Raw genomic sequence first — 240,196 nt, 5'->3', positions numbered from 1 at the left:
ATGGTCGTGGGTAAGGGACATCGAAGCCACTTGTAGTCAGCATCAAGTGGTTTAGCCACTGAGCCGCTCCTGCGGTCAAATTTGTCAAATATTACAATTTGCAGGTGTCGTACCTTTTAAACAAATTATGAAATGGAAAAAGTTTGCACTCATCGGGCTTTCGCTGCTGCACACTGGAGCACTCCTGCAGCCTGATTTCTCCACTAAAGTTGCAGCTAGGGAAGGGCAAAGTCGTTTTATATCCCCTGCAAGCTGCGGAGAATGACATTTCCTTTGGTCAGCTTCCACTACGCTCGCGCTTCCAGCAGCAACAGACCATTGCTACATTTGTGCTCATCCATTTCCCTTGTTGTTACATAGAGCGTGATAGTGTTCAATTGTCTGGAGGGGGAAGTGAGCGAGCAGGTACGAAGTTGATGGTACGTGAAAGAAAAAAAAGCCTGAATTGCATTGACTGTGCAATGTACACAAAACAGAGGGTCGAACCGTTTCGGCATGAACCGGTAACCGTTATTTCTTTTTTCGGTTCAGTTCCGGTTCGGGTTCAGCGTGCTCAAAAAATAACGGTTCGGGTTCGGGTTCAGTTCCGGCAAAAATACCGGTTCAGTTCCGGTTTTCGGTTCGGTTCGGTTCCGGTTCGACACCCTGGTACTAAGGAAATAAAATTAACTAATATTTTTACCGTAAAGCGTAAAACTAGGGTGCGGGAAGCACTTTTTTGCGCTGGGCGAACAAGCTGAGCGGTCAGCATCACGGCTACGCATCTGCGAACGCTTTCCCCTCTACGAAATGCAATTGCTAGACGTGAGCTATTGTGGAAACTCGGGGGGACGCTTACTGCACGAGCGCAATACAAAGAATAGTGACCTAAGCTGCTTGAAATACTAAAACTAAATAAAAGTGCAAACGGATTATACATTATATACCTTATATATTCCGTCGCCGCCAGCGGCCCCCCGTGGCCTAGTCGTCTGGGGCGCTAGGTATGTCATCGGAAGTGTTTTGCCAGTCACAAGTTCGAATCGCCGCGGGTACATGCTTTTTTTTATTAGTTAACTTTTTTCGTTTTTCGCCAATGTTTTCTATACTGAGTTCACCGTTTTTTGGGCCGCAACGTTCATTGCTCCACGAACTAGTCCACACAACTCGCGCAGGCTGGTACTGGCGCGCGAGCGAGTTCTCGTTGGCGTGCTGTTGCCATAAGCACCGACTGCTTGCGGGCAGTGGGCACAGGCCAGAATCAACAGACCCTTGGCCTGGTGCGAACACGCTTTTTACGATACAGGCATGAGCGAGGCAAGCTCCAAATATGGGGGAAAAGCGCATGCATTTGAGCGTCTGCGGGTACGCGGAGGGCGTTCATGCACTGCGTAGGCCTCAGATAGTGAATGCTACAATTCCAAGCCGTCCTGGGAGGCTTATCTTATGCATTTTACAGCCGACAACATGGCAGAAGCGCGGTACTACGATAACTGGGATATTGAGAATGCCCATCCAACGACGCCATCGAATGTAAAACATGTTGTTTGACAGACCGAAACCAAAACCGAAACTTGTTTGATTGCTAACCTTGTGCATCGTCCAATCACGGCGCCCCCTCCTCGCAACGTCACAGCTTAGTTTGTGCGGCCGCCGCAAAGCGCGCATGGTAGTTTTTCTTCTTTCGCGCTTTGTTACTTACCGATTTTTCAACCGGATAAACGATGAAAAGTGTGCTATTTTGAGCCAGTCTACACAGTGCAAGCAAAAACGGGAGCTTGACAAATTCACTCCAGTGTCCCTTTAATAAGAAAGTAGTCTCTCTTTGGCTACTCGAAAGCCAATAATATTGGCTGATCTGTGTGCAAATCGATCCATCCTCCAGGAATACGTGGAACAGAATCTTCTACCACAAGTGAGAAAGACAATTCAAAGCTACTGGAACCACTCATTTGGGTCATACAGGTTCACTTATTACAGAGCCAAAGAAAGCTCAGTCGTATTTAGTGCAAAATATTGCAACATAACCTGTATAAATAACGTTCTTTTATATGAACTGAAAGTGGGTGTGGTATACCAATTATCTTTGAAGTGTTGCAAAGTCTACGTAGGCCAGACAGGACGCTGTATCAATGACCGTATGCATGAGCATTACCTCTCTGTCAAAAACAAATGTAATGCCCATTTCCCCGCTTACTGTCTGGCCTGCACGAGTGGCGAGTGTGAACCGCTGTAAAAAGAAGTTAAGCTTCTGTGCAGCTCCAGCGGCACGAAGGCTCGCGACATTTTAGAGGCCTACCATATCACTTAAAAGAGAGAAGTATGCGTGAGCGACGCATCGGTGTTTCTTCATAAACCAGAGATTGCATATCTTGGCATGTTTCTGTAGCGTTGTGATACAGCTGCCTGTAAAGATTGCATAACTTTAGGGATGCGCATGTGTGACCAGATAATATTGTACTGATATTTGTATGTTCTGCCCAATAAACTATAGGTTAGAGTTTTCGCTCGTCCCCTCCTTCCTGTGCGTGGTGTCTTTTTCTCGCAGAGTCCGTGTTTATTCACCCAGATGCACCAACTCAACAAACAACAAGTTCTTCTAAACTAGGCTCTTTTGCATATTTATTTGCACAATTTATTATCTTTCGCTGTAGGAAAAACGAAAGCAACGGGCTATAAGATGGAACAAAAGTTGCACACTCTTGATTGAACACGAGCAGTTGTGCAATGGCGTAGCCAAGGAGCAGGCTCACTTCATTTGCATGGGCCCGATGCTGAAAGACACGAAAGTGCAGATGCGCCATGCACAAAAACGGTGACGGCCATTTGTGTAGTGGTAATTTATGGTGCCCCATTGTGGCAGACGGGAACGCCGCACAGCCGGGCAAGAGCTATGCAGAGGCAGTCAGTGAGAGAAACCCCGCACAAAAAGGCCTGCGCAACTAAGAGGGGGGTTAGAGTATCCAGTTACCATCGGAAGAGATTGGACTAACTCAACGCAGATGCACTGATACTAAACACTGTAAGGAAGCACCAGACAGTCGCGGTTAGCACTCTACCCGAAGCGGTTAACGGAGTCGTAGCAGAGGCGACGCAGCAGGTGTCGAACACAACGCCAGACAGTCACCAAGTTATGGAAAAGGGAGGCTAAATCACATGCTTTAGGAAGTCGGGGCAAGGCATAGGGAGGACGCTGGCGAAGGGTTCACTTAACTGAGGTTGATATCGGAAGATCTACTGATCGCCGTCTTCGCGCTGCTAGACGATAGAGATAAGGATGCTATGTAGAGAGGGCTGTTTCAGAAGGCACCACGGGTAATATGGGAACATGGTAAAGCAATATACTGGGTAAAGCAATGAATAAAGCAATATACTGGTAAAGCAATGAACTGGGGTTACTCTATCAGCAAGGGCATTGCTCGGTAAGGCAGGCGATGTTTGTTAGAGACGGGATTTATTTCACTTAAAACTAGTGGTCTCAAGGTTGGGGGGGGGCGACTAGGTGCGTGGGCTGTAGCTTGTTAGCGGGATGCGAGTATTCTGGTAATTGCACAATACAGGAAGAACCGAGTAAATAATGAAGGCAGATAGATGATGATCATGGTGAAAAGTCGTCAAAGAAGTTGCCTGTTTAGCATACAGGGTTTATTATATTCCCAGAAAAGATATATTTCACCTCTACCAAAGTGCTTTCTTCCCGTTTTGCACTCACTTTTGTAAAATATTGGGCGAATTTGGTTAATTCGTGTAAGATGCAGGAAACATTAAATATAAAACTCCGAAATATAACGACGTTCATTGTTACGTTGACGTGGTCTTGTTTGTCAAGGAGGAAAAGGTTATTTTTGTCGATTCATGGTCCACACTCCTTTTCCTTGAGAACGGCCAGATACCGTATACAATCTGCCCCAGCCAGAACTCTCTTGCTGTCTTGTCATAAGCAACCTGCAAGAAAAATTGTCAATATTTGATATGTAACACAAACTTTAGGTGAGCGCCTTAATCAATTCGACACTTATGCGTGTTCAACTTTCACACTTGTGCAGATAGCGGGTTAGGAAACCATGGAGGCATGACGACAAAATACAAATTTGTGTTATTTGAAAGATTTTCAGTTTATAGTGCCCCCAGCGCTAGTCGGAATGCAAAAATGGCTTTATTCACTGGGAAGGTAATTAGGTTAAAATGTTTATTTTCTCGCTAAATCGCGCATTTTCTTCGTCTGCAATGACATCAATGGAACAAACAACTCTGTAGCTGATTGGGAAGTCTTGTTTGCCCTTGGTGAACCTAGATGGCATTACCATACCGTGGCAAGGCGTTTTCGGTCTTTGGTTTTTTTTTTACTGTATTTACACCTGACTCGTTTTTGTTCAGGGTTAATAAGATCGTTTCGTGAAACATAGTGCTCGCTAGGCAAATATGATCACGCGAGACACCGTTGGTTGCGTCAATCGGCCAGTGTCGTCTGAGACAACCCCGAAGTACCGCAGTCCTGTGCAGCTAAACTAAGCATAGTGCGCGCAGTACCAACAGCAGAACGCATCGGTACTTTACGTGTGTTTTCGTAACTTCCACTGTTTGTCCCAACATTCTTACAGCTTTAAAGAGAATGTGCCCTATATTTAGAGGAAGTTGCTCTTTCGGCAAGCTTACACGCTCTGCCTAATTTGCGTTGTTTTTTGCCGCCCTTGACCAATTGTAAAGCTGGCTGGTATGACATCATAATTTCTATTGCGGGAAATGAGGTATTGGGCCGCATGGCATTCCTTTTTTCCTAATTATACATAATATATGAGCGGAGTTTAGGTAAAGGTCGTGTCAGCCCGATTCTAGCGAAGCAATCTTTTGAATGAACCACACTAGCATATTGTCTTTATAGCCCCTTTAAACCTAATCCTAGAATGGCCGGCGTCCCGGAAACACACAGTTTTGTTCAAGTTCTCAGGAACAGCGTGCTTTACTTGACCTTTGGATATTATGCACCACCATTTGCATACGTTCGTGAGGGTACAACAGCAATGTAAACTGTTTCGTATCTCTAACAGGCGCACGCTTCTCGACGCTGGGAGGTTTTGTTTTCTGTTTCCGCCACAAATACACTTCATTAAACGGGCTCATGAACTGAAACCATTCCCGTTCCACCGAGGTATAACTGGTAAATTAAATACATTGAAAATTGAAGTTTGGATTAAAAAAAAACGTAATGCTGTAAAATATGTAAAATACTGTACTGTATATGCAATACTGTAAAATACTGTAAAAATAAAATGCTGTCTAGGCGGCGAGGATGGCATTCACGTTCCCGCAATGAGCCAGCCAGTCATGCAGCCGAGCCAGCGAAACTCGTGAAGCAAACAGTGGAGGTAAGTATGGCTAAAGAGTGAGGGGGAGGGCGGCACGCGCTGCTATGGCACCTTCTCTCTCACTGCATCCCCTTCACACCTTCGGCAGACGCCAACACTACGTACGTGGCTAATTCAAACCACGTCACATTGGTGTGGAAGGTTCAAACACCCTTTGCAACAACATGGTAGCCCGCCGCGGCGACCCGCTCCGAGATAACGCATGACTAGCGCGCGCCGCCGTGCGTTCGGTGATCACGTGACCACTTCATGAGACGCAGGAGCTATGCCCCGTATCTGATAAGAAGGCAGTTCACACTGCGCAAAAATTTCGCGTTAGGGAGCATACTCACCCTCAGTGCATTTTGTAACCCGCAGAACTGCGCACGTTTAATCCTAATAGAGTACTTATCTTTATGCTGATAATGTTTTGTTAAAAACCAATTATATGGTGAGTGACATTTTGTCTGGAGCAGGACATTGTGAAGGAGCCACTTTTTTTCTAATCTTACTGTAACCGGCAACTGCATGGGAAGGTAGAGGAAGAAAATGTTTGGTATCTTTACTGGCATTACACGTAGAAAATTGTGTTAAAAACTTGTCTTTGCAAAGAGCTTTCAGCTGTTGCATCTGTTCTTACTTTTACATGTTTCGGTTTCTCTGACGTGATCCTCTTACAAAGTTGTTATACCACTCCGATATTGGAGTTCCGGCTAGTCCTGCTGTGAGCCTAATCCAAGGTTAAGACGCTAAAAGGTGAAATAATCAGTCAATATTACCACATCAAAATCATCCAGACGAGTCAAAAGAAACGTTGTTATCGCGTGCCTTCCGCCCTAAATCGCACCGCAACTGCCTTTCTGACGTACTTTTGGTGTGTCATTTGCAGTCAACGCAACTAAGACTTCTTGCTTATCAGGCTACACACCAACACAAGCACGCCAAGAATGCAACGATCAAAGACCGATTCTAACTCCGCCAACGAATCACTCTGTGCATCGCTAATATCCATTTCCCTTAATTTCATAGCTAGTGGGTGGGCAGTGCGTTTTGGGCAAGGACATGTAGGTACAAAACACTATTTCCGCCAGGTACTTGTGAACGTCTCTTTCTTCGTCACAATACTCCACCAGATACTAAATATTGTACCCCGATTTGTGTCATTTTAAGGTACAGCGAGTAACGTCACAAGTTGTATTGTGGTTTCATTGCATCAAGCAAGTATGTTGAGAAGAAAGTAAATAACTTACGTGGAATATGAAGATGACTAGTCCTTGGAGGGAGCTTGTGCCCACAAACAGGTATTCAAACAAGTGACCCCACGCAATCGACACTTCTTCAAGCAGGCTCAGGTAAGCGAAAATCCAGGTAAGACCTTGAAAGAGCAAGACAACAACAAAAGAGATATTGCAGCCAGCAGGATAATATTTTATGCTTGTGGGGCAAATGGAATTTGTTGCTTTGTGTCCTGCCAACGACAGGACACGATCGAGTTGGCGAGAAGCTTTAACTTTAAGCGATGTGTCGGGTTTATTATCACAGCAACCGTGATAATCACTGGCCGACATTTCTCACTGCAGTCGCCTCTGGTTTGCAAAGCACGCCATTCGCAGATTTTCTGGGATATATATTCCCCGAAACTTCGCTCCTCCAGCTGCTACTTTGGCGCTATGGTTTAGGACCTGCTCTGAAATTAGGAGGCTTAGGATCGATTCCGGTATTTTGGGAGTGTTTTTTTTTTGCTTTCTTAATTTTTGAAATTTTCGCTTGCGGGTTTCTGAATATTTTTTATTGCAGATATTAAAACATCAAGGTACCGATCCGCACTACTTCTGAATGGGTTGGATTAGGTATAGTATAGATTGTGTTATATGTCACCGACCAGGGTTTGGCTATAGGTTCGTTCCAGTTAAGCTGGATTTGGGTAGTTTATGATACGTTCGGTAATGTAGAATAATTGCGTAGAATTGCTGAGGTTACGTTAGGTTAAATATGGTGAGGACAGGTAATTTTATACAGCGAGCTTTAGGCCATTCCGCTGTTATGAAAACTGCCATGGGAATTTTCCGGGGGTAATTCTTACGGTTGTCGTGTGATTAAACCAAGTGAAAAACTGTTTATTCCGTTTTTCTATATTCTTGCACCCTGAAACCAAAGCTTTTGGGAAACATTCGCAACGAGCATGGTCTGCTTTCTTGTCACTCTCACTTGTCTAGAACAAATAATGCTTCGTATTTATGAAGGGCCATGTCCTTTCTTCTATTCAATGCGCCGGATTACGGTGTTGGCTCCATTCATGCTCTTGTATTCAAACTGCGTTTATTTTCTGGGATATCTGGTATGGTCATCGGTGTGACGTGACCCGGTTGACAACAGAACTCTCCTGTAGGGCAACCATGTCTTATAGCTGCTTTCCTTGTTACAGGTGACTAACTGGTCCGTAGCATGTCCCAACTGCCGTGGTGTTTTTAGTCTTCAGAGACTTTTTTTACGGGTATCAGCACTCACGTGATCGATTTTTTCGGGATGATATTGGTGTATTCCGCTTAGTGGGTGATCCCGAAGTCGCATGATTAAATGGCTTTTCGTCGTAGTAACATTTCCTCACTAAATGCAGTACATAAACTGGTTTGTTCACTTCAGGCTGCCGTAGATTGAACTAAAGTAAAGCTGCCATTCCGAAATAGACTTTTTATTTATAGATACAATAGAAAACCTTTATGAAGATCTTCAACATTTTAGTAATTGCTACTCGCTCATTGTTGGAGAATTCAACCCTATAAATAATTTTGTAGCCGTTTGTTAGGCGCTAAACGCTTCTTGTGGACGCGTAAGGAACTTGCGCCGAGTCAGATTCAGAGGCAAGAAAATGACTTTAGCATTGATTTTGCGCAAATGACATCCGGCAGACATTTTGCGACCTATACGCAAATTGCGTTTTAAGGCGACACTCAGTTTGGCTTTTAATGGGCAGCATTCTTTGCCGAGTACCCGCAGTGCCATACCGTGTATCGGCTAGCGTATCCACGAAAATGCAGATTTGGAAAAAGTAACATCGTTAATCGTTGTGGTAGCATCAATATAAACAAGGTGATATGTGAATCAGAATTTTGAAAAATAAATGGGAAAAATCGAAAAAAATAAAATTTGAACAAGAATGATCCGAAAAATCAAACATATGATTCTTATACACATCCCCCGAAAACCGAAGACTAAACAAAAAAGTCCACGAAAGAGCGTTCCAAATAAGAATAAGATATAGAGAAAATGTGCGAACCGTATAACGCCCTGCACTAGAACAAAAGTGCAAATTGCCCGAAATAACACCCTAAATGGTACATTAGCAATATTGGAGATAATTGGTCAAAGATCATTTTCAAACAAATAAATAAGGAAGGAACGCCGAATTTTCACAAAAGTAATCAGGGAAAATCCAAATTATGTGCTTGTGAGGTCTGGCCGCAAAACCCACGATAAAATGAAAATGACCGCAAAAGAACGTTCAAACTACCTATAAAAATAGCGAAAATGAGCGGGCAACAAAACGCCCTTCATTTGCATAAAGGCCGAATCATCATAAGCTGCAGCATACTCAGGTTCACTGCAGGACGAAGGCCTCTCCCATTGACCTCCAACCGCTCCTGTACTGCCCTGCTCGAGAACACAGTTACCACCGAAGTTCCGTATTCGGTCCTGCATTGTTTCATTGCCCTTCCATTTCTCCTATACCCACCTCTTGGTATCCATTTTGTTAACCTAATTTTCAACCGTTTATCCGCTTCTGTCACTACATGGCCAGCGCAGGTTCATTTTGTTTTCTTTATGTACACTAAGATATCGTCAATTATAGTTTATTCCCTGACCCCGGCATCACGTTTCTTGTCCGTTAGTGCTATACCTAACATTATTCGTTCCATGGACCGCTGCGCCGACGTGAGTTTGCTTTCTTGCTGTATAGTAAGGCGCCAAGATTCAGCTTCCTGTGTCACCCCCGCAGTATGCACGTCAAGTGTCAAGCACGACGGATCGGATTGAATTAGTCGGGTTGTCAAAACTGATAAACAGGAGTAAAACAACGAGATTCGGGCCTATACATAGCAGTGATTGAGGAAACACTGACAATAGGGGGAACCATGAGAGCCATTAAGAGAAAGGTAGCCATCGGCAAAGACAGGATGCACGCACTCAGTAATGAGCAGGGGAACATTTCTCGCACCTTGTACTAGATAATAAAGGTTGCACACCAGCTCTACACCAGGCTGTATAGCAGCGAGTTCAGGCCAGGCGAAACTACGAAGGGTACAAGCGCAACTGGCGATGTCCTTCTAGTAACTAAAACCGGTATTAAAAAGGCTCTAAAGCGCATGGAAATTGGAAAAGCTGGAAGTGACGACAGCATTACTATACATCTTTTGAAGGAGGGAAGAGGTCGTGTACTGGGAAAGCTTGCTGTACTATTTCTGGAACTCTGGAAGAGTGAAAATGTGCCCATAGCCTGGACAAACGCCAACATTATTCTGCTTAACCACAGGGAAGATCCCAAGGGCGTCAACAATTACAGACCCATCAGCCTTCTCTCCATTGCATAGAAGCTCTTCACCAAAGTTATAGTTAGCCGCATAGGTGACAGCCTAGATTCCCAAAAACCTAAAGCCCCGGCTCAATAAAAGTACAATAAACGCATAGAGTATCAGAAAGCGTTTGATTTCATAGTAACGGCTGCCGTTTTAGAAGCACTAAAAGACGAGCGAATCGAAAAACCTGCGCAATAATTCTAAAAGTCATATATTAGAAATTCACTCTCAGGATAACCCTCCCTAAACGAAGCGTAATTATTCCATCCGAAAGGGTGCAAGACACGCACATACAGTCTCGCCAATTCTCTTCTCAGCATGTATAGAGGAGGTATTTATAAAGCTAGACTTAGAAAACACAGGATTAACAATAAACAGAGAATGCTTGAGCTCTTTGAGGTTTTGAAAACGACGTGGTATTACTGAGTAAGATTTGAGAAGACCTGCAAACAATGTTTGCAGAACTGCAATCAGTAAGTACGGCCGTGGCACCAAGAAAAAAATGAATAGATCCAAATTAATGAGGAACGGGCACGCCAAGAAAAAGCCTTCTTCAGCTTTCGAAAGGAAACGCTAGAAGAAGTAAAGGAATACAACTACCACGCGCAGATTTTGAGGGCAGACCACATCCTTGCGAAAGAATTCCGGCGCCGAAAAGGTATGGGTTGTTTAGCCCTCGGCAAGCACTCTCAAATAATGAACCGTGAGCTACCTCCGTCACTCCGAAAAAATATCTACAGCCAGTGCATACTGCCGGTGATGACACAGGGATATTCGGTGGAAGTAACACCTTTATTCGTTATAAGCCTAAATGATAACAATTTTTCCGACACAATTTAAAAAGGCAAAAACAATAGCAAAAAAAGTTCACTAAAACAATGTGACAAAATGAAAAATATGTGTCTGTTGTGGATGAAAAAAAATGGGATGAAAAAACAATATCCCTCCCCAAATTCAGATACTGAACAAGAATGTCGCAAAAAGGTTGTTGTAAATACGAATAAAACTAGCGAAGACACAATTGCCCGCTAATATGACTTGCATAATTCGGAAGACGTAATTAGTGAAGTAAAATTCTTTTGTTGCATAAGGGCATCAATTAGGATGATTGGTGAAAAAACAATAAAAACAAAAGCCATAAAATATTCCAACGCTTTTGGCTGTCTTCAAAAAACGCCAGGCGCATACAAGCGGCGTGAGAGTGCTGCGCATTATAATACAGTTTTCCGAATTTATGCAGATTTTTCGCTACACAACAATCGCACGCGATCATTTACAACTACACGCTGCTGGAGGGAGACAATAGGAACAGCTGAGTGGCTAACCAAGGAGGAAGACAATGCAGACTGTAGCCCTTAGCTGCGCCTTAGCCAAGTCCACTTGGCTTTGGGTACTGCGCAGTCCTTTTTGCCGGCGACAGTAGATGCTGAACACGACCACGGAGAACACGACCACGTTGGCAGTGAGAATGAGGCCTACGGGAAGCAGGAAGCTGTAGAGCAGCGCTTCTCTGTCCAACCAGCAGCTGCAAAAAAGGGTATGGAGGTCTTAGTCGAAGACATTGATAGTTGTTGAGGTCTTTCGTCCTTTAACGTTATTTCAGCGATGTTTACAAATTTTGTGCGGGTTTTATTGAGTACAAGGCAAGATACACCAATAAAGGAAGAAAGAGCTAGTTCTATGCGTTACAGAGTTGAAAGAAGAGAAAAAACACACGCAAAATCCTCTAGTTGTATTTAATCTAATTTAAAAGGTAACTAAAAATAAATAGAACATCCTGTTGTAAGTGAATAGGGAAACTCCAACAAAACCATAACAAATTTTCTTCCCGAACACCTAAAATAAACTGAGTTGTGTTAATACGACTGTGTTTGTACAACTGAGGTCACATTTTACACGCTCCACCGTTCTCATCTTTCATCTGGAGCTTTATACTGTTAGTAAATTGAAAGACCTGCACTTTGTTTGCAACCATTCCTTGTATACGAAACCGTGACCCCCTCATTTGGCGCTTTGTAGTCTGCGGTTTGACAAAATACTTCCTGGTCAGCTAGCTCAAGCACAGTATGTTCTACTGGTCACTGACCACGTAAAAAAGACGGTGTTTCTGGAGCGCCACGCCTTCGTTTTAGAGAATAGTTTTAAACGGGTCACGCACCCACGCTATATATTCCTTTCTGGTTGTCCTGCATGCATTACACTATTACAATGTATTTTCCGTGCTGCGTATAGCGAAACTGATGCTGAATCACGAACTACTAAAACTGCGCTAACTGTTCCTACAGAGAAAGGAAGACGAACGAGCAATGCGGATTGTTCATCTTCCTTCCTCTGTATGTCCTGTTAGCGCAATTTTCGTAATTCATAATGCCCCAGCTAGACCAAGAGCACATTTTACAGATACTGAATCAGTTCTGTTCTTCGATATATTATCTCTGTGGCGTTGCAAGGCATGTCGCCAGAGTCAGACCCTAGTACGAAACCATGAGCACAGGTGGGCAATGAATCTGTAATACACCGAAGTATATTAATTTCTTCATTTAACAATAACCCTAACTGCCCCACCCCCTTGGTCGGGAGGGGGGTTATTACATAGGGTGTAAATCAGTTGCTATGCTATTAGGTTCCTTGAAGATTTTACGTTAAATATGTCAACCAATTACGTACACAATCTATACCACCTAATGAACACTGGAGAATTTGCCTGCAGACAAAATATACCATTCTGATATGTTTGCTAATTTTAACATAGTGTACAGGGATAAGCGACTCCTCTCATTTTGAAACGCGAATGTAGAAGATCGATGTCGCCGGATTCACTTTTGCTTTACGCTAAGAAGCAATACCTCCACAAGAATTGCTGCAACACTTCTGACTGTACGGCGAATTATTGACCAGAATAAGAAACTATACATGAAACCCAGCTGTGGTTTCTTGTGACGGTTGTTATTTTGCTTCTCCGTTTGTTCATTGTAGGGTGTCATCAGCTTAGCCTCTTCAGGTGGAAGAATTTATAAGACGTTTACGAAGAGCCATATACGACAACTCAGTTTGTATCTTAAAATCAAAACTTAACACAGTGTATTTGCAAAGTATTGTCTTCATAAAACCGTTTCACAAGAAAGATCACTCTATCCCGTGTTTTAAAGTGCTCGGTGTGTGAAGAAACAAAAGCACCACGCTGTATTCTGAGAGTATACACACGAACCGCAATATTTGCGAAATGTTTCAGCCTGACGTTCGCTTTACAGCATTTCGTTTGAACTACTCCGCGAAACAAAACGAAATTGTGTAGCTATTTGGAACACTAATTGCCTAGCAGTACTTTAAGCCTGTCAGACCAGCTGAATGCATTCTCTGGGAGGGGAATCTATAGGTTTCATTACGGAAAGATAGTAACTTGTGTGTAACGGTCATTATCACGCAATTTTGACCCAACGTGCACCTGGCCAGCATTGTCTCAAGGCGCAATATTATGTTAACTTTACATGGCGTTCTGTCTTATGGCCAAATTGTTTAGAGCGGGAAGTAACCTCGACTTTTTAAAACAATCTTCTTCCTAAAACTTGCTTGCGACCTTTATTATCCACTGCGAGGTTGAAGACCTATTTTTAACTATACAACACAGTTTATATATCGTTGAGTCATACGTGGTTAAGATTCCACACCCAAAATGCCACAGTAAAAAACAGCCAATGGCTCTATAAACCGGCGTTTGGGTGAATACACAAAAGTTTAGAATAGTGCAAAGGTGAACCGATCAGGATTGTGCATGACAGAATATTTTTTCCAGCGCATTCAAATATTGTGCAAGTAACTGGGCTAGATGATCGTAAGTCATCTTGTTTAAGGAAATAAGAAGCGAAACTATGCGTGAAACTAAGCGTATTTTATTATCTATCAATGATGACTACATATGTTTGTATTAGAGAGAAATCCTTCGCGTGTCGAAGGCTATTCACAAATCGCGGCCCCTCCAGGGTACAATGTAGCTAGATACCACACCATACACTCACCCCTCAAAACAAAAACACGACTAAGAGAATTGTTCGTCTATCCTACGTCACGACCAACAGCAGTACAGAACGCGCAGTTCATTTACCATAAGGTGAGGAATGCAAAATCATTTTCACTGTAGAATCGTGATTGATTTAGCTGTACCTCAGTGCGAGAAATGTTGCAGGCAAAAACACGGGGAATCAGCGGTTGAGTTTAGCACGCTAACGAGCGAACGAAATCAGTTCGGGAGAAAGTTGTTTGTTTTGATGACGAACTTGCGCACTTACATGTCTTTCCGCTTGTGGTATTCGGTTGGATTTACTATCAGGACCGACAAGATGACGAGCATAGGTACGCCTGGGAAATAAAGAAGAAAGATTAGAGGAACATAGGAATAGTAACAAACGCAGTTAGGACACATTTTGTAAATTCATAATTCTTTTTGCACTTCACAACCACTAGTAACATATGAATCAGTTTGAAAGACCTTGAATGAACACACGTGACATGAGGTCGGATATCTCACATAAGATTTGTTGTTAGAAAGTGCGCCACAAAAGAAAGTATCATCCCCAAAAAGTGCTTTTTAATTCCCAGTAGAGCAGTAGAGCAGTAAGTCCCAGTAGAGCAGTAATAAAAAGTAATCGGTACCATTTGCACATAAAGGAGCACTTGGCATCTCTAGCACTCAAGCGGTTCGGAAACTGTGCCACTGTAACAATACTGTTTATATAAATGTAATAAGTTCTTAACACAATTGAAAGAAGTGCGAAAACGGGTAACTAAAACCATGGTTTTCCAAGGCATTGCCTCTACGGTATCGCTTACGCTCCAGCGCGGTCGCTGACTAAAGATGGACTTACGAAACTTAATGTGGCCGTCTACAAACAAAAACTTGCAACTTGTCCTGCACCCTAATTTACATTATGTGTTCCTTTTGCTGTCATTTAAAATAACGCATAACAACACATCCCATCAGATCAACTGGACACTTACAGTTACAACTAGCGTGAAAAGCGCATGGTCATTTTACCAATTTCGATCCGGCTTCGGTGGAAAAGTAGCGAACCACAATTCCTATATACCCCATCACAGGGATTTGTCACCCACCCGAAATGACCATACAGCTTTTTCACCAATGCTTGTTTTCCTGCATTAACACCAACCACACGTATGTATTGGGGATCTTTCCAATTATGGCCACAAGGAGATTGGTCACGGAGGTCGAATGCCCACCCCACAGAAAAAAAATAACTTTAGTCGCACACTGTTATTTTCCCATTCACAGGGTAAAAGAAAAGCTTATGTGTCTTGGATATTTCTTTCAATTTGGGCACGCTCGTATATTTATTTTGCTTTTAAGAAGGCCACTGTCTGGAAAATAAGCAGAGTGCCGAGTGCCGAGCTGTACAGAGCCAGTACTAGGTGCTATTGTATGCGTATGCTGGCGCCTTACCCCACGCTCCGAATGCTGCTTTCAGGACGAGGTTAGGAACGTACGTTCCCAGGACGCGCACGAAGCGCAGGTACTGCAGCAAGGACTCCACAAATGTCCAAGCGAAGGACACTAGTAGGAAGTAGTGGAGCCCAGCACCCACGCACGTGCACGAAGCGGGGCTGGTGCGGTGCTTCGGCAAGGCGGCCAGCGCGACGAACGATGCCAGAGCCCCAAGCAAGGATAGGCAGAGGTTGAAGAGCACCTGATGTCCGACTCCCTTTCTCCACTTCCTGTAGGGAAAGTGGGAAATTCAGCACTAAGTTCTCCTTAACGGAATTGCAAAAATATTACTGTGGATGAGAAATGGTAGCTGTAAGGATCAACGTAGGTACAGTTTCTATGTTCTTCCGGCTGATTACAACATCTCTTCGGTCTTCGTTGCAAAAGGACTTATTTACGCACAAAAGAACAACGCGCAAAAAAACTTATTTTTATTCTTCACTATAATTCGTCTGTCTTGCATTGTTATTTTTGCTGTATTTCTGTGAGATAAAAACGCATCGTTGGTCATTTGTTAGGGCCAAGCCAATAATACCGTAGAATAGTTTGGAATGAAAAGATGAGGTCATTTCCATAAATTAGCCTATATAAGAAAAAGCCCGGCAAAACATGAACCCCCGAAAAGCAGAAGAGCAGCAGCAGAAAAACAGCAATCCACTCTGCGAAGGGGCTGTGAGAGAAACAAAATAAAATACATTCGTTTGAAAATTAACGAAGAACTCTGACGATTAGCACCAACAATGTTGTTCCCAAATCGTGGTTTGATCGTTGCGAAACGCGATAGATCACACACATAAACACTGAAGCCAAAATCATTGTCCAGAGTACTCTACGTCATGTTTGCACGAAACCTTATAGATGGCCAGATTTCAGGCGTGGTACATTCCTAGCTCAGTCACAGTATTCGCTTGCCAATCCTATACATATTCTCGCACCCGCGGCTTACAATCAGCCTCGGTGCCACTCTCTTCGTTGTTCCTTGCAGCTTAGCGGTTGGCCCGCTCTCCAACGTAGGCCTATCAAGTTAAGGTTTGTGACCGGTTTTCTAATATTCCGCCGCATTTTTTTATTGCGTAGAATACCCAATGTCCAAGCGGGTAACGCCTTGCATTTGCCCGAAATCGTTATTCCCAAATATAATGCAGCAATAATTACAATTTTGGAAAGAGGTAATTAACCATGAAAGGTATAAATACAAAAAACGCCAGTGACTAAAACGATCTAACCAAATCAAAATTGTGTTTCCTATACACCACTCTCACAAAAAAAACAGAAATGAAAATTTCTCTACCTTGCTTTGTTTTGCTACTTTGGCTTTGTGCTATTTTTCAATTACGATTGTGCTAATATGCTTAAATTTGTGAACAGACCTGTGATTACGTACACTGTAAATCGCTTGCCAGAGGCTTTTCTCAGGGCACGTACGCCTTTAGTCTAAGCCGCCCTTCGCTTTGCCAAGAAATAAAAAAATAGTCAAATCGGCGGAAAACCGCAATGTAAATACCATATTTTAAAAACATACCCACATGTCACAGAATGCATTTTTTGCACATACCTATATATTCGAAAACGTTTATAATCATCATAATAACATAAATGTAGAATATTCGCGAACACTAGATTGAAAAACAAAAATACAATATTCAAACAAACACTACACATACGAACAAATCAACTCAAAAATATGTATCTCGCATAACATCCTAACAAAAGTAACATAAAAAGATAGCTGCCCCAAAAAACAACCAAATGACTATAGCAAAACCAAAAATCCGACCAACCGCGCAACAGGCTGTATGCTGATAAAATAAGTTGGCTAACTTACCACATTGTGCGTGATAATAGAGTAAATAGAGTTAATCTCTAAAGTGAATTGTTAAACCCAAAATACACTCCTAGAACCAAATGTTACACTTATGATTGATTTAATGAAATCAAAACTAAAAAATAGGTGCAGTATGCCCCACCATGATAGCCTCACCAGAAAAATAAAACACATCCCCACAAAAATTTACCAAAAAACAGATGCATGTGCATGGCAAAAGACACCCCTGTGGACCGCTTCGTTCACACTAAAATGCTTATTTGGCGAGCATCGCAAATTTTATGGTTGCACTATGTAAGTGGGGATAATTATTCAAAAGAAGCAAAACCAAAAAAAACAAAAAAACAATATTTAATAATCAGTTTCACAAATTATGTCTTGCGTAAAATGTTTGCAAATTGCAGAGAAAATATTAAAGGCTTGGGAAAAACATAGAATTAAGAATGCATTTGGTAACACTGACCAGTTACCCACTCACTCCTGTCTATACGCCCAGATAGGCTATTCGCCGTCACTTGAGCGCCGTATTATAGTAAATACAAATAGTTGCCTAAAATAAAAAGAAATATATAAAACAATAAAATACCCAAATTCATTTGGCAACTCAAAGTCGCATCAGTCTAAAAAACATACAATGGAGCCTAGCGGGTTCAGACGGCTGCTCAGCAATAGACAATTTTCCAAATTCCTATGCCGCTTCCCACAGGACAAATTTCATATGGCCTCCCCTTAAAAACACACAAGATTTTGCTTACCTTCCGCTCCTGCTTTAGTGGGTCGACACTTCCCGCTACTGCCAAGGTAAATCACGTTTCGTGCGTTTGAACTAATATATAACGACCCGCACTAATGAACTACCCTGCTTCAAACACCAGGAAGCTTGGACAGTTTTTTTTGTTATTTTTCCCGTCACGGCTAAAATTATTGACGTAGAGCTGGTCATACAGCGCTGTTATGTTGAACCAAAAGCAGGAATCACACCACAGGAAGAAGAAAGTGTTCGTCGTTCTTCCGACGTTGAGAACAACTGCCACAAGGTTGGTTGCATTGGATTATAAATCAAACTCAAATGGTCTAAAAACTAGTTGAGATAGTGCTATCTCCACAAAACAAAAAAAAACGTTTATAAAAGCTTTATCGAATAATTTGAACACATAAAAATCTTGAAATATCGCGATTGCTCACTAGCCCCACAACGGCCTTCCCGTACACAAGAAAAAGTATAAAAAATAAACTACAATTTTTTTTGGTTTATTCCACACTATGTTTTTAGGAGGCGGGAGGGGCAGGTTGAACCCTTAATGCTACAAACCGAAGCATTCTGAACAGTTTCATTTGCCCAGTTTAGGTATATCGAACTTACTTCTGGGGTTTTTGATCCCCATTAGCGCATCATCTTAGAGAATTGGTCTTTGTCAATATTTTTCAGTTATATAACGGAAGTTACTCTAGCACGATACTGATAATTTTATCTTTATTCACTGGGGCACTGAAGCAAGGATCTCCTATTATGGGCGTTATTTTTTTCTTTCATAGGGGCGTCAAAGCAAGCCGGAAAAATATTTACTCGAGTGAAGGAAAAATTGCCCGAAGTTTACACTTACTTGAACAAAACATACGTCATGACAACCAGGAAGAGGCAAGCGGCGGATACAGAAACTCCTATATAGGTCAGGTAGCCGAGAACAGCGCCATGGACACCTCTTTCCATTTGGTTTCTATCGCTGGATTTCTGCAAGCAGATATTGGACGTGCCAGTTATTTTTTCTCGGCGAAATTCAAAAGCACAGAATTGTATTAACCATGCCCAACCTGCAGGTAACAGTACGCGAACGACGCTTTCATTTTTAATAATACAGCAACATGGTCACTCAGCAGGGCTTGGTGACATTTAAACAATCCGTAGGAAGACGATTACGGAAGTTTCTTGCAAACGGTAGCAAAGAAAAAATATTGCCAGTGCCAATGCATGTCGACAGGCGGCGCTAACGACAACTTTACGCGCGCCCCCAAAACAATTTGGCATCCTTGCGTACGATCCTTTCTTTGATAGTAAATCCTTGTTATCTCTTTAAAAGCAATCGGGGCTGCTGTTAAGAGGAAAAACCGATATTGGAACGAAACGTGTCATCTTTCACAACACAAATGCTAGCAATTTACTTTTTAAGATACAATGACCCCCTTGCGTACATTTGGCGTTCAGTTTATAAAAAGCAGCAAATACTTATTCAAAAGAAAACGTCGCCCACGTTTCCTGTAAAATAACCTACACGATGTCTCGGTCGTGATAATGCAACCCCTGAAGCTATGCTGAATGAAATAGGCGTTGACGTCTTTTTAAGCTTTCTGCCGATACTTTTTGTACCCATGCAAAGGGGGAAAGATATTATATTACCGATGTTAAAATGTTTGGGGTGGTGGAATATAAAGAAGTAATTTCCGCGTAATTTTGCTACAAAGAAGTCGAAACGCTTATTTAAATATAAGCTGGGTTTAGAAACATGCGTAACATGTTTTACTACTCACAAATAACATTGCAAAAGTACTAAGATGGGTGCAGTTGCAGATATGGTATTCGTTCATTTTTCCTCCGTACTCGCATCCATCGCTTGACCAAGAACCTAGCTGTCGATTCGCGTTGCTGTCCCAAAACACGCAATCAACTTCTTCTGGAACAAAATGCTGAAACAAACGAAGTGTTGTCGGCTTCAGGGCATTTGCATTGGTTAACCTTCTGTCCGGATATGAATGTTTAAAGTATAAACTGTTTTGCGAGGGACGTGAGTTTCATGCAAGCCGTAGCGTAGGCCTGTCATGGGTACTTATCATACCCACATCGCACCAGTATTAACACTGCAGAAACAAGCGTTACGCATCATTACATTTTCCCATCGACAAGCAGAATCTTCCCCACTGTTCTATCAGCTCCGTGTTTTTCCCCTTCATCATCTGTATAGGTACAGCATTGGTATTTTCTTTTTTAACATTTTGCACGATCACCTTGCTTTAGATATTCTCTCTCAACGCATCACTTATAATCTCAATTCAACGCGCTTTGCTTCACGCCGCAATCTGTTACTTCCTTGTATACACACTAACTACGGCAGACATACGATTCAATTCTCCGCCATTTCTCTCTGGAATTCGCTAACATCTGATATTAAATCTTTTAATTCACTTTGCGTTTTTAAATCCAAAGTAAAGACTTCCTTGTTAGGCCCTTCTGTTTGATTGAATTGTAACTGTAGTGTCATGTCTTGTTGTTGATGTGGTATTCATATCCCCATTTTTGAATAGATTGGAGTTGTATTCTTTGTTTTTTAGTGTTTTTGCTTCTTAGTGTAATATTTTTTCTTTGGGTTTCTTTGGTTTTTGCATTCATCGTTCTCTGTTTTATGCTGAGTGTTTATTTGCTGACATTGTATTCTAGTGTTGCTTGATGATTGCTCTTTTTTTTAAAAATCATCATGGGATGTCCCGCCTGCGGTTCTTACCTTGGGACCTCCCAGTGCATCTGTACCCATTCACGTTTCATGTTCACGCTTGATGAATAAAATTAAATTCAATAGGAAGGGTTCGTGCGTTGAGTTAGGAGCATACAGTAAAGAGCTCCAGGTGGGGGGAATTTAACGTGGCTCTCTAATGCAGGGTATCTTATTGCCCAGCTGTACCTTCCCTGCAATAAAAACCCCTACTTAATACTGAAAAACATGTGCACTTCGTTGAAGTGACCAGATAGAAGTACTGAAGAACAACAAAAATCTGTTATAAATTTACAGAGAAAGATTATATTTGTTAAGGAAAAAAATTCTTTAGTCTACGACTGCTGCCACGAAGCGGCTGGTACATATACCGACATTTTAAAAGCGTTGCGTGCATCGCGGAACGTATAAATGAAAACTGTACGTACACATGTTGGTTTGAAGTAGAAGCTGAAGGTCATGTTCTCTGTTGTCATTGCCTTTGCATCACTGGCGTACTTCAGCTGAAGAATCGGGCTACACAGTTCTGATGATTCCGTCGTGTTGCTGATGTTATACATTACCTCCTCTGCTGTTGTTTCTTGGAGCAGTGCGCTGCTGTTCATCAGGCCAACGTCTAATACAAGATCGGGCGCATTAGTGTCCCAGTGTTCCGGAAGAAGGAGTGCCGCGTCTGTGCCTTCGGTAAGGTTGGTCGGCTCACTGAATTCGTAGATATCTTCCTTACTCCGATGAATGGCGACCCCTCGTAAAGGATGCTTGGGACGGCTCACTTTGGCTATAGCTACAGAGCCGCTGAAGACGCGTGTACCCGTGGTTTCGAGACCAGCAGACGCCGATTCCATAGCTGCCAAGATCCTAACACATGAAAAAAAAATGGTTTGTTACCGAAAGCTCCAAAGGGCAAAGCACTGTTATAAATGGACAGCCAAAGCTGTCTATAACATATATGAGCACATGACAAAAACCACCTTCACCCGAATTGGATTTCCTGATAGGGCCGTACAACGTTTGAAGGCACAATTCTTAGACCTACCTGCCTTATGCATGCTACCAAACTGAATGCTGCCAACCACAGCAGTGAGCCACTCGTCAACCTACTTTTAATTCAAGGTAAGATAATAGAGGTATTTAATTATTTGTGACACGGCTGAGCCATCGCATTTCTTCAGTCGGTTTTTCAATCGCGTATTAAAACCCAAACGCAGGCGTTTGCATACCAAGTTAGGGCACCGTTTAGGCACAACATTGTTCCACTTAAGGAACGTGGAAAATACTTCGGAGTCGAGCCACTTCTACTTCGGTGTTGAGCCACAGCTTCGCTCTGGGAAACGAAACTGACATATCTTGGTATCTTGTTGTGTAAGTGCCACAGCACTTATTGGACATAAAAAATCCTCCATCAAAAATTTTTCAATCAGTAAATTGTGTGTCAGGCTTCCGCAACAAGACATAAATGTCGATTTCATAAATAACTCTTTCGTGCATAAATACCGAGCTTAGCTATGAAATCTTAATTTCTCTTTTATATGCCATTACCATGGAATTATGTCGGGAACGATTTGATTTCCCACCCTCCGGGTTACCTATTAGTGGTATTGGCAGGACGGGACTGCTGAAGAATCTGAGTGTCCGCCCTCAGCACATGGTCGATAGTTGAAGCGATGCCTTTTGCTGTCTGAAAGAAAACATAGGAACAGACGTTACCGACGTTAACATGTAAATTTGGTGTACATATTTATTTACGTTAGCCTTTTAAAATACGACTCAACTCGCAAAAATTCCATTCCCTCGTGGACCTCTTTCTAACAGCTGAGAGGACTGAAATGGTAGAAAGGTTTGTGTACGATAATAATTAGCGCAAGAAGATCTATTAGGGTGAACTGTTTGCTATTGATAATGGAATTTCAAACGCTTCGATGTAAACGCCGCCATGCTCTTACGCCCTTTGCAATAACATTGAAACAAGTTGCTCTAGGTGAGATACCATAAGTAAGCCTTTTATTCTCCATACTACATTTTCCTCCACGGTCCATTTCCCTTCCCCTCCTTCGTGACCGCGAGATTCTAGCCTGCTGTGGGTAGACGCGCAACCCTTCCTGTACGCACCCGACTGGTTCGTTTCAAGTGCTCCGGTGTTCGGGCGCAGTAGTTCGACAGATTACCATTTTAAGGTTACAAAGTGTTCCTTATGAATTTCTAAAATATCGTAGGCGAAAGCTTCGGGGTATCTTCCCTTGATGTACGGTCGAACTGCCCGTAGTCTTCCAGGGAAACACCCGTCTCCACTTCGCCAACACCCGCCCAAACTATTTCCGTAAGCTCGCCATCAAAGTTTCATTGGTCAGCCCTACGCAGAATTAAAGGTTTATGATAGGACTAGCACTTGGCGTTGAAAAGAGTTTCTTCGTCATTGAATCAAGCCGTGTTGAAGGATTCACAGCTCAAATAAAAGAATAGGGTGTACTTTGAGGGGTCCCGTAACAATAACGGTGAACGTTCGTGGACCAACATCGTAACCGGGTGGTGACAGAGAGAATTGAGTAGATGCGGGACAGGTCATTAGGTGGAAGAAAACACGAGAGAAAAAAAAATAATGGTGAAGAACGTACTCAGCATCCCGTTTCAGAAGAGACGTGCGATCTTAGGAAGAGCCTTCATCTTGCAGTGACATGTATAGGTTGACGTGCTGCGTCTCCTCTTACAGCTGATGATGAATATTACGACAAATTACACTGGTACCATTGAATGTTTGCAGGCTTTCACGCTACACGAGTAACTCGGTGAGTTGTTTTGAAACCCCCATTCCTTTAGTTTGTTTTGGTAACACCGATTCGAGTGTAGCTATTCTACCGCTTTTTTTTCTGGGTCCCCTGATCTCTTGTCAGTGCCTGACAGTAAAATTTGAAATTACTGTTGGATGATGTGGACGAGCTGCAACAGCCTTGCTCGGAGGAACCTTGCGCTGAATGTTTTGCTATAGGTAGAAGAGGACAGTTCTTGATGGTGTATCAAGATTTCGTCAAAGATAGCCACGTGTAGTAATTAGTCCGCAGCTCTTCAAAGGAGCGCGCGCATTATCTCGTTATCATGTTCCAGCTTCAGTGAGTAACTCTTTCGTTCGCAACAAAATTTTGTTGAGAAACAAAGCTACAGTAAAATGCAATCGGTTACCTCTTCACTGACTGGGCCGGCCGACACAATGTTCTCCAGCGTCTTTGCCACGTATACGATGTCTTGGGAGCCCAAGCTGTGGCTATCTGCGGTCAGCTCTCGAAGTCGGTCTGCCACCGGGTCCATCGTCCCGTTGGTTACTTCCTCCTGCGGGCGCGTCAAAAAGAATAAATGTTACCTGCGAACGCCCTTGTGGACTGTTGCACCCCTTAAGAACATGCTTATTCCGTCACCTAAGGTGCATGGCGTGAATATTAATAGTATTGGTTGGGCAAATAATCGGTACCTTTTGAATACTTTTAAGTGTTTACTTCGATGAAGGTGTATTTAATATTGGCACCTAAATCAGTCAGAAAACGGCGGCACATAGGCAAGAAGATAGGTCAGGTCAGTGCCTAGATTTTTGAGATAACGCAAGGGGGCCGCAGTCTCTAATGCAGGGGCGGTGGAACACGTGTACACAGCGGGAGGTGAAAGTTGAAAACGTCCGTGTTTATTTATTTATTTATTTATTTATTTATTTATTTATTTATTTATTTATTTATTTATTTACTTATTTATTTATTTATTTATTTATTTATTTATTTATTTATTTATTTATTTATTTCAGTCCACTGTGACTGAAATAATCAGCCAGTCATGACACAACATATAGGGGGATGTGGTTATAAACCCCATTGCAAGGTACGAAAACAGAACAAATGTGTTCATGAGAATTTGTACATATAAATATGAGCAAGAAATAGTACTAAAATAGTAAGCAAGGTGAACGAACTATATGAAAAAAAAAGAAATGAAGCAACAGTTTCTTGTGAAGGTTTCTGAGTAAAGCGGCCTCTAATAAAGATGGATTCCTTAGAGATACAATACTGCCCAGTAACTGGTTCTAGTCGTTCATTGACAAGGCAAGAGGAAATTAAATTTTTCTGTGGGGGCAAAGCTTGGAGATACCGTGTGCGTATGATCCGTCCGTAAGGGAATGTGATGCGCTGCAGAAACATGTTCAGACGAAAACTGCGACTGGTTATAATATAGTGAATGGAAGTGAACAAGACAGAGCAATTTGCGACGGAGACCGAGATTATGTAGAATAAGGGAATTTTGAGAAAGGTACGCTTTCGGTTAGCAGTATGAATTAAAAATAAACCTCGTTATCTTGCTTTTAACTGCCTCGAGTAAGTTGGTCAAATTCGCTTGGTTGGGGTTCCAGACGATTGACGCATATTCTAGTGAAGACCTTATTAAAGCGGGAAATTTGGTGTTAGAGTTAGCTAGAAATAAACTGCATTTTAGAAAACATAATTTTTAAGCCTTCTTTGTGATGTATTTCAGGGTTACAGATCTCGAGGTTGCCAAAATTTCTCGGGAGACTTCAACGTGGACACTTCACATACCCCAAGTGTTGCTTCGGCGCGTTCAACACCGCAATTAAACGCCCTCTGTGCTTTACCCAGCAAACGTCAGATGTGGTATATATCTGCGAACAACCCTAATTGAGATCAACAAGGCATTTATGCGCGTGGGTAACCGTGACCAACCGCTTTTATTAAAGGCCGCAAAGCGTGCGCACTTAACAATTGTGGGCGCAACATCTTAGTCCGAATTCCGTAATTAATACGTTGAACAAATATTAGTCGTAATTTACCTGGTAAGACTACTTTTTACTCGTTGACCGGGTCGTTTACCCGCAAACGGTCCCAACATTTCTCGGGAATAAAATTTATTCTCCAGGTAATATGTCGCCATTAAGGCCACATGTTATGTGGAGTATGAATATGCCTTCCTGTGACTTGCCAGTGAGAGGGTACGAAGGTCAAGGGTCCTTTGAGTGGCCTGCTGCTCACAACTTCCTTGCACGTCACCCCAATAGGCTCCAACTGTAAAGTTGCCTTCACAACGTCGTACCGTTGGCTTGCCATCCGCTGTGAGTGATTGAAAACAATAGACGGAAACGCCTGTGATGAAACTGGCCGGAAGGTGTTTACTTTAAAAGCGGAGGGTATTGTCAAGTAGCTACAACGTCATGCCTCCTAAAGGCCTTGAAGAAATGCAAAGAAAGAATGCCTTCAAATGAAAGCAGAATTTTTCCGCTCTTTAATGAGTATTTCTCATTCGGCGTTATTGCAGAGTTTTACACACGCTACGCTGAAAGGTTCCCAAATTAGCACACAGGTGTTTAATGTTTCGAAGGATTTTTGAGGGTTTTATGTAGAATAAGCCACGTTCGCTAATTTCAGAAAAGATATACAATTTACTGTTTCAAACAAGGAATCCTATATTATTTCCCACAGTTCTACTTGTGGTTTGTATTACCTAATGCACGTGGAGTGGTGACTGACTTCAACATAAACAATATAGGTATTTCTCGACAGACGAACATTCTCAAGAATGGCCGCACTTTTATTCACTCGCCTATGTACACAACTTAGAGCATAGCATCCTACCCCATAGGGGGCTCCCGTTAGTCGTTCCAGATTAAATATTCTGCGTTAGGTCTGTAGATTAAGGAGCTATCAAACTTCTTGCTGCTTTATAGTAATAGTTTTGCCAAACGTTCAGGCAATATGTAGCTTTCCGCAAATTTGTACAAAGCAATGTGTATTTACCGGGCATTTGCTGTTGTCCATTCACCAAAATAACTGATCCCAAAAGGACAAAGCCCGCTGACGGATTGGGACTTCTTACCTTATTTTTTGTTTGGTAACTTTCTGCAGCAATTTACAACGTTTAAAATTACACAAAGCTTTTTAAAGGAGATTTTTTGTTGGCCTGGCTAGTTGCGCCAATTAGGAACCCAATGGCAAACCGATCTTCAAAATCGTATGCAGCATGGCACTTTTTCGCCGATTCGCCCATAATCGCAAACTTCGAACAATCTGCGTATACAGCGATTGGGGCATAATTATAAAATGTAAAGTAGAGCACAAACACCTTACCCTGAATACAGGTTTCGTTAGGGGTTGCAACGCCACCTATAGGAGTTTTCGGCCATGTTAGCGTGTTTTGAAGACTATGGCTGTGAGCGGTAACTTCCCTGAGACACATCTCTGAAAAAAGGCGCAATCACATGAATACCAAATTCAGAGACACGCAGAGCTGCTTAAGGTTGTTTGATGCAGCTACGTTATAGGTTTACTTCGCGCTACAAAGACATCGGCGGAATTCGCAATAGGTCTTTGGCGGCAGGCATCTGTCACTGGCCACACTCAGTGAGGGAAGTTCATATTTTGGATGGCTAATCGGTTGCAGCAGTGAAATAGAATTTGGTAAACCGGTGGTGAGCTCTAAAGACAAGCGAACATGCACTAATGGCAGAGCACAACGGCCGTCGTCAAAATGAAGGGCCTGTGTTGCTAGGCCTATATTTAACCAATAGAGTACAAAGGCCGTCTTCAAAAGTAAGTTCCTTTGTTGCTAGGCTTATATTTACTCCTTACAGTACACTATCTGACCACCTGCCCCGGTGACTCGCGACCTATGCATTGGGATGATTAACCCAACAGCGCTGGTTGGATTTCCAGCCGCGGTGCCTGCTTTTTCGATGAAGGCGAACAGCGAAAACCCTCGTGTGTCCTTCGTTGGAGCAAGTGAAGGACACCGAGGTGTTCAAAATTAATCTGCAGACCCCCGCTACACCGTGTCCTATAGCGCCGGTGTAGCGTTTAAACCCCACACTCAATCACTGTTGCCTACTGTAGGCGGAAATAATTGCCACCTATTATATGTAACGGCCAAGGTTCCGTTTTATGTCTACCGGGGCGTCACACAGCCGGATAACCGCGCTCGGTGCCGCATGACAACTGACAGCGAATAGGAACTTCAGGCCAGCAACCACCATTGTTCACAGCAAAAGGGAATTTTTAGATGCCGCCACATATCCGTGTGTGTCTCAGTCAGAAGAGAATTATGGCTTAGTATATTGCCGTCTCAGCCAACAGGCTTTTCGTACCACCATTATACTGCCGATTCCTCCAACAACGTGGGAGCCGACGCCCTATTCTCACAGAATGGGTCATAAGGTGATCACACCATGTATGAAACAAATGTGATTTATGCAATACCCCAGGACGGAGCACTGACCAGCGTATTTTCGGCCCACGATGAAGTAAATATTTATTGCGTAGTTTTTTTAGAATACATTTAAATGGGATTAGTTCACACTCTTTATATTATCGTGATTGTTCCCAGCGCAGAGCCAAATGATAAGTGTTTTCCGTTCGCCGCCTACAAATATTTTGATCAAGGTAAAAGTGTGTGCTTTTTAAGCAAACAGGACGCGTGCTGTAGTAATTAAACATGTCAATAAAGCTTTTCCTTGCTTCACTACTCAGAATAACAATTAACCCAGATATTCACTTAAAATGTTCTTGGTAAACTGACCCAGTTTGCATGCACTTTCTTAGGAATATACTGAGACAATCACCACTGCTGTTCTTTCTGCTCCAGGTGTTAAGGAAGGGGAAGTTAAAGGGTATGACTTCCCGAGACCTCTTTAGATCGGTTTGCGAGCGTGAGAGCACGGATGTGCACTCTAGCGCCAGGGATGGCTTACTTCCGCCTGGCATTGTCGAAAATGTCATCTTTTGGTTGCAGACACTTTGCTATGAAACCGCCAAGTGTGTTCGAATGGGTTCTGTGTGTCTCCCAAATTTTGCAATTTTGCTCCTGCTCTTTTCTGTGGCCGGGCAATGTCATGAAGGGCGACGGGGGCACATTTTTCTGTTCGTATATTCACAGATTAAGATACGTTCTTCCCCTGCCTTCATAAGTGGTGTAGTGGATACCGACTGCCACCAGAACATCTTGCCGTGAAGTTCGGGCTCAGGGTATAGTGTGCCTCGTGATATAGAATGCCTCGAGCTTTTTTGAAGGACCCCCGCAACACTTTTCATAAACGCTTTCCCTCGTTACTTTGCGTGTTCAAGCCCAGCGAAATCTACAGTTATTGCCAGCAATGATTTGCTCGTCGCAACAGGTACACCTTCTGTTTCTGTTTTGCTCTCGTGGCTTTATGCGAAAGTTGCTACCGTAAAGCATTCATTGCTGCAACTGCAGGAAAACCGGCCCGCAGCCGCTACATGGCCTCAGTGACGTAATTCGGGCCATCGAAGAAAGCCAAGAGCGGGAAAAAGAAAAAACATTTTTGAGCGAGTTTCCAAGTTATCTGATGAGCATACACTAATAATATCTGGACTAGGTACTATGCGACCCCCTAATATAGGTACTCGGTCTGTTGGTTGACTTAGTTCTTCAAGCAAATAAGATTTCAAAAAAAGTTGAAAGAAGTTTCGCAGGGTCCCATTAACTCTTTCTAAGGGGCCGCGTTTCGATGTAGCCAATTTTAGGCTCATGCAATGAACCTTCTTGTCGTATGAAATGTCCCCGAAGGCGCCGTTTTTATGTTACGGACGACTGCACCGAGCATCCGTAATACCGCTCAATATGACATTCTAGACATTCGCTTTAAATTCCATGAAATATTCGACACTGGAATAATTGATGCGTCTTCTCTTGGAGAGTGCTTTGACCCCATGGCAGGGACTTTTAAGGGTGCACACTGGACCTTACGCGCACGGCCCTGGTACTGCGCGTACATATGCCGAATAAGGCATTTGATAGGAAGATCTCGGCCTCCGCAGCCAGTAGAGCAATCGAAGGAATGATCGGCTAAATAAACCCTACATCAAAACCACTAGTAGATATTCCCAAAACCGTCTAATCCCCGCACACACCAGGCACAGTCCCAGAAAAATTGGCTAGGTACAGCTACACATCATTTAGGCAGACGAGTCCCAGCTGAATAAAGACAAGTGCGCTCACCTGTGCTGTGAACGCTGAAACTGTTCAAACGAATATATGGCGCCGCTGTCAACGGAATAGTAATATTACTTGTCACTAATGTCGCGTTTAGCCAGTCCATGAGCAATTGTTCCTCTTCGACGCCATCTTTGGTATTTCTTCGCGTGCGGGGGTGCCCTTGGATGCGTTTGAAGTACACCAGAAATCTCACGACGTCTACGCCACTTCTGTGGAAAAGAAGGGAAAAGAAAATTAGTACCGTCGCGACGTGTGGCAAGAAACACAAAGTCTGAGTAAGCCTACTTAATAAGTGCAAAAGAAAGTTGAACTTAGTTTTTGAAAGTGCCACAGGTATTTATTGTTTAAGGAATCTACTACTAATAAAATTCTGTTTACTAAACGCGTTTGCCCACAACACACAGCAGTTTATTAAATGCATGGCCTTTCGGCGATCTGATTGAATAACCCGATGAATGTAAAGACGCCAGGTTCACTCCGTTCAACGTTCTGATGCAGGCGAAATAGAAAAAATCCCGTGTGTACGAGATTTCGCCGCAAGGAAAAGTTCCCCGGGTGGTCAAAATTAATCCGGAGCCCTCCCCTATGGCGGCCCTCATCACCTGCATTGCGTCGGCGCGTTAAACACTTCACCACTACCATTCAACCAAACGTAAACGCAATTTCGAAACTTAAAAAAACTCCACTTTTACACGTGACAAACGTATGAACCATCATTTACGAGCAGAGGTAGGCTGAAAGTAAATTATATATCTTTACACATGTTACATTTTCGGGAAACGTTTTTACACAACTTGTAACTCTGTCCACGGTTGGGATAAGCCCGAAGTAAGGTTTTTTTGAAACATTTGTCTACCACTTCTTCTACTTACTAATAAAAGGGCTCCAAGCCATTTAAAAGAGCTTCGTAATTAGACATTTCATTTTCAGATACCTAATGCTCACTGTGTATCGCCATCAAATTCGGCCCCGCCTCCTCCTCTGCTTATACAAAAAAATATATTTTGAGGTTTCACTATGCAGCACTCTAAGGCGAGAAATGCCGTGCTATCCGTCACTTGATGCATGGAAAAATCTGCGTTCAAGGCGACCAATTAAATAAAAAATACATGATTGTGCTTTTCTGTAAGGTATTCAGAATGCCTGTGGATGTTGGCCTTGCTAACAAGCTTGAATTTCGGCGCATTGCACCCGCCTCGACAAAGCTTTAGGATTGTGCATAAAAGCTTTTTGGGCACGCCTTCTTACACCGTGCCAGCCTAGCCGGTTCTGCAAGCGTGTCAGAGGTCACGTTTTCTCTCTGTAGCTGCGGTATAACCTCGCTGTCGGTGCTTTGATTGGCCACCAGTATTGACATTTCGACGCCGTATTTACCACTACTTTCCATTTGGCACTCGCTGCTAACACCTATTTGAAATGCCTACAGCCAGTGAGAGGAGCCACCGGACGCATCTTGACTGCTCGCTGAAGTGGGATCAAAAGCCAGGAGGGTATTCCAAATTTGATTTTCGACAGGTTCGCAGCAACGTCGGTATTAGAGTGAGGGCAGCAACAGTGAAGCAATGTGCTCTTCTGTTCTGCACTCTATACCGCTGGGCTGTAACCGAAATCCAATACTGGTTTCCCCACCGCGCAATCTATTACTCATGCCATATACAAAATTCTTCTGGATGCCCAAATGTGGTTACGTAGTTCGAACGTGAAAACAGGGCGATACTAACTGAGAAATGTTTAACTGTATTTGCATCTCTCTCTTTTTGTTTTGTTCGGCAATCACACTCTTTAAGGTCTTATTTCCGCCTTTGAGCATTACCACAAAACTTTCCCAGCCGAGCGCACCTGAGCTTGCATGTCATGAAGAGGACTCGGAGTCGTCCAGGCTTGCGCGTCGGCTTCCGCAACGTGAGGACCTCGCAAAAATGTCAAGAAAAATACCGAGTGCGCATGTGCGTGTGCCTCATGTGCAGCAGCCGGCGTCGGCCAGACCGACCTTACAAAACACTATGCCGAGCGTTTTTGGCGTTATCTCTCGCGTTCTGTTCTCCTCCGTTCACGAGTGTTCGCGACTTGAGTGAGGAGCCGAAACGTCAAGTTGTCGAAGCAGGTTGCCGCGGGTTCTAGAGCGTGCTAACGCGGTTCACTTTACCAAAGATGTGACAGCTCAGGGGCAAAACGATCCGGCCCTGCCGGTGTGGGAGAATTCTGAGCGCCAAGTCGGGAAATTCATGCGAGGTGCAACAGCCGGGTCTCCGAAACGGGAGAGGGCAGCCAGCGCTGCTGTTTCTCCAGCCATGCTCAACTAGAGCGAGCGGAGCAATTTTGTCTTCGTCTTACAGTGCGAAATACGTCAGCAATCAGACTGGCACATGCCACGACATTCACAGACTCAGAGTTCTCAAAAAGTGGTGCGCACCTATCTCATCCACGTGCCATCGTGTTCAAGCACCCCGCGGCACGCACTATTCCACAAACTTTACTTTAACACAAGCAGTGTCCCCCCACTTACCCGTCGTCCATCACGTTCACCACTCTCAGGTCGTGCATATCGAAATCTGAGATGCGTCGAGTTTTAATAGCGTCCAAAACTCCATTCCTGAACTTTGAAGTGAACTGGTAAAACTCCCATGTGCTGAAATCGTAGAATGCAGGGTAGTTTCTATCTAGGTACGTGGAGCAACCATAAGACTTGACATCTGAAAGAAGTTGAAGTGGCTAGTTAGGACGCCGAAAACGCCAGCCATATATTAAAGGCACAAACAATAACATAAGGCCTAAAACATTGTTGCCTATTCGGTAGCGCTGCGGTAATAAACGACGAATACGGCATAACTTGAAGAAAAGTTGCCATCCAATTGAAATATGGCGGAAAGGTACGAACAAGCGTATTTACACAAAGCTATGTAGGTTTCCTTCTCACTAAAAGTCACATTTTGACAAGTTTGACAAGATGATAATATTATCGGCCACTGAAGAGACCACTGGGAATACTCAGGACAAATTGTCTGAGGGAAATATACCATCTTCTCTGTAGGAACGGCACTGCTTTTGTTACACTGACGCTCTAAGCCAGAAAAACGCTATTCATAGCTTTAAAAACACCAAAAAAATGGCATCGATAGCCAAAAAAGGTCAGCCGGTGGCAGCTGAAAACACAACCACGATTTTAAGATGTACAGTGTCTGTATACAATAAATTTTATTTTACGTTTAGTGCATACCTAAAGTATTTATTCAAAATTGCGTTAGATAGGGAGATATTGTTACGAGAAAGTCACTTGCAGCCTCTCTCGAGCGTTTATCAGAAGAGTTATATAGGCAGGACAAAACACGTAAGCAGTATATATTTGAACCCCTTAGTATTCACAGCCCGCATTGTCTTGTTTAGTAAGTCCATAACACACCTGCAAACAATTCTTCGGAGTATGTACCATGAACTCAGCTGTGGCGTTGAAAATGAATATGAAGAGTTTAGATGCGGTAAAGACATTGTATAAACCCTCATTACTGTTGCAAAAAATGGCTTGAATTGCGGATGACTACAAATGTATTGCGAACGTTGTTACTGCTGATTACCTCCGGCGAACTAATTTAGCTTACAAATAATATCTGGTCGAAAGAAATACTGACACTTGGGCCATACATTGGTGTAAGCCCACATGTATCACCTGCAAAACATCTGTGGCAAAAACAGCCCAGTGAATAATTAAAATGAAGTTCAAAATGTGCGTAGCACACCCGAGCAGCCAGCGGAGCACCTCGCGAGACCGACATCTACGATTGATGTGGTGTAAATAAACAACATCCAAGCATGTCACGAGTTTGTGTTAGTCCGCTTCCGCAGAGCCGGCGTTTCTCTCAGGCTAGCGGCTCCTATCGCCAGTCGGTGCTATTCTTCTCGAGCTAAAAACGATCCTATCATTTGCGGCATGGCAGCGGGATTTCGTTGTCTCATCAGACATCTCGCGTCGACTTCAGTTGTACAACGATTCGAGGCACTCGATTTTTATTGCGTTTTATTGCACTGGCCTTAAAAACGAGCAGGGAACACGACAGCCGCACTGAGGAAGCCGCGTATGCCACCAGCACGATCACTGTGAGGGTGGCGGCCGTGGTCGCAGAGCGGCGCAGGCAGGCGTGGTAGCTCGAGTGATACTTTGTTAAGGCTCCACTAAATGGCAGCCTTCAAGCAACAAATGTTGGAGGTTCGAGGAAGGAGGTTATGATGTGATGGCAAATGGAATTAAAAATCGCAATCTGCACCACCTAAGTGAGCGGCAATCGAAAATTCACCGCAGTGTTATGTCTAACATCAGCATTCGGACCTGTAGGCAGACAGGCCGGCTGCTCCCACCGCGCGTCACCCCCCTCCCCCTGCCTCGAGCGTAGCGCGTCGTTCTCTATCCGCGGCAGCAATCTGCATATCGTAGCGCTTGCATGTCGACCACAGTCGCTTTTTCATTAGTCGGCTGATCAGATCAGTACGTAGGGGAATTAGCAGAAACTGCCGCCGAGGCGTAATCGACAGTGCTATGGTAGCTCTGCTCTGTGATATCCGGAAGACAGTCGTGTGGACTGCTTTGTTTATTCAAAATTCCACCTTTAGCGGCACCCGCGGAAACCCAAACTGTAAATGGCCAGATTAAAAATGCCTCTAACTAAGCAACCCTCGCGCGCACAAGCAAATGAGTATTCCATACTTGATAAAAAGGTCACTAGCTACTTATCAGCACAAACGATAGATGAAAAATTTTTGTTTCAGTGGCCTTTTAAGTTGCTGTAGCAAGCTAGGCATGATAAAATATTAAAATGAGCACTACGTGCGTCATTGCTAAAAAGAGTCATGCGAAATGAAGGCCACCTGAATGTAAAAACGAATAGGCGCATCTCAGAAATGCGACAGCCCGTCAATCCATTCAACAGAATAAGGAGTTTACAGTAATGGAGGGAAAACAAGTCACTTTTATTGGGCGACATAGATTCGGAGATAGCACGCAGTGTTGCGTCTTGTAACGACCGCAGTCTGCTGGTAGCGGGGCCGGTCGCCTTCGCTTCGTCGAGCCAGGACTAGGGGAGAGCTTAGAGCAAACTCAACGGGTTTATTTACATTTTTACAGTGAGTTGTCGAGATGAAGACAGAAGACAGATCCTGGCGGGCCGCAGCACGCCCTTTTTGTTGACCCCCGATCCCTAGTTCCCTAGGTTAGGGATCCCCATACAAAACAATGCGGACCAATGGTGATGTGTACGTTCCTCGCTGTGGAGCACCGCCCTCGGGTAGGGACACGCCTTTCAGGTATGTCGGCAGATGCACAGCACACGCACACACACACACCCTTGCCACTCGTCAGGAGCCTGTAGTAGAGGGGAAGAACGGAAGACGCACGAGCGCCTCGTATCTTTTTGGTGTCCGCCGCGCGCTGCGTTCCCACGGTGGGGTTCTGACAAGTACTTCCCAGGCAGCTAACAAGGTTCGTGGAATCACTCCGGGAAGGGTTAATGGCTGACCATTGCCACTGCCTTCTTCGCTGTGCTGCCGCCGCCACTGGGTCCCATTGTCCGGTCGTCGCCGTCTGGGCCTTCACGCGCACACGCGTTCAGTTGCTTAGGCCGGGGGACGAGCGGCGGCTCCTTAATCCCTTTTGAGCAACAACACTCAACGCCGCTCAAAAGCCGCTGTCAATCAGTGGCCGCCGCAGCGTCGTGTCGGCCTCCTTTCGTTTCCGTCGACAAGCGGTGGGGTGTTCGACCGGCGGGCGACTGACCCGCGCAAACATGGCGCCAGTGAGTCATAACAGCTCCTCCGCCGACGGGAAGATCTCGGACGTCGTGTAGTATCAGCTGCTCGACGGGAGAGATCACAGTAGCAGCATTCTTTCAGCACCATTGAAACCACAAAGACCAACCTCCCGAACCAGCAAGCGCCGGCAATGAGTTTTCGGCAACCAGGCTGCTCTTTCAAAGGTGTTAGAATGCACCTACGCTTTGCAATTTTTTCATATGGCAACCACACCAATACTCTTGCTCCCAGCTAAAAGCTTAGACTGAGTTACTTAAAACACTACTCAAAATCACTACTGGAAAACGTTCCTCAACTGAAAACAAAAGAAAGCAAAAGCGAAAAGGCTAAAAGGCTGTGCTTAATGTGTCAACATTGGCGTTGGCGGAACCCTTCTTATACTTCACAGTGAAGTTAAGCTCCTGAAGCGCAAGGCTCCATCGTAGTAGTCGCGGATTCTTTCCCGACATTTGCGATAGCCATGTCAGCGGGCAGTGGTCAGTGACGAAGACAAAAGAAGTTCCATAGAGGTAGCAGGCCAATTTTTGGGTGGCCCACACAATGCAGGTACGTTGTTTTTCTGACGCACTGTAGGCCTCCTCGCGAACCGAGAGTTTCCTGCTGGCGTACAGCACCGGGTTCTCGTTCCCGTTCTCATCCTCCTGGCAGAATACTACTCCTAAGCCTCTGTTGCGGGCATCGCATTGCACAGTAAAGGGACGATCATAGTTCGGTGCATGCCGTACGGGCGAGCTAACAAGAACCTTTTTGAGGCCTTGGGAAGCACCCTCCATTTCTGGTTGCTGGAATTCGCTAACCGCCTCTACTTTCAACTCGTCAGGTCGCCTCCTGCCCTGCCTTACCACGTGCCCTAGGTACCGTACTTCGGCGCGAGCTAGCTGGCAGTTAGCCGGCTTCGCTGTCAGTCCAGCGTGTGTCAAACGTCTAAGGACATCGCTAAGATGGTACAGGTGGTCTTCCCGTGTATTGTAGTACATAGCAAGGTCGACTAAGTAGGGAACAGCGTATTCTTCAGCCCCCTGCAGAACTCGGTTCATCAGCCTTATCCCGCACTTCTCCAGGAAGCCCGCAGTCAGAACGCTGCTGAACACTGAACCCTGGTAGCACTCTATCTCCTTAGGTAAGGCCACTCTAGAAAAAATAGACAGTAGTGCGTTGACTAATTCTACCGAGCTCTGCTCCTTCATTGGGATCACCTCTGGAAATTTGGCTTGTGGACAAACAGCGGTAAGCAAATACCGGTAGCCTGATTTTGTCGCTGGGAGTGGTCCCACAACGTCTATTACAAGCCGGCGAAAGTGCCCTGAAATGAGCGGAAGGAGCTCAAGTGGCGCCTTTCCCTTCTCGTGCGGTTTTCCCACTCTCTGACAGGTTTCACACGCTCTTACGTGGTTCTCAACCTCGGTGAAGCATCCTGGCCAATAAAACTCCGTTAGGAGCCTATCTTTGCTCTTCCGAGCTCCTAAATGCCCCAACCGACCAACTCCGTGACAGAGATCAACAATGTAATGCCGATACTTAGTCGGAACTACAATCTGGTCAAACGTGCGACCTTTTGCATCCTGGTAGTGGCGGTACAAGATGCCGTTTTTGACGGGAAAACTGACATTCTTCCTCGCCACCCCTTCCCTGACGGTGTTCCAAATCTCCTTAAGGCTGGGATCGCTTTTCTGCTGCTCGATGAGCTCGTCTCCTGCCACTTTCCCCTGTACATTGCCTAGTGATTTGGATACAGGCAACACGAGCAGCCCCTCTTCCGATTCCCCTTCAGCTATATCAGCGCGAGTCTCCTCATCTGACCCCTGTCTCTTTTTTTCAGTAGGCGACGGGATAGTAGACTCCGCTGAGCTGACTCCAGCTGGTGTTGCTGTACTTCCGGTGAAACTCGGTTCTTTCCACTCTAGTTCGGCCGCTAGCGCGCGTGCTTTAGCTCTGTTCAAGGCTTGGACTGTTCCCGCGTGAAAACGTTTCCCTTGTTCTCCAAGCAGACGGTCGGTCTGATTCGAGAACAAGTAGGAGTACTGCGAGGGCAGCTTGTCTGACACCGCCGCTTCCGTCTCTACTTCTCCGAACGGCCCAGTGATGACTACTCGAGCGACCGGGAGACAAATGCTTCCCTCTTGCAAAACCGGTTTAATCCATGCGCACTTGCCGTTGTAATCTGCTTGTGTCACGTAGTCCGGGTGCACCAGATCAATGGTTGCCCCACTGTCTCGTAAGACGCGGCATGGCTTTCCGTTCACGGTTAGATTAAAAAGGTACGGACTAAGTAGCTCCTCGCTAGTAGCAGAGTCACAAGTATACGAAAGGGCTGGCCTGGGCCTACGACATCCTATGGCAATGTGACCGACCTCCTTGCATTTGTAGCAGGTAGGTGGTTGCCTAGCGTCAAACGGACTCTTTTTGGGAGAATTATCTGAAGCCTTTCCCTCCTGTTTGTTTTGTGATCCCTGACTACTTGCAGCGAAGTTTGCCTTTTTCTGTGCCGTCATACCTGCGCCAGCCCCCTGCTTCGCCGTCAAAGGTTTTCCTTTATCTCCCGCTTTTGCTGGAGCAACCTCGTCCCTTTCTCCCCGGCGTGACGCGTACTCATCAGCCAAGTCGGCAGCTGCCTGCACTGTTACTACTCCGGCCCTATCCTGGATCCAGAGCTTCATTGGCTCTGAAAGCTTAGAAAAAAACTGTTCGAGAGCCACTACTTCAATAGCCTTTTCGAAGTTTCCAAAAGCGCTGGCTCCCTTCATCCATTCTACCAAGTTGGCCTTCAACTCGTATGCAAACTCTGAATACGTGCTGCCCTGCTTCTATGTCAGATTGCGAAAACGCTGCCGGAACGCATCTGACGAAAGTCGGAACCTCTTTAGAAGGCTATCCTTCACTTTGTCATAATTGTCCGCACCCTCCACCGGAAGCCGCGTGATCACATCCGCTGCTTCACATGGCAGCAAACTTAACAAGTTTCGAGCCCATGTGCTACGGCCAAGCTTCGCTTTTTCACAGGTTCTCTCGAAGTTCACAAGAAAGAGGCCCACATCTTGCCCTACTTTGAAGGGTTGCATTAGCTTAGATAAATCACAAAGATTTTGTCTGCCTGCTACCTCCACTCCTTGAACCTCAGCCAACTTCCTCGCTTCCACTTCCAGTCGCAACTGTTCTACCTCCAGTTCTTTTTGCTTTAACTGGTACTCCTGTTGCTCCCGTTTTTCTTGGCGTTCATGTTGTTCTCGCCTTTCCTGACGCTCCTGTTCCTCGCGCTTTTTCTCGCGCTCCCGTGCCTCTTGCTTTTGAATCTCGTTCCACGTTTTTTTGATATCTTCACTGCTCAGATTCAAGCCCTCGATAGCGCAAACAATTGCGTCTTTCTTCATCCCAGAATCTACTTCTGCTCCTAGCTCCTCCCCCAGAATCAGCAGCTGATTCTTCAACAAACGCTTCCAATCCATCACAGAGAACTAGTGTGATGCGGCTCACTCTCTACCCAGAAGTTCCGGAAACAACTGCTTCTGTGGTAGCCTCTACCAGCGAAAAGATTGCACTTCTATCTTATCAGCCTGGCAACCAAAAAACCAAAGCCAGCACTCACCAGTCCACAGCTGTCAGTCTCCGTGATCTCGGCGTGTTGATCATTCTCCATCCTCCAGGCTCAGATCCAACCGCTTGCCATCCAGTTGTTGCGTCTTGTAGCGACCGCAGTCTGCTGGTAGCGGGGCCGGTCGCCTTCGCTTCGTCGAGCCAGGACTAGGGGAGAGCTTAGAGCAAACTCAACGGGTTTATTTACATTTTTACAGTGAGTTGTCGAGATGAAGACAGAAGACAGATCCTGGCGGGCCGCAGCACGCCCTTTTTGTTGACCCCCGATCCCTAGTTCCCTAGGTTAGGGATCCCCATACAAAACAATGCGGACCAATGGTGATGTGTACGTTCCTCGCTGTGGAGCACCGCCCTCGGGTAGGGACACGCCTTTCAGGTATGTCGGCAGATGCACAGCACACGCACACACACACACCCTTGCCACTCGTCAGGAGCCTGTAGTAGAGGGGAAGAACGGAAGACGCGCCAGCGCCTCGTATCTTTTTGGTGTCCGCCGCGCGCTGCGTTCCCACGGTGGGGTTCTGACACGTACTTCCCAGGGAGCTAACAAGGTTCGTGGAATCACTCCGGGAGGGGTTAATGGCTTGACCATTGCCACTGCCTTCTTCGCTGTGCTGCCGCCGCCACTGGGTCCCATTGTCCGGTCGTCGCCGTCTGGGCTTTCACGCGCACACGCGTTCAGTTGCTTAGGCCGGGGGATGAGCGGCGGCTCCTTAATCCCTTTTGAGCAACAACACTCAACGCCGCTCAAAAGCCGCTGTCAATCAGTGGCCGCCGCAGCGTCGTGTCGGCCTCCTTTCGTTTCCGTCGACAAGCGGTGGGGTGGTCGACCGGCGGGCGACTGACCCGCGCAAACATGGCGCCAGTGAGTCATAACAACAGGTCCAATAAAAAAAACCCTAATTTGCCGCAACAGTATCGCGGGAAACTGATGTCCAATACTCCAAACAGAGTACACACTATCCAGTCAGATTAAGGACTAGAAACAGGAAAAAGCGCATGTTTCCACTCAAAGTTTATATAAAAAAATCGTCTCGAAATTCGAGACTGCTGCATGCGAGTTATTACGGTTTCCACGTCGGTATGTGAGGCATAGGCCATACAGTAGACTACAAATGCCTTCTGACGATGGTAATGATGATGCACACATGCCCATTCTGCTCTGAAGTGACCACACATAATTTCTATAAAGCCGTCCTCTATAAAAAGGCGCGTTTTTGTTCAGCAAGAAAGCGTGGTTTTTATGTGATATCGAAAGAGGCAACAAAGTAAGGGCTGTTGTTACCCTGTACGGAAATTCCGTGGTTCACCTTCAACGCATCCACAGCGGAGACTCAAAGAGTGACTGAAATTTTACGGTTGAAATTTTTGTGGTGCGAAATTCGTTTTTGTCTGCATGGAGTGTGGTGAAGCGGCGAGATGGAAGGCCACATTACCGCGTACACATAACTGAGGTAAAGTTATTTCATTGCGGCGCAGAACAATGTGCGAACAAAAAACCGTGAACCAGTGCTACTTGCTCAGTCTAAAGATACATTCCTGACTTGGCAGCATTATGAACCACCTCTGAGCTGTCAATTGATATTTTTTTTGAAATACATAACCAAACTTTATCCTGGATGAGTGCCTGACCGCTTTCTGGTGGTACTCAGAGTTGTGCCGTCACTGCATTACTGCATTTGCTCTGCACTGAAACTATATTTGGCCTTGCCTCAGAACATTACTAGTATTTATTATTGCCCTGGCAACAGTGACAATGTTCCCTGATGGTAAAGTTTGTTCTCTCAAGTTTTCTTTACTCATCACGGTTGTAAAGCGATAAAAGATACTCCAGCTTTGAAAAAAATACAGCAGTATCTTGAAATTCTTCCACGTACCATAAAAAAAGCTTAATTCTCGAAGGTTTCTGCTGGGCAGAAATAAAAACGACGCTTTTTCTACAATTTCAGCGATCGAATTGCCTAATTTTAGACCGCACCCTATGTGATAGGCCCATAACCTGCATGTGTGGGCTAAACTGAACAACAACTGCCCCGGTTACGGCTTAGCAACGTTTGAAGTACCTTCTTTAAAACGAGATCACCACTTCTTTCCCGTCTGTTTTTGGCCTTTCTTCAATAGGTGCACCGAGAAAACTGGGTGACCACTCTCGCGGAGTTTCCTTTCCTTTCGTTGTTTCCCAATTTAGTTTTTCCTAATCGGGGTCGTGTATTTTAGCGGCATAATGAAAACCATTTCTTTCGCCAACTACAGCGAGGAAATCTATTGTAGTCCTTTGTTAGCTTATTAAAAGCGCCCATGAGCGGTTTGTACCCACCTTGGAAACGCACAAACAGTTGGCTTGAGGCTACTGGGAGGAAGTCCGCTACGTTCAGTCCTTCGCACCAGTAGTACCCCTGCAGATAGGGGCTGTCTGACGTGGCTCTTTCGATGATGAGAGTCGTCCCCTCACCATCGCTGGTGTGGGCCCGGTCACCTTGCACGGCAATGCCATCTTTATACCAAAGGACGCTGCCAGGCAAAACTTCAGCCGACATGCGACAGACAAGAGTAATGTTTGTGCCGATGTCTATACGCTGGACTCGTAGCCATGGTGCTCCTGTGGGACGGAAAATAATACCGATTAATGTATGCAGCAAAAAAGACACTGCCTTAGATGCTCCTCTTGTGCTTGATATTCTAGGTTTAGTGCAAATGCAGTGACTACGAAATATAATATATATATATATATATATATATATATATATATATAGAAAGATAGGTCAGCAGTCTACAACGCCAAAGGAGGCATAGGGGTGTGGTTAGGCTCTTTTCTTTTTTATTACGGTTAATGAACAACACATTTTTTTGTTAAATATACAGAAGAAAGAAAGAAAAACACGGGCCCAGAGTGGGGACCGAACCCACGCCTTTCGATTACATGTCGAATGCCTTAGCAATTTTGCTATCTGGGCGACTGTGTTCTCCTTCGCTTTCTGGGCTATTTATATTTACTAGAAGTGTATCTGACACTTGAGGGTGGTAGCCAGCGCCACTCTGACTACACGGGGAGAAGGGGACCTTCTTTTCAACCCCCGGGGCGTGACTCCAACGTCTACAGCCTGTCATGAGCGGGTAACTGGCGGGAAGCCCTCTTATGCTACCTAGGCATCAAGGCTGCCAGAACCGAGACCCTCGCTAGGCTTTCGCAGAATAATATAGTAAGGAAAATGAGGGGCTCGTTGAGGAAATGCAGAAAGATAGGTCAGCAGTCTACAACGCCAAAGGAGGCATAGGGGTGTGGTTAGGCTCTTTTCTTTTTTATTACAGTTAATGAACAACACATTTTTTTTGTTAAATATACAGAAGAAAGAAAGAAAAACACGCGCCCAGAGTGGGGACCGAACCCACGCCTTTCGATTACATGTCGAATGCCTTACCAATTCGGCTATCTGGGCGACTGTGTTCTCCTTCACTTTCTGAGCCATTTATATTTACTAGAAGTGTATCTGACGCTTGAGGGTGGTAGCCAGCGCCACTCTGACTACACGGGGAGAAGGGGACCTTCTTTTCAACCCCCGGGGCGTGACTCGAACGTCTACAGCCTGTCATGAGCGGGTAACTGGCGGGAAGCCCTCTTATGCTACCTAGGCATCAAGGCTGCCAGAACCGAGACCCTCTATATATATATATATATATATATATATACATATATATATATATATATATAAATATATATATATAAATATATATGTATATATATATATATATATATATATATACATATATATATATATATATATATATATATATATATATATATATATATATATATATATATATATATATATATATATATATATATATATATATATATATATATTGTAATGAACGAGACCGATTCCGACTTCGCCGTGTTTTTCTCCACCCAGAGCGAGCTCCCCGCTTTCCAGTCGCGGCCGTCCTCTTTGGTTTTGCAGAGAATTGACCACTGACCGTTTCTTGGGTGAAGCTAATCGACGCCCTTGCTACCCATCATGCCTGGCCGGAACACACCTGGCCTGACCACACCAAGGACGCCTGCGCGACGCTGCCCGAACGTGGCACCTTTACAAAGGTCACTCCCATCCCACCTGGCCAATCTGGAGCGGGACATTAATCGTGGTGCTCAGTGGATTCTCAGCTAGCTACGACACTCGCTTCATAGAAATGCGTGTCTGCTTGCAAGGCCCTAGCGAGAACGTTGCGGTATACATCAACGACAAGCTCCGCCTCCTCGCAGGCTGCAACTTTGCTTTGGTGTCTCCTGTGGCAAAGCGGTACGTCATAGATGACCTGGCCAACCCCATTCTAGCTGCAGCCTTGTCCGTGCAGCCGCCAGAGTTGAGCCCCCAAGCCTTCGTCGGTCTGGCGGTAGGACTGCAGCAGGGAGCAACGCTGCCTCCACAGGAGTCTTGCATGTAATCCTCGGCTGAGCCCTTGTCCGAGAACGTAGACCAGAAACCCGAATCGAGTAATATGTCCCTGATAGATGAAGAGGCGACCAGCGGGACGGGTACGAGCGTCATTGAAAACGGGGTCCAGCTTACGAAAGGTTTTTACAAAGTGCGTAGACAGTTGACGCTTTCTCCTATGCACACGCAGTTCTCCCGTGGCAGCGAATCTTCTTTGACTCCAACAGGATCGGGGAAGTTGGCGTATCCGCTGAGCTTGGTCAACGAAGAGATCCTTTGGGAACGACCCGGTGCCTATACACAGCTTAACTACAGAGACAACAAGAAGAGTCATGCTGACCATTCGGCGTATTCCGAGTCGGTATCCTTCCGCCAGAGCATTCGCCAGATATACTGACACTCTGCTCCATCGATTCGACTAAACAAAGCTACTGCTACTTTGCGGACATCACAACGCCCAGAACGACAACCCAGGATAGCGTCAGACGTGGAAGTCCAAAAGAGCGCTTTAACTACTCCAAGGTGCCATAGAAGGCCACGTTCTGTTCACCGTGACGTGGGACTTCAACACCCACACGCAGCGCTTCTCGCCGCTACAAAAACACGAGCAGACGGTTGCGACGGATACTCTGAGCAACTAATCCGCCGACGTTTCTGAAGTCTCGGGTCATGCACAAACCATCGTTTCGGCTCTGTCCGGTGTGACAAAGCGCGAGGAGATGCCAGCTGAAGAAAGCAATGTAGCACCGTCAAGAGGCCAGATGGACGACTATATTCATGTACAAACCAAAAATACACTTGTCACAGAAAAATGTTTCAGCGGCGGTTATCAAAAACGGAAAGCAGGATAACCAGAGCGGCAATACCGACCTCTTGCAATATGAATACAAGGACATTATGACGCGCCGGCTCGGGGTAGAGCAAATGATCATTCCGGAAGCCATCCTGAATTCCTGCTCAACGGAAGAAAGCGAAGTTGTGACACGAACCAGAAAGAAAGATTGGAACCGAGCCTTGAGAAACAATCACCGACAGGAGGCGTACAGCCGACTTTTCAGCTCTTCGTGGGTTCACCGTGAAGCCAGTGCCAGAGGCCCACACCAACAGTTTGCTGGGAGGCTTCTTCGCAGTGTGGCCGAGTGTAAATGTGCAACGAATATCCAGATGAAAGTTTCAAGAACGCTCAGTGGTCAATCCCTGGCTAAACAAAACAGGACGGCCGCCGACTGGAAGCAGAGGAAGAAGATGCGGGGAGAGCAGTCATCATAGTTCATTGCAAAATTTATATATATATATATATATATATATATATATATATATATATATATATATATATATATATAAATATATTTGTATATAGTTATATATATCCTCTGCTAACAGATTAACCCCTATACACACTGCGTGTGTGCTTGTTAATAAACAGAAATCATCTCAGTAACAAGCGCGCGCTTGTTACGTGACTGGAGTAGTGAATGCAGTAAAGTGGTTTCTGCTATTGCCCACAGTCTACCTTCCTACTCATTCTGTGTTTTAAGCCAATATCACTACCCTGATACATTAACAATTCTACGGCATAATGAACATCCTAAATATATTTTCTGAGTGCTTCATATATTAATTTGTTCAGAAACATTCATATATTTTATCTACAAATCTCGTCCAAAATACACACAAAACGTCTGTTTCTTATGACTCGCGACGAAATGTATAAAGCAGCAACCTATACGATGACTGACCTGCAGAGAGTGGAGCTTCGCAGATTGAAGGGAGCCGCAAACGGGGATTCTCAAGGGAAAGCCGCAGGGATATTTCATCCTCGGCTGAGTACCTGTCGACGTGCAGCGTTCCCGCGCTGAGCTGGTAGTCTGTTCGAGGATGCCAGCTGAAATGCTGTAGCGGCTTTTTGTTGGACCATGTGAAGTTACCACTGGAAGTCTTCGCCAGGCCAATCCAGAAGCTGTCGAACTTCCGGGGAACTTTTGAGGTAAGAAAAGCAGGATATGGCATGAACCCTGGCAATTTGAAGCGCACAATGTTCTGCAGCAAACGTTAATCGCTGAATTATCGCTTGTATTGTGAAGGGATTCGGACGTCATTAGAACAAGACGTAAGTAAGGTGTCGGCCATTCAGATATGTTACCTGAAGACTCAGGCAATAAGACTACTGTTGAAACGCAATTAAACTGGGCCGGCGATACAGAATTTCTTGTAATATCGGTGTGCTGTAACCGCGGCGCTTCTTTATGCTTGCGACGTGAGTCTTTCTCCCGGAGTTTTTTTTTTTGGTACACCAAATCATTGCCGTATTTAAGGGTTCATATATTCCCATAAGGCCACGAATAGAACCTCGCTGAGATTAGATACCGGGTACAGATGGTCGCAACAACCATCTATATCATAAAAAAATTAAGCAGAACAACCCGCAGTGAAATTTCTAAGTATCACCTCGAAAACCACCTATAGCGTGTGGTGCGATCGCGTTCCTTGGAGGGTCAGGCCCGAGATAGTTTCGTGGCACGCTTCAGTATGTTTACCTTTTTGATCTGTAGAAGAACAATCCTCTGATTTTTTTCTGGTGATTCCTTAACGCACAATTCATGTTTATGAGTTCCGTATGGCTGTTATACCTCTGTCAGAAAGGAGGCGGACGAAAATATTACTTAAAGAAAGCTGTCATTCAACCTCCATCGGAATCTACACTTTTCTCTTCGCTTTTGGTGTAGTTGCTACAGAAAACGTAAACATCCGTCAATATTTACTCCGTCACAACGCGTTGCCAGCCGCGAACCTAAAGTCACACGCTCAGCATTCTCACTTTCGGCCGCAGACAATGTGAGTACTCAGACGTCTGAAGCCGCTTTCTCTGAGCATCGAGAGAGACCTAGCTCTCTTGTGTGGAACAAGTTTGGTGGTTTGTTTCGAATCCGGCTAACTCGCCGCCGATATCTACGTTGTAATTCCAAAATCCGCATCTCCACAATGAACAAAAATCGTATCTATGGCACAACTACTTTCTTTAAGTAATCTGTTTTTCCGTGTAACGAAACGCTAAATTATTCACCTACATTTTGGGTGAAAACTTGTGTATGCAGGCGGGAACGTCTGTGCGTAGTAGCAAGGGTGTGGTTGTATGTACGCATATGTTACGGTACTATATTGAGTGCACGAATTGTCAAACATTCACCACCCTATAGCTCAACTATTAATGGCGGTCCTCTGTTATCCTTTCACAAATGTATAAAGGTGTCGCCCAAATCAAACCCATTTGGGCTAGGTATCGTCTAGCTGCTCATTTCAATGCAAAAAACAGCTACATGTTTAAAGAGACCCAAACCAGAGCTCTCAACAAATTGGTTATAAATGGCCACTTCTAGAGAAGGCAAACAAGCGAGGTGGCAATGTCTCAATCTACTTACCTAGTAATAGGTAAGCCCCAAATCATCAATACAGAGGAAGGCTACACGCTCATTTGTTGCGTGATTACAAAAAGCTCCAAACAAAAGTGCGTCCACTGAGTAAAGACGATAGCCAATACTATCAACAGTATATGTCATGCTTTACTCAAAGTTACATAATGTACAGGTCACGTGTAGAAACGTTTCCTGCTACGTAGACACTTGTAAGCACAAAAAAGGTGCAGTTGTTCGACTTTTACGAGATTTAACAAATAAATAAATGGCCCATAATTTTTTAGTGTTCAGCATTATTCTGAAAGGTTTAAAGTGCATTCCGAAAATATTTTCGCTTCTGTCGCAGCTGTGAAGTGCTCTGACTTCAAAATCAACGCGTGAGGATTTATGGAAAATTGTCCAATTAAATCTAAAAAATAAATTGCCTGGTACAACCTGGAAACAAGTATAAGTACCGTACCTGGCCCAGGCATCAGTGCATGTCCGACAAAATACATAGGTTTTGGAAAGACCATCTACAACGTCTTCAATGAAATCTATAAATGTTACTGAACAGACTAAAAAAGCTAATTTCTCGTCTCCCTCTTAGACAAGCCCCTTTACTAGCAAAAACATATAAGGGAAATTCACCGACGTCCGTGTCAGAAATCAAAACAAAGTGCGTGCGTGCGTGTGTGTATGTGTTTGTGCCTGTGTGTATGCATGTGCGTGTGTGTTCCGAATTACATTTACTTGGTTGCGGCGGTCACGACTAAATCAGAATCAGCTCACGTTACAAAGCCCATTAGATGTCATTTGGGATAGAAATAACTAATGGGAGTCTCCGTCTTTTAAAATACAACCACATACACTCTAAATAATCGGCTCACCATCAGGCGGGAGAAGCAGCAGCGTAAGCGACTCAAGCGACGTGTCTTCCAGCACTGCCAATGTGCCACCGCTGGCATTGCAGCGTTTAACGGCGCCGTCGTTGCTGAGTGGTTCAAGTTCCAGCCAAAGGCACCTTGTCCTGTTGGACATGTCCAGCCATCCTCCCTTTGGACAGGGGTCCAAACCTTGAGAATGAAGCGGAGTGCCTTTAAAGCACGCTGTGCCTGTATTGCAGCATAAACATTCCCTCCCCCTTTTTATTATACATCGGTTCACATGTTCTCCATTGGCGGAAACCAATCATCTGTTTTAAAGGCTCGTGTTTACTTCCCTTGCGGTAAAACTACCCAAAGATAGATACCACGTGAAGATTGTCCTTGGTTTCTTTCTGAACGTGAAGCACCGAGGGCACATAGAGCATATAAAGCCAAACAACCTCAAAGAGCTCATTTGGCAAAACCCTTTAAAGAGTTCAGGTTACTCTGAAACGCGGCGCCGTGCTCTGGTTGTTCTAACTGAGCACTGTGGTTGTGTCTTACTGGAACTCTTAGAACGCAAGAATTCGACTCGAGCCATCTTTGACTAATCGCATTAAACTGGGAGCACACCAGGGTCATGACAACGAAAGCGTCACGCGACACAGGCCATCACACAAAACTACGGGACTGCTTTCAGGGATTGTGCTAGCCGTGGCGCACCGCGTTTCCCACTGTTCGCAGAGGGGGCAAACGTTACCTGTTGGAGCAACGCCTCCCTTCAGAATCACGTATATCCTCCGTATTTTCCAGCTCAGAGCTTCGCAATAGAACGAGAAAATCGATACATCATTATTAGGTTCGCACTCGCCCCCGCCGCTCTGCTTCGACTCAACCGAATAATTTTGGTTCAATGAAGTTTATTCAGTCGACTGAAACGACTTGTTCTAACGGAGGCACCAAGACGTAACAAGGGAACGATATCGATGCGCTGCTAATTTTGTAACAATTCGTCGTCCGAATGCAAAATTCGGGTTTTTTTTAAGGCTAGATACTTCATGTCTGGAAAAGAGGCTTCCAAAGTAAATATAGTGGTTAGTCGTAGTGTTCAGCCGATGCATTTACCAAAATATGATACTACTTCGGTAAGCCTAACATCGCTCTGAGAAAAGAGCGCTTATACTTAAAGCGTTGTTTTGTAAGAATTTCGCCAGGTCAAGAATACCCCTGGTACAAGGAGGGCACACGCAAACGCAGACAGCTCAAATAAACAACTCTACAAAAATACCCGTACTGAAGGCAATACTTTGACGGCCGCTTTTAGAAACAAAATTTAGTCAATCGAGCTGAAAATCGATTTATTACGTCGGGGATTGCTGGAATATGAACAAACCACATCCTCAATTGGAGTTCCGCACGGACTGTCGCCGCCATCACAACACGGTTGCTCTGCCTGGATATATCGTAACATTTGCAATGCGGTGAGTAGCAGGCTACGGTGGCTGCGCTATCGGGTTGGTTAAGCGTACACACGTAAGTCACAAACCCAAGAGGCCATCGCGCACTCCCCACACCAGCCAAATGCGTAACTGGAACGTCACCCAATAGTTTCGCGTGTTTTTAGGAGTAGCTGTTCCTTTTTTGTGGGCAGAATTGGCTGGAAGAGGTTTTTCAGAGAATCGATAGTACGTATGTCAGAGTTGGCGCACTTAGGGCCTACAAAGAATTCATGTGGTAGTGTAAGCACTGCTGATTGGTGGACGTACTGACCGCGTGATCTTAGCTAGATCTATGGGATGAGCTGTAGTTAGCACTGCTCGTCTTGTACCCGTTTGGACGCTCCAATAAGTTGCGTCCTAAAAACTTCTTTTGGGAATTTGCTTAAGAGAGCTTTTTGTTGTAGTGTACAGGCCTTGGTGTTATAGTTTCTAACCATAATGTTCGGTAAAAACTCCCTTGTGTTTTGTCTGACCTTCCAAGGCGCCATAGTAAAACTATTAAAACGTTTTGAAAACGAATCCGAATACAGCCCTTGAGATTTTTGTTGGGGTTTTGTGACAAGTAGGCATCCGCCAGCTCGCTCAAATGCGTTAGTTTGTGTTCTAACCATGGGCATATCATGCTGTTTTGCCGACCGCACTAGGTGCTTCCATGTTTTCCAAAATAAAATATCAGTTTACTACTAATACCCGTGCTAGAGACAATTAGAAAACACTTCCTTCGTAACCACACATAAAATTTCTCTCCTTTTACAATAATCACAAATACTACTTGCCCCCTTCTTGGCCATGTTCTCGCGACCTGTCTAATCCATTACTCTAAACCCGGTGGGACAAACATCGAATCCTTAAAGGGGCCCTGCAGCACTCACGGTTCAAGGATTTTTTTATTAAACATTTTTCAGTACATACACATCACACGTAGTTATTAGTACAGAAGTAGGTCCCAAGGTAAAACTGGAAATGTATTTTGGGGTAAAGTCTATTGTCCCATCCACCTCCTCCCGGAAGAAATATGAAAATCCGTTCACAATCACCGAAACTACGCGCGATAAGAAATGGCGCATAAACGTTCCCTCTAATCTCTACCGCGGACAACGCGTCTAAAACTGCGTGCTCTCTCCCAGAGAGGAGGACGGCTCGTGGGGCCCTTTTCCCTAGACTTCGATTCAGCACAGACCGGGGGATTTTCTTTCGGCAAGGTAGAGGGGTCGATTTCCGATCTGGTCCACAAAAAAGTAGGCATGGGCACCGGCTCGCTTGCGCTTGCTCGCTGGGGCTGGTACGGCGTTTTTGAAGCAAAAAACGTTTGTTGTCGAGTGGTCTCGTTCAAAGGGAAGTATTGAGCCCATCACTGAAACTCCACGCGAACTCAAAACACGTAAGAAACGGCCGAACTCTGCCTACATGTTCAGGCATAGAAGAGGTTCGTTCACAGCGCCGATGACATCGGATCGCCAAAGAAAATGTGGGAAATTAGCCGCGAGGTTGACCAGTGACAGCTGATCATACAGCCGTGGCCTCAATGACTACGTTTAGGCCATGCCAGGGTGCATGATGAGGAGAACTGAAGAGAGCGTGGTTGGGTTTTCGCATCTTTCACAGTGATTTGCACGCTCACCCCTAAACGTGCACGTGTAATCTTTCGCTCAGGTATTTCTGGTAGTGTAAGATAAGTGACGCGCTGGTTTACTTGCACTGCTCAAACAATATTGCAGGGTCCTTTTAAAAAATGGGGGGGAATGTTGTTACCATGGTTACGACGTGTATTCAAGAAAACACACGCGTTCGCATGAAGGCGTCCTTAATTATGAAAAGCTTGTGGCTGTTGCCAGGAGTACAAAATGTTTTTGATAACTATGATGGACGAGTTGGCCTTCTTTCTTTGATCACTTTTATAATGAATGCAACTTACTGCGAAAGGACCGCTGGTATCTGAAAGCACACTTTGCTCCATGGGTCTCGGTACATAATGTTCTTGCTATATTTTCCGCATTCTGGCTACCATTCAAACGGCTCTGCACAAAGCAAGCGTTCTGGTCCGCTGGTTGATTCAACACAATGGGTGGCAAAAGCTCAGACCTGCAAAAGAAAAAAAATGAAAAACAGTTGCAGCCACAGTACAGCTGCGGAACCAGACTAAAAGGCAACAGCGAGCGATGACCCATGCATCACGTACTTCACCTCATATCAAAATACCCTTCAAAATCTCTAATTTAAAGTCTTCCGTTTTTTTATATTTGCTAGTAAATCAAATGTACGCCTGCGATATTGAAGGTATTTAGGTCACGCATTACGGAAGAAGCTGCACAAAGCTGCTACATTTCGAAAAGAGTAAGACGTCGTAGTATTCGGTCAGCATTGGCAGGAGCGTGTGGAACGCGACCTATACAAAGATTTTTTAAGTAACAATGGCGACTGCTACGACGACAGTTCGAACGGCATTTTCAGGAGGGACGCACGTCTTCATCCGCAAAGCAACTTGGAAGCCTCGAAGCCAAGGGTACAATGAAAAGCAAAAAAGAAACCCTATGCACGCCTTGCTTTATATTTACGGAGATGGTGGGGTACTTCCCCGGGTTGAACATTTTTGTATTGTTGGGCTACTCTAAGATTCGTAAAGTTCTAGTTATAAACTAGAAGAACTACTGAACACTATCGCACTACGCTTTCATACGTTGCATCTGTTTTTGATAAAGTTGCGATGCAAAATGCAACTTTTTTGTATACTTGAAAGCAATCTGCTTGTTGAAGACTTGATTGATTACACGACAGGTCCGAAGAAAGAAATCACGCACAAGACAGATAGCTTCATCACACAACACTAAAACTGATGGGCACTGGTGTCTTATTAATGGCGATGAGAATTTGGAGGAGTTAAAGAATGTTGCTCGTCATGACGTAAATGATATCTACTCTGACCCTCCTTATTTTGAGTGAGCAGTTGTAGCAGCGGTATTCCTCTACGGTGTTCCGCATGCAGTCTGTGACAATGGTACATCGAACGGCACAAATATTCATGGTGAACAAAAAATTCCTACCAAACTTCATTGATTGAAATTTAATATTATCTAGTCCTGTCCGACAGTGACACTTTATTGTGCTATTCTGTGCGGAAGAAGAAGGATTGAAAAAAACTTCCGAGTCCCGTGCAGTTTGGGGGACCCCCCACAGGCACATGCACATGTCAATGCAGCCACTCGAAGGCGGAAAAATAGAAACAGTAAGAAAAAATACTCCGCAAAAATTCAACAAAAAACGGAAGCTTACGTGAGGGTCATGCAAAGCAAAAGGAAGAAGCAATTTTTTCCTGCCATGTTTCAAGCGACATATTTGATGTACACGGGTAAAACCTTAATTTCCGTTCATTTTTTTCATAAAAATGTTTTTGAAAAGAGTACTGTATTTTGTAGAATTTGCCAGAAAACCACATTCGACTCGCCGTCGACTGACTGATCTGGCAGGGGGCTCATTGCGGGGACGTGTGTGCCGTGTGCCATGCTCGCCGTCTAGATAGTATTCGTGAAGGAGACGGAAAGCTAAACCTCCCCATTGTGGAGAATTCTGCGCCCGTTAGAGACACGAAGCGGTTTGCATTGCTGTTGTGCTCTCATGAACGCATGTAAACGCTCGTGCATAAAACACGAAGGTTAACTAAAGCACGCTGTCACTGCCCACCAGAACATACGTGCTTGTTTCCGGGACGTCGGGAATTGCATTATTAGGTATAAAGGGCCATGAACACAAAATGCAAGTTTGGTTCATTCAAAAGATTGCCTCTTTAGAATCTAGCTGACACCACGTTTACCTAAGCTTTGCTCAAATAATCTGGCTAATCAGAAAAAAAAAGGATTGGCCACGCGACCCACTAGCTCATTTCCTGCCACAGGACCTATGCTGCCCTACCAGCCAGCTCTGCTATTGTCGAAGGTCGCAAAAAGCAAACGATAATTGGGCAGAAGTGAAAAGTTTGAAGAACGATCTCATTGCGTTTATATGTAGGGCATATTCTTTTTATATCCGTAAGAATGGTTGGACAAAAAGTGGAAGTTACGAAAGCACAAGTACACATAGAAGTACCGATGCGTACTACTGTTGGTACTGCGCGCACTATGCTTCATTTAGATGGAAAGAACTGCGGAGCTTTGGTGTTGCCTCAGACGACACTGGCCAATGACGCAAGCGATGGTGAATTACGTGACAATATTTGTGGAGCGAGCACCATGTTTCCCCAAACGATTATTTTCGCCTTGAAGAGAAACAAGACCGGTTTAAAAAATGTCACAAAAAAAACCAAAGGCAGAAAATGGCTTCCCACGGTGTGGGGGCCCCATCTAGGTTGACTGAAAATAAGCAAGTCTCCGCTCCACATAAAGTTTAGCTGAAGGACCTGTTATAATCATGTTATTGGAAACGTCGTTCAAAAACACGTTCTGGTGCGCGAATCGAAATTTTAGATTAAAGAGAATTATTTCGCATTGAATAAAACATCGTTTGCTTCCGGAAAAGCGCTGGGGAAACGAAATCTTTCGAATAAAACCAACTTGTATTTTGTCTTCATGGCCGCTTTTATGTGAATTCTACAAATCACCCTTCCAACAATTGTTCGCCTATTGTCCTTCACCATTTCAAACCACGGTGGGGGGAATATCGGCAGCGGTTACCTCTGCACACAATACCGTCCTTTCCGGTGTATCCTAATCGGGAATTTATTTTCATTCCTACGAGTAAATTGTGCCCCTACGCAGTGCATGGTTTTTATCACTACTGAAGTCATAATACAGGCGGTGTTGGAGGCAGCTTTTTGAGGTGCCTTTATTTTTCCCACTACAAACCAAACGTGCGCTCTTGTACCTCTACGATGAGAATAGGAATCATTGGCATTTATAGCTCATTTATATTAGAATCCCTTTTCCGAAAATGTGAAATATGCACAGCACGATGTGGTTTGCAGACACTCGGATATCTAAACACACATTTGAGGGAAAAAACAGGTTGGTCAATTTTCTTCTGTGGGTGCCTTTCTGACTTAATTGACTGTTTCTTGTGTAATAGGTCAAACTGGCCTGCTGAAACTATGCCTTAGAATATTTTTTTCCTCCTCAGGGCATGACCGCTGCTCACCGGGTGTAACCCCCGTATGTAAATCTTTGCTGACAACATCAGGCATGCTTTTCTAGCACCAAAAGCAAGGTGTGACTTTACGAGACACGTGCGAGAAGACTAAAACCTCATTGTGCGGAGAATGTAGTTGTAAACTCGATGAAGTGTTTTGGTGCATTTTTTGTTTATTTTAAGGTACTCTAATAAATCACTTTTGATACTTTTATAGCAGAAAAGTAATTTTACAACATACATTAAAGGGCATGGAACTGGAGGAATGCCTGCTTGCTTTCATGGCCGCTGGCGTGGGCCCATACAAAATTACGAAGATTTTGGGTCTAATTATACAGTTATTTTTAGAAGGGCTTGATAAGTATGTACTAGAAAAAAAAAAGTCTTGGTTGATTATTCTGTCAGAGGAATCAGTCAAAACCGAAAATAAAATGCGCAGTGAAATCTGCAGGCGAGCATTATTTGCAGGTCGGCGGCTTTCTTGTGGGTGTGCTTGGCGAGTGACTTCCTCCAAGCGGGTCACTACGGCAAACCTGTGCTTGCGTAATTTTCGTAACGGTAATGACGTGAGTGAAATCTTTGGGTATCGCTCCGTAAAACACTGTCGTGTTAAAATGTAAAACTCGAAAACGCACAACCCTAAGTGTAATGTAACCTTTAGTACTAAAGTTTGCTGTTCGGCAACATGACCCTGTGTGCAGGGGAGCAGCCTTCACAGGCCACTTGCTTTGTTGCACTGGCCTAACTTCCATGACTAATAGTACATCATCGAAATCTTGGTGTATCCGGATGTAAAAGATTGTCGTGTTAAAAAAGAACGTAACAAAACTGGGAGATCATATATGGTTTATTTTCTTTCGGATTGGAACCGACGCTTTGTAGCTGAAACGCACAATCTACGTGTCGCTGCATATTGGCAGCTTTTAGCCTCTGGAAGTTCGTATCTAGAAAAAGCATTACTAGTTGTCTTTATTATTCACGATCGAAAGTTGCTAACATTTAGGGTTGTATACAGCCGGGTCTCGTGAAATTAGTGTACCATAATGGTGCTTAATGCCTGTGGTGTCGTTTCATTCCGACCTGCGTTTCTTAGCGAACAAAGCGGCCTACAAATGGTCGTTATGCGATTGCGAATTTGGTGCCTTGCTCGCGGCAAACCGCTCTTGTTGTCTTTTGAGTACACTATGAAAATAACTATGCCTAACGACTACTATACGATCACTGTCAGCGTGATCAAGCCCTGTGTAGCTTTTACGTCGTGCAAAGGCACGTCTCTGTCGTGTCATTGACTCGGCTCTGCTCCGCACAATACGGTCAGCTACAGAAGCTCTGCTGTTTAAAATTACTTTTTACAGAAAAATAACCAGCCGCTTTACCATTACGATCATGCTCTGTATTCAGCGGTCTTATCAACACAGAAGCACAAATGGCGGAAAGTTTAGTCATTCAGGAGTAGCAATAAAATTGAAATCAGTTTGGGCGTAAGTTTTGCATGGTAATATTCACCGTTGACGTTTCGCTTAGGGAAGCATTCTGGGAATAAAATGGGCAATTGATCATTCCTGCGTAGCTATCCGAACAAAGCAATGCTACGTATCACCTGAAAGAGCAGGAAGAATTCCAAACACCATGTGGCTGTCTCCTACGGACTCGTCTTGGTGTTTTTAGTGCAATAGGGGTGGGGAAATAAGTAAACATGCTTAAAGTATTGTCCACATGCTTCAAGTATGTTGTTAAACGAACCGTTAGAAGCATTGCAAAATGAAACGAGAATTGCAGTAATAGTTACGGTCCACGAGCACATCAGGCGTCACGGAGGGCGTGACCCTATACTTCCGTGCTGTTTTGGAAACGGGAACACAACGCTACTCGAGCAGTTTCAAGTCAGCAGTGCATTGGGTGATAGACTCGACAGCACAGCTGCTCGATACAAATTGATATTGGTGGCGCTTCAGTGACGCTGATGTTGTGACACTCATTATGAAACATTCTATTTCTAAAATGAGTAGCATAGCCTTGTCATTGGGTGTCTTCTGCGCCCCACAGCTATATGAGCGTCTCGGCGTCCGGATTTCATTGATGGGTTTAGACTTTCCAGACCACCTTGGCCTTTTATAGTGGGCGTAGCGACGAGACACTATTTTTCTCCTCCTTTACTACGAACGGAAAGTTTGTCCACGGCTTCGTATTATTCTTTTGGGGACAGGCACCTTTTTCCTCCATTGCGAGAAATACTGGGGTTATCGCCTTCGCGCTGGCTAATCATGACGTGTACTGATGTTCTGTGATACGATATAAATTCAAGCAACAAAACCAGGAGCAACGGATGCTGTGCTTTTTCGTTCCTCGACGAGGGATTTTATACTTGGATAGTGCACCGAACGGATTTCCAATGGGTCAGAGAGGGGGTTAAATTATGTCACTTGGCAAGTTGCTACACAGCTATAAAGCACGCAACCGCGCGAAAGGTGGACGATTACTTTGAATAGCTACAGTAATGGGGAGTGTTTGTCCTGACCCGTTTTTCTTCCAAGTATTCGCCCATCGTTTGTGCTCGCATTTGTTCTCGTGTTTGTAAAAGTATCATGTTCTTCGTATCCCCCATATGTCTCCAGTATACAGTGATACGTGTGTGTTCCCGAAACCGTGCGTGCGGCATTCTGTGAAACTCTAGGTTTGTTTTGGTAACGTTAAACGTTCCCTCGCTGGCAGCAGATTGTATACTGGGGGCGGCAGTGTGTGAGCCTCATCTTCCGCGCTAATTGCCTAAGATTCTGCGTAAGGACTGTGATGCCGGCTAGACATCAGGAAAATCAACTTGCTGGTGTGTTCGGTTAGCTCGGTTTCAGTTGCAGAAATCTGTGTCGTGAAAGCAGCCTCAAACTCGAACGTCGTTTTCAGCCGCGAAGAATTTAGATAGCACGGAGAGGGGAGTGTCATGTCCCCAGATGCGCCAATGGGACCGCATTCTGTTCTCACCGTGACTGTCTAGTTAAAAATACGCCATGGATTGCCACTGAACTGATAGGTTGCGAAAATCCCGAGTGTTAGAGACTATTTCATTCAAGCTCTGGTTAGAGGAAGGATGCGTCTCACGTGCTAAATACTGTTGAGGAAGAGGCCACCCTCAACACCTAGAGGAGCAGGAGGGGAAGACGAGCTGGTTTGGGAAAGCCAAAGAGAGAAGCGCATGAATTCAACAATTCTGGCTATAATTAATAAACTTCTAGTTATAGAGTATAGGGCATACTCCCAAGTAAAAATTGACGTGTATGCCTGGGTTGAATTGTAATTGACGTTAGGATACCGGAAGCATTTCCTAAAACACATGTTTTTGCTGAGAATTCAATTTCCTACCAGCATAGCACCGTTACTCCCTAGACGCCAGAGCGCACACTGTATTTATAAATCAATTGTGTTTATTGTGCCGTGTTCTCTATTAAATTAGGGTGAATGACCCAAATACTTGTAAATTATTCTTGCGAACAGGACCAACAATCTATGAAATTCCTGGTTTTTTTCCTAGCCGCCCACAAGTCGGGGAGTAGCTGTTACTTGTACCCTAAGACCCCTGGGCCGAATTTTGATTTTTATTCAGTGTGGTTTTTTGTGTCCAAAATTCTGAGGCGAATATTCACTACCGCAAAACACAAAATATAAACACTAGTAATATGGAAATACGTCCCGTGCCAAACCGCGTATCAAAAACTACATGCACTAAACGCTATCCTTTCCTCACACTGAAAAATTTCCAGCGCTAGAAACATATACGTAACAATAAAGCTCTTTCCAACAGAAGGCAAAATTTCGCTCTTCATCATCAGCAGCAGCAGCCAATATTCGCCCACTGCAGGGCAAAGGCTCTTCCATAGGTCTCCAATTGTTCAGGCCCTGTGCTAACTGCAACCAATTTATCACCGCAAACTTCTTGATATCATCTGCCCATATAACCTTCTGACACCCACCCGCTTGCCTTCTCTAGGTACCCGGATTGTTATCCCCTATGACTAACGGCTCTCTTGCTTCGCATTACTTGTCCTGCCAATACCCGTTTTTTCTTCGTAATTTCTACTAATATGTCCTTGACACACGTTTGTTCCCTTACCCACTCCGCTCTCTTCTGGTGCCTTAAAGTTACACATATCATCTTCCGTCCCACTCTAACCGCGTTATAGGTAACCACCTAGCTTACGATATTTGTGTATATATAGTAATTTTTTTATATAGCGCTTCTCTTTAATACCTCATCATCTACACATCAAAAAGTTGTCCTTACCTCCTCAAATATTCGAGAACTGTAGGGTCTCCCGTGCTGTCAAACTGAATATACCCGTTTTTCCTGACGAGGTCTGTCCAGGCTGCAACCACCACAGGAAAATGCATTCTGTACAATCATAATTTTCCCCAAATCCTGCCAAACAAGTCGCGCATTCATGGCAATGCATTGAGTGCGAGAAATTATTATGTATAAGGGAAAATTAGCAAATAGCTTTTTAACCTTATTAGCAGCCTCAAAATCTACCATGTCAAAGAGGCAACGCGTATATTAAAGACGGGAAAAAATCTCCACATAGCACAGAACATTCTCTGCACACAAACAAATATTGTAAGCTGAAAGGGCATAGCAAATACACGAAACCTTCACTACTTGTCTCATTTGAGTCCTCACTGTTCCTTCAAAATCATGCGCTTCAGCTAGAGTTTGTAATGGCTGCTTCTTAATGTCACCGAAGCGTTTTTGCGGAAGTGGCCTTCCCGGGAGACACGTTGGAGTTCATTCGAACTATTTGAGTTCCTAACCACCGCAAAAATTATTGCCTGCATTTGTTTGATCTCCCAAGGGGATTTAACTACGCTCATTCGTTAGCCATGCCTTTTCATATATTCCCCTACCTAAAACTGTGTACGATATATCAGTATTTTAGGACGCTTGGTACACAAGCTGCACGAGCTACCCTGTGGCAGTCGACATAAGCTACTGACCGCGTGCAGCCATGCTAAACAAAGCGTATTAGCATCCAAAATGACATACTGTTGTTGCCGTAGCTCTTGAGGAAACCTCGCATGTCGTTGCAGCTCTGCCATGCCTCATGCCAACTGCCATTCACTAGCTTGGCTCTGCAGTGCTTATCATTGCATACCAAGTAGTGCTCGTCCATGTGGAAGTCCAACCCTGCGTAGGTCACCAACCGAACATAAAGCCTGGAAGACGCGCCTTAGCAAACATACTTATCCTGCTAGAGTATTTTAACCGCAGAATTTGTTTTGCGCAAAAAGGTACGTAATGGGTTTCTTGCTTGTTCATGCCAAAGGAAAAGGAATTTAACATTATTACAAATGAAGTGGCGGCGCTGGCGTTCGCAGTACTGCTTGACGCTCCGAAACATTCAAGTAGAACCTTTCTGTCCTCTTCCAACTTCATTTCAATTCTTTAGTCGACAGGTGATATTAAACAGGACAATATTTAGTCGACAGGAGCCCAGCTAAAAATAAATTTTGTGAACCCGGGCCAGCCCGTTCAAATTCGCAGCTGCCGAGTTCTTTGAAAACCAACGCTAAGTTTCCTCTTGGAATTTTAAGAAAGATGCAAACATGCCGCCCCACCAGGACCCTATTGCTTCTATGGTAACAAGGCATTTTGTATGGTTACCTTATAATTTGAAAATTTATTTACAAGAATAAAACCAACATCCTACTACATAGAAGAAGAGTTAGAACACCGACAAAGTGCTGACACGAATGATAACACAAGCCACGCTACAAATTAGATAATATACTTTGTAAAAAGTCCATCCCAACCACGTGTTGCGCTTTACTGAAGCCCTAGATAGACAAACATTAGAATGCACCATTACGACATATCAGAAACGCGGTGGCGGCATTCACACTTCCTTTCTTACTGATGTTCAACTATCTAAATTCAATTAGCACCGTTCCTAATTCAGACAGCATGTAACGACTATTCAAACAGCCGTGCTAACGCAACTTCAAATAGTTACCGCATTACAGTGTTCATCATCTTTAAACATTTACCTGTATGTCTTTCCGGTGCCACACTGCACTTTGACTCGTTGAACGTTGCCCACGTAGGTTTAGAACGAAAGGTTATTTTGCAAATCCTGGGGACGAGGCGGCCTGATTCTGGAAGAGGAGAAAAAACCTTCAAACACAATTTGGTAAGCAGGTCATCATCACGTTCGAAAAGAAAACGGAAAGATGTTAAAATCAAAAGCAACAGTAAAATGAAGCTCTACATTTCGCCCTCGTTTTTAGTGAAGAAACTCCTTGAAATCATTCAAACGTTGAATGTTTAATTAGGGGAGTTTGGCGTTCGGATTTTCTTCCCTTTGGACATTCACTGTCTGGAAAACTCAAATTTTCCTAAAAGCACAAAGCTTAGCAGATGAATTACCCTATCAAAGCATTTAACCCTGTATCTCTATACATGCGTGTAACCAAACATTGCGGTTTTAAATAATATTTTGTATTTGTTTCAAACAGTAAAAAGCATCCGGAAACCTCTGCCCATACCACGCTTACACTGCAGTTTTTGTATTTTATCGCTTTTTTTGGAGGATGCTTTGAGAGACAAATTTTGTGTTATAGTAGGCCAGAAAACATTCCTTGACGCACAAGGTTCTTGTTTTTATTATTTCATCAGTTCATTAGAAGCTTGCGGACAAAGCCAACACTTACAGTAGAGCACTTGCACAATTGCAGAGTCTTCGTTGCAATGTTTACATGTCCCTGCTTCTTTTAGTCATCTCCATGTGGATTCCCATATACACGCGGGTTTTTGCCTAACGTAATTTATTAGACTCCACAAAATACGGCCTTCTGTCGTCCTTCCCCTGTTTTTATTCTGTTTTAAAACTCCTGCACAGTTAATCGTTTGAAGACACCAGAGTTACCTGGTCTTAAGTTTATCCTTTTTCATTCTAACGAGCGCTGTTCTTTCGTTCTACAAGAAACTGCTTACATATTGCTATAGTCCGGGCAAATATATATTAGAAACAGAAAATGTGGAATAACTGCACTTGCTTTTCTTAAAGATATAATATATGACTCATCCAGACCAGCTATCGGGTGCCACAAATCTCTTGGAGCCCTCATGTATGCTTACCCGCAATAAAGGTAAAATCCAGACGATACTTAGTGATGAAGCCAATAGGCTGGTTAATTCTTGGGTTATGCTGACTCAAGTTCACTGTGAGTTGCCACAAACGGTAACACAACTGACTTATAATTTTTTGTATCACTTTTGCTTTTATCACTACTGCTACGTGGTTCGTTGAGTGAGTACATGTTCGAATATTTTGTAGTTGCAGAGGGCGCAGCAAAATTTTTCCGTAGTATTGCGAACACGTCGTAATATAGCTTCAGGCAGCCCTTTTTTTGTTGTCAAGCAGAATAATAATACAGAAATATGCACATTTTTTACTTACCTTTGAGACTCACTACGAACTAAAACTACTTCTTTGATTGAATCTCACAATTAACGCAACGAGACAAGCCATGCCTAACAGGAATGCTACCTTATTGCAAATATGATCAAAAATGTTTGCTGTTGTTTTTTATTATCGTGTTTGCTTTGCTTTGTTTTGCCAAACATTTCAAGTAATCACTTCGGCAGGGTTCATTACACATACATCAGGTTGTTTTACGTTTTTACGTTCATTTCTTGATCAATTGGAGCAAATCAGTTCAATAAGTCGGGCTCCACACCTCCGAGAAAATTAGAACTCGTGAAGCCAGGTTCACCCTCATCAACTCATGGGACGCCACGTCCATGTGTGACGCGGCGCCCTGTAGATTACCTTTTTTTTTGCTGGCAACGTGTGGAAATATTGTGGTGGTAATGCAAGCTACTCTTTTTCTGGAGACGCGGCATGTGTGTCAAAGTAACGAAAGTGTGTTTTCTATTGATTCATCAAAGTGGCCTGAATTTTCTATACAGCTCAACTACTTCAACGATGTTTTTATTTTCATAATGAGGCACAGAGTTTTTTTCCTTAATGGGCGTTCAGCATTCCTAGTTTACAGTAATATCAGTGCCCCCGACGTGGTATCGCTGAGCTACTGTAACTGAATATCGTAAATTCCGCCACTTCTGAAACGTCTTAAGTTGTACACTCGTATCCCGTAAACCAGGGAAGGGGTGAAATGCGTACAATAGAGGCTTTCCGTGCTTTACTGCGTTTTGTTTGTCGCCCAAATTCGGGCGCAGCTATTTGGTCGTTCATTATATCGCCTCTTTATTTTTTGTTTTTGCAGCAAGGTTGTCTTCTTTACTTGTTCCATACGTGGTAGAATTATCGATTCAGCGCAAGGACAAGTTGTTCATAAAACAAAGTTTTACAGAGGATAGAAAACAGCTATTTTTCTCACTGTTAAGGCACACCATGAGCTGTCTAGAACCTGTCAAGGGATGGCATTTTTGTGAACTTTCAATGTGTACATTTTCAATTTTAGGCCATAACCTTGCTTCGTTCTGGAATCACAACTTTACAAGGACAAGATAAAAATAAGGCGTGTGTCCTGATTGATATTTTGCCCTTCCTTGGAAAAGATAAAGAAACCCGGGTCCAAATTCGAAAGTTTTATTTGCATACACAATGTTGCAAATACATCTGCCGGACAGACACAATAATGTACATTCTGCCCTTGGTGGCAATGAAGACGAGCTGTTTATATTGGGAGATGGTTTAAAAGAAGAATATATGACTGCACAGCATGTTCAGAACGTGATTCTTGTCCGAGACGCAGAGTGTATGGCGCGGAACAGATCTGCCAACTATTTTATGAATTGTAAATAGTTCTCTTTTGCGGCACCTTCTTTTAGTTTTTCTGAACTGTTCTCCATTCGAACTAAACTGAAAAGGATAGTGGAATATTATTTTACCGGCGTCTTACCTTGCCTGCCTGTAAGCTAACTGAGAAAGACACCGCTCTCATGGGAATTCCTGGGTAATGTTACATTGTTTAGTGACATATATATAATTTAATAATAGTACATTTAGGAGGGATTTATATACACGCTTTGAGGACGTGCCATGCCTCCATGCAGCGCATCAAAACGACCAGTTATTAGGACGCACTGCAAAATTCCCAACAGTACCTGGGATATGGGGGCAATTTGACCCAGATTTATTCCTTGAACAGAAGCCTTCTTCCGTAGTAAAATTGCGTCCAGTGAACAATACTGCCGCGACGAAATGTTTTTAGTGTACTCACTCACTCACTCACTCACTCACTCACTCACCCACTCACTCCCTCACTCTCTCAATCACTCACGTACTTACTCCTTTCGACAACTGACATTCTGCAGACAAGGTTATCTTGGACTAAATTTCCCCACATTCTGTAGACAGGCATTTTCAGAAGTAACTTCTTCATAAAAGTCAACGTGTTTATGCACCTTTATCATACTCTAGCAGAGCAGTATTGCATCTTCCTATAGGCGGGCAAAAGTTTTAGTTGTTTGTTGTGTAACATTTGCAGATTTATATAGATGAATTTTCTCCAGCGTAGGAGTGAAGCAATTTTCAATTATTTCAAAAGTGTTTGCCTGCGAGCCAGTATCGCAATATTACAAGGCGGTAATCACGTATCATCAGAAGCTGGTTTTCATGGGTCCCCACGAGATGAATATTTTCAGAAAAAACATGTGGTTTTTTAAGTTTTAAAGGCTTACCAGTGATACATGGTGGAGACGACTCAACGAAGCCAATGTTGCGATCCGAACTAAAGTTAAAAGGGCCTTGTTGCGTATCTTCACAATGTACTGCGAAAAAAAAAAACAAGAGAAAAGCGAGTTTGGAATTGAAATAGATAGCTTCGCAAGCGAAACCATTCTGGAAGTTATTTTGCTTTGGCAATTGTTTTCTGAAAGTGTGCCTGAAGAGTGGTCGAATGCATACGTAAATAGACCAGCAAATTTCGCCAACTTTCGTAGAAGGAGGTGAGTGATCTTCAATTTTGTTTTGTAAATGTTTTATTCAATCGAACATTAATAGCTATCAAGGGTCCACCGTTTCCGTTGGACCACATAATCTACTAAGCACAATTAACTTAATGCTTTGAAGTATCAGGACGGGTCATATTCACCACTGTTAGTTACGGGGAGGCATTCAATTTTCAGTGCATTGGAGTGATATGTAAGTGAGAAATACCTTGACAAATTCAATCCTTATTTCTTACCAAAATTTGTTTTACAATCTAGCAAATATTATTGGCGCTGGATAACGGGTAAATGTGTAACTAGGCTTTACGGTGCCGAGCGCTGTAAAGCCATATAATTAGGAAGAACATACGCTTATATTACTATTGATAACCGCGATTGAAATACACATTTCTCATAACAGCTCCGAGGGATTATTAGAATAAAGTTAACACCAAATATTAGTCTCCATTGTCTTCTCGCATTCCGCTCTGCTTTTGTTATCAGGAGTTAGATGCCAGCCTTTTTTGCTGAATAACCGTTTAGGGAGTGCAGCTGAATGAATTTGGAAGAACGTGTTCGGCAATCGCATCCTTGCGATTGCAAAAGATTGTAAAAAATGCGAAACCTTCTAATTTTTTGGCCTAAATTGAACTGTAGGGAACAACATTTTCGAATGCGGCACATTTTTTTCGTCGGCCTCAATTGTAGAGAGCCTTTTTACTACCAATTAAAACGTGTATTCATGTCACCATTGTCGAGACAAGTCCTTACTACAAGCTTCTCTTGAGCAGTATCTGCACTGGAATTACAAAACATTTCAACAAGCTAACAGCGTATACTTACTGGTAAAAAGGTAATATACGCACTCGGTATAGATAAATATTCTAAGCATAGAGGGACTCTTACATAGAAAAACGCGGCACGATTTAGTTTGAAGGAACCATAGAAAAATATAATGTGCTGTCGTCCCAAAGGATGACACCACTCTCCACTGTGCTGCTTAGTAGTAATTATTACGCAGTTGGTGGCGCCAAAGTGAGAAACAAAATTGTTCTGAACACCTAAGTGTGTTTTCGTTCTTTGGAAGCAAAACTACTCTCGCTTTCTTCCTAGAACCACAGGATTGCTTAGACGCACCGATATATATTGATTTTTTAGTAATATGTACCAAGAGTCATCTTTGCTTCCCCGCCTCATTTCGGGAGAATATGTATTTCCCTCCGTGACAGGGGAGCACCTGTTCTCCTCACGTACCCTCCCCTGTTTTCTCCATGGGTTGCGCAACGCGACTCTGTTAGGTAGCATCCCCTCTGGGCGGTCAAGGACGGCGACGAGTTCCTCAACACATGAGCCACAGAAATGCTTTTATATAAACCACCATAGCAATTGGAGGACGAACTGACCCACTCGGACCCTGACAACAATCTTTGGCTCTTGAAGACATTGAAAGACCGCACAGTCTCAAGTGTCATGAAAGTAACACGTTTTCCCGACGCTGACTACACTACAGAGACGTCTATTCTCCCTCTTGCTCCATAGCTATCTGAAGATGGTAAAGTTTACGTTTGCGGGCCCTGCACGACGCTGCACCTAATTGCGTAGGTATTTGTGGCTCATTGGACCCCCTGGTCGCCTGATTTTATCCATGTACCCTGTAGTTTGCGGCATTCAACGGAGTAATAAGCGGACTATGTTTTTTTTCTGTGGCACGAAACTGCTTTTCACCGAACAATTCTAAAGCAATTGACTGGCAGCGCCGTTGTGTCCTCGCATCGGTAGTACTTTCTTCACTCCCTGCCTAATGTGCCATATTCACTGGCTGGAATTGACACCGCCATTCTTCCGGTAATAAAATGTTTCTCCAGGGTAATTAGGGGAGCTTTCTGCGGCTTAATCGTTACGCCAAAACACACACCAGGAAAGCCAACTTCATACGATGAGTTTCACAATTCTCTAACTTCATGCAATAAGTTTTACAAAACTATGATAATGATAAGGGAAGGCACATCAAGTACCCGAGAAAAATTCGGCCGCGTATCTGCTCCATTTGTTACAAATGTCGATGCAAGACGATAGTGTACTGGTGCCCTAGGCAAGCGAATGCATCCCTTCTCTCTCGCTCACCTCTCATGCTGTTCCTCTCCCGTCTCGTTGCTTCCAAGATAACACGGTAGAGGTGTGCTCAAGGTAATTTAAATTTACCGCGTTCCAATGCTCCAATGAGGGTGCTTCGATGCCAGCGCCGCCGTACCGCGGACACACGCGTGAATCCGGGCGCCCTACTACAACGTTTATAAACCACGTTATTCTACTCCAGGAGCATTCCAAGCGGAACGCAAAATCTATCCCGTGGAACCCTTCGTTGCTGTTGCCGTTTGATGGCAACAGCAGGCGTCAGTTTTCTCCAGTTGACCTAGTATTTTACTTGCTATCGCAAAAAGCAAGCGTCCAATAATTTTGAGTAAAGGTACACTGCAGATATCACTCAAGCATTGATTTTCTGCTTTATATTTGCGTAATCTCCTATTATTGTTCAACAATGTTGACAAGTATATAGATTAGGACCGGACTGCGACGTTTAGATTTTGCTGTGAGAAGATAAGACTATTGCGTATCAACTGTTTCAGTTCCGCCGGCTGGCTTAATCGCGTGACAGACTGACACATATACAGATAGACAGACAAAAATTTTCACATTCAAGAGGCCCAACAAAGGCTATCCTCTCTCAAAACGCTTCCCTGTGCCTGATTCAAGCCTGGGTCACTCGCTATATGAAGCCGACGTCTATCCGAATAGGGCATTCGGCATGGTCCAAGCAGTTAAGTTTAAATTGAAGCTTTTTCGTGTCACTGATGGTGACCGGGCCGTCAAAAAAATTAGCAGTGGCTGAGCTCAGCTATATCAGGATACAGGTAGCGTGAGGTAATGTTCAGCTGGTTATTCGCAGCCTTCCTGGTGTCTATGGTTAGCCTGATTACCATGCTTCATCATCATCACCAGCCTGTCTACGCCCACTGCAGGGCAAAGGCCTCTCCCATTATTCTCCAATTACCTCGGTCCTGTGCCAACTGTGACCAATTTATCCCCGCAAGCTTCTTGATCTCATCTGCCCATCTAACTTTCTGCCGCCCCCTGCAGCGCTTGCCTTCTCTAGGGATCCACTCTGTCACCCTTATTGACCAGAGGTTATCTTGCCTTCGCATTAAATGCCCTGCCCAAGTCCATTTCTTCTTCTTAATTTCTACTAATATGTCTTTAACACCAGTTTGCTCCCTGACCCACTCCGCTCTCTTCTTGTCCCTTAATGTTACACCTATCATTTTCCGCTCCATTGCCCGCTGAGTCGTTCTCAATTTAAGTTGAACCCTCTTAGTGAGCCTCCAAGTTTCTGCCCCGTAGGTGAGTACCGGTAAGATGCAGCTGTCATACACTTTCTTCTTCAACGACAATGGTAGGCTGCTATTCATTATCTGATAATGTCTGCCATATGCACCCCACCCCATTCTGATCCTTCTAATTATCTCTGCCTCATGGTTGGGATCTGGGGTCACAACTTGGCCTAAGTATATGTATTCGCTTACCACTTCCACTGCCTCGCCATCTATCTCAAACTGCTGTGCTGTCCCGAGGTTATTGATCATTACTTTAGTTTTCTGCATATTAATTTTCAGGCCCACGGTTCTACTCTGTTCGCCCAGTGCGGAAAGCATGCTTTGCAATTCGTCCCCCGAGTTACTTAGCAAGGCAACGTCATCAGCAAATCTGAGGTTACTGAGGTATTCTCCATTAACCCTTACTCCCACCTGTTCCCTAAGGGTGCTAAGAATTACCATGCTTACTTCTACTTCAATGGCACACACACGGTATACGCACTTTGTGACACATGTATATTTATCAAGCGGCTCTGGCGCAGGGTCACCAATCGCCCCGGAGCTAAGCTGAATCCGAAGGCGCACGCCAGTGTTGCTGCGACGCCCGAGCCATCAGTTCCACACTCGGCCACCCCTGGTATGACCATTAAGTGGACCGGGCCGCCACGAGCGGAGCGGAGGTCTGCGAAGGCGCTGGGCTCGTGCGGTGTGTGAGAGAGACGCGGGGCAGCGAGCAATTTTCTGTGCGGCGTGTGACGTCACTGCTTTTCCCCCATGCGCGGCACGGCTCTCCAGGAGCCACACGAAACTGCTCAATCTCATCCAGTGTATCTCACGCAACAAAAAAAACTGTGCAAACTCCTACAACCCCAACAACAGGGAACAAACCTCTCCCGTGAAAGTTTCTGCGCACTTCAACCATCGTTGTCGCTAAACAAAGGTGCGTTAGCATTAACAGCACCTGTAGGTATTACATTTATAAACGGGTTACATCGACACAAAGTAAAAACATATCCTCTCCACAGTGGCTACCACACGAGGGCTATCCAAGAATCTCAGACGAGTCGACATGAAGTAGAGAAAACCACTCACACACGTCGGTTATAGTTGCGTTTACTATAATGTGCTGGAGGGCGCTGGCTGCTGTGGTAACGTTGAGTGGTGCTTGGAGCCCCGCTGCTACAGAAGCAATCTCACGCCTTTTGGAGTAAACAAAGATGCTGATTTTTACGGCACCGTTATTCTCCCTGGAAAAAAAAGAAACGGAGATGCAATGTTAAGAAAAAAAAACGTTCTTCGCACGCTGAAATAGTTCCACATCGTTGAACGGCTCTGATGATATTTGAATCATCTGCGGCTCTTTTCCGAACGTCAAAGAAATGAACGTGAGGTAAGCCCCACTATTTCTGAGTCAATTTTAATAAAACGAGCCCTTGGGCATTGTCAGTCTTGTTGTGCCTTTGGTATTTTTTAGGCGAGTAAAGCACAACAGAATTTAAATTGTAAGCAATGATTAAGCAAATCTCTTGGGTAAGTTGGTGCATTATGATACCAAAAATAGTGCGCTACTTGGACAACGACGGTAAAGAAGGAGGACGGGACAAGCGCTCTCCCGTCGTCCTTCTTTATCGTCGTTGTCCAAACCGCGCTCTTTTTTTAAATCATAATTGTAAGTGATGAGTCAAAATGTAAACACGTTAACAAACATTCCGTGCTCTTTTCCTATATAGTACATGGTGACGAATGTGTCTTTTATTATTTTATGCAGGCGGGCTTGGTGGTACTTGCGTATAATATTACATGTGCGTAATTGTTATGAACATAGGAGGAAACACCGCACTTAGTGACTTCTAGGAAGCGAGAACTTTGCCATTTTTATGAACGCGTAAAACATATTAGTCCGTGTTTTGAGATTTTGGCAATTCTTGAGGACAATGATGTTGTACAAACTATTACCAAACTATCCAGTAAGGTGCGCGTTGTAAGCCAGTTGTAGCTTTGCAGCTTAGAACCCGCAAAAGTTTCAATTTCCCTTAGTTGTAATCACGCCCCAATAGAGATGTGTGTTATTACATGTAGCTTGTGCTGCTGAGACCAGGAACGAGGGTTCTGTTTCCGGCCGCGGTGGCTGCTTTGCTGATGGAGGCAAACAGCGAAAACGCCCATTGTTCGACATTTCTACGCACGTCGAAGCTCCCTAGGTGGCTAAAATGATTCTACGGTGGCCCGCACTGCCTGTTTAGCGTCGGCCTGTTAAACTTCGCAATCAATCAGGTATTGCATGTAGCCATTTATTGCTACGTTCACGATAAAAAATCGTTCTTTGTATGTGATTTCTTGCTTGTTTCTTACACGAAAACTGCAGCATCATACTATGGCAGTGCGCCCGTGTTCAGTTGGTATTTCTGTATCCAAGAGGTCCTTTACGAATAGCAAAATGTGACAGGATCATGAGGCGTTACGGGTGTCCGCTGTATATGGTCGGGGTACAGTCAACGAGACGGTGCCACCACATGGCCAAAAGGCATTTGTACAGTTTTTTAACACCGTTTGCACGCCCTTGACAGGTTTGGCCAACCCATACAGAGCCCGGACAAAGCTACAATAGCCTGCGCTATTTTTTGTTTGTTTAGAGGGCGAAAGAAGAACAGAAAAAATAAGGTAAACATTGGAACTCGGGATATTCGCCTAGAGAGAATACACACACGCGTGTTCTACCCATGATCTCATTCGCTTAACGGGCTGCACGCTCGCATCATTTAGTACCCTCGAATGCGACAGATCCACCTTTTTCTAGTAGTTCTTATGCATGTTAAGGCTGATCGTGTTGGATGCCCGCAATTTCACAATACGCGGACGCCATTCACAACTTTGAAAATCAAGCTCCGCCCTTTGCGCTTCACTTATGAATATGCAAATCCCGTTTGCTTAAAAGCCTTCTGTTATCTTGTATCTTTGTGCAGAAGTAGAAAGTAAAACGTTTTTTTAGTAAGCCCAGGGTGTAATGTGAACCGGCCACTTTATTCGCCTTTTCTGTCGTTATAGAGAAAACTGTAGAGCCACCGCATGTCTCGAGACAAATGACGAGTGTCCCTATCAGCAGCACAGGAATGCTGCACAAGTTACCACGTAAAGATTTCAAGAGCTATGATAGCTGTGAAGTGTAAAGCGGGCATTTTCGTACACTGTAATTCCCGAGTAACTCCAGGAGGCATTGAATCCCGGTTGACGTAGAGCTGCTCCAATGGTTCTGGCTAACTCGGAGAAATCGTAGCTGATAAACTGGATAGGCTTCGACGCGTAATTTCTCGATAGATCTCCGGTGAGAAGGTGCGTGTTAAAATCTGCAATGAGAAGAAAAATGTTTAGTCTTTAATGGTTTTTAGGTCACACGAATGGGAATAGTTGGTACGCAATCACTTCAATTGGGCTGCTTTTTTTTAAATAGGCATGTCAGAATTGCACAACGAAGGCCAAAGCGAGACGACAAAGATGTTTAATACCAGTATCACTAGGAGTGGCACTTATGGCTAGGAAACGAATCCCTCGTATTACACAAAAAATAAACGAAAAAAAAAGAATAAATTAGCAGGAAGTAAAGTTTCGCCGAGAATAACATGCGGATAACTGAGAACGAACAACTGGATGAGACCTTTTACAGGACAGCTACGGAGGGACCTGGCAGACGATGGAAGATACCGTCACCTAGAGTTGAGGAAAGTGGGTGGTGCAGCTGTTCATTTTTAGAATATTATCGCGAGAGCATCAATTGGCGACAGGGTGAGCACGTTAACACGGTACGAAGCGGCGAAACGAGCGAGTATATTTCTCATGAGAAGAATAGACCCGAAAGGAAACAGTCGTGTGCTAGGCTCTCCCGGCAAGCATGATAGAATCCCCTCCCGCTGCCTATCAGCCGCCTAGCCGTAAACAAGACAAGTCGCACGCGAAATCGCTATCATCACCCTGCAAAAATGACAGCCGCCTGATTATAAGGGGAAGGGTGTGTGTCATGCTTGAAGGAACAACCTGGTAAACGACAGTTGCACTGGCGAGAAAGCCAACTGCGTGAACTATGGGCGCTCGTTTCGTCGCTGCCTACCGTGATAAAGCACCGGCCCACCCACTGTCGGTGCTACCGCGATAACAAGAAAACATTGGGTGCCAGTACACACATATACACTGCAGTAGAAATAAGCTGGCGAATGATGGCGGCGATTCATTTTTTCAGGAGCCCAATACAGCTTGTGAGGATTAGTAGCCCGAAGTTAATATTTTTAGATTAATATAATACGCAGTATGATCATTGATTTCTTGGAAGCAATTAGGACACGTGATTACGTCACACGTGATACAGGTCAATTCATCTTGAGCTTAAAGTTAGATAAAGATTATCCCATTCGTGACCTTCCTCTTTGGCGATCCGGCTGACCACAGTGTAGCTAAATCTCCCACCTCTCAATCAAAGAGCGCATGCATAGACACAGTAAGGCCTCGCGTGTAATATGACTTCAAAAACACAGCATCGCAAAAAAAGCAGTGCAGGCATTTTCAGGTGTTGACGTATTTCAGATCATTCTTTAGGGCCACATTTCAGTCAATGAACACCCCCCCGTTATTACTCAAATTGCCTGCTTTAAACGTAATTTTTGGTCACTGAGGTGAGTAATAATAAAAGTACTCTAGGAAATAATTAAAAGGGTTAAATTGAACAAATCAACGTCGCTTGCGCTGCCACGAGGCTAAGTGCACATCTTGCTTCCACCCAATTTTTCCAGCTTAGCCGAATCCTTTGCTATATGGCTCTTGATCTCAGTAATTTATTTTATGGCCGCCACTTGGTAACGGTCACCTATAAAAATTTGAGACAAATTCATACGCACCAAACATTTAAACGCAGAACAAGGGTTTTTCCCCAGTCTCCTTTGCTCAATAAATTGCACTAAATAATTTTATGCGAAATTTCTACCAAATACTAACACTGACTGCCTAATACGCGACTTCTTATTTCATATGCGATGCTTCTTTGGATACTTATACTTTTAAAGGGCCGATAATAAAGCTGAAGTCAAAATATAGGCGCCATAGCTTCCCTTGGCTTATCAGTGTGCACGAACCAGCCAGTATAAGCTTGTTGATGCACACAAAGCGCAATAATAAGTTTGAACTTTAATGATTCTCTGCTAAGTGATTCTGATACTTTTTACTTTAGGCACTTATCCCATATTTTAAGAATAATTTGCTTAGAATGGCGAGAAAAATTTCTCCCTCCTCAAGCCGTTATACTACGTATCAACTGAAGGTCCGTTGCTTTTTTCGTTGGACACTTTTTCCACAGACTGAGAGGACTCGTACGATATGGCTTATCAAAATTGCTGGAAGATATTGCCCAAGAGACGGTGTGGAATACTCGTTAGGTTTCATTTTTTGGCACATAACGGGGACTGTATGGACCACTAAGTTTCTCATCCCTGGTTACACTTCCTGGCGAAAATGTTTGATATACTTTATCAGAATGTCCGGGTAAACTCGTGTCTTTCCGAGGGTAACATGTAATTCAAAAATTAAAATGGAGGCAGCAAGCACCCAGTTAGGTATTGATCCTCCTTTCCTGAAATGAAATAAAAATTACTTTTCGAACTAGTTCATTAGTGAGTGAGTGAACTCTGACTTCTCACCTTCAAGCACCACGCTGACCACTTCCGACCAGGTAATGTTACCAGAGGGTAGCGCCTTCAGCCCACACTTGTAAGCCCCTTGAATTGACTCTTTGCTGTAGGTGTACACGTTCAGCTGGCTAAGTTGATCCGGCAAGAGGGAAGATTTGTTGTGGTTGAGAAAGACGCCGTTTTTTGTCCAGACGTACGTGTACCTTCCGGGTGCCGGTGTCGTAAGGATGGTGCCGTTACCAAAATAGGCCCGACATATCAGCAGTAGGTCATACAGGTTGTAGCTCAGCAGGATAGGTGACCGGTTGGAAGTCAGCCTCGTTCTGACCGGGCCTTCTACGAAACACAAGGTAAAGTGAAAACAAATGATGATGGGAAAACAGGCTGGCAATAAACTGTAATGTAAAAAAGTGGCAGCATGAAAACCACAGCCTTTATTCCCAATCGTAGAAAAAAGTCTCTTAGGACTTCCCGTAATTCGTCATTTTTATCGTTATCGCTCTCTTCCTAAGAGAGCTTGCGACATATCTGCCTTCTATTTAGCCTATGTTGTAAATTTCGAAAAAACTTTGACAAGTTATCTTTTTGGAAATCTACAGTGTGGCTAATTCATTTTTTTTATTTCTTTTCCCTATCCCTGCAGTATACATTGCTTAAATTACTCTGTGGCCTCTGTGCTTTCCCCTACTCAGCATGGACCATTCCGCCCAACCTCAGCTTCATTTTTAAGCAAGAGGAGACACTTATAATTTAGCAAGTTTGGACATCTGTTGCGGTAGTTTGCCGTGAATAGTTGGTAAATACACCCTCCATACATTTATAATAACTCTGCGAGTTCAAAATGTTGTACCAAAGTGCTTAGTAAGAGTTCGCGTTTCTGCATCAGAGACAGTGACTTAGACTATTTTATGCTTGTTGGCCATCTATATAATAAAATGAAATTCGGGGCCCTGTTTGTTGCCTATTCGTAGCTTTTAGGCTGTGTCTAAACGTGCTCTTTTCAAAGATGGTTCAAGACATTGCAGGTATTCTTTGGGGTATCCTACCACTGCATTGGGGGGTAGCGAAGAAATTGCGGTAACCCATGCAGTTCTCAAACGCGCGAGGTGAGCGAGTTTTGTAATATTGACTTGGATGCAAAAAATACAGGTTGCAGAATAAAAACTTCCAAAGTCAGTGCTGCCGCTATCACTGATATAGAGGTATAATTACGTTCACCGGTTGTACGTTGTACGTTCACAATGGAACGTTAAAAAAGGTACCCCGAAATCAGGAACACGGAACCATGCGGTGCTTTCGAACGTAGTTTTTTTTGCTGACGTACGCGTGTTAGCTAACACAAAATTACAAGTTCTGCCAAACCAAAGTGCTGGGTAACATTCTAACTAGAAAAAACTTTTAGCTATCTCGTACACTATGGTGTCGTGCTGTATGCCTAATGGGGTGATACATTATGATGTTCCATGTTTTTTTATATTGTGTTCAGTTCACTGCGTCATTTACCCCTATCCTAGAATTTTATTGCAAGCTATCTGCAGAGAAGACAAAGTTCGTGAAAAGATACATACTACATAAAGCACGTAAACGCTGTCCGCTGGAACATACTCTAACCCTTTACTTCTACAATTATCTTACTTCGTGTTCCTTGCGAACCTTCCCATGAAAAGTTTCCAGTCAATTCACCGAATGTGACTTGCAAATATCTGTGTTGTGAGCGCTGCAACTATAAGGAATACGAATACCATGCTTCATGTGCAGTCGTCAAAAGCGTTAACAAAAGCGTCGTGCCAGCCCATACACACAGCGAAGATAAAGTCAGCCACCTGCAAATCTTTCGAGGCTAGGAATCAGCGGTCAGGAGGTTGAACGTGTGGGCTTGTCTATTCCAGCGCATTCACAAAAAATCGCTGATCAGCCAACGCAATACTCCAACCTGGCACTGTTTGCATAGGCTGACAGCTGTTTTTTTGTTGTGGGCACGTTCTTTGACCAATGTGCATGACGAAATAGGTTCATTGGCAATGCCTTCTCAAACAACTTGAAATCGCTTTAAACGAAACAGTTCCGAAGACGAACTCGCTGCACAGACAAGGTAATTGACCAACCTGAGATGCTGAGCAGCTGAAACATCTTGTCTTCGATGCACACAAATCGATGCTTTTCTTCGCACGACCTGGTCTGAATGACACCTAAAGAGGCGTTTAGTACAGCGCATTCGCGCTTCAGGTCGGAGTTGACGATACGTTTTCCGTAAGAGGTATCTTCTCGCCTGCACCAAAAATTTAGGTTAGAGCTAGTTTGGCTCTTCGCAATCATTGAAAAAATAATGAGGATGCCCTGAAAACAAAATATCAACGTTTTCATCAATCGTTACTGTCGTTGCGAAACCCACGAGCGCACAACGTTCCAGCAATGGGCAGCACGATTCAGATTCGATGTTTCATGTCCCGTTTCTCGGCTGCCAAAACGTTTCCAATATTTAAATTGTTGTAACTGTGCAAGTAGTATTCTATATTCTAGTAAACAAACGCTACATGCACGAACCCGTCTATGGAAGTGTAAAACTTAAGACTGATTGCACGATTCCCGATAAAATACTTTAGAAGAACGAAGAGAACTCAATACAGTCTTCGTTGCGTCCGCGCCGCTGTTGCATATATCCTTTGTTATACCTTAAAGCGCACCATGAAACATCATCATCATTACTGTGGTTGTGCACATTCAAGGACGAAGGCCTCCCCCTAAGTTCTCTAGCCAATTCTTTTTAATGTCCTCTCTCTACACCGCCGAAATCCAAACTTGTTAGAGGTGGCAACATAAAATTCACAGAACGCGATAGTCCATGCACCCGACGGGTGTCGTACCAATTGGAGGTTTTTCACAAATACGGCAGCCAAAACAAAGCCGGGCCACTGCAGTAAAACCGCTCTACAGTGGAATTCTCATAGTTAACTTCACACTCGCCTAAGGGATTGAAACAAAATAAGGAATACAAGCATATGTACCGAAACAGGCGCGGAACAGGGTCCAGCCAGTGGAAGAATCCCTCTACAATACGAAGGTTGAGCCAAACAAGAGAGTCTTCGAGTCCTGCAAAAAAAAAAGAATGTGTGGTTCTGTGTCGTGAACGACTACAAAGGACAAACAGTTCCTAGTTAATTCCTGTGAATTGATACGAGACAATCAAAGTACACTAGTCATCAAACCATGCCTTAAAACACGTGGCTAACATGCATCACGTGTGAGCGAAGCGTGTTCAAATTAGTTTCGTATTTTATTTTTTTTTTCAAATGCCCGTAGGGGTAACTATATCTTCCCGAATGCGGTATAATATAAAGAATTTAATATAAAAAAACTTTTTTCACTTGATATTATTGCGTTTCAGGGTATTTCACACTGAACTCTGAATTGTGCTTGCATAGGCAGTACATAAACTGTAAACAACGCACTTCATAAATAATATTCTCACTCATTTTATACCCATGGAGACCGTTTCACTGCACGAGACCACTCTTTTATAAAGCGGCACTTCCTCACATCTCCGATTAAGCAGTAGAAACAGCTGCACACACACAGAATTGGACCTGAAGATGGGAATAATTTTAAGGCCCGCCAAACTTCAACCCCGGTTATCGGTCACGGTATGATTATATAATAAATAAAAACACTTTATGACTTTCCCGATAGAGTTTGTATAAAAAATCTTTTATAACGGATCGCGATGCTTTTACCGCGTGTATATTTATTACCCGGAAAATGAAATACCCGTCAACATCAACATCTCGACGAAAATATTTTTGAACAATAGGAACAAATTAGTAATTAGGTCTTAGCCCATCCGGCTTACCGTTCAAGATACTTCGGCAATGACCCTCTTTTACCACCAGGCGTTTTCCTTACTGCATTCAATCTGCCCTCAATAAGACCGCATAAAATTAATAAATAGGATACATAAGGCAATGAAAATCCGCAACAAAAAAATAAAGGCGGCACAGGACGAGTGGATAGAGAAAGACAAACAATTATCGTTGCAACGAGAGACACGGCTGCTTTCGGTTAAGTCTGTTACGGTGGTGACAACAAAAACCGTTGTTTTTAAAGCGGAACTGCTAAAGGATAGGTTTTGCCCAAGAGTATTTGCGCCGGTAGATTTTGTAGAAAAGCTCGCGTCTACAAAATTGTATCTTGCGGCGAACACAACATTTTTTGTGGTTCTTTGAAGCTCTCAAAGTATTCTGGACTACCTCAAACAATCATACTGAGATTGGCAATAGGACAACTCTACCATTACGTGGGTTTTTTTTTTTGCTTGGTTGTTATTATTTAGTTGCCACTGAAGTTGGAAACGTTACACAACTTTTGGCAGCTCTTAGCACAATATCATCTGCTGAGGGGCTAAGGGTAGGAAAAAATTTTGTAAATCTTGTTTAAGAAATCTATCAAAAAACAAATCACTTAACAATTATTCGCTGAGACGTCTAGATTATTGCTCCAAGTTACGTCTGCTTTTTATACACCCTTTGTTCAGTGTGAACCAATGTATATGTAGCAATTGCCATCTTTACTTAACCCAATGGCGTGAATGCGAGAAAAATGGCCTCATGTTTGTCTGCGATAATTAATTTCTTGTTCGCTAAATTTCTTCGTTTGATTAACCTGGAAGGGGTCAATCAGAAATTACAAACTCCTTTGTTTCCTGCACCTTCCGAGTGTGCCCAGATCCCCTGATCTTCCTTCCTTCTTGACAAAGTGAATGGCCATTGAAATATACTTTCAACCGCATCTTGGTTATCCTTGTCACTTATCCCTTGGTAATACCAGTGGCAGCCTTCACTTTGTTTACCAGTTCTCTAGAGTTTACTGCGTAGACGTTTCTTCTTTCAACTGAACCTGACCCGAAGTTGTCGATGTAAGCTAGCGCTTCCCGTTTTTTTAAGGAAACACACAGCCGCTTCATGCTTACAAAGTAATATGACAACAGATATGCGCACGTAATCACAAGCTCACTGATCATGCGATGAAAAAGCGGATTTCGCACGAAATGAGACATCAATGCACCGCTGGCTGCACCAAAGACAAAGCTACGGTAAATGCTTTAAACTTCCTCGGAAGCCCTGCTGGAGGTCCTCGTGGTCGGTTCTTGTACGGTCAGCGGTACTTTTGGTGCTTTCTCACTATTTTACGTGTTAACTAGACAGCAGCCTGCCAAGCTCATCGTCCTCGATCGCCATCGCTAGGACCCCCCACTGATCGGCATTTTCACTTCTGGTTGCACGCACGCCGTCACTCTTTCTAAGTGTCCTTCAATGAGCCCCCTCCCAAACTGCTGTTTGCCTTTCCTGTAACGCGATTCCGAGCTGATGCTCTCCAGCTCGCGCGCCTTAAATGTTTTATGCAACAATATGCTCTTGACAATTTTTTAACTCACGCATTCAATCAAACACAGTGGCATAAGACTTTCTCCTTAAATCTGTGGACAAAAACTTCTCTGTGCTCATACAGAACAGTGCCTTCAGTGCAGGATGGTATGGGGGCTGCGGCAAAAAACGGTTATGCGTAGGTTGAGAGCTGCTGACCTTACCATTGCAATAAAAACCAGACCATTTCGAGAATATTTCGAAAAGCCGAAGTGCCTTCTCGCGAAGGCGCGTTCATCTGGTGCATGACTACGTACCAATGCTTTTGTGCATTCGTCTGGCAAATCCATGATCGATGCTGTACACTTCCGTTTTAGGAAAGGCGATATTACAACGATGCCGGAAAGAAGGATACATACAGCCTATTAGGGGGGCCGAAATTCCTCAGGGCACTTACGTAATCGAACATGCCTTGAAGATAAAATCCTGGTGACGTTTTCTACCAAAATTGCTATCATTACAGCACACATCCGCCTCTTCGATTCACTTGCATTTTCTTGCGAATTACTTTATTAGGTGTCTTTCTGCTACATCTTGTTTCCGCGTGTTTCTTCGCTTCCGTTTCTGCGCCTTACGGCGCCATTGATGTCAGCAGGTAGAGTGGCATGCTCCACAGCTTCCCTAGAATCAGAGTTTTGGGCAGCTGTATTGCACCTGTCTTACTAACGCGCCATCACGTTCAGGTGGCACGTGACACGTACTCTTCCACGCCTTTGATTTTGCGCATTTACATTTTTGCTTCTTTTGTGAAGGTGGCACACTACTACAGGTTGCAAATTAGTCCTCGACAGCGCACGATTCGTGGCCAGTGTCTAAGAAAGTGTGTGTGCTAAAGGAAGGAACAACAACGACAAAAAAACCTTTGTTCTTCGTCTCAACGTGTGCAGATATAGCACAGCTCGCAGCGCATTCGGCTGCTGCAGTTGAGATCCTTGTTTTTATCTGGTCAAATCGCACATGTGTTTTTCTTCTTTACAGTGAAAGCTACTTTTTGGACCAGACAAGAGGGCCAACTGCAGCTTTTTGCAGACTTGGGCAGTTGAACCACTGACGTGAAGAATGTACACCCGAGAACAACTTCTGTAAAACGCTGAGCAAAGTTCATAGAAGGATCATGCACCTCAATGCAGCACTCACCGTGCCGCTGAAACTCTGAAGTATTCAGAGTTTTTCCGTACACCTGGAGGTTCAGAAGATATTTCTTCTCTCCGCAAGAACGTCGTGCCTCGTCAAAGGGTAGGGGTGTCGGCCCCACTTCCCATGTGAAGCGACCATCTTTTGTTTGATTCCCAAGACCACCTCTTGCTCCTCCTGTCAAAATGAAGAAAAGACCTGTGCCAATAAAGTCATCTGCGCAAATGACACGCAGAAAATATTAACAGAAGAGTCAATTCAAGATGAAGGAATGCGGGGCGTGATTTTCACAAGACGTGGTGACGTATCTACTCGAGTAACACCACGAACGAGATAACATTTTTTCCTCAGGCATTTTTGGCAACAACGCAAGTATTCGGTCATTTCTACACACGCACCACGCTACGCCAAAAGGTGTACCTGGGCGAACAATTTTGTTGTGGTAAAGGGTTTTTATCACCGAAGCTTTTGTCGGTTCATCATTTTCCTCCCTCTGCCGCATTTCGTGCATAACGCCGGTGTAGGAACCGGCTAACCGGCGTTTCCCAAAACCACCGACCGAGGGCGCAGTGGTCTCGCAAAGCGGGTTCCTTTCCGGAGGCAGAGTGGAGGGAGCGTCCCACTGCTGTCGTTTAGCTGCCGATTTCTTTGGGCGAAAAGCAAAACTTGCCTTACGAAGGCGGTGTCATTCTAGGGCGACCGTCTGCTGAGGTTTGTGTGGGCACAACAAAATTAGAGATCCGCTGTTTCAGCATATCCAACACTTGATGAAACTGTGTTGATGCTTTTGCTGATAAAACAGTATTTTTGAAGATCCCAGGCCATTATGTGACCAAGCGAACAAATGTAGATGGACGCCTCGAGAGCACGTGTAATCTTTATTTGGCAATTTTCAATAACACGCTGTTTCAATTATTTTTTTTTATATTCTTTTCCCACTCACGGTTAGCGAAGCTATGCAAATACAAACTCCACAGGCCTTTAAATATGTTAATTTGAGTTTACGATAAATAAATTGGTGCGCACTGATATATTAAAAGGCTTCCCCCATGAACATCACATTGATTTGAACACCTGAAACAACCGCTTTAATTAAAACGTCACCCGATTAAACTTCTTGGTGCTCCAGATCACTTCAAAGGCGCCAGAAATACGCTTTACCCGTTCCTTTTCAGAGTGTGCACTATAATGCATCTCCTACCGCCAAACCTTAAACCCAATCATTTGAGGTCATACTTGATTTCTAGTGGCAGCATGTCTAGTGCCCTGAATTTCAAATTAAATATATTTCCAGTATGAAATGCATTTTTATCAACTAAATGAGGACGCAACGACCGCGGCGAACTTTCTAATGAAACTTGTGGCAGTGTCGTGAAATTTATAGGACTACTACAGTTGTACTCTCTCTTGAATAAAACATGTTCAATACATCCTTTATTGAGGTATCTATCTGCGGAAGCAAATAGGTTACACTTTATTTCAAATGCCTTCTGGGGGTTCTCTGTTGTCGTAAATAAACAAGCACCGGTGGATCACCTATATTACAATTTATTACCAGCATAATCACGGGCGTAACGAGGAGCTTGTTCGTTGGTTACATGAATAACGACAAAGAACATTAAAATGTGCGTGCAACAGTATGCACCCACAGCGGTGGCTCAGCGTCTAAGGCGTTGCGCTGCTGAGCACGAGGTCGCGGTTCCGATTACCGGCCGCGACGGCCGCTTGTCTGATGGAGCCGAAGAGCAAAAACGCCCGTGTCTAGAGACTTCGATGCACGTAAAGATCCCCAGGTGGGCAAAGTTAATACGGCGCCCTACACTACAGGCACGCCTCATCACCTGCTGATGGGGCCGAAAAGCAAAAACGCCCATGTTGTCGAGATTTCGGCGTACGTTAAATATTTCTAGGTGGTCAAAATTATTCCGGAGTCCTCCACAACGGCGCTCCTCTTCACCTGCGTTGCGGAGACACGTTTAACTCTACAACCAATTAATCAGTGCATCAGTATACTATAGCTGCCTGCCATCGACTTTTGTGAGAACCCGTCTCATTATTGATTGATTGATTGATTGATTGATTGATTGATTGATTGATTGATTGATTGATTGATTGATTGATTGATTGATTTCTGCATTCATTCATTAATTCATTGATCATTTGTGGTGTTTAAGTCGCCGAATCGCACACCCTGGTTGTGCGGTACAGTGTACTGTATATCTACATTATTCTTGACTACAAGAGGATCTAAATGGTGCGCCTAAATCTCTACACACGTCTGTCTTTGCTTTCCGCCTCGAACACAAAAGTCGAATCGCGGCCGTGAATAAACCGGCACCCTTGGTCTCAGCAGCAGAGTGCCTTTCCAACGGAGACACCGCGGCGGGTTCAGATTCGGTTGTAAACTTCTACGGAAATAAAAATACACATTTACCTCATCTAATTAAAGTCACCGAGAACCGAGAAATATTTCATTAAATTAGCAATTTCGTAAAATCAGGACTGCGTTTTCACAAGGAGTTGAATCCATAAAGTCGGTGTGTAACGGGAGGCTCATCAGCTGCGTCCAGGACATTGTAATTGCTGTGGCCATGGCAATCATCAGGCCATAATTTAGCAATGAGCTAGGAGACCGCGGTAAAAGTAATAACAATAAAACGCTAGCGTTTGGGGGTGGGGGGGGGATATTTTCAGAATCTCTGTAAATTTCACCTGCGTGGGATGGATTAGCGTTAGCAGGGGATAGTTTTTGTAGCACAGAAGAGAGTTCAACACGTCCTCAGTTCCTTCGCAAGCCCCATCAAAGTGCATGAGCAAGCCAACAGCCTTCTTTTAAATTTCTTAGCATGAGCGAATGAGCTTCATCAGATTGAGCAGTATGCTGAGCGATACCACGACTGAGAGTTCCCAGAGCTCCAAAAAACGAACCTATATGCCCTGTTTTCATTGCTGGCACAGCAATTCTCCTTGTGCCGTTCTTACGAAATGATCTCGAAATGTCTCCTCTTTAAATGCGCCTGCTTCTCGAAAGTTTTAGGTAGATCGGGAATGACCCTGATTCTACCTCGTTAGGGCTTGTTTATAAAAGCCTTGAGCAGTATACGCACCTGCGGGGGTATACGAATTTGTTCGTTAGGTCGGGAAACCCGTCAGATACGGTTTTGTTAGACGGAGTTTTGAATGTACTTAAATCCACTTACATAGTTGCGTGACTAATGTGGAACTAAGATTACAGGAAGAAATTAGGTAATAAAACGTTACAGCATTTCTCTATTTCCTTTTTTTATCGCTTAATCTTCCCTAAAAACCGACAAAAACAATAGCGGGGTATTTTATTGTCTTCATTATTTCACATGCCATACCATTCATATAGCATGCATCATAACATTCGTTTCGTGGTAGAACGGTGTTAGGGAAGAACACGTGCGGGTAAAATTTAGTTAAAACGTTGTTGATAATGTAATGGTCGTGAGCAGTGATACAGGTTCCACAAATGTACACGTTCCCCAAATTTGGCACTGCGGGTAAGCCGTTCTCTTGAGCCTCAACCTTGCGCTGTTGTCAGGTTGAGCCGTAATCGTAATATGTTATTCCAGCAAGCAGCAGCTGAAAAAACAAAACTTGCTGTAGGTTTGAATTCTCCGGCGTATTTAGGAGGATTTCAGATCTCATGTACATGCACTTCACTTGCCACGACTGTTATAAAAGGAACCAAAAAGATACTCGTGCCACAAATGCAGGCAGAGCTCCCATTGTGTAGAAAAATATACCGGGTCCTTGGGCAGAACCGCCGAGAGCGCAGGCCAGTAGACAGACGCATATTTCCAGTAGGAGCATGATCCTGTATCGAAGAAAGAAATACGTAAGCAATTTGTATCAGCAGCAACTGTATAGAGTTTCAATGCATTTTTCTCTCGTTACGGATTTGATGTGTTATAATAATTAGCTTTACCCAACAACTATTAAGTCAATTTACTTCAAGCTGTGCAGGACATTTTGGTGCAGTTTGTGATCACAGTAAAGAGAGCAACATGACAACAGTAATTATAAATACAAGCTACCGGGGTGTTCCCGACAAATGCAGGCATCCTATTCTTGTGCGCCAGTGGCCGCTACTAGAAAAGTTGTGTCCCCAACCCTGAAATAAATTATGCTGTAAATCCTGTGATAGTTACCTGAATTATACCGGTGTTTTACTGTAATCACTTCGCGTTTTTGTCATAAGCTGTCGTTTTCAGTGTAATGCAACAAACCCTGTTCAAGATCCTGAAAACCACCTCACCCCATAGATGATGAGATGCTCGTCATACCAGCACAAAAACTTCAAGAAATTGCGATTGGTAGCAATCTTAAGTCATCATCAAACTTTTTCAGAGATCTTGAGGGGATTGACATAAAGAGGCATGCGTAGTATAAGCAAATACAACAATTATTTTGATATTGCTACGTGCTGCAAGATGCGGGAAACGAACAATACAAAATGTGAGCGATGTATTTAAGCTATTTACACGTTCTCGTCCGCAGTGTCTTCGGTTCTGGATTTCTTGCGTTTGTTTTTTAAACTAAGTAGCGTGCAACTGCGTTTTTATATTTTTGGGCTGAGCCAACAATCTGTGGCTGGCATTAGGCGAGTTTGTGAATTGGTAGTGGGCAAGGTGCTTTTGCTGCGGTGTGTGATGATGGCGCTGGAACGTCACCGATTTGAATACTGTTAGTATGGTTGCTATGGCGGTCATGGCTGCAGCGTCGCTATGGTTACGATGCAACGTAAAGCACAGTCGCTTCGTGCCGCTTTCAACAACAAATTACTGTCGTAGTAACTGTCAACTGAAATATGAGAACCCAGGTTGGCATCTAAATGTCGCCAAGCATATCCAGCTACCACATTTTCTAGAGGGATAAAAATGCGACGCATAATTCTTGAAACGTGGACAGGCGGATTTGGTCGTTTAGTTCGTTAGCATGCAAATTTACTGCGCCGATGAACAATTTACGCTCAGGAGGTATTTTAACACGTGTGAAAACGCTATGCAGTACTAAAGATATGATTTATTGAACGGGGTATATATCGCTAACTTTTACACATGAACCCAGAGCAAAAAAGCGCTAGAACACGGGAGTCATACTCACGGAACGAGCGGAAGACATATCTTCTCTCAATGTTGCTCTTTTTGACGCAGTGTCATTACTACATATCCCGGTTAGCTCATTATCAAACACCAACTGCCCGATTTTCTACACGTTTCTTCTGATATTTTGAATGATAAAAGCGCAATGCGTCTTATGTGACCCCTAAAGATTTATATAACGGCAAAACTCAATCGGGTCCCGATATTATACTGTACCGCTCTGGGTTACCCATATTTCAAAAGGCTTGATGTCATTACACGCGATTTGATTTTTAAGAACGCTGTGCTGGTGTCTTCTAAGAAACACGACTGACACCAACCTCACGTAAAGGGTTGTTTAACACTCGACCACTCGCATAACAAACTGCGCTCGCCTCGGCTGTTCCAAGCACACGACGCCCACTTTGTTAATTCTGGCAGCGACTTCTTGTGTGAGGGGACGTTGGGGCAGCCATTTACAGTGCAAGAATGTCGGGTGAGAATGCTTCACTCTGCGGGGGTTGGGGGGTGGGGGTTGCGAAGGAGGGGGGGCGGCAGGGGGCGCTTCCTGTCGAAATCAGTAATTAAACGCCCATGGGTATCCGGGCGCCCCCGACGGGCTTCTACTTTCAAGGAAGTAGGACTTGATTGCTGGCTAGTTGCTTCATGACGTACGAAGGAATAGGTTTCCGCAAAAGACGAGGACGAAGAGAAGAGCGGACAAGACAAGCGCAAGACTATCGCTCGTCTTCTCCTCTCTTCTCCTCGTACTCGTCTTTTTCGCAAACGTATCTTTCGTATTTAAAGGAAGCGTTGTCTTTGAGGATGCGAGCGGAGCCACAAGACGATATTCCTCTCCTTCACGACTACCATCTCCTCATTGCCAACGGCGTAGGTCTTGGCAAGCCGGTACCCTCCTCTGCTCCGCTTCTATCGCGACAAGTTCCAGCACATCGGCTGTGATGGTCACGACTAGTTCGTTTGAAACAGGCTATCCACTTAAGCACCCGGTAGCAGCATAGAAAAGAAATCCGCGCTGCTATAGCGGGAAGTCTTTCTTTGGGGTTTGTTGAATTTTCGTCCTCACCGGGCATTGTACTAAGAATTCTTTGTAAGTACTCAACACTACAAGAATGAAACATACACATTATAATGCGATATCTCGATTTAATTAGTAGTAACGCCGGGTGTTTATTAATCAAAGCCGCGAGACTTCACGACGTAACCCTACAGAAATACATAAATTGCGTTTTAAGCTCAGTCAAATAACATAAAGAGAACACACAAATCAAATATATATTCCTTAGCCATGCCAGCAGCTGTATTTTGGGCTAAATGCGTAGTTAGACGAAAGTATTATTAGGGTTTCAACATCATATATGCAGTCCTGCATAACGGGATTTGCGGTGATGTTGAACTTTATAAGGCTGATTCACCACTCCCTTCCCCTCTGGTGTGCAGACGCAGGTGTTGTTTTGCTAAGATATTAGGCCTTTTGGTAAGAAACGCAAAGCAAGCTCATACAGAAGCCCAATTCCCGTCACTCGCCCATGCCGTGAGTTAACGGCGCCTCTGTTGCATCCGCGCCTCGCCGTCTTCAGCGATAATTCTGACAGATGAAGCCGATGCAGTTGTAGCAGCTGTGTGGAGAAGTGCGTTTTCACCCTCGCTCGACAAAACTGGTGGAACTAAACATGGGCATTTGAAAGGGCTGTTCTGTTATCTACTGTCTGTCAACACAGATTTTGTTATTACAACAAAGATAAGTGTAGTTACGATTTAGGAGATTATTACCGGTAATAAAGCGATGTAGAGAAGAATGATGATGATGATGATGTTTATTGCTATTGGTTTCCACTTTGTAGCAGGCGATGACGCGTCATCATTCCAAAAAGGACTAATATACCTGTGTTTTGTACTCCTCGTTTAATACTAGACACTGCCTCGGGCAGGCACTAAAACTTAATTGGCACAAAACAACCGCACGCGAGCGTCGCTCCACCTTACGGCGCCCACTGTAACCCCCGTAATCATAAAACTGGCCCACTATTTCAGGCTACATAAAATAATTCACAAATGAATAAATGAACGATTATAGGATGTTCACACTTTAACATAAGAGGGCCTATATTATACAAAAAATCTTTTCGCAGCCATGTCTGCGCGTGTGCGTTCAGAGGTAAAGCCGACTTTAAGAGGATCGGTGTAAGCTTGGCCTTTGTAGGATATCTTTCCACATTCGGTGTTACTCAGTCAAGCATGGCTATCTTCGAAGGGCGTATGAAAGAAGGAAAGGGCGGTAACTCTTGTGTTATGCATTGTATCTCGAAACAATAAATGACGATTATCAACGAAGATAAGTACCATTACTACTAGTTTCTGATTGACTGTAGGGTTTAACGCGCCGACGCAACGCAGGCGATGAGGCGCGCTGTAGTGGAGGGCTCCGGATTAATTTTGACCACCTGGGGATCTTTAACGTGCGCCGAAATCTCGTACACACGGGCGTTTTTGCTTTTCGCCTCCATCAGAGAAGCGGCCGCCGCGGCCGGGAATCGAACCCGCGACCTCGTGCTCAGCAGAGCAACGCCTTAGCCACTGAGCCACCGCGGCGGCTATTACTACTAGTTTCGTTTACGTGTCATGATTACTTTATCATGAAGCTTTAAGCGTTACAGAAAACTGTCTGCTGTGAATTCATTACCATCTGCGCAGGCAGTATGGTTGTAAAAAGTGACTAAAAGTTATTTTACCGCAACTACAAGAAGACATTATATGGACGTTAACCGGCACGGCGAGTGTAAGATTGCGCCCCACAGCTGCGATGGTCATTGTTCCTCCGAAAATGTTAGCGCCGTGGCTGTTAGAGTAAAGTCCCGAACTTTTTCGTCAAGCACTGAATATACATATTCTTGAAGAGCCATTTAATAGGCTGCACTGTACCACGCGGTTGTGGCAACAGAAACTTGAGTAATATTCATGTTGACATTTGTGGCTGCTAGCATATCCGCTCTTGCGACAATTAGAGTAGCCGATATCACTAATTAAGGTTAAAAACGGGCTTGGACAATGGGGTGATGCATAGAGGAGCACCTGCCCACAGAAAGCTACTTACAAGGACGTGAAAATCGGAAAACGCGACAGGTCGTTTAGGAAAGTAAATAAATTAGTTTGTCATCAGAAATACATAAAGCTGCGACTGGAGTACCTCGCAAGCTTACAAGATGAGGACACCTTTCATTACTATTAGTGGAATAGGCATGATACTAAGCTTCACTATATCCGTCTAACGCAGCATGCCATGGCATATATTGTTAAACACCAACATCCGGGATGACGCCTACCTAGTCATATTGTAAAAAACATTTGTTTTTACTTACGAAAGCCTCAGTAGCCCCACACGTTTTGCGCTTGGTATTGCCTACAAAAGAACTTCCGAGAGAATCTCTTTTAATTGTCCACATAACAAGGTCACATCGAAGTCCAGTCCTGGCTGAACAACATTGTGGTGAGCTCTCCGGTGATGAAAATATATTCTTCAAAGCCCAAAGTGTCTTACCCTGCCTGAACACCGAACTCACTCTTGGAGGCCTCGCTGAGAATAACAACGCGTACGCTTACCTTGCACGTTGATTGGAATCGACGCTTGTGTCGTAGAGAATCCAAGGAAATGAGTGGAAGTTGAAGTTACTATGCAGGATTTGTCAATGTCGTTATTTCATTCACAAAGGCGTTTCTTCTTGGCGTTGTCTCTAGAGAAGGGTACATGGAATTGTGATCCTGTGGGGACCACCGATCCACAGCCCCGGAGCTCTAAAGTTGTGCGTTCTGCCCGTGCCTTTGAGGCGCAAAAGGATATGCATGATTCCGGTCGTCGCGAGGAGGAACAGCGCCCAAAGACATAAAGCGTGGGTACGGCGCCCTGTCGAGAAGCAAACGCGACCTTCCCGGCGTACGTTGCGGACGTCGGCAATCTACATCCGGCGACACAAAGCGGGCGTGCATTTTGTGACGACGAGCTTCCCGTCAGCGCAAACGGAACCTAGCCTCCTAAAACAAAGCTGCAAAGGATGAGCTCAGAACTGTCGAAAACTTTTGTGCAATCGATAGTTTTGATGAAAACAAAAAGGCGATATGAAGACTATGTGGAAGAAGCTAACAGTGGCGCAAGGTGAGACCTTGCAATACCAGAACGAAAACCAGAGGACAAACAAAGAACTCAGAGGTGTCCAAAAACAGATGATTGAGCTCCACCAGTACGAAAGGCGGAACAATACTGAGCTTACAGGTGTTCCCTCCTCTAAAGATGAAGATCTCCATAAAGTTGTACAGAACGCCGCTCCTACCTTCAAGGTTGATATCTGAATCAACGAAAGAGATATTGTTCACCGGGTACCAACAAGGGGTGATGGCACCTACCAATATAATCGCCGGGTTTGTCTCCCGCGGCAAGCGTTACCGGATTTTGCTTACCGCGAAGAAAACCAGACTGAACACGGCAATGCTCGGCTTTGAGGAAAACGAACCCGTTTTCGTCAACGGGCATTCATGCCCAGAAAACGAAGACCATATTCGGAACCTAAGGCGTTGCATTGCGCTGCTGAGCACGAAGTCGCGGATTCGATACCTGGCCGCGACGGCCGGTTTTCTGCTGGAGGCGAAAAGCAAGAAAACCTGTGTGTACGAGATTTCGGCGCACGTTAAAGATCCCCAGGTGGTGAAAATTAATCCGGAGCCCTCCACTATGACGCGCCTCATCGCCTGCGTTGCGTCGGCGCGTTAAACCCTACAATCAAGGACTACGCGCGAAAAAAATTTGAAATTTAACTGGGTGGCTGATGGCAAGATTATGATGCGTAAAACCGAGAAATCGAAAGCAGTAAACGCCACATGCGAGGACGACCTTGCAATAATAACCTAGATCTCAACACAAAGGATTCCCCCTTTAACGGTTGCAATGACGATGTTCAACCCAAGACGCATCGAAGAAGACATATCTGTCCTTTACACTACCATCCACAGTTTAAGAAGAAATTTAAATGACCTGTCTGCCTTTAACACTCAACAGAATCATTACTTAACCGCTTTAGCTATTGCAGAAACGTGGCTACAAGAACACGAAGAAATATCGCTTCCTAGTTACAAGATGATATCTAACCTGCGTGATTTGCACTCCCGTGGCGGAGGCGTTGCACTTTATCCTTAAAACAACTTTGCCTACACAGTGCTTACAAAAATTACATGCTCTGTACCAGAGATTGAAACCCTTGTTATCTAATGGAACACGTTATAATTCTTGGCGTGGTCTCTCGGCCTCCGAATTGCAGTGTTGACGTTTTTCTTAAAGACTTCAGAGTATTAAGTGCACAGTACTTTAGGCGCTCGCCTTGTCGTCCTAGCTTGCTCGCTGGAATCAAGCAAATGGCCACGGTGCTACGGTGTAGCCCTCACGGTCCCTTCGCCGTGGAGTAACCCAGAGGGTTTGAAAGCTAACCGGTTATGCCAGGATATACGTTGCGTGAGCTAATGATCAGCTGGTTATTCTTAGTTTGCCTGGTTGTTTAAATTAGCTGATTATCATGCTTACTGCTGCTTATTATCCAATCGAAATCCGATCCTAATCTAATCCAAATCCAATCCATTCCAATCTAATCCAAAAGCAATCCTATGCAATCAAAGCAAAGCCATTTCAATACAATCCAATGCAATTCAATCCAATCATTGCGCTTGCGCAGCACCGCTCTCCAGGAGTTACGCGAAACTGGTCAACCTCGGCCAGTGTAGCCAATCCAATGAAATCCAATCGAAGCCAAGCCAACTAACCGCACGAAAATTATTAAAAGCAACCTACACACAAGATGCTCACAAGAATAACACAAGATAAGCCCTGACGAATCCCTGCTCTGCACTTCCGAGTGCTTTCAGGTTAAGTGGAACTGCTTAATTTTGTGCAACACTGGTGAATAAAAAAAACCTGCAGTCATTGTTGATGACGTAAATATTTACCGACATGTGTCACAACCGACATGTGTCACAAGTTGCTCGGAAACCTCAATAGATCATGCTCTAACAAACATTGAAACAGGTTCCCGCGCCGAGGTTTACAATAGTTCGATATCAGATCATTATCCTGTTTATGTGACCATTCGTGAGTTAGGAACTATAAAACATAAAACTATGAACTTCACTAATATTCTGCATTATGACGTGTAATGCAAGAACTTCCTTTCACCTAATACTTATCTGATATACCGTACTGATATAAATGAAGAGTTTGGCAACCTCATTGAAACTGTCATCAACATAATAGCCAGCAGGAGCCGAAATGCACGTGCCCACTCACGCGACAACCCAATTCGCGCCTGGATGACGAAACGAAATTTAGACCTTATAAAAAGATTGATTGCTGGTACCATAAATAGAAAAATAACAAACCCCGATTTTCTTGGTGTTCTGTTCTTCCCATAGAGATAATACGGTTCTTCCACTGAAATCTGTTTGCTACGTGGTTTGAGGGTGACTCCAGTGCAGCTCAGCGCAAGCCCAAAACCAGTAAGCGAGGAAGTTCACTGTAGCGAAGAGAACGCACCCTTCTCCAGACTGTCAGACTGACCGGCTTTGTTTATGTGCGAACGGCGGGCGCAGTATCAGATATCGCCCCTATTTAGCATGTCATGAGCTTGATTCACCATTTTACGAGTGCGTTTTAGAAATTGAAGGTATGTCATCTGTCGTCGATTGTGTTTTTGCTGTGAATGAATACGGCTTCCGAGGCAAATCTTGTCGACTTGGCCGATCCTATCGTCCGGACTAGAGCGGGCACCTCGTTCGGACCGAAGGCCCCCCCCCCTCTTCCTCCCCGTGACTGTGGCAGCATTGGGCTGACGGTTGCCTGGGTACGTTATTCGTTCATTGTTTTCTGCTAAGCTTTGCTACCTGAGCATCTAATGCAAGTGACTTCATGGCTGCGACGCTACGCCATCGGCGATTTGGACGCCATGGCAGCTGTAGTTTGGCGGGGCGTCGGTCGCTACGCCGCGACCACGAATGGGTTGGGTGTGTGTGATTGACACGAAAACTCGGAAGAAACTCGGGAGAGATATTGCGCGGCCAAGTTGAACTCGGGACGCTCGTTTTGACGGCTGCTGCGGCGTGGACAATGGTTCGCGATCCCGTAGCAGGCGTATATCTACGCCGACCGAGTTTTTTCTTCAGCAGAGGAGGAATTTCAAATCCTTTTTTGTCTCTCGAAAGTACTGTGCATTGGCTGTGCAGCCATCTGACACCCGACCCCCTTTGCGACGACTTTGAGGCGGCTTTCCCTTCATAACTGCCGAGAAGCAAGTGCTGCGTGCGCTGCACTTTTACGCGACGGACACCTTCCACGGAAGCGTTGGTCGCGACCGCACCAGCGACCGCCCTCAGTCGACAGTCAGCCGGTGTGTGCACTATAGGATTACTACAGACAAGTGTTTCGCCTTTTTTTAGGTGCTTAGCCGGACATGGCTTCCCCAGGTTCTACCATGCGTTTATCCGTCTGCAGCCAGAGCGTACGCTTCAGACGCGACCGCTCAATGGGAAGAAGGTTTCCATTGAGTGCCCGTACTTCAGTTATCGTCTGCTAGCAAAACTTTCCGATGTGGCGTTTCATTACCGGGCGCTTCATTTATCGTCAGCGCGGCAGACAGTTTTCTTGAGGCTTTTCGTGTCATACGATTTTTGCGAAACTTAACTCGCGGGATAGTATATAATTAACGGCGTGTGTCTATTATCGGAGGCGATCATTACGCATTTGAACGGGTTTTGTCCAGCGTCTTTGTCGTCTGGCTGGAAGCGAATCATGGAAACCTTGCGAAGGGAAGATTGAGACCGAACAAAACAGAGTGACGCCAGAAGAAAAGTGAAGTTATACACTCCATTAAAAAAACCCAACTACTGTGGAGAGCTTCGTCGAACAAAAGCTGTGAAGAGCAAAGTGAAATAAAGGAAACAAATTTCAAAAGCTGTGGTTGTTGCTATTCCTTTCTTCGTAGCAGATGGGCCACTGGGTGACTTACCCGCAATTGAGAGCTTTGAGGAGCGAATGGACTCCGTTATGAAAAATCGCAAATCTGAATTGGAAAACAAAAAAAACTCCCGCCACCTCCCCGAAGGGGATCGTGCGGAAATGCGAATGCATTGGGTGCACCGATGAGTACGCTGCGGCAAGCAGTAACGGAGAGAGGCGGGCGCTCCACTGCATTTATATACATTTTCCGAGCGCAGCGAGCGGAGAGAGGGTACGCGGAGAGGAGAGAGAGACCCGCGCAACACGCCCGCCCCACGCGCGAGCTCTCTCTCCCGCCGAGCTCTGCGATGCGAGCGCCCTTACACGCCCGAGCGCGCTCCTCCTCTCCACTCCCTCTCCGCTACTCCGCCCGAGCTCCGCGATGCGAGCGCCCTCACACGCCCGAGCGCGCTCGTCCTCTCCCCTTGCCTTCCGCTACTCCCGCCCGAGCTACCACCTGCTCCGGTTGCTAGGCGCGCCACAGCTGTTGCTAGGGGCGAGCAGGAGCGCGGAGAGATAACACCTGCGGGCGCACGCCGACGGAGCACGACAACCCCCGACTAAGAAATGCATTCGCATTTACGATGACGACGACGACGAAGGGAGAACTACGAGGTGCGCTCTCACGTTCGCTCGCGCTGGAGGAATGCAGGCGCACGCCGGCCAACGGAGCAAGACAACCCCCGGCTAACAAATGCATTCGCATTTAAAAGGTAGAATAATGCGTGACACGTCAACGTAATGGCACATGAGAATGACAGGGCCACTCCAGCTGCACAGAACCATGATTATAGGGAGGCTGTGCTGTATGCCACTCTTCTTGCTGGCGAGGTTCACTACGAAATAAAAGAGAAGAAACTGATTGATTGATTGTGGGGTTTAACGCGCCGACGCAACGCAGGCGATGAGGCGCGCCGTAGTGGAGGGCTCCGGATTAATTTTGACCACCTGGGGATCTTTACCGTGCGCCGAAATCTCGTGCACACAGGCGTTTTTGCTTTTTGCCTCCATCAGAAAAGCGGCCGCCGCGGCCGGGAATCGAACCCGCGATCTCGTGCTCAGCAGCGCAACGCTTTAGCCTTTGAGCCACCGCGGCGGGTAAAAGAGAAGAAACTGACGCAAATGCGGTATTGCAGAAAAGAAGCCCGTCGCAAGCAAAATTCATGCCGAAAGACGAAAAAATAAAAGCAGGAAAAAATACGCAAGGGCAAATATCAATTAGGAATTGCCGCGAGAACAATTATAAGTTGCTGATGAGTATCGCAAGTACAATGTGTACTTGGCGATTCTGTTATTAAGAATCGCCAAGCTTTCGCCTTCAAATCACGTAAGCAGGCTGAAGTTGTTCTAAGAAATTTCGTGTCTGAAAGCGGACGGAGGGTTTCGATAGCACCGAGCAGCAAGTACTTTGAATTTGGGGCGTTTCCATCACTCGCTTTCTTTTTTTTGCCAGTCGGCCTTAGTCACCTGATTGCATTGTCTGCCACCGACGGCAGAGATGGGCAGAAACTGCTGCTTAGGACGGCAAATTTCAAACAAAAAACTCATAAGAACGCCTGAAACAAAAAAATAAACAAAATTTGTAGTGAAATACCGACTAATAAAATAAAAAAAAATTCCGCGCATTTACCCGAGGGGAAGAATGTGAATGTGCGAATGCAGGAGTTGAATTTGCGCGGTTCGGTAATGTTCGCGAAAGAGAGATCACACACACACACACAACTACAAAGAAAGAAAGATGCATTTATTCACAGACACCTATTTGTGTTGTCGTTGTACTTGATTGCTAGAGCGGATCTCAGCTTTGAAATTTCGTGTCAGTACTCCTTTAAGCGGGTGCATTAGCCCTTCTCACGCCCGATTCCTGGCCAATCCCCCACGTGGGTATGTGCTATGTCAGCGGCCAGGCAGCGCGCGCCCATCTCCCCCCGTTGCCAAGGAAGACGAGGAGCGCGCGCACCCGCAGCTGTTGCTATGCAGACGGCGGCGGAAGCTTCAAGCTCGCTTAAGAAGTGCATTCGCACTTAAAACGCGATAACGTAATGTAGTTGGATTTGCTTGCCCTCAGTAGCCACCGGTGCAGCAGTGGAACGAGAGCCAGCAATGAAAAAGGCGCCACGCCCTAGTCGCGCCTCCTTGAAACGTGCTGCTCTGGACCGATTTTGTCACCCCAATAATCAGCAAATACCATGAATTGCCTTTTTAAAGCGCATGGAACTCCTCCTCGAAATATTGTCATTACGCTACGTGGGCGTCGCTAGAGCTCGTTGTTTCCTGAGTCTAGCTCAATCTCGGGTATCCGGAATAGCACCCCTGCACTTTTTCTGGCTTGTTTTTTTCTCGTATGGAACCACAATAAAACGGCCTTCCCAGAGAAATCGCAACCATTACTTGGACACCATCCTTCATAGAAAACGTGAATAAGTTTTCTCAATGTTAAATCATTCGCTTCTATGTCACTCTTCCTTAAAAAAGTAAAATGAAATGAAATGATACGAACTGAACGCTACTGAAAGAGTCGTGCTCGTGGTGCGAGTGCAAGACCTTTCCTCTCAATGTGGCACGTTTTCATGCCGTGTCATTGGAACATATCACGTTTGGCTCGCTATCAAATAGCCACTGCCCGATTTTCTAGGCCTCTTTGTTTTCGTATTTTTAACGATAGAAACCCACTGGATTTTATGTGACCCCTAAAGTTTCATATAACGTCAAACCTTGAATGGTCCCCATATTATACTGTAACGTTCTTGAATGCAATGTTTCCCAAGGCTGGACGAGTCAGCAAGCACGGAATCTGATTTCTTTCAACGCTGGAAGGGTATCTTCTGAAAAACACTTATAATTAAAACCTAACCTTAAAGGGCAGTCTAAGACGGGCTGCAGAGTGTTGCCCCAACTGTCATAATAAGTTACAAGAATGACGTCATTAAATGCCTCAACCAACCGAACTGCGTGACAGGCCGTTCCTTTGCGTCACTACATCGCGATATCGCTCTCGCGTCGGTAGTCTGAGCATTGCATAACACTCGAGCACGCACATAAGCAACTGTCCTGACCTCTGGTGTTCCAAGCGCAAGACGCCCACGTGTCACCTCTGTCTGCGACTTCCTGTGTCCTCTCTTGTCAAGACAGCCATTTACAGTGAAAGATGAGAGGGCGAGCACGCTGCATTCCGCAGTGGTGCAAATTGTCGGTAGTAATTCCAGCACGCATGGGTATCCGTAAATCACCGATGGCCTTATACTTTCCATGGGGGCTGTAGGCGAAGCCACAAGACGATTTCCCTCTCGTCCACGGCTATCATCCCCACATTGCCAACGCCAGAGGTCCTTTCGGCGAGCCTATGCCGTCCTGTCCTCCGCCTCTAACTCGAGAAATGTCGGAACATCGGCCGTGATGATCACGAATAGTTCGTTTAAAAGCGGCTATGCCCATAACAACCTGCTAGCAGCATAAAAAGAAAACTAAGGTGCTATCGGTAATAATTTTGCTTTGGGGTTTTTTCAGAAGTACGGCGCACACAGAAATCAAACATATAGCCCTTAGGCGGGCCAGCAGTTGTATTTTGGGGTACATGTTAGGTTTTACGTAAGTATAATTACGTTCTGAACTTCGAATATGCAGTCCCGCAGAAATAGCTTTCGGCGCACGATAAAGATCCACAGGTGGCCACAATTAATCGGTAGCCCTCCACTACGGCACGCGTCATCGCCTGCGTAGCATCAGAGAGTTAAACCCTACAAAGAACCACCTTTGTGGCGATGCCGAACTTTAGAAAAGCTGCCTCCGTCCCCGTATGGTCCGCAGACGCAGGTGGTTTTCTGCATAAGGTATTGTGCCTTCGGTAAGGCACGCAAAATTGAACGATAGAGAAGCCCCATTCATGTGAGCCGACCATGTCGTGCGGCAGTGGCACCCGTGGTTTCTTCCGCATCTCGCGGCCTTCAGCGCTCACTGTTACAGCTTACGCAGATGCGGTTGAAGCGGCTGTGGGGAGCAGCACTTGTTTACTATCGCTTGACGAAACTGGTGGGACTAACAATATGAACTAGTAAAGGCTTCTTATGTCCCAGTTGTCACCGTTGGTATTATGTTGCCATAACGAAGATGCCTGTGGCTACGATTCAGCAGACTATCTCCGGAAAGAAGGTGATGTAGACGAGAATCGCACGCGGGCGTAGCTATGCTTTCGGTCGCCCAATGCAATCGTCGTAATGACAAAACTGCCCCGCTCCTTTTGGGTACAGAAAAAATTATCTCCAATCCACGGTATAAAGGTACTTGAAAAGCAAAGCTGTAAACGACGCCAATAACAACTGTCCATTCGACTTCACTATAATTACTACACGTGGTTATATAAAGAGTGAAAGCAGAGATTCTGCCAGCTGTTACCTCGTACTCGCGGGGGTGCCGTGTCAAACGCAGAAGCTTCGGCCGCGGCCGGGCTAGAGCGGCGGATGCCACCGCTGTATCCCAGCCGTGCGTCGGCGGAACAGAAACGGAGAGGAGCGTCTTTCAAAGGATGCGACAGCGGAAGCTAACGATCCTGTTGTGCTAGCTCTGGGCGGCACCACCGCGCGACACAAACGGAGACGCCAAAGAGATTTGTCATGTAAGCTTAGTGATTCCTATTTATACCGACTTAAACTGGTTAGTTTAGTAAGTTTGAGAATTTCGAGAAAGCTGTGGGAACTTTTATAATCGCTATTTTTCAGAAGAAGTTTCTGCTTTCGCCTTTTGTAATACCTCTTAAAACAGAACCGAATGGGTAATCACGAATTTATAAAACGGAGCCTCATTCGTGGCAGGCAATGCGTAAAAGGTAGTGTTTCTCTAGCTGCCAGTTCCCTGTCTGTGTTCTCTACATTTTGTTTTCCCGCCCTACAAGCCAATCGTTAACGTATGTTTGCCGTACAACCACTTCAATCTGTTGGGTCCGGGTTACCTAGGAGGTGCTGTCGATCAAGTTCATTAAGCCGTGCGAACGAAGCGTGCAATGCACGCGGAGCGGGGCCAAAACAGGCCGACAACAACCGTCGCTAAAGTAGACGGCAAAGCCGTACACCCAACGCGGACGAAGGTGTGAGGAGGCACCTGAGCGTGGGGAACGCTGGGTAACCAGTCGCCGCGCCATCTACGCCGTACTTCGGGAGTGAAAACCGCGCTCCCCCTCCTTACCCGCGTTGGGAGTTTTTTGTCATGCACGCCGCGAAGGAACCGTTGCCTGATAGAGGTAGACAGCTTTGCTTGAAAAGTTCACAAATGAACAAATGAATGATTATAGGACATTGGTATTTACACATAAAAGCGGCTATATTGCCCCAGAAAAAATGTCTTCCCAGCCATGCATGTGTGTTTGTGTTCAGAGTTAAAGCCGACTTTAAGGGGATCGCTGTAAGCTTGGCCTTTCTAAGATGTTCCACATTCGGCGACCAATCACGGTGACGACCAAGGACGGAAGAAAAATACAGGAGAAACTGGGAATCGGATATATCGGATATCGGATTGTATCACACGCAACAGGGCCACAAGGATCCAATTCCTGAAGGCGTACGTGGTAGAATCCGGGTGGACCCTGTCCCGTCAAACAAGCGCCCAGAGTACGATGTAAGCACAAGGTGAGCAAGGGCCAAGGCATTGTCGGACCGGCACGCCAATGACAACGGCGTTAGATATGTAGACGCTGCAGGATACGCAAGTAGAGACGGCTTCACGGTCACGGCAGTCAACGCTGAAGGGGATACGAATGCGCTAGCTAGAATAGCAAGCAAACAACCAGATGAGGCAAAAGAAATAGCCATCGCGCTGGCAGTCGTGGACCAAGGATGCGGAACAGTCCTCAGTCACTCTAGGCAGGCAGTGAAGAACTACAACCGCGCTAGAACCTCCCTTGCGGCGGCGAAGATACTGCACCAAATTACCGAAAGCCATGGACATGTTAGAATCAAGTGGTTACCAACACATGCAGGGAAGGTTTCAGAAAACAACAACTGCAACCAGACGCTTACTCAGGAGCGGGAGAATTAACAGACCGCACCGTGGGAGTCTGCGTACGACTGTGCTTCAGTACCAGGGATCGAAGGACAACTTTCACCGAGATCACGAAGGCATACAGGACGGCCGGAGGCTCCTACCACCGCCCTGCAAAGGGCTTATCCGGGAGCAAGCCGGCATATACAGGCAACCATAGACAAGAACGCTCCCGAGCCCAGCCCTGAAGCACAAGATGTACCAACAAGCCACCCGGCAACAAGTGTTGGGGGTGTCGAAAGAAACCCGGTAAATCGGCTTGTTTGAGCGGATATTATTTTGTTTCGCCTCTACAGCTACTTTAAGGGCTATTTCACACAGTATGCAGTCCTTTAAACGCGCCACGAAGCGATTAAACTAAGTACAACCAAGTTTCAATCTGCCTTGTAACTGAAAATGCATGGAGGGCGGCGAGGGTCGTCTGCTTTTGTACTACCTAGAGGCGTCGGCCACTAGGGGCGCTGCATGTCGCCAAAACTCCATCGCAGGAGGCCTATAGATAATCATAGGCGCTAGTAGCACAAGCGGCGATCAGTATTCTGCCGTTATGTTAACGCAAAGTTCCCTACGGGGGACGGAGCTGGCTGTTCCGGGCCCCTCAGAAGCGTTCTTCTTTATTGGCGCAAAGCTCAAGTCGCTCTTACACGCCGTGTGGGGATTGGCGCATCGCGCGCTGGTCTCGTTCGCAGGAGCCTAGCGTGCTTTGAAAGAGCGCCTTAGATAACTGCACCTTAAGGAAGGTTCGTGAAGTTCAAATCGGCCTTTTCTCATTCTGTTTTTTTCCGATACTGACGAAAGGCTTCCTGATGACATAACTGAGTTGTGCTTTCTGAATACGGGGGTTTATATACATATTCTTGAAGATACGTTCCGTAAGCTTCAATGTACCACGTGTTTGTGACCACGGAAAGTTCAGAAAGATTCATGTTGCCATTTTTGACTGTTATTATCTCTGTGATTGTGATGACTAAAGTAGCCAATGTGGCTAGTTAGGGTTAAAAGAGACTAAGACGATAGTGGGTTCGATCGAGAACGTGCCCAGACAAAGCTATTTAAATGGGCCGGAATGTAGGGTAACGTGGCGAGTCGTTTCGGTAAATAAATAAATAAATAAATAAATAAATAAATAAATAAATTAATCAGTAAAAAAAATGGTATGAATAAATTGGTTGATTAACCAGTTTTCACAGGAATATCTCAAGGTGCCGCAGCTCTTCCCACGTTTACAAGTTGAGCTCAACTTTTCTACAGTGAATGAAAAGCGCATGACCCTTGGCTTAGTTAAACCACTCGAATGTAGCAAGTAATGGAAAATATAGTCAAACACCAATATCCGGATTGGCATTTACGTGTTATCTCGTAAAGCAAATTTCTTCCTTATGATGGCAGCATTACCAGCCCTACCTTTTGCGGAGTTTGTTCCGTAGAAAAGAACTTTCGAGAGCGTATTTTGCAATTGTCCATATTAACAAGGTAACATAGCGAGCTTTCCAATCTTGCTGATGTCCCTTCCTGGATACCGTAACGCTTTTGTAGTTCAGGTTGAGGCTAACAAGGGGTAGGCTTACCTTCCACGTTGGATTGAAGCGACGCTTGTGTCGCAGATACCCCAAGGAAACGAGTGGAAAACAAAGTCACTCTTCAGGTTCCGTCAATGTCATTATTTCATCCACAGAAGCATTGCGTCTCGGCGATGTCCGTGTTTAAGCGGACATGGGATTGTGAGCATGTGGGGATCGTCGATCCACAGCCCGACGGTCGTCGCAACGAGGGACGGCGCTCAAAGACTGAAAGCGTGGGCACGACGCCCCGTCGAGAAGCAAACTCGAACTTCCGGCAAAGGGTGGTGGCGTCGGCAATCTACATCCGGCGACAGCAGGCGTGCCTTTACAGGCGTGCATTTCGTGAAGACCTGCTTCCGGTCGGCGCGCACGGAAAACAACCACAACCTTCTTGTTTGTACGAGCAAAATCCTGAGGAGGGCTAGTTGGTTGAACATAATTTGTAATTTGAGGCGCTAAACTACGGTGACCAGAAAAAACACGTAGACACAAACAAGGCGCCTGTGTCTGTGCCTACGTGTTTCTTCTGGTCCCCGATGTTGAGCGCCTTACATATTTACGTTATTTTTTCTGCTACTCATAAAATGTAAACTTATTTACGGCGTTACGGTGAATTTTCGCCGTATAGAAATACCCATACTCGTTTGCGAAAGCTCAAAATAACGGCTTTTAGAGGGTACCTCGTCGTTCAAAAAACACTTTTCTACACAATGTGTTTGTGCTTGAATGGCTGGTACAAATGACAGAGGCGTTTCGAAAAAGTTGATTTCCTGTTTGCAGAGACAGTCTTTTTTTATGTACTTACACTAAAAAAACGTTTGTTTGTCTGTCTCTCTCTCGGTCTGTATTTCCATCGATTCTGTTTTTATTCGTATTACCTGTTGCTGACGTTACAGTTACCATAACACACCAAATAATGTTGAGATATTAAACGTGTTCAAGGAGCCCAGAAACAGGTTTAAGCGATACATGGGTGTTCACATTTTGAGGGAAATCCCTGTCCTATTAATCACCTCCATCAATAAAAAATTTTGTTAAAGTGAGTAGTATGAGTGGAGGTATTGCACGAGTATCAGGGGGTTACTCCAAAGAAAAACAGCGTATCTCCGCCCACGGCGGGATTCTCCCTCATTTCATGCACATCCTTCCACCGCGTGAAGGCCCATGATGCCTCGCTTCTCGGTGACGTTTGCAGAATATCCGGTGGCGCGTGTCGTCCGATGCCACATTTTACACCACAAAATCGCTTTGCGAGGGAGCCGTCTGATTTTCTGCGGTCCATTTGAGCTGTTTTAAAGATTTTATGAAACCAGCTCTCCGCTCACGGCTGCAAAGACAGGGGCGGGATGGGGATGGGGCGGGCATTTTACGCCTCCACACCATGCAGAAAGGTCACGCAAACAGAGAAGACCCCTGTCGCAGCGCGTTCGCGGCGGTGACATGTCTTAGCACATATTATCGTCGAAAATATGTGAGCGAATGACTACAGAAGCGCCTCAAAATTTCGTACAATAACCACGTAGATGCGTTCCGAACCGATTTCGGTTTACATACTGCCTAATTGGCCGCTCATTCGCGCCAATGTCGACGTTAGAGCCATGCACGCGCGTACTCAGGCATCTGTAATATTTCCATCCGTTTTTAATATCGGTTATATATTAAAGCTTAACTAAAAAGCAGCCGAAGTGTTCCGCGAGGTGCGGCACAGGGACTTTTTTGCATTCCATTTCCCCCTCTCTCCCCTTACTTTTTGCGAAACCGTAGGCGAACATGCGTTTATAAACTACCAGACAAGTACACCGTAAGAGACATTACGAGCGGTCTCGGAAGACTAGTGGGAGTTTTGGGGCCGTGTGCGCCTGCCTCTTTGGTAGCTGTGCTGGTGATAACACCAAAACGAGTATTCCACCCTCGCTTTTTCCGCTGTTGACCTGGAGAACCTTTCCTCTCTTGGAAGGCCATTCTTTCATTTTTCACGTGCAAATCGCGGTCAATTGACATTGTGGATGGTTTACTTGCCGACCTCGGCCCTATATTCCCCCCAACCCCCAAGCATGCTTTGTGTCTTGTGGAAGGACACTGTGCTTACTCTGTATTTTAAAGGTGCACACATCAGTATTTCTCCTTCTGAAGTAAAATTGTTTTTCTATATATACAAAGCGCGAGTTTAAATCTGGGCGAATAGCGCCCATGACTTAAATGGTGCATTGACTTTGATATCAAAGTTGCACAGTTCAACCAACAAGTTTTGAGTTCGATTCACTCATACGAGTCGCAAGCCATGCCTCTTAGAAGGATGAAAAAGAAAAAAAAAAGCACCAGTATACCGGGGTTTTAGCCCGAATCTTTTACTGTGTGACGGCAAGGCGTTAGTTCACTCCGCCACAGCGGAACGGGTGAAGCAGTAGAAATAACCTGTATACTTTATTGCTTAGCGCAGATACAGGAACAGCACCCTTTACACTGTGGCTGAGATTTCGCATCGCGGGAATAGTGCTCACCGCACTTTTTTTATACGTGTTCCGCTAAAAACGTCCATCGACATTGATTTCCTATTACCTAAGAAACCTTCCGCAACTATTCTACCCTTCATGAGCTCATACTTTCTACAAGCGTTGCTGCTCGCTCACGAATATGCAGTTTGCAACTCCGGGAAAGGAATTGTGGCCCTTGCTGGCGGCCGAAGCGTTGTCACCCGAAATACGGATTACATTAGCGAAAGTGTTGAGTTGTATGAACTTCGTGGAGCTTAGTATGTTTATTAAACTCTAAAAACTGACAGAACGAAGCCGCATTCATTACAGCACGAATTTTGTTGGTCCGCAGCATTCGCTTGTCGATCGCTTCCCGACGACTGTTGGGCCGATCGGTATTGTAGGCGTCTTCGGTCAGCAATCCAGTCACAGTACGCCAACAAGCTATCCTAGCAACATTGCACCACGCGGACTTTCGATCGGCCGACATGTTCGTGTCGCCGCCGGCGTCGTCTGACAAGGTGCTCTGCCCAATCGGAAGTCGGCGTCGCCGTCATGTCGTCGTCGTTTCGGCCCAGCCAACACACCGCAACGGAAGTGGGGTAATAGAGTAAAATAGATAAATATGGACGAACACGATAGCGTTAAGCCTGCTGGAGGAAGTGCTCAGCAACCAAAGGCGCCACCGCGACCCGTCGACGCTGAGTAGACGACGCTTCTCTTCGCGGGAACTGAGAGAAAAAGCAGTCCAATTGCAAGATTTCTGCCTCGTTACGCGCAATAAGGCAATCGATGGCGTAGTATGCAGATAAAGATGGCAAGGGCCACAAGCATGCAGGAAAGGGTGGGAGAGCGGCTACCATGACGGAAAGAAGAGCTCATGTAGAGACCCTGCCGTCAATTCTACAGCAGCCGGAACCGCCATATTAGTCAGCCGCCCTTTTAAAGACGATCGTCTTTTTTGGCTTACTTAAACCCAGATATTTTGGTCTGTATGTCTGTGACTCGATTTAGCCACCCGGACAAAGTGAAAAAATTCTGCGCAATGGTCTAATATACTCACACCAAATCTACACGTTTAAGTTCGGTTTATATGTTCACACTTGTAGACATTGTTGAACAAGAACGAGGCATTAACCAAATATAAGACAGAAAAAAATACAGAAGTGATATTTATGGTGTTTCTTTATAAAAAATTCACACATGCTTGATTTTTGCGAAAATAAATACTACATCCACTGCGGAAAAAGAAGTCACACTTACTCCTGCTGTCGTCCGCACCACAATAGCTTCTGCCGGCATTTTACAAAATCAAGCGGCAACAGTTAAAGAAGCTTCCACTGGGTAGGTTCCTTATTCTGCTTGGAATGCACGTGGACTAGTGCAATGCGGTTCTACAAATGCTGAAGTAGGGCGCCTCGATTCACGCGCGTCTCCGCCGTATGGCAGCGCTGACACCGAAGCAACGGGCCTGGCGCAGTGAAACGCGGTAAATTTGACTTGACTTCAGCAAACCTTTAGCGTTTTTACCTTGGAAGGAGCGCGACGCAAGAGGCACAGCATGAGAGGGGAGCGGGAAAACGAAGGGAGGCATTTACGTGGTAAATGTCGACAAAGACCATCGTAATTTGTCGACATTTGCAACGAAGGGAGCAGATACGCGGCCAATTTTTTGCTTGTATTTTGCGCCAAAGCGCTACTTATTCCGCCGTCGCTCGCTCCCCTGTCGTTTGCTTCTGTCTTTGATCGTAACCATTGGCTACCAGCTGGGCCGCGCAGTGACGTCGTGCGTCGGTGAGCCGGCCTTCGGCGCCGTTGCTAGGACACGGTGGCCGTCGGTCCACGATGTCTGTGAAAAAATTACGCCACTTCTTCCACACTGCTCCCACTGAGCCGGTGGCTAGCGAAGCCTCACCTGAGCTTTCTTGGCGGCGACAAACTTTGCAAAGACAGTGTGAGTGTTCCGGTGCACGTAACAATGCTATACTTGGCACAGCTGAAGCTGACCACCCAGCCTAGCGATTGCGCTAGTTCATTTAGTGTGTTCAATGCCCCTATTTTTTTCCACCAGCCCAGTTGTGGGCCCGCTTTGTCATTGCACCTCTTTACGAATGGCCAGGTGTTTACCCTTATATAGCCAGCCAGCTAAAGTTGATAGGAATTGTTGAAGGACACGTTTATAAGGAAAAACTGTTCCTAGCCCCAAAATCTGGAAATCCACATCATAGCTGTTAACATTGTTTTGCGAAAAGAAATAATCACACGTATTAGAGGTGAAACATTTATTTATTATTGCTGTTCGCAATGTTCTGTTACAAAATACATTGTTCTTGATTTTTACTGCGGAAATAAAAAATCGCCCGAAAAAATTGTTTTTTTCTAAAAATAAAAGAACCCCGGCGCGCAAGCTTTCATGTTGTGACGGTACTCTAATAAATACACCGCTAACAAAAATTTCAGAGATAGTGTGCGAGTAGGCTAACGCTGCAAACTTGTATTTACTGCAACAAACCTCCGCCGTGTTTATCGTGGTAGCTGCGGGATGAAAGAGATATAGAGGGCTCCTTAATGTTACCTTGAGGGTAGCCAGCTAGTGGGAGTGCTTGCTACACTAGACGGGGATGATTAGAATGAAGTGGTGTGGATGTCGGAGATGTAAAGGAGCCATGAAGAGAAAATGCAAGTTGGTTTGATTCGAAAGATTTCGTGTTTTATAGTGCCCCAAGCGCTTGTCCGGATACAAACGGTGCTTTATTCACTGAGAAATTAAACAATTTAGGTTAAAATTTTGATTTTCCCGCTCAATCGTGCGTTTTCATGGTCCCAAATGACATCACAGGAACCGACCGCTCTGCAGCCTAGAGTACCTTCATTCACGCATCCGCCGTACAGGGCAGAGGCACGTATACGCTGGCGCCGCCATGTTCGGTTGCTCGCTCGCCGCCGAAGCAAGTCATTGTGTCAAAACCGCGCTAAAATTATCGCCGCAACGCGGTTTACTTAACTATTTCGCTACCGCAGAAAATTGACCAATTTTTAGGGGTTCAAGAAAACATTTTTTTTCCTGCTAAAAAATTATTTAGGCACTAATTGCAGGAGCACACAATGCAGATTATTTAACGGCCTTTCCAATAACACCAGTTTTTTAAAGGTTTTCATATACCATAGTCGTGAAAAAAAATATCAAAATCATAATTTTTGTCAAGTTGCCGAAAAAAATGATAAAAAAGGAGTTGTGTATATCAAACCACCGGTAGTAGAAAAAAATTAGAATATACATTTTGTAGGGAAACATTTCAAAAACACACCCTAAAAAAAATGTCGGCTTGCGCTGAACAGTTTTTCAGATATAAAAAAAAATGTTAGCACGCACGCTGCTCGGGTCATGCGGTGAAGCCAAACCTCCAATTCAAAATGTGAAATTTCGGGTGGTTCCCTGGAATAAATCTGGCGGTTTGGCGTTATCAGAGGCACCAATTTGCCCCCACATAACGTAAAAACATCTTGTCAATGGCTGACTTTGCATTTACAGCGAGCACAATATTTGGGACAAGCACGCGATGCGGAAAAAAACATGCGTGAAGTTGAAAACGGAACGCCGTGGCTGATGCTTGTTGTCGTTCACGGTCAGTTATCTCTCAAAACATAAAGCTGAGCTTTATTATCACATTCTTACTCGCAATTGTAGCCTTGCTCGCAAAAATTAGGTACGATAAGCTAGAAACGTGCCCTGCCATCTTTGGCCCAGTAGCAGTTGCGCGCTAAAAAAGATCCGCACAACGAGCCTCCTCTATTGCAGCGCCACCTAACATTTTTCAAATGAAACAGTACAAAAACTTATCAGAGACTCCGTCCGAATAGACAGTTCAACTAAGCAGCAACGTTAGACATCCGGATATACCCTCGCATGGAAACGAAACTGGAAGGCGAACAGCTGTCAGTGTAAGGCCGGTTTGAAGCGCTGTCCTCGGCGGAACAGATATCTGGCAACTAGGTGTGACCTTTTGACTTGCATCTGAAGTTCTTATCGCAGAAATCGGGTTAGGGTGGGGGTAAATCAGGAGCGGCGTGCTTTGTTCGAGGATCAGTCGCGGACGCTTCAGGCGCCATGGCAGGTAGCCTTGAAGTTGGGTAACTGCGTAGTAGCGCTAAATATGAATTTCGCGATGCAGAAACGAAACCCAAACTGTTGTAAACTGTTTGCAAATGGTCCTGGGGTAAGTAGAACTACCACAGTACTTAGAACAACTTGCGCAAAGGCAATAAAACTGCCTAAAATCATAAAGTAGCTTTGCAACCAGGCACTGCTTGACATTTTCAGCCGATTTCTGGGATTATTACTGTCAGAGCGCGAATCTGACGATTGAAAATCGTTTGCTAGTTCCCCATTCACGCCCTGATAGCAAAAAACAAGCGCTGGTGCAGAGTAATTACGAGTTGCACGCATTCTTCGTTGGTAGCCGTGACGCGCCATGACCACGCCCCTTTTCCACACCCTGGTGATTCAAAAGCGTGTAAAAAATCATGTTTCCGTTGCAAAAATGAAAACAAAACTGATTTTGAAAGGCCATTTTCTGATCTAACTGCGAACAGCTTTACTTGTTCGAGAAACGCCTGGAACGCTATGAAAAGGCGCTCCCAAAAGTATCGATCAAATTGATCGATTTTGATAGGCGCCGTAGCGAAAGAGTTAAGAAGTCTGAATCATATTGTCTTTTTCGCGTTGCCAGGTCTCGTGGGAAACGAAAAGAATAACGCGTTGAGCCCGTTGGCCCAATTGCGGCGGCACGGGACCGTTCAAAGGTTGTCTCCACCCTGTACAGCGGTGTTGGTTTGTTCCCGCGTTTCTTTACGTTCCGTAACCTAGATGGCGCCACCATACTGTGGCAAGCGTTTGGTTTGTTTTTGCCCGCATTTAAACCTGGCTTGTTTTTGTTCTGGGAGAAAATATTCCTTCCCTGAAATAGTGCTCGCTCGACAAATGGGGTCACGTAAGACACCGTTGCTTGCGTCAATCGGCCAGTGTCGTCTGAGACAACCCCAAGCCCCGTAGTGCTGTGCAGCTAAACCAAGCATGCTGTGCGCAGTACCAACAGCAGAACGCATCAGTACTTCTATGTTTACATGTGCTTTCGTAACTTCCACTGTTTTGTTCCATCATCCTTATTGCTTTGTAAAGAATGTGCCCTAAATTTAAGCGCAAATCGCTCGTTCGGCTAGTTTGTAAGCTCTACCTAATTTGCGTCTGCTTCTGCCAGCCTCCGCCAATCGCAGAGCTTAGCTCATGTGACATCATAGGTTCTGTTGCGGGAAATGAGCTGGTGGGTCGCATGACCATTCCCGTTTTTCCTAATTATGTAGCGTATTTGAGCGAAGTTTACGTTAAAAGTGGTGTCAGTATGATTCTAACGAGACAATCTTTTGAATGAACCAAACTTGTGTTTTCTCTTCATAGCTCCTTTAAGAGACAACAATGGGAGAGAAACCAAAAACGAAAACGAAAAAACGAATAACCGTAAAATACCGGAACCGCATCTTTAAAGGGCAACATAAATAGATAGGGAGAGCAAACTATGCTGGGGAAGTGAAGGATGCTTAAGAAAACATGGTAAGCTGGACTACCCTAAAGGGTCAACGGCGTTCGGTTTTCACTATGCTCTATAAATAAGGAAATTTATTCAGGCATATTTCATTTTTCCAGTGTCAGAAAACAATTTTCAGAAGCAGTACGGGCTTTAACGCATCGTCAGACATGCACTTTGATGTGGATAATTTCGGCAGAAGGGAAGCCTGGCCTATGCATTCGTAATTTTGTTGAAGAAATATTTCAATAGAATTTCTTGATGAATGCAACCGCTCTTAAACATTAGTTCATCATTGAGGAAAATTACACTTTGAATATTCACTTCAATCTTTCTCTACATAGCTAGAGCCCAGTTTTGCGCCGCATTGTACAGGAATGAAGGCAGCCTTTTGGGTCACTGTCGTTATCTCCTGTATACATTGCAGATTGCCGCGCTAGCCGCGGCAAGAAAGCTGCACGGGAAATGAAGACACACAGAAGACCCATGCCCAGCCGTGGGCGTCTTCTTTCTTTTGAAGCCTTCTACCACTGGTGTTTACCGAAAACGTGTTTTCGGAAGTGGTAACGAATTGTTTACAGTGTAGCGAAATTATTTCAACATTTTTGTGCATCATTTCCACTTTTTATTACTTGGACGCTATAGCCTTTTCGGTGCTAAGAATCATACCGGTGCGCAGAGCAGCATTAATCGCTTGTGCATTTTCCGAATTTGGAGAGCGGTGCGTTCTATGTACACTCCCAGGTTCGTTCGTGGCTCTCCGCAAGTCCAGACGTTTCCTAAGAGTGTGGGTTTAGTGGCGAGGCCTCTTAGGGGCTTGGGCAGTCGTCGTCACATGACGTCGTTGTATCATGTTGTATAAACGCGTACTGAAAGAACACGGCGCTGCACTCGTTCCCCAACGCCTCGCACGTGGGTTCGATCCCCGGCTGCGGTGACCGCTTTTCTGATGGACGCAAAACGCGAAAAGGCCCGTTTGTTCGAGATTTCGGCGCACGTTAACGATCCCCAGGCGGTCAACATTATTCCGGAACCCTTCACTACGCGTGCCTCATCGCCTCTGTAGTGCCGGCGCGTTATACCTCATAATCAATCAACCAACGATCATAATCATTCAACACTCCCGCCAGAACGCTTCCTTCTTCAAAAACACTAGACGTAAAGCATAGCTGTGTACCTCTACCCCCCCACCCTCCAAGCAACTATTTTATCCCTGCGGTCAAAAACGCCAAAGCGCCAAGAATGCACTCATATTGTGAACGCTTCGCCCCTCCCCAAGTTTCACGTTGCGGGTTTCTCTCCATGGTCAGAAAGGCGATGGGGCCAAGAATACACTTAAACACTACACGATTCTCTCCTCCCGAAGTTTCACGTTAGTTCAGTTGACCCAGAATTTTCCTTTTGTTTTCATAACGCGATGCCCGTTACATACAATGCTTTCAAGGCCCTTGTATTTAGACCCGACTTCCGTTCGGCAACTGACAGTCTTGCTCAACCGGTTATTCATTTTTCGAGCTAAAATAAACCAAACTACTACTCCCACGCACTCCTCGGCATTCTGCACGGACGGATTTGACACTTTTCCGAAATACATAGCTTGTCACTAGAGAACGTCCTTATGAAACTTTTCACCCTCAACCGTCGTTAAACGGGTGGTATAAGGAGTTATGTACGGATGACTTCCTTGCAAGTTAACTCCCGCCTTGGAGCTGCGGGCTTTTTTTTTTTTTTTTGTAGCGTAAGCTACACTGGCCGAGGTTGAGCAGTTTCGCATGGACCTTGAAGGGACGTGCTGCGCAAGCGCGAGGAGCGTTGGATTGGATTGAATTGGAATGGATTGGAATAAATTGGATTATATTGATTGGCATTGGATTGGATTGGAAACTTAATTCACTTGGAGTACGGGTGTGTAGAGAATTGGGTCTGCACGTTCGCCGGTCTGCGCCCTCCAGAGGAGTAACGTCATATCAGCGGCCGACGCACTGGCGCCTGCGCGTGCCCATCTGTGCGCCTCTGTTGCGCAGTAGTCAAGTCTGACGCGGCGCAAGAGCCGCTTGATAGCCGTTTCACGTGGAGCCGATGGCCGTTTCCTGGAGAGCCATGCTGCGTTTGCGCGAGGAGTAGGGTCTGGACTGGTCTGGAGTGGACCGGACCGCACCGCACCGCACCGGACCGGACCGGACCGGACCGGACCGGACCGGACCGGACCGGACCGGACCGGACCGGACCGGACCGGACCGGACTGGACTGGACTGGACTGGACTGGACTGGACCGGACCGGACTGGACTGGACTGGACTGTATTGGATTGTATAGGAGAGGACTGGATTGTAAAGGATAAGATTGGATGGGAAATCGTTTTAGCAACAGTAGCCATAATAATCAGTGAATCCTAGACAACCATGAATCCTAAGAATAACCAGCTGAACCATAGCTCACGCTACGTATATCCTGCATCGCCGAGCTACGCCACTGCTAATTTTCTCCTCCATTGCAAAGCGCAGTGACTCAAAATTGCCGTATTTTTATGCATGGAGTACGCTCCAAAAGCGGCTCAAAGCACTGTCAAAAGTGCAGTATGTTTTAAACGCGGTCATTGCAGTGTGAGCAGAAAATGGCCCCGAGGACGAAATACTGCAGTTTATCTTGTAAAAAGTAGCCCTTTGTAAATCAGCAGGTTGAAATGCAGCCACGAAAAAGTGTTTTATCGCGAAAGATCCGGGTTACCGAGTGATATCTAAATTTGGCCCTACCTGGCGTACGCAGAAGCAATGGTGGCACGTGTGAGCCATTCGAGGCAAGCCGTAGAAAGATAGTTAGCAGTGCGTTAACTGCATTTAAACATTCGAAAATTAAAAAAAGAAACAAATGTTCTTGTGTTCTCGTAGTATAGTTTCTGGGCGGCCGCTTTGGTCAGTAGCCATAAATTAAACAAGATTCTGTGACGTCACTTGGACGTCACGTGACAGTGGCTGACGAGTCGTCACTGCTACATCTGTTTTCGTTAAAGTTTCGATTATTTCTTTGCATTTCCAATAATACTTGTGTCGTTGTTATCAGGAAATTCTTAGGCCTTAATGAATCAAACTGAATTTGTTGTTTCTAAGGCTTTTTAAAGAAAGGTATTTACGAAGTATGTGATGGTAAAACAACATTTATTAGGGACGGTGGTTACAGAGCAGTGCCGTAGGTAAATAATTTTTTGGGTTTATGTTGAGTGGGTAATTTTTTGGACAGTGAATAGCAACAGAGAAGGAGACACGAGGTATTCATAAATGCTGAACACTTCTAGTGTGCGCTGCCCGTTGCGCCTTTTCTAAATATTCATCTGTCACTGAAATTACTCTTCCCTATGCAGAATAGCACTGTGTTAGCGCGAAGCAGCGAATGTTTTTGTTGTGAACTAAAATTGCGAGAAGAAAATTTAAAAAAAGTTTTCTTTATATTTCTCAACTGGGGGTAGCTTTAAAGCTGCCCTGATGTATTAATTAGTTTAATTATTTTTCATTAACACAATCTAAGCGATAAAACGGGAAACCTCGTAATGCCCGTCCAAGCCTATCAATCTGCTACTTTTGGCGTAATAAGAGCAGTATTCCAAGACAAGAATGCCTTCTGACGGAGATGGATTGTACATACGAATTGCTTCCGAAATCTGGGCCAAAAATGATTGCTCGTGGGTTTTTGTTGAGCAGAAATGGCGCGGTCAGAAAGTATGCCTTTGAAACCATCTTGTCTAGAAGATTAGACGAAAAAAAGCTGTGTATGCTTCAGCATACCCGAAGCCATTGCAAATTGGTGTTGGCAGCTACAGGTTCATCGCTTAAAGCAAGAGAGGTAGTTTTGTCGCCTTCGAGTTTGCAGTTCATGTGGTATGATAGAATGGCAATGTACGTTCCTTTTTCACGACTTCAAGACACGCCGGAAATAGCGGTGAAGTCGGGTTTCGACAAGGGTGATTATCTTCTACCAGGATAGTTAATGAGGCCTTGAGCTCGGGATATTACATTGATACGTGGAGGGATGTATCAAGGGCTGCGCACGGACAAAAAAGGTTGGTTTTGAAAATTGAGAATACTTTGGCGTTCTTCCACACCACACAACAATGCACGACCGCAGTGGAAGTGAGCAGGCACGGTATGTTTACAAATACAAAACAATAAACCATCTGGTGGCGTCGAAAAAGCAAATCTGGAGAAAATGTACTTAGTAAGATTTGATTATATGTCTTAGTAAGATTTGATGATGACTTAGTAAGATTTGATGATATACCTGTTATACAAGGCGCGACTGAGACTCGAACGGCTTCACTCGGGGTCTCTATGGAGCTTCGTTAACGTGAGCAGAAGAGGACCCAAAGCAAGGACGATCCAGCCAAACTGCCCGCGGGGATGACCAGAAGTCGGAAATGGAGTCCATGTAGGGTGAAGCCGTAAGGAGTAGGGCCGGTGATATAAAGACAATGTTCAGAACGAATTCTTGTAAAGTAGAACCATTCGGTCACACTAATTGGTGCGGGAAGAGGGCAGTCAATTGTGCCGCCCCAGTGCAAGGCTCCAGATTCCAGAAAGACAACTACTGACAGTTCCTTAGGTGAACAACCTTTGGGAATTGTTTTACGACAACCGAAGCGTTGACCGCTGCTAGGGCCTGGAAGATTGGCTTTCCGGAATATGTTTCGCACGTTTCGCTCTCGCTTGGTCTACAGTGCACAGCCATCTTGACACTATTCAGAGATGTCTATCCCATTTACCTTCCTTCCACTGGTGTCTACCTTCCTTCCACCGGTTGCAGGGGACAATCTTTTTTTTGTCTGTAACGACGACGAGGTAGCCCTGGATGGTGTTAGGGGTCAAGCAGACCGCACCAGAAGAAATAAATGACGTGTCGAGTTGCACGACGAAGGCTGCCGCCCAAGTGAGACCGGAGTGCCTCTCAATGGCTGAAAGGTTGTCGAATGATTACAACTGATTTCGGAACCCAAAAGGCGGATTGGAGAATATACTTTCAGAGTTCAAAGCCACCACCGGTGTTTATCTCCCGGAAAATTGAATTTCTTCTTGATAGCAGCTTTACGAGGAAGTTATCGTATTCCATTGGGCAGAAGAGTTTAACCATTATCCCGGTTTTTCCGCAAATTTCGTTGCGAGACACGTGACAGCATCAAGCGTGCCTTTGACCAAGTAAACTCCAGTCGGGAAGTCTAGAGCAAGGCTAGTCGCACTCGAGCATCGTACGTAGACACCCTCGTAAACGAGGCAAAATTCAGACGGCGACTCATGCTGGCGATAGGCGGTCGTTTAAAACACACTTCAATAACCTGCTGCACAGGACCTCTCATGAGGTTAATTAACAAGAACTTTCGATAATAAAAGAACCTACATTGCGGTCTCTGCGAAACAAACACACAACAGGATTTATTCAAACAAAATCCCAAATTTTTGCAAATACCGCTCCTTTTCTATCTGTTTCCTAACTAGGTTGGTTTAGGATTTGATGCATAATTCTTCAACCGGAGTCTTCTTTTGTGTGGTACTCCTATGAAAGAGGATTGTGTACTGAAACAAGCGGCATAGGTAAACAGTAATACCGAAGGGAACAGGCTACTGGAGTGGAAAAAGCGCTTCCATTCGCGATAAAAAGGCGTAAGAAACAATTTCCTTCGACTGAAGTGATTCCAACACTTCAGTTTATTTTGCAGAAAAACCTGTTATATTATGGTCTTTCCATAGAAATAGGCGTCACCACAATATTTTTTATAACTTTTGACCGGCGTTTTTTTTATTTAGTAGGCGCGTTTTTATTGAAGGCGTTTATTTCATTTTACTGCATTATACACTAAAGGATCGAAAGATCGACCCCACTCGGCCTATTCAATATCGGCTTCTGGTATTCGTTTCTTAAGACTGCTGTATTGGGGCCATAATATTCTCGGCGCTCTGCGCAACAGGCAGAACACCCAGCGGTGTTTAGTTATACAATGAGGCTCCCGGCTGCATGTCTCGCAAGAAGTGCATCGGTTTCCCCTAGGTTGCTTTAGTATAACGAAATAAACTTTCAAGGGTTGCAACAGAGCGGGACGAGGAACCAACGTTTATCTAACGACGAAACCGGAAGCTGGCTGTTGTGTTTCCTGCCAGGGGTATATCCTGACACTGGGTAAGGTGTTTTCTTGGACACCGACATCCTTTCTTAGGCATATCCTGAGGAAGTGAATTTAGTGGCGCTGCTGTGGCCACTTCAGGATATTCGACCAGCTGCAAAACGGAGGATTTACTGTGTTTTACAGCTGCGCAACTAGCTTTAACGATTAAGTTACTGGCACTGCTTCTTTGACCACCTATGCTGATATGTTCATCTGCTATTGCTGTAGTCTACGCTCAGTGGTAATATCAAACGCCTATTTAACAGCTTCATGTAACTGCTGTATATCTTGAAAACCTTAATCCTGAACAAAATGTATAAAACCCCTTGGGACCATGAAATCTTTTACTAGTTTTTTTAATAATCCTCTGGTAGGACGACAACACGAATACTTCTCTTTCAGGATGGCTACAGCGCGTGTAGCTTATTGTGATTGGGAATGCGGGAGGAGCTGAACTGATGATAAAGTCATTGCCAGCAGCTTAGAATGCAAACTATGTTATAGGCGAAGTAGGCCTGTTGACTGTATTTTTTTACGATGAAAAGTTGTGTATTTTGCGGCGGTTCTAAGAGGACTGGATGAAAATGTGCGCATCATGTGGAACTGGAAATGACTGTTTACGTGTTCGGTTCGAACCTCTACGTGTTCGAATGGGCTGCATGATGGCGTTTACTTTTTTGAGCGCGAACTCTTAACAACCCACTCCTGTGGTTTAGAGGTGCCGTGGGCCTCGCAGTACCAGGGCGAAGGTAGCGGACACCGAATAAAGACGAGATAGCCCAAGAAGAAAAGCAGAGGGTAAAAGTTTGGTGAAGTGTGAGGAAGAGGGATCATATGCCGGGGCAACGCGAGACATTCTTGATGATGGTGATGTACTGCGATAGTAGGTTGGCCCGTCATGCGTTCGACGATGAAACGATTGGTTCATGAGACGAAGGAAATGCTGCGCCTGCCGCTGCATGCAGCTAAACTAGCCGGCCAAGTCGAGGCTCAGAGTCGCCGACACCAGAATCGACAAGTGCGTGCCGCTGAAGAGGGCATGCTGCGCCTTGCAGAGAGCGCAACAGAGAGTGGGAGTTAATCGACGAGATTGAGCCGAAATCACCAAGGTTAAGCACGTTTTTACGAAGGAACGTTAGTCATGCACTTCAATGCAGCGGTATGGCTACGAAGAACGATACTTTTGTCAACCTCAAGGTTTCTGAGAAAACTGCACAGCTGTACATCCTTGACCAGGACGAATGCTTCTTCAACTGCGAAGTTTCTGAGAAAACTGTACAGCTTTCCTGTGTAGTCGTACACCTCCATTAAGGTGGATGTCAAACTTTCCTTCATAGAGACTGGGAGTGTGTATCTACTTGCGTGCGGGTCGGTCAGCCATACTTCCCATCGTAATCTTTGGTGGGTGTGATGAAGTTGTCCAGCTGTATGCCGGATATTTCGATTGCGACTTGCTGGTACTGGCTGTCTACTTCTCACCTACCGGGCTCACCAAAGACGTATTGCCCTTTCTGCGCCCTTCATTAACCGTCCGTCTATCTACACCAGTGTTAGTAGAGGGTGTTTAAGGTTGATATCAATAGAAACAGGAATTTCTTGTTCTTGTCCTTGAGAACATGACCTGCCTTCGAGCCGTAACGGTTCTCAAGACTGCCTCAAACGTATAAAATACTTGCATATGCCTCGTCTACGAGAACCAGGCAGTGGCGCCGCAAGTCCTAGATATATTTCCCAGTTTTCTGACCACAATGCCTCCTTCGAGACAATCAAAGACTAAATTGAAAAAAAAAAAGCAATACGTCAAGAATAAACGTTACCTGTAAATATCAATTATATTTTGCGTAAAAGTTCTGGCCTCAAACTATTTTGCACAGACAAAACAAATAAACAGCGGCACTGAAATTGGGCATTAGGTAGTGTCGGAATCGTCAGCCACTTTTTTCGTTCTCTAAACACCAAATATACTTCTCCGTTTCAAAAAAAGTCCGAACTCCTTCCCTCGTCCCTACATTCACCTTTGAGGGTGCTGGCTTTTGGATCTGTGCAGGTGCAACGCAGTGGCACACGCTGGGAGTTTTTTTTTTGAGGATTAATCAGGCCTGTACTGAAATTACAGAGCCTGAGATAACCAATGAGCGCGAAAGAAAATAAAAAAAGCCTACATAAAGAAACAATTCTCAATAAACATCAGTTCCGTCAGGCTGTCTTGGGTGTTTTACACTACAGCTTTCCATTGTTATTTGCATTGTTTTCTTCGGGTGTTTTAGATTACGATAGATGGCACACATCGAACCTGCATAATTTTGGTGCGTATCGAGCGAAGAACAAACATTTTTTGGTATTACTGATATGCTGATAGCTTAATTAAGCCTTTTTTTGTCTGAAAGGAGTAGACGACGTGGCCCTACCACCCCAGCCTCTTCTGAGTACTAAGTGAACCACCAAGTCCCTCACTCTAAATTTTTAAGTGCGAATGCACTTCTTAAGCGACCCTGAATTACGCGTCCACCGCCGTCCGTCCGTCCGCACCACATACACACTTAGGGCGATTGGCCAAGAAGAGTTCCTAATTTCTTCAGCACATACCCACTTAGGGCGATTGGCGAAGAAGAATTCTTTCGCATCACCCGTGCATTCCCACTTCCCCATCGACGACTGCTGCTTCGCCAGGAGCGGAAGTCGGGGCGAGTACTGCGGCGTCTACCTCGTCGGTCACGTCTACGCGAACCTCGTGTCGCACGCCGTGTCCACCTCGCCGGTCAGGGACGAGTCGCCGTACAGTGCCGTCTACACCGACGCGTCCTCGGGCGACGGAATCGTGGTCGTCACCATCTACCTCGCGCCAAACATCTCGCGCGACGACGTCGTCGAATACGTGGACGCGGCGATGTAGAGTGTGGCCAGGGGCGTAAAGCCCTCGGACCCGGTCGTGGTGTGTGTGTGATCTCCTCGAACATACACTTTAATTCACCAAGATTTCCAGAGAACGACTAACGGGGTGTGTGAATCCCCACTTGATCACGCGGGGGTGTTAAATGCAACTAACGGGCGAATGCCAACACAGTTCAACATAACTCCCCCTCATAGCATCACCCGTGCAATCGCACTTCCCCAAGCTCCCCTTCGGGGAAAGGCGGGTGTTTTTTTTTTGTAAGCTACATATCCAATGATGGTCTCGATTCCGGAAACTGATGCGCCACAATGTTCTGTGCCTGCGTTATACTTGAAAAACGTCATATACATATCATTCACGACATAATGGTTGATAACAATATGACCTTCACTTTGAATTGTTGTGGTGGCACTGGCTATCACATTTAGGCGCAAAATAAATTTAAATAGACCCAAATTTGTCGAAAATGAAAGAAATTAGTGGTTCACCGTCGGATAACTTGAAAACGCATCTCACGTGATTTTTATTAAAGGGACACTGAAGTGAATTTGTCAAGCTCCCGTTTTTGCTTGGACTGCGTAAACTGGCTCAAATTAGCACACTTTTCATCGTTTATCCGGTTGACAAATCGGTAATTATTTTACAAAGCGCGAAAGAAGAAAAACTACCATGCGCGGTTTGCGGCGGCCGCACCAACTAAAGCTGTGACGTTAGGAGGAGCGGGCACCGTGATTGGACGATGCCCAAGGTGAGCAACCAAAAAAGGTTTGGTTTCGGTTCCGGTTCTGTAAAACACAACTGGTGGCGTTGTCGGATGGGCATTCTCAATAACTCAGTAATCATCGTACCGCGCTTCAGCCATGTTGTCAGCTGTGAAAATGCATAAAGATAAGCCTCCCAGGATGGCTTGGAATCGTAGCATTCACTAGCCGAGGCCTACGCAGTGCATGGACGCCCTCCGCGTACCCGCAGACGCCCAAATGTCATGAGCTTTTCCCCCATATTTGGAGCTTGCCTCACTCATGCCTGTACCGTAAAAAGCGTGTTCGCACCAGGCCAAGGGTTTGTTCATTCTGGCCTGTGCCCACTGCAGTCGGTGCTTATGGCAACAGCATGCCAACGAGAACTCGCTAGCGCGCCTGTGCCAGCCTGCGTGCGTTCTGTGAACTAGTTCGTGGAGCCATGAACGTTGCGGCCCAAAAAAAGGTGAAGTCAATGAAGAAAACATCGGCAGAAAATGAAAAAGTAAACTTACAAAAAAAAACCACGTACCCGCGAGGATTCGAACTCGTGACTTGCAAAACACTTGCGACAACACACCTAGCGCCCCAGACCACCAGGCCACGAGACCGGCTCAGCCGACCTTGGTAATATAAGGTATATATTGTACAACACGTTTACACTTTTATTTAATTTGGCATTTCAAGCAGCTTAGGTGACTATTTGTTGTATTGCGCTCGTGCAGTAAGCGTACCCCGAGTTTCCCCGAGCGCATGTTAGCGAGCGCGTCAGGGCGACCGCCTGGCACCCTCGAAGCGATTCGCCGGGCAAGACCTTCGCGCAGTGGCTTTAGGAAAAATAAAATAGCGAGCGCGCGTTAGCACATGACTCGCGGCGGCGACCGTGCGTCGTCGACCTTTGCGCGTGGTCTTACGCCACATGACGAGCTTCCGCTTTAGTCATCGTCGTCGGGTTGCCAAGGATGCGCCATGGGTGCGGAGCATCGAAGGCGATGACGACGTATCTGTCAAGCAATCCGTTCACAATTCACACGTGGAGTCGGCCACCGTACCAGCTGGCAAAGAAGTGGATGCCTGCCCAGGCAAGGACGCGCTACAAGAGGATTGGCCGTACGCGGCTATACCATCGGAAGGCGACGATGAGAGGGATGGCGACGATTGCTAATGGACATAACACGGTACATACCTATTGATCTCGGGTGTACAGTGCCGTCCAAAACGGCTCTGCACTGCTGGGGTCCTGCTACTACGCCTCTCCAGGAAACCGATGTTAGTGTGGGGAGGAACTGGGTCGACCCCCAGCTATACTGTGTTTGCAGGCTAGCGCCACAAGTGCAAGCTGCGGCAATTTTTCTTTACCCCTTGTTTTGGGTGAAGTTGGGAATTTTAAAACGAATTCGGAATGTTTCCGCAAGTTCCTAACATTATGAATGGAACATGTCCGACTACTACAACTCTCTCCTGAACATTGCAGACTTGGCTGCGCTTGGTTTTTTGTACTTTTAACCGGGACCTGAATTCATACTAACCATTATTGGTGTATTGAACGGTACAGTGCGGTACACTCTAGAAGGAATAGGGTGAGAGTGTGGCCTCCGCGAACGGTGAAGCGCGTCGCCGAGAAGTGGCGAGAATTGGAGACAGCCGGCACGTGCCCACTGGCCGCACGAGGCAGGAGGAGCAGCCTTGTCGTCTGTTATGGCGCTCGCCCCTGGAGGCCACCTCCCATCAAGAGTGAAAATTCTCAGCTCTCGCCAGCAGAGCGGCACAGCGGATCACCGTAGCAGACTACAGGGCTGCTTCTCCCGCCTCGGGCGGTCAGTGCGCATGTCCTGGGTGTATCCGATTCTTGCCACATCTCGGCGACGTCGCTTCTCGGAGCGCGGTGGCCAGGCGCTCGCCGTTATCCTTTAAGAGTGGACCGCACATTTCGTACTTATAAAGGGTGTAAAATAATAACTAATAGAACACATCGCTTTATGGGGATGCCATGATTTCATTTTGCTGTTGAAACTCAACATGTATGTACAGTTGGCCAAACATTTAACTACTGTGTGCGGGCGGCTATTTTTTTGTCTCATTACGGTCTTCAAAAGGAAAAACCTAGCTGACGGGCTTAGCTGAGAGGGGTTTCAGAGCGTACAACCTAATCGCCACCTGTTTGCGACTTGGCCTCCATCTTACAGTGCTGACGCACGAAAAGTCGCCTCTCGCGCACGCTTAAAGATTCGGCTGACTGTACCTTGCATTGTATTGTTGGTGGATTACCTGTTATAGTCCATTTTATTTGTGCACTTTGTTAACTACGACGTTAGTCGATCATCACGAGTCCATCTCCCGTCTATTGGCTTGCGTGGAGCTGTGGGCCTGTGCAGTAAGACTACATCTGATTTATGTTTGGTCAACTGGCAGGAAACCGACAGTGCGGTTTGTATATAGGGGGTGTGCTTTAGAAGACAACGCTCACATTGTTACCTGAATGGGTGGACAGTACGTCCGACGCCAGGAGAAATAATTAGCAATATTTTGACCGGAATTATTTCCTCAGTTTATCAAGCACTTAATGTGAACTAGATAATAGGGAGCTGACTGAACTGCAAAATGTATGCATACAATTTTAGTTAGACTTCGTATGACTTTATACCACCCTAGAAAAATGGCTGGGTGTTTGCTCTGACACAGCTAACGACTAATTTGAACAAATAATTTATATATGCGGATGTTTAGAAAAAAAGTTGTAGTTGGCCAACTACAAACAAAAAAGAGCGTACTACTGCACCGATAAAATTGAGGAAATTCATTTCAGATTATCGTCACAACGTGACAGTCTAGTATGAGTACAGAAGTTCTATCCGGTTGACATTTTGAGTTTGGACGAATGAATGGTGTCTAAAGCAAACGGGGGCAAAATAATTTTCTAATTCTTTCTTGTGCTTTACGTTTTCGGAAACCCTGTTCATGTCCAAAAATGCTATCTTAATTTGCAATGTAATAAATATAAGAAGTGATATATATGACAAGCACATGACGTCGATTTTGTCTTCCATTATTATTTGGTTTCGAGAGCTTGATTAGGGGGGCAATTTTCTATTTAAAGTTTATATAAAGGCTCCGGTGAATATCATACTGGCCTGATAATCTGGTCAATCCCTCTCGAGATCTATTAAGTAGATGAACAGAGACGTTTGTCGTAAACATTGAATGGAACTGAAATAAATGGTGAAATATAGCTTTACAGACCGGTGTGAGATAAGAGCGAGATCCTTTTAGGGCCTTGCTCGGAAACAATTCTGATCCCTAATGCACGAGCAAGGCTTGTGTAAGCAGGAGCTATATGCACGAGGATGTTTGTCTGACAATTCGCCTCGGTCTATTTTCTTCAGGGTGTTTTACTGAAAAAAAAGTAAGTAAAAAGAAGTAAATGTTTAACCTCTCAATTGTACGGGGTAACACCTTTTGCTATGTAGTACTGTGAAACTTAGCAGGAAGCTGAAACGGAAGTTTCTTTTTTGGTACTGGGTGAGCGATCGCAATGTAGGCCTGGTGTTACGGGTACTTGAAGATGCTCTGAAATTGTCAAATTTAAGGAATGTGTGGTTTTGCATTTAATGAATTCTAAACAAAATGTTATTTGCAAAATAACTCTCGTTCTATTTCCTCTTTTGTTCACCTTGCTTTTCTCTTCATGCTAGTCGCCATGAGTGTAAATAACTAAACCAAAGCACTCTTTCTTTCTAAAAATAGTTATGAAGTTAGCATATTTTACACATTTCTCACTAGGTTGAGCTTCACTTGTCCACAACAACAAAGTGCACGCTTCGTGTTCTATGTCCAACGAGCTGTCGTGATGTTAGTGGTGCGTGGTCGTCTCGCTGTCCTCGTCGCCTGGTCTATGTGCCTTGGAGACCGGTGCTTGCACCGATTTCTCTTCATTCGGATGAATCTTTTACGTGAACTTTCGCGGATAGGTTGATATCAATTCGGCCATACTTCAACAAGCTTTTCAAAACGAACGCATTTGTCGTTGAGGATACCCTGGGACGAAATACTGTAACACGTATGGTCGCAGGGTTATAGAGAGGGCGTAGCCTAGCAGGAATGAGAGCAACGCCAGCCACACACACAAAAAGACAAAAAAATGCTCCAATACGCTTAAATAACACAGCTTCCTTAACTACTGAAACTAGCGGCAATGTTTATATATTTTAATGTTGGTGGGCAAATTGACAACTTAGGCATAATTGAGACTGGACGTCAAGATATAAAGGCTATCTGCAGTGTTCTTTAAATAAAACTACAAGGTGCTTGATTTTCGCGATGGCAAATAAAATTACGCAGAGAAAAAAAACGAAGCTCGCGGCACACTCTCGTGGCAGTGTTTCTTTTTGAAATGTAATGGTAGGGTCCAGTAGGGGGCGCAAAGAACGCAACAGTGCAAAAAGTAACTGGAGCAAACGTAAGCCAATATGCTGGCTTTGAAACTACTGTGAAGCATAGCATTGCAATTAGGGCACGCCAGGCCGCTTCGCTGTTAACGTAACTATTCGCAACGTTAATCAAGTGAAGCATTGTTAATTTTCTGGCTTCCTTTCATCGGCCGCATTGTGCGCCAGTCGGTAGAAATTGTATTTCAAAGGCACTTTCTTCGTAAGGACACCAAAGTTTGGACCTGCGAGCTATGTTTCGTGGTTTGTAATACATTTTTATATTTTTTTGCACTTTTGTTACGCCTGTTTCACGAGCACCACTTCACTTCTGCTGCATTCCTCTCAAGAGATGAGTGGGTATCTGTGAGGAGGTAGCGGCAACTTTCAGTTTTCGAAAACCATTTCATCAAAGAAGACGGCAAATATCTATGGAGGCGCTATGTTCCACGGAAAAAAGAGGTAGAAGAGAAAGAGGATTCCGGGCAAGGAGGTGGTGTCATGGTGAACGGGGTGTTTCGGGCTTGCCTGCGGTGATCGTGACCAAGAGGGCAGCCTGCAGACCAGAAGGCGGCGTTCAACTATCGGGTGCGCGACCTTGGTTACCCTGCGACGGCCTAGAAGGCAACGGCCAGAGAACGACCGCAAAAACCAGCGCCCCACTTCCTACCCGTGTTCGAGAAAGTTCCGCCGGCGCGGCGACGAAGCTCCTGCCAGCCTGAACCCTCCTGAGGACCTCGTCCAACCTGTGAGACTGTAAAGGTTCTTCCTACTAGTCAGAACGTACTGATGCTTTTTATGGACAGTTGGTTTCGCTATCAGTTAGCAACCCTTCTTAGGTTTTTCCCTGCGTCTTTCTACCGCGCGTATTTCTGCCATACCCAACCTTATAAAGGGTTCCATCTTCAGTTTTCTTCCATGTTCCTGTGCCCTGTCCCATTATTCTCCCATCTATAACGCTGGGGATCGTTACGAGCCAGTATTCCATCACAGACGCCTGTATTTCATCACAGATGTGATGGAATACAGGCTCCTAACCATCCCCAGCATTATGGACGGGAGAATAAAGGGACATGGCACAGGAAGATGGAAGAAAACTGAAGATGGAACCCTTTATAAGGTTGGGTATGGCAGAAAGACGCGCGGTTGAAAGACGGAGGGAAAAAACTAAGGAGGGTTGCTAACTGATAGCGAAACCAACTGTCCATAAAAAGCATAAATCCGTTCTGGCAGAAGACAAGTAGGAAGAACCTTAACAGTCTCACAAGTTGAACGAGCTGCTCGGGAGGGTGCAGGCTGGCTGGAGCTTCGTCGGCGCACCAGCGGAGCTTTCTCAAACGTGTGCCGGACGTGGGGCGCTGGTTTGTGCTGTCGTTTCCTGGCCGTTGCCTTCTAGGCCGTCGCAGGGGAACCGCGGTCGCGCACCCGCTGGTTGAACGGCGGCGTCATGTCCGCAGTCTGCCCTTTTGCTCCTGATCACCACCGGGCAAGCCCGGAACAACCCCGTCTCCTTGCCCATAATTCTCTCTTCCCTACCTCTCTTTTTCATGCCACATAGCGCCTCCATAAAGATTGGCCGTCTTCTTTGACGAAATGGCCTTCCCAAACGGAAACGTACCGCTGCCTCCTCACAGTGTCCCATCAATTGTTGCCTCCGGGAACAAGTAAGGCCGTCAATGTGCCCAGCTGCCCTCAATCAAAAGAAATAAAACAGCTGTTTTTTGCGGTTTAAAAGCAATTTGCCGGGTTGTTCACGGTACTACGTCACATGTAATCAAGAGCGAGATTAATTTCAACGCGTCACTTTCCCGCAGTAAACAAGTACACATGAATCAAATACAAAGTTACTTATATACTCGCGTTACCAGTAATGTTTCACCAAAACCATTACGACCCTGGAAGTCACAGTCATTCCTGCATGCGCTTTAAAAGTCACTACACCTTTTAACGGCTTTCGTCCGAAACAACCCATTCCCATTTGAACCCATACCATTTGAACCCATTCCCCTAACGCCCTTCCCGTTTGACACATCCCGTGTGCGGCCGTTCCAAAAACGGCATTCCCGCTTGGGTGCCTCCTCTTTTAACCCGCTCACAAAACACCCTTCCCATTTGTACACGTATTGCTTCGACCTATTCGTTTTGGGAAAATATGCGTCAGCGTTTTTGAAAGTGTTCCCCAAAACGTGCATCCAGGGAACGGGTCATGCAGTATTGTAAAACATTCTATGCAGCAGTATACTTGTAATCGAGGATACGGCCGATATTTCTGGCCGATAAGTTTGCGTATGACTGCGGCGGATACTGGGTTGTTTATTTGTTTATTTATTTATTTACATATACTGCGAAGCCCTATTAGGGAATATTGCAGAAAGGGTGCATACATTGTGAAATGACAAGATTTATACAAAAGGTACTAAAGTCAGAAGTGAAATATTACATTAACGAGCCAGACAAAACTGACAGCAATTCATTTTAACACTACATAAGTACGATACCAATTATAACTATATATATACCACAGGACATCAATACCAAGTTTTTTTTTCTTTGAAGAAGGAAATGCTTTCACCTTTTTTGTTCGTCCTGATTCTGTACGGGATCAAAAACTTCTTTTCGTTCATTCATGGCCTTTCCCAGAAAAGAAACAATCGCGCTCTAGAAATATATTTCCAGTTACGGTGCTCCTAGCGGTGAAGACGGCGAAATAATATGTCAGTCCTTCAAGATTTCGCTGTAAAAAAGCGTGTAAACGGAACACCCTCATCGATGTGGGATCAAATCCCGAAAGGTGGACGTTTTTTTTATTATCAAGTGCACCCAACTGATAGTGCAACTACGGCAAGGACCCATTCTACAAAACTGCGTGCATTGCGGGTAATGAATCCCTGTGCTGGAAGTTCATGAAAAGTTCTTAATACAACTGGTCGTTCGGCAAAAAATATTTCGAGCATTATAAAGATGACTACCTAAATATATGCACTACCTTTTTTATGTACAACGTGCCCACCTATGCATTGCCTGTAAAAAGTACAAAAAAAAATATACTTTGGAGTGTTCTTAAAACCTGGATGGAAAATGTGCACGAACCATCATCTTCAAGAGAAAATTGACCTTTACACTTGAATAACCATTTTTCTGCAGATATTAGTGACACAGAAACTGACCGTTAGCCCAACATTAGAATAGATTGTAAAATCCACTGGCTTGACCCTTACTTTTCACCCATTTCACCCTTTCATAAAATACGTTTATCATTATGTAGATTGGGTAAATAAGCTCCGCAAGAACTTTTTCCAACGTATAAATAAAATTGCAGCATGATACTGCCCCTAATAAATTATAATTGTAGTCGATAAAAGACCAAACTTCGTTCTCGGCACCATACGAACGCTACAACTAGAATTGCGGCCGCGTCAATTGGTTCTCTTTCGTGAATTCCCTTCTTTTTCATTTCGGGTGGGGGATACATATAGACAGAAGTGCGTGTGACTTCGTATAAAAAACATTTTAATATTTTGAAACTTCCATGCAACCGTCAGGGCGCGAACCCACACCGCTGCCGGAGTACGCACGCAAGCAGCATGCTCGAGACCGCTCGACCGACGCAGAAGCAGACGGAAAACGGAAAGGTCCGGTTGCAGCTGTAATTCCCCAACGTTGCACCTGGTTGGACGTAAGGCAGCGACCTTCTTTTTTCTTTGACGCCACGAATCGTAAAACGGATCATTGAAATAAGGTTATGTAGATTAATAAGGCGTGTCTCTACTTTGGTCACGCCAGCCGTAACTTTTTTTACTGTGGAATATTTTTGACGTAACATCAATTTAATTGGGTGGCTCCGTCGGAAGTAAGTGTAATTTTTGACTTTGGGTTACGCTGGACAAAACAAAAAAAAATTCCGTTAAAGTGCTGTCGGACGTAACTTTAATTCCAAAAATCGCAATTCATCTCAGTCACCTTAGTCGAACTGGGTACGTTATTCCGGGAAGTGGGTAAATGTGGAAATACGAAACGCGAAAGGCGCTTTGTACCGGTTTGAACCGGGAGGCAACAAGTGGAAAGGTTGAAATGGGAACGGGTTCAAACGGGAACCTCCCATTTTAACCAGCTAACTCAACAGAACAAACTCTTGCCATAGGGTTTAATCAAAGAAAATGAAGGAAGGGAGGCTTGAAGAACGCGCAGTGGCTGCATCCCAGAAGCTTTCTCGATCTGGGTACAGGAACTCACAGCGGGGCACCCGAGTTTCACTTGTAGTACGTTCGCAGGGAAATGGTCGCTGGGGAATATTTACTCAGAACTGTGACGCAGAAAACAGAACGCGTGCTGGTGGCGGTGAACAGCGTGCACGTTTGCACCACCCCGGGCCCCATCAATGGTGTTTTTGTCGGTTGTAACAGCCAGTGTAGAAGCGGAATGAAAGAGGGGAGCAAGCACCGCCTAATGGAGTAACTGAGTATTCCGCTATTATTTGCAATTTATTTTGAGATGATAGTTACAAAGTGACTACACCCTTTCTGCAGTGATAACGCAGGTTAAGTGTTGAAGACAACGGTTTTGGCTTGTAAGCCTCAGACTTACTGTGGTCGTGCGTACCAGATTGGAAGCTGCGAAGTCTATAGCGGGTGATATATTACGCCAAAGAAACAGACAGCGTAAGATAGATGGATTCTAATGTGTTTTTGAATATGGCACGCACCGTTACGTAACGGTGGGTAAACCGTCCTTTATTAATTTATTGGGTAAGTACCGTGCGAAAACCTCTTGATCTCGCGGCTCACATTGTAATATGCCGACAGCAAAGCAACCGGATTCAGTCCCGCTTTCCAAAAAAAGAGACTTGCCCTTTTAGTATATTCTTTCTTCCGGCAGTAAGATAGCCGTGAATCCCAACTGAAGTTATTCAGAGGGACTAATTCCAACCAAAATGGGCTTCTTTTGTGCCCGAATACTGCAATGCTTTAAGCACCAGAGACATGAACCTTAAACGAGTCCTTGTAAGAAAGGTTTCAACATTTCAACTTTACAAAAAACGATAAACACAGGGCGAGATTTCAGAAACCAAGACCGTTCACGCAATAACCAAGCAATATTTTCCGGAGTTTCACACACATGCACAAGAGCTTCAGAGAGTAAAATGATTGGAAAGACTAATTTACGGCACTAACCGGAAGTCGTATGGAGCCACTTGCATGGCTTTGGTGTTTGTACGTGTAATCCTGATAGTCGCCATGTCCATATACACGTAGCCGTTGATAGAACACACCACACACCGATAGCAAGGCGATGCCGACGTGCTTCGCCACCAATGCTTCCACTCGTTCAAGCTTCCACATTGAATTTGTTGTTGTTGAGCCTTGATTGGTAAAGGGCAGGTCCAGGTTCTTAGAAAGAAGGGCAGAGTATTCCTCAAAAATTTGGACCGGAAGCAGCAACGGAAACATATCCGTCGTTCAAAGCCCGTGCTCCACCTCCTGCTGTGGCCGGCTGCACGATGTTTACACCGGTGCTCGCTTCGGGGCGTGGGCGCAGAGCGGGCCTTAAGGAGCTATTTTCAGCGGCGCTTCTCGGCTCCTCTTCCAAGTCGTTTTCTTACTTTTAGGACCCACACTACCACGCCTCAAAATGACCGCAAATATGACGTCACGAAGCGAAGCCGTTGCGTTTGGGAAACGTAGCGAAGTTGGCTGATACAGTCCGCGAAAGTTTCAATAACGAGGACCTGGTAGATTGCCAGCTGTATTGCCTGCCTTTTCTGCAATCCTGGTAGAAGTTCCTTTCAGGCAAGCAGTTTTACGCCGGCTGGCTGCTTGCGGCATTTTTGCGAGCACTTGAACCGCGGACTATTTAAACCTTGGTCAACTCTCGGTGTCGTCTTGCTAGCGTTCCGAGAATAAAACCTACGGTCTTTCAGCATTGTCCCACCGGTGTGAATGTATATTTGATTTTGAGGTTAGCTTACCGAAATTGATAGAAAATAAAAGAACTGCAGCTGCAATCCGAGCTATTCAAAGGCGCTCAGTGATCTGTTTCTGGTAACCGAACAGAAAAAGTTATGAGCCCATGGGATTGTGTAGCGGCTTGCATAGCACTGTGCTCTTTGTACGGATGTACGTGTTTTTTTAGGATGATTTGTATAGGTATTTGGCACAGAGAAACACATGTAAAATATTTCAAGTTGCACCAGATCTATTACCAAGAGTAAATGTACTTGAGTTTCGAGGCGCCAAAGCTTTGTTTATAAACAAAAATAAATAACCTATTTTCGGACCAATTTACCATATTGATTAAAAGTAATTTCTCTTGATGGGGGGGGGGGGGGGCTGCATCTGACATTTTCTGTTTAGAATGGCGTTTACTGAGCTTTATATCAAACGAATTTGAAGTTTTTTGGCAAACAGGAGCTTTGTAAAGCGGTTCTGCCAACGCAGCTGGTTGAATGTTTCTCCTCATCCAGAGGTAATGACGGGCCGCATGCTGTACCTTTTACCCACACAATAAAGTGAGTATCTGAAATGCAAAAATACGGGTCAATAAAATTCTAGTCATGAGCAAGAAGCGCTGCAAATAAAAAAGTTTCCTACGATGGCTTCATAAAAATGGCTTCTGAACGATTTTTCCGTTCACCTTCAACACCTATATCCCAAGGCAGAGTTATTTGGAAGGGAAAAGGCCATGTGTTTTTGTTATCTCCCTTAATCTATGAGTTTGGATATTGTAACGTGGTGGCACGAGAGGTGACACGAATCATGGCGAATAATGGTGAACGATCTATTTAAAGAATTTACATGGCGGCCATAAGATAGCGCGCTTCACGACCCAGCCCCTTCGTCGTCTTCTGACTGAGCACGGCAGTGTGGGACGTTGCCCGCCTATGTGCCTTGACATTTCCCCCTGGTCGAGGCAGCGGTGACGTGACGAATGCGATAAAGAGAACCGATGCAACCGAGTAAACAGTGAAGTACTTGCCACCACGCTGGACGATGTTTCCATGAATTATGCCTGGCCCAGCTATAGCGATGTCCGGAAGGCAGCGACGAAGCATCATGTGTACTCGGACCCACATCGGACGAGAAGGCTGGGGACACGACGTCATCGGCTCGTCTCCTCTGGTCTCAACTCGTCGCGGCTGGTATTCATTGGCTAGTCACGGGCTTCGGACAAAAGGCGGGGGACGTGGTCATTCGAGTGCTGGGGTTGAGAAGAAGAAGAAGACGAAGAAGAAGAAGAAGGCTTTATTTTCCAGCAGACGTTGCTCAGCAGACGTTGTTCAGCAGACGTTTTTCAGCAGAGTCACTTTGTAATACTAACGATGGTTAGGATAGAAATTCAGGGCACAAAAGCCGCCTGCGAGTAATCTGCATAACGTTCTTTGGGCTGTGATTGCGGTTGCGTTGCACACACCTTCCCATTCTATTTGCATGCGACTAAACAACGCACGCTGCCGATAGGCACATTCTTGCGCGCAGCCATAGCAGACACCAATTTGTGAAGCAGGAATATGTGCCATACAGCCTCAAGAAAATACCAACACAATCTTTGTGAGCCTCCGAAATATCCCCAAACATACTAATAAGATGTTTGTGGTGGTGCAGAAAAATTATTCTATTGGGTACCAAAAAAAACATTAATCGGATACAAATCAGCAACAACGAAACAAATAGAATACTGCTGCTTAATTTACTGCGGTGTGATAAGCGTGTATGGGCCCGCTGCTTGGTACGTAGCTTTAGACTGATTAGTTTTCATCGTATGTCTAAAATATGGTATGGAAGCCTACGCATTTTGAATACCTGTGGAGGAGCTCTGGGCGCTAAACCTCGCGAATAAGCTAGTAAGGACACTTTACACACGATCGTCCGACAGATTCCCGAAAAAAGTTGTTTTGTCTCCCCTCGTGTGTTGCAAACTTGTGGGTGCAGCTTGAAATTGTTCAGATGTTTCAGGAGATGGCGAAAATAAGTGAATTACTAGAAATACGCCTTTTAATTACCCTAAAGTCTCAAAGCGGTGATTTGTGGCGCCCGCCATGCTACCCCTTTTTAACAAAGGGTAGCAGACGAAAGTGGCGCGAGCCTAAGCCTACGTTAGAGCCAAGGGGTGCCACTGAAACGTCTCACCGCCTATATTACACCTCAGCCAAAGCCACCACTGCCGCCAACTATAAAGAAAACTTTCTGTTTCTCTAAAATGCCAAGCTGTTCTGTAGCACAATTTAACCATGCAAATAATAAAACATAAATAAAATAAGACTGCTCCTGGTGAGCTTAATACAAGGACGTACTAAGCGTCCGCTGTTCGGCAACCAGACAAGCGTTCATTTTGCGTTGCTTAGTTTCATGTTGCCGACAAAGAGACATCACATTTGGGTAATAGACTGGAGTGAGTGAGCGAACAACTTTATTTTCCCCAGTTGGAGATGAGGGAAGAAGGGAAGCAGAATTCCGTTAAGTAGCCTCCTCTTTCGCCTTTCCCTCAGATTGGGTGGGCAAAAGGACATGCGAGGGAAATAGTTGTCACTGTGAAAATCGCCAAGGCCAGTCCACGTAATACTTGGAGCCGGGCATGCAACGGTGGAGAAGGAAGTAATACCTTCTGTGGCACAGCAAAGTTTCAGAGGCCCATTACAGTTTCGAAAGAAGGTAGAAGAAATTTCTGCCAGTACTCCAGAGTAGGTGTACAGAACTAGCTTCTCACCAGAATAAAATTGCCAAAACTCTTGTGTGATTTAAAGAGCGCTACTCAGAAGCTGCTAGTCTGGCTCATTGATTAGCAACAAGTAATTAAAAAAAATTCCCTCGCACTTCCTCGAGGGGGAGAGTGTGTAAGTGCGAATGCACGGTTGTTGATTGCGCGATTACGGTGGATATCGTGATCTTAATGAGTAGTCGAGAGATTACACACACGCACACAACTACAAAGAAAGATATTTCACTCGTTATTGCTGGTACCGTTGCCCGGTCCGCCATCATCGTTATCGAGATGCAGGACCAGCGACCGCTCTCGACGACGGCGCGCGCTCGACTAATACCCAGTGTTGCCAACCAATTTTGACCGTATCGCCCCACACCGCACCTCAAAAAACCCTACATCGCCCTACACAATGTTCGCGATAGCCCTACCCTCCGCCCTACGCCAAAAAATGCATTTTTTTTATTTTACACGGTTTTATTTGTTTTTTAATTTTAAAATTTTGTTTGTACTACTTATACTATCTATCTATCTATCTATCTATCTATCTATCTATCTTCTATCTATCTATCTATCTATATATATATATATATATATATATATATATATATATATATATATATATTGTGGTAATTGGGCAATAGTGGCGGGGGACAATCCCAAAGGATGGACATGTGCCGGGTAAAGAGGAAGACGTGGCGCGACACGAGCTTAGATGTAGCTTTCGATGAACTTTTCCCCAGGAATGCTAAATTGCTCCCGTCAAATCTCTTTTCCGGCATTTTGCAGGATCACCTTACAGGTTTTCCAGGTCACGTCATTATCGGCACTGACGCCTCCGTCCGTAATGAGAAGGCAGGCGTAGGGATTGTTTCTCCCTGTTTAGATTGGTCTTTTTCACTCCGCCTACCTGATTACACTAGCTCTTTTCATGCAGAATACTTGGCAATTATCTTAGCCCTTCGAAAGTTAGATTCTACTAAACAACATGTAATAGTAATCACCGACTCTCTCTCAGTTTGCACTGCTCTTTCGTCCCCAAATAGCTCTCCTCTACGTAGAGCCCTCAATTCTTTATTGCCTACATCTCTACGAGAGCTGCGATTGGTGTGGGTGCCTGGACACGCTGGCATCTGGATTAACGAATCGGCAGATACGTTGGCGGGACTTGCACTGGACGGCCCAGTGGGGAAATCATGCCGCACATACAGTTCCTCACCTCGGCACGTTTTCGCAGATTACGCCTCCTAAAAAGCATGGCTGAAACTGCGTGCGTAGGTTCTGAGCTCGAGCACCTCCGGTTCCCCTGGAAGTGCCGGATTAGCCAATCACGCGAATGCGAAGTTAGCCTAACTAACTTTCGCTGTGGCGTACCAAATTTAAATTATTATTTGTACCGCTGTGATCTGGCCCCTTCACCCCTTTGTGTATTTTGCAATGAATTAGAGACTATAGAACATTTACTCCTCCACTGCCGACGGTTTGCCTCCCTACGAAAAAGATATTTGGAAAACCCTTTTAATCAATTGGCCCACCCACTCACTCTTCCTCTAATATTATCATTCGGGGCGACAGTACTGGGTTTTTGCCGCGGGGATCTTTGCCGCGCTGTACACTCATTCATCTTTGAATCACGCCGTCTGCCGTGCTAGCAGCTAATTCAAGATGGCGGGCTGCTCTTAAAAACATGTCTGCGCCTGTATCCTTTGCCTTCCCGCTCTCTGCCTCCCCTTCGTTGCCGAATCTTCTTTTTTTATTTTCTTTCATAATTTCCACGAATGTCCTTCGGCCAATCCTTTCCTTATTCATTTGTGCTGATTTTGTAGTTGGTGAGCTCTATCTGCTACCGCACCTTATTTTCTGGCAGTTTACTTATTATCTTTTTTCTCCCGCTCATACTCACCTTTTTCTGTAATTATTCACTTTTCTTCTTTTAATCCAAATTAGTTTTTTCTCTTCTCTCAGTTAGCGCCCACTTCCTGGCCAATCCCCCTGAGTGGGTACGAGCCATTTTTTTTGGACCAACAACAACAACAACAACATGGCGGACTCGGCTGGGCTACCTGTGTGCAGCCGGATCGGCTGAGCAGTGGACCTTGGCGGAGCGGGACTCCCAGTAAAGGTGTGATCGAGGGGGCTCAGTGTCTTTTTGGGGAACCGCGGCCGGGTGTAAGAACCCCGGTACCACATTTGGCGCCCTGAACATGGGGCCGGCCGTGGTTCCTGGGAAGGGCATTGTGGTCTTCTTCCTTGTTTTGGTGTTCCGCGGTGGGCATTTTGCGGGGCGAATTACGTTGGCGTTTTTGAGTGGCTCTCGGGATTTTTCGGTGGCCCTCCTCGTGATTTGAGGCGCCTTTGTAGTGGCTTCTGTTGTTTATAACCATTTTTTTTTCTTCCCGTGTTCGCTTCGCGGGGCGCGAGAGCATTTCTTCCCAGGGACATGCCTGGCCGTGGAGCTTCTACCCGTCGGCGCCCCTTGGTTGCTCCGCGTGAGCCCGCAGGGGATGCGGACGCCACTGGGCTCGTCGGCGTGCTCCGCCCGATCATGGACCTCTGCGAGAACCTCACGAACCGGCTGGCGGGTCTCGGGCTAGAAGGCGGTGGGTCCGAGCATGGGCCATCGTTCCAGCCAAGCATTGCGGTGCCACGGTTCACGGGCTACGATGACCCCAAGACCGTGGCGGACTTCCTGAGCGATCTCAGTGTTTACAAGACGGCGTCGGGTGCTTCGGACGAGTTCGTGTTGACCCGTGTCCTGCCGGTTGCCCTGGAGGCATCGGCTGGTCGTTGGTGGCGCCTCCAGACCCCGTTCGCGTCCTGGGCTGACTTCGAGGCACGCTTCCGCGAGGAGTTCTTGCCGCCCGACTACGACTACCGCATCCGCCGTCAGTTGGAGGCACGTACGCAGCACCCGCGCGAAGGCTTGCTCGAATACATTCGAGCTATCCAGGAGCTCTTCAAGCGCGCTATCCCGGGTGCGTTGGACGCGGAAATGGTAAAGCACGTCTTGCGGTGTTGCCATCCGCGCTTCCGACCTTTCCTGCACGGTCGTGATTACTCCAGTTTGGAGGAGATGGCGCGATCAGCTCGAGCAATCGAGGACGCTCTGATATCAGAGCTGAGTTATATACCCCCTCCGCCAGTAGGGGAGGCACTTGAGCCAGCTTGCGCATGGAGAGACACCTATGAGACTTCGCCACAGCGAAGTCCACAGCCGCGTACGGCAGCGGCGGGCTTGAATTCCCCCCGCGCACGAGGTCCTTCTGCCCTTGGCGACAGGCAGTTGGAGCGCGGAAGACCACTAGATGGTGCAGCCCACGGTGGGAACTTCCCGCAGCGGTTAGAGCCAGGGTTCCTGCGTTGGGAAAACAGGCCCTCTTTACTGGCAGGCTCACCGCTCCCCGACCCGAGTCTCTCCCTTGGGGGTCGGCAACGAAATCCTCTGAACTCCAGAGGTCCTTCTCGTCCGGTCGTCGAGACGGGAGGGTCGCGGGGCTACACGCCCAATGGAAATCAAGCTGGCGGCTGTTACCAATGTGGACAGCCAGGACACATCCGTCGTGAGTGTCCGCGTGTGATGGCTGGTCGCCTAAATACAAATAGCCATCGAGATGAAGGAATGCAGCCCGTGGCAATGATGGTGACTAACCCATCACTGAGTCGCCCAGAATTGGCTGGTGGCAAGGACTGGTTCCTATTACCCACTGCTTGCCGTGTTGAAGCACGCACACAGCCCATAGCACCACATCTTTCTGTTCACGTACTTGGAACGGATGTTTCTGCATTGGTTGATACCGGCGGCAGTTTGTCGCTCATTGGTGATACTGTCATTGAACTTTGCCGACCACGTGGTGTTAAGTTGCGCCAATGCAGCACCCGGTTGCAAGTGGCCAATGGTGCTGTGGTTGAAGCGCGTGGGGCTGTGCGTTTGCACATTTCTTACGCAAGCAGAAGGTGTCGGCAGCGCTTTACGTACTGCCCTGGCTTGGCAGTACCCATGATTTTGGGCCGGGATTTCATTATTCGCGAGGGCCTACTGCTTGACTTGGTGGGAGGTGGTTACAGATTGGGCAATGACGCAGAATTGATACCTTTTCTGGCGTCAAGGCATATCTGTACCGTGCCAAGGTCAGCCGTAGTCGCAACGAAATCCGTGTTGCCTGAGCGAATCAGGCAGTTGCTTGAGGAGTGTCCTTGCAGTGACTATGAGAGGGAGCAGCTCGCCTATGTGCTGGAGCCGTTTGCTGAAATGTTCACGGAGGCCCCTGGGCGGACAACAGTCCTTCAACATCGCATTGACACGGGAGATGCCCCTCCTTGGAGCTGCAATCCACGGCCGCTCAGCATCCAGAAGAAGGCGAAACTGGATGTCGCCCTTGACGAGATGCTGAACACGGGGGTTGTGCGGCCGTCGCAGAGTGCTCATGCATATCCAGTCGTGTTGGCGCCAAAAAAGGACGGCAGTGTGCGTCTCTGCGTGGACTACCGTCGTCTCAGCGACGTAACTGTAAGAGACGCATATCCTTTTCCTGCCGCAGAATCCATCATTTCCTCGCTTGGTGGTGCCCGCGTGTTTACCACTCTAGATTGCTCACGCGGCTTTTTGCAAATTGAAATGCACCCTGATGATATTCCTAAGACCGCCTTCACATGCTACAGGGGTCTTTTCGAGTTTGTGCGCATGCCGTTTGGGCTGAAGAACTCCCCGAGCTCGTTTCAAAGATTAATGGACATCGTCCTTGACGATGTACGTTATAAGTACGCGATGGCCTATATGGATGACGTCGTCGTCTTTTCGCGCACCTTTGAGGAGCATCTCGTGCATCTCAGAGATGTGCTTGAGCGCATGAAACGCGCCGGTCTCACCATCAATCTTAAAAAGGTCCAACTCGCGACAAGCAAAGTTGAATTGCTCGGCTTTGTCGTGGACAAGGGAGAGCTTCGTCCTAACGATGCCAAACTGAAAGCAATTACAGTATCCGTGCCCGCGTGACGTTAAGAGCTTGCAGCGCTTCTTGGGCATGATAGCCTTTTACCGCAGCTTCATCCCTCATTGTGCGGAGCTATCACGTCCGCTGAACCAGCTACTACGGAAAGGCGTGAAATGGCAATGGGCAGAGGCTGAACAGCAAGCTTTTGAAGCACTGTCTCGCGCAATCGCGACAACAGCGGCGTTAAGGATACCGGACCTTAACAAACAATTTGTCTTGCAGACCGATGCTAGCGACTATGGACTGGGCGCAGTGCTGATTCAGGAGTTTGAGAGCGTTCTCCGTCCGGTCGCATTTGCTAGCCATACGCTAACTCCGACTGAGCGCAATTACACGGTCACAGAACGTGAGTGTCTAGCAATTGTGTTTGCACTAAAGAAATTTGACATGTATCTTGACGGTGCCTCTTTCACCATTCAGACAGACCACATGGCATTAACGTGGCTGCAGCGTTTGCAGAACCCTGCTGGTCGTCTTGCGCGCTGGGTGCTTGCGCTTCAGCGCTACGATTTTACTATCCAGCACAGGAAGGGTTCGCAGAAACAAGTCGCTGACGCGCTATCGCGCGCGCTCCTGCCTCCATCTTCGGACGCGGAAGCGCCGGCGCTGGTGGCTGCAGTGGATGCTGACGCACGCTGGGGTACGCTGGTGAGCAGGGCAGATCTTCTCGCGGCGCAACGTGCCGACGGACTCTGCCGTAAGATTATTGAGCACGTCGGGGCACAGGGCGCAGCTACCACCAGCAACAGCGGTGAGTTTGATACATATGTGTTGGCGGAAGACGGTCTCCTGCTACGGTATATCCCGCAGGACGATGACGAAGCTAATTCCCCATTCCGCGCTGTTGTACCGCGTAAGCTTCGGAGGGCTTTCATCCGTTACTTTCATGATTCAGCTCTGGCTGGACACAGCTCTGGCAGCAAAACTTATGAGAAGTTATGTCGGACTGTCACGTGGCCGGGAATGAGGCAGGATGTGCTGCGGTACGCCAGGAGCTGTCACGTGTGTCAGACAGCGAAACCCCGCGTCGGTTGCCCGCCCGGATTGATGCAGTCTGTTGAGAGTAAGAGCCCCTGGCAAATCGTTGCTTGCGATATCATGGGCCCTTACCTCCGCAGCCCGCGTGGGAATTGTTATTTGTTTGTGGTGACGGACCATTTCACGAAGTGGGTAGAGCTGTTCCCGCTACGTACCGTCAATACACCGAATGTATGGAGGTGCCTAATGGAAGTGTTTTCGCGCTTTGGGTTCCCCGCACAGCTCATAACGGATAATGCTACGTATTTTACGAGCAAATTGTTTGAGGACAACTGCCGAGCTGTAGGCGTGAAACACAATCGTACGACCACCTATCACCCTCAGGCAAATATAACTGAGCGTGTGAATCGCAATCTCAAGGCGATGCTAATTGCTCATACGGAGCAACACAAGGATTGGGATGCTAAGCTGCCTGAGATTGCATTTGCCACTCGCACCACGGTGAATCGCTCAACCGGGTTTACGCCGGCTTATTTGAACTACGGTCGGGAAATGCCATTTCCTCTTGACAGGACACTTCCAGAAACGGAGGCGGGTTCTGGTCTGTCGCCCCATGCTGTGGCCGTCCGCCAGCGCCTGCGCGACGCGATACAGGCTGCCCGGGAGCAGCTTGACGTTGCTCGTCTCCAGCAGGCGGAGCAGTACAACCGGTGTCGTCGAGATGTTCAGTTTGCGGTTGGCGACATGGTTCTCCGGCGCACTCATCCACTGAGCGATGCCTCACGCAAGTTTGCCGCGTCGCTAGCCCCTAAATGAGAGGGCCCTTTTACCGTAAGCGAGAAGCTGTCTTCCATAACGTATATTTTACGCCGCAGCAGTACAGGTGAACATGCAGGCCCGGTTAATACAGCAGACCTTAAACAGTACCACGTGGACTGATCTGCTTTTGGCCGCAACGCCTCTTGTTTCTCAATGGCGTCTGCGCACCCGTCATGTTAACTTTCTATGGGATGTATCTAGAGTATCCTTTTGAGGCATTTTTTTTGTTTCGGGTTACCTATTCTTGGTCCTGAATTTGATGATTGATCAGTACCACGTGATGCGCTTCTTTATTTTTTTATTTTCCCCCCTGCTAGAATTGTGTTTCTTTCCGGGCGTTAATTTTTGCTTCTTTCGCGTCCAGAATCCATTTTGGCATTCGCTCCTGCTGCGCCCCAATTCACCGCCGCACCGTTTGGAGGACGTTTACCACTGCCGCATCAACATGCGCATTGGCATGCCCCGGTGGCATCCTGAGCTCCTGACTCCCTTGCCTTGGGAGCACCTTCCCGGCACCAGAGCACTCGCTCCAGGCCGTTGCTGCTCCCTCCTCTCATCTGTGCTGCTACCTTGGCGGGCGTGCTCTGGTCTATGAACTGGACTGTTTGGTGCTGCTCTTGGCTCCCCTCTGGCTCTGCGTCCTTCTGGTTGGAGGCCCTACCTTTTCACTTTGAGGCTGTCGGACACGGCCTCTTCTGTAATGGGTTCTTCCAGCAACGCCAGCGACCCTGACGCATCCCTGACAGTACCTGTGCTGGCATCCTCCTGTGGCTACTTTCGCAGAGGACATCTTCAAGTTCCCACATTGCTGTCCCACAGCTCTTTCGTGGACAACGTCATAATCTTGGTGTCCCAACGTCTAATCCGTCCAGTTACTCTCGGCTCTTTCTCGGAATCCTCGAAGACTGTGTCTCAACCTTTCCTTCGGAGGGGGGGAGAGTGTGGTAATTTGGCAACAGTGGCGGGGGACAATCCCAAAGGATGGACATGTGCCGGGTGAAGAGGAAGACGTGGCGCGACACGAGCTAGGATAGAACATGGCGGACTCGGCTGGGCTACGTGTGTGCAGCCGGATCGGCTGAGCAGTGGACCTTGGCGGAGCGGGACTCCCAGTAAAGGTGTGATCGAGGGGGCTCAGTGTCTTTTTGGGGAACCGCGGCCGGCTGTAAGAACCCCGGTACCACAATATATATAGTGAAAGAAGTCGACTGACACTTTCCTGTTTTTTGTTGCCAACAGTTGCGGAGTTAGAAACTCCTTATATATACAACCATTGGCAGTTAAGGAAACCTCTGAAAGCAAAGGGGAGAATGCGGTAGGTCATTAAAACAGATAAAGAATTTGGAAGGACAGAAAGAAAGTGGATAAAAATGCCCGCCGGGTGGGATCCGAGCCCACGACCTCCAGGATACGCGTCTTCTGCGATGACCACTACGCTTCCGGCGGGGTTATTTTCCCCTCCACTTTCTGGGGTATTTAGTTAGGGTATTTTTGTTTCCTGCTCTTGGAGGTGGTAGCCAGCGCCACTCGGACTACTCGGGGTGAAGGGGGCCTTCTTTTTAACCCCCGGGCCGTGACTCGAGTGTCTACGACATGTCGAGAGTGGTCGACCAGCGTTGAACCCTCTTAAGCTCGCTATGACACCACGAATGCCAGAACAGAGGCCCTCGCTATGGATGTAGCGAATCAGAATAGGAAATTAGGGGAAACGTAATCTAGCAGTCAAAATTTGCGTTACGACCTGTTAGATGAGGGCATAATTTCATATTTTTGCGGCTTCATCTGGCTTAAAATAGGAACTTCAACAGAAAAATTTAAAATCGCCCTACGCTCGGCTGAAAAATGGGTAAACGGCCCTACGGCCCTACGGCAAGAAAAAAATTCCCAAAACGCCTTACATGTAGGGTGAAAACCCTACAGTTGGCAACACTGCTAATACCCTCCCGCGCCACGCGGCCGCTACACGAGCGCCCTCACGCGTCGGAATGCGGAGCGCCCGCTACGCGAGCGAGAGCACTCCCGCCCGAAGTGGAGAGGAGGCGCCCAACACCCGCAGTCACTGAGCGGAGAGAGGAGGAGGAGAGTAGCGCGCGCCCATCTCCCCCCGTTGCTAGGGAAGACGAGGAGCGCGCGCACCCGCAGCAGTTGCTATGCGGACGACGGCGGCGGATGATTCAGGCTCGCTTAAGAAGTGCATTCGCACTTAAAAAATGCGTAAATTAGCGGTAAACCCGCCCGCGCGATGCCTAGAAAGCGTAGTCAAGGCAAAGGGGAAGCCGTGCCAGGCCCGCCGTGATCGGCGCGAATACTCCAGATAGGGAGAAAGGCAGCCCGCGCCCAACGTCCGCTGAATGCGAGAGTATTTCACGCAGTCTCTCTCCCTCAGTTTAATGCCACGACCTAATCATGTCCAATTGATTTTTTATAACCTAATTGTAAGCAGATGCTTGTATTGCTGCTATGCTGATAATTCACAATAGCCCTTTCAGGGACCTCGTGGCGCCTCAGACGCCAACCGGCCAGGCGCGGTGCTGACAATAGCATTGCTTGGCGATTCGCACTGCAGGCTTCGGCGGAGTGCCTTCGCATCATTGTCACGCCCTTTTTGTGGCATGTTTGACAACGCTGGAGACGTCTTCAACGAGCCACTTGAATATTACGACAGAGGAATGTAAGACGTCTTCCCGGTGGTGCAACATCACCTGGAAAAAGAGCGCTCCAACCGACGGCGGATTGCCACACCGGGGGCAACTTAACGCTCACCTGCGCAGAAGAGGAGCGGTTCTCTCGTGTGTGTGTATGCGTGCGTGCGTGCGTGCGTGCGTGTGTGTGCTTGTGTGTGTGCCTGTGTGTGTGTGTGTTTGTTTGTGTGTGTGTTTGTGCGTGGGGGCGCTACTGTCAGTGCCATAAATTTTGTGATTGGTGCGTCCTGACGTCAGCCGAGAAAAAGGGCGAGGGGAACGGACCGAACGCTCCTATTTAACCTGTCGCGTGCAGGAGCACACTGACAGTTCTCTGATACCGAGATGTAAATACTCGAACATAAAGTTCTCTTCTCCTTCAACTTCGTCATCATGACTGCCCCGGCACGACACCAACCACGGTCCAATTCGACCACGCTACCCTGGTTCGCAACAGTGAAGCAGCGGTTGGATCGGCCACCGTCAGCACCTTGGTGGGCTAAGTGCCTGAAGTTTTATCTGTCATATTGCCAGACCTTGCTAGCGCAGCGCCGTGCGTTCTGGGTTTTCACTTTTGTACCTTGTTTATACTTCGTTGTAGTGAGTATGCGAAGTTAAACTATTCGGAGTGCAGTTCAGAGTGTAGGACAAGTTCAGAGTGCGGGACCGGCTCGAAATTTTGGAGGAGTTGGTCCTTTCTCTTGGCCCCGGAAAGTGAAAAAGTCAGATACTCGAGCTCATGGAGGCCGGTGATGTGACTCTAGTGGAAGCCCAAGAATCTTATGAGGACATTCAGCAGCGGGCTGAATATGACTGCCAAGCGCGCTGAAAAGAGCAGGCTGAACGTGACAGCCAAGTGCGGAAAGAGCAGGCTGCACTCGACAGCAAAGCCGGCAAAGGGCAGGCGGAATTAAGGGCCAGGGAAAAAAGCTTCCGAGAGAGCGCATGAACTCAAGATGAAGGAGTTGGAGTTTTGGGTGTCCGCCGAACACTCTGCTCCATCCTTACGGGAGTCCGTGAGCCTAAAAATTTAGAACCTTCTGCAGTCGTTCACGGTTGGCGAGGACATCGCTGGTTTTGTTGTGTATATACCTTGAACTTGCGAGAAGATAAGGTTTCCCTTCCGATGTTTGGCCCCAAAAACTTGTGGCACTACTGCCGCGTGGGGTCACCAATGTAATCGCGCGTTTGAGTAAAGAGGATGCGGTGCGGTATGATAAGGTCGAAACAGCTCTCCTGCGGAGTAGGTACCCCTTCTCAACAGATCCCGCAGCGCGACCTGAACCCGCAGCTGCCCCGAAAGTACCGAGTCAGCCGCGTCGGCAGATCGCGAAGCTCGAGCTAACTCCGTAGCCTAACCGGAAAGTAGTGAGTCGGCTGCGTTGGCAGATAGCGAAGCGCGAGATAACTGCGTAGCCGCGGCGGAAAGTAGCGAGTCGGCACGTCCACCGATCACAAAGCGCTAGCTAACTCCGTAGCCGCGCCGGAAAGTTGGGAGTCGGCAGCGCCGGCAGATGGCGAAGCGCGAGCTAACTCCCTAGCCGTGCACATAAGTAGTGAGTAGACTGCGTGGGCAGATCGTGAAGCGCGACTTAGGTCCGTAGGCGCGCAGAGAAGTAGCTAGTCCACTCCGTCAGCGGATCGCAGAGTGCGAGCCGAACCAGTAGCCCCGCAGGTTGGAAGCGAGCCGCTTTTGACGGTGGATCGCAATGTGCGAGATGAAACCAGGAAGTCGGTTAACCGGCACGTGATGTGTCTGGACCGTGACAAAAGCCCAGTTTTGGACCCTTCGTCGGAAACTTCCCAACAGTGTACGAACGCTAAGAAGGAAACATTTGTCGTCAAACAGAACACTTGTTTGATGTGAAGATTTCTCCACGAGAACGTGGAAGGCTCAGCGGCTCCAGGCAGGGGCGGGCCGAAGGTGAAGGCCAGTGAAGCCTTAGATATCAGGGCGCTGAGGAAGCCATCTAGATCACAACCCACCTGTGTGGGCATTGGTCAGGCTTTGGGGATAGCGGAAGCTAGGGATGACTCATGTCACCAAGCGGGGCTATTCCCGGGCACGTTCTTTCCTGCCAAGAAACGCGGCAAAGGTGTGGATCCTCACGATCCGTATGGCAAAGCATGGTCAGTGCGAGCAGCTTGTCAGAACAGGAGACTAGTCTTCGCGAGCTTAGAAGCGTTTGCTGGCCCTGGTAGTGAGAGAAGCAATGGCGGCTTCATGCCACACAAATTTCACTGTAAGTCGCCTGGGATCGGTGCATTGCCGCTCGAATGTGCCTGGACTCCCAAAAAGAAAGAAGCGAAAGCGACCGAGAAACAATCAGAATTAAAAGCCGAAGAAAGAAGACGAACCTTGTCACTTTGCACATTCAGGGCTAAGATGGCCTGAAGAGGCAGAGCAAAACGAAAACTCGTACGTCTGACGGAAACAAAGAGGCCGCTCCCTAGCCGTGACAAAACCCGAGGGACAGTATACCAGAAAGGGCACAAGAAGGTGACTAAGTTCCACAGGAGTTCTCGGAGAGCTAAGGGGAAGGCGTTTCGGGGAGAGAGTGTTCACTGCCGACGCGTTCGTCATGGTCGGGCGTCCCATTCCTATCGGGGTTCCCTTCACCTCAGTACTCTCCTCACGAGTTGCGCGTGTTTTCCCCTTCAGTGTCTGGACCTCCCCCGTACACTGTGTGTGTGTTTTTTTTTTGCAACAGATGAGTAGAGCAGTTTGGCAAAAGTGGCAGCTGCGTTTCCGCAAGCTGCACCCGGAAGGGTTTGTTGTGACAAGAGCGTAGGATTTTGCCACGACGAAACCGTGTGCGGCAGTACGATTGCGTACTGTACTTTTTCTGTTTTGTCAGTCCACTTTTTACCGAGTTTTAGTAAGACGGAGGAAGTTAGGAGTCTTTTTCTTTTGGTGAGCAGTGTGTCAATCGTCGAGATTGAACACCGCGTAGTTAGACTTTTTGTTTGGCGTTGTAGAAGTAGTTATAGTTCGTGATCAAACTCAGCAGGAAGTAGGCGTAAATTTTTGTGTTTTCTTGTTGAAGAAGTGGTTAACGTATGTGATCTAAGACCGCGTAGTAAGAACTTTTGTTTGGTTTTGGAGAATCGTTATTGCTCGTGATCGAACACATTGTAAGGCGCGAGTAATACGCTTGTCCGTGTTCATTTCGTCTCACCCTGATGGAGTATACGAGGTCGTTGTATACAAACACCGAAAGTAGGTGGATTTAGTACTACGTGTTTATGATCAGTTCGTGTTTTGAGACGTTTGTATGTGCCAGTTTTGTTGTCTTGCGTAATGGTAGCCCCAACGCAATTTTGTAGTTCAATGGAAAGAAAGGGAGCCACAGAATATTGTTCATTGATTGTTCAAAAATATTGTTCAAAAAAAAAAGTCTTCTTCTTCTTCTTCTTGATATAGCCGAGCTCTGTGAGCTAGCTATCTCTAGGTTATATTTCAGATAAGTGTTCGTAAATCTGTGGGTTTCCGTGCTATCACAAGTTTCAGTTTCGTAAGTGTACGCACAAAGTGTTATGTTTTTGAAATAGTCGTGTAAATTTATACTTTATTTTGCTGTATCACCGTACGTGTCTCGTAGTTTTGACTTTTGCGCTGTAGACTGTGGCGATAGGCATGCGTTTCTTCGGTCACCTCGTACGGCAATTGTAGTTAAGTAGATTTAGAAATGGTCATGGGCAAAAAGGGTAATGCCTTTTGAGTTCCCTTTGGCTTTGTCGCTCGTTTGCGTCATCTGCCTCATAGAGCTGCTACAGTGCATTCATTATTCTTTTGGTCTGCTGTAGTTGTTGTTCTAACAGCAGAAATTGAGGCTTGATTTTGAGCTTTTGCCACGAAATGAGCGCTTCGAATCGTTTTAAAGGGGTGTAATATTTTAAAAGTCAGGTTCAATTTGTTTTGTTCTGTTGTCAGGGTCTGGCAGCCCGAGGTGTGTTCAGAAGGCGCTTTCCGCATCCGGTGTGGTTCGAGAACGGTTGTCCTGCCGAGTTCGTCATTTCTTCAGAAGCCTTGTGTTCGTGCCTTCTGTGGGTTGACGGAGGAGATCAGAGAAAAGAATTAACACTTCAGAGAACTCCGCCTCGAGCAATGGATGGACCTACTGTCCACCTGCATTATTTCAGCCGAGCCGCGATGAGCATCTCGTACTCCTGATGCATTGTCTGGCGGCGGGGGTTCTGTAGCGATGCTGTTATGTAACCCCGTCTTCTGCGCTCGGGTGAAAGACCAAAAACCTGCTGTCGGTCTTCCCTAAACAACTTTCCACGACCCGGCATTTCCATAGTGGCGAACTATGCTGCTACTTGACAATAGCCCTTTCAATGACCTCGTGGCCTCTCAAGCGCCAGCCGGCCAGGCGCGGGGCTGACTATCGCATTGCTTGGCGCCCCGCTCTGCAAGCTTAAGCGGCGTGCCCGCGCATCATTGTCATGTCCTTTTCGCGGCGTGTTTGACGACGCTGGAGATGTCTTCAACGAGCCACTCGACGAATATTATGTCAGAGGAATGCAAGACGTCTTCCCGGTGATGCAACATCGCCAGGACAAAGGGGGCTCCGACCCGCTGCGGATTGGAACGGCGGGGGCAACCTAACGCTCACCTACGCAGGAGAGGAGCGGGTCCCTCATGTGTGTGTGTGTGTTTGTGCGTAGGGGCGCCACTATCAGTGCCATGAATTTTGTCATTGGTGCGTCTTGACGTCAACCGAGAAAAAGGGCGAGGGTACCGGACCCAACGCGCCTATTTAATCTCTCGCGCGCAGGAGCGCACTGCCTGCTCTCTGATACCGAGATGTAAATACTTGTACATAAACTTTTCTTCTCCTTCAACTTCGTCATCATGACTGCCCTAGCACGACACCAACCGCGGTACACTTCGACTACGCTACCCTGGTTAGCAACAGGATGAAGTCCTTTGACACCGTAAAGTGGAACAAAAACTTCTGGCCCTTTCAACCCAATATCTATCCTATTGTTTACGCTATCTAAGTGGAGTGGTCTTGAGTCCTCCGGTACTATCGCGCTATGTTTGGACAAGTCATTTTTATTCACCATGCGGTTTTTATAACTAGTAACCTAGCATTAACCAGTGTGTTATAACTCAGGAAAAATAAGTATTGTTTGAAATTAGGTGCAGCTCCAAAATAAACAAGGCCACGAGAAAACCGACGGGACGAGCGCTGCCATTTCAGCCTTCATCCAGTCGTTTTCTCGTGTCTTTGTTTGTTTTCCCGCCGTAGCTTTTTGTAAAAAAAATAACTGCCAACTTGCTCAACAGTACGCCTTAATAATGCTACTCCCAAATGTAACCGTCTTTACATTTCACAATTCGGTGTGATACTCAGTGCCGACAACGCAACCGTGCCGACAGGATGGTTGTAATAAAACTTATGACTTTTCTGTTGGTTCGAAAATTTTGTGTTGTGATTGGGCTCCAACAGAAAAATTCGAGTACTAGAAATCAGAAATTTTTATATACGATTTGACATTTTTCGGTAATCTTTGTGTCAGTTATTTACAAGTATATTCTACTCGTTGTGCGTGTATAAATAGTTTTTCCGCAGTTGTGAGACTGTAGATTGACATAATGGGTTGAGCGGGGCAGTCGAGAAGCGCAGTGAATCTATTCAGCTGTGAAAAATTGTTATAACCTTTTTACGAGGCTTAGGAACCCAGTTTGTTTATTTCAGAGCACCACCTCTAAAGGCCAATGTTATGAAAAGTTTGACTGTGTTCTAAATATATGTGATATTCCATACATATACTGACTTCGACTGCAAGGCTTGTGTACCTTGATTTTGAGGGACATATTAAGCGTTTTTTTCGAAATAGGCCAGATCCATGTAATGCTTATTTGAGAAACATGCGGGTTTGTTACCGGACTCAATGTAACGCCGTACAAAATATTAGGGGATAAATTCAACACGCCAGCTAGGGGAAGTTTATGGCCACAAGTAACTAAAAACTATGCCATAAATTTGAGCAATATTGGGGTGATAATTTAAATTTGGCTCATATTGACTCGAAACACTTGACTTGATGCTGCATTCTTAAGAAAACGTTATTTAAATATACTTTCCAGCATTGCGCGATTGAGTGTTTGTAGAAAAAGCATTCGAATATACAACATCGCCTCAAGGTCAGTGGAACGATACATGGAGAGCAGGTGAGTCATCTTGGCACAATTGGCTGCTTGGTTTAAATTGTTTCCTAGGATAACGATTGTAGTCAAGCCTCAAGCCACTAATGAAGTAACCAAGATCTTCACTTCTTTGCATTGAATTTCCGAAACGCCCACAAGAAGGCTGATATATATTGTTCTTCAAATTGATGGAGTGGCTCTTACTCTCAGAGCGGGGGGCGGTGGAATTTTCCAGGGCTTCTAAGCAGCGGCTATTTTGGTAAGTACTAAAATGGTAAATATGGGAGTAAAAAACAAATATAACCAGAGTATTTCCTAGGGACGGTAAAGACGAAAGGAAATCGTTGTTTCATAAGTCTGTTTTATTTCGGTCACTTCTTCCGCTGATTTCGTCGTTAACATCTGGGGACAGATATTTCGCAGATCTCTTTACTGCCTCCTGAATTCATGAACAGCCAGCTCCGAAAACCAAAAAGAAAACTTCCGAAAACACCACCGTAACAGTCTGAATACTCAAGGCAATTGCAAACGCGTATTGCACAGATGCGTTTGGCTTATTTTTATCCGTGAAACAGCACAGATCTGCCTAATTTTTTATACAAACTACCATGTGCCTTACCATCAGGGCCTTATCTCAACGATTTTCTAGCCACCCCATTTTTAGGTGGAGGTTGCGGAGTTTCTATTGTCACTGCAGCTTTAGAACACTCAGTTCCGGTTTCACGATCTGGCCCATTTCGAAAACAAAAAAACGCCTCATATATTTCCATTAGGCTTCGGGGCTCACGCGCCGCAAGAAGAAATTCGCTCCTTGGTATATTGAGAGGGGTAATTTTTTTTATCCAATAGGCGCGCTAGGTATGGGAAACACATTTAAAATCGAGGCTTTCCGCCTCTCGATAATTTACCTTCAATTCACCCAAAACACGCAGAAGGAAAGCTGACATATTCTAACGATGATAATGACCGTTTATGAAGTAAAAAAAAAAAAACGCTTCCCGTGGTCGAGATAGAACCTAGGTCTCTCGTGTTATGAAGTCGACGTATATCCCACTGCGCCATTCCGGCAAACTCGTAGCACTTGCAATTCGGATGAATTGTATAGACGTGCCTAATTGCACACAAAGCGCACCCTTTTGCCTAACGGCGACGATGGTTGAACCCGGGAGAAAACCATGAAAGGCCCGTATTATAAAGCCCTCGACAGCATGGTTGGAGTGCAGTAGACTGTCCCAATAAGACATTCCATTTGTGTATGCTAAGGCGGTGTGATGTGGATCCGCGCGAATATGTGTTGGTTCGTTTTGGTATTGGACCTAATCTGGAAAAGTTTGGCGTTCCTTAAATTTTATTCAAGGTTGAATTTCACTTATTTCAAGGTAGAATTGAATTTCAGTTCTACTATGTTGTTATAATGGTTGGAGCAACCAGGTGTCACAGAACGTTTCCCGGAATTAGCTTCGACAACAATTATATTCATGCCGTAGCTGCCAGAAATACCAATATTTTGTGTGTACCCATAGCAACGATCTTAACTTAAATTACGCATTTATTGGCATCCTGTTTCATTGATTACCTGCCGTTTTTGGTCCAAAGAAGTATTGCTGAAAAGTGTTATTCTTTAATCCCTCATGCACCTCGGCGACACATTACACGCTCCTGTCTCAATAAAGTGCATATTAGAGATCACTTAACACTTGCGTTATAAAAACAGTGGATGCATCATGTCATCAATGAAAGGGTACCAATGCACAGCGTACACCTAATTATTAATTATATCCCGCCTAGCGACAGCCATAAGAATTCCTTCAGTTTTCTTCATGTGCATCCTGCATTTTGAATATCTTAGGAGCTTAGAATTTTTAATGGTAGCGTAATTATCCGGTAAATCATGTAGTTATGAGTGCTGCCTACACTGTAAACTACCGTAAAATACCCTAACTATAGCCTACACTATTACCTAAACTTAATCACAGCAAAAGTGTTTTTTGTGTAGTAGTTTTTTTGCTCCCTTATTTGCTTTTTATTTCATACAACGCACGGCTCTCCGCAACGTTAAACGGCGGCATTCATTCCAAAGTAGCCTCAACCTCACGAAGAGCGGTACGAATAAATGTGCGTGAAATACTCGCGCCAGTTTTGACATTTTTGGATGAACAGTGGCGGCTGAATAATTTTATAACGAAAAGTTTTGCATTTAGTTTTAAGTTAAGTGGTTATAGTAGAAAGATTCATTTACGAATCTTTAAAACAGGATATCGCCAATTGTGCGCCAGAGTTCACTGTATTCGACAACCGCTCCTTAGTTTCCTACTGTTCAGATATTGGAAATGAGCGGACAGGATTGGCGGCGAGAAAAACATCCTTTCTCCAAGTATTTATACATTAGTTTGGTCAGAGGTAAAACAGTTTCCCTTAATTTACCTTAAACTGATTCTGTTATACACCCGACGTCATTTTTTAAGTATAGAAAAAATCCATCAAATAACATCCAAAAATTTTCCTTTTGAGTATACGGAGTGAGATTGAGCGATGTATAAAAAGTGCTCTTCGCATACTTCTGCAGGGTTTTTATATTTCTTCCTTGTAGGTTTGCGGAGAGAATACGTCCTTTTGATTACAAAATTCACATCACTTTTTCTTGAGCAATTGGTCACAGCCGTGCAAAATTAGGCAGGTAATGCAATTGTTTCTTCTGTTTTGTTGCATTGAGGGGTGTATATTTTTGAAACCTGCTGTAAACCACAAATTTCTTCAAAGTATTTGTCACATGCTGAGCTTGGAAATGGGCCAGTGCGGTTTCCTTTTATCCTGCTTTCACACTTTAAAAACCCAATACCTGGAAAAGTGGAAAATGAAATAAATAATTTCGAACGATCATAAAATGTGACGTCACAGAGGGGTGGCTAAAATATCTCTTTAGGTAAATATATTGATCCGCCACCGATATCGAAGTGCTAACCTATAAAAAGAGGTGTCCCTTTAGGTCTGTCTTTCTGTCACTCCTCTGTATACGCTGTATCCAACATTATGTGGACGCCTATTGTTTCATTGATATGCATCTACGTAAGGAATGTAGCGCTAACTACCCCTCTCTAGCGCACGCCCTGGAAGGAGTGTGTAACCGTGTATAATTTCGACGTGACTCGTCAGTAAAGATTACCGTTACACATGACATTAGAGCACGTTTGCACATAGTCTGCATAAACAGTTACATCCCGTGGGCAAAAATAAATACAGCCGTACGGCTGCCCATACAATTGCAGCTGCCCACAAATATTTTGCCGATGTGGCACCCGCTGTCAGTTGTACAACAGGCCAGTTGCAATGCTTGTACAGTGGTGGGTACTTGTGCAATGTTTCAAACCTATAAGGTATGCCCTTGAATTGCTACCACACCCTCGATCACGTCTCTTAGGCTGTACACAACCCTTTGACACCTACTCAACAGCGCTATCAAAATACTACGATCAACGGAGCGCAGTCTCCGGTGGACGCTGCGCGGTTTGGATGCACTGAGCAAACTGCGACCGACTCTATTTTACTGACTTCCTTGATCAAATGCTTCAGCTACGCTCTTGTATTGTTTTGAGGGAACAAATAAAGAGAAAAAATTATTAGTGGAAGCGATGGCACCCTATCAAAAAAGAAACGTATTTATTAATAGACCGGTTGGGTGACCGAGAAGTGGTAAGATCTCTGGACACACGGTGCACGCCTGAAACCAGGCGTCCATTTTGTCAACATGGTTACCTAAAAAGTGCGCAAAAAACGCTTCTATGTAAGACAATGTCGTAATATACTTCCAATAAAATAGTATACCTTCGATCATAAATCACGCACAGGTAGGCTTTTAAGTCACTCTTAGATACGTTTACTTACTTTGTAAAATTTGTCACATAAGTTCAGTCTACATTTGCGATTCGGGTCTTTGAAGGTTTACGATCGGTTGAAGCATTTTTGCTTTCCCGATTCTTTCAACTTTTTTGTGGGGGATGGTATTTGTTCAAGCGAGCACCGCCCGTACGGCTTGATTGAACAACCCAACGCATCCGCGATGCTTCCCCTGAACTGTGGATTTCGGAGCTGGTTTTACAAACACCATTCTTACCGTGCCCCTTTTAGGTGTGAGGCGCAATGTCTTGCTTTAGGGCCCGTGTGTTGACCCAACGAAATACAGCGTACCCACATCCCGATGTCGTTGATGGGTATAAACATTTATGGCTACCTTGGCCTTGCCTTATTCGCGTGCAGTGACAAGGCACCATTGCCCTCTTACTATCTGCAATGCGGAACCTGCTCCACAGCGGCACTTGGCCGAGCTCTTCCTAAGCAATAAATCTTGGAGTACGGCCATTCACTATGGTGAGCCCTCAATAGTGCAACGCTTTTGCCAACAAATAATTAATATCAAGTAAACAGATCTACATTTATACGGGATCTGCAGGCCCGTAAATCGCACGAGCCCTTGGCGTACGAAAGATAACAAACCGAAACACCTCTTGTATTGATTAGCCGCCGGTGGGCCTTTCTATTGTTGAAAATTAACCATTGCGCATGCATCCGTTTTAGCGTAGCCGTACCTGTACATCCTATCGCAGGACATTACCTTACCGCACAGCATTTCCTACATCCAGACGTTCCTAGAGGGGACCCTGTATGTGTTCCCCGTGATATTCGCTCTTGCATCTATTAAATATGCAGGTGATGTCAGGAAGGATTCAGGAGCTCTCAAGCGTATTATTCGGATGCATTACACGCCTGCAGTTTTTTTTTTTGCCTGTGGTTCTCGGGTAGACTGCAAAGCCGAACCGCGTTTTGTTTTATTGATCTAGCATTGGGTAACTCACTTTCTTCCTAATGAAAGTGCCTAGAAGTTCTAACAACTACAATATATAATATAGAAAGCTATTGTCACTAAATGCCTAAGCCTTTGCTGAAACGTAAAAATAGTCATGATCTGGTTCCCAAGATGCAGCCTCAAGCGATAAAATAAAACCGCTGTAGCAGCACAACTAAAACCAATTAGTCACGTTTTATTGTGTTTGCGTAAAACGGTGACCGCCACTCGCTCAATCTAGTCGATGTGACGACAGAAGTGCCACGAAACGTTTGTGTTGATCAAGCCAATTTTATGTGTTCGGCTTGCAACCTATAGGGACGGTTAAACTGGATAAGCTTCGCATAGGTAGCTTAAGAGAGTTAAACGCTGGTCGACCACTCTCGACACGTCGTAAACACTCGAGTCACGGCGCGGGGGTTAAAACGAATGTCCCCTTCACCCCGAGTAGTCCAATTGGCGCTGGCATTTTTCCACCACTTTCTTTCTGACTCAGCAAAATCTTCGTGTGTTTCTTTGACCTACCGCATTATCCCCTTTGCTTTCCGAGGCTTTCTTGACTGCCAACCTGTATTCTGTCTAAATCACCGAGCCCCTCATTTCCTATTTATGATTCACTAAATGCATAGCGAGGGCCTCTGTTCTGGCAGTCTTGGTGCCGAAGGTAGCTTAAGATGGCTCAATGCTGGTCGACCACTCTCGACATGTCGTAGACACGCGAGTCACGGCCCGGGGGGTTAAAAAGAAGGTCGCCTTCCCCCCGAGTAGTCCGAGTGGCGCTGGCTACCACCCCCAAGTGCAGGAAACAAAAAATACCTTAACATAAATACCTGAGAAAGTGGTGGGGAAAAAGCCCCACCGGTAGCGTAGTGGTTATCGCACCAGACCGGTATTCTGAAGGTCGTGGGTTCGGACCCTAACCGGCGGGCATTTTTTCAACACTTTCTTTCTGACTCAAAAAATTATTCTTCTGTTTCTATGCCCCACTCCAACCTCCCCTTTGCTTTCCGAGGTTTTCTTGACTGCCAACCCTTTATTTCTGTCTTATTTCACTGAGCCCCTCATTTCCCATTTCTGATTCGCTATTAATATATATATATATATATAAAGGTTTGGCAGTCAAGAAAACCTCGGAAAGCAAAGGGGAGGTTGGAGTGGGGCATAGAAACAGAAGAAGAATTTTTTTTGAGTCAGAAAGAAAGTTTTGAAAAAATGCCCGCCGGGTAGGGTCCGAACCCCCGACCTCCAGAATACCGGTCTGGTGCGATAACCACTGCGCTACCGGTGGGGCTCTTTCCCCCCCACTTTCTCAGGTATTTATGTTAAGGTATTTTTTGTTTCCTGCACTTGGGGTGGTAGCCAGCGCCACTCGGACTACTCGGCGGGAAGGTGACCTTTGTTTTAACCCCCCGGGCCGTGACTCGAGTGTCTACGACATGTCGAGAATGGTCCAAAAGCATTGCACCAGCTTAAGCTACCTTTGGCACCAAGACTGCCAGAACAGAGGCCCTCGCTAAGCATGTAGCCGGGGATCCTATCCGGCGGGAATTTTTTCGCCACTTTCTTTCTGACTAAAAAAATTCTACATCTGTTTCTATGACCCACCACAACCACCCCTTTGCTTTCAGAGGTTTTCTTGACTGCCAACCCTTTATTTCTCTCTCTCTATATATATATATAAATATATATATATATATTTATATATATATATATATATATATATATATATTTATAGATATATATACAGGAACATAGGTCGGACGTCTACAACGCTAAAGGAGGCATAGGGGTGTGGTTAGGCTCTATTTTTACTATTGTTAATGAAGTTAAGATTTTTTTAAATATAAGGAAGAAAGAAAGTCAGAGTGGGGCTGGCTACTACCTTCAAGCGTCAGATACACTTCGAGTAAATATAAATAGCCCAGAAAGTGAAGGAGAACACAGTCGCCCAGATAGCCGAATTGGTAAGGCATTCGAGATCTAATCGAAAGGCGTGGGTTCGGTCCCCACTGTGGGCACGTGTTTTTCTTTCTTTCTTTCTTCCTTATATTTAAAAAGAAATCTTAACTTCATTAACCGTAGTAAAAATAGAGCCTAACCACACCCCTATGCCTCCTTTGGCGTTGTAGACTGCCGACCTATGTTCCTGTATTTCCTCAACGAGCCCCTCATTTCCTTACTATGTTATTCTGCGAAAGCCTAGCGAGGGTCTCGGTTCTGGCAGCCTTGATGCCTAGGTAGCATAAGAGGGCTTCCGGCCAGTTACCCGCTCATGACAGGCTGTAGACGCTTGAGTCACGCCCCGGGGGTTGAAAAGAAGGTCCCCTTCTCCCCGTGTAGTCAGAGTGGGGCTGGCTACCACCCTCAAGCGTCAGATACACTTCTAGTAATTATAAATAGCCCAGAAAGTGAAGGAGAACACAGTCACCCAGATAGCCGAATTGGTAAGGCATTCGAGATCTAATCGAAAGGCGTGGGTTCGGTCCCGACTCTGGGCGCGTGTTTTTCTTTCATTCTTTCTTCCTGATGTTTAAAAAAAAATCTTAACATCATTAACCGTAGTAAAAATAGAGCCTAACCACACCCCTATGCCTCCTTTGGCATTGTAAACTGCCGACCTATGTTCCTATATATATATATCATCATCATCATCATCACCAGCCTATCTACGCCCACTGCAGGGCAAAGACCTCTCCCATTATTCTCCAATATATATATATATATATATATATATATATCTATATATATATATATATATATATATATATATATATATATATATATATATATATATATATATGTATGTATATATATATCATCATCATCACCAGCCTATCTACGCCCACTGCAGGGCAAAGGCCTCTCCCATTATTCTCCAATTACCACGGTCCTGTGCCAACTGTGACCAATTTATCCCGCAAACTTCTTGATCTCATCTGCCCATCTAACTTTCTGCCGCCCCCTGCAACGCTTGCCTTCTCTAGGGATCCACTCTGTTACCCTTAATGACCAGCGGTTATCTTGCCTTCGCAATACATTCCCTGCCCACGTCCATTTCTTCTTCTTAATTTCTACTAATATGGCTTTAACACCAGTTTACTCCCTGACCCACTCCGCTCTCTTCTTGTCCCTTAATGTTACAAATATCATTTTCCGCTCCATTGCCCGCTCAGTCATTCTCAATTTAAGTCGAACCCTCTTAGTGAGCCTCCAAGTTTCTGCCCCGTAGGTGAGTACCGGTAAGATGCAGCTGTCATACACTTTCTTCTTCAGCGACAATGGTAGGCTGCTATTCATTATCCGAGAATGTCTGCCAAATGCACCCCACCCTCACCCGCCGCGGTGGCTTAGTGGCTAAGGCGTTGCGCTGCTGAGCACGAGGTCGCGGGTTCGATTCCCGGCCGCGGCGGCCGCTTTTCTGATGGAGGCGAAAAGCAAAAACGCCCGTGTGTATGAGATTTCGGCGCACGATAAAGATCCCCAGATAGTCAAAATTAATTCGGAGCCCTCCACTACGGCGCGCCTAATCGCCTGCGTTGCGTCGGCGCGTTAAAACCCCACAATCAATCAATCACCCCGCCCCATTCTGATCCTTCTAATTATCTCTGCCTCATGGTTGGAATCTGGCGTCACAACTTGGCCTAAGTATATATATTCGCTTACCACTTCCACTGCCTCGCCATCATCTGGAACTGCTGTGCTGTCCCGAGGTTATTGATTATTACTTTAGTTTTCTGCATATTAATTTTCAGGCCCACGGTAAAACTCTGTTCGCCCAGTGCGGAAAGCATGCTTTGCAATTCGTCCCACGAGTAACTTAGCAAGGCAGCGTCATCAGCAAATCTGAGGTTACTGAGGTATTCTCCATTAACGTTTACTCCCACCTGTTCCCAATTCAAAGTTCTGAATACTTCTTGTAAGCATGCTGTGAATAACATTGGAGAGATTGTGTCTTCTTGTCTGACACCCTTCTTTATAGGTATGTTACTGCTCTCCCTATGGAGGATGATGGTAGCTCTATACCCATTATAGATATCCTCTAGTATTCTTACATAATGCTCATCTACCCCCTGGTTCCGTAATGCCTGAATGACTGCAAGGGTTTCGACCGAGTCAAATGCTTTCTCATAATCTATGAAGGCTATATATAGGGATTCAGTATACTCAGCTCAATTCTCTATCACCTGATTGATCGTGTGAATATGGTCGATTGTTGAATAACCTTTGCGGAACCCTGCTTGTTCTTTAGTTTGACTGAAATCTAAGGTTGCAGAGATTCGGGTAGCGATTACCTTGCTATATACCTTGTAGACGACTGACAGTAAGCTGATCTGCCTGTAATTTTTCAAGTCCTTCATGTCGCCTTTCTTATGGATTAGGATGATGTTCGCGTTCTTCCAAGATTCCGCTACCATTGCGGTCATTAGACATTGCGTATACAGGTTTGCCAGTTTTTCAAGTACAATTTCTCCGCCATCCTTCAAGAGGTCTGCGGTTATCTAATCCTCACCAGGTGCTTTGCCCCCTTTCATTTCTTTCAAAGCCTTCCTTACCTCTTCGGTCGTTACTGGTGGAATGTCTATCTCTGAACTACTGTCTCGTTCGGCATTATCCTGTATGTCCCGGCTACTGTACAGATCCCTATAGAACTCCTCGGCCACTGTGACTATTTTATCCCTATTTGTGATTACATTGCCTTGCTTATCCTTAAGTGCATACATCTGATTTTTCCCCATTCCAAGACATCTCTTCACTGCTTTCAGGCTAATTCCGTTCTTTACAGCATATTCGATCCTCTCCATATTATACATCCGTATGTCAGCTGTCTTACGCTTATTGATTAACTTCGAGAGCTCGGCTAGTTCTATTCTGTCAGCTGCGGTAGAGATTCTCATGGTTTGCCGTTTCCTGATTAGATCTTTCGTATATATATATATAAATATATATATATATATATATATATATATATATATATATATATATATATATATAGTAAGGAAATGAGGGGCTCGTTGAGGAAATATAGAAAGATAGGTCAGCAGTCTACAACGCCAAAGGAGGCATAGGGGTGCGGTTAGGCTCTTTTCTTTTCAACTACGGTTAATGAGGTAAACATTTTCTTTTTAAATATACAGAAGAAAGAAAGAAAGAAAAACACGCGCCCAGAGTGGGGACCGAACCCACGCCTTTCGATTACATGTCGAATGCCTTACCAATGCCTTACCAAGAGGGTTTCCCGCAAGTTACCGACTTATGACAGGCTGTAGATGTTCACGTCACCCCCCCGGGGTTAAAAGAAGGTTCCCTTCTCCCAGGTTAGTCTGAGTGGCGCTGGCTACCACCCTCAAGCGTCAGATACCGTTGTAGTAAGTATAAATACCCCAGAAAGTGAAGCAGAACACAGTCGCCCAGACAGCCGAATTGGTAAGGCATTTGAGATCTAACCGAAAGTCGTGGGTTCGGTCCCCACTCTGGGCGCGTGTATTTCTTTCTTTCCTTCTCACTTATTAAATAACAAAAAATAATGTGACGTCACTAACGGTAAAAAATGGTCTAACCATTCCCCTATGCCTTCTTTGGCATTGTAGACTGCTGGCATTGCTTTCTGTATTTCCTTACGAGCCCCGAATTTCCAAACTCTATTATCGTGTGAACGCTTAGTGAGGGTCTCGGTTCTGGCAGCCGCCTAGGTAGCATAAGAGGGTTTCCCGCCAGTTACCCAATTATCACAGGCTGTAGAGGTTCGCCTCACCACCCGGGGGTTGAAAAGAAGGTTCCCTTTTCCCCGTGTAGTCTGAGTGGCGCTGGCTACCACCCTCAAGCGTCAGATACAGTTCTAGTAAATATAAATACCCCAGAAAGTGAAGCAGAAGACCGTCGTCCAGATAGCCGAATTGGTAAGGCATTCGACATCTAATCGAAAGGCATGGGTTCGGTGCCCACTCTGGGCGCGTGTTGTTCTTTCTTTCTTTCTCACTTAATGAATAACAAAAATATTAATGTAACGTCACTAAGCGTAAAAAATAAATGGTCTAACCATTCCCCTATGACTTCTTTGGCGTTGTAGACTGCCGTTATTTCTTTCTGTATATATGTATATATATATATATATATATATATATATATATATATATATATATTTATATATATATATTTGTTGATTTGAATGTGGAACGCGCCGATTCTCCGAAAGCGATGAGGCGCACTAGAGTGAGGGGCTCCGTATAAAGTTTGACCATTTGGGGATCTTCAACCGGCTCGAAGGTCAGGCTGGTAATTAAGCGGCAAAATGTTCGTTTTGTAGGCAGCTGGTAAAGAAATGAGAGGAAGCCGATGGTAGAGGAAGTTTTGTGGTCATATTAGCTGATGTCATACTTGTAAAAGCAAATAGCGAGCTCATCCGACAAGACATGGAAGGGCTTCCTAAAAATTAACTTCCGGAAAAGTGTGCTAAGATTTCTGAAAAATATCGTGGACTAACGTTTAAAACATTAAATGGTAAAATGAATTATATTGTTTTCAACGTCACGTCAACAAAACAAATGTAAAACGCTTTGAATTTTCGTTCGGTCACTTCATAAAAACAGATTTTGAAAAAAATTGTTCCTCTCTTTCAGCAATTTTATATAGTTCTTTTGGCACCATTTTGTAATTACTTCTCCTAAGGTTACAACTGCTCCATATTTTACCGTCTGTTAGTCATGTAGTAGAAAAAGTTGATGCCCTCGCCAATCTTTCTAACGGGTTTTGGATTATGAAACAGTATAGGACTTGATATATAAGTGCTAAGGCGTGGAATCACGTAATATTTGTTGTATGAATGTATTTTAAACAAGGCGTTTCAAATAACGACAATTCAACTGATCAGGGCGCTACATACATGAAAGTACCAGCACACGAAAGTATCGGGTGAGCCTGTCCGTGTGCTTTTGCACACTTCCACAAATGACGAAGCGTTGTTGCGTGAACACTTCAATCAATTTGAGCACGCATAGGATATTTGAACAGCGGGAGTTTAATTACCTTTCTAACGTACTTGATGACATGTGCAGGTGGGATGCGTGCACAGGAGAATATATTTGTATTTCTAATCACCCACAACGCAGCCCGTGGAATACAGTATTCTGTGTGGAAAAAGCTATGACTGACAGCCTCATGAGCCGTGTTCCCTTCGTAATTTTTTTTCGTGCGATGTTTTTGTTTACCAGGGTGCTTGTAGCGTTTATTAAATGGCAATAACATTAAAAATTTAGGTATGGTTGTACAGATGCTATGGTAAATTGTTTTTCCGAAGGCCGGTATGGCGAGCAACTAAAAATTCAGTGGCATTTTCGACAATCCTTTTGGGACCGTACATTTTGCAGGCCATTTCATCATTACAAAACTATTTCTTACATTAGAGCCTTTTTATATTTCATAAAAACACTTACACAGCCTCGTGGGAAGGAAGGTTGAATAAAATATTCCACAAGTATTGTTTGGGTCTTGAAATATCAGGCTTTCCAAGTACATGATGTCTTCAACTGTTAGAAAAAGAAAGTCGCAAGTCTTTTATGGAATTAAAAATATAAGCTCCTAAGAGCGAAAAATTTCTTACCGACGCTTCTTGAAAAGATGCTAACCGAAATTAGCAATGGTGGTATTGTTGTATGTAAACCAAAGGCAAAGTGCAATGTGGCTTAGTGAAAAGAAGCGAAAAATAAACAAGCCACAGGGGAGAAGTACACTAGATGAACGCGTATTTATTGTACTTTTTTCCTTTGTCTTTGGTACTTCGGCGCTTCTACTGCAATAGGGAACCATTTACAGTTTCCTGGCTTTCCTTGCTTCTGGCAACAACAAGCCTATACTTCTGAAATTGTGTTTTTGTGAAAACATCTGAGAAATAATAGTCACCAATTTGTCATTCAGTGGTCCAAATGTCATATTTAGACATGGAAATGAAAAGGCTCCTAATGCCTTTTTTTTGGTCGAAACTGTATAACGACCACGCTGCCATTCTGGGGAAGCGCATGCTCATGCAAAAAAGCTGTGAGCCTCTAGAACTTGAGTCTGACCGGTTATTGGCTTATTGCATTGTCAATCCGGCATAAAGTTTTGAGGGACCGGCTAACGCTGCGTTTGCAGTAACAGACAGCACATTTAGGCCGAATCAAACATGTGGAATGAATCGCTGTTCTAGAGCTACGAAAAACTAACACGACAGTGGGCAGTCGTTGTGGGCAGTCAGTGAGAGAGAATAAATGATCACTTCAGCACGTGAGCACTTCTGTCGCGTCTGGCATTAAACAACAATTTCAGTCGGCGTAGCGTTCTTTTTCTGCCTTAGTGCTTTCGAATGGCGTTACCTGTAGCCTTAGGGTCACCTTGGCTATCATTGCCACCGTTGTGTAAAGGGAGAGCTTACGATGCTAAATTTCTCTGAATATCAGTTGGGACTGTTTTTTAGAGCGTTCATCTATCCTGATTTATTTCCGTATGCTTTTGTTGACACCAGGTTTCACTGCTAAGAGGTAGCTCACGCTTAGGAACACGTATACGATACGCCTCGAAGACTAAATGCTTGAGGGGCATAAGGCGGATTCTTATGCTAACGCTTCCTTTTTTGCTGTATGAGGCATTTATTTTTTAGCACTCACGCTGAAAGACAGTATTTTTTGTAAGTGCCATGATGGCGCGAACGAAGTATACTCTGATCACATAAGTTTTTCGGAGGTTGCTAAGCTGGCAAACACATAAGTTGGCAAACCGTGTCACTGACAATTGTCAAAATATCCTTTGGTAGTGTTATAATTTGCTAGTCAGAGGATAAATCCTACATTGTGATAAATGATACCGTCATTTAGCACATGCCGGATACGTCCTGCGTATCTGAAGGCTGTCGCCTTGCCCTTCCTTCTGAAAATATTTTGTTGCCGCTCCAAATTCTGTAAAAAACATGCTTTTGTCTCAGGCTTTCTGTGAATGAAGGAAAGGTAAAATGAATAATTAGTATAGACATTTAGCTTTTAGTCGATATGCACAGTGTTGAAAAGGGAATGATGGTGATTGCTTTAGCTGGAAAATAACTGGATTTCTTCGCAACACCGAAAATATTGGAGCAGCTTGGCATTAGCGGCGCGAGGACTGCTCAAACAGCGAACCTGGAGCACCACCTGGCATATTCCTATTTCGGCTACGTTTACCCGTTGTTGTGCTTTGAAAATTCTCCAAGTGGTCTGCGTGATTATGTTTCGAGGCTCATTCCTGTTTCCTGCGTGGTGTCGTGGTTAGACTTCGAAAAGAGCATAGAACACTCGATCATTAAAGAATGCGCAATTTACCTGGGTCTACCGGCTTTGCGGTAAAAGCTCCAAGAATAGCGCAGGGCGCAGAAGAACGGGCGCTGGCCCAAAATGCTTGAACTGGTTCGGTGGCCATAGTTCGGCTCGTTGGAAGTAGAGTGCACAATGCCAATTCAGACGCTGATGTACCCTCTCGGGCCTGGTGTCCTATATTTAGAGCATTAACCAAATTTATTCTTGGAATTTCGTAACAAAACCAAAACAGGTGGTCTTTTTGGAAATAGGTCTTGAAGGATTCCACTTTCGATATATATTACAATTGTTCGTTTTTTGCTACAACTGAATTCTGGAGAGAGGAACGCATTCAAGTAGAGATCCAACTTACATCTGGGTACCCGAAGGACCAAAGTCCTAGTTTGATTACATGGCTGACTGCTTGACTACAAAACGTTTCTGCAGATTTTGCTATAAATGCAATTGAGGAGATCTGCACGCCCAGCGGAATTATTTCTGCGCCAATGAACAGCTGAGAGCACAAAATTGTGTAGTTATAAACACATCACTCGGAATGCAAATTAGCACCGTTTTGTTGCTGATCAGCAGCACTCCGACACGACGCGGTTTAATGACTTCACGTCATTTAAAACGCTGACCGCATTCAGTCTGAGCAAGTTGCGCTCGTGGCATTGTTGGTAAATGATTGTTGTAGAAACATCAATAACAGGTTGCAAAAAACAATCATCACAAGTAGCTTAAAGAGAGAATTTCCAAAGCAATGAGCCTAACTCAACTTTGGTGGCCTGGATTTTACAACCAGCGTACCACGTGGAATACGCGCGCAATAATAATTAGTGGAATTTCTAAATATGTTTAGAGCAAAACCCATATACGATGCACAAAAAAGGAGGCACTCTCTACACTCATGAACGAACCACAGTCCAACAGGTTTGGTTAGATTACAGAGCAGCTACGCTGATTTTTTATTTGTAACTACCTAATTTAGTATAATAAAGGCTTACTTTGCTTCCTTTATGTTGAGTTGGCCTGGTGCAGACCACTCTCAGCTTAAAAACCAGCCGTTCTTTGGTATGCTACTGTAGTTTCAAAGCTTTCCCAACCGCACTTGAACGGACAAGGCAAAGATAGTTTGCGTGCTATGTTGGATATATCAAATTTCCTTCTAGTAACGGCCATGGACACTACAAGGCAACTGGGGGTGTTTCAAATGTCTACCAGAATATTGACACTAGGCTGAAAAGCAATATTCCTGATGGACAACAAATTATACCGGGGGAAGCGAAATAAAGGCGTTTCAAGCTGGCATTTAGACACCGCTAAAGCTGAGGCCAGCGAAAGATAATTTATCAGAATAACACCGTCTTGTCGACGACGCAGTTCTGTAGAACTGCTGAAAGCGATGCCAGCAGAGAAATTGTGAATACGTTTCACGTCTTGGGTAAGTGTGAATACTTCGGCTACGTGGGCTATTCTGACTACAAACTGCTGGTCAGACACAATTGAATTTGACATTCCATTTAATGATGGTGGGAACTGCAAGTGACGTTATTTTGCGAACTGAACGATAAACTGAACTTTATCATCTGTGTAATCAGTTCCGCAAGGCAAAAATTTATTTTGCTTCTACTCCTTTTAGCTCCGGAGGGCACCAATATATAGTTAAACATTCTTCACTAAACATGTGTAACGATGAGCTATTATTAGCTAACCTTTTGGGAGCATCAAGACCTTTGAAACAAATGTACTTTAAAACGTGTGTTCTAGAAGTGTGTCTTGAATAAAACCTCCTTCCAGGTTCCTCAAAAGCAGGTCAGGGTTCTACAATTTTTCGGGTGTGATGGGGACACAAGAACCCTGTTCTGATTTTCAGGATAACATGCAGCTCTTTTTTGATCACTTCAAAGCAGAATATATCTGACATTCTAAGCCTGCGACGAGTTTTAGAAGCGCATTATGCAGCAGTTTTATAATTAAGTTCTTTCTTCAGGAGTTTGCCTTCTCTTTGAATTGTTTGCTCTAGAGACGGAGTACGGATTGTTCGGAGTACGGATTTACACGAAACCCAGCGTCTACAGGTTATGAGCAAAAACCTGTTTTCACTCGAGAGTAGTTCGCGGGAACAAAGAAAACTTTAAAAAGTTAGTCCGAAGGAATTGAGAGCTTTAATGTACCGCATGAGATTGAAAGGAATGCCGGGGCAAAACTAGAGTAACGTACACAGGAAGATCTAGCACCAGTTTTGGATTGCGTGGCGAATTTTACAATTTCTGCTGAAAAGCTGGCGTCGTGATTGCAGTGTTTAAATATCATCATCTTTATATGCATCGCAATTGATACACCACGACCAATGTTGGAATACATTAATATAAATACTCGTATTTCAATGTTTTCAAGGCGATAAATTCTAGAACCATTATGAAGATTTAAACCCGTACAAGCATATTCGGTTTCGGTTGTAATAAAATGTTCTTTGCCAGTAGTTGTACAAGGGAGGGGTGCCTCTGAGTTTATGCCTTAGAAGACATTCATTACAAAATCTGAAGACGAATCATCTGCAATGTGTCCACTCTAGCACCACTTATTCGTCATTGTTGCTCCCACGTATTCATCCTAATCGACGTATTTAAGGGTTGGCTACGGGCTTCGTAGGAAATCTAGGGGAGGTTTCTGTTGTTAAAAATTCGGAGTGAAAACTAATTTGTGAATTTTCCCAACTATACCACAATATGTCCTCTCCAACACCAACATCACTTATTTGTTTTTCTTAAGCTAAGGAATTTATACTAATTGGCTTTTTGCAGGGGTGGCTAAGGGCCTCGTACGAAAACGAATGGAGATTTTTCTTTTTAAACTGGAGATTCTTTTATTTGGAGATTTAAACTGGCGATTTTAAACATTCGGAGGGAAAAAATATTTTTGTGAATGTCCCCCCCACTGCTCATTTGTCGCACCATGAAAGAATATCAATAAGAGCAGTGTTAACACTGAATTCGTAATCTGGCATCTGTATGTCAGTGCAAATGATTCAGCGCCAGTTAACAGTTGCATTTTAACAGGAGGAGTAATAGCATATGAAAACTATTGCAACAGTGCTTGTCAGGCGTACTTCCGTGAAGTACGCCAGAATCAGCCGGTACACCAGAATGTTGGATCGAGAGGCAAGAGGTCCACTTTTCGAAGTCTTGTTTAGGTCCATCACTGCGGGTGACTGTTTGGGTGTGTAAGGCCGCGTGAGTGCGGTGTCGAGATACCGTGACCACGAAAAAGCTACAATGAAAAACTGTGTCCTAAAATTCTCCGCACTTAGAGCCCTTCCTCAAACCCTGCTTACAAGGAGCTCAAACGTTTTATTCTAAGAAATATATTGCAAGGCGTGGCATGTATGTATCCGAGCTCATTCAAAATTCTGAGCTCATATAAATTTCTCAGTATTTCGCAGTGAACCGAGGGTATCCTTTGTTCTGTTGAAGACAAACGCGTGCCATTTTATAATTGAAGGGTGATGTTATTGAACTTCTAGAATCTCCCAAGATCACAACTTAGTATTTGGCCACAATTTCGTCATATCATATCAACTCGTTACTTCATGATATCGAAGCTATCCAGAATCGTTCCGCACGCTTCATATTATCCAACTATTTTCGTACGGCTAGCGTCACTTCCATGAAATCTACAATTAACCTAGTTGATCTGTCTGTTCGCAGGAAAATATCACGACTTTGCCTTTTTCATAAAATTTATCACGGCAATTTAACGCTCAAAGATTCGATGCTTTTTCCTCCCACTTATCATTCGACAAGAAATGACCACCAGTTCAAGCTTGGCGCACCCAGCAGCCGGACAAACTATTATTTCAACTCATTCATTCCTAAAACCAGCTCTGACTGGAACCACCTCCCCACCTGCATTGCTTCAATAATTAATCCAGTCAATTTCAAGGTGGCTATTAGTGGCCATATTATTTGAATTATCTTGCTTTCTCATACTGTTTTTCCGTGAATTCCGCGGTTTTGTGTAAATCCTGCTGTATTGTTCCCGAGTGTGGAGAAGGTTTTATTAACCTTCTGATTTTTCCTTTCCTGTTATTGTTTATATTACTAGTTGATGTGTATATTTCAAATATGTAAATATGTTTCTTATGTGTAACCAAACTCCTGCTGCATTGCCTGTAGAGTGTTTGACCCCCACTCCTCTCTGTAATGCCCATGGGCCTTGAGAGTAAATAAATAAATAAATAAATAAATAAATAAATACCTTCGGTATGTTGCCTGGTACAGGGGTTGCATTAGCCTTAAATCTCAGCAGTACGTTTCGCACAGCATTCCGTGAAATGAGATTAGGACCCTAATCAAGAGCATCAGTGGTAGTTTTGACTGGTACAGCGCAATTAGAAAAACAATGCGGGATACCTATCTATTTTTCCGCGATAGCCGGAGAATGTCACCTGATGTACTGTCAAGCAAGATTCGATTTACTGTGCTTTGGCGTCGTTAATAAACTTTTAGTGCTTCTTATGTCCTTTTTGGTGTAGGTTGCCAAGTTATTATTCCTGGAACTTTCAATAGCCTAATGGTTGACTTGCGAGGTTTCTTGTTATGTTGATTTAATTTCCCAAAGGATCATTCGGCTATTCTAAGGAATTTTATTTTGTCCGGTGGCAGCTTCAGCCTATGGACGCGTGACGGAGCCCTCACGACTGAAGACCAGTGCCTTTAGTTCCGTTCGCATTTGGGTCTCGTTCATATAAGCCTTCGCTTTAACACAGAGAACGATGCCGTCAGCGTAGACAGCAAATCTTGCTGCTGTATCTTGCTCAAGAAAGGGGTTGCATGGTTCATGGCTAGGTTAAATAGGAGTGGGGCGAGAATGACGCCCCGACGAGCTGCTATACCTTCAGAGGCTTTTGGTGCCCGTTGCCCATTTCACTTCACAAGTGTCTCAACTGGAGTTCCACGATTGCGTCGGTGAGCTCTTTGTAGGATAGCGGCTTTAGCTACGATATCAGAAGGTTTGTGCATATCCACAGCATGCAGTCAGCCCACTAAAGGATTTACGTTGTGTCATATTGTTGACAAGGCGTAAATGTCAAATGTAGCCTTTGTTTCTGATATTTTCGTGGAAAACAGTCTGGGGTGAATGGAGTGTGTCTGTCTTTCTGAGGTTGTGTCGTGGTCTGTTGGTAATGGGCCTCTCAATAATCTACAGACGGTAGGTGTGAGTGCTATCAGGTGAGGGTTCCCGGTTTTTGTTCGATCTCTTTTAGTTTGGAGACCTACTGAAATATATTGCATTTCAAGAGTTTCCCCCTGGGCCAAGTTCTCAAAAGTTGGCAAAGAGGGGAAGATCTACTTCTATAGCGCTGCAAGAGAGGTGCACTTGTCATGGCGTGGTGCTGAGCGTGCTTTCCACATTCTAGAGCAGCAGAGAGCTCGTTCAAAGGGAAGGGCTAGTGGAAGCTCTCTTACGGGCTAGGTACAGTAAGGGATTATGATCGAGCAGAGTTTTAAGTTAGGTAGTTGAATTTATTGACTTGTGGAAGATCTGGTAACATTTATTTCCTGATGATTTGTGTTCTCATTTGCCTACCAGACTGCGGCAGATATCCCAGAGCACGGGAAGACTTCGTTTGCGGCCTGAGTATTCAAAAAGCGTGCGCCATTTTCTTTCCGTGAAACTCGCGTTGTTCTCCATTTTAAATAAATCCAGGGTGTCCAAGGTGAGACCTGTTGAAGTGTCGGCCTCACTGTTATGCAACCCAACCCTTGCGGAACAAAGGGTTTGTTCCGAGTATTGAAAACACCAAATTCCACGGCACTTTCTAGTTGTTTTACTGCGACGCATCTCTTTTGAGTTCCCACTGGTATGCTGCGGGCAATAAAGCCCCTTCCAGCACTATGGTTCCTTAATATTGGAGTTGCAATGTGAAGAATTCAATCATAAGCGTCTCAACACTCGGTCGTCAAGTGCGGTCGTTAAGACACCCACGCAGGAATAATTCACCCGCAACCATGTGGCCTAATTCAAAACAATATAACTGAAAATTTTTGTTGCTTGGTTGGTCCCACTTGCACTACCACTCCAGTCATATAGAAAACGATGGGTGCTTCGCTTTCCCCTGCTGTGTTTCGCTTAAGGGCTCGCCCAATTCCATGCGAGTCCAATGACGCATATGTACTTAGAGGGATTGGCGACGAAGATTTGTTTACCCGTAGACACCCATTAGGTAACCCAACATACGGGAGTGGAAGAAATGATCTAGACAGTAAATTTACGGAAGATAAAAGAGGAGTCGGAAAGGGAAATGAAAGTTAACGTGATCCGAAATGTTCTAGCCCAGTAGGTGAGCCTGTGTGCAGTGAATTAGTGGACAGCGCGATGTACAATTCTACGACACTGGCTCAGCTTCTTGGTTAGTCTGAAAAGCAAAAACACTACAGGCGATAATGCCTATCTTGGGCGTCTTAGGTGAGTCTCCAACCACCCTTCCAGCTTTTTGTTTCCGTTTCTCCCTTTGCGGTGCATACACACGTGGGAGACTGCACAGAAGTTGTACAATTTGAGGGGTTATGTTACCTTAGTTGAATAAAAAAAATCTATACCAGTAAAACAAAACCAACGCACGTAAGAAAACAAAGTACAAACAGGAAAGGTATACAACATTATAGCAAAAGCAGCACACAAATAAACAAACACAAGCTACTCAAATATACCGGAAGAGAAATAGGCGACTCATCGCTCCGCACATCCGAAAGCTTTCGTGTTGAGTGGAACTAGAATAAATTTTTATTTATAATTTTTTTTTATTTTCCAGTTAGCTACGTTACATGGTCGTCTCTTCTATATGTTAATGACAAGAGCATTGAAAAGTTGAGCTATGCTTGTCAACACAAGACCAATTTTTTAAATGTTGTATAGGGTTTTTGTTTGTTTTACAGTTACTACGTTACACGGTCGTCTCTTCTATATTTTAATGGCAAGAGCATTGTAAGATTGAGCTTGGCTTGTCAACACAAGACCAATTTTTTGAATGGTGTGTAATTTCACTGTAATATTACCTTATTTGAGTACAGTTCTCTTGCGATACCATAACTTAGATGTTTTTTCTGTTTTTAGCTTGTCAGGGGACAAAGCGAATCAGTGCAATTTTTCTTCTAAATTTGAATGTCATTTCTGAGAGTCCGGAAGAACCCGTGTAACTCTGTGATTTATTTAAAGCACTTTCTCAAAGTGGTCTCCTAATTGAAATTTAGGCTGCGCTTTTCTCTACGCGAACGTCGGTTCTGTGGCCATTTGCTTGGCCTTACATCATGCTTTGCCTCAGGGGCGTTTCTTTGCTTGCGATAGCCTGTGAGCCGCTTGCGGTGGGGCGGGTAACTCTGACTACGATCAAGTTGAGGTGCTTTGTGCATGGGTAACTCTGCACCTAACTTGGGAAACCAAGGCAGAAGGTCTTGAGTATCTTGTGCGCAGATTCTGTTTTCTTCTGAAAAAGATTTGCTGAACTTGGTTTTGGAAGTTGTTCGTATGGTTCTTTCTCGTGGTTGCGTCTGCGTCGGCCCACAGCAAAGTTTTGGCGGTAGCAAATTTCGCCTAATGTTCAGTCGGTTTAGCGATTCGATTTATCCATATCAGACTGGCTGCGCGATGGCTTCATTTTTCGCGGGCCCTGCAATACGGCTTCTCTCTGAATTCTGTTTCTTCCTCGATTCGCGCCCGCACTCACACCAGACACCCAGTGATATACGCAACTTGGCCATATGACCAGTTTTGGGACCGTGCAGGTGAAAAGTTAAAGCCGTTTCATTCAATGTAAAAGCTGTCGAAAGTGCACAGCAGTGATTCGCCATATTGGGCTGTGCCGCCGTTAACCGCTTATGCTACCACCCCATACCATTCATATTTCTGGCCTTCGCAGTGATGATGCACCCCCTGCCTTAAACTGCGACAGCAGCAGTTCGGGATTGCATTGAATCGGATTGGCTTGGCTTGGCTTGGATTGAATTGAATTGCATTGGAATTGATTGGATTTGAATTGGATTTGGCTTGGTTGATAAGCAGCAGTAAGCATGATAATCAGCTAATACTAGACAACCAGGAAAGCTAAGAATAACCAGCTGAACCTGAGCCCGTGCTTCGCATACACTGGCATAGCCGCTTGGCTTTCGAAGCCTCTGGGCTACGCTGTGGTGAAGGGACCGTGACATGCTGCACCGTAACACCGTGGCGATATGCTTCATTCCACCGAGCGAACTGGGACGACGAGGCGAGGGCCTAAATTTCTCTGCACTTAAAATTTGTTCTGGGCACCTCAAATTAATACGTGACCTCCTTCCGTATGACCTGTGTTGAAAAGTCATATCTGCCCAATTTGACAGATTGTCAGCACGCAGAGAATTTTTCCCTGAACACAACACAACCATTCAAGATAACCTTGTTAGTCTCAGTTGCGTCTATGCATACAAGTCGACTATAAGTGTTCTGACAATCGTCACTATATTTGTTCGCCACTTAGATGTCTTTATTTTGCCATTTTTGCGGTGCACGAACTGAGTTGCGTGAACAAATCTAGCGCATGTGAAACGCTGTATAACCGATTGCCGCATTGTTCGCCACATCATTGTATTTGGCAGCAGCCATCCCGGCAATCTTGGTGTCAATGGAATTAAAGCCTATACCATTGGCAATAACCTGTCTGCGAATACCCCCGACCCGCATTTTCTCGGCAGTCTTAGCTGCAGTAAGAAGCGAGCCTGACCTACCTAGCCATTCGCGGTGACCTGCTTTCGCCGGCGTTGCAGTTGCTGCTATCTCCTTCAGCCATAGGCTGGTCCAGCTCACTGTTTTTGTCTGTAGGATCCTCGCGTTGTCCTGCTTGGTATGTGTGCGGGGACGCACCACACCACAAATAGGCGTCTGCGACAGGACGAGGGCGTTTGTACATTGAATGGTAATTGCTCAGGATTCAGAATGCGATGATTGTGTAGGAGATTGTTGCAGCTGTGAAGAGTCTCGGGTTAAGTGACACAAAATTGTGTGCAGGGTTCCGTAAAGGCTATTCAACAATGGATCATATTCACACAATCAATTAGGTGAGAGAGAAGTGCGCTGACTATACTGAACCCGTATATATAGCCTTCATAGATTATGAGCAACCGTTCGACTCGGTCGAAACCTCAGCAGTCATTCAGGCATTACAGAACCTGGGGGTGGATGAGCATTATGTCAGAATACTAGAAGATATCTAGAATGGGTCCACAGCTACAATCATCCTCCACAAAGAGAGCAGTAAAATACCAATAAGAAAGGGCGTCAGACAAGGAGACACAATCTCTCCAATGTTATTCGCAGCACGTTTACAAGATGTATTCAGAACGTAGAATTGGGAAAAGGTGGGAGTAAGGGTTAAAGGAGAATATTTCAGTAACCTTGCATTTGCTGATGACGTTGCCTTGATAAGTAACTCGGTGGGCGAATTTCAAAACATGCTTTCCGCACCGGCCAAGCAGAGTAGAACCGTGGGCCTTAAAATTATTGTGCAGAAAACCAAAGTAATGATCAATAACCTCGGAACAGCACAGTGGTTTTACATAGGAGGCGAGGCAGTGAAAGTGGTAAGCGAATAGATCTACTTAGGCCAAATTGTGATCCCGGATCCCAACCACGAAGCAGAGATAATAAAACTGATAAGAATGGGGGGAGTGCATACGGCAGACATTCTGAGATAATGAATTGGACGGTAACATTGTCCCTGAAGAAGTGCATGACAGCTGCATCTTACCGGTACTGACCTACGGGGCAGAAACGTGGAGGCTAATTAAGAGGGTTCAACTTAAATTGAGAACGACTCAGCGGGCAATGGCGTGGAAGATGACCGGTGTAACATTAAGGGACAAGAAGAGAGCGGAGTAGGTCAGGGAACAAACGCGTGTTAAGGACATCTTAGCAGAAATTTAGAAGAAGAAATGGGCGTGGGCCGGGCATGTACAGTGAAGGCAAGATAACCGTTGGTCATTAAGGGTAACAGAGTGGATCCCTAGAGAAGGCAAGCGTTGTAGGGGACGGCAGAAAGTTAGATGGGAAGATGAGGTCAAGAAGTTGGCGGGGATAAATTGATCGCAGTTAACACAAGACCGGGGTAATTGGAGAATAATGGGAGAAGCCTTTGCCCTGAAGTCGGCGTAGATAGGTTGTTGATGATGATGAATATGATGATAAGTTGCGTGCATGGGTAAACAATGCGCTCTCGAAAGTGCGAGGTGAGAGAGCTGGGAAATCCGAGGCTGCAGGAGTTCAAGCCCAGCTAGAAGAACGAAAAGAAAAAAATTAGCGCTATGACTCACGGCTACTAATGCAGCCTCGGCGGAAGGCGCAGAGTTTATCTTGGATATTCATAACTTCATCCCCGTCTTCAATGAAGCTCTTTGTGTCCTGAGTAAGGATTGCTGATGTTCGTTTCCCCGAAGTGAGGTGTCGATCAGGAACCCAATCACCCGGGCTCCGGTTTATTTGGCAGTAGGCTAGCAGGGCGATGGTGTTGAAGTTCTAGGAGGTGGTTATCGAATTGACGAAGTCGAGGCGTTCTAGTTGATGAAGGAAACGAAAAGTTTATAAACAACTATTTACAGTAGGATAACTGGGTACTTGAGCAATAAAAATGGGAAAAATGCAAACTTCAGCTAGATGCTATACCTCCAAGTGCGCACAGATCACTCGAGCTTTCCTACTTCGTCTAACGCTGCTATGCTGCGACCGTCCTCAAATTGCTCGAGCGGCGGCGGGTACACAGTTCCTGCCGCAGGACCCGTCCAGTTTCCCGGTACAGAGGTGTACTCTAAACTTCCGAAGAGATCCTCCAGTCATCCCCTCTCGTAGGGGGCTCACAAATCCCAACCTAGCTTCGGCGGTCGACATTCCTTGTCTCGCCAGGAACTGCCTAACTTAGAGCTCAGACAAGAACGCTGTTTTGCGGCCAAGTTCGGCCTTATAATACATCGCTATTACCCTCTCTCGCTCTCTTTCTCTCTCTCTGGAACCCCCCTCTAGCTTCTCTACACACTTTAGGGAGGGCCCAAATTGACGTAGACAGTTCTCACTCAGCCATCTGCGGAATATTCCATAAGGCGCAACCCCCTTCAGGTCAAATGCCGGCCCGCGGGCGAGAAAGCACGCGGCAGCCAGTACACGCGACTCTGAAGAGTTTGGGTGAAAAGCGACGGCTGCCGAAAGCTAGCCGTTCAGTCGGTGGTGTGCAACAACAATGCGATCTCGCGATAAATCCGCCGCGCGGTAAGACGACAATAGTTACTGCTTCGTTGACCGCTACGTCAACAATTCTTAGAACTTTTCGGGGCCGTCTTCCTTCTTAAAGAGGATTATTCCCACGGCATTCCTCCGTCCAGACAAGCCGTCTCCCGAACGCCCCGCATCAAATTGATCACGGCTAGAGTGTAGCTTCGTTAGTGCTGTGCCGCTAGACCGAGCGGCGGGGACCTTTCCTTTCACACGCGCAGCCGGGGCGCCTGGCCACTGACCCTATGAGTGGACCCTACAACCTGGTTGCCTACCTGAAGCGCTTCGAGCAAGTTGCTACTGGACAACGTTGGTCAGAAGATAAATGGGCCACAGCCATCAGCTTGTGCCTAGCTTGACAGGCCCTTAACGTCTTTGGTAGACTGTCTCCATAAACCTTCATGGAAAATAATCAGCGCCAATCGGCCATTCTGCAGCGTTTCTGTTTCACAGCTGAAGGATACCGTGAAAGGTTCCGGCAGAGTAAGCTGCAAAGCGCCGGAATGGCGAATCAGTTTTTTACACACCTAGACAGCTTTTTCGATCGCTGTGTATAAATGTCAGCCACGTCAACAACGTGCGATGGATTACGGGGCTTGATAGTCAGCAAATAGTATCTACCTGTCATAGGGCGTGACCAGTGTTCATTGGGGAAAAAGTTTTGTAAAAAACTATCGGAAGGATCAGAAGCGGCAGATCATTTTCTCGAGGCCCAGATTCATGCTATGTTGATGCGGTTCGAAGAGCAGGAACTGGGGTCATGCGAAGACACGGGACGGAACTTTACGACAAGACCTAGAATGCCTCATTGCTTCCTCGGGGATGAAAAGGTCACAAAGCCTTAGGCTGCCGCTACAGGTCAAAGCAACTTTAGCGTTCTGGTTCCCGGCGAGTGCACCATAGCGACAAGTCTTGTCCTGAACGAGCGAACCGCAAGGAGGAGACTTTTTTTTCGTCTTCAGCTAAACACAGGCGTCATTCGTCGAAAAAAGGATAAAAGAAAACCGTCGTGCTCATTTATGTTCCCAGGGGAAGCAGGAAGCGACGGTGACAAGCATGGTTCATCAGGAATACTCCAGGCCGCCTAGACTTCCTGTGCTGAAACGATTACTGTATGGGAAGACAGTTTAGGTGTTGAGGAACACCAGCTGCAACACACTCATTGTCCCTTCATTCTCCGGCTTCATATTCAGCGGTAACGGGTGGAAGAACCATGCTTCACCTAGCTAACAGGAAGACTACCGAGTCCCTACAAGCAATGGAGAAAATTTTATCCGCCTTTTTTCTCAGGAACAGCAATCACCAAGCGCACGTAGAAACCCACCAGGGATGTCATCGCGGGCCATGGAGCACGCGATGCCTCCGATCACGACCACGCGTGGAAGGACAGCGTCATTCCAGCGAGCCCAACAATGAACCTAACCGACATCAAATGTCTCCCCCAGGAGCTTCGCGCTCAACACGCAAATGATGGAACCCTGCGGATGTATTGGGAGAAGTTCAGAAAAGGAGTGCCTGGAAAGCGATAGGTTGTCAACACGGTTAACAGGTTCTTTGTAAAGAGCGGACGCCTTTGTAGGTGGTAAACAACACCCCAAAATGTGTACCAACCGGTAGTACTACTACACACGTTTCGTGCCCAAATACTGACCGAGGCACACAGGAGTTCAAAATATGGTCACCATGGGGTTGAGACAGACCATGTGTCGGTTGTTAAACGCTTTTTACTTTCCGAAAATGTAAATCCAGTTGCGGGGGTATGTCCGTTCGTGCCGAACATGCGGAATGACACTGTCCAAAGACACAGTTGAAAAGCCAACCGACGGACACAGACTTGCTTTTGATAGCGCCTCAAAACCAGTAGCACTTACTGGCGTCGGCTTCCTGCAATCAAAGTCTGAGCTCAGCAAGAGAAGCCCCAAAGCTGATAAAAAATTCAGAGACTGTAGGCGAGGAAAACACGTGTGTTTCTGCAGCAATGCAGTGTTGAGCAGTTAGGAGCTCGGGCAATCTCCATTGGTTCAAATGACATTATTATGCCGAACTACGGCACTTTTCATTCTTTGTGTAGTTTTGCGAACTGAAAAGGAGGTTTCCACATTTTGGATGTTGAGTGTTTGTACTTGAAACCGCGAATGGCGCAGTGCTTTCTTTTGGGAGACTTACAAAACGTGTGTTGTGTGACGCGGTGTGGTGCTCCTCGAGTGTGCGATTGTGTATGCTCTTGACCCAGCACTAGAAACAGCGGCTTGGACTATTTCCTTTAGGACTCACGAGAGGATACAAGTGCGTGGTCATGCATGACCGTTCTTGAGTGTGCGTAATGGTGCTCCGCTGGTGTGTGACGGTGCTGTACACTGCCTACTCTTCTGTGTGCAGTTTTTTGTACGACAAAATGAGCTTTTCTGAGGAGGCATGTGTGAAGTGACGCGCTGTTTTCGACTGCTACGTTGACGCAAGTGCCGGAACATAACCATGAAGGGATTGCCCTCATTCGGTCTTGCCGAAGGAAAAGAATTGACGAGTCACACGAGGGGAGAACGGGGATGAATTAGAGCCGGCCGAAACAGAAGAGCTAGGGACGGCAGGGTAGCACAGAGGAGAACACCGGGAGCGGTGGACGGAGCAGGTTGCAGGAGAACTACGTCCAAGTTGAAGACACGAAGCTCGTCGTGTTTTTGGGACCAGAGCTCAAGAAGAGCCTACCAGGTGGATTGGCATCCTAGGAGCGAGGCGCGACTGACTGGTGGAGGCGGGCAACATTCGCATGCTCCGTTCTTTGACGACCCGCTCCCTGCGGTTCGTCGTCATCGGGCCGCTTCTGCTACGGGATGCCTGATCGTGAGCGGGTGCTAAGCAGGCCATTGTCAACGATCAAAATGGGGCCTGTTCCTCGCCAACGTTCCGGCGTGTGCGAGGCTGTGGTCATAGCCCCGCAGCACCCCATCCCGCATCTTCACCAGCACCTAAGACCCCTTGCGAACAACGCCTCATCGGCCAGAACCTTTGGTGGGGACTTGTTTGGGTGTTTTTATATTTGGTATTTCTTAAAGTTATGTACAGGTTGTTTAGCTTTGAGATGTTACTGCCTTGCCTAAGTGTGTTTTTTGTTTAAGAATATGTGTTTTTGTGCCGTTGTCAAGCACCCTCGTTCAATTATTGGCACTTTGGCAGGCCAAAGTCGCCACAGAATAAATCAAAACAACATTGAGGGAGTTTCCCCTCACCACAGTATAATCACTCCTCAGATTTGATGCCGCGGATTGTAAAGAGGACATTCATTCGCGCCGGCTCCATTTTCACCCACGACGACGCTCGCATGACGTAGGAAGCTAAAAGGGGTGTCGCAATCACGGCTGAGTGGTCAGCTAAAGTGCTTGCGATGATAAACGGACTGTTTTTCAGCGCCAGCTTCTGGACACAGAGGATCAGAAGAGGACAAATGATGGCTCATTGGTTGTTAACATGACTTACAGAACGGGTTCACCCGTTTTTCCTACGCATTGCATGTACAGAGTATGGAAGCCCGAAAATTTGCGAACGTTTACTGAATTCGCATTGTTGTCTATCGCATTTGGTTCCTGATGATACCTTGAATGCCAATAGTTACTCTACAAAACATCTCAATTTTCGATAGCACTTCTGAATGATTTGAGATGTTTTTCGTTTGCCTCCGGGAGTCAACGCTATAGAATCAACCCTTTTAACCAATGGTACCAGCGTTGCTAGACAAAGGAAGGCACACATACCAGCGCCACTAATTAGCATTGTTCTCGGCCCCATTTCAGGATCAAGAAAAGTCCCTGTCAGGTTTAGAGAGGACCTGTTCAAAGAGAAAACTATAGCTGTTAGTTTACCCACAAAAAACAGTTTCTGCTTTCACATAAGCATATTCTTACCTCCTGCCACGTAGTGTGAAGTTTCTTGTGAAAACCGTGATGAGCGCCGTAGTGCAAATTACTTTATCAACTTGGCAGAGCAAATAAGGATATGCGGAATCATCCCCCCTAGTGGTTCCGTTAACCGTCCAAATGTATGAATCTGTACTCATAAACTGTAAACAAAATAAAAAGAAAATTTTACCACAAATCTTTATGCAACAACAATGAAAGTTTGGCAGGCGAAAGCAAAGAAAATTTTATACGTAACAACGGCTTCATCGCAGAACATTGGCGGGGTCTTTTTCAATGTACGCTATTTAACCTGCCGCAAACATAAGGTGCGCGTGCCTGCTTGGTTTGGTTCGCAAAATTTATTCTTTTCAAAGGAAAAACTTAGAACGAGAAAGAAAAGCTTGAATACAGGCCAAGAAATAGCACGCTAACCTGACACAATTCGGACGGCTTTAAGGGCATAAAATGCCAAAGAGCTTGTTCATTGCGACAAAATGTGTGGGCGGAAGATCTAAAGATAATAATACCACCGCTTTAAACTATATTCCGAAAATTTGTACGTCTTTGATCACTTCGTTTTATAAAATTTTCCCAGTTTTCTGCAAGAATATTATTTCTGTGAATAGTGCGAAAAAGTGCGAGTTAACCATTTCGCTGTTAGATTGATTGATTAATTGATCAAAGGGTACAACGTGACGAACTAGTCAGCGGATGAGGCACGCAAACACGGAGGGCTGCCGATTTATTTGACCATCTGGCGATGGTTAACGTGCACCAAAATCTCGAACACACGAGAAATTTTCCTTTTCGCCTCCACTTTTTGCTGTTTGACTCCACGGCCACCTCCAAAGCCCCGATTATAAGGCTACCAACTGGAAAATAGCAGACCGCGAAGGCTCTGCACAATATAAGGAAACAAAATGACCATTTATGCGTTTAACCCCCATAACATGTGAACACCTAAATAGAGAAATCAGCCGACATAACGGGAGGGGCTAAAGGCTACACCACACACTTAGAAGTAGTGCAGCAGTTGCCCGTCAACGGGGCATGTCATTTTTTAGCATTGGAAATCACCGTTGGCCTCTTCCTTCTCGAAGCGTACAATATTATAAATATTGAGCACCAGCTTACTTCTCGGTGGTGTTGGGTGTGCCAGTGTAACAATGACTGAAACACATAATGTGAAATGGTGAGCACGCTACTTGCGCAAACTCCACATTTTTTGATTTGATGCCTCAGCAGCCAAGACGCGAAACAGCATTTACGTACTTTACAACCCTTCCAGTAAACCTTTCACGGTTTCTTTCGCGTCTGAGCTAGTGTGAAAGCTATAGGTATTTCAAGCACGGAGAGTGCCTGCATGACAAGATCGCCGAAGCAGGTACGCCTTCCGTTTCTGCTTTGCATACGTGGTTTTCCTTTTTAAAGGGCTATCGCATGCATTCACGGCTGCAGCCGAAGAAAATCGGGGCAATAGCTGCTACACCGCTGTAATTGCGTTATTTGAGCGTTCGAACAACGACATCACTGGGAATAAGACGAAGACCTATTGGGAAAGTTTGTGGGTTATTCAAGCGTACAGCCATAATTTTGGCTCAGGTACTTTGCGACATCCTTATATCAGTACTGGATGTGTTGTTTGACTAGTTACCACATGAATTTAAGGTTTGAAAAAAGTTGAAACTAAAGAGCCGCGGGGTCCCTCAGATTCATTGCAAATACTTAGACATACGAGAGAATACAAATTCGGCCTACATAAGAAGCAGCTCTGATGTAATGAATAATGTAAAAAAAACCTTTTACCATTTTTGGCCGAGACAACACGCAACAAACAAATCAATGGCTCAGTCCTATATGGTGTCAGAAGAAAGTGACAAGGATACCCTTTGCGCCAAAACCAACTTTCATATTAGGAGCATTTGAAAACGTACAGCACGCGGCAATACTGCGGCAGATGTCGCGCCTGAACATGGGCGAGCGATCCTTCCAATACGTCAAGGATTTCCTCACGGAGTGAACCGTGACCATCGTGGCGGGAGACCTGGAGTTACCGACGAAGACGTTCGGCAGCAGGGGCACGCCGCAGGGAGCGGTGATCTCGCCGACGCTGTTCAACCTCGTTATGATCGGGGTGGCCGAACGCCTCGGCTCCCTCCGAAGGGTACGACACACCATACACGCCGATGACATCACCATCTGGACCACGGGCGGCAGCGACGGCGAGATCGAAGAATCGCTCCAGCAGGCCGTCGAAGCGGTCGAAGAACAACTTCAAGGAACGGGCCTCCAATGCTCACCGGCTAAGTCGGAGCTGCTGCTGCTGCGGCAGCCTCGAAGTAACAAGACCGACAACGACGAGCCGAACATCAACGTGCGCACGAGCGACGGTACCACCATTCCCAAGGTCGACACCCTGCGCGTCTTGGGACTGCACATCGAAAGCACGCGCCGTAACGGTTACACGATACAACAGCTCCAAACTAAAGTACACAGGGCGATGGGGCTCATCAAGAAGATATCCACCAAGTACGCCGGCGTGCGCGAGCGCAAAACACTCAAACTGACACAATCCTTCGCCGTCAGTCACCTGGCCTACGTCGCCGCCTTCCACACCTGGAACGCCGCCGAGCGTAACAAGCTGAACGCTCTCATACGCAACGCACACAAGGTCGCGCTAGGTCTATACACGCACACTAACACGGAAAGGATGTAAGAGCTAGGAATACATAACACAATAGAAGAGATTGCAGAAACGCAGCAAACAGCGCAGACGGCTCGCCTCGAGCAAACGCGCACGCGCAGGGCGATCCTAGAACGATTAGGACACAGGCCGCAGCTGCAGGAGGGTAGGGACCGGCTGCCGCTTCCGCGGGGCCTGCTCGAGAAACTGCAGGTCCCACCGCTCCTGCAGCACATGGACCCACAAGAGAACAAGGAACGACGGCTGGCCAGAGCCCCAGCGCTGACTGGCACGTACTCCAACGACACCGGCGCCGTGTACGTGGACGTGGCCCGATACCCGGGCCGACGACACGCGTACGTGGCCGCAGCAGTCAGAGCAACAATGGGCGAGCTCGTCACGGCCGGCAGCGTGCGGGCAAGGTCGGCGGAGCAGGCGGAGGAGTTGGCCATCGCGCTGACCCTCTCGATCCCGGAATGCACGACAGTACTGAACGACTCCCGCGCGGCAGTCACCAACTTTGCAAGAAATCAAGTGTGCGCGAGTGCGGTGAGGGCGAGCGGGGCCCCAGACCCAATTCGCGCGCCGATAACGGTACGGTGGTTCCCGGCCCACATGGGCGCAGTGGGACCCGAACTCAACCGGAACGATGACGTGGACAGGGCGGCGAAGGCGCTGACAGGACGCCCAGCCGACCCGCGACCCGCTGTGCCTCGAACGACCGAAACCGGCAACGACGGAGTCGACGACGACGACGGCGAGGACGTCGATGGCGACGACACGGAGGCGGAGGAGCCCGCCCCGGTGACCACGTACGGAGGGGTCCTGGAGTGGTACCGGGAGCGTCGCAGACGCTACCCGGGGCCGCACCCCGACCTCACCAGGCAGGAAGCGGTGCTCCTCCGCCAACTGCAAGTGAGAGCAGCGTGGACTCCCGTGTGGGCCGTATACGCGATCCCGGAGCTCTACGAAATCGATGTGTGTGCGGTGTGCGGGGCCACGAGGGCCACGCTAGCCCACATGATGTGGAACTGCGACGTGAACCCTGACTCATCCGAGGTGCTCCCGCCTCACCTCGCCCGTGCGGTGGGCGAAAGAGATCTGGACTCTAAAAGGGCCGCCACGCAGTTTACGCTCAGGGCGGTCTAACGCTAGCAAGCGCGGGTAGTTGCCCTCTCCAAAGAGGGGGATAGCTCCTGTAGCCGAAAAGCAGGCAAATAAAGATGTTACACCCCCCCCCCCTCATGCTCTCTAAAATTCAATGTATATAGAAAGTTTCAACATTTCTTGCGTTAATGTTTGAATCCATGTAATCCTGTGAAACGTATTAGGAGTGTTCACCCAATATGTAGAAGCTCTTCGTTCAGTGTCTTCAGCTCGGCGTTCAGTGATTTGCCCTTTATATATTTTTTGTGGAGCAGTTTTCAGACTGGGAAGCATGGTTTTGCAGATTTGATAGCAGGCTGAGAGGAGCAGGACAAAACCTATATAAACTATTCGTCAGTACACCGGACGTAGATGCCAAACAGCTAGGACCAACAAATTGAAACGCCTGAAATCCTACACTCTAAGAGCTTGAATTTTGTAATACAAAACACATTTTTATTTCGATTTTCACGGCTGTGCCTGATTTCTTGGTTGCAATTTTCCTACATTGAAGTTCAGTTGCTTATCCAACCGACGTCAGATATTTCTAGCACAGCGCTATGTAATCCAAGGATGCGAACAAAACAACCACTAAATGTGGTACTAATTATAAGCCATTACCTCAAATGAGGCATGATGCCGCTGAGAAGTACGGGCGCACCGAAGTGCAATGTCCTGCATTAAGCAAACATCTGGTATATTGCTGAAACATTCAAGAAAAGTAAAGAGCTGGATGGTGCTCGCTTTAGTACTATCTGGCAGCTCAAAATGCAGGGTATTTTTGACGTGGCATTTAAACACACCCATCAGAATTAAAAAGTCCGGCCGAAAATCAACACAGATTAGTTCGCTTGCAAGCAGCGATTGCCATGCCTTATGTTGTCTTCTTTTATTGTCACCACAGTGTAAATTTTCGGTATATTACCATAATTTGTGTATGATTAATAATACGAATGATTGGCCTAGTCGATATTCTATGGTTCGTACCGTTAATCGCACTTGAGCGTACAGTTCGGCGTGGCATCCTTGCACCTATCAACAGGAGGATTGAATTTATTGGCTTTATAGTCGCTCGTGTTGATTACAGTGTGTTTGAGCATGCGCAATTTATTTTATCTGACTGCATTTTTGTTCTTTTTTTTGCAAAGCTGTGTCTGTTCTTAGTGTGTTTATAAATACAATACGTCAAAAACTTCAGTTGTAGTAGCTCACTTGAGTTCTGTCCCTTCACCGTGCGTGTTCACCTTTTTTGGGGATCGACTGTACAAACCATTCTGTAACATTACAGGCACCAGCGAACCAGTAACCTAAAGAAAGAAGAAAACGTGGCGCAAACTAGACCTGGACGAAAAACAAGGTAAGACAGATACAGGCGCCAACTTCCATCTGTTTATTCAAAGGAAACCACACGTATTTATACATGACTTATTTAAACAAAAACAACAAATAAGCGCAACAAAAATATCAACCGCGGTATAATCATGCTAACAAGTGTAGAAGGCGGTGACTATGGCTAGGATGAATATGTAAAACACTCCTGGAAGTATGGCGACATATCTACTCCAGGCTCAAGAGCACTTAGGATGGTCCTAAAGCCTCTGTGTGCATTCCAGGCGCGCACCAAAGCGAAAAAAGGGAAGGACAACTGCGCGTGCTACACTACACGCTGTGATTAAGGAATGACATTTCGTTTTTAGTTAACGCTAGTTACGGTGTGTTGGCGTGTTGGCGCACTTGTCCCCTGCTCTCTTGATAAAAACTGCCTCAATCACCTCCCTTTACGTTTTCTTTCTTGCATTCCTCAGAAGGGTCGTCTTATCCAGGTGTGGCTTACAACCAAATCGCTGGCAGTGGTCTGCAACGTGCCCACCCAAGGTACATTTTTTTACCTTGTTTTACCTTCTGCAGGATGCTTTCACACACACTTCTGATAACCGTGGGAGGAAACCAGGAGGCCTCAAGCTGTTTATTTATTACCTAAAACTTACAATGAGGTTGTGCTCGCAAGTCGCATTAAGGCACGTTGTGGCGATTCCCCTCTGTGTCAGCTTCGAATGCGGACTGTCGTGTAGAAAAGGCATTTTTTCGTTCTTGGGTTGTATATCCAACACTCGTAGAACTTTTTATCTGAATCGTGCGGGCTGGACTTCAGAAGATCGGTGTCTCAGTGGAATCCGATAGAATTTTGGACCTCAAACTCACCTTCGTAAAGAAAGGACCACAGGTTTTGGATGTACAATCCAAGAGCGAAAAAAGCCTACTGCTATACGACTGTGCGCATGGCAAGCTGAGGAAGATTATAATAGCCACTACATTCCTTAATTCAGCTTTAATGAAATCTTCGGATCAATATCTGATTGCAAGGTTTAGCAATTAGATCAGGCGCCTTCTCCCACCCTTATCACAAATGTGTGAAAACATCATGCAGAAGATAAAAAATGATAAAAAACTGCAATGGGCGGAAGACAAAAATGATAACGCACGTAATACCGTCCTTCCACAGGCTTTCGCACAATCTCAAGAAGGTCGAATCCAGGTATAAAGTGCGCGTTCTGTGTGCCGCCACGTGGAAGCTGTAAAGTTTGCCTTATGGTGGCCAATAAGATACCAAAGTCATGCTCAAAGAAGCACGCTGCGCGCTACACCAAGTGCGTTAACAATGTCATTTACAGTATCTCCTTGAAGTGCGAAAAGGTGTGTATTGGTCGGACTGGACGTTGCCTAAACGAAAGTGCCAGCGAACATCGGCTGGTCGTCAGCAGCAACATGGGTGGGCACCTTGCAGACCACTGCAAGCGCGGTTGTTGTGAGCCACTCCTGGATAAGACGACCTTTCTGAGGAGTGCACGAAACCAAACGTAAAGGGAAGTTATTGAGATGGTTTTTACCAAAAGAGCAGGCGACAATTGCGTCAGAACACCTTCACTAGTGTTAAGTGAAAAATTGTCATTTCTGAATCACAGCACGTGCAGTTGTCATTCCCTATTTTCGGTTTGGTTTGGGCCTGGAATGCAGGCACGGGCATTAGGACCATCTTAATTGCTTTTGATTCTGGAGAATATATGTCGTCGTACTTCAAGCAGTGTTGTACTTACTCATTCTAGCCATTTTCACCACTGTCTACACTTGTTAGCCTGATTACACAGAGGGAAACCAATAAAACTACTTTAAAGGAACCTCGAGAAAGGGCCCTATGGCCGGCGTGTCGTACGACCGGGGTCTGGTAAATGCCGTACTAGTAGACGTTCTTACGCTACAAGTAGGCTAAAAACCTATTTAAACTCTTATATTAGGTGCGTTCACGCGGTATTTCCGAAACTATAGATAAAATCACAAGTTTAAAAAACAAGGCCCGCCTGTGTTGTGCCACCCTCCTCTCAATGGCGTCCAGCTAGCCCGCCAGTCCAGCGCCTTGCGCGCGCGACACAAGCCCGACGTGGTCGAGCAAATTGAGAGAGAAAAAGGCAAGTGTAAAACAGCCAAGGCCAAGTGAAACGACCGATAGTAAAAGGAGGAGAAATAAAAATAACTGCAATGCTGTACATAGGGGACACACCCTTTGAACGGTCCAGTGCTGTCGCTATTGGGTGAAAGTGCTGAACACAAGGCAGTATTCATTTCCCGTAAGACCCAGAAACGCAAAATAGATAAGATAGTTCTAACTTGGCGAGTAAACCATATTGCGCGAAAATTATAACGCCGCCTTGCTACAGATGCGGCGGCCAGCGGGTGACCAAAAATGTCCTAAAGGGAAACAAATGACCAGAAGAAATGGCAAAAATGAAAAGAAATGACCAAAAATGGAAATAAAAAAGCCCTGTTTTTGTGGCGGCTTCCCGGATAAGAGGATGCGTTTCCAACAGCTAGTTCCCTACCATGTTACCCAAAATTTGATTTAAACAAACACCGTCTTTTACATCATCTGTTTATCCTTTCCTATGGAGTGAATAGTTAGTCTCTAAAATTCCAAATGATAATATTATAACTTTTTCTTGATAATATTAAGGTGAGCAACACAATACGTCCCCCGGTATTCTATTTCAAGCCGCCGCGGTATATTTGGACATATAAATATATATATATATATATATATATATATATATATATATATATATATATATATATATATATATATATATATATATATATATATATATATATATACATGTATGTATGTATAAATAGATGTGTGTGTGAGTATGTGTGTGTGTTTAAGTAAAAACAATCATACTCGAACCATTATTATTTATTTCCTGAACCTTTCTCAAGATTTATAAACAGTGATGTCTCGTTAACTATAACTTGGATATCTCGAAGTACTGTTTTGTTTAAATCGAAACTTTTTTTCCCAATGCATTTACCTCCTATTGACGCCTTGTGTCTGCCCCGCTTTGTTTCGAAACGTTCTGGGGGAAACCTTGGATAGCTAGAAATGTTGACAGAGAGGACACAAGGCAAAGTCCGCAATAACCATGTGATATTAATGTTGAGAAAAGGATGGAGGCGGCGTCTCAATGGTAGTATTATCATAATCAGGAACTATTGAACAACGAGGCAGAAAGGTGAGTCTTTAGCAGAGCCACGGCATTCGGTCCTGTTTCTCCATATTCTGGTAAGGCGAAGCTAGGGAGAAAGGGCCTAGTGTAATCGTGATGACGGCGCAGAGCGACTTCGAGACACGCGATAACCGCAAAACACCTTGATATCCTTATCCTGGAGGCCTTGGCATTAACGGCGCACATCACGGCTGTCCACTCGGAAGCCGGAGATTTCCAGCAGCAGCACCGTGATCAAAACACCCTCCCTGTCGGCATTGAGGCTATCAAAGGCATTGAGGTTCTGGTTCAATAGAGAGGGCTTAGGGACACTCTCCGTGTAGTGGTATCTGAGCTTGAAAAACAAAAAAAAAACATTGTTAGCTCACCAATACCGTCAATAGGTATTCTTCAACCCTTCATGGATCGCTCATCCAAAAAATGGCGCCGCATCTACTGCTTTTGTTGCAAAAGCCCACGAAAGAGGATATTCGACGGGCACCCTGCTATGTATATGGCAGCCTTACCTTTCCCACTCACCTGTCATGGTGTTGCTCTCCCGTTTTGTTCCTTACTAGATAACACGTTGAAATTTGTCCAAAGTAATTTAAAGTTACCGCATTCTGGTCCAAAGTCGGGTACTTCGATGCCAGGCCTACAGCAAACCATTACAATCGATGCCAGGGCTGTCATACGGCAGACACGCGCGTGAAACGAATCACCCTCGTACAACGCTTACAGAACCACGTCGCCCTACTCCACCAGCGTGTCAAGCTGAACGTGGAACCTTTCGTTCAGGTTGCCGGGTGATTTCTTAAATGCCGACACCATCTAATGAAACGTGGGCAACAGCAGGCTACGGAGGTATTTTTTTCCTGTAGTTGATGCAGTAAATCATTTGCAAAAAAAAATAGGTATTCGCACATTTTCTAAAAAGAGAACACTGCAAATATCACTTGAGTGTTGATTTTCTGTGTGATATTTTAGTAATATTTTGTTGTTCAACAATGTTGACAAGTATGAACATTGACACCGGATGTAGACGTTTAGATTTGGCTAGGGGTATATAAGGCTATTCTTTAGCTTCTGTTTCACTTCGGCCACGCGGCTGAATCGACTCACAGACCGACAGACAGACAGACAGACAGACAGACTGAGAGATACACATACATACATACCTACCTACCTACCTACCTACATACATACATACATACATACATACATACATACATACATACATACATACATACATACATACATACATACATACATACACACAGACAGACAGACAGACAGACCAACAGACAGACTAACATTTCTGTATCTCGGTACCCCAAGAAAGGTCATCGTCTTTAATACCCCTGACATACGAGCGCCTGAAAGGCCTTTGCAGAGAAGGACTGCTACCGAAACGGCGTTTGCCTCGATGACACACGACAAAGGAGAATCTCCTTCACCGCAGCGGGCATTTCCCGTAAGGGGTGTCCGCCTATCTCCTTTCCCGAATGAAAAGGAGCAGCTAGCGGCGCAGCTCGTAAGCAGGCACTTGCAAATCATAAGCTTCTCAGAACTTAGTGCGACCAAATGCGATTTCATAATACTTTCATAAATTTTTTCAACTGCAATGAAATTAAATTGCACTAAACAAGCCCAATCGTAATGTATTTTTGTAAACATCTGCCCGTTGTTGCCAGATTAGGCACAGAACATAGGCTAAAAAAGCACTCCATCGTTGCTGTTTAATACAAATATGTAAAATTACTCATTTATTTTTCTAAACAACAATAAAACGCACGGTTCCTCTCTAAAATAATGAAGAAGACCTATTAGCCGCACTTTATTTTTGTTATTGTGCATGCTTTTTCCACAGAACTGCTAGCGCCACTTTAATGGTGTGTCAGTTACGGGAACTACATAAAGGAGATCGGGGTTGCTGTGTGTCAGGGGCGCCACTCCTTTCCACAAAATGTCTTTGGACGTGGCAAAAGGGGTTTAGTTTAAAGGAGACCTAGCGTTGCCGTCTGTCACAGGTATAAAACTGGAGGAGATAGCAAAGGGGGATGGACAGATCCGCGATCTCTTAGACTACGGGGATTCAAAGCGATCATGAAGGGTGAGACAAGTACTCAACTGTCATTTTTTGCGCGAAGTGGCTGCTGAGTGAAAATAAATCTAAAATGTCTTTGAAGCGCACAGACGCTATAACGCAGCGATTCACAAAGGATGATCATTCATTAAGACGGGAAACCACTAATTAAGTCGCACCTGTCCAGCAATCGTGGAGGCCGAATACTCCCTCTCCAGGGGCCGGTGGTAAGCTCTCCAATTAACGCGACGGATCGCTTGTAACGAAGGCGACACCAGCAAAAACCGACTGGACTATCTTTCCACAACTCGTGTTTCGAGCTTGTCAGCGCATTCATTGTCGACCTAATTTTATAGCTCATGTCTGGAGTATGCATACTCTACGCAGAGGCTGAATGCCGGTGAGCTGCGCGTGAAGGTCCTAGGAACGGCAACATTGCATCCCTCGAGGTACTCGATTATGACGCGTAAGTCGGGGTCGGCACGCTGCTGGGCGGCTAGGTCGCTCTCCGTCACGATCCCGAAGAACGCGCTGTCTTCATCAGAGTCTTGAGGTGGTGGGTCGATGGGGGCGCGGGACAGGCAGTCGGCGTCGGAGTGTTTCCTGCCGAATTTTTAAACGACTGTAACGTCGAACTCCTGCAGGCTCAAGCTCCACCGCCCAAGACGGCCAGAGGGGTCCTTCAAATTGGCGAGCCAACACAGCGCATGGTGGTCTGTTACAACCTTGAATGGCCTTCCATACACGTATGGGCGAAATTTTGAAATCGCCCATATAACAGCCAGGCACTCTTTCTCAGAGGCAGAATAGTTTTTCTCCTCCTTCGACAGACCACGGCTGGCATAGGCGATTACCCATTCGCAGCCACGTTGCTTTTGGACAAGGACGGCACCCAAGCCTATATCACTGGCATCCGTGTGCATTTCCGTTTCGGCATTTTCGTCGAAATGAGCGAGCACGGGCGGACTTTGCAGGCGTTTTTGCAGCTCGCAGAATGCTTTTTCTTGGTGGTTTTCCCAGCTGAAAGGGGGGCTATCTTTCGTCAAGCGCGTGAGTGGCTCTGCAATTCGTGCGACGTTTGCGACGAAGCGCCGGTAGTATGCGCACAGCCCGAAAAATCTTCGCAAGCCCTTCTTGTCTTTCGGCCTTGGGAAGTTCGCAATGGCTGAAATTTTTGCCGGGTCAGGTAGGACTCCCGTGGCGTTGACGACGTGGCCCAAGAACTTCAGTTCCCCGTATGCGAAACGGCACTTTTCAGGCTTCAGCGTCAACCCCGACGTACGAATGGCCCCGAGTACAGACTCCAACCTTGCAAGGTGTTCGTCGAAGTTCCGGCAAATACCACTACGTCGTCGAGGTATACGAGGCAGGTGTGCCACTTAAGGCCAGCTAGCACAGTGTCCATGACTCTTTGAAACGTCGCTGGTGCTGTGCACAGCCCAAACGGCATCACCTTGAACTCGTATAGGCCGTCTGGGGTTATAAATGCAGTCTTTTCTCGGTCTCTCTCGTCCCCTTTAATTTGCCAGTAGCCGGTCTTCAGGTCCATCGATGAGAAGTACTTCGCGTGACAGAGGTGGTCGGGGGCGTCGTCGATTCGGGGGAGGGGGTACACGTCCTTTTTCGTGATTTTGTTCAGTCGCCGGTAGTCAACGCAAAACCTTAATGTGCCGTCTTTTTTCTTCACGAGTACGACGGTCGCAGCCCAGGGGCTTTTCGATAGCTGTATAATGTCGTCGCTGAGCATGTCGTCGACTTGAGTCCGGATGGCTTCCCGTTCGTGTGAAGAGACGCGGTACGGTGACTGTGGGGTAGGTCGGGCTCCATCTTTGGTTATTATTCGGTGCTTCGCTAGAAGGGTCTGACGTAGTTTTGCGCTCGACGAAAAACATTCGCTATAGCGACGCAGCAAAGCCAATAATTTGTTCCGTAGTTCTTGCGGTAGCACCGGCTTCACGTCGAAGGGCTCCGGGAGCTTGAAGGTTTCTACGGGTGTGAGTTCAAAGTCGGCGACCGCGATCACTTGACTTGCTTCTTGCGTTTCTTCGAGGAATGCAATTGCCGCGCCCTAGTTTATATGCTGGTACTCCTCGGTGGAATTAGTAACCAAAATGTGGGATTGGTGTTCCTTGAAGCGCGCAATGCCTCTTGTGACAGACACACCACGGTCGAGAAGCACCCTTTGATCAATGTTTACGATAGCGTCGACGTCAGGAGCAGCATCTTCATAATAGACTGCGACCATCAAGCTTGCGCGGGGTGGCAGGGTGACATGATTATCGGCAATCCTTACAGCAGCACGTAGTTCGGGGTTCGGTTCCGGCGTCATGAATTGATTGGGGGAAAAAGTTTTTGACTTAGTCTGCAGATTGATTATTGCACCGTTGTCCATCAAAAAGTCCTTTCCAAGAATTACGTCGCGGGAGCAGTTAGGCAGAATGACGAATGCCGTTGTGCCGTCTATGGTGACGCGCGATGTGCACGTTCCACTTGGTGTCACGAGGTGGCTTCCTGCTGTGCGTATGTGCAGACCATCCCATCTGGTCATAACTTTCTTCAGTTTAGACGCAAATGGTCCGCTCATTACGAATAGTCAGCTCCCGTGTCTACAAGGGCGACTACATCAAAACCGTCAATGGACACCTTGACGTCGGATGCCGCCTTCCTCGAGTTCCGGGTGCGTCGGGGCTTCGCATCTGGGCTTGTGCGTGTTGACGGTCGGGCACTGTGCGTCGTCGTTGTCGACGTCTTCTCAGCGGACGTCTCGGTCAGGTCGGGTAACCGTCGCGGCGTATAGCTGTCGTCGGGTTTGGGAGTCTCGTAAGGGTTAGGTTGGGTCGTCGGGATAAGGGCATGTCGTGAATAACTGTCTTCGGCGCGTCCTTGCGTCGTTGGAGGGTTTCCGGTTTTTTCGCCGTAGAGCAACTTTACCTCCAGAAGTTGCTGCTTTTAGTTTCCCCCGCGTGGGCTGGGGGACCTTCCACGTGCGAAAGCAGCATTGCTACGGCGGTTAGGCGACTGGTATGGGTAGGGCGACGGCGATCGGTGTGAGCGGACTGGTCCTCGGTTGGTGTTGGACAGGTATTCGTCGATCTCGGTAGGGCGCTGGCTGGGTCGGGGGCGTGGGGCGTCGACTGAGAAACCACGCAGTTCGAGTCTCCTGTACGGGCAGCGACGATAGATGTTATCGGCCTCTCCGCAATTGTAGCACAGCGGACGATGATCTGGCGTTCGCCAAACATCAGTCTTCCTCGGCGTCTGGGTTTGGGCTGTGTACGGCGGTACGGTCGACGGCGGCGACAGTGGGGACGGCGGCAAGAGTGGATGGCGGTACGGTGGAGCTTCTTGCAGATGGGTTGGAGCAGGGCGGGGTCGACGAACAGCCGCGGAGTAGGTCATCGACTGTGGCTCGCGGGGTGCCTCGGATGGCATAGAAGTGCCCAAAGCGTGTTGGACCTCTTCGCGGATGACATCAGTCAGGGAAGCAACTTGCGGTTGCGGCGTCGTCGGAAAAAGCTTCCGAAGCTCCCCTCTGACCACTGCTCGGATGGTCTCACGCAGTGTGTCGGAGCTTGTAGCCCCAGCACCAATCGTCTCGGAAACCAGCACGTTGACCGGACGATCGTACTGCCTCGTTCGAACTTCCAGCGTCTTCTCCATCGCGGCCGCCTCAGACGAAAATGCGGCCACCGTCTTGGGAGGATTGCGGACAAGGCAAGCAAAAAGCTCCTGCTTTACCCCTCGCATGAGAAACGTTAGTTTCTTTTCTTCTGTCATCTCCGGATCCGCACGTCGAAACAACCTCTTCATCTCCTCAACAAAGATCACCACCGCTTCGTTGGGGTGCTGGGTTCGAGTTTCAAGTAAAAGCGCTGCGCGTTCTTTTCTGACCACGGTAGTGAAGGTCTTAGTGAACTCGCTCTTGAACTGAGCCCAGTTTGTCAAGAGCTCTCGTGGTTCTCGAACCAAGTGCGAGCCGTATCTTCAAAGTAAAAGAAAACGTGCCGGAACGTTTCTGCGTCGTCCCACCTGTTGAATTTCCGGACGCGATCCAGTTTCTCCAACCATTCTTCTGGGTCTTCTGCGGGGGCTCCTCTGAATGATGGCGGTTCCCGTGGATGCTGCAGAACGACAGGAGGATTGGCTTGGTTGAGCATGGTGCTGGTTGCGACGTCTTTCTTCTTCGTCTTCTCCGGTAGTAGACCGAACTCGGGTGGTAAATCTTGCCGGCGGAGGGTGGCTCTTGTTGGATGGCTTGGCGGCTTCCAGATGTTGTAGTGGGCATGAAGGGTGGGTACCCAGCACCTCCACCAGATGTCACGAAGACAAGGACGATGCAGTTGTCTTGAATGAGAAACACGTTTATTGGAGCGACCTTGTGCTCCCCTAACAACTCAAAAGAATACAGAGGCGGCGAAGCAGCGGTCAACAAAGTAACTTGCACAGGCGAGTGTCGTCGAATCGAATGCTCCGGCGTCCGCACTGCAGGCTTCGTATCTCTCGGCGCGCGTGGTTCTCGAAACGCTGATTCACATCGAGAACATATTAGATCCAAGAAGATTATTCTGGGCTGCTCACGTTAGATCGGAATTCTCTCCCTATCACAACAGATAATACATGCGGCACAGAAAGAAAGAATGGAACACGCGCTTCCCTTGGCGCAGAGATAACACAGACCGGCGCAGCCGGGTGGTAAAAGCAAAACACAAATAAACAAACCCAATGTGTGGTTCGCGGCAATATTGTTATTACACGACAACTCCGAAGGCTGAGAGGGAATAAACTTGGAACGATGTTGGCTCGAGTTCTATTTCGAAGTCACTTGCCCCGCTCATTCGCAATGTGTATCGATGTCTCAAGGCCATTTCAGGCGCCTTGTACACAATTGTGTACATTGCGCGACGAAACACGCTCTTTAGGTAATCCGCAACTCCTATTCAAACGGCAGCGTGGCAGCACCCAGGCCCATGCTCAGTGCCATGTTTCTGTAACTGATGAGGGCTTGGAGGTCGTACCCTTTGTCTGCCGTTTTTAGTTTGCGCTATGGGAAAACGACGCTCGTGCTGTTTTAATTGCAGAACAATTTCCTGGCTCACCTTGTTGTCGTAGCTCAGTAGAGCCGCACGGCGTCCCGTCGTAGCGGCTGTCGTCGCAACATAACCGAGAGGCCTCAAAAGCCAAGCGGTTTATATAGTTAAAAGCGTTGGAAAATTATGAACGGCAGGCGATTGTCACATATCTCCCCGTTGTTTACCGCAAAGAAAATAGGAGCTACATTTGAGGCAAAATTTGTGTACATAACAGGCAGCGCCCGTGTTCATTTACTTAGGAAGGGTCGTTGGGTTTGGTTTTACGACAGTAAGCAAAAAAAGTGCCAGTGTCCACGTTGGCAAGTGCGGGAGGAAAAGCAAGCACAAACAGAACCGGCATCTTGCTGACGCAGTTTCAAGCAGGAGGCGCGCGAGCACTGCGAAGGCGGCACATTTGGATTGCATTGGGGGAGCAGTGAGCGGGTAACGGCGCTAAAGCCGATTAGGCTGAATCACTTTTCTGCACTTCCGACAGCTTTCGCATTGAGCAGAACGACTTTATTTTTTTAATTCTTTCGTTGATACCCTTCGGTCATAATTCATAGTGCTTTCAAATCTGTCTCGCATGGCTTTGGCGTGAAGTTGTGGTAAGATTCCACGCACCGCGGCTCTCTAACTTCAACTCTAGCTGTGGCAGTGTTTTTTCATAACGTAATCTTGCGTGCACTTTTGGAGACGCCTTTGGCGGACGCAAGGTTGGTGCATAATTGGGCGACTCAAATAAGCCTTTTGCGAAATAAAACACGCACCGATTTGTCGCTGCTACGCTCTGTGGGAACCTTTTCACCAGTTTTATTTTCATTTTGCTCACAACCAAACGCTGCTTCGCTCGGATTTTGCGAGGAAGACGGGACAGAAACGGCAAGAAAATGAAACTGTACTAACTGTGCAAAAGGCGTCCACCAAAGGTTGCTCATGCAAGGATGCGGAGGTTTCCGTCCGAAAGTGTGAATAGCAGCTGTAACCCAATGATGCAATTGAAACGCTTGAATAACGCCAATATCTTGAAAAAGAAAAAATTACTTTGAGAAAGTTCTTTGTTATTTCATGGACATATATCAGTAAAATTAATGGAATACGTACTTCGTGACTTCCTATTGTAACACCGGTGCTGCTTTTCCTGACCCTCGTCAGATCGTCCTTAAGGAAGCAAGGAGCCCACGAGCCAGTGTTCGGAGTGCGCGAATCGCGAAAGAATTGGGGTTACCGAGGTGCCGGAAATCGAGCCCGGGACCACTGCGCTGTGAAACCGCCAACCTGAGCACTCAGCCACCCCAGAGGCCCGAGATGTACGGTGTTAGCAGTGACTGTGAACAATAATAACATGTGCTGTCAATTGGAAAGAAAATGAAAACGCTCCCCGTGCTGGGAATTAAACCGGGGTCCCTCGCTTCATGAAACGGCCGTCCACCTGATACCATCTCCTCCTGGGCGCAAAACAGTTCCTTTAGGATCGTAGTGCGGTCATTGGCTTTGTAATTAGCCGTGGGCTCGAGCGCATGCTAACGCGGTCAACTGTGGGAGAGATGTAAAAGCCTGCGGAAAGAAACTATCCGGGCTTGCCATACATGCATGCCTTTCAGCGGCAAGTCAGAAAATAAATGTGACATGCAACACACGGGTCTCCGACTAAGGCAGAGGGGCCGCCAGCTTTGCTGTTTCTGCAGCTTTGAACCACTGGTGCAAGCCCCCCCAAATTGTCTAAGCTCTGTATGTGTTGGGTTACTAGAGTTTGAAAGACTTTATGGTTTAGAGAGAAGCTAAAGTGTCTCAGGCACTATTTAAATTTCGCAGAGCTATTTCTTGAGCGAAGAATATTACGGCGTACAAGCCTTGTGCGGATACCACCAGACACGGAGAATATACAGTACCGCTCTGAGAGATAAGACGGCTGTACGTTAGGACGTATCCTGGAGACTCGGTACATTCATTCAAAGTTATATGTGGCTGAGAAGTATCATTGTTTGAATTTTTCAAACAGTGATCACTAAAAGCAACATTGAGAGGCCTTGAGGAGGATGTAGCTGATGTCAAGGTGATGCTCCAATTTTATTAGGTGGCCCGGGGTGAGGATTTTGTTTCTAAACGAGCAGACGATGGACACTTTTCTGCGGGTCTTCTTGAACGAATACACTGTTTTATTCTTCGGAATGCTGTTCTCCATCTAATGCTGATGATGGCGTCGTTCTTCTGGCTTCTAGATGCATGCCGAAGGGGTTGAGCACCCATACGGTGACAGACACGAAGGATCGTATATGGGAAAAATATTTTTGTCTCCACAAAGCATGAGGAAGGCATCTTGACAAGCACTGGTTATAACTGGACCCTTGCGACGGTCTCCTTTCCTGCGCTCTTCACATAGCGAATATCCGATTCCTGGAGTGAGGTGGAAAAAAGAACGAGCCGAAATTTTCACTTAGTGCCAAGAGGACACTAAATACACATTACCTTATAGCGTTAAAAATGCGTAGACAATTGCTCTGCAATACTTTTCGCGATAAATAAATCTACCAGTCTTATCATTTTTCTGCCACGCAGCACTCAAACAAAGACGTAATATGAGTATCAAGTTCTCTGGAGGAACCTAATTCCGGTGCGAAAGTTAGCTGGTCTAGGCCACGGAGACGAAACTGACAATTTATCATGCGCGAAAGGCATGCGCTTCGCATAATCCGATGTGTAGGCCGAGCGCTGCTTGCGCTACTTGCAAATGTTCAAACGTAGAACTTGCGTATTAAGGTGTTATTAGGTTAATACGGCTAAAATCCGCCACCTTGTCGGAAGTCACTCGAATGCCTCGGCGTCACCAGAGCTGGCCATAGAATTTTATCTCATTGGCACTTTCTGCCTGTTCCCCATTGTAATAGGATGGTGGCGGTGTTCATAGCACCGGTATGAATAAGAGCTAAACATTGAAACCTCCCAAAAAATTAATGTAATTTTTCTGTAGCCGCTAGGGCATTTTTTCCAACATTCCGCGGGTAGTTGAACCACACGTATTGTCAGTAGATTTTTTTTCATTCATATATTATCCCATGCAAATGCATACCTTTAGGGTGCAGTTTATTAATATTTCCTGGTGCAAGAAGAGTTGGCCATTTGTTCTTATCAGGTTGATGTGCTCCCACTGCAAAAAGGTACGCATTCCCATTACTGAGGCAGTTATAGTGTTTCACAACAATGCTGCCTACATTTGTGATGCAGCTTATCATCTCCGGCAACAAAGCGATGCAGACAAGAATTGCACGCTAGTTTAACGCCGAGTTCCGGCGCCCACTAAAATCCCAGAACTCGTAAAATTGGGGCCACACCTTCACCCTACGAAAAAAAATTACAAGGGTTAAAAGTTTGAGGGCCTTCGTTATTAACTACAAGGCGGTGTATATTTCCTCTAAAAAACTATCTTCTCTGCAATTCATTTAAGTCTGAGATGAAGCCTACTTTATTCGGGGTTTGTAAGCTTGGTTATGGTGGACACCATAGGGAGTGTTGCACAGTGAAGCTCCTCCATTTTTGTAGGAAATATGTGAAGTGCAAATAGCTTGACCGTTGTTTTCAATATTATTCCGTAGGAATTACTTGAAAATTAGCCGCTAAGATTACTCTGACATGAAGCCGATTTTCAGGTATTTTTAAATATAAGTAGTTCACAGTAGAAGTTTCAGTATTGTGTAATTCATATCTACTGTCAAACCATGGGGTTCTGCGGGATGTTAAGAGACAGTGGTTGTTATTACACTGAACTACATTACATAGTGACAAGTTTTAGTCATGTAATTAACCACGAAGTATTCCCAAGCACAAATTATAAACAACGTGTTTTGCTTTTAGCAAAACCTGGAATACGACCCCGTCAAACAATATTGTCGGCCAGGTTGAGCCGTGGCACCAAAAGATTGCTGGTCATCCTTCTTCACGAAGTGAAAGAGCACTGATTTTTTGCTAAAACACTTTCGCAGTTTCTGCGTGCACGCGGCCAATATACAATTGTTTTCTCCTGTATTTAAACGATAATTCCAGGTCTTGATGATAAAGTCCCAAGACTTAGAGTACTGTAACCGAATTTTCGGATGGTTCCTTCATAATATTACATCTTTTTATCGATGATATATTTGCTCTTTACTGCAGCTCCGCGCCCAAGACGTTGGCCTGGGTAGCAGACCATAGCCGCTCGAAATAACAGCTACGGTTTCAGTTTTTCTGCTTTCACCAAATAGCAAAGAAGGTGGGATGAACGATTTCTTCACCTGATCCGAACTTCTTATTTTCTTACTGTAACACTATGTTTCCCTGAGAAAGCACGCCTTATTGGCCTCTATCTGAAAAGCTGCGGCAGGGAATCAAACTGGCCTCCTTGAGCTTTTTTTAAGAACGCTGAAAAAAAGATGTCCCAGCTGCTCGCGCTGCAGAAAGGGTAAAGTGGTGCAACTGAAATAAATTAGGCAACATTTAATGTAGTTTTTATGCAGATTGAAGTGGGAACAACAAATCGTGGGGTAAGACGGGACAGGAAAGTGTGTGACAAGGCGAGAGGGCCGTAATCTATCGTCTTCGACGACATTTTCAGCATAACAAGAGGATACATTGACTTCAATGATATTGTGCCCCGTTAATATCATTTAAAATTTCTGCCATATGTTTGAACGGTTCGAAACATGCATGAGATTATCGAGTAATAAATCATATTCAAGCATCGGTGTAGACTCGCAGACTCGCAATAAAATACTGGAACTCTAGATGAATATATTTATGAAGACAGCAAAGACAAAATTATATTAACCGAAGAGGAGGAGGAATGCCTTTATTATCAGAGGGGTTATTGCCCTGTTGGGGAAGGAGAGGGACACAACGAAATAAAGAATATATTAAAAAAAACCTGTTCAAGGTTCAAATACTTGAAATGGTGGATGGCATTTTCAAGTCCGTGAAGATATAGTTCGCAAACTTCGTGAAGAGATAGGTGCGACGTGTTGTGATAGGTATCGGTCCAGGTAATTACATCAACGTGTAGAGACAACTGGTTCGTGCGTATTCAATAACTTTCTCAAGCACTGAGGGGCCTCTGGAGCGTGTTGTAGATGCGCTTCTTCATCTCCGCGTGGAGAAATGAGGCCCAATAGTGGCTCGCTACAGGTCTTGAAGTGCGCACAGTGCCATATCAAATGATGCAGGTTAGGGATGCACTTCTTGTCACAATACGGGCCGCGTTAGATGTTCGATCTGGCTCTGTGGGTTCATTTATGTAGTACATGAGGTGTTAGGGCCATGTTCGCATAAATCTTTTTAGCTACCACCTCCCCCGAGTGTGTGAGCGTCTTGAGCGGGCCCAGTACACCCACCGGTGTGGTAAAGAAATCGATAATACGAACTGGTAGCTCATGCGGTCCTAGAAGTCGCTATGAAGTTAGTAATAAAAAGACAAATTCTTAAATAAAAATGTTTTTGAGCAAGCATTTCAAGTCAAGAACTGACTGAGTATGCACAGACTGGGGAATTCATAAATGTTGCTAGTTCACTGTAAAAGTAAATTAAAGCCGTTCAACTTGATGTGATAGCTGTCGGAAGTGCATGATGTGATTCGAAGTAATGGGCCGTAGCGCCCTGCTACAAGTGTTTGCAATGAAATTTCCCGCATTCGCAGTGCTCGCGCGCCCACTTCCTGAAACTCCGCCAGCGTGAGTTCTTTCCTTTCCGTGCTTGTTTTTCCTCCCGCACATGCCGGCGTGGCACTCCCACTTTTTTTCTTTTACATTCATAAAAACCAAACCAATAATTGTTCTTAACTAAATGAACGCGGAAGCTACCTGTTAATTGCGTATATTTTGCCTCAACTGTTCCTGCATTTTTCTTTGTGATAAGCAACAGGGAGATGTATGACAAGAGCTTGCGGTCCGCGAGTTCCGAACGCTTATGACTATATAAAAAGTTGGCTTTTGAAGCCTCTGGTTACGCAGGGTTTTGTATAAGTTGTATGTTACCACATTGTGTTTGCCAGGAGGTATCCGTGCCTATATAACAGAAATTATGGACCGGTTACGTTTTTTATGCGTACGGTTTTGGTTAGACTTTTTGAGCGTAGTCACTAGGAAGAGACTCTATAAGAATCTCTGCGACACTGTTTTTTACATTTCTATATACAGGATTGCTCACTCTGCTTGCACAGGTAGAGATGTGTAAAAACGGGTTAAAATGCCAGTTGCACCGACATGTAAAACATTTTTCTTTCGACCGCACATTGGGACAGTCCTTGTGAAAACATGGACCCAAGAAAAGGGTCTCTTTATGCCGTGGGGGGAACATTGTTGGTTATGCTAGAATCCAGAAACCATTGAACATGTTTTTACTGACCGTTGAGACGGGGTTTTCTTCTGCAATGTACTGCAGCGTACGCTGAAAAAGATCTACCAATTGATGCTCATGGTATTCAGTATTTGTCCGTTGTACTTGATGATAATGCAGTTTCTCTAGATATAATAATGTTACTAGGTCTGCACAGTATATAGAGAATCTGAATAGCAGCACGCAACTTGGACATTGATGCGCTCACAGTAAATGAGTGTTTCCGAGATGCCATATTCTCTTTTCTTGAAGTGCAAAGGGCACGCCAATGTGCTCCAGACTGGTTGTCACAATTAGAGAAATTAACGACGATGAACATATTGTAACAGTCAGCACTGTATCCCAGAGTGGAACAGGGACTTTTTGTTTTAGTGAAACGGTTTTGTTTCGTTGTTGTGTAGTATCTTTGTGACAGCGATGTTTCTCTGGAAATAAAGAAAAAACGCCCAGACGACAGCGACTACGACGGAACGCCATGTGGCTGTACTTGGGTCCAGTGAGTAAGCTACGACGACAAGGCAAGCCCCTATGTGCTCTGCACTTAAGGCGGAAGGGCAAAGGTAGACGTAAAGTTTAAGACAAAATAAAATTTGAGCGTCACAGCCTTAGAAACGTGCTAATTTAAAGCACACACTGGCTTCACCTACCTGCAAAAAGGTAAGCTGGAGTGAAATGGCGGAATGCGTGGATGTTTAAGGACTTCGGAAGCAATATGTGCAACACAATTATTGCAGGGAGAGCTGAGTAGGGCTGGTTTAGGAGTTCATAAGAGAAAATTAGGAATTTGAAATGGGAGTGGCCGAGATGAAGATAATTGTTAAACATAGGTAATATCTCTCACAAGGAACATTATTCACACGAGAACTACCTTAGTTATGTTTAAATTATCCACCCATGTTCGAGGCAGCGATCAAGAAATAGAGTGGTGTATTGAGAAGATGTCCTCGCGTTCTATAACAGACATGAAAAAGAAGCTGCAAAGTGCATGCGAGGTAAAATAAAATGAAAGAACACGTACTTTAAATCCCGGTCTCATACTTGTGGACATTCATTGTTATGATTGAACATCCATATTGATTGTTTTATTCTTTACAAAGCACGGTTTCGGTCTGTGTGTCAGCTGGGATCTTGGTGTGTCAAGAGGTCTTGGTATAAGTATAGAAACCGGATTGGCTGACCTGCCTAAACCAAACAAAAGCAACGCTGCGTAAAGCAATGTGCGGTGTCGATATGTTACTCACACGTTTTTTTCGAAAGAAGACATTTTTCGTCAAATTGCTTTACATTAAAATGAAGCCCTTTTGTGTTTTTTCGTCTTATTCTACCCGTATCTTGAAGCTGCGAGAAATCAATTTCTACTCGAATTAAGAAAAGGAGTACTCATTTAACTGCCATTTTGTAGAAGACCAACTGAAGTATTATTTCATCCTTCAAACATACAAAATTCAAAGAAAAACAATTATTTTCATTGTGCGTGCTATAGGGGTACCCCTCCCATTCTTTTAGGTTGATGTTTTTGTGACCGTTTATGCTGTGTTTTCTATTGAGGGGCTGAAGTTTTGAAGTGTTTGTTCAAACTTGTATGATGCGTGTTTAAAAGAACGTGACTGAATTATGCTACCCAGTTGGTCTAAATTTGATGTCTACAATATATAACATGCTACGTTTACAGGAAAACACACGGAAAAGAGCCCTGCTTTCTTTACATTAAAATGAATGTAATTAGTTGGTAGGCATAATTTATAAAAAAGCAATGCTGAATGTTTGTAAGCTTTAGACAAATAAAAATTCATTCACTTGGAAAAACCTTACAGACTCTCGGTAAGAAGAAAGCCGTGAACATTATTCCGCAAGTATATCTTTGGTCTGCGTACGCCAAGTATTCAGTCAGCAAAGCTTGTCCTTGCCCTAGAAAAAGAAAATAGAAAACAAACTTTCGTGAAACATCAATGCGATTTTTAAGGCTCTACCAGTATCATTTACAACTTTTTAAAACCTGATAACACACAATGACAGAGCACAATAGGGATGTAATGCACACGTAGTGTTTAAAATGAATGAGCCAGCAATGAAATTGCGGAAGTTCTGAGTGATATTACGGCGAGTGTGCTTTTTCAGGGTTAATGCACTCAAAATAAAAGTCCGCCATAAAGGTTGCTGGAAAAAAAACATATGCACTTTTATTTACCAGCTCTGTTTTGTGGCGCCACTCCTATAGTATACGTTATAAGGCTTGCGGTAGTTATGAATGTTGCCTGAACACGCAGTATTTGGTTCTGAGTTGCAGGTGACAAGATGATTAAGGAGTCACGTAACTTACAAGTGTCCCGGAACATCTTTACAACACCAACACCTAAGCAACAAAACCCGTGTTTCCTTCAAAAAAACGTATCAGATTTCAGGTCGATTGAGACCCAAGAAATACAATAGTACTAGAATAAAGCCTCCGTCGAGGCGAATCTAAGCATTATTGATTGATTGTGGGGTTTAACGCGCCGACGCAACGCAGGCGATGAGGCACGCCGTAGTGGAGGACTCCGGATTAATTTTGACCACCTGGGGATCTTTAACGGGCGCCGAAATCTCGAACACACGGGCGTTTTTGCTTTTCGCCTCCATCAGAAAAGCGGCAGCCGCGGCCGGGAATCGAACCCGCGACCTCGTGCGAATCTAAGCATTATACTGGCTAGTCAATACAATAACCAGTTACCTGACATTTATTGCACCTGACGTAACATTTATTGCACTCGTGTCCTTGCGATTGTGGGGATTCCAGAATTTCTTTTGCGGGGGTGGTAGGTGCGGTTTTGGGGGTACTTATTTCTGGAAAAAGCTGTCTTTATACTGCCACCCGACAGGACTACAAGGACTGGAATAAATCTACGTCCACCGGACTTTTATGAAACAACGCATTGTTTGGTAGTACTTCGCTCTCTGTATTGTACCGGAAGGTAACCTTACATAAAATTACCGAAAGCACCAAAAGCCATCATTTAAAACACCATAAACTAGTATAAAGCATCGAATTTTAATTCAAAATAAAATTGAGAAAAAAGATAAGAGCTTGACTTGAACAACGGGCTCAGTTAGATAACCCGTAATCTTTACACCACAACGTTTTTCTTTATTGACCTGTACACCAAAACGGAAGAGGCTCGCACATATACAAGCGAAGTTTTAAAATATAAATGTCTACGGAGGCACTTTAGCAACAGCCGGAGCACTGAGCTTCAGCGCCTTCGATCGGCACTGTAGGCACTGGGTAAAGAAAAAAAGTAAAACTGTGTGGCCTTTTCATCTCTGCTATCACTGCCAGCAGCACCTGGTGCTCTCATTGTCATCGTCATCTTTTCTGTGTTATTACACCTGCCATATATGTTACCCGCTTAGGAATACTTCTATCAATAACTTTTCACCTGGTACCAAAAAACGTCGGAGCAACACACAAATGCCTCACAGATTCCTTCACCGCGACATCGAAGCAGGCTTTGGCCGTTGATGAATACCTCTTGGTGTACGCACTGAGGCACCTAAGCAAGGCGGAACGTTCGAAGCTCATGCTGCTCTTCTGAAAAATTGAGTAAACAAAGGGGCCCCACCCATACACTAAGCCCGATTATTTGAATAGGAATGGTCGTCTTCCCGCCATCCACAGAAACGTTAGACACAGTGAGAAAGCTTTCAATCCCATTTTCGCAAGCGCGGAGTCAAACAAAGTTTTACCTTGTCGTGCAATATAAAATTAAAGCAGTCACAACAGTAGCCTTTTTAACGTAGCGGCCGCGAGAGCTCCAGGTTAGGGTAATAACGCAGTCAATGCAGGCATGAATGATAACCTCAGCGTTTTACGCGCCTCCAACAACGTGTGACGTCCAAATCTCCCACGTCGACCGCATAAAGCTCTGGGGTCGCCGATTCAACTGATTCCACTTGGAAAACAGTTTGACCAGCTTGTAGATAACAGCAAAAACCTCACCGAACGTAAGTTCACCTACTTGTGGTTGACATCGAGTGGTAAAGTCAAGTCAGGGTATTGTAAGACTTGCGCTCACAGCTAACTGCTGCAATGACGCCTTGGACTTTCTGAAACCCTGTTTCGCAAAAGCTGATCAAAATGTTCGCGAATAGATGCCAACCTTAGTTAATCTACCATCAGTACAGTACTGGGAAGATCTGTGTTGACTCAGATGGCTGCTTGTTACTGTTTGAGTCTAAAGTACGACGATTAAGATGACTCTGCGAAGAGAAAAAAACTACTGTTGGCTGCTGTACCCGATCTTCTCGCGGTCTTCACCCTGCGTCATTGTGCTGGACTTCAACAAGGATTTTTTCTGTATATTTTAAGGAAAGCCAGAAATGCTCTACCTGAGACATGGAACCAAACGGAAAAAAAAGGCGAGCTTGACATTATTTTTTGAAGTTCGTTGAAATGGAAGTCGAACATCACCTCGTCAACATCGCAAACCCGTGATCCGTGGCAAACCAACAAATGCCATAGGGGGTTTGGCAGCTCGTCTTCAGCATGAACTAAATTGTCACCCCTACTATGTCTGGGTTAGAATTTATTGGAAATGCATAGAATTGCTGCAGACATTCCACAATTGTAAGAATGTTTATAAATGCCTTCCCAAATTTGCATCAGCCACATTTCTATCATCATCCTGTTTCTCCTGGAAATTTTGTGTAAGGTAAGACTGCTATCTAGTTCAATATGAACGTGGTAAACTTTGCGCTGTAGACAGGACGCACGCGGGCACAAAACGACCGAAGATGGAACGAAAAAGCAAAGCGCCGGATCGTGGAATGGCTCAGATGGCCTGCACAAGATGGCATGAGCAACACGACCTACACTGATATTTTATGGGGGTAGTGTAGTTCGAGAATTTTTAAGTAGGGGGCTCAGGAACTGCAAACAAAAGCTGTGGACGTTACACGTTATATAGTGTTATCCGGCAGGAGGAACACGTGTGGAGGGGGGAGGTTACCAGTTGAGACTGTCTCGAAAAAAATCCAGAGTTATTTAGTTGTTAATCTCCTAAACGATCCAGGCGCAAGAAAGGCAGGCAAGGCACGTATCGGAAGAATGAATGTTGGGATGGTCAGCTGGGTAATGGAGATCCAGTAACCGTCATGAAAGAGGCAGGTGCTGTGCATGACTCGCTAGAAAAAGTCTTTTAGCACTAAAGTGCCGATACCTAGGCGTCTGGTGGGACCTTTTAAAACCACAAGGCAAAAATCTGCAAATGATAAGAGAACTGAAAAGAGCACTATTAAGGAATTGTAGAACGTTTGCGGTGGCAAAACAGGCGCTAGAGAAATGCCCTCAGAAATATAGTTGCAGTGCGCAGGAGAAAAGGTGAGACGGCTCGTGTGGGGTGCGACACGAGCTCGTGGGTTTTATACTGTGAGAAACTCACTTCATTTCTACTGCCCCAACCACCACCCACCTGTCAGCGAGACGACGCTTGTCTCTGACGCTACTACGAGAAGCCGGTGCGCCCCAGGAGTAAGCGGTGTGTCTGTGGCGCAGAGCGCGGGCAGCGAGGCCGGGCCGTTTCACAGGCCTAAGCACTTCGCTCCCACCGCTCTCCACCGGCCACCGTCACGTTGTTGTCTAGCGAGACACCTCCACAACCTCTCCAGTAACTTGCCCAGTGGCCAGCCCGAGAAGAGCGTCTCCGAGTCGTCACATCCAGATTTTGTCGTCTCTGCGACCACCGTCTGTGAGCGTATGACTTCCTTCATGACTTTGTGTGCTATCATCCGCCCCTGTGTGTTTCGGCGTGTAGTCCGGTAGTGTGCTGTAGTGCCTATTCCCTATTTGTACGTCCATCCAGTTATTATTGTTCGTGTGTGTGTTTGCGAGGACGTATTCCAGGCTCGTTACTTTTTACGTGGTCCGGCTCAACATTCCTTACAAGATGGCACTTCTGCTGTCAGCAAGGTAAACGTGACAAGGTAGGCCGTCGCTGTGTAAGAACCACAGCGTAAAGTAAATGTCCTTGTAAAGTAACAACACAGTTTGTTCATTTGGCTAAATTCAACAAAACACAGAGTGGCCCCACACCTATACTTGTAAAACATCAAACGCGAAGACCAATTAGGGTACAATTTGTTAGGGGCGCTGCGATCGCAAGCCTCCAAATTGTGGCGTATTGGTGGAATACTCGCTTCACACGCACTGCCGATAAAGCAATTGGTGCTTGGCCTCGTAGAGTTTCATACAATAATAATTATAGAGGAATCTGGCGCTGCAATCGTACGCCCCAACGGGCGTGATGGGTAGTTCTGGATTCGGATTGGCGCTCAATGGCTTGTAGAACTTGCTATACGCCTCGAGTGCGGCCTATAGGGGCGCCACTGAAACCCCCCTAGCGGCCCGTTTCGAAAGCAGGCGCGGGAGTCTCCGTCCTGCTCCCCTCTTTCGTGCTGCTTTTGCGGCATGTTCACGACTAAGATTTAGCGTTTGCGGGCGTTGGAAATTCATATTTATGCGGAGCAGTCACTCTGTTCGCAAATTGGGTATGTTTACGAGAGTGTAAATGTTTCTGATGCGGTCTTAGTGTGGTATATTCGGTCTGTATAAGCACCAGGTGTGCGTCACAGGCCAGCGTCGCGGAACCGGCGTATGCATGTACCTGACTGTAGTTACATTGCCCTGAATTTACAAGCAGTGTCTCCGTAACCACCGGTTCCTGATATGTTCATGCTACCGCTATACATTACGATGTACGTCAGTTTTGTGCGCTTTCATATTCAGTGGAACACTCATACCTGACACCACGCCAGTTGCTTATTGATCACCACCATTTAGTAGCTGGTGTGTGTTACTTTCGGGAATATTCAACCTTAGTACGACGGACAATGCAGAATTTTACTCAGGGATTAGCACACGACAAAAGTCGTCTTGTCGTAAGGTGACCGCCCGCAACCGTTCATCTGCTACATATATCCTCTGCGAGCAGCGCGCAGACGGTCTTAGAATATAATTAGCGTCCACTGCTAAACGCTTCTCCGAAATATCGTCACATGCACAGGGTGCCTGCAGAATAAAGGAGAAACTGAAATCAGAGGGCCTTAAACATACCACACTCTTCCCACGACACCTTTCATCGCTTGTGAATTGCCTACCCTGTACTACTTCCAAAAATGCGACCGCCGAACGATCAGCTGTTCGTTGAAGTCTAAAAACAAAACGACAGTGAAGGCGAGATTTGTGTGTGTGATTACTAAAACATTCATTGCTTGATTCCTCTCCGCATTTGTGCACAGCGTCCACCTCACCTACCACCCACCTATTTCTCGCGAAATAGCTGTGCATACAGTTGGTCTGGGTAGCCCTACCTGGCTTAAGTTTCGACGAACGTCTTTAGCATGTCAGAAGCTGCACTGTATTTTTTTTATTTCCGTTAGAGCTATTATGTTTTTTCCGCACTTGCACCGCATGTATTTTTTCGTGGTTTCATAATAGATTGCCTTTATTCTTGCTATAAGGCGTATGTAGGCACATATTTAACGACGTACAGGCTTGGAATATAATTAACATTTTGGCATGGTTTATATTCTCATAAAAGGCATAATTTATTGTCCGGGATTGCCTAATCACGTGCACATCCCCGAGGCATATTTTTCTGCGACGCATATATTCGAAACGAAGCCGCATTCATTGTCCACGCTGCAAAATGAAGCCAACCTCTGCATGTACCAGTATCAGGTCTAAACGAGGCGACAGTAGAATTAATTTGTGCCTGGCGTATTTGGAGGTGATGGGGTGATATTGCTGCTACGGTCGCCGACGCCGGGAAGAGCGGCGACGATGTGCGCAGAACCGCGTCCCCGGGTAGCTTTAGCAGGCGATCGAGTGCTCAATGACGACGCAGATGCTTTTTAAGTGACCTAAACGTACTCTTTGCTTACAGACGTCACCATAACAAGTTTTTGTTAGGCCGCGGAAAGGCGAAAAGAAGCGAAACAGAACCAAAACACTGCACTGGTCGCTATCAGCCACGCAGCGCACATCCCGTCAACGCCGCGGAGAAGTGGCGGCAGGCGGCGCCGCGATCGCGAAGCTCGAGGCAGTTTTGTTTTCGTTTTGGATTTACATGAACGCATTTTCCTACGCGGGGTGTTGGGAGGAGCGATCAAAAATACGTTTCTCCTTGAACTGCATACCTCGCGTGCACTGACGCCGCCATGAGTGGAATGTTTTATAACCATAGTTGCGGATTGGGTGGGTTACCAATTCATTGCCGCACAGCGAGCACGAAAACACAAATGACGGTGCTCTGTGCGGCGAAGTTGTCTGCGAATTAGGAGTTGCGGCACTGCTCATTCGGCTGAGCAATGTATTATCAAAGCTGACGACGGTTACGAATCGTTTGGAACCGCCACACCTTTTGTGCGAACGCCGGCTCCTACAGCGTAGAACAGTAGCACCGGAGGCTGATACGAACGCAGCTTGATGAATGTCACTAATTCAGGCAAGAATAGGTTCTCCAAAGGTAATCGGTTTCTTTTTTCTTATGAGCACAAAACTTCTCTTACCACAAGTAGTTTTTAAAGAAGTCCGCGGCCTGCTGTAGTTGGCGGAAACCTGCTCCACAAGCCTCCTGGACTCCGCGTCTGCTTTTTATTTAAACGCGCCGTTTTATTTTGTACAAAACCGGTTTTTCGTCACTAAATTTCTTGTTCGCCATGTAATTTGTAAACGGAGAACCGGGCAATAAGAACTTTTTTGGGAAAAAACACAATTTGCGCTGCCATAAGCCCGTTTCGATCCTACGCAATCTGGTTCCAGAACAACCCATCATTCCCAGTGAAGCGTAAGCGCCACTGCCATGTTCGCGTTGACACTAGCGCCAGTTTAAACTCTAGTTATTTGTATGAAGCTCTATGCGTACCAATGTATTTGTCCCCGAATTTGTAAATTACCGGTGCTCCACCATTTGTCTAGCTGCCTGATGCTTGCTTTTGGCTCTAAACTCTATTTAGGAAGGGATGTTAAATTTGTGCAGACGGAATTGTGGAAGTTTTCATGGGTTAAATTCCAAGTTGTTACCCACTAAGTGAATAAAACATCCTGAATAACAGTAGAAAATGACTCCCTTAATATCAAGGCACGCGACACACGCAAACCCTTCGTAGAAAGGAGGGGACCCACTGGCTTCGCAAAAAATTGACTTGAGCACTTACGCGTTTGTATTGGCCGGCTCGGACATAGATGCTGCCGTTGGGAGCACATATGAAGGAGCCTACTGAAATGTTCCGTATATATGGAATTATGGGATGGCGGACTTCATACGGAGTATCATGCCCCCAAACACGCCTGAACTAAATATTACTTTAATAAACAGGGCAATCATATTGGTCCACACAATAAGAACGTTTGGCACAAATTTCGTGTTTTTATCTTCAATAATAAGCAAAATCACGCTCCGTATGTTTTGTGTATACTCCGTATATACGGAGGTCATACGGACAGTGATTTGGCGGTTCTAGTAAACTTCAGACATAAAATCGGTGTCTAATTTTCGATAAGTATTCAGTATTTTATTTTGATGTGTTTCTAAAAAATATTTCTTGTTTTGTGGCAGCGTTGTGTCATTCTAAGAAAGTACTCCGTATTCCCAAATGTCCTTATACACGGAACCTTTCAGGAGGGTGGGTTGCATTGGTAAGACATGGCAACGATGGGGGTTGACGTTTCGCTTGGATCAAGTATTTTGAAGGGAATGAAACGGCTCCTACTTGGGACATGTGGCATCAGAGATTCCGTAACCTCTGGCAATAATACCCCGATGGGGGAAGGTGGGAAAAGTTAGCGAGCTCTACCAGTGGCTGTTGCGAGGAAGCGTCAAAGCAAACCAGAATTTACTGAGACTATTCGGAAAACAGCGAGAGCCGCTCTGGCGATGGGTGAAATGCTGTGCTCGTGGAATTCACGCTGCACCTGAAAGACTGAGCGTGCCCATCAAACCCTTCTTTTGGATGCCACGGAGGATTTCTTCACAACGCTCACTGTTTGTATGAGCTGGCGTGCTACCTCGATTTCTCTCTGGTTGAGACCCTTAAATCACTGTGGTGCGCTGCAGCCAAGTCACATCTGCTGCAGTGTAATAATTATGGAATTTCAAAATCGGGGATCCTCCTGATACATTGTGCTCTTAGGTTCCTGTATGGCGTCAACGCAGAAAACTTTCTGCAATACCCACAATTACACCTTATAAATTTTTTGTCAATAATATTGAGCAATTGGAAAATCCACAGTTCTTTGTGGCGCAATATTCATTTACGAATTCTTTCTGCCTTATAAGTATTGCATAGTTATACTCGGGATGAAGAACAGACACAGATTTTTTTTTCGACTTTTAAACGTTCATTCCTTCATTTATTAAATACAGAAGAAAACTCGCCTACTCTAGCCCCTGCATCGAAAAAAAAAACGGTTTGAATGATAGATTCACAACCAAAGCCATGCACCGTTTTGGGTGGCTGTATGCTTATTGATTATTCACGAATTATTCAACATAAAGCTGCTCGTATGCAAGCCCTACCTTGAGGCGTAAGGAGCACCAATGAAGGATAAGGGCGCATTCCGACAAATGTTCCATTCCAGTACTCTGTTCTGCAAAAAAACAGATGATTAAAAAAATCAAGGTGAATTCATTGAAGCTACAAAACTTCAATGTCGAATGGTTTAACATCAAGTTTGCTTACTGCTTCCCGCTGTTTAACGTGTAATTCCTCGTGAAGGTGACGTATTCCAATGTAAGACCAGTTTTCTCGTCCACCTTGCATTTAAAGGGAATGTGCTTCGTTGGAGTAGAGGTGTTGACGGTAGCATTGACAGTCCAGATGAGTAAGGATGTGTTCCAGAACTGCAAAACATGATGGGTATACCAATCACACGCTTAAATTTGGAGAGCTGTCTATAACGAAGTAGTTACTATAGAAGTGTTTTCACAAAGTTAGCTGTAATTCTGAAGAATCAAAGTTACTCATAAAATTTGTCTACAATAAAGGTGATCTAAATCATTTATGGAGAGTTGCCAGAATTACCATATTTAAAAAATAAACAATAACAAATTCTTTAGGAAAATCATTCTGAAATATTTGCCTATCTAAAAAATGTTTCCTAATTTTTTGAAAGCACAAATTACTGCGTGCTCTCATGGACCATTTATTTCCATGGTGTTGCGTTCCCAAAAATTACCCCGTTAGGTTTGAGATCCTTACTATGTGTTTAATAATTTTTTTCATACTTCGAGAATTTCAAGAGAATAGAAGGGCGACAAAATCGAAGAGAGAACAATTATCAGCCAGTAGCACTAGTATTATCTTTCATAAAACACATTCTGTATGCGAACTCCCGGCCATGTGCACAGAAGAATACTATACCTGAGAATACTCGTGCCACCAAGGGCTCGAAGAAACCCTGAAATAATATTCTTAGGCCAAAAGGCAAAGCTCAATGTAACGGGCAAAAAATTTAGTACAGCGACATGAGGACAAAATGTTTTGTATATGATTACATCATCGCACTACTGAATTTCATATTCCATCTCGCGTTACCTTCGCTGCTTCCTCTTCCTCTACCCAATCCACCAGGACTCACGGCAGTCTGCTTTCGGCCGCTTAGACCGCAAGTCCCAGCGCCTCTAGACAACAGGGCACTGGCCCACACCGCTGCCCCTTTGCGACTGAACATTGTCTGTAAACCTGGACAGGAATAAAACGTTTCACTCCATCTCAAACAATGTCATGGCTTGACGCGGGAAGATTTTGTTTCTCTGATGATGATAATCTAAAGTATTGAAGAATACGCATGCCGAAAGCACCCTCTTCAGCGTAGAAAGCGAACTTCTAGAGGAAGTAAAAGAATATAACTACCTCAGACAAATGCTTACTGGTGACGCTAACCGCAAGAAAAATCCGGCGTAGAATAGGTATGAACCGAGAGCACTCGGCAAGCACTCCCATATTCTAAAAATTAGGCTACCTCTGTCCCTCAAAAGCAAAATATACAACCAGTGCATATTGGCGAGGATGACATACGGGGCTGAAACTTGGTGCCTTACTTAACAACTGGAAAGCAAGTGTAGGTTAGCTCAACGGGGCATGGAATGAATGTTATTATGAGTATAATTTAGGGGCAGGAATCAAGCTTCCTGTATCAGGTAACAATCTCGAGTGGATGAAATCCTAGTTCAACTAAAGAAAAACATACAGACTTGGGCTGGCCATGTATTGAGACAAACCGACAACCACTGAACAATTTGGGTAACCGAGTGGACACCAAGAGATGGGTTTAGAAGAAGGGGATGGCCAGTAGTCCGATGGATGGATGAAATAGAAACATTCGGCGGGGAAGCCAACAGTGGACTCGAGAGGCGCAGGACAGGAGCGGTTGGAGGGCAATGGGAGAGGCCTTCGCCCTGCTGTAAACCTTAGTAGGCTGTTGACGATGATATTTTGTGTGTACACTTATTCGTACCTACAAATTCTGAGGGAGGGGAGCAGCTTCTTTCCGCCACCCGGATGTGAGGTGAAAGGGAGGAGTGTGAGATGGGAGTTTGGGCATACGACGCCTAAGGTACACGCGTCAACCAAAAGCAGCTTTCCTTAATTCAGTGAACCACTTGACCAAGGACAAACTAACAGCCTCAAGAACGCCTGCCTAACAAACCAATCTGACTGGGTCACTCACAAGATTCACTGAATTGTATCCAAGCACACACGACATGCTTATGTAGCCCATTTTGCGGCGGAAACCGAGTACCACAGCCTGATGTTGTCACTATGTTTAAGACGTGCTTCAGCGAACATACGCAATAGCTTTTATTAGAATCCATGGCATAGTGGAGCAAATGCACATATACACGGTACTCGCGTATTGGCATCACGAATGCTGAAAGTCTCGAAGACAGGAAGGTCACTCGGAGGTGGTGGGATATTCCGGTTGTGAAGGTGGTGTGGTCATGTCGAGAGCAGCTCAGCCGTTCGGGAGGTCTTTTCTCGACTTGATAAGGGCGTTTCTCCCGGGGGTAAGCTCTGCGGAAATAATGTTTGCGGTATTCATGGCTGGCTGTACCATGGTTGAGTAATGGAACTGGCTGTCTGAGTTACGCGGATTTTCGATGGGAATATTAGGAAAGTGCTAGATTTGGCAGATGATGAAGTATGGTTTGGAGCAGAATTTCTCCTGGTGGTCTACCACCGATAAAAAAACCAGGGCATTTCATATTGTGAGTGTGATGATTGAGGGCCGTGAGAATGCCGCACACTGTCTTGTAAAACGCACACCGGTGCCTTCAAATGTAATTTTTGCGGTGGTTTACTGTGCCGAGTATTCTGGCGTGTGAAATGGGTGGCCGGTTGCAGTCAGTACGCTGCGTACGGTCTATGGTAGTATCCGACCCTTCGTTAGTAATGAACCGTCCTGACGTGCAAGGTAGTAGTCTGGGATAGGGGGTGACGTCTTGAGTAGAGTTCCCCCCCAGGGCATGTCGTTGCTTCGCCTTGCGTGCGCCATAACTTTTCTTTGCATGTATTGGGAAAACTTCGGCACCGCGTAGGTTTAGGTTCGAAAATAACACTGGGGAATACAGTCTGCTGAGGAATTTGCTTTAGCCGATGTTCGATTACGTGACCTGCATGTCACTCCAAGATCAAACTCATTGTGCGGTTTGAAGCTGATATGAGATCTTCAAATTGTATGCGGGAAGAATTTGCTTCCAGATACAAGAGCGTGCGGGCTTGAGAACAGGTGAAGGGTAAAAGGCTCCTTGAGAAGGCTTTTGCGCATCCCTTAGGATTTGGTCCTATGGGCCGGGCTGGGAAACAGTAAAGAGGTTGAGTTGGTGGTGGAGGAGGCGGTGGTTGTGGATTCATGTTGCAAAAATCTGTGTATTATGCCTGAGCCCGTAGCCCGAGATGTTGCTATATTCGGGGGCAGCTTTCTTGTGCAATTGGGAGAAAGCTACAGGGGGGAGGGTAACTGCTGTGCCAAAGAGTTAATAATTTATTGGTTTCGGTTTCATTTTAGGCGCGACAGACACTCATTTGAAACAGTTCATTTATCTGTATTAGCTTCATGGTTGATCACGCTGAAGCACGATGAGTGAGCATGCAGGCATATTGACGTCTGTTTCCCTAAGCATAATTTGTTTCTCAACACAACCTAACGCTTTCGCTGGAGCCTTCGGGCTGACTTAATAAATCATACCATAGACAACGTCCTGCTCTGTATTGTCTAGAAAATAAAGGCGTTTTGTCAGTGATGCAACGTTGAGGGCATCCGCAAATGTAGAACCACTTCTCGAGCTGAAAATGGAGCACCACCACGACCAACCGTGCAGGAGATAGCACCAAGCAATAAGGCTCTAGAGGTAATATTTTCACGAAAACCGTTGATTGGTTGCTTTCGTAAGTTCTGTAGTCGTGAAGTTATCACAGGTAGTTTGCCTAACTTTTCGCAACCACCACATCTTACCAGGTAACATTTCGTTATTAGTATATAACACTTTGTTTCTATTTATATTTTGCCACATGGTATGGGCATCAGCTAAACAAACGAATCTACAGAGAATGCACAGACTGCAAAAAAAGTTTTTTAGGGTCCTTCGAAACATTGCTACGTGCTCACTGATGCGAAATTTATTAGATACATATAACATAAAATATCAGGCATAGCAAATAAGGGCCAAACTCGGTGACAGTTTCTTCTGTCTTCCTTTTCTTTATTTCGTTATGGTTAGCTCACAGGCAGTCTGTCCGATGGCACTGCATTATAATGCCGGCGTGAGCGCCGTCAGCTGGCATTGAAAAGGTGGTCAAAAAAGAATGTAGTACTATTTTGAGTACAATGGTATTCCGGAGAGCTGTCAGGCTGGATTGGGGGATGAGCGATATACAAACGATGAACTGGTTGCATTGGAATCCTGCATAATAGGTGCCGTTACCCACAGGCAGTTTTGCATTACAGTATTTTATCATACGAATAATGCTTACGACAAAGCCATCCAATGCGTTATCCCAAGTGACCTTAAGGGATTGATGTGTCGAGTAACATTTTCAACAGGATTCCTGCACACTTGTAAAACTGAGCGTTTGGTGATGAATTTGGGTCAGCCTTTTCTAAAATACATGCGCGGTAAACTGGTGTGCGCCAGGGTGGAACTTTAGGCTTGAGACTGTTTATAATTATTACAGCTCGTGTGGAGAGGCAAAACCACCACCTATTTCCTGCTCCATGTAGGCAGACAACAATCAAGTATCTTTATAATCACGTAAATCATCGTCTTTAGACTACAACTTGTCGGCACGATGGGGCGATAACTAAAGGGGGAAGATAGATACTCGTCGTCTTTTAGAAGTCCCACTACAGTGATCTCCTTACAAGACCTTGGAAGCCGCTTGAAAGCCATATTGGGTTGTACAGATTGTGTCCCCATCTGTGTAATGTTGTCTGCTCCACCAGCTGAAGCCATACAGTGGTTCAGAGCTGTCATCAGATCGTGCAAAGAAAAGCGGTAGCTCTAAGAGATGCTCGTCCTCTTACTATCGTGTAAATAACACCATTCACTAGATATTTTAAATTTGTTTAGTGTGAATAACTGGACAGATGTTGGAAGTGTTGTGCAAGCGCGTTGGCCTTGTCCTGAAGTGTGACCCATGCTCTGCTGACCAGGGGTAGGCTGTGGCTTTTGTGCTTTGAGTTTGGGTATTTGTGTAGAGAGTTTGTGTGTGTCCTTGCTGGAGTTTGTGTGTGTGACAGTTTCGCCACACTCCCCGTTTTGCCGCACAGCCCACACTGTTCCCAAGAGCCTTTGCCCATATGACAGATATCACGATTTCAAACGTGGGGTGGCAAAAAATAATACCCCACGCTTTGTTCTCGCCCTCTCCCGAGAGCTTATTTTCATCGTTCCACGAGGGCCTCCTTTGAATGCGCGGGGCATCGGAGGCCTGTGGAATAAACTTTTGGGCAGCATCAATAATGTGCATCGTAGCCAGTTCGGCTGCCTCTTCAGCGTCGCCTCTTCAGTTTTATGGATGTGCGGTAAAATTTTGATGTTTCTGTAAGTGTATTGCGCTTCACTATTTCTTTATTGAACCTCTTATGCGAAGGTCAACTGGTGGTCCTATACCTGTGCAGATTAGTGTGGTTAGAAAGTGGTCACTACAATACTGGTTTGTGCCCACGCGAAATTCAAGAGAGGAAAAAAGAACTGCACAATTAGTAACATTGTTCCGGCGCGAATAACGTTTGTCTACTATATTAACGTATGCAGGCAGTGTCTTATTGAAAGGGCATTCTCCCGAGTGCCCACGCCAAGCTCGAAATGAAAAGAGAACAGCCAGTAACCTTCTCACGGCGTGAATAACGGTTGTCTACTATATTAACGTATTGAGGCTGAGTCTTATTATAAAAGCTATGGTCCAGGTGATGTCCACAATTTATACAAAGACTGCATGCTTCCGAGGACGTTAACAACTGTTAACAATGTTAACAATTGACCCCGGGCATCCGACTAACCTATTAACACAGCGGAGACTTGGTGGCTCGTACCATGCGGTGAAGATACTCCATGGTGAATTTGCATAAATGGGAGTTAGTAGCCGGATGTAGCTTTGATTGTCAATACAACATACTCATTTATCTTTTGTGGACGCTTATTGTGTACAACAAGTGTCAAGTTGTTTCGTGACTAAGCTAACCGTTGAAAGGGCTGCACCTGTCGAAGCCTGCATGACAGTGTCCAGAGGAGGAAGGACATTTGCGCGTACCCGTAACTCAGACAGCGCGATGATAAGAAAGGGGTGGTGTACCACGAGGTGTCAAAAATCTGGGGCGCTGCTCCTAAGACGACAGCATTTTCACTGAAAACCAGTGGCGTCGTTTGCGAATAGGCTACATTTTCCGTCTGTATTGGAATCATGCAAGAAAACGCGAAACGGTTATAATAATGGTAGCAATGTCTCGGCCACTGGAGTTAAAGTTGATTCGACGAAAACTTGAACGGTATCCACTCTTTCCTTCAAGAATAAACAAATGCTTCAGCCTTTTTTGGTCAGCTGAGTGCTCGCTGTGGTTCCAACCTCTCTGCCGATGAGGTGACTTTTCTGCCGTTGACACACTTTAAGAAGCAGGCGTGGGTACACAGATTATATGGATGCCGCCATGGATGGTTTCACAGAAGACAGCGTGGGCGCCTTTATACTATGAACCGCAGACTTCAAGGTTCGAGGCCTGCAGGTGAGTGAACGTGTGTGACTTTTAGCACCCCAGCATAACACAAGAAGAGTGACTGTGAAGGAAGCACATACACACAGCCTGCACGGACGTCCTTACAACTGCTATGATGCAGGAAGGTGGAAGGCTGTCATCTACCGCTGTCATCTCACGCAGGACAACGAAAGGTGAGAGGAGTACCCCGGAAAAGGTTGTGGTGACGTCGCATACGGGCTACGTATTTCTCAGCATAAATCGCGCGAGATAACACGAAGCCTTGCGCGTCCGTGAGAGGGGTGTTTGCCCCAGCACACCTTATTACCGTACCATAGATGCCGAAGTTGGTCACTTCCTGTCAAGTGGACGCATTTGTCGTTTCGAATTTAAAATTAAATATTATTAGAAAATCTATGAGGCCAATGGCAATGCCGTAAAACTTATAAAAAGAAGCATTTGTTAGTTTGTCAGAACATCAGCGACGCATTGGAAATGTCGATGAAAGTGATCCTGTCACTCTGCAAGCCATCAGTAATAACAAGCGGCGCTTTAGGTAAGAGCTTAATAACGTAGAAAAAAATCGCGCGATAAAAACTATAAATTTAAATGCTCGGACATACACCCAATTTAAATATCCCCAGATAAATTGGAAGAATGGTCTCTTGTTTTACAATATAAAATACATACTTTATGGCTGGGACTAAGCGTCCTAAGCACGAGCAGCGTGAATGGTAAACTGCTCGCAGGAAGCTAATGTTTCATCATTTGGCGATAGTTGAGCTGTTGTATGACGGTCCCTTGGCATTGCGCGGTTACGATGTGCTCAGCACTCAAAATAAATAACTCTTTTCTCGTGCGTTGGAGTCTGGAGGACAAGACCCCATTTTTTTACGTGTTTTTTATGTGCGCGCGTAACTGACTAAAAATAGCTCCGCTGGCCGGTCATGCCGTGTGAACGTTCCAACAGTTCAACTTGCAAAAAATCCTCACTGCCCATATCCACCTGCATTTTTGGAATATGTTTTTCATTTCAGGCAACCATCCATTTATGGGCAGGACCTTTGTTGGGTGTAAAGTATTAGATAATGAACATCCTAGATCCGTAAAATGCCCGCCATCAAAACCTAACGACGACGATGCTGCCAGCCGTAACATTCAAAGCCGGCAGTTTGCAATACTACGCCCGTTTATGCAGCTGAAATATTTGAGCCTACCCATCCCACTGCATCATTAACATTCTGTATGACTTTATTTTGAAACACTTTGGTGACCTCATGCCGGAGTTACCCGCTTAAATGTATGCTCAGTTGTTCAGCATGCACTCCACTTGACTAATTTCAGTACAATGTGCTGTTGGGCTAGTTAGTGCATTATGAATTACGAAAAGTACGCTAAATGGACATACAGAGGAAGGAAGACAGACAATGCGCAACACACAACTATGACTTGCGCATTGTCTGTCTTCATCCCTCTGTATGTCTATTTAGTGCGCCTTTGGCAATCCACTTAACGAAGCTGTCATTTAAGGTGATGGGGATCGTGTGTTTTAGACTCAGCAGCTTACTAGAAATAATTCTTCTTGCAGAAACATTTACACCTACACAAACCATTATTCAAAAGATTTTATATAAAACTTTCTGTTTGTGGACGCGAAAATATGAAAATAAACCTTATTCAGAAACAAGCACTAATCGTTGTTTTTGTGCAGCCGTGGGAGTTTGTGCACCCGGATAGCCTATGTACATTAGGTACCTTTGGGACAGATAGTTCGCGTGTAGAAAACTAATGCCTTACTGCAGAGGGTGCGTGTGGCAGAATGTTCTAACAGCGAATTTTCTGAAGGAATTTGTCACGGCATCATGCCAATAAAGCGCTGAACTCTGCTCCAGTAAAAACTGTAAAACAAATAAATACCTTTTATGAAATATTCTGATACCCTGAATGTCGAGCCGCTGGAAGTCAGGACGGTTAATATTGATGAGAAACTTAAACGGACCCTGAGAGAGATTTTGCGATACACGGGTGTTTCTATTTTAGGTAAGTCAATGTCCTACGGGCTCGGAGGGGGGTCCGGTGAGGGGGGGGGGTGCGGCTCGGCACGTGGCGAGGTCTCGAGCCGCGGCGTCCGCATCTTCGTTGCGGTTGCAGAACAGCAAGATGACGATGACGACGCGGAGCCCCTGACCGCCTAGGGCGCCACGCTCCGGTAGTACAGGCACGGGAGACGAGCCTTCCCGCCCCACCCCCCCCCCATCCGGGGCTTACGAGAGGGGAGGCAGTGCTCCTGCGGCAACTGCAGACAGAAACGGTTCTCACGCGGGCGCTCGCGCGCCACGTGTGCCCGAACCTCTACGAACAAAGTGAGTGCAGTGTGTGTGCGCGAGTGCCCGCGAACCTTGCCCATCTCATGTGGGGCTGCGAAGAACACTGTGCGCGTGACGGAGGCCGCGGCCTCCCACCGGACGTTCGCGACATGATCGGCTCTACGGAGCACGGACTCCAGCTCAGGGCCGTCCAGCGGCTCGAGGCTGCTCTGGCGCGGCAACGGCGAAAGGACGACCCGCGCACCCCCCCGGTTGCTTCCCTCGGGAACGGTGACAGGAGGCGGGGCGGGGACACCCCTAGTAGCCCGAGCCGCAGGCCAGGCCCATTGCTTCGAGGTCGGCCCGATACCTAGAATAGGTAGATAGACATGGGTGACGGCGAAGCCCTGCGTGGCCTGACCCGTACCCCCCGCCGGACAACGCAATAAAGGTCATTTCTCTCTCTCTCTCAATGTCCTAGTAAACGCTTACTTCAAGAATTTCGTTACAACGATGGGTATGAGTGGAGTTATTGCCAGCAAACTCATCGCATTTTCGCCCGCGCGGCGATTCTCCGTCGTTTCGTCCACATTATTACCCGATTCTCGGTGACGTCTGCAAAAACATCAAGTTGCGCCCGTTGCCTGCTAATGTGATGTTCTCCACCGTGGCATCGCTCTGAGACTGGGGGGCGTCTGACATTCTGCGTTGAGTTTGGGCTGTGTTTTGTCATTTTTCTGAGTCTGGGAGTCAGCTCACGGCTGGAAAAGCTGATGGCAGGAATGGGGCGGATATTTTACGCTTCCACGCGACGCCGAAAGATGACTCAAAAGTACAACCACCAGTCACCGCCACTTCGCGGTCATTTCTGGATACATATTGCAGTCTAAAATATGTCAGCAAATTTCTAAAGAATGGCTTCAAAATTTTTTGAATGAGCACGTACATGCGTTTCGAATAGACGTAGGTTTATTTATTTCTTAATTGGCCGCTCATTTGCACCTTGATGGTGTTGTGGTGACGTTATGCACGCGCGTACGATGGCATTAGCCATATTCTATTTCGTTTTCCGAATAGGTTGTAAGCAATTATAACTATAACAAAAAAGCAGCCGAATGGTCTCACGGTACGGCACATCGAGTTTTTTAACGTGTGTCCTCCTGTCCATTTCGCCTTCCCGGCACACCCTTACTTTCAAGGAAACTTATGCGCGACCCTGCGCTTGTCAACGGCTAGACAAGTGCACTGTAACCCTTATTACGAGCGGTCTTGGACGAGTCATGCGAGTTTCGGGGACGCGCGCGCCTGCCCTTTTGTTCGGCTATTCATACGATAGGACAAAACAATTATACCAACACCGCATTTTTCCTTGCGGCCTCGGGCCCTTTTGTCGCTAAAAAACTGTTCTTTATTTTTTCGGGCTCAGTGCTGCCAGATGCCACATATGGAAGGTGTGTGTGCCGGTCTCGGCCCCATATTTCCTCCCTCCACCTCTGTCACCCCGCCAACAAGCCTACCTTGTGTCTTGTTTCACTGGATTGGAGAAAAATCTTGTTATCGATAAAAAAAGACAGCCCAATTTCGCAAAATACACACATCAGAATTCGTCTCTGAAAGAACACTTGCCTTTTTATATTTTTATAAAGAACAAGCTGTAGATAAACTGAACAAATCGGGCTTATCACCTAAACGATGCAATTACTTTTCATATGGCGGTTCCAAAGCTCAACCAAATAGTTTTGTTTTCGATTGCCGAATACGATTTCCGAACCATGCTACTTAAAACGCAACATACAAGCCCTCTGCCGCGATTTGAAGCAGTGACCTTAATTTACCTGGCACTAGGCTAGAATTAACGGCGCTCCATAACAACAGAGCAAACCAAGTTACGTCATGCCGATATCCCGGATACGTCAGCAATCGACATTGCAAATGTCCAGGAGACGTACCGTGGGGGTCGGAGTTACATATATTCAACGTTGCTACAACGGCAAAAAATCCATCCAATTCACACAAAGGATAACTGTATAATAGACGTCTCATGGTACTTTTATATGCTGTTTATGTTACGTTACCTTAGTGATACGTCTTATGGATATTATAGTGCGTGCATGCAAGACGTATATAGATGTCTGTTCTACATTGATCTTCTGTCTTTGGCACAAGCATTAGTTTGTTATAGTCATGACTTGTGTACGTTATTATGATATTGTTGATATGAACCTGTATGCCTAAAATTTACATTCTTTATACATTTTGTGGAAGTTTGGCCAGCCATCTTTCCAAGGTTGCATACGAGTTGTGGGCATTTATACTTCAAATACATGTCTTACTAGCTATTCAGCACTGTTTGCTGTTACTTGTCACCTGGTTTCTAGATTAATGTATTTCCACTTTTGAAGTGATGCATTGCATGAAGTCTTATATGTGAAGTGCCCAGCTGACCACACACTCGCGCAGAAGCACACGAAGCACAGCTCTAAACAAGAAATGTCGCATCGAAAACAAGAGGCAATAAGTAAGAGCAAACCAGTCCTGATCAGCAAAAGCGCCCTGGACACTAAGGCAACCACAGTAGCGTCACCGAATTGTACCATACAGCACGGCTGTACAGGCCTTCTGCAAATAAACTATCACAGAAACAATTCAAAAATTAAACTAAATAAAATTACAGTCTCCCATCCTATCTGTAAGTACCTGCAGCTGGGTAGTAAGAACGCTTTCAAAGTACACATAAAACACAAAAGAGTTCAGGTAAAACAGTTTATATTGACTTCCAAATTATGTAATACGCTTTCGCAACACAACCACTTTAATTTTCATTCCAATCTGCTCTGGCCCACAGGGTACACATTGTACAATTACAAGAATAGTACAAATATTCATGACTATAAATAAGTCACACACAGCAGAAAGGTTGACAAAATATAGGAAGAAAAGCAAACATGTAAACTCAGGGTACAAGCGCAAAATAGTTATGCAACTTGAAATATCGCACATTCAAATAATTGCGTAAAAAACAACGCAAGAAAAGTGTCAAAACAAAGAAAAGATTGAATGGTGGTCATAAAAACACAGCAAATTTGCCAAAGTAAATAGTTCACATGTAGTGAAAAGTTTATAAAACAATGAAACAAAAGCACCTAGGAAACACAGAAGTGGCGTTGAGTGGTGGTTGTGAGTGCCATACAACTTCAAGCTACCTTAAACAAACCAACATATAGGGAAATGGTTATGATCTATAGAAAAGGTGTGTATAACGCAATTACTGTACGGCGGTTACAAGAGCAGTAGAAATTGACGTGATGAAATTATTCACACTTAGTGAAATGGCAGGATAACAATAAAACAACAAAAAACTTTACAAACTACTTATTGAATTCTGGTTAGGAAAACAAAAAGTTACACTATTTCAATATTTCACACAAAGCGATACGATTTGGGAACAAACGAAAAAGCGGGCAACAAGGAAATGATTGGATATTATTTACAAGAAGACAGATTTACATGACTACGTGATTCACACCAAGTGATAAGCTCAAAGTACAATAACACAAAATAAAAACGCATGGAAGCACGGAAATGATTCAATGGTGGTTCAATGGTGCATACCTCCATCATCAGGTATGGTAGAGAATTCTTGAACAGTTTGCGTTCTTCGTTGTGGTGCCAGAAACTACCAAAATAGTTGCAGACCGGATTGGTTGGAAAGTGAGTAAAAATTTCATGGTCCAAAGGCTGAAAGAAATTTAATACCGCTTCTAGCAATAAAAACTAAGAAGCCGCAGGTTGTGAACAAAGCTGATATTTGCGCAGGATGGGACTAACAATAAAAATCTGGGCCATATACATTGTCTGGTGAAAGAATTTGGTGTCTCTAACAACACGAAGATATCTAGTTACAATGAAGGATGCCACTCGCAGGTGGAAAAAAACGTGCTTCTCTTTTTTCCAAACCAGGAGAACTCCTCCGCCAAGTTGACGGTCATCAGTAGCTTGAGCACGCACCTTGTGCAGACTGTTGCAGTAGCACCTCCCTTGCCAGCCAGTTCTTACATCTATGCATGGGTACAGGAATATCTGTGTTGTTGATACAGCTTTTTAAGACTGGTTTAATACAGAATGGCCGCCTACCATTATCCATGAAAAATACAGTGTATGACAGCTGCATCTTACAGGTACTCACCTACGGGGCGGAAACTTCCAGGCTAACTAAAAGGGTCTAACTTAAATAAAGGACGACTTAGAAGGCAATAGAACGCTAGAAAATGGGTGTAACATTCACGGACAGGAAGAGAGTGGAGTGGATATAATTTAATGTCAGCACTGGCACTACTAAGGAAACCTTACAATAACTATGACAGCTAATGTGAGGTACCACTACATTTTAGCCCAGCTACAGGTACCATCTGAACTTGAAAACATATTTCTGTGTCAATTCTAACCGCTTGGTGGATTGAAGTGACAATATATATACACGGATGTAGCCATGTCCACAAAATATGGCAAAAGAAAACATTCACAAACCCGGACAGCGTCACTGCCATGGACGTATACTTCCTGATGCAGAATGGCGATGTGGGCTAGTTGGTGTATATGCATAACTAAACCTTAAAAAAGCACATCACTGAAAAACTCCTTATGTTGTCCTGTTCGCTTGTCCTGCCAGGCCTACATATTTAGATGAAGTATACGTTGTACAGCACGAAGCATCAAAGCAGTGCAAGAAATTTTTACAGCACAATCACATTGACACATAGTCTAAGTTGCACCAGTCAGCAGCCTGCAACATGTAAGTTATTAGGAAATGACAGGCCAGACACCAGAATCATACTCTGCCTTAAACCTGCGAAATCCCGAATGCTGTGTGACTCTGATCACCAAGGTGTGTTACACACTAAATTCATTAAACTGAAAATTCCATCAGTGACAGAAATTTAACAACCACTATTGAATATTTTTACTAGGTTCTGAAAGGGTAATTTACGTTTTCGATGCTGCAGTAAGAGTACGAAGCACAACCAGCGCTGCTCATACTACTGTACTAGTTATGACATGCGTGTAGTTCTGACGTTACAAATAAATTCGGGTTGCATACACATTGTTCATTCCAACATTTCACGACCAAACTGAGCGTTCTAAAAGATTGAACACTCAATCGAAACACGAAAAAAAGCATCCAGATGGCATTTTAATCTAATGCTTACGCTCGGAATCCATTCGATTTATAATTTTATTTTAATGCTACACGCCCGGCAATCATTCAATTTCTTGTGCACGTTTTTTACCTGAAAAATATTATGACGAAAAAAAACGGCATCTGCAGAAACAAAAAAAAAACAATATCACGCTAAAAGTACACGATGTGCGTGTAACGCTTACACGCTTATATTCGCACACGGGCTTATATTCGCACACGCACTTGTATTCGCACTCTCCAGCTTCCCTTATTTCATTTCATATAAAAACATTTCCCTAGCAAAACAGGACCGAACACAAGCAATTCACCAAACACAGGCCTAGAAATTCCGCGAGAATTGATTTTGTTTACAAACGCAGCAGCCACGTACAAAGGTCTACCGACAAATTTCCGCAACGCACAAAGCGAGTCCCTAAAATCGTTAGGGCTAACCGCTCACGCGTACCGAAGTTCGAGAGCAACTCTGCTACGTTAAATACCTAAGGCAAGAAAACGAGGTTCACTAGTACTCACTTACCTCCACTACTTGGCATTATTTCTTCGTCAGGTAGATAAATCCATGGTAGTCAAATCACCGAAATAACGAACGTTGAAGCCGTGTACACCCGTGCCGTCACCGGCCTGTAGCAGGCGTATCGATACGGAGTGCAGTTAATATAACTAGAGTGTACTAGAAGTTTTAGAGTGGCCCGACCGGCCGCCCGGAGAGGTGTTCGTTTCGCGCAGAAAATAGCGGCGGCGCTGTAGTCAACGGCGACTGAAAGCGAAAGCGGCGGCTGGCCGCACGCACGGCCGTGCGCGGGCCAGGAAACGCTGCTGCTTTACGCGCGGAGCGCTCGAAATTTGTTCTCCGGGTAGTCCAATGGCCTAAATATACTTTAGGTACAGTAGACTGTGGGTAACGAAATGAAAACTAAACGCTGCAGCTGATTTTGCGTTAGTTTTGCCTTTCCCGCTCTAGAGGATTTTGCGTTAGTTTTGCCTTTCCCGCTCTATTACTCTAGTTGCAATACGACCAATTGACTGATTTTCCTTTGCAGCATTCGTAGCGGATTGTAAATAAAGTAATTGCAGCGACATTTTCACTTTTTCAATTTCCCATAAAAAAGTATTTTGCGTGAAATTGCCGCGTATGATCCAGTTCATGATTGCTTTATGTTTGTGTCCTTATTGTGGTGCTTGATGGACATAGTTGGTCGACGCAAAGGAGATGGAAAAATATATGAGGACTGGGATGATAGCTTCTCAGATCAATTTTATATTTATTGTCTTGCAATTTATGCTCGGACTGCAGTTATGTGGGTTAATATCATAAGTTGCGTTTGTTTTTATTGCGTGAGTTTAAGCAGTGGCCCGCTTGGGATAATTACGGGTCACCGCGGTGGCCGATCAGAAAATGACACGCGCAAGCAAGGTATCCTAGCTTCTCAGATGATTTTTTTACTTATTGTCTTGCAATTTACGCTCTGACTGCAGTTATGTGGGTTAATATCATAAGTTGCGTTTGTTTTTTATTGCGTAAGTTGTTATTATAGCAGTATTTAAGCAGTGGTCCGCTTGGGATAATTACGGGTCACCGTGGTGGCCGATCAGAAAATGACACGCGCAAGCGAGGTATCCTTTTAACTAAAAAGGGGTTAGCCCAGCGGATACCTCAGTTGTCCCAATGACCGTCTTTCATAGAACTATTCCCGCAACGTTCTATTAATAACACCACCTTTCACCTGATTAGGTCAAGAAAGGAGTTGAATCAAATTAACACAAATTTAATTCAAAAGTAAGCTGGTGGTACAATTACACGCACATAAAACAAATGGAAAACATAGATCAGAAAATATATTGACCGCGACAACAATGAACTATACCACGTCTACTATAGAGGTAAAGGTTCAAGAACGCTAACATGGAGGTTCAAATAAAGGGAACTAGAACAAAATACACATTTTGTTTTCATTTTTGATAGCCCAGAAAATAAATGTAACGCGGGAAGTTATGCACAAAGTCTACACAGGTAAAGGTTTAGGAATAACGCTAAAATGGAGGTTTAAATTGACACTTTTGGCCAACGCATTTTCATAACTCGCCTTCGGTCATTAGCGACGGCTAAGGTTAAGGTGTTGCTCCCACCTTCGCATGTAATCACGGAACTTGATTAAACCTTTTGTATAGAAATGAATCCGTGTCACAATGTATACAGAACCCAACCAAATTTGCTGTCAAGGTCTCACGTGCTGGTCGCAACCAACGCCGTTAAGGTGTTTGCTGTGAATAAGGGCTGCGGCACATCCATAACGCTGTCATGGTGGAGCTCCTTGTTGCTGAAGCAACTGGTAAAAACGTCCTAGAGATCGCTAATAAGCTTTCAAAAATGCATGGAAGGATTCAGAAGCGCCCCCCAAAATACAGGAGGAAGTAAACAAAGCGGCATCTTCCCCTGGCATGCAGGATTGGTCATGGAGACTTGGCACTTCGTTTTCAGTACACACTTCCTTACCAAGTGCCTGCCATATGCGACATAGCAGGTTGATAAAATAAGAAAGCCCACTAACGACAGCACAAGCATCAACGGCAGGGGTAGCCTAACAGAAGGCTCTTGGTATTTTTGTTCCAAATGAGAACGTAAAAAAAACATTAAACTTTTTGCAGCCTATATAGAATGTGCGCCCGCCGCTTTTTCTTCATGCGCAGAGTCAAGAAGGGGAAGGAAAAATCATTCCTGGTGCCTGTCCGTCAAATTAATCCCTCGTTAACACGAACTCTGCTATCTCAAAATATCTTCTCGAAACGTTTTCTCACAGTGTGTTTACCTCCAATAGGCGCTAAGCATTAGCCAGCTTTATCTCGAAACGTTTTTCCGGAGGAACACGGATATCTCGAAATACTGGCAGAGAGGACACAAGGCAAAGTCCGCTGCAGGCAGCTGATAAGGTCCCCGTTCGAATGGTTACTCCCGCCGAACGCGGTCGTGAAGTGCAAGTTTACGCGGACTACGCGTCCCCGTCACCGGAATGCTGTCTGGCGCGTACATCATTGCTGTGGACGACGCAGCTCATCATGCGGACGAGGAGGAGCATTCGGAAGTGCGTGAGTACAACGGCATAAACAACATACATGCTGCGTCTGCTTTGTAACAAGGTAGAATGAAGCGGTGGCGACCACCAATTCATGCGATGCATTGAGGAGCTCGGGTACGCTTTTCTGGGGTGCAGATGCGAACGCGAAACAGCCGAGCGCAACACAGTTCTTTCTTCTGCAATATTAAAAGTTTCTTTTTCCTGCGAATTATTTCGCCTTTATCACGAAATCTCCCCTGTGCAATAGTGCTTTTGTTAGCCCCACCAGGTGTTATTTCAGGGACCTCGCTTCAAATTTTCTGCATTTGACTTAACTCGAAACTCTGCGCTTATCTAAAAACTTTCAGCTAATTTTACGACTTTCAGTTAATGAGAGGTTACTGTATATAAACAATTATGTTTTCAGAAAACGCATAAAAAATGAGAAAGTATCGTTTCAAGCGGAGTCATAACGTTTCTGCGTCTACTTTCTAAATCAGCTGACCAAAGGTACAGGTTCGATTCCCGGCCGCGGAGGGGCCGCTTTTGTGATGGAGGATAAAAGCGAAAAACGCGCGTGTCTTCGAGATTTCGGTGCACGTTAAAGATCCACAGGTGGTTAAAATTAATTCGAAGCCCCCCAGTACCGCTTGCCTCATCGCCTGTGTAGCGCTGGCGCGTTAAACTTCATAATCCGAAATAAATCAGCTTCGCAAGCGCAAAACACCACCGCAAGCAACGCAAATATTGCCGCGCGCAGGCTTGGAGCTGGTGCCGGGGAGCGCCGGCTGTTCAGTTGTCGACGACAGAGCGCCGCCGCTATACCGGTTTTATTTTCTGCGCGAAAGTCGACCCGGCGGAGCAATGGGAGAGGCCGCCGCTCGGGCCACTCTAAAGCTTCTAGTACACTCTAATACAACTGTCGGACAATCCGACTCGCCGCGCAGCGACTTCCTGTCTCGTGTTCGTCCGAGGGAAAAACTAGTTCCTGATAGATACCCACCTTGATAAAACGCGTTAGGAAATGCACGCCCAAGTTATTGGTAAATACAGATCTTAGTTTCCAATTATATGCAAGAAGAGCTTGAGCGTGGGTATTTTTTAAAGAAAACAGTAATTGTACCGAGATTTCAGCGTTTAAGGCAATTTCAGGGTCTACGGTGGAAATACAGCAGCCGTGGGGTGGCGGGCGCTGTAATTTTACGCTTTGTTCTGCCGCTGCAACCACTTGCTGCGTATTTTCCGCGCTCAAGCGCGTCGACATCGCCCCGCGTTGACGGCGTCGGCAAGATGCACGGCGACGTGAGCTGACGCGGGAGGAGGATGAAGGTACGGAGAAAACTTTATTGAACAGGTAGATCAAGCTTCGAAGTGGGCGGGGTCCTCAGTCCAGGACTCCGTTGGTGCGGCCTGCCGTCTTCGCCCTTTCAGCGAGCCAAAGCTGCTTACTTAGGCCCGAGCTGGCAAGTTCACTCTCCCACTGCTCCTATGTAGCTACGCCGATGTCTATGCTGCTCGCCAGATATCAGCATCGACGCAGAGCCCGAAAGCATCCTAAAGCAGGCGGCATCGTCCGGATTCCATGTCCATCTCTTGGTTTGGGGGGATTACATTCGCAGAAACAAATATATTTTTTAACGTGCGGTAATTTGGTGCCTTGAGGCAAATAACAAGCTATATCTGTTCGAAAGGGCGCATTCCCTCCGTGGCTCGCATGGCTTTCATCGGGGAGATCGGGGTTTGGGATAGCTTTTTGCGAGTTAAATACGGGAGCTCTGGCTACGTCGCTTGTAGTGTTAGCATGATGGGCTTGTCTGCAAGATCGGTGAGTAACGAACAAAGTTTATCAACGCCAGAAATCTAGCGGTGCATTCAATTTCATTCGCGGCTACCGTAGCTTTCATAGGGGGAACGATGAAGCGCGATAGCTTTTCTTGGCTTAAATTAGGGGTGAGGTCAAATATGCTAATACTGCAAGTGATGTAACCAACAACACTTGCAGTATTAGCATAATTGACCTCGCCTCCAAGATCGGTGCGGAAGAAACAAGAGTTAGCACTGCCGAAATTTGTCAAATACGACCAAAACGATTCACCCGAAAATATTCGCTGGCAGCCTCTGTTAGAGTACCAAATTCTTGGGTCCACGCATTGTTTTTTGGTGTGGTCGAGTTGATTGGAGCTTAGGTAGTGGTGTTGTGTTTTGAAAGTTTATAGTTCCATTCTTGGCAAAACCTCACACATTTTTTTTTGTTTTTTTTGCAATGAGGGTGTAATCGACTTTTTTTTCATAGCAAAAAAAAGCAGAGTACCTTGCCGTTTAACCTACAAGTGACGTTTGACGGTAACCTCAGAATCAAGGCCGCCCCGAAATTCCCTTTCTCACACTTTGAATTCATGAAGCTGCAGTCGGTATGTAACATCAAGGTTAAATCAAGTAGCAAGTAAAGTTGTGCTAATTGCGTCTTCGTTCATCATTTTATGTTATTTTGTTCAGATTTGACGGCAATGACCACCCCCTCCCCCACCAAAAAAACCTTACAAGGCTCGTTGGCAATTTTGCTTGTCAACGAATTCTGCACTAAGTCCCTGCCTCTTTCCGTGAGGTTCGGTATTGGGCTACTGTTTTGAAGGTCCAACGTTCAAAGCAATAGTGGTGGATTACAATACTTGCACACAACCCCTCCGTACAAAACCCTTTCAAAACAAATACAAAACCCCTCGGTAACTTCAATACAGTACGCCTGCCGAGAGTTTAAAAATAAAGTACAGCAGCTACAGCTAAAATAAATGTAACTGCGATATACATGTTCGAAGTAAAAAACGGACATACCAGCAACATCTGAACAACGTCAGCAAAATATGTCTAAATACCGTCCCCAAATGAAGCAGCAGCAACATCGAGAGTACGTCTTTAGCAAAGTTGAAAGAATGTCTGACATTAAGGTACCAGCAACGTTATCTCAACATCCGAAAAAATTTCATTAAAATATTTCACGTTGTACGATGTCTAATAGAGATACTGCTGGCACATAGACGTTCGGAACTTTTTGCGTCGGCGCAGAGATGTTAGTGGTTTGCTGGGTCCGAACATTACCCGTAAATAACCTAAATAGTATATTAAGGCCCAACCTTTGTAACTTGCGATTTTTACTCTTCCTGATTTCAAGGATTTAGGGAAGATTCAGTCAGAATTACCTCAATAAAAGTAGCGCAGTAAGGTTCCATAAAATGCCACCATAGCTGAACTCCGGCAACAGCCCTGTTTCGGCTGCAAGTCTTTTCGCTCTGTGGGAATAGTGGTCACCGTGCTTTTGTTTTACATTTTACGATAAAACATTCCGTCAATATCGATTCGTTCTTATCTAATTACCCTTTGTGACACCTCTTTTTCTTTTAACTGCGTGCTTATAGTTTCTACAGGTATTGCGGGTCGCACAAGAATATATATTTTGGAACTACAAGAACTGCATTGTCGCCAAAGCGAACGACAGAAGCGTAGCAGGCCGAAATACTGATCGTATGTGTTGAGCTGTGTGAACGTCATGGACGTCACTATGCTTATTACGTTCCAGGAAACAACAGAACAGGGCCGCAGTCATTACGGCGCTAATATTGTGGTGGCGCAGTTTTCGCTTCTCCATCGGTTTGCGACTACCATTCGGTCGATCAGAATTGTCGAAGTCTTCAGACAGCGAGCAAGTAACACCGCGCGGACTTTTGATAGGCCAATGGGTACGTGTCGCCGTCCGTCGGCGTCGTGTGACAATGCCCTCGGCGTATTAGGACGTCGGGTAGCCGTCTCGTCGTCGTCATGTCGGCCTGGCCAAGGAGCCCTAACTAGAATAGTGGTAGTAGAGTACTGTAGGAATACATCTACTGTCGTCGTAGGTTTTTGAAATACCCCAAAGGGAGCATTTCGTTGGTCCGTTCGTTAACTGTTTATTCTCACTCCTCTTTAGCCGATTTGAGCAGCCGCTGGAGCGATGCTCGTTCGTGGGCCCCTCCGAGTCGTTCTCGTTGCTTTCTCCCGCTTTGGCGGATACAAGGAGCCGGGCCCCTCCCTAGCTTCCCGCAATTCTCCGAGCGGCCCCCTACCTCCAGTCGTGGCGTCCAGTTACGGCCAGAAGTGCCTCTTAATGTATTTTCCTTTTTACCGCCCGGTCCTTCTGTCGTCCCTCTGTTCTCTCTCTCCACGACTGCACGGAAGGTCCGCACACACTGCTAACACTCCTCCCCGGAATGACACAGATCTCATTCTACGCTATGTTACTCTATGTTACGCAACTACGCTATGTTACGCTATGTCTACGCTACGCAACAGGAGCTGAACCGGTCGCTTTGCTGCTTTTCTCTCGGCGGATTGTGCGGATTTTGGTGTCTCAGCCGGGAAACTCTGCTGTCACGATGCCAGTCTTCCTCAGCAGCCACGGGCAATCCTCCCGTATTAACACCACGTTGCTGACCCCAGGGACCCCTCCTTTCGTTTTCTTCGAGGCGTAGGCCGAACCAAGCTTCCCCAAGTACACTTTTTGCCACACATTCCAGAACAGATGCAGGATCTGCTTTCGTTTCTGCCAGAGCAGTCGGAGAGAGGTCGCCGAGCTTTCCACGAATTTTTCCTCGTGCAGTGGCAGTGTGGTTAGGCGTCTTCTAGCCAAGAAGCTGGCTGGTGTGAAGGGTGCACCATCGTTAGGTTCATCGTAAGTGTAAGTGAGGGGCCTGGAATTTATGACTGCTTCGACCTCGGTGAGCACCGTTGACAGCTTGGCAAAGCCAAGGGTCTGCCGGCCGATGGTCTTCTTTAGGGCCAATTTGACGCTTCGAACCATTCTCTCATAGAAAACTTCCCCACCACGGCGCTCGTTCAGCAATAACTTCCATTCAATGCCAGAGTTGGAGAAGTAGCTTTCGGAATCGGGGTGCCGCAGGGCCTTCCAAAGATTGCCCATGTCTCTAGAGGCGCGTTTGAAAGTCAAAGCATTTTCCGAGTATTCTACCCGGCATAACCCCCTCTGCGACACAAAGCGACGAAAAGCATGTATGAAAGTTCCTGTGCTCATGTCCGTAACGAGTTCCAAATGCACTGTACGCGTCACTGCACAGGTAAACAACGCTATATACGCTTTCACCGTCATGTCCTGCTCGTTCACAAAAAGGGGGCCGGAAAAGTCAATGCCGCAACCACAAAGGGCTCTATTTTGGTGGTCCGTTCAGGGGGAAGAAGTCCGGTGTCTGCCTCGATGTGGGAAGCACTGCACCGCCGGCACACAGAACAAGTTCGCACCACACTTTTCACGAGTTGGCATCCACGCACAATCCAGTATAGTTCGCGCAGCTGCACGAGTGTGTCTCTGGCGCCAGCGTGAAGGAGTTGCAAATGCGCTCGATTTACCAGCAGGACTGAGTATCGGTGCTCCTTGGGCATCACGATCGGGTGGCGCTCATCTGTCGTCTAGTTCGCAGAGCATAGTCGGCCACGTATTCTAAGAAGGCCTTTTTCGTCTGTAAACAAGTTAAAGTCCTTGAACGAAGAGCCGTTTGAAAGCTTCATACGCTGCGTCGTGCGGCGTATTTCGTCCGAAAAGGCCATTTGTTGAGGTTTCTTTCGCCAATACTTTTCGGCTCGTTCAATGTCGGCTGCCGTCAATGGACCGGACGTCTTTTCCTTCCTTCCCAGGTTACGCAGAAAGCGTGTAACCGAACCCGTCACGCGATTCACCTTTGCCGCCGAACTCAAACGCGTCAACTTAAGAAGATCAGGTTGTTCCTCGCAAGTTGTCGCTACATTCACTTTCCTTTTCGTTTCCAACCCTTCAGACGTGAAACTAGACGGACGCTCCTCAGACGGCCTTCCTTCCTCCTGTTGTCTAATTTATAATGGACCGTGCAATCACAAGTCGGTCGCTTTTAGTCTAACCCCGGTCATGCCCCTTTTCACGAGATCGGCGGGATTAAGTTTCCCTGGGCAAAGCTGGCACTGTGCGACGTCCGTGTTCTGAAGGATCCCTGCCACCCGGTCCTTTATGAACTGCTTACGCCTTGTCGCGTCACCTCGGATCCAGTAAAGGTAGATCATCGAGTCCGTCCACAAGTGGACGATGTCGATATGAAGCTTGAGGCTTGACCCAAAACGTGTGTTTGAACGACGTTTGCAATGACATCCTAAGAATAGGTCTTTCAGCTAAGCTAGCTGTGGAGCGCAGACTTGCTTACTCTTAGTCATCGTAGATGGCGCCACCACAACGCGGGAAGCCATTTTCTGCTTTTCTTTTGCTTATGACAGTATTTAAACCTGGCTTGTTTTTGTTCATGGAGAACATAAACGTTTCGTGAAACATGGTGTTCGCTCGTCAAATATACTCACGTAAGACAACGCCACTTGCGTCAATCGGCCACTGTCGTCTGAGACGACCCCAAAACCGCGCAGTGCTGTGCATCTTAAACTGACATAGTGCACGCAGTAGCAGTGCTTTGCATCTAAACGAAGCATAGTGCATGCAGTACCAACAGCAGGACGCATCGGCGTAGAGTTTCTTACAATATGCACTAGAATGGAATCTGCGCTAGCGTCTATGCGGCTCATATCAAGGCCGTCTGTGTAGTCATGGGCCGCCATTACATCATGCTGTCACCTTATAGTTTCATTATTGAATTGGATTGAAACGCTTTAGTGGCCGTATATTCGAACACAGTGTGAAAAATACGCAAAAGATGCTGTGTTATTATATTAGTGGCAAATAAAACAGGCTGTTGGAAAGCTCAAAAAAGGTAGTAAAGCGTATTTGTTTATTAACGGTTGTGCCTACTATAATGCAGGCTAAGCTGGTACTTCAAAAAGCAATGTCAATATTTTGAGGAAACTTATTACAGACTATTATTTTCGGCATTTTACGATTATTTCAGATAATAAGTTGTTTGAAGACTTTGGTAAGTTTTTTGAGCGTGCCTATGAGAAACGTGAAAACGTCTTCTTCGTCGTGAACCATTCCACCGACCGTCAACTACAGTTTAAAAAAAACCTGTTGCTGAGCGATTTGGTTCATACTTGTAAAAGGAAAACGAGGCGTTAAACAGTCGCGGGCAAAGACAAGATAGGACAGATACCGGCGCCCGTATGTGGTGTGTCTTGTCCAGCTAGAGGTATGTCGATGTATGTTTGTTTCCGGTTTCTAGTCAGAGGCAACTTTCGCGGCGGCATATTACCCGCTCAGTCATAAGTTCTTCGACGTCGGCGGCCCTGACGTCAGTGTGACCCCCCACTTCCTACCTTTTCAGCGAACACGGCAACCACAGAACAGGGAGGATTCGGCTTCCTCGTAGCTCGTATATTTGTTAATGCACAGTTAAGAAAGCAAATCTCCCAAAATCAATTAGAAACCAATTGCCATGCCATGCCCAAGCCAAACAGGACGGTCTTCCCATGAACCCCCATGGCGACATGAATTACTAGGTGCACTTTCCTCTCTAGTATATTAAGAAACTCTCTGTGGATCGGTAGTTCTATGCTTACGCGTGCTTTTGTAACTTCCACTGTTGGTCACACCATTATTACATCTTTTTTTCTTTCACAACAGCCTTTGATTGGCTTCAAATTGTGAAATTAACGTGTTCAACAACAACAACTTACTGATATAAAAGAATGTGCCCTCAATTTAAGCGGAAATAGCTCGTTCAGCAAGCTCATAAGCTCTGCCTAATTGCCGTTTGCTTTTGCGGGCCTTCGCCGATCGTAGAGCTGGCTGGTATGACATCGTAGGGTCTGTAGCGGGAAATCAGCTAGTGGGTCGCATGGCCATTCTCTTTTTCTGAATTATAAAGCTTATTTTAGCAAATTTTACTCTAGAAAAGGTGTCACCATGATTCTATTGAGGCAGTCTTTTGAATGAACCAAACGTGCATTTTGTCGTCAGGGCCCCTTTAAGCATTGTACATATGGTTCATGGGAACAATAAGTACAATAGGAAGGAGTTTTATAAAAGCTTCTACTAGCGACTCATACAGCATTTCTTAAACAATATTACTTAGCACAAGTATAATTCCGAAGACCTACATGTAAGGTTCATTTTAAAATAAAGATAAAATTTTCTCATTAAACATTATCTACCACAAGTTTATCTAGCGCATCAACAGTACAATATTTACATCCACCTAAATTTCTGGTTTATCATAGTTACGTCGAGGGGGTAAATAGGCATGCCTGTGCTTGAAAGAAGAGTAACATTTTTCACAGTAAAAGAAGAGTTAAGACCATGCATTACTACCCTGGGCGTAACATAACCAATTCTTGCGGGAAAATACGTGGTGTCTATGCTCAGGCAGACAACAGAACCGTCAGCTTCTGGATGCTACAGAAAGAAGCACAATGTCATCCTGTGACATAAACAACCAGCCACATCTCTTCCCCGTAGTTGAAGTTAGACGCTACGTACCGACTTGTGGAGGGGAATATTTGTTTGTTCACTATAAACAGTTGCTAAACTTCAGTATTGGTTTCGTTTGAAGATGGGGAGCTATGGTTTTACTGGAAGATTTCCAAATACTACCCCTCTTGATCGCTTCGGTAGAGAGGGGCTATAAGGGGTGCCATTAGGTATACAGTGTAAATAAATTGGTAGCTGAGCACGCTCCAATACTGATGCAAATATACACAATACCGGAAGCTGGTAAATAAAGCTGGAGAAAAAGTGTGACGCGTCCAGAATGAGACCTAGAGCGTCGGATAACTTGTCAACCTTACTTCGCACATTGTGACATTCCGACTATTTGCCTCCGAACTGTTTTGTTTTACTGCGTCAATATCGCAAAGCCCTTAGGTGGGATCGGCACAACCACCATAACTTTGAGCTGTTTAATTTTCCAAGCAAATATTTTGGTTAGCAGACCAAAAGGTACTTCCGCACAATAAGACTTACGTATTCCAGCTTCAAGCTAAATGGGCATGTCAAAAAATTGCTGAAAAGGGTATTTTATAGTAGATATGTATTTCCTTTTAATGAATCAATACAGAACACAAAAGTACCGTGTTGAGATGATACAAATTCGCAGTAAAATATTGAAAGTGGTATCCCGCACTGCTCACAATTATGCACTTCCCAAGTGTTGCGTTTAAGAAGACTCCCTTATATTCAATTACCTTTTTCATTTTTAATTCATTAGTGCAGTGCAGGATAAAATTACCATAATGCAGTTATACGTGTTTTATAGTGCCACGTAGTCTGTCTGATTAAGGTTTAAATGTTGAATGAGGTTTGTGAAAAAGTGGCCGTAATCAATAACAATTTTCTCCATTTTCAACGCACTATATAAGATAAAAAATTTTAAACGTAAAGAAACATAGTAATTTCCAGAAAGAATGCAACTGAATATTCATCATACCATAGGTGTAAAATTGGCGGAAATGATGTAAAACTTACCTGTCGTATATCGAACACCTGTTCTGTTTTCAGAGATGTCCAAAAAAATTGGCTGCTCACAACAGATATTGAACATACGGCAACTACATACGTACCCACCGACATTATACCTGCACTCCAGTCTGGACTCGAAATTGACGTCCTGTCTAAGGAATACGTAAGTTCCAGAATAATCGTGACAGAACAATGAAGTGACCGGAGAGACATATTTTCGTTACATCTGTCACGCATTGTCAGTCATCGCCAACTGGTGGACGGATACATACTATGAACACATGAGTAAAGATATTGCGCCGTAATGGTGTCATGACAAAGTAAAAGTTATTTTAAGCGTGCATATGTCGAAATGGCTAGTTCTAAGTACTGTTACGGTTGAAAGAGACTAAAAAATATTTGTATTCATTATTCAGACGAGTGCAGCGCCAATCATAACCAATAACCTTGTGTTTGGAACGCGGTGACGAATGGTAATACACCCTACTATAACTAGAAATACAGTTTCGCTAACGTGCTTACATAAGAAAATGTAACTATGGCTTTTTAACGTAGATATGTTGCATAGTGCGTGTAGCCTAATTCAAGGTCAAGAGCTCCTTGAGTTAACAAAACAAGCAGAACCAACGATGAAAAGTGGCCCGAAGGCATGCGGAAAGTCAGGTTTTTTAAATGTTTTCTAACGCGGTTTTAACTAAAACAATCCCGGACAAAATTTCACGGTTTGCTTCGATGCGAACGAATTTTTTATAAGGGCCTGTGACACACAAGAACTGCTTTAATTTGACAAATATACATTACGAGAGAATCGCCACTGATGCGAATAAATCGACGAGTGGGACCGTTCATTTCCGAGTGCTAGGCTGTACACATTCCCTGAGCTGTGTGACATTCAGCAAGTTAGAGATTCAACAACGTCAGACAAAAAACACATCCGCGGTTATAGTGTCATGCGCACCGTTCTATATTCGCAGAAAAAAACTGCCATAACAGAAAGATTGCTTTGTTTTGTGTTCCAGCAGCTGATATACGCCTCGAGATTCGCGATCGCTGCGCCGCCTGCCGCCGCTTCTCCGCGGCGTTTGCGGGATTAGCGCTGCGTGGCTGATATGTGGTCATGCAGTGTTTTGGTTTTCTTTCGCTTCTCTTTGCCTTTCCGCGCTCTAAACAACTTGTTATGGTGATGTCTGTAAGCTAACTGCACGTTTAGGGCACTTAAAAAAACAGCTGCGTCTTGGTAGAGCGCTCTAACGCCAACAAGAGCTACCCGGGGAGGCGGTTCTGCGCGCTTCTTGGCCGCTCTTGCGGGCGTCGGCGATTTTCAGCAGCATATCACCGCTGTCACCTTCGAACACGTCAGAACAAGTGAATTCTATTTATTGTCGCCTCGTTTAGACCTGATATTGCCACTGTAAGAGGTTGGTTCGTTTTGCAGCGCAGACAACAAATGCGGCTTTGCTTCGAATATGTACGTCGTAGAAAAATATGTTTCGGGGACGTGATAACCCAATAGCTGACAAAAACTTGTGCCTTTTATGGGAACATAAGCCACGCGAAAATGTTAAGTACAGAAAATAAAATCTTAAGTCAGATATGTGCCTACTCATGCCTTATAGTAAGAGCCAAGGTATATGTTAATGAAACCACGGGAAAATGAATGGTCTGCAGAAAGGAATAGATAGAATAGTCGTACGGGAATTAAAAAAAAAAACGAGTGCAGCTTCTGAAATGCTAAAGACGTTTGTTTGAGCAAGGTAGTATTCACCAGACCAACTAGATGCGAAATGCACTGATATTTCGCTAGACATTGGGGGGGGGGGGGGGGGATTAGGAGGAGGACGCTCAACTATCGTTGTTTACAAATGCGGAGCGAAATCAACGAATGAACGTTTTAGTAATCACACACACAAGCTGCGTGTTCCCTTTTCGTTTGTTTTTCGCCTTGAAAAACGGCTGATCACTCGGCGGACTCATTTTTTGAAGAATACAGGGTAGGCAGTTAGCGATACGAGGTGTCGTTGGAAGAGTTGGTTGATTGATTGCAGAGTTTAACGCGCCGACGCAACGGAGACGATAAGGCGCGCCGTAGTGGAGGCTCCGGATTAATTTTGACCACATAGAGCCTTAACGCGCGCCGAAATCTCGTACACACGGGCTCGTTGGAAGAGTGTCGTATCTGATAAGGGTATCTGATTTCGGTTTATGCTAGATTCTGCAGTCTCCCTGTGTCATGACTCATATGACGGTGTTTCGAAGAAGAGTTTGGTCACGGACGCGGATTACTCTATAAGCCCATCTTCGCGCTTCTCGTGGAGGATAAATGTAACAGATGAATCTTTGCGAGCGCTCACCTCGGAACAAGACGACCCAGCATTAAATTTGTCGTCGTGTGCTGACTCCGGAGTGTAATTTTGCATTATCCATCGTACTTCTTTGGTACAATGTTTGTGAAATTTATGCCGCATTGGCTTGTTGATGGTACTGATCAATATATGATACGTGATATTGGCAGGCGTAACTTGCGTGCTGTCAGGTATGAGTGCTCCGCTAGATTTTCTAAGTGCACAAAGTCGATTCACATCATAGTGTGTATGGCCGCTACATGACCATCGGAGGAAACACTGCTTACGAAGACACAGTCATGAAATTTGAAAGCAGCGGAATTGCAATCAGCTGCATGCAAATTCTGGCTTCGGGACGCCGGCCTGTGACACACGCCCGGCGCTCATATAGATCTCACTAAGATCGCCTCATAAACGTTTATACTCTCGTGAACATACCACGCTTCCAAAGAGAGTGCCTGCTCCACGTTATTCGGTATTTCGAACGCGGACAAACGGTAAATCGCTGTCTTGAACGAGCCCCTAAAGCTACGGCGACAGTGAGGAACGGGCCGGGGACTCCCGCGCCTGCTTTCGAAGCGGGCCGCTAGGGGGATTTCAGTGGCGCCCCTACAGGCCGCGCTCGAGGCGTATAGCTGTAAACTCAAAGGAGTGCAAACTTTTTGGTTGCAGCAATATTCCATTGGTTCCCCGTGCCGGTAGAAATTATTTGGTGCTATTAGTCAATATTAAAGCAATACGAGGGGCGTCCCGTGCAATGTAACCGCTGTATCTACAACTCCTGACATATACGCGCAGGCTTGGGCCCGCACAGTCCGGCCACAAGCGGATGAAGTTTGTCGTAAAGCGGTAGCTTTCACTCCAGTGGAACCGCAGCTGGAATACTGGTACGTCTCGAGCAAGCGACGTGAGGTCAGTGTAAGTCGGAGTGAAACAAGAATATATATGTTACCAATTATCACCGGCGTTTCTTGAGAGGATGGGGAACACACCTCCGGCGAAGAAATTACCCTATCGACTCTGCAAATCACCGCTGCGAGAGGTGGCCACCTGGTACACGGCTTATTCTGATAAGAGTAAATAGATTGAGACTGAGCCTGGAACTCAAAAACGAAAAGAGGCTAATATTTAACCAGCCTATTAACGGCACACACACGAGAATGTTAACAAGGAAGGGAAGTGACTAAAATACTACCAATGCGAGCGAGGTAAACTTTACTGAGGTGATATAAACAAGCAGAATGAACACAACGTATGTTACAAAGCAGAGTACTTGAATAAAAGCATACACAGTTCAAGCCATACGCAAGGAACGAAGTATTTTGCATATGCCTTGAGGGACATGCATATGCCATAAGAGACGAAAACCCACAATTTTCGCCAACCGAACCAAAGGCCGCATCGCTGTCCAGAGGCGATTTGGCTAGTTATGAACCTGTCTATCGTTCTGAGCCACGTGTGATTAACGAACACAACGATAGAAGAACCCGGGACGATGTTGGAGTTTTCAAAGACGCGGGTCGCCAATGATGGTGCAGGCACGAGCAAAAGCCCTAGTGACAATACTACATACTAACTTACTGCTTTTCCTTTGTAAGGTTGTTTCTTTTATACCCCGCAAAAGCAGGACAAGAAAAACAACCAATAGGTCCTTGCCGCAGTGCTGCTGCCTAATTTCCGTATTTCCCCTTATTGATTCGTCCACCGCTAAACGCTGTGAAGGTTACACCACTTCCGGACTAGCAGAAAAAGTTATCCTGGCCGCAAAGTGGTGGTCATTTATTTTGTTGTTTTCTCACGGCTCCGTCGCAAATGAAGGTGCAGGGTCTGTTTTTGCGAAGGCGGGCGAAGGATGAGTCATAGACTGCCCCATCGAGGATCTTCTCGGGGCCTCAAGGGGAAAATTGAAAGGAAACATGCAATTAATCGGCTGACCAAAATGAAATGTTCTGCAATAATATTAGTAGCTGTAGGGGGAACTCCTGTCACAGTCTCGCACTTTTACAATATTATGCAACACTATTTTTAAAAGCCATTAGGTTCTGTGTACGCGGCGCTGAAACTTTCAAATGAACATCAGAATTTGTATAAATACAAAATTTAAGGGCAGTACACTTCCTCTAAACAACTTCAACGACACGAACAGAGTACAGTAAAGGATTACTTTGCGACACGTACAGTAGAAACAAATCACGCAAAGACAACACCAG

General features: G+C 45.4%; 2 protein-coding genes and 1 long non-coding RNA gene across 9 annotated transcripts; 1 reads left to right on the top strand and 2 right to left on the bottom strand.

Moving 5' to 3' along the window:
- Positions 1-3,698: 3,698 nt before the first annotated feature.
- Positions 3,699-128,308, bottom strand: LOC144141029 (uncharacterized). 6 transcript variants are annotated; one of them, XM_077672526.1, is made up of 30 exons: positions 128,095-128,308; positions 83,690-83,760; positions 79,923-80,117; positions 76,374-76,458; positions 75,474-75,637; positions 73,378-73,704; positions 70,884-71,043; positions 68,792-68,946; positions 64,080-64,169; positions 60,419-60,526; positions 59,418-59,558; positions 58,662-58,743; positions 51,186-51,352; positions 47,796-47,981; positions 45,253-45,492; positions 41,398-41,679; positions 32,200-32,386; positions 29,697-29,902; positions 26,813-26,923; positions 25,671-25,798; positions 23,877-24,023; positions 22,289-22,380; positions 21,131-21,560; positions 19,747-19,902; positions 18,825-18,952; positions 15,354-15,625; positions 14,185-14,254; positions 11,224-11,423; positions 6,575-6,699; positions 3,699-3,924 (listed from the first exon to the last, which is right to left on the bottom strand). In XM_077672526.1, exons 1-30 carry the CDS (start codon positions 128,163-128,165, stop codon positions 3,781-3,783), a joined length of 4,920 nt encoding a protein of 1,639 aa, XP_077528652.1. In that variant the 5' UTR covers positions 128,166-128,308; the 3' UTR covers positions 3,699-3,780. The 6 variants fall into 6 exon arrangements, with proteins under 6 accessions (XP_077528652.1, XP_077528653.1, XP_077528655.1 ...); XM_077672527.1 differs by having other exon boundaries at positions 79,923-80,096; positions 128,095-128,307; XM_077672529.1 differs by lacking the exon at positions 128,095-128,308 and adding an exon at positions 100,673-100,878.
- On the top strand, positions 11,301-25,329 carry LOC144141030 (uncharacterized). The gene is made up of 3 exons (XR_013316417.1): positions 11,301-11,435; positions 23,410-23,485; positions 25,209-25,329. It is a non-coding gene; the product is annotated as an uncharacterized LOC144141030 (long non-coding RNA).
- Positions 128,309-194,161: 65,853 nt separating the features above from the next.
- Positions 194,162-235,795, bottom strand: LOC144141759 (uncharacterized). 2 transcript variants are annotated; one of them, XM_077673260.1, is made up of 6 exons: positions 235,651-235,795; positions 209,166-209,326; positions 209,003-209,073; positions 200,247-200,357; positions 195,160-195,237; positions 194,162-194,486 (listed from the first exon to the last, which is right to left on the bottom strand). In XM_077673260.1, exons 1-6 carry the CDS (start codon positions 235,753-235,755, stop codon positions 194,308-194,310), a joined length of 705 nt encoding a protein of 234 aa, XP_077529386.1. In that variant the 5' UTR covers positions 235,756-235,795; the 3' UTR covers positions 194,162-194,307. The 2 variants fall into 2 exon arrangements, with proteins under 2 accessions (XP_077529386.1, XP_077529387.1); XM_077673261.1 differs by having other exon boundaries at positions 194,165-194,486; positions 200,262-200,357.
- Between the last annotated feature and the right edge of the window lie 4,401 nt (positions 235,796-240,196).

This window comes from Haemaphysalis longicornis, unplaced genomic scaffold (genome assembly GCF_048455015.1).
Source record: "Haemaphysalis longicornis isolate Haplotype H1 unplaced genomic scaffold, Haemaphysalis longicornis Haplotype H1 scaffold_6, whole genome shotgun sequence".
In the NCBI taxonomy this organism is placed as follows: Eukaryota; Metazoa; Arthropoda; class Arachnida; order Ixodida; family Ixodidae; genus Haemaphysalis; species Haemaphysalis longicornis.
This window is presented reverse-complemented; position numbering and strand designations above follow the sequence as displayed.

Excerpts from the sequence above, each read along its gene's own strand:
- LOC144141029 (XM_077672526.1), bottom strand. The coding sequence starts at position 128,165 with ATGGACATGGCGACTATCAGGATTACACGTACAAACACCAAAGCCATG. Across the intron at positions 32,387-41,397 it reads ACTGTTTGTGCGTTTCCAAG|ATGTCAAGTCTTATGGTTGC; the intron begins GTGGGTACAAAC and ends AACTTCTTTCAG. Across the intron at positions 14,255-15,353 it reads AGCAGCATTCGGAGCGTGGG|GCGTACCTATGCTCGTCATC; the intron begins GTAAGGCGCCAG and ends TTTATTTCCCAG.
- LOC144141759 (XM_077673260.1), bottom strand. The coding sequence starts at position 235,755 with ATGTCGGTGGGTACGTATGTAGTTGCCGTATGTTCAATATCTGTTGTG. Across the intron at positions 209,074-209,165 it reads ACGTTAAACAGCGGGAAGCA|AACAGAGTACTGGAATGGAA; the intron begins GTAAGCAAACTT and ends GTTTTTTTGCAG. Across the intron at positions 195,238-200,246 it reads AGTCTGTAAGGTTTTTCCAA|TGGGAGCACATCAACCTGAT; the intron begins GTGAATGAATTT and ends ACCTTTTTGCAG.